Here is a 228,989-nt window from a genome sequence, read left to right as displayed (position 1 = left end):
AAGAAGGTCGACCAAACCGTTATGCAAATAACATCTAAGATTAGTCCGATTAACTCAAATAATACATGAAAGGAAGTGATACAAAATCGAAAGGGGAAAAGTATTCAAACGAAATCCAAATTAAAATAAACAAAATATAAATAAATAAAAAGGAAAAAAACTGATTTTAGAAACGTCTTGAATCATCTCTCTCTGAGAGAAATTATTATTGTACAGAGTTATGTCTCTTGGTAAAAAGAGTTTACACTTTCTTGATGATAAAGCGTATCTCCAAATCTCGTTGCCAACATGAGATCTGCTAAAAGATCTTATTCAACCACATGGTCGAGGATAAATATTATAATTTGTTCTCAGTTACTAGCCGACCGTCCCAGAGAATAGGCCTACCTTTAGGCACGTTACATAAATTTTACCTTTCAGAATAAGATTGTGAATTCTACAGGGATAATAAATTTTACCTTTCAGAAGAAGATTGTGAATTCTACAGGGATAATAAAATATCTTTCAGAATAAGATTGTGAATTCTACAGGGATTAGTAACAATCTGGATGTATGCCTAATTCAATTCAATAAATTTGGCAAAATATAAAATAAGCATGCTCCAGTTGCCATGTAGAAAAATGGGAGTGGGTAGCAGAAATTTACACAGAAAAGGGTACAGTTGACTGTCCAATTTTGCCTTGGATAATTACGTTATTTGGTAAATGTACTACATTACTGGGAAATCCATTTCAAAATCTAGAGTTCCTGATCAAGAAAACAGCCCACTTCCGGTTCAATCGAAATCGGCAATGGAACAGTTTTTTATGATTTCCAAGTATAGCTTCTGTTGCAAGAATGAAAAGTAGGTCATGAAGTAGATCATAATCGTCAGTGAGGAGATCGTATGCCAAAATGAAATCACTGCACAAATGTTGATGTTAAGCTTTATGGCAACTTAATCCCAAAATGATTCCTATGAACGCTAATATGCAAATGGCTATAATTGCTATACTCTTTCTTTCTTCACTTTGTTGGAATTCGCTTTTCTTCTCACTCTCAAAAGCAAGAAAGCTTTCACAGAAACGTGTGAACTCAAAATATTTGCAACGAATGAAACCCTAATGAGTAACACGTCAATGTGAATGTAATAAGCCCGTGTGAACTTAAAAATTTCTATAAGACTTGTTTTCTCCAGAATTCTGGAGCCAGTCGCAGTGCCAAATGACTTCAGAACGTCTGCTCAACACCCTCTCCATGCCTTTAAGGCTCTAGAAAGTGGAAAGGACTCAATAGCTCACATACCAACGTGCTTCAACTAGCGCACACATTCTTACGCACTAACAAAGGTTAGGTAAACAGAAACGAACTACTACTCACGACTACACATGCACTAACAAAAACAAGGTAAACCAATGCACATGCATACACAATACCACACTGCCAAATACTCACATATGTAAACTGCTTACATATGCATATATCCACACTATGAACACTTTGACTTGTGACTACTTCTTGAATTGTAAGCCAGGTTTAATTTCAGAAGAGTTTCTAATGGGGAACTATTCTGTACAAGTCCTGAAGATGAAGAGTTTTCAGTGGGTAGCTGTTCTGTACAGGTCCTGGACAAAAACATTGTGTTGAAATGTTAAATATTTTTATAGAACAACTCTGGCTTCTGATTGGTTGCTAGCAGAACGTGGCTTCATTTGATTTGTCAGTTCCTATTGCCAGTGCCTATAAATAGAACATTCCAATTTTCGGTGATCATACTCTTCTCACCAAATCAAAAATATTGCAACACTACGAACACAATTTTCTTCATTAAACTCGTTTTTGTATAAATGACTGAAAGTAACTTTTATATTCTTATCTCTTGTATCAAAATTTTATAAAATTTCGCATTCCTCCATTTTTCATTCACTAAACTCTGTTTATATTTTAGGTGACACTTGCTTCTATTCTCTTAATGTTTCATTTATTTCCATTTTATATGCATGCATGTTCCATTTATTTCCTTCATTTTCTTCTGTCACTAAAATGTAACATTTATAAGCGATTGCTCTAAAATATTTGTGTAATTCTTGGCAATACACAAAGAACCTATCATTGTCCAAAATGGTCTCTAGCAAAGCCAGGAACTACACCATAACTTCTCCAGTTGGCTTTTGTAGGACAGATTCTGTAGTCCCTGTACCATTCAAGTAGTCAGTTTAATTTAACTCTTTTCAGGTATCGTATATCATATGGTCAGTTTCAAATCTAATGTAAATAAGTTCTTGCTGAGCAGTCCTTTTAAATAATTAAACCATACCGCAGTTGATCCATTACTGATCTTGTTGTCTCACCATCTGCCTAACATTTATTGATCCTTGTCCTAGAGTGGCCTCCTGGCCTTGACCCCCCGCCCCTCTAGTTCTCCAAGTAAAGAGAAAAAGATAAGAAGCAGAAACTTAGACTCTAACAGCAGTTTAGAGATGGAAACAAAGTGGGAGAAATATTTCAGGGGTAATTTTGGAGAAAGAGCGACGAATGGGAAATAATCTATGTGTACATGCCTCATTACTGAATTTGTGTAAGAAAAAAGCTATTAATAAATGTTATGTTCTTGTTCGTCATCGGCGTTTTAAGGTCCATTATTTTATATGCAATCTATACAAATAAAACAGCAGATGTGTGTGTGTGTGTGTGTGTGTGTGTGTGTGTGTGTGTGTGTGTGTGTGTGTGTTTAACCAATAAACTCTTAAACCACTAGTCACATAACACTGAAATTAACAGGAAATAGTAATCATACACCAAAGATAGGTTATAACGAGTAAAATCTTTGTTTGGATGGATGACTAACGCATATAGAAATATGTCAGAAATATATCAAATGTAAAATATTCATTTCAACTTGCCAACATATTTTTATTAGTTTTATGCATGCGCAAATTCATTCATAGCTTGAAATGGTTTAATTTTTAAATTTGGCTTAAATCTTCCTTACCTATCTGTCAGGTTAACTCAAATTGTAAGGAACACGGCCGGAGAACTAAATGTTTTGGTTTTGATTCTAGCTGATGGCACCCAAGTCATTTTTTTTAACTTTTGAAATCAGTACCATATATATATATATATATATATATATATATATATATATATATATATATATATATAATATAACTACTTAATTTACTCACATAAAATTAATATATGAAAGTATAGATTTATGCGTAAACTTTAAGTATTTACTTCAAAAGTGCTCAATACGTAGGTAGAGCTAGTTAGTAATTTATAAAATATGTATGGCGATTAAGCTACACTGAATATTCCGCGTTTCATCCACTCTAGGACTCCTCAGGCTTATGCGCATAAGTAGCTTAATCGCCATATATATTTTATAAATTACTATATATATATATATATATATATATATATATATATATATATATATATATATTGAATAGGAGATTAGCTCTGTGAAATTAAACATGAAATCTGCACAAATTAAAATATATTTAAGCATAAATAAATTAAAATATATTTAAGCATATTTTATGATCGGGCTAATTATTACCATAAAAGTAATTCACGTCTTTTCTTGGTACATTATAGTGTGTGCAGAGAATTATTTTTAATTCTCTACCCACACGTTTCCAAACTTGATTAAATAAAGTATCAAACATTCTTATAGATATTTCAATGCGTGGTTGCACTCACGAACGTAAAAATAGAATATAAAATATTTCTATTGTTTAGTGAACAATTCATTGGGTAACGTTAGGTGATTACAAGTTGCACTCATAGTATTGAAAACCCAATATTATTTGCTATCAAAATGGTTCTAGAAGACAAGAATTTTCGAATCTGTTCATATTACAGGGTGAAAAATAAAATTGTTGCCATAGAAAAGATGGCATGATTCCATTTCCGTTTAATGAAAACCGGTTTTCTTTTTTTTTGTTGCAGACCGTCCACTAGTTGGCCAATTGTGTACAAATCCCAAGAGTGATTGGAGCCTTCTATCCTGTCTGAAAGTGACACAATGTTCAATGAGCAAGATCGGAGGTGTACTGCTGTACAACTCATGCTCTCTACCGATCCAAGTTATGACTACAGGACCATTTCCAGCACCCTCAAAATACACTGTTGTATTACCATGAATAACAGAGACGTAGCCAAAGTCATGAAAACAAAGTTTCCAGCCACGGTTATGGTTTTTAATGTAGTTTCAAGTGAGGGCCACATCATGCCATCTCACATTTTAGAAGTAGGCTTGAAAGTCAACACCAAAGTGTACCTGGATGTGATGATCCCCTGAGGCCATGGGTGTGACAGCAGGACTCAGCACAGGCCCACAGGTTCAAAGAGTCCCAGGCTTTCCTTCTGGAGTGCTACTACTTTGTACCCTTCTCTCACTGCTCCCCCCTACTCCTCCCTCGACCTGAACCTGCTGGATTACTTTGTTTGGTCATACATCAAGAACATCACCAACATGACCTCCCACAACACCAAACTTAGCCTGATTACCGGAATCTACTAAGTATTCGCTGAGCTCGTGTCGGCGCTTGTGGAAAAAGCATGCTCCCCATTACAGACACATATTGTACATTTTGTTGCAATTTAAAAACATTATATTTCATCTAGCAATTAATGATATAGATATAAAATTTTCAATGATTTTTTTTTAAGTGCAACAGAATATACATGACATAAAATAAATCCAAGGTAATTTTTTGATTCAATTTAAATTAAATTTTTATACCTTACTTTGTAAAATTTATAAATGTGCACTTTGAAGATGAATAAATTTCAAATTGAATCTTGTACCTTTATTTTTAAAGCCTATAGTAAAAACATTTTGTTTAACAATTTTCATACCTTGGATGAAATGCTTTTCTAACTTGTGTATATATATATATATATATATATATATTTGTAGTCACCCACATACAATACTGTTTTATTGTATCACAACTCATCAGTGGGGTTAGACTAGCATCTCTCCCAAGCTGAGGATTGAACCTAGAACCATCGCATTTCTATCCATCGACCCACAGGAGTGGCACCCGCAAATGATCTCAACAAATGTCCATTTAAAACAAACATTCGTCCACTACTTTTATAGTACTCAAACCGCTTATTTACAAACAAACAGCAAGCCTTGCATTTTTCAGCCAATTAAGTAACGAGTGAAATTATTTACGACAGTGCTCTACCCAAAAAGAGGGGCTTAAAATATATTTGTAGTCATCCACATACAGTACTTTTAATTTTTAATCACTTTTTCTTCACAGAGAACAAAAACTCATTATGTTCATCAAAAAATTCCTTTATTGATTATAGAAACAAACAATTATTACTTACTATTACATACTAAAATATATATATAAGTTTGCTAAGTGTTTTAATTTTTACTTCAGTGCAAACACTTGTCAGTGCTAAATACACACAAAAAAAACAGCCACCTCCAACTAGCGATAGTTTTGTTGCAATCCGTTCATTCAGTTATTATTAAAAGGCTTGTTTTTTCTTTGTTTTTATTAGTCATTATGCTTTATCAATGGCATGCACAAGTTATATAATCCAGTTTACATCAAGTACTTTTTATTTGTTAATATAAGCATTAATATGTCACTGCACATTCATGAACATGTGACCTCCTGATTAATTTTGTGTTTAAACTCCTGTAAAATTTTCATTACAAAGTTAACTTTTGTATTAACGATATTGCCTAAAGCGGTCTCTAGTTACTTGTAACTGGCTGACCAAAACATGCTCATGAATGTGTAGCGACATATTAATGCTTATATAAAACAAATAAAAAGTATATCTTGCCCTATTGAGCACTCTTGCATTAACCTTGTTAAACCTTCATTGGTTGCTTCACCTCCGGAAAATATTAACCTGGAATGAAAACATTCAGATTAGAAATGAAAAAATTTTTGAGGTTAAAATTGCAAAAACAAAATTTTTATTAGGGTTGGAGGGAAGGGCGATATCATGGGGGAAAGAAAAAAGGGATGAAAAAGCAATTAAAAAAAAGGTCTCAAAGATTTAATAATAATAATAATTTTTATTAAGTCTTTGAGACCTTCTCTTTGCAAGCAGAAAGAAAATCTTTTAGGACTTAATTTAGTTTCTATGTAATTTTTCCCCCGCTTACTTTTCGTTTTTTTTTCGACCCCGCCATATTCATATTTTTTTTTTTTATCATATTTTCCTCAATTTAGCTTTGTTTAACAAGGAATGAAACCTGGTTAGCTAACCTTTATTTTCATTTTTTATTTTTTTTAATCATCTTGTTGATTGGTCTGCATTTAGTCATGTGTGTGTGTGCGTGCGTGCGTGCGTGCGTGCGTGCGTGTGTGTGTGTGTGTGTGTGTGTGTGTGTGTGTGTGTGTGTGTGTGTGTGATCTGTGGATTGTTTCCATAGATATTATCATTTGGGGTTGGGGTTGTGAGGTTCATTTAGGATCACACCTTGTACTGATGTGACGATCATCAAAATGCCCCTCCATATTATTGAATGGTAATAAAACTGTTGGACAATAATGACTGAAGCTTTGTGGACAAGTCAGATGAAGCCTGAAGTTTATTTGCACAAAATATTGTTAGCTTGTAAAAAAGATAGTGAAATTTTTTAATGTTTTTATGGGGAGGATTGGTGGGGGGATCATCCTGTAATTAAACACAGTGGATAGTGTCTATATAAGTTGCTGGACTTTGGAGAAAGAAGAGATTCTAGCTGGCCACTGGAAGAGAAGGCACCACATCTAAGTTGGACAGGCAGTAATGCTCTGAGCATGGTTGGCGATGGTCATTAGATTCAGATTTTTTGTACCATTAACCATTGAGAGAAGGGTGTTTAGTTCTCTCTCACTGCACCAGGGTCAAAAAGTGGGATTGAGAAGTCAATGCCCTCATTGAGGGCACTCTGACCTGCAAAAAGTGTCTGAGCATTCCTGTCCGCATTCTTCAGTAAGGACGCTTCACACGATTGACAATAAACTAATCCCCTTCTCAAAGAGAGAAGTCAAAGCTTGGGATATTGAACCTCTTAGAACTGCACAGAACTAGCATTGCACCACAATCAACAGGGACCAGATCATTACAGGAATGGTTTAATTTCTGTTGATTTTTGGGGCTGAGTTAATCTAACCCTAAGACTAAAATTGTATGATGCATTGACTGTTTAAAAGAAAGTAATCCAACCCTAACATTAGAAGTACATGATGCCGTTGGAAGGGAGATAACTAAACCATTAAGACTGATTCATTGACGATTGAATGGGAGGTAATATTTATGAGTCTTTGGAGAAAAGAGAGATTCAAGCTAGCCATCGGAAGAAAAGGTCTCACATTTAGGCTGGAAAAGCAGTAGAGCATTGAGCAGGGATGGAGATGGTCATTTTTAAAACTACATTTTTGGTACTACTTACCAAATAAGATACATTTTTCACTTGTACCTTTCACTGTTCACTGTATAGTGCAACGAGTGTCTAAACATCTAAGAAAATTTTTTTATTATGTATCGACTATCATTAGACAAGGAGGTAACCCAGTCCCTAAGACTAAAACTATATGGTTCAGTGACTGTATAAAGGAATATAATCCAACCCCACAGACTAAAATCATATTATATATTAACTCTCTAAAGGGAAGTAACCCAACTTGACTGACTAAAGAGAGGTAACTCAAATCCTAGGATTAGATCTATATAATACATTAACTGTTGTATCTATTTACTATGCCTCCCCACGGGACATAGTTAGACACCAGGGTCGTTTTTTAACGTGGAGAAAAGGTACAAAAATAAAAATTGTCTCAATCGTGAAGGATTTCTCCTCCACCGAAAGAGAACAAGAAATAGAAGTGCAGCATCTGAAGAACAGATACTACACTTTGAGGTATTTATTTGCTCCCCCACTGAGCAAATTAGGCACAAGGCCGATTTTTAAAGTAAGGAGTGAAGGGGAAATGGGGACCAACTCCCTGGGGAGTAGGGGAGTTGGATAGTGACAATTGGTATGAAGGGTTGTCCCTACATTGACCAAGGTCTTATATGTGGGGTTTCCCCGACATATGGTCTTTGCTTGCAGTATCTGCCGGAACAGATGGGGTTTATTTGCTTCCCCACTGAGCAAATTAGGCACAAGGCCGTTTTTTAATGTGGAGATAGGGGGAGGGAAAGGGGGTACCAGCTCCCGAGAGGTGGGAAATGGGAGCTGGATTATTAACTGTTGGTATGAAGGGTTGCCCCCTCAGTGACCGGAACAGATGGTATTTATTTGCTCCCCCACCGAGCAAATTAGGCACAAGGCCGATTTTTAATGTGAGGAGTGAAGGGAGGGGGAAGGGGAAAAGGGGAATCGGCTCCCGAGAGGTGGGAAATGGGAGCTGGTTAAAGGTCAAGCATGTGGGGTTACCCCCACATCTGGTCTTTGCTAGTCCTAGCTAGTCATAGCTTGCAGTATCTGCCGGAACAGATGGTATTTATTTGCTCCCCCACCGAGCAAATTAGGCACAAGGCCGATTTTTAATGTGAGGAGTGAAGGGAGGGAGAAGGGAAAAAGGGGACCAGCTCCCGAGAGGTGGGAAATGGGAGCTGGTTAAAGGTCAGGCATGTGGGGTTGCCCCCACATCTGGTCTTTGCTTGCAGTATCTGCCGGAACAGATGGTATTTATTTGCTCCCCCACCGAGCAAATTAGGCACAAGGCCGATTTTCAATGTGAGGAGTGAAGGGAGGGGGAAGGGGAAAAGGGGGACCAGCTCCCGAGAGGTGGGAAATGGGAGCTGGTTAAAGGTCAGACATGTGGGGTTGCCCCCACATCTGGTCTTTGCTAGTCATAGCTAGTCATAGCTTGCAGTATCTGCCGGAACAGATGGTATTTATTTGCTCCCCCACTGAGCAAATTAGGCACAAGGCCGATTTTTAATGTGAGGAGTGAAGGGAGGGGGAAGGGAAAAAGGGGACCAGCTCCCGAGAGGTGGGAAATGGGAGCTGGTTAATGGTCAGGCATGTGGGGTTGCCCCCACATCCGGTCTCTGCCAGTCATAGCCAGTCATAGCCTGCAGCATCTGCCGGAACAGATGGTATTTATTTGCTCCCCCACCGAGCAAATTAGGCACAAGGCCGATTTTTAATGTGAGGAGTGAAGGGGAAATGGGGACCAACTCCCCGGGGAGTAGGGGAGTTGGATAGTGACAATTGGTATGAAGGGTTGCCCCTACATTGACCAAGGTCTTATATGTGAGGTTGCCCACACATATGGTCTTTGCTTGCAGTATCTGCCGGAACAGGTACTACACTTTGATCTTGTCCCGAAGGCCCACATTAACTGTTATAACCTAATTCCTAAAACTAAAACTATATGATTCATTGACTGTTGAAAGAGAGGTAATATTTATGATTGCTACAGATACATTAAAGGTAACAGTAATTTTATAGAATCACTTCTGTCTCTAAATCAGGTGGTTTTCTTGTGTACTTTTAACTTCTCTCTTAATCTTATCACTAACTTTAGCGTGTTACTTGGATTTAGGATAGTGGTGAGATTAGGGAGAGGTTAAAATTACACACACACACATAAAAAAAAAAAAACGATTGGAGACGATCTGTTTTATCTTCTTCCCACAGCAGAAAGGTGTGACACAAAGTCGGAGAAAAGTCAGCACCTTGGAGGAAGAACACTTTGATCTGCAAAAAATGCCTGGGTTACCCCGTTGACATTTCTCCAAAGGAGCATCTCAGACAATTAGCAATAGATTAACCTCTTCTCAAGGGAGGAGAAGGCAAGGCCTGGGAGGATTGACGATGCACAAGATCATACAAACCATACCTCAGCTATCAGAAAAAAATGCCATCTCAACAATGGCCTCTAATGTATTTGTTTTCATAAAAAAAAAGAAAACTAATGCCCAAGTACATATTTTTGGTGACTTTAATGTCCACCATAAACATTGGGTTAGTTTCTCAAGTTGCATAAATCCAGCTAGTTTTACTTATAGTTTCTCTGTAGTTCATTTCCTTAAACAGAAAATCATGTTCTTGACCCGCCTCCCAGATTGTAAAGACCAGCAAACTTCACTTTTAGACCTATTCCTTACCACAGTACCTGAGGATTGTGTGACTAATGCCCATAGCCTACTCAGAAACGCAGACCACCAAGTGGTATCATTAGATATCACCCTTAAATGCCAATCCAAAGGTGAGGAGCCGTTGCTGAAAACAGCAAAGTAGTACAAAAGGGCTTACTGAGAAGCAACCAGAGAACACATCAGAGATGGCTCATGGATCAATATCTTTCTCTTCCTGCTGAACAGTGTGTCAATCAGACAACCAAATGGTGCAATTCTGGCATTGAAGTACATGTTCCAACATGGAAGTATTATAGCAAGCCCCACTCTCCTCAATTGTTCACTTCAAATTGTGCAGCTGCCATTGCACAAGGGCAGAATGCATTCTGCTAGTTCATATGTCATCAGTCAAGTACAAGCAGGCAAAAATTTACAGATGCCAGAAATCATTGTAAAAGTGAAATAGCCAAAGCCAAAAGTAGGTATACTGAAATAACCAGGAAATACATAGAATCACAGAAGACAGAAACTCGTGATTTTTTTAAAAACTCATATTCACTTCTAACAAGCCATATTATCACTTGGATGTAAGGGGCTACTATTTAGGGCCAAGAGTAGAAAAGATTAACAAGATGTTGGTTTACATTACACTTAAATTCCTGCATATCAGTAGTCGGGGAAGCAGGTAGCAGAAAGGGAATTCCAAAGTCGAGCTGTTCGAGGGAAGTAACTACTAGAGTAATAAGTTTTCTGGCATTTAGGGATCTCAACAGTGAAGGGTTGAGATTTTGTTGCTAAGCGAGTTTGTCAGGGATATGTACATTGAGAGGGCATGAGTGCAACAAGTTCATCAGAGCACATTCCATAAAAACATTTGTAAAACAGGCACAGAGATGCAAACTTGTAGCGATGGGACAGGGGTTGGAGCTTAGTGGACAAAGTGGGACCTATTAGATTGAAAACTCTTCTTTGGACCCTATCTAGGAAGTAGAAGCTAGTGGTAGATGCACCAGCCCAGATGTGGCAACAATATTCCATGCATGGGTGAATGGTGACCTTGGAGAGGTACAGGATACTCTCAGGTGTGAGTTGTCTTCTAACATGATAGAGGGAACCCACTTTCTTTGCAGTAGCCTTCGCAATGTCCTCAACATATTTGTTCTATATTGCCCATGAATGTTAGACTGAGGAGTTTGAAGGAAGAATTCTCAGATAGGGTGTTATTTGTCATGGATATCAGTGGTTGGAGAGGTGTCTTGTAATTATTAATTTCTGGAACATTTGTAATAGTGTATTGAATAAAGGACAATCAGTAATTCCTCCACTATCTAACAACCAGAAGGTTGCATAAACAGAAACTAAGAAGGCAGAACTGCTTGTCCTGTGATTCGCCTCCAACTCCAATAAAGACCCAACAAACAACTTCCTCCCAAATTTCCCTATCTAGACTGAAGCCACACTTGATGATTTGAAAATCACCTCTTTTCATGTCCACGATATTATAAAAACTTAGACACCTCCAAGGCGTGGGGGGCTGATCTTATCCCTGTTATACTAATTAAGAAATGCTTAGTTGAGCTAGACTCCATACATTGCAAACTCTACAATAAATGCCTTGCTGAATCTTGCTTCCCAAATAGCTGGAAGATAGTTTCTGTAGTACCAATGTACAAGAATTCTGCTGAAAGGACTGACCCACTCAATTATTGCCCTATCAGTCTCCTCCCATTTTTTGCTAAAATCTTTGAGACATTGATTAATCAAACACTATCCACCACTTCACAAAAGCTAATCTTCTCTCTGACTAACAGTATGGATTTAGGCAATGTTCTTCTACTGCAGATATTTAACGGTCATCTCTGAACGCATATACCATGAACACGCTAAGGCAAGCGAAACCAGGGCTGTAGCCCTTGATATATGTAAAGCCTTTGACAAAGTCTGGCATGAAGGGCTCTTAAAGAAAATTAAATCATATGATATAACTGGATGAATACTAAATATAATTAGATCCTTCTTAGACAAGAGGACCATCCAGGTTGTTCTTGTTGAACCTATATCCAAACAGCATAATATTCATGTGGGAGTGCCTCAGTGGTTGACCTTTTGGACCACTATTATTCCTGATATTCATTAATAACTTTTTTGATAGTATTGTATCCAAAATGGGTATATTTACTGATAATACAAAGCTCTATAAAAGGCACAAGGAAAAAAATGGATATACACAAATCTAAGAATGGAAGCATCTTTAGAATACGACTTCCAGACCATAGTGGAATGGGGCCATAAATGGATGACAACATTTAATCCTACTAAGACTAAGCTGCTTTCCTTTAACAATTGCAAGACGTCTTCCCAACCATCAATAGCCATGACTAATAACACCCTACTTGAGAGTTCTTCCTTCAAACTCCTCAGCTCAACATTCACAGGGAATATGAACTGGGGCAAATACATTGAGGACATTATGAAGGTTGCTGCAAAAAAGGTGGGTTCTCTCTATCGTGCTAGAAGATTACTCACACCTGAGAGTATCTTGTACCTCTACAAAGCCACTATTCGCATGGAGTATTGTTTCCATATCTGGGCTGGTACATCTACTGCTATTATAGGCTCTCCTTCTTGGACAAAGTCCAAAAAGATTCTCTGTTCTAATAGGTTCTACACTGTCAACCAAGCTCTAATTCCTGCCTCATTGTCACAATATTGCATCTCTGTGCCTGTTTTACAAGTACTTTAATGGAACGCGTCCCCTCAATGTACATACCTCCAACAAACCTGCTTAGCAACAAAATCACACCTCTTCATTGTAGAGGTCCCTAAATGCTGAAAGCTTTTCTACTCTAATAGTTTCTTCCCTTAGACAGCTACTTTGGAATTTCCTTCCTGTTACTTGCTTCCCTGGCTGTACTGTCATGCAAAAGTTTAAATGTAACATAAACCAGTAACTTTCTCCTGTCCCAAATAGTAGCCACTTACGTCGAATTGGCAATATTCCTTATTAGTGGTGAACGTGAGTAAAATAAATTCATGCGTTTTTTTTTTTTGTTTTTTTTTTTTCTTCTATTTTTTTTTTTTTTGTACTTACAAATATAACTTGAGTAAAAGTATTTCCTCTTTACACAAAATAATAAATTTTAGCTATTTCTTTATTTTTTTTTTAAATTTATTTTCATTAATGCGTTCATTATATTCTAAGGTCGCTAATTAACAAATACCGAAACTGTCATTAAAATTGGTTGATTTCCTGAATTTTAGTCAATTTTTAAGGAAGGGCTAAAATGTTTTTACATTTTTTGGGATCGGTCATTCATTTTGCCCATGCCTAGTAAATACCGGAAAAAGCGTCGGATTGCGTTTGTCATTCGCAATTCAATTTTAACGGCGTCGTCCTGCAACACATTTCAATCGGTGATCCGTATAGCATCAACTAGGGCCAACATCGCTTAACTTCATTGATCAAACCAGACTCATTGTGTCAAGACAATTTCATAGTTATAAAAATAAAATAAAATAAAATAAAATAAAATAAAATAAAGTATCAAGGGGGGTAACTTTCTATTTATTAAAATAGAATTATGTCCCTTAGAACTAAACAAACAGTTATAAACATCGAGGCGAGGCGGCGCTTACACACTATTTGACCCGCGCTATTTTTAAAATAGTATTTTCAAGTTAAATTCAAGTTTTCCGATATCTTTATTATTATTATTATTATTAAATTATTTGGTGACAGTACAGAATAGTTAGAAAACACTCTCCCGTCCCCTGTTAAGAATGGATTTCTAAATAATACTACTAATCTGTTGGTACTTATACAGTTTAATCAAGACATTAAAAATGAAAATATCGAAAAAAAAAAGTTTAAATCGTACGTATTCGTTATGGAATGAAGTTATCCGAGAAAAAAAAATTCACTTAATTTCATCAAGTAGTTTTTGTTTACATGGAAAAAACGATTTGTTATGATACCGAGCAAAAGGTTCGATTTTTAGGAATAAAAGCTAGTATTAAAGATGGGGAGGGAGTGTCGGCACTTTAACTGGAGTTATCTCCCCGTGGCGTTTCTAAAATCCAAACATTTTTTTTTTTTTTTAATCCAAGATGTCTGCCTTCAACGTGCTGTCATAAAAACGTGTTTTGTTTTTTTTCACCGTAAAAAAAAAAAAAAAAAAAAAAAACTACTCGATCAAATTAAGTGAAAATTTTTTCGGAGATCTTCAGTTCAAAACGGATTTTTTTTTCGATATTTTCATTTTTTTATGTCTTGATTAAACTGTACAAATACCAATCTGCTTTCTTAGCTTATTATTATGTTAGGTACGGGAAGAAATAGCGGGGGTGGAAACAGCGAGACATAGTTTTGAAAGCTGGTTTATCACAATTTTTTGTAGGTTTCCGACTACTTTTTGATTGTATTTGAAAGATTAAAGCCTAAAGTTAATTTCCAAAAGGAAAAAAAAAAAAAAGGAAAAATATTTGTACACAGGAAAAAAAAAAAAAAAAAAAAAAGTTATAATGAAAAATGTTTTCACGACGACGTTCGGAAACTGACAAATTCAGTTAAATTTTGAAGTTCAATAAATGGTAAATGTTACCTTACGCTACAACAGAACAGCGACCACTCTAATTTGTTTTTAGGGGTATTCGAGGTCACTGACAACGAATCTGATAATCAAACCCGTCTCAAATTTACAGTTTGCATGGAATTAACCCCTGGACCTGGGACTATTTCGCACCATTTCACCGGCTTTGTTTACGCTACGTGCGAGCTGCGTGGTAGTAGTTTCGTACTGAAATGTACATTCGCGCGCATGTGCGTAGTCATGTAATGTTTTACAAGGTGCATAAATACATGGCAGACATTTTAAATTACAAGTAATACTTTTCATAAAATAAAAAAATAGTTTTCACCTCTTATAATAGTAAAAATAATGCTGTCAGTAAGTTTTCTCAAGCAGTTTACAAAAACATATTTTATGTTATTCGTTCTTTTGGGGGAGGGTATTCAGTTATAGAATTAGCATAGTTTAATAGATGCTTCCACAGTTTAATTAACCATTTTTCCATACGTAACGTGCCAACATTTACTGAACAGAAGTACCGTTTAACATTTCACAAAAATTCTGTGTTTACATTTGGGTAAGTGGGAGGGTGACTATGGCCCTCCACCTCCCCCCAATGTAAACACAGAATTTTTCCGCTCGCTAAAGTTGGTGCTTTACCTACGGAAAAACGGTTAATTAAACTGCAGAAGCACCTGTTAAACTATACTAGTTCTATAATTGAATACCCACCCCAAATAAAGGAACAAAAAACATAAAAATGTTTTTGCAAACCGCTCGTGAAAACTTAATTTTTTAGATCAATTAAAAAGCAGTAAAACTACATAACAACACAAAAATATGATACACATTTAAAAAAAACAAAAAAAACAAACTTTCTTGTTATTTCAAATGTCCACTAAAGATTCCTCTGTGATGTGACAAGTCATTTTATTTTGTGCGTGCAAACGCATCATGTAAGAAAACACTACCGCGCGTTCGCTCGCACAAAGCATTAACAAAGGCGATGAAATGGCGCACAATAATACCAGGTTCCAGGGGTTAATACCATGCAAATGGTAAATTTGTGACGAGTTTGATTATCAGATTCGTTGTAAGCAACCTTGAATATCCCTAAGAAAACAAATTAGAGTGGCCGGTGTTCTGCTGTAGCAAAAGGTACCATTTACCAAATAAATTCATTGTAAAAATCCTTTGAAAAATAAATATTAGTTTTCTGGGCCTATTTCAAAGATAATTAGTAAAGTAAAGTCCTAAGATACTGAATTAAAAAAAACAACACCTTGTTTGTACAAAAAAATAACTCAATTAGCCCCCAAAAGCGAGAAATTCTGGCATCTCAGAATTACAACAAATGAACAATCGTCCAAGTATGGATTCTATGGAAACCCAAAATGTCAGAAAATCAAAAGGCTGTCTGAAAATGACATCAGGTAGTTAAAAAGGAGGGAGGGAGTGCCGGTCTTCTTTTTTTCTTCTTTTTTTTCCCCCAGCCATGCATTCCTATCATGAACGTTTGTATAATTTTTACCATTTTTTAATTTAATTATTTTTCTGCGTTCCTGCTTTAAAATAAAAAAGAAAAGTTAAAAGTAGTAAATGTCCCCTTACTCTTCCACCTTACCAACTATATGTATCCTTAAACCTTTTGCATCAAGTTAAACGCACTCATAGACATTGCCATCCTATCTTCCGACCGCCCCCTTATAATCATACTCCCCATATCATAACAGAAGAAACTTAAAAATATTGCCGAATATTACCTAATCAATATTACAACCTTGCATTAACCCCCCCCCCCAAAAAAAAAAAAAAAAAAATTTATAAGCGTTTTTGTATCCGCCATTTGCCATTTGGGTTGCACCTGTCAAAAATACCACTCCATATAATAGAATAATAAATTTTGAAGATAAAGCATAAAATTACATAGGAACTTTATTACATTGTTAAGTCAATAAGGTTTACAGAAAGAAGAATACCTCTTTCTGTAAACTTTATTGACTCTCTCTCTCTCTCTCTATATATATATATATATATATATATATATATATATATATATATATATATATATATAATGTTTTGACATCATTGGCGCTCAAGGATTGGTGTGGGCATATGTTAAAAACACACAAATGCTCTAGCGTCACATATAGCTTCTCCCAATCTAATCATTCCCACATGCACGTCATGAGTTCTGCCACACTAACGGGGCTCTGGTGAATGGCGAGTGTTCAGCACCAGAAAACTGAATCCCCACTGCTTTGTGGGATAAGATTTTTGAACCAAAGGTTAAGGCTGAGGTAACCCTGACAGAAACCTCCAGAGGTACTTAGACCCTGTTGACTGCGACATTCATGACCCACTGGCATGTGGACCATGCTCTAGTGCCTAGCTACCTAAGTCCCAGTCATGAGTAAATGACATTAGCGGGGTAGAAGGAGCTCCTGTAAGTTGTGGTGGAGGCACTCCTTCTAGGAGAGGACAACTCTTACAAGAAATCTGCAGTCAAAGCAATTACCAGTTATCTTGCAATGGCTTGTCACTGGGTTATTGTTGCAGAGACTCAGAGAGTGGCACTCGTTTGTACAAGCACTTGTCACTTTAATACAATGATGTACAGATGTTACTTGAGATCTATCTTTTACTTTTATCTTTTTCGATCTTATCTTGTCATCTGAGATGGCATGGACCACAAGATTGGAAGAACTCAATGTGACAGCGATCATCTGGAAAGATGCAGCAATCATCATCATATATATATATATATATATATATATATATATATATATATATATATATATATATATATATATATACTAGCAGGACCCGTGTGCCAACGTTGCCCAGTGGAAGTATGACACAAAGCCGGAACAGATTCGTGGTCAAAATAAAATCATTTGGCTTCCATTGTTGGGCATTGTCCAACAGTGGTAGGTAGTGGAAGTTACTGCCTGTCTGCTACTGTCATCATTGGGGTTTATTGGCGTTTAGTGTTAGTTTGAGGTGATTACTTGTGGGTGCTGGTGGTCATTGGTGGACATAATCATTGTCGGCTTCCATTGGACTGCTCTGAACTGAAAGCATCTGTCTTCAATTGTGAGACAATGTTGGGCAGTAGCATCCACTTGATACTTTGTGTGTTTGGAAATTAAATTGTCTGTCTTCATTGAGGAGCACTGATGATCATCAGAGTTTATACGCAGTTACTTGCACTTAGTCATAGTCGGTCATTGTCAATCACTATCAATCATGACCAGTGTCAAGTCCATTGGACTGCTATAAAAAGAAACAGCTTGTCTTCAATATTCATGCACTGGGTCACTGGCAATTATGACGATGGCTGACTTTGATTTTCAGGTGGTTACTGTCACTTCTGGACAGGAGCAGCCAATCATCTGTCTCCAATTGTCAGGCATTGTAATCAAGTGGTAGGCAACATCTCTTTTAAGTTGGGTACTGTCACTTCATAGCACTGGCTGGTGCTGTTAATCTCTGTCTGGCTTGCACTGGTGGGCACTCGCTGTCTTAACAACTGGCGCCATTGGCCATAATTGTTGTTCAATGATGGACATGGCCAGTGTGGTGTATTGTTGAAAGCCTGAGCAAAGCAAAGAGCATCTTGTTTATATGCATAATACAGATCGTCCTATTTGTTAGCTACGATGGTAAATTTAAATGTAACTGTATATGGTATGGGTATGTGTATGTATATATCTGTGTGTATGAAAATGTCATGTGAAAGTCCATAATAGTTAACAAAATCTGTTATTATTTTCATATGGTCGAAACATGGCAAAAGTATACTGGAAAACTAATTCAACAACTGCTACCGCCCCCCCCCCCAATAAAAAAAATAGATAAATAAAATATAAAAAAGGAGGAAGAAATTAGAAAAAGGTCTAATAATCATTTGGTCGAGTTCTACGAAACTAGCTAAATTGGAAGAGTAATCCTTATAGAACGAGGAAGAAAATGAAAATAAAAAGAAATCTGAGTGAAAACAGTGAATAAAAATGTTAAAAAAAAGTGCGAATAAGAATATTTGGTTTTTCTTCATTATAATAGTGAAATCCGACAGTCGAAAAATTGAGTTTTTTTTTTTTTATTATAAAGCAATGATAATGACTTATTTTATGTCAGTTTCAACTAAAAGCAATGTCATCTGCTTAATTGCCATGTCGCAAATAGTTATACATTACTGCATTATTAAAGAAAAATCCTGTATGCTGATAATTCATAGGGAAAAAAAGAAGACCGGCCCTATTCTTTTGGACAGTTAATGGTAACACAAGATAATTCTGGTTGCTAAAGTATAAAAAAAAAAATTTATCCAAATATGTCAGGAAAAAGGGGTCAAGGAAAGCCAAATGGATAAGGTTCTGTATTAATATAAAGTAAAATGGCTATATTAAAGATGTTAACTCTGGGCTATATTGAAGATGTTAACTCTGAGCTATATTGAAGTTGACTCCCAAACATTTTGTGGGGTTTCCTGTGTAATTGAAATCATAGGCTTTTTATGTTTTTGGAGGAAATATAAATTTGGTATATCTGCACTTATTGTTCTGTGAGGAAAAAGACATTCCTAGTATTGGAATGGGTGAGTGTTTGTAACAAATCTGTATTTTCACCTAACAATGCAAAAAAAAAAAAAAATTGTAAAACTGTACGTTAACCTGAAAATATTAATGGTAAAATAGTGTGGTCTAATGCGTACATAAGCATTTAATTTCTTTTAGATAAAGCTACTTGCGCTAAGGAATATACAAAATACATTCTATGGTTTCCATCTTGTTTAAAGCAAGTACCCTCATTCCCTCCCCCTAATATACAATTTGAAATTGAAATCATATGCTTATTCTGTTTTTTGAATGAAATTAAACTGTGATATATCTGCATTTATGGTACCGTGTTGAAATAATAACAGGATATATCTACAATTAACTATTCAGTCAGGTTTGATACTATGGAGGACATATTCTTTTTAAACATGAATCGAAGAGGTAGATCTGATATAAATGGATGAAAGCTATCCCAGACAGCCATAGAGTATCGATATACTGTATGATGGAGAGGTATGTCGGAGGACTTATTACATTGTGTTTTTATCTTAACGGAGACAACCGAGTAGTCTGAAAATCCCAGTGGAGATAGAACGGAAGACAAACATAGCTCAGGGCAAGTTGTGAGAAAAAGGTCTAGGAGATTTGCATATTGACCATCAGTATCAGGCACACGGGTGGGTTCGTGAACAATCTGAGTTAGGTCATAAACAATGGAAAAATCGCGACAGAACCTCCCCTCATCATCTGTCCTGTTTCCACATTGTGAACATTGAAGTCTCCACAGATGTGAATATTAGCCGAAGGATAAGCAGACAAAATGTGGTCAATTTTCTCAGATATACTCTTAAATATACTAACTCCACTGCTATGAGGGCGATAGAGGACAAATATAAACACAGTGGTGTGAGCAAGTGCAATTTGAAAGCACATATAGGGAAATTTAGGGTCTTCTCTGGAGATGTCCCTACCACATGGAAAGCCATCGCTAATGTAGGCACATATTTCATGCCTGTGGTGATCTTGGGGGTCAGATTTGGATGTTAAATTAGAATATCCTTTAATTACAAATTCATCTAGGGAAATAGTCGGTCCAATGCCAGTTTCGCTTAGGAAGAATAGGGCAGGTTTGGTCTCCCATAATTGAATTTCAACCTCAGGAAGGTTGGAACGTAGACCCTGATGTTAGAGAAGGAGACATGTTAGTGGGAGTCTACATTGAAAGTTGGAGTTCTGGGTTTAATCATATATTTTTTCTGGAGACTTTTCATGATGGAGTTTTAGGATTTGCATTCTGTAGATGTTCAGTGTAAATGGAGATGCTCTGATATTATTGTAGCTTTTGTTGTTAAAATTGTTTAAACTAGCACGAACGCCCGGTAAAGCCTGGTGGTAAAGTATGCTTAAATATGATATTTTAATTCTTGCAGATTTTATGTATATTATTGTTGTGGTGGCAACCACTTATTTGCATATGCGAATAACATAACACTATAAATGGCAAGCCTAGGTTGGCCTTGGTGTGTCTTACTCAAATGCCACCGGAAGTGATGCCGAAGAGCTTACATGTCCTCCCACCAAGACTCTCTGACTCGACACCGTCATTTGTACATATTGTAAATATACCTTTTCTTTAATACACTTATTATTGCGTTATCTTGTTGTTTGCATCTTCATTGTATTTCCTTACTAATTATTGTTCAACCTTGCAACCACAACAGTTGGCGACGAGATATGAAGCGTCAAATATAACAGTTTGACGAAGATCAGGTAGGAAAAGAAAAGTGAATGAACCACTAATGGTAAACCCAAAAAGAAAAAGATATTGAAATCTGTGTGACTTCAAATCTTGGGAGGGGGGGGGTGTTGTGGTGGCAACCACTTATTTGCATATGCGAATAACATAACACTATAAATGGCAAGCCTAGGTTGGCCTTGGTGTGTCTTACTCAAATGCCACCGAAAGTGACGCCGAAGAGCGTACATGTCCTCCCACCAAGACTCTCTGACTCGACACCATCATGTGTACATATTGTAAATATACCTTTTCTTTAATACACTTATTATTGCGTTATCTTGTTGTTTGCGTCTTCATTGTATTTCCTTACTAATTATTGTTCAACCTTGCAACCACAACAATTATTATAATAATATAATGTGCTATCGAATTTTAAATATTATAAAGTTGCGATTTCAAAAATAAAAAATATATCCATATGATTTGGGTGCATTAGCTTGAATCGAAACTGAAATAAAAACTTATTAAAGCCATATTGTTTGATGAGGGTACTATATAAGTTCATTAGCAACATATACTTGAAAGTTTAAAATATAGGGGGTATTTCTGCCACACCCTGTATATATATATATATATATATATATATATATATATATATAGTCATCCACATACAATACTGTTTCGCTGTTTCATGGCTCATCAGTGTGGCTAGACAAGCAACTATCTCAAGCCAGCATTGAAACCCAATCGCCCAAACGACAGTCGGAGCTTCTAACCATTGCACTATACGGCTGCTGCTATGCAGTTAGTGAATCAACAATGTTTTGACATTGTCCAAAGTACCTAAGCTCAATTTGTTTACACAAAGAGCATCGTTTCATGGTAATTTGTATATCGCTTCACAAACGCTCAACCTAAGATAGGGAGCATTAACTTGAGTTTCTTCAGCAATAATCGAAACTGAAACAAAAACTTATGAAGAATTCTTGGTAAAATTATTTATGACAAAAAAATGGAAGTACCTAACAATTAAACGACCCGGATGTAAGCATGACACAGAAAATAACACACACGCTATCGTATTAATATATAGATTAAGAATTGTGTACCCTATCATGTTTCTTAATTTGCGGATATTTAATGAATTTCAACCTGACGATTAATAAATACCCTTGGTATTAATTTAAGTTCAGTATTTCGATTTTAGGATTCTGCTATTACACGAGTCCAGAAGTGAATATGTTGTTATTTGGCAAGACACCTTTCAGTAATATTAGTAGTAATAGTTGTAGAGTGTTAAACATATAACAGGTAAACATAATGACGGACACACACAGATACATAGAATATGTCACACTGTCTCATTGTCTTTCTCTGTAATTCTATCTGTCTATCTCGCTGTCTGTACTTGGATATCTGTCAGTTTCTCTCCCTTCCTCCCTCCCTCTTTGTAATGTAAGCCTTATTGAGGCATGCAGAATTTGTTTCGCTCTCCCTCTCTTTCTCTCTCATTGTTTCTCTGTCTGTCTGTCTGTCTGTCTGTCTGTCTGTCTCTCTCTCTCTCTCTCTCTCTCTCTCTATCTCGTGGAAACATTATCAGAAAGGTTAATGTAAAAATTAGCATATTATAGTAAGAACCGATGCAAGTATTGTTGAATTCGTGTTAACATCACCTGCGTAATTAACTAGATGGTTGGTTGGTTATTTTTGTTTTACAGCATATCAACCCTTTTCAGGTTATTTAATGCCGAATCCAGTGATTCAGAAGAACATTTTTTTTAATGGAATATATTTGTGGTTTTCAAGTCGGTTTCTATTTAACCCATAGTTGGGACCCTAACAGGTACTATCATTCCAGGTCAGAGTGGACCTGGGAGCAATGGCAATTAAAGGGTGGCTCCACACTCCCCAAAGCCCGCAAGCTGGGGCCTTACCATCGGATATAGTTTAAGGTCATATCCAGGACCTGTAATTAAATAAAACGGATATCTAACTGCATAGATTTGCTGCTCTAATAGGAGCCAGTGGCCATACTGAAGATATCAAAGAAGTAATATGTACTGTTCACTAAATGCAGAACATGTAATGACAGATTATGTTTGGTTAGCCAATCAAATTGCTGGAATTTGAAGCCGGGAAGCAGCGAGCGTTTATTAGTTGGCGAGGAAATGAACCTGAAGTGAGTAGTGGAAGCACATAACAGTGAAACAAAATAATTATGGCAAAGCATGAAAAGTGATGACTGGGGTAGTGAAAGTAAAAAATTATTACAGGGTCAGTTGCCATGCTACTACCTCATAACTGGGAGAGTGAATTGGAGCGGACAAATTGTAGCTATTTATAAATTGTAGTTAAATCAAATGATTAGCACAAAACATATATGAGATGCATGCATGTAGCTTGGCCATTTTAGATTAATGTCTGACCCTAGTGTTTCATTTCTTATGCTGTTTTATTATAAATAGGAATAATTGCTTCCATTTTATTTATATAGAGTAGAATAGAGAAAAAGAGAAGCTATATATATATATATATATATATATATATATATATATGGCCAATAAAAAATGACCAAACAAGTTGTTGATTAATAACGAAAACTAGCCAAAATGGTTCCCTTTACTAAGACCCTTTCTAGATTCGTTTAAAGAGATGGTAACTATATTTTCCCAGTTTATTTTTCATTTCAGCATTTCATGTTTACGCTGAAACTTGCTATGACTTAGTTTTGTCTTTTGTTGTTGTTGTTATTTGGGTTAGTTAAAGATTGGGTGCTTGTACAGTATAATGAGATTTCAAATAAATGCATTAAAGGTAAAAACATTATAACGCACTTACACGTCATGTCGAAATTAGTGTAAATTTAAAAAATTCCGAAAAAATGATCGAGTAGAAAATGTCTTACAACTATTTGCTTTATATATATATATATATATATAAAAAAAATAATAAAATAAAAAATAAATAAAAATCGTAGATACTAGCGGTTCAAGAGTTTTTATTTATAAATGCCGGATTTCAAAATGATAACTTCTTACAGTTACCTCCCTGGGGGTTTGAGAACTCTTCCACATTAAAACATACGATCAAACTCTATAACTCTATAACTTTTATTTTTACTTGTAATTATTTTTATACTAATTTCGCCATGACCCGCAAGTACGTGATAGTGTTTTTACCCGAAATGCATTTAATTGAAATCCCATTATTGCGAAAGCACAACGAAGAGTTCAAATACGGATAAGTTGTTTGTGAGTAATGTCAACTTTAGTATATGTATTGCCGAAGTGAGTAATGCAAATTTTACTCTAAATAATTTGTGTAAAGCTGAGAAGAAAACTTGTTTTCGTTAGAAAAAAGCAAAATGTTGAAAACGAGGCAAAGTCGCGTCACGTGACAAACCCCCCTCATTTGGAAAACAAGGGCGATAACTGCAGTTGCATTTTTTTCCCCGTCCGTGCAAAGGTGGATGCAACATACCAGTGTGTTATTTCTTCATCTTATGTAGTTGATTAAACATTCTCAGAAGAAGGGAAATTATCTCCATTATTTTTTTCTTTTAGGATGACTCTAGAAACTAACAGGTAGGCGGATCCTTCCTCTGGTATCTTATTATTACTATCATTTAAGTCCAGATGCAGTTTTTATATTTTAATGATAATCGTTGATCGAAATTTGTGATTAGTTCTGTTTAAAGTTAAGTAGGAACGTACGTAATTTCATTTTCAGATCCCAAATGCTTGTAGATTCTTTAAAATATTTTTTAAATACCTACTTGTATTTAGATGGTTTAATGGTAGTGAGCATACAACAACAACAACAACAAGTGTATGATTTGTTTTAGATTTTAAAAAAAGTTATTTTGTTGGGTATTAAAATAACGTTATTTAGAAAGCCATTCTTAACATGGGGAGGGTGTTTTGTAATTATTCTGTACTTTCACTTAACAATAAAAAAAGACATCGTAAAACTTGAATTTAACTTGAAAATACTTTTTTTAAAAAAAATAGCACGGTAACAAAATTGCATAAGCACCGAAAAATCGTTAAATAAATGAATAAGGTGTGTTAAACATCACGCAATAAAAACAAACATGTTGATTCCTATTTTAATTACCAAAATTATTAGTAATTTACACATTACTCCCAAACAACTCCATAAAATGGTAAAATATATTTTCTGTATTTACTTTTTATTTTAATTTGAAAAAGAAAAAATGTTTTTCTGTTAAGCAAGAAAATTACTAACTTGGGTTATCGTTGTTCCTTAGTCTGCCTTTTTTAAAACTTGTTTATGAAGATGGCATATTTATTTTTTCGGTCTAGTTTTGATTTCAGCATTTCACGTGTACGATCAAAACTGCTATAGGCTAATTTAGTATTCTATTTTATTGTATATTTATTAAAATTTGGATATTTTATAGTATAGACAACAAAATTGACATTTATTGGTTGGATGTCCATTATTTTGTTTCATTTTTTTGTTTTAGTTTGGGACGATTATTGAAACTTCAAATGACCGTCTAATGTCCATTATTTTTTCTTGTATAAACGTAACATTTGACACTACTTAAATAAACGATTTAAAATAAATTAAAATAGAAAAAAGGACAATAAAGCAACTTATCTTGCCTTTGGTAGCATTTATTTATTATACATTTGTTTTTGTTTTTGTTGTTTTTTTTACCACTTTTTTGTTTTATACTACAAAAAGCCCTAAAAATTGTTTAACCGGTTGTTTTGATCTAATTTAACAATTTAAATAATTGCATTTTTTTTTTTAATAATTTCGCCACTTCTGCATTTTAACATCTCAAGCAAATTGCGTTCATTTTACGAGAGTTCCATCCGCGCAAGAGAAGGATTAACAGTACTGCTGCAGTTTACAGACCGTACTATTTTTGGTACTCAAACAGAGAGTGCCGTATCCGACCCGTGCTGAAATAACGTTATTATTTAAAAAGCCATTCTTAACATGGGGAGGGGAAGGTGTTTTGTACCTATTCTGTACTTTAATCTTACAATTGAATAATAAAAAAAACATATCATAAAACTTTAATTAAACGTGGAAATACGATTTAAAAAATAGCGCGGATCACTCTCTGCATTAGCACCCTATTTTTATATAGGATTTTCAAAATAAATTCAATTTTTACGGTATCTTTTGTTGATTAAATTGTTAGGTGAAAGTAAAATATAGTTTACGAAGACCCCGCCCCCATCTGCGTGTTAAGAATGGTTTTCTAAATAATAACGTTATTTCAGCACGATCAGTAGGAATGCTGAATAAAGAAACGCCTTCCTTTCCAAGTAAAGAATGGCTTTCTAAATTTGCTTGTGGATGTTATCGAAACCTTTAAGCATTCCGTTGTTTTATAAACATGGGCGTTTTATGACTCAGCACACTTAAAAACAAAAAAAAAAACGGATGTTTAATCATTGCACATCTTAGCCCTGACCATGCTGACTCTACCACTTAAAACAGGATGTTTATTGTTTTACTCTCTGTGTGACAGAAATCAGCATGCTTTCTTTCTGCATAATTCAACGCAACCAATCAGATCTCAGCAAAGTGTTGTACTAGCAGCAGTCACTATAAAAACCGGTGTCCATTTTTCACTCTGTGTCATACAGTCTTTAGCCATTTTTGAGTATGGAATGACCTTGCATCTCTCTGGCTGAGATGGTTCTGGGTAGTCTTAGGAATATACACCATCTCAGGTCACTGCCTCCCATCTTTAGAGTCTAGTTTATTGCTTACTGCCTGAGGCACCCCTACTGGTGAATATTGACGGGGCTGCCCAGGCAATTTTTAAACAGCCAGAGTACTCCCCTATTAGAGGTACTAGCTTTAATTTTTTTTTTTTCTCTGCCTTCTGATTTTGTCACATTTGCCTGCGTTGGGAAAGAAGTAAATAATCATTCGGGGATTTTGCCCCTGACGCCATCTGCACCTCGCCCCACAAAGTTTTCTCAGACATACAGCACCTTTTCTCCAGATCTTATTTCTATAAAATCTCTGCTTCAGCCTGTCTCTCCAACTCCTTCTTGTGAGTTCTGTTTCCAGTGTCTCTTCCTCTATCTCCTTCCTGCAGCTCCTTTTCCAGCACCTATCAAGTCCTGTTCTGTCCTGTCCAGTGTCTGTCAATGTCATAACTTATCTGTTCCTGTCTATCCAGCTCTTGGCCATGTCCACATGGACCGGTCCTACCTGAGACATCTCATTACACCTCTGAGATGTCCACTTCAATCTCTGTGTGACATTACTTTATGCTGTCCAATTTCCCTGTCCATGTTCATCCATTCTCTTCTGCTGTCCAGTTCCTTCATTCTTATTGATTCAGTCTCTACCGCTGTCCAGATGCACCATTCCCGTCCTTCCAGCCTTCAGGAACATTATAAATCCACTTCCTTCAAAGTTTCTTCATTATTTCCAATTGAACCTCTGCTGCAATAAGTACAACCTGTTTCTACATTATTCATTTGCATGTGTCCTTTCTTCTATTGTGCGGTAAAAAGACGGAGTCAATGCCTAATTTTCTATTTTTTTAATTTGTAAAGGAATGATTATCAAGGATGGAACCTGAAGGATAGCAACATTGATAATATGAGCTTCTGATTTCTGCCTATCAATGACTGCTCTTATAAGCTTATCAGAGAGAAAGGATTTAATGATTAAGAAGACATTTCCAGCTATTCTGTAGCTGGCAATCTTGTGAAGTAGACCTTTATGTCATATCCTATCAAAAGCTTTGATATGTCAAGAGCTATTACTCTAGAAACGAAGCCTTTGTTGAGAGATTCACTCATCCTATGTGATATTACAGTTACCACTTCAGTTGTAGATTTAACAGAATGGAAACGACATTACATGTCACTGAGTAGGTTGTTTTTGCTGAGGTGGTTGACCACTTCCCTATTTATTACAGATTCCAGCAACTTATTACTACACAAAAGACTGATTGGTCTCTACTGAGAAGCAGATGCCTAATCTCTGGAATTTTTAAATACAGGGCAAACTGATGAAGTTTTCCAGGGTATTGGGAAGCATTTCTTCTGGAGGCAAAAGTTTAAACAGCTTTGTAAATCTAGGAGCTAGTTCTGGTTAAAGTTTTTTGAGCACTATGCTTGGAATGCCATGGGGGCCAGTTGCTTTACTGGAACCAAGGTTTTTGATAAGCTTCGCAACATTACGTGTAGATATTTGTGTCACATAGTGTGTTTTCAGTCACTAGAGAAAATACAGGGAGTAGATGGCCATGGTCGCAAAAGGTAGAATTTGTTGCAAAGAGTTTGGCTTTGTTAGATGCTGATGAAATTATCTCAGGTCCATTGATGATGGTTGGGATAGAGGACCTGCCTCTGTTTCGGACTGTTTGTCATTTGTCAAAACTGGTGGGAACCAAGCCGCTACTCAGCTACTTTTAACTTGACATACTGAGCATATGAATCTCTCGCATCCTTTATTACTCTTTTACAGTGGGTGCTGGCAATCCTAAAGGTAACTTTCATAACACCTATTTTGTTGAAAGCAGTTGAAATAGTGGTTTCTGTGCGCAATAAATCTATATATATAAAAGGGAAAAGCGGCACGCACATTTTTGTATGGCCAGCAAAGGCTTTTTTTTTTGGGGGGGGGGGGGTACCATGTCTTAGAACTGTTTATATACCCCCTAGATCATAATACCTACGATTTGCAAAGGGACGTCATGTCTAGATTTATTTTGATCAACATTTATAAAATTTGCCCTATTCCGTTCTGTCACGTGTTTGTTCGGTTTTTTAGTATAAATAAAGTGAAACTGATGGAGCAAAGGCAGTTCCTCAGCTTCCCCGCTGAGGACGTCCAGAAAGCAATCAGCTTTGATCGATGCAGTGAAAATCATCATATCAGACAATTGCTATTCATTTGGACACACCCCTTTCTTATGGGGGAGCTGGTTTTTCCCCAACATCTTAGGGAAACAAAGCAAAACTAAAAAAAACTGGCTCGCAGCCAAAGTTAAGTGCGGGATTTCATTCCCCTATGGCGTGATGTTTGACCTCATTAAATTGACGCACCTGTCACGTAACTTTTTAATCGTTTAATTTCAACCATTCTCACATTTCTGCCTTCTTAGCGTCATGGTAAGTTGTCAGGCTTTTTTTCTTTTTTTTTTTTTTTCGCTTTCGCCTCAAGGATTCAGGTTCAAGCTTACCTTCCTACCAAAACTTTTTTTTTTTGTTCTTTTACACCTACAAACACCCAAGCAACACCAGGCACCCCCACTAGTATATAATAAAAGATGACAAAAATGTCAGTTTGAATTGGATTTTTGACAAATGATCACGTGTTCATTTGTAGAATAGAAATATTGTTCTTAAAAAAAAAAAATGTGCATTTTAAACATTCCAAAATTGCCAAACAGAAATAAGTGGTTTTCATTTCGACTATTTAGCAAACTATTTCCGAACTTACGATTACATTTTTATTAACACAAATGTAACGATTCAAATTAATTTTGTAAGATATGTATTTTGATATTTTTCTTAGAAGGTACTAGTATGTCTACTCAGAGTTGCCCAGTGGTGTAAAGCAACAACATAGATAAATTCGAAAGTATGTCTAAATTCTTTTAAACTTCTCTCTCACTTTATATCTACCTCCTCCTTTCTCTTTACCTTCCCTCCTCCTTTCTCTCATTTTTTAAAATATATTTCTACTTATAAATAAGAAGTATTTTGTCTGTGTGCGTGAGTTTATTCCTTATGGACTCTGAAACAGTTGAGCCGATTTTTTTTTTTTTTTTTTTTAATTTCATACAAATGTACTTTATGTGTCTGAGAGTAGTCTTAGATAGATTTTGTATCGGAATATCTCCAATAAGTATCGAAAATTTATAATCAAAAAAAAAATCTGATTAAAAATGAAACAGTCAGATTTTGACCAAAGTTAACATCCTTATATGGCCTCACATCACAAGTGTATTTGAGAAGTTTTATCACCACAGAAGCAGAAAAGCACAGCATATAAAATCAACAGTAGGTTCTTTGATAAGATAGGGGCACATTCAAAATGAATGTTTCTGTTTTAGAGCACAGTTGAACCATGATATTTGATTTTTGCATTTTAAACTTTAATTTAAGCCATTACATAAAGATAATTTTATAAAATCAACAGTACGTTCCCTACAGTACAATGTAGACTACAATCTATTGTGGACTATGTCACTGCGGGGAGACATGTGAAGCTTCCTCTCAGTGCGCTGCAGTAGGTCTCTGACTAGAGCAAGGCAATCGATTGATTTGATTGGAAAATGGACGATTTCACTGATAAAAATTGACAATAAAAGTATTGGAAGTGTGAAACAGTCAGTGATCCTCATTCAATCCTAGGCAACGTCGGGTCTCCCTGCTAGTTGTAAATAAATGTTATTTTTTAATTTCTCGTAAAAAAATATAGATGTATTCGTTCTTTGACCATGTTTAATGCTAAAGAATAGCAACAATTTTTTTTTTTTTTAGCTTAAGGGAACATGATCATTCCAGCCTACTGGGACTGACAAAATTGGCAGACATTTTCTAGCATTTTCTTGAGTTTTTTTTTTTATTTATTTATTTCCTTTGCAGTCTTTAAAATATAAACCAGATTCCTTTTTCACTTTTAGAAATTCTTTATCAGGAGAAAAGCACACCTCTCTTGATTTATATTTTAATATATCAGGCATTTCTTGTCTGTTAAACATAAGAGAACATTGGCATCTTTGTACAAGAAAAAGACAAGTGCTGCAGAATTTATGAATGAGATCTTTGTACTATATATATATATATATATATATATATATATATATATATATATACACTTTATCTAGGGGCATTTTTTTCTGGGTGTTTCTCTGTTTTTGTAAACGAAAGAAATACATTTTGATGTAGAAATATCTTAATTTCTTTTAGAAATTAGAAATCTATATATCTATAAAAGTGAAATTGTGTGTATATGTCTCTCTGTCTATATACATTTCCCTACCAAGTTACTCTATCAATTTTCAGTCTACAGACTCGAGATTTGACATATTGAGATTTTGGAAAATCTTTTTAATCGATTTTGTCCAGAAATTTGGCTGTCAAGGGATCAAAGTTCAACAATTTGACCTTTGAAAACTCTACCAAACTCCTCCACCAATTTTTGGGCCTAAACACTTGAGATTTTAGATGTAGATTCCTTGGATATGGATCAAACTTTTTAACTTGATTTGAGCCCAAAACAATAAATGTTAAGGGGTCAAAATTGGGGTCAGATTTTAAAAAAAATTTAACCTCTCAGTCAATTTTTTGTCTAAACATTTGAAATTTTACATAAAGTCTATTCAGACATAGGGCAAGCTTTTTAATTGGCTTTTGGCCGAAAATTTGGCTACCAAGGGGTCAAAATTTAAAAGATTTGACCTTTGCAGTCTGTAGTAAACTATTCAATCAATTTTGGGTCTAAACATTTGAAATTTTACATAAAGAATATTCAGACATGCAGCAAACTTTTTAATCAGTTTTGGGGTGAAAATATTGCTGGCAAGAGGTCAACGTTTACAGAGTTGACCTTTGCAGACTCTACCAAACTCCTTTGCCAATTTTGGGTCTAAACACTTGAAATTTTAGATGTAGGTTACCTGGACATGAGTCAAACTTTTGAATATGTATATATATATATATATATATATATATATATATATATATATATATGCACATAATGTTGTGAACAGTACATAGGGCCTGAACCTAGGCTGAACTGCTAGTACTGCGTTAAAATAAAATAAATTAACAACAAATCATACAGATGCTTGTCAAAGCACCAAAATCCAAAACCTTGAGATTTTTAGTTAGATTTTCTAAATACTCAGCCATTTAGATTTTTTTATAAATAGATTTTAAAATATTACCTTAAATAGCTTTCACATGATGTCATACATTTCTGATTTATGTCATGTTATATATATTTCACATCAGCACATAGCATTTAAATAAATAATTTATATAAATATTATTTAATTCTAAAAATGCTCATATTATGAGTGTATCTACCAGCCTAGCAAAAATATGCATCTAGTGGGAGCATTTAAAATTTTTTTTTAATAAGGGTGTCACCACTTATCAAGGACCAAAGGCCACTTGAGGATAATGGTTAATGAATGTACAGTGGTCACTTAGACAATAGCATAGTGATCATCAGTGGTAGAAATTAGGTAGAATTTAACTATTTGAGAGAATGGCTCAACAAGAAGTTGTTTACATGAGACTTGAAGATGATCATGTTCTAGTCAGCTGAAAACAGACCAGTAGAACAGATTTCTATAGGTGGGCAACTCCAGGAAAGAAGTTTAGTTCATGTAATTTGTATTTAAATTTAAGCAAAGATATAGAGTAGGGGAAATTGTTGATAGTGGTTGGAGCTAGAGAAGTGCGTTTTGTGAAAGTTTGTTAGAGGACCAATAGATTGATGTTCAGTTGAGCACTTGCTATAAAAATAATTATAGAACAGAGCCAGACTTGCAACGTCTCTTCTGTGGGAAAGAGGCTGCAGAGAAGAGAAAAGGGCATCACCTACTAGATTTCGAAGCCAATTTTGAACTCTGTTGTCACATTTGGGCAGCAGCCCAGATGTGACAACACTACTCTGTTTTAGGACATAGCTGGCTCTTATATGGGTAGCATATTGCGTCGGGAACAAGATACCTTCTGGAACGGTAGAATGATGCAACGATTTTGCCAGTGACCTTGGCAACTGATTTGATGCAAGTCTTCCATTTCAGATCAGGAGTCAAGGTCATTTTCAGAAGCTTGTCAAAGCAGGATGCTTCTTTGAGATGGAGAGATCCATATCAATTGGGGCCAAGTGGGGATCAGAGCATTTGTGGTGAAAAGGTAGAAGCTTGGTTTTGGATGCATTAAAAATAATCAGCCACCTTTTGCTTTATTGAACCACATGCTCAAAGTCGAAGGAGATAGAGAGAGAGCTGGTCATTACTTAACTTTGAAGTGTTGCTATAGATGGCACTGTCATCTGCATATATGTCAATGAATGAACTTGGGATGTGATTTGGGAGATTATTGATGAAGATAAGGAAGAGAGTTGGGCCAGGATGGATCCTTGAGGCATGCCAGCCTTAATACTTTGATCTTCGGACTTCTACCCATTGATGTCTACTTGTATAAACCTATCTGAGAGAAAGGATTCGACAGTTGAGAAGACATTTCTAGATATTCCATAGCTGGAGAACCTGTGAAGTAGACCTGCAATTCTTCTCCTTTTGCCATAAGCATTGCTTATGGAGTGATAAGGAATAAAGGACAAAATAAGGGAAGCAAGTGTTATGAGGCTGTTGAAAGTACACCCAATATCCACTTTGTATCTTTTTGTGTACATTCGCTACACATGCCCTCATTGTGCTTGTCCGAGTTTGATGCTCGATTCCGACACTGATTGCAGTGTCAATCACTACTGGTAATAAAAGGATTCTCCCTCCAAACAAAATCGCAACTCTGATTTAAAACAACTAACAATGTTTTATTCTGAAAGGTTACACTAGCACTTCTTCATTAGCTAAAATTTTTATTCTTACATTTCTAGTGGAAATTTCTGTTTATCTACTTAATCTAACTTTATGTGGAAAATTCTGTTTTTATGTTATTTTAACATATCAATGTCCTAATATTGTTACACTTGAAAGATCGGTCCTGGATATGACCTTAAACTATATCCGATGGTGAGGCCCCAGCTTGCTGGCTTTGGGGAGTGTGGAGCCATCCTTTAATTGCCATTGCTCCCATGTCCACTCTGACCCGAAGTGGTAGTACCTATTAGGGTCCCAACTATGGGTTAAATTGAAACCGACTTAAAAAACAAATATACTCTATTAAAAAATTGTTCTTCAAAATCACTGGATTCGGCATTAAATAACCCAAAAGGGTTGATATGCCGTAAAATAAAAACAACCAACCAACCAACTTGAAAGATCATAGCTTTATTGCATCTAATTCTCACCCCTGATACAATATTACATTTTTTAATTGTTATTTTGTAATTTCTGTAAATTTATTGTGTTTATCCCCTGAAGACATACATAGCATTTTCTGTGAATTAATGTATTTGTAATTTCAAGAGAGGTACTGGCCTAATAGTGTTGTGAAAGGCATTTAGAGATTCAGAACCACTTCCAGTCTTCTGAAAATTTTATATAGATAATTTAAATTTCATCAAAATATGTTTGAAGTTTTAATAGAGGTTTTGTCCCCATAACTCTTAAAAGTTTGGGATCACTTATTATCTTCTCTTTAAATTTTTGAATATGAATTCACTTAGGCTAAAAAAATCTGTCTAAAAACTTTCTTTTTATAAGGAACACACATGCATTGACATTATATTCTTTTCTGATGATAGGGCTCTACAAACAAATTTATCGTTAGTTGATCTTTGACAATTAAATATTTTCACTTACGAGACAAAATTAGAAAAGTTACTAATCAAACTCACATGTTTTTTGGAATATGACATTTCTGTTCCATGACTAATGCGTACATTATAAATGTTTTTCTGTTTTTTTTTATTATTATTTTTTAGAGTAAATGTAATTCTAAATATGCACCGAATTTTATGTTGAGACTTGAAAGTATAAATATCCTAATTTCTCCTATTTTTTTTTTTTTTTTAAACTTTCATTGAGTTGATGGGAGGAAAATTTCTATGAAAACGTAAAATCATAGAATTGTCATCCCATTAACGAAACGGCTGTAATGAAGCGATCTAACGTGAAATAAACAAAGGTTATATAAGAAAAAAAAAAGTAGGTTTGCAAGCTGAACGTGTAGGAAACTGAGTCATAGAAATCATCAACAGCCTGAATACTGTCTGGCATTCAGGCGTTTCGGGGTGGCTTTCTTTAAGTGCCAAACCTGTAGCGCTGAAATTTGCAACCCATATTTATATTGATTTTCTATCTGGAACAGCAAGATGCTATCCTAACTTGTAATGAACTCTGAAAAATCTCTGTGTTGCAGTTACAGATTCATCATTATCAAAAACATTTCTATGCACCTGTCCAAACCATATTGTTTGATGAGGGTACTATATAAGTTCATTAGCAACATATACTTGAAAGTTTAAAATATAGGGGGTATTTCTGCCATACCCTGTATATATATATATATATATATATATATATATATATATATGTCATCTGCATGCAATACTGTTTCGCTGTTTCACAGCTCATCAGTGTGGCTAGTCAAGCAACTACCTCAAGCCAGGATTGAAACCCGATTGCCCAAACGACAGTCAGAACTTCTAACCATTGCGCTATACGGCTGCTGCTATGCAGTCAGTGAATCAACAATGTTTGACATTGTCCAAAGTACCTAAGCCCAATTTGTTTACACAAAGAGCATCACTTCATGGTAATTTGTATATCACTTCACAAATGCTCAACCTAAGATAGGGGGGCATTATTTATAGATATATATATATATATATATATATATATATATATTGTGCATGTTATTGAATTTTTTTTAATTACTTGATTATTTGCTTCCAGGTACTAAGTATACCAATCATGCCAAGTCCACCCTTGGTAACGGGAGTCTCTCCAAAGGAAGGACCCCCTGGAACGAGGATCACAATCCGAGGAGAAAACCTAGGAAAAGATTCAAAAGATCTGATCGGTAAGCCCCCCTTTTTTTTTTTTTCATCAATACAAATCATGATTATTTTTGTAAATTACTAATCCTCCTATTTTCCTTGATTGAAATGTTAAAAACAAGAGTTTAAAATTTCTCACTTTGGTTACTTTGCATTGCATAATGTCTAAATGCAAAGGTGTGTAACTGTTGTGGCTGAATTGAAATTTAAACCTCATCTTGTGACTCGGATAAGGGCAGATTTTATTCTCTTTAAGCAGTACAAACGAAAGTAAATCGAGAAAGGACTCTATATACATCATGGCAACCTATTAAGGATAAACAGAAGAATCTATTGTTTTTTGTTTTTTTTTACACAGGAATCACCACTTATTAAGGCCCAAAGGCCACTCGAGGATAAGGGTTAATGGCTATACATTATTCATTATGATTATAGTGTAGTAAACATAAGTAGTGGGAATTTTCATCAAGAACTTGTTTACGTTGGACTTGAAGGCAATCGAATTGTAGTCAGCTGGAAAGCAGGCAAACGAAAGAAAATTCCACAGGCGTGCAGTTCTAAGAAAGAAGCTTTGTTCATGGAATCTACATTTAGGTTTAGGCACAGATAAAGAGTGTGGGAAATTATTGATAGTGGTTTTGGCTAGACGAGTGTTTTTCTGTGAAAGTTTGGTGAGAGGGGAACCACAGATTGGAATTCAGATGAGCGCTTGCCATGAAAATAACGATAAAGCAGACTCACAAGGTCTTTTCTGTGGGAAAGAGGTTGCAGGGAAGAGAAAAGGGTATCCGCCAGTGAACTGTTTTGGCCATGCCTTGATATGAAGAGGAAATTGGAAGGAGATAAAAAGATGAGAGAACAAGGAATGTTCACAAAAACACATGCACTCATATTATCAACAATTTAAAAAAAAATATAAGTTCATTTGAAATAAATAACATTTAAAAAATGAAGCGTCATCTCATTAACGTTCTACATTCTATTGAAGAATTTTTTTAAAAACATAATTTAAAGCTGACATTTGTTTTACAGAAGATATTAACAGTAAAACTTTTTTTTAAAATTAAGTTATAATGGATAAATATTGGACCAATACTTGTAATCTAATTGATAATCAGTGATAATTAATAAGTCTTAACTTTACCCAGCCATGGATGATGGAATGAAAACAATCTACTCCATTAAGTAAATGGTTTTGTTCTAAGTGCGTAATGTTAATAATACAAATAATATAAAAAATATGTCAAAGTATAAATTACAAAATTACTGCAATTTCAACAATTTTGAATTGCTAATTTGATTCAATAAGGAAATTATTTTTTTGCAAAATAAAGTAGTGCATTAATTGCAAATACTGCATAAGTTACTAGCGCACACACAATGCGTCACATTCTTTTTGTATTCAATAACCTAATTTTAGAATATATAAGGTATAAGGGCCCCAGGAAATTGGAAAAACAAAATCGATAGCTTTCAGTCGGACCAGTTAACTTTGACCTTCACACATGGCATCTGTAAACAAATATAACAAATATGAGTTGTTCATTTTTTTCACATTTTTTAAATGTAGTGTTTTTTTGTTTTTGATTTACAGAACTTTTTCATAAAACTATTTGAACAAAACTTGAACAATCTAGGTATAATTATTTTACATTTTCATAGTTATATATTTTGTAGGCATTTTTAAATGGTTAATATACTGAAAGTTTTATTTTAAGAAGATAGGAGTGGGGAATAAATATTTTTTAATGTGGGGTACAAAACTGGGAGGGAGGGGCAGGATTTTCTCTACATTTAAAACTGACATTAGAATCAGGAATTTTAGGATGCTATATTTTAGATTTGACAGTCCAGTCTGGAGTGAGTGTCACAAGTGAGATGCGTCGGAAGTTAGAGCGTGACATGTTTTCATAAATCAAAATGTGCATGGGTCTAGAATATCTATTGTCATGATGTTTGTGAGTGATAAGACACAAATATGAAGAAATAATTGGATGAAAACGATTCTGTGTAGATCAACAATAATAATATATTTATTATACAATTTACTAAGTTTGCTAAACTGATGTTGGTAACGTCTCCATTTGAATTTTCCATATTTATCGTCTGTTAAAATGCAGGAGCAGATAACTCTGAATGATCAATCATACTTCAAAACATTTGGCTACAAAGTTATTTTCCTTTAATATAAAAATATTCAAAAGTGTTATTAGGTGATATGATAGCAGTTACTATTCAGTAGACACTGTCAGTTAATCGCCGCCTGGATAATCTGTTAGAATAAAAAAATTGGTCGCTTGTACATATAGACATGTTTGCTTTATTTCTTATCTGAGCAAGATTTGCCTGGGTTTCTAATTACCATCAGATATTGATGGAACTAAGTAAAGTACACTCATTCACTGGCCTGTTTAGTAATGGTTGATGTTTGGTGATGAGCTGAGATTCTGGGGTTCAATCCTTGGTTGAGTCATACCAAAGACTCAAAGAATGGCACTTGATGCCTCCTTGCTAAATACTCAGTATTATAAGTTGAGTATCAAGGTAAGTGGAGCAATCCAGGAAAAGGCGTGGTACCCTCCCCTACATCTCAGTGTAGTAGCCAATGAAAAATTAGCCTTCGGGGCACTCTCAACTATGGTCAACCCATTTATTTTATTTTATGTCAGTCAAGACAGCTTGAAGAAAGTTCAGAGAACTTTTGCCAATCCTAACATCCCAAATATCACCAGGGGTCAAGTCTATGGTAAATGTAATAAAAAGTGTGATGTTATATGGCAGTGAGTTTTGGGCCCTCACTCGTCTAAAAGAAAACAGGGCAATCGTTAAGTGGATATGCAATGTAAAGCAAGACCAGACCCAGAACATTAGGTCAGGCACTACTTGAAAGATTGACGATCTCAATACAAAGATAAACTAGTTTCATTGCAAAATAAAAAGCAAGGTATCCTAAGACAGCAAAATAAAAAGCAAGGTACCCTAAGACATAGCAAAATAAAAAGCAAGGTACCCTAAGACATAGCAAAACAAAAAGCAAGGTACCTTAAGACATAGCAAAATAAAAAGCAAAGTACCCTAAGACATAGCAAAATAAAAAGCAAGGTACCCTAAGACATAGCAAAATAAAAAGCAAAGTACCCTAAGACATAGCAAAATAAAAAGCAAGGTACCCTAAGATATAGCAAAATAAAATGCAAGGTACCCTAAGACATAGCAAAATAAAAAGCAAGGTACCCTAAGACATAGCAAAATAAAAAGCAAGGTACCCTAAGACATAGCAAAATAAAAAGCAAGGTACCCTAAGACATAGCAAAATAAAAAGCAAGGTACCCTAAGACTTAGCAAAATAAAAAGCAAGGTACCCTAAGACTTAGCAAAATAAAAAGCAAGGTACCCTAAGACATAGCAAAATAAAAAGCAAGGTACCCTAAGACATAGCAAAATAAAAAGCAAGGTACCCTAAGACATAGCAAAATAAAAAGCAAGGTACCCTAAGACATAGCAAAATAAAAAGCAAGGTACCCTAAGACATAGCAAAATAAAAAGCAAGGTACCCTAAGACATAGCAAAATAAAAAGCAAGGTACCCTAAGACATAGCAAAATAAAAAGCAAGGTACCCTAAGACATAGCAAAATAAAAAGCAAGGTACCCTAAGACATAGCAAAATAAAAAGCAAGGTACCCTAAGACCTAGAAAGAAGCCATTAGGCAAGATCATAAACAGTGGCAAATGGAGTTTATCGAATCTCTGCAATCGTGATCACTGGAGACTTAGGATAAAGACATCCAAGCATCCTCAAACATCTTGTCGAAGAAAACATGGGCGATAAATGTGGATAGTGAGGAAGTAAATGATGTCTATGGGTTGTGTGCTTGATTCATCTAGTCTAATGAACAGATGGATTATTATAACCTCAAAGTTAATTCCCATCAAATGTACCATTTTTTTAGTTTACTTACTTTTCATGGCCGTGGAATAAAAAATATATTTTCTTGAATCCAAGACTGATTTTCGTAAAACTATTACAAAAAAAATATTTGTAAATTTTTAATTAGAATGGTACTTGACTTCTTGTTTAACAAATTAAAAATGAGATTAAAAAATGTATATATAATTTTTTTTTAAATTATTTTACTGTTATCTTTGTCATCCTATGCAAGATACCAGTTTATTGCAGCAAGTAATTTTAGAAAATATATTTATTTGGGGCTTTAATTGTGTACTTTTCTTTTTACTTTTGTCTCTTTAGGTCTTAAAATATGTGGTGTGAATTGTCTGCTGTCTGCAGAATGGAAGACCTCAAGCAAAATCATTGCACGCACAGGCCCTGGCAAGGGTAAAGGAGACATTATTGTCACTACACGTTCAGGAGGTGTGGGCACTTCTACAGTTGGATTCCGTGGATATTTCATCCAAATTGGTAATATAAAAATAGTTTGTTTGTTTTTTTTTTTTTTGTTTTTTTTGTTTTGTTTGTTTTTACATTTAATTTATTGTCACTCTGGTAATATTTTGTTTGAGTATAAATCGGATAACTTTTGTTTAAATTTTTGGGATGAGAAATTGTCACATTGTTTTTCTGTAGATTACTATCCTCATCAACAATGTTTACATTGCTGCTTAGTCTGTTGACTTGGTATATTCAGGAGTTATCTCTTCTGAATCATTACTTGCCAGTGAGAGAATGCACTCTTTTATTCAGAAATACAGAAAGACTTGCTACACACATGTACAAGATTAAAAATAAAGCTTTCCCTCTTTCTGGCTTTGAACATGTTTGACTGCTGTTTCAACTTGGTATTGATTTCTACAACTCTGACAGCGTTTCAGCGTTTCATCAAATCTCACTTCTGGTCACAGTTAGACGTACCTCCCAGATAATTAGCTATCTTAGCTTCACCCTTTCCTACTGGTCAAAGCTATCTTTACCAGATATTATCAAAGTTGTATTTAATTTAACATTGCTGATGCATCTATAAATGCAATAGTTCAAAATTTTGTGCACCTTATGTTCAAAAAAATGCATCTGAAGAGAATCAGAAATTATGATGGATTAATTGGATTGCAGTTCTCATCTTGGAGGTTATTCTCATAACATTTCATAATTGTTAATTCTGTTATTAGTAACACCCACACTGCAGATTGAACCTTCAACCACCAGAAGACTTTCACTTAAAAACTCCTTATGACTTAGCAATTATATCTGTTATATCACATGTTTTTGTGAATACTGAGATTACAATTACTTCTACCCAATCATAACTGATGGAACAAGAATAAGCTACCCCCCGTAGATTAAATAAAGTGTTCTATTTGAAATTCTGTATAGATTTATGAGTTTTATGAGATTCGGCTGAAGAAGGTCGAAGGTTACAACCAAGATGAAAATAGTACTCCTTTCGAGTTTGTATTACTGTACACATAGATTCAAAAAAGTTGTCAAAAAACAAATATAACAAATAAATGTTATCAAAACAAGATAAGTTACTTTTCTACCTAACTGGATGTTTTTAGTGTTTTTATGTAATGTAACATGTTTATTCAGCTCGAAAAACATAAATGTTTATCGATGTATTGGAAAATTAAGAATGGCGACCGACTCTCTCTTTAACATGGTAAGTTTGGGAAAAGGAGTTGAAAATAAAAAATATGCAAAATACTGTTTAAAACCCACTGAATACATGTCAACCTATGTCACTGAAACATATATTGAGCGAGTTTTTAACCGTATTTTGTCTAGTTTTTTATTGATAATTCCTTTTCCCAAACTTACCGTGTCAAATCGTATTTCCAAGTTTAATTAAAGTTTTATGGTGTGTTTTTTATTCAATTGTAAGGTTAAAGTATAGAATAGGTACAAAACACTCTCCCCTCCCCATGTTAAGACTGGCTTTTTAAATAATAGCGTTATTATTTACGTCCAGGTCACTTCTGCACTAGTACCAAAACTTCTTAAAAATGTAAACTTAAAAAAATATTTACCGTTTTGACCACTTTATATGTTATCCCCCCCTCCCAAAATAAAATAAAAAAAAACTAAAAAGTATTTGTGCGCAATAAATATCTAAATTAAATGTAATGTTTACAAATATTTTCATTACGAGGACGGAACTTCTAAAAAATGTAAACAAAAAAAAATGTAAACGCAAAATGTCCGCAGAGACATATGTCCGCAGAGACACATGTTGAAAACGAGGCAAGCTCCTCCCCACCAAAATATGCGCGAACTATAATTTGAAAACGAGGCTTCTCTCTGCGAAGAAGAAGGGGGGTAGTAATTTTGGCCATCTTGAATTCTTACGACTCGTAAAAAGTTAATATTTGGTATCAAATAAACAGCGTTTTAAACTACTTAAAAACACTAATAAATGATTCAGGTAGGTTGCAAAGTAACTTTTATAGCTACTGTTAATATTTCTTTGTTGTATATTTTAATTTTTGACCACTTTTTCGAATCTATGTGTACAGTAATACAAACCCAAAATTATCATCAACTGGTGAATATATAGTTGTTGCTTATCAGGATTCCTGGTATCCTGGTATTGCGAAAGTTACATTGAGGATTCATGTAGAGTACGATTTATGGTTGCATCTCAGAAAATAGGGGTATATTTTGGGCTAGATAGAGAGGATTTACAAAATTTAAAATCGGACTGGTCCCAAAATACATAAGTTCTGGTCGACTATGGGGATTTCCATCTTTTACAGAAATCCAAAATCTATATGTAAAATTTTCTTGGATTTATTTCTGAGATTAATTCATATCTACCAATTTTTTTTTCTTTGAGGGGAGTCGTAAATACCGGCCATGAATGCTCTTTAGGCATTCAATGGCTACACCCAGGATTAAGCTCTCCTTTGGTGAGGAGGCAAGAAAATGCCTATTCTCAATAAAACTATATTTAAATACTACTATAATACTTAGTTTTGTTCATAAATAGACACCCACTGTATGATACCATGCGCCAGTTTAAAAGAAATTGAAATTTGTACATCTGAATTTATAATTCATAGCTTATGGTAAAGAGATACATCAAATTTGACTGCGTAATCAGAAAGAGCACACACAATTTTACATAAGAGTGCCAAGTTTTATGAAAATAGCTTGAAAAATAAATAAATGGTGGTGAAATTACCAAATTTATTGAAATGTTGAGGTCCGTAATTTAGTCCACTTTTTCTAAAGAAAAATGTTCACGGAAAAGCCTAAATTTTGGCACTTAAAATTCTCATAACTTTTGAACTACTGATGGTATTTGCACAATCCAAACGGTTTTAAGCATCTTTTACATAGCTCTTTTCATGCAAGTTGATAAAATAACAATTATCTAAAAAGAAAAAATCAATTTGTAATGCTACTTACAGGAGGAGCCAAGTGAAGGTTGCCAACATCCTAAGTGAAAGTGTTTCCGTGGAGCAAATTGAATTCAAACTTGCTACACCCAGGTTGTCAGTCTGTGTCATTAACCACTGAGCTACCTTCACCTCCTATAATCCAAATAATAAAATGTATTAAATTTTTTTTCTTCACAATGCAGTATGATATAAGCTATTAAAATCTGAAGGTTATATTTCTATAAAATATTTTTTATGATGTTAAAGAAAGAAAGAAATCTATCAAATGTTTAACCATTGCTTGTTTTACGTCTATTATTACTAGGGCTAGGACAACAGCATATTCTTTTCACTGTTTTGATTCTCAAGTGTGTATCCGTTGATATCTTATATGCTTTTATATAGAGTGATGTAGTTCTCGATGGATTAACTGTGCCTAACATATACTCGAGAGTGAAAACAATGATAAGAATATGCTGTTATCATAGCCCTAATTATTACGGAGTATGTGTAATCTTGTCTTTTTCAAATAAGGTTTTTAAGCCGAGTAAAAGTTTTTGGTGCTTGTCCAGAATTCCCCCTATATTAAAAAAACAAAAAAATAAAGAAAAATCTGTATGACGTATATACTCGTGAGGGAAAGGAAATATTGTATAGAAATTTTTGTATAGTCGGTTAACATACTTCCTAACTTCCAGTGTAGTGCTACCAGGAGCAGTAACAAGGCAAATCAGTTCCTTTACTTTTTTTTTCTCTCACACCTATGTCTTCCCTGTGCATGTACTTTTTTTTACATTTTTCCAATCGTTTTTTTTTTTTTTTTTTTAATAATCATTAAAGTTTTTTCTTATTTTAATTAAGATTTATTGAAAGTAGTGTTATTTTTCTTTTGAGAATTATTGAAAACACTTTTTAAAATCTTATGTATTGGATATGTTTTCTTTATAATGTTTGATATTTTGTGCCTTTGATTTCAATAAATTTATCTTTATACTTTATAAACATTTATTATATGTATTCAAAAAAACTTGTTTTAAAAATAAATAAAAACTTATTTGTATAATTTCACAAACATAAAATTTCAAATAAAATAAAAACTTCTTTTTTAATTTTGTTATTAAAAGTGCAAATAAAGACTAATTGTGTGTTATTTTCATCTTTATAATTTTGTTGATTTTTATTGTTTATTTTTCAATAAATGTCCTTTTCTTATATTTTATTTTGATAAATCGCTTCACAATAGATATACTGAAGAACAATAAAAGTGAAGAAACTGATTTGCCTTGTCATCACTTCCAATAGTACTAGGCTGGAAGTTAGGAAATACGTTAGCTGACTATAATCAAATATTGTATAGCAAAAATCATGTAAATTGATCTAGTAGTTTTCTTTTTAAATAAGAAAACCAAATTTTAAGTAAACTGCAGAGCAAATGTTTCATGACACCATTTTGAAAACAGTCTTAAAAAACAAAGGAGGTAACTACACATAATTCAAATTTGCAAGATTTTTGTTGTAATGCCTATGAATTCCCATTAATCATTTACAAAACTTATTTTATAAAAATAAAACTATTTGGTCAATTTTCATGATCTTTAGAATGTGGTATCTTTATTTTCTCGTGGGTTTTTCTTTAATATCAGTGGAATTCTTGACAAACACTGATTTTTTTTTTTAAATGTTCACATGTATAATAAGGCCCTCCTTTGTTACCATTATTTTTTATTTAAAATTTCTCATATCATACACAAATATGATATGCATGCTTTATAGAAAATGCATGTGAAAAATAAACCATTATTCAAGATGCCTTTTTTTTTATCTTGGTGTTCTAATCCTGTGATTCTTTAATATTTACTAGGTCCTTTACAAGAATCAGCTATTTGGATCGATGAGTCGCAAACTGTCATGTCCAATTTGGGCCGAGGAAGAGCGTCGTCTCCAATGTTGATAAAAGATGATGAAGATCCTCTTGGACTTTCAGATGAGGGAACTCAGTAAGCAAAAATTAATTTAACAAAGCCAATACAAAATTATGCCAAGGTGATAACTAAAAACGGCCTGGTAGGCATGCAACTAGGGTTCATGACTGGGGATGAGCATGTTGGATCCTAAATTACTTCTGAATAATAATTTTGAGAATATAACTTTCTGTTCTTTGGCCTTTTTGGCTAGGAGAAAGGTGTAGTATCTTTTCTGACCTCGATCAGTTGGGGAGAAATCTTTCTAGATTGGGAGCAATTTTTATTTTCATTTTTGTTCCTATCCAGAGGGCCCCTTTTTGAGGAGCTAGATTTTGTACACATTAAAAACTGACCTTGTGTCTAACTCTTCTGTCATGGGGAGGCAAGTAAATAGGAACAATTATTGAGAATATTTAGTGAAAACTCTATTCCAAGTAAAAACTCTGATATACTTAAATATTATGCAAAAAAAAAAAAAATGTATCCTCACAAAAAATTAGGGGAAAACAAGTGTTTTTTTTTTTGTTGTTTTTTTAACAAACATAAGTGAAAAATGTGCTACTTAATGAAATATGCCAAAAACAAAAAAAATGATAAGTTGGAAAAAGATAATTTGGTGCTTATACAGTACAGGTCACAGGGGAAAATTACATTCCAAGTAAAATTTCTTTGATATATTTACATATAAGGTAAAGATAAGTATCCTCACCAAAAATTAGGAAAAATAATCAAGTAGAAATTTGATTAAAAATAAAAATCAATTTTCATATTTTGCCGATCTGCCATTAGTATTCGGTTAAATGATAGACTGCATTATCTCTCCCTTACGTGATTTTCCACTCTTCCTAATGGCAGATGGGTAAACTACAATAAACTGATTTTTAATTAAAATTCTACTCTATAATCTTCATAATTTTTGGTGTAAGCCCTTATTTTTGCCTAATACATTAGTATATGAAAGAGTTTTCCTGATAATTTTTTTTTTCACCCCAAACAAGGCACAGTGCCACTTTGATGTAGGGAGATCATTTGTAGGGGTACTATGTGGGGATTTGAGCAGCAATATGCCTGTTGACATGATACTTGAACTTCATGTCAGTACAGTCAGGGAGACAGGAACTTGGAATGGAAGGGAATTCCAAAGTCTAACAGTCCTAAGGAAGAAACTATTAGTAGGGCTTGTCAAGGGTATTTACGTCGTTATTTGGGGCTGCAATTTTCTACTACCCAATATTATATAAGAACTGAATTTATTTTTTTAAGAACGGACTGGTTAGTAACACCCAGTAATTAGTAATTATAACCTTACCTGTTATAAGAGAGCACCTGAGAACTAATTGTTGATATATTAACGTGTCATAGTAATGATAAAAATTGTTATCATTCATATGATTCAGGTGAAGTATCGGTGTATTTTGTAAAATGTGTGAAACTCCACCTATTATTAAGAAGCTCTTGACAGGAGGAGGCCTCCAGAGACAATGTAAGGGTGCCTGTGTTGAGAACATTGTGAAGCAAGGGTTGTATAATCCCTAAAAATATCTCTACTGAATCGGTATTGTTTGAGTCCAGCAGCAAGGAGAAGTCTGAGATAACTGATACAATGCCAGGATAAACAGGGAACTCCCCCTATGTACAACCTTTGGTATTCCTAACTAGTACTTACATTGAACTAGAACCGGTATGTCAACATAATTATAATTAGCAGGGAGACCAGACATTGCACAGGATTGAATAAGGATCAATGAATGTTTTATACTTCTATTATTCTTATTGTCATTGAAATCGGTGAAATCGACCATTTTTCAATCAAATCGATTGATTGCCTGCTCCAGACGAGGATCCACTGCAGTGCACTGAGAGGAAGTTTCACATATCTCCTCACAGTAACTTAATCCACAGCACATTGTAGTCTACATTTCAGTGTTGAGAACCTATTGTTGATTTTATAAAATTATTTTTATATAATGGCTTGAATTAAAGTTTAAAATGAAAAAGTAAAGTATCATACTTCAATTGTGCTCTAAAGAAAAACATTAATTTCGAACGTGCCCTTATCATATCTGCTGCAGATTTTATATGTCGAGTTTTTCGCCTTGTATGGTAATAAAACTTTTGAAATGCACTTGTGATGTTACGTTGTGTAAAGTGTTAACTTTGGTTAAAATCACCTGTTTTTCTTCTTTCATTGGATTATTTTGATTATCGATTATCATCGAAGACCTTCCAATACAAAACCTATTTAAGAACACTGCCAGGCACATAAAGTACCTTCGTGTGAGATTTCGTAAATTTCAGCCAAGCCATTTTCAAGTCGATAGGGAACAAAGTCACAGACACACAAAGCTCCTTTTATATAATAATATAAATAGAGATATCTCTTATATTATGATTACTGTGTGTTTGAATTGTGTTCCTTGACCATTAACCTTAATGTAAGCAGAAAAAGATGGACGAGACATTTCATTATTAAAACATGTTTTTTTTTTGTTTTTAAATACTTGATGAATTTGCAAAAATTTTGGTATAAATAGTACATAATAAACTTTTTGTCCCATTTTCTTTCTTTTTTATAAGCAGTTTGTAATATTGAAGTAAAAATGTAATATTGTCATGGGGTATATATTATGTATCCATGTGTCTTCTAGTTCTTAGATTGTATGAGAGTGTATATATGTTTGTATATATGTGTCACAGTCGTCTATAGGATATGTATATATATATATATATATATATATATATATATATATATATATATATATATATATATATATATGTGTTTTCGTCTATGACCGTCTAGCATTCTGAGCATTTAAGTTAGTTTGTTGTGTGTGTGTATATACATTTAATTACGATTTATGACGGGACAAGGATATACATAAATATCTTTACAACACAAAGGACGAATAACACTTATTTGGGGTTTCAACATCTGGCCAATCAAAAACATATCTAGTCCATCTTTGATCTTGTTTGACGGAAAGCTGCAATAGAAATTCTTCCCAAGAAGTGACAGATCCTCGGGTTTTATTTTCAACAACTTTTTATTTCTAAGTGTTATTTCCTCTTTTTGGAAACTTGCAATGCTGATTCTGACTATCACCATTTCTGACCCCCCCCCTTCTACTTGAAGTCATCACGATATGAAGACCATCTCTCTCCCTCTCTTGACTCAACTAATTTCCATGTATCTCAAAAAGACCATCTCCCTTCCTAAATGATTTGATAACTATATTGATACAATATTTACTTTTCATCTGATAAAAGTATATGTATTTTAAAAGATTATTTATTTTCTGAATTTCAGACAAAAATTTAAAGAGGATGAATTGTTGGAATTATTCCCAGAAGGTAAGTACACATATATATATATATATATATATATATAATTAGCCTAGGTGCCCGGTGTTGCCCGGATGTTTGGAGGTGTGTTGAGAAAAAAAAAAGTTGTAGTAGGCAGGCAGGCTTGAACCTGTGATGCAAAGGCAGAAAAAAAAAAGTGGAGATGTGTGTAAGGGTGTTGTTTGAGTAAAAATAAAAAGGAAAATTGTGAGCGCAAAAAAAAAAAAAGAGTAGCAAGCAGACTCAAGCCCATAACGCACCAGAGGAAAAAGAGGTAAAAAAAAAAACTGTCTTACCAATGTGCCTACCATGGTTGTGACATCACAGGCGGTCAAAATAACACCTTTTAAGCATCGTTGTGAATGCGAGCGTTGAATGATTTGCAAAAAATGTCTGTGAAAAAATCGACCCTTCCTGTACAAAAGTGCCCAGTTAAGGGTGAAGGAATTAATGTTTTTGGCCAATTTTTCAATATTTGCTGTCCGAAGAGTCGAGCTTCAAAATGATACCGGTCTCATGAAAATCTGTCACTTCTATTGAAAGTTTTAGGCAGACATACATACATGCATACATACATTTAAACAGACAGGTGAGATTTATATTGTAGATGTTTATGAAAATGTGTGCTTTTGCATATATTTTCTATTCGTTTATGTATACCAATCATTTTTAAATCAGAAGCTTGATGCTTGTTAAGATATAACAACAAAGCATATCTATTTTTTTTCTCTACGAAAGAAGAATCAAGTATTGACATTCAGATATCAACCATGAACGAAACACATTTGTAAAATGTACTGGAGTTTTGATTTTGGAAAAAGAAAATGACTGGTAAGATTAATACAATCTTGGAGTTTGGAGCCTAGGAAAATTGTTCTATGTATATGTATATATAATCTCATTTAAAAACCAGAAGATGCATTTAATTCACACTTATAATTTTTTATTTACTTTTTTTTTTTTTTTTTTCCAAGTATGCTTTACACATGTTTCATTGACTAATGGAAGCTCATTAAACAATTCCTCAGAGACAAATGTATGCTCCTCAAAAAACTGTTGGAAAGTTTTTTCATATGGAATGAAAAAGGATTTGGAGAAAAAAAAATGTAGATAAAAGGAGAGTGAGATATTTAAAGTCTGCAAAACAAACAAAAAGAAAACATTTATTATAGTGTTTTTAGGCACCCATTCCACAAATAAATAATTGAATTCAAAATAGATGTGGAGAAAGTGTCTTACGCCACCATATTTGATTTGCATAACCTGTTGGGTCACAATGACAGTTATTTTCATTTAAAAAAAAACTTGATATATCTGTTAAATTCTTTTTGGATTACTAAAAATAATGAATTTCTTTACTTTTATGTTATTCATAATATTCTAATCGATTGTTTTTGTTTTTTGTGAATGTGAACGCTTCCTGAGAGGATTTTTTTCTCCAGAAATTTTCAATTCAAATATGGTTTATTTTTATTTTGAGTAAATTATAAAAAGAATTAATGTCTAGATAAAAGTGTCTTCCCTGATGTAATTATCACAGCCATGACCTTTAACCATGTGGTATTCTCTTTCAATAACATTGACCTTTAACCATGCGGTATTCTCTTCTAATAATATTGACCTTTAACCATGTGGTATTCTCTTTCAATAACATTGACCTTTAACCATGTGGTATTCTCTTCTAATAACATTGACCTTTAACCATGTGGTATTCTCTTTCAATAACATTGACCTTTAACCATGTGGTATTCTCTTCCAATAACATTGACCTTTAACCATGTGGTATTCTCTTCCAATAACATTGATTCCTTGATATTCGTGGATCTACTCTTCTCATTTCAATACCTAAACATACAACGGAGATTGTAGAGAAGAATGGATTGAGGTATCTTGAACAGACAAATTTTGTATTTTTCATTTATGCTAAATAAATTGTATAAAGATGATTGTGACAAGTCGATCAATTCTCTAGCTGTTGATGATGAGGTCAAGAAGACCATTAAGCTTCAATTAGCATTCTTGGCTAAAAAAAAAAGTTTTTAACAAATAACTGTTGTAAAAGAAAGATTACTGTATTTCAGAAACTGTGATGAACCTCTGATTACACAATGTTATTGATTAATCAATACCGAGTTATTCTTCCAGTGTTGAAATTGAAACCAACCTCCAATCTTTAATGACAAATTAAAAGAGGTTTTCTTGTCAATTTTTTGTCGACATTCATTAATGGAATGCACAACAGTGATGCGCTTCCAGACTCTTGATATAATGTCAAGCAAAAGACACTTTCATACAAAGAACTGGAACAAGTACCTAGAGGATATTTCAAAGGCTGCTGCAAAGAAAGTGGGTTCCCTCTATCGAGCTAGAAGACTACTCACGCCTGAGAGTATCCTGTACCTTTACGGGGCCACCCTTCGCCAATGCATGGAGTATTGTTGCCACATCTGGGCTGGTGCATCTACCACTAGTCTCTCCTCTTAGATAAAATCCAAAGAAGAGTTGTCAATCTGATCGGTCCCACTTTATCAACTAAGCTTCAGCCCCTGTCCCATCGCCGCAATGTTGCATCATTGTGCCTGTTTTACAAATATTTTAATGGAATGTTTTCTGATGAACACGTTTCACTTGTACCCCCTCGATGTACATATCCCGACAAACCTGCTTAACAATAAGATCTCGCCCCCTCAATGTCGTTGTCCCTAAATGCCAGAAAGCTTTCTATTCTAATAGTTTCTTCCCTTGAACAGCTAGACTTTGGAATTCCCTTCCTGCTGCCTGCTTCCCTGGCTGTACTGATATGCAGAAGTTTAAATGTAACATAAACAAATATCTTGTTAATCTTTCCTAGACATGGCCCCAAATAGTAGCTCCTTACGTCCGAGTAACAATATGCTTTGTAAGGGGTGAACATGAGTAAAAAAAAAAATCTTTTTATGGCGTTAATTCAAATTAAATCTGTGATATACTGTCCATATTGGATTATATGGACTACTGGTTTCCTCTTGAGTGTTATTTGCCAATGTAACCTCTGATCTTCTTCAAAGTGTATTAACAAATATTAACAAATTTGTGAATCGGCACAGAATTTTGTAAACAAATCCTTTCTTTAATCCAGAGATATCATGTGCTCCTTCTGTCAGCCATGACTGGATAGAAGACTTCTTTGTATTGCCTACATTAAGGACTGAACTTTCAACCTCCAGAACAGTACAACAATACAAGTGAATTTTACCTAATACTCTATCTAGTGTTGGGACGACTAATCGGAATCAGAGAAGTCGGAGGTTTTTGGGGTATCAGAATCGGTAAAATTTAAGCCTATTTTCCGATGCCAAAACCGATTCCTTAAATTATCTTTTTTATTTGATTTTGGTTTAAGAAATAGCTTCCACTGCTTGTAGTAATAATAAAATAATAAATATTTATTGATTTAAACTTCCAGGGAGACTAAAATCTCTAGATCCACCCTCTCACAAGTGTTTTTGAGAAAATATACGCACATTTAAGATGTGTTTTTACAATAATCACTAACTTTATCCATTACGTCATTGTCCTCGCAGACTGTTCATATTATCAATTTTCTTTACTTCTATCAGCAATAACTTATAAGTTTATCTGTGCATTGCAGGTTAGTTTTTCTTGATTCTATCAGATTCTAGTGGTACCATACGACGTAAATATGATGACCAGAGATGCCCAGTTTATGTATCTTGCAGCCTCCCCCTCCACTTTTCATTTTAATTTTTCTCTTGTTTCACTCAGCTTTGTATTCCTCCTAAAGTTTCTTCCTGTTCTCATCCCGTTTTTCTTTTATTTATTTTAATATTCAGCATCTGGTAACATGTCCTTAGAAAACTTCTCTCCTGCCTGGTACCTCCTAGAAAACCATCATTCTACAAGGTGAGTAGCCACCATTTCGAATTGTTATCTGTTTCAATTCTCTCAATCTCTTTTTTCATTTTTAGCTACAAGGTGCCTTCAATAAGTTTCCAGACTTTTTTTTCGTACAGGCGTTTAAAATTGTAGACTCTTGAAAATTCAGTACATTATTGCTATACATCTTATGAGATGACTGACCAATTTTTATAATATTAGGTTCAAACCATACTAAAGTCTGATTGTCACAGCTGGTGAATTTCAAAAATGCAATCTGAACGTGAGGACACTTTAGAAGAACAATATGCAATAAAATTCTGTTTCTAAAATTGGAAAAAATGCCACAGAAATGTATGGAATGCTTCAGACCGCTTTTGGACCATCTTGCATGAATCGAGTATCAGTTTTTGAGTGGCATAAGAGATTCAAGGAAGGAAGGAAGGGAGTTTGTGATGAATAATGATAGGAGGAGTAAAGAAGTCAGAATACCAAAGTTGATTGGCGAAATAAAGAATTTCATAGATAAGGACCATCATCTATATATGTAAAAGCGAAAATGTATGTATGTGTGTTCGCTTTTTCTGTATGTCTACAAAAGGCTTTTTTCAGAGAAGCGGTTGGTCGGTTGGTTCACAACTTTTTAAAACTTTTTATATCACATATAAATCGTAATATCTCAGAGTTAAAAACGAAACTCGCCTGTCTATTTAATTTGCTCGATTTTGAGAAGATAAATATTCAACATTTGTCGCTCGCCACATGTAGGTTAGTCTTTTTCCTATAACATCTTGGGAAAATAAACATAAAAAAAAGCATTCCGCAGTAAATGAAATACTATCCCGCAGTCAAACTTGACCTCATTAACTCATTAAAACGGGCACCTGCCAAATCCAAGTAATTAAATAAATTCAAACGTGTTTCCATTAGCATCTCGCGGTGGGGCAATGGTTAACGTCGCACTTTTTTTTTTTTCACACTTTAATTTACAACTTTGCCTCAACGATTCGGGTTCGATCCTCATAATTACTTTTATTTATTTATTTATTTTTTTTTTTTTACGATAATAATCTTTCGTTTTTTGTTAGTTCCTTACATCAAATGGCTTCATGCCTTGTCCAGAGTGGTTTTGGTTAAAAATAAAATAATTAATAACTTTTAAAACTGTTGTTTTCAAAAAAGAGAAAGACTGCTTTAAAAAAAAAAAAGATATAAAAAAGACAAAAAAAACAAACAAATAAGGGAGACAACTCTGACATTACAGTTATGTCTACTATGATGAAAGGAGAAAGTTCCTCTGCATACTTTGTGAAAAGTTGTGTGCAATTCAACTTTTGTGGTACTTGTAAAACTCTGGTACACAGGAAGTGGCATGGAATTGCTGGTAAGTTGAAGAAATCAAGTGAAAACTCAGATTGAAAAAAGTATATCTGAATGGCAAAGTGCATGCCTTTTTTTCTGAGTGCCTTCTTTTTGCCTACTTTTAGGGGAGCTAGTTTTTTACCCCACCTTAAAAACGGCCTTGTGCCTAATTTGCTTTGGTGGGGAAGCAAATAAATACAATACAATAAATAACCACAATAAATCCAGGATTGGTTTGTTTGTTTTGCACCATAGATCGGCATAATCATGTTGACACACCGGTTCCCGCTGAGTCACCAAAGTTAAGCAATGCTGAACCTGGTCAGTACTAAATGGGTGACCATTTGGAATTTTCAGGTGCTGTATGTGCTCTCCGCTTATCTCGGCATTGTTTCCAGTCATCCTGGACTTCTCCTTGCGACTGGACTCAAAAAATGCCAATTCAGGAGAGGTGTGGTTGGCAATTGCGCAACCCTTGCCTCACAATTTCACCCGTGACTGCCCTTATGGGAATATCCTTTGTCTTTCAAAACTGAATGGAGGCATCATAGATTCCAAAAATGTCTGTATCCACCCTCTTCACTTCTAGAGGAATGATGGAAAGGTTAAAAAGTGTGAAAAATATAATAAAATAAAAATTATGGTGTTTCTTTCTAATTATAATAACAAAAAAATACTGAATTTTAAGTCAAATAAATGGTATCTACGTAATTTTCATGTCACAAATAGTAACATACCCAAAAATGACAAAACGATAAGGTAAAAAAAATAATTATTCATTAGAAGCAGTGTTGATAAGGGTAAAAACAGTTCGATATGGTTACATGCTGGGTCGGACCTATTGGGTCACGTGACTTAAGCAAAAGGGGGAAGTAACTCAATTGAAATAATATATAACAGACAGAATTTATTCTGAAAACAAAATGCTTTTAATTTGTGAAACATTTGAAAATAACTTTTTTTAGCTGCTTGAATTTTTTCATTTTTTTTTATAAAAAAATAACTGATTGTATTTGTGAAAAATTGAAAACTTAATTACCTCCCCTGTTAATTCTCCCATTCAAATTGGTAGATTTGGAAACCAAATCGCTAGTTTTTACAAATGTCTTTTTTATGAAATTTTCTACCTTATTTTCCATAATTTTTGGATATCTTACTATTTGCGACATAATTATGTAGGTACCATTTCTTTTACTTGAAATTAAATATTTTTTCGTTATTATAATATAGAAGGACCAAAATTATATACTAGAATGAGCTAAATACTTTTTTTTTTTTTTTTTTTAAATAAATTTGTCTTAGATGTGTTCTTATTAGCAAGAACCTGTTATGTACTATTGTTGATTTTTTTTTTTCTTTCTTTCTTTGTAGTTTTGATGACTTAAAAGCTGGTTTAGCTCATATGAAGAGGAAAGCCACGCAGAGATCTGAGGGGCCAATAGCATTTGTGAAATCCAATTTGTCCTCGACAATTGATTGCTTGTCAAGTTTAGCAGGTAAGTCCTATCAGTTGAAAAGCAACAAAGCTTATCGAAATGGAGAGTATAAAGTGGACCTTGAATTTATTTTTTACTCCCTTGCTTCCTGTATTTTGTCCTTTAGTCCTCACATTCCATGAATGATGTTTCTCACAAAGAGAAAAGAATTGCTGTTTTCTGGGTTGGCTCTTGTGAATAGGGTGCAAAAAATTTCTAATCCTTGTAGTGTTCATCATAATCCAACTGGTAAGGTACCTCATAAAACCAACAATACAAACGTCTGCTGAAATTTGCTGTTTGATCTGGTTAGGCTGTCTACCTCTTATTCTAATTTTATCCGCAAGTGTTTTTTTAGCCTTTATAATGTTGAGTTAATAACTTTGTGTTATACATGCACTCACACAGTTAATATAATCATTGCAGAACCATTAAATTTCATAAATTGTTATCCATATCTTGGCTGATGGACATTCTCCTTGTATACGCTTCTACATGATCCTTCCAGAATGTGCTTCTTATTTATAACTTCCAAAAGGACTAACTTTATTCAAAACTATGGAAAACAGTGATCATTCATTCAATGTGATCTTCATCCCAAATCACTATTCTTGTCAACAAATGTCATTTTTATGCCTAAATGCCTCGCATGCTTCTCAAGTCTTTTTTTTTTTTTTTTTTTTTTCTATCACCCTCTCCCTTTGGGTCATGTGATGTCGTATCTGTTTCTAGTACATTCCATCTGTCTAAATGATTTTCAACTCTGGATCAACAAATTGACCATGGCTAATCTTTCAACAATCCTTATATATTAGAGGACCTATGGAACCTACCTGCTTGATATATAATAATAACTGATAACTCATTAATAAAAAAAGTGAGGAGGACACACAAATTATAATCAGCACATAGCGTAACATCTGTATAATGCAATAAAATATTTAAAAAATAAATTTTTATGGAAATCGCTTCTGTCACAGATTGAAGTTATAAGTTTTTAGCTTCTAAGCTAAAATAAAATGATGAAAGAAAAATTTGCTGGTAATCTTTCTTTTGTGTCTCTCCCTGTTTCCCCCCCCCCTCCTCATTTTTCATGTAATCTCTACTATTATATAAAAGAAACTTTGTGTGAGTTCCCTATGGACTCTGAAACGGCTGAGCCTTTTTTTTATTTATTTAATTTCGCATGAAGGTATTTAATGTGTCTGGGAGTGTTCTTCCATAGATTTTGTACTGGAACGCATTTGAGAAATATTGATAATTAAAAAAAATCTGATTAAAGAAGGAAGTTTGAGTTTGTTTTTTTTTATATACCAAAATTAACACTTTTATATTACCTAACATCACAAATGCATTTGAGAAGTTTTATCACTGCACAAGCATAAAGGGCCAGTCTATAAAATCAATTGTAGATACTTTTATAAGACAGGGGCTCATTCGAAATGAATGTTTCTGTTTGGAGCATAATTTAACAATGACATGAGACTTTTGGATTTTAAACTTTAAGTGAAGCCATTATTTTAAGATAATTTTATAAAAACAACAGTAGATTCTGTACAATGCAATGTAAACTACAATGTATTGTGGACTAAGTCACTGCAGGAAGGCGTGTGAAGCTTTCTCCCGGTACACTGCTTCTTCACAGTAAACTAGAGCAATCAATCGATTTGATTAAAAAATGGTTGATTTCACCGATTTCGATGACAATAAAAGTATCGGAGGGTGGAATATTTGTTGATGTTCATTCAATCCCAGACAAGGTTGGGTCTCTCTGCTAGTATTAATTTATAAATCCTTTCCCAATGTTTTATGTTATAATTCTGGAAATAAAATCTTCATTGTTATGTTGGTATATTTCCTATCTGTAGTAAGCTGAATTAATATTTTTAAGTAGGGGTGATATTTTTAATGTAATATTAAAGTGATAACTCTTCTTGGGGATTATTTTCTATTTAATGCCAGAAGTGTTTTTTTTTTTGTCTTGTTTTTTTTTTTTTTTACTTTTGAATATTTTAATTAGGTCAATTATTGATGATTCTCACAGGTTAAACAAAAACTACACTTTCTTTTAAATTACAAAGAAAAGACAAAATCGTTTTCTTTCACATGTAAAAATATTTTTTTTTACTTTTAGGTTTCAAAAAAAACAAAAAAACTTGATGCACTGTATTTCTCTTTCTATTTCATAAGTTGTAATGAAATTTTGAATATTAAGGATAAAAGTACAATTTTTTTTTTTTTTTTTTTTAGAAACCAACACACAAGTGTGTATTAGTAGTAGTAGTAGTCCAAAGAATGAAAAAAAAAAAATATCTATAAAATCTTTTCTTTTCTTTACAGCTATGAACAGAATGTTTGTTGACGATGATATCCGAGGTGAATGCATGAATTCTTATGCTGTACTCTTGATGCGTAAGTTGTTCTATTTATTTTTACTTAAAAATCACTAAATTATCTTTTACCGACTCTTTATCAATTTTTTGTTTGGGGCAAATTTCATTATGTAGCACATTTTTCTGTTTACAAAAAAATTTGTATTTTGATTATGCAGACTACCGTGTTATTCGCACAGCATTTCGGTTGGTGTAACCTCCAACATTCTTCAGGTGTGTTTTGTTGCACTCTGGAATCTGCATGGTATTTCTAATGGAACGCCTTATTTAGTTCAGAGGTAGCATGCTTTCATTCCATTAGCCATGATTGGGCAAAAGTCTGAAGTAATTCACAATTACAGAAGAGTGTAACTTACAACTGGACTTTACCAAGTACTTTATTCACTACACCAAGGATGATTGGATGTTCACAACGACATCTAAAACCAAGCTTCTATCTTCATCTTTACATCATCAATGCTCTGATGCCCATCTGGCATCAATTGAAATGAATGGCTCTTGTCTTGGAGAGGCTTCATGTTTTGACAAGCTTTTGGGCTTGACCTTTATTCCCGATCTGAAATGGAACATGTATATCAAATCCATTGTCAAGGTCGCTCGAAAAATGGTGAGCTCCTTCTACTGCTCCAGTAGATATCTCACTCCTGATGCAATTCTCTACCTATATAAAAGCCAGGTACGGCCAACGATGGAGTATTGTTGCCACATCTGGGCAGGAGCTGCTAGAAGCAGCTTATCCTGCCTTGATAGAGTTCAAAATAGACTTCATAGCTTAGTGGGGGATGTCCTTTCTCTTCCCTGCAACCTCTTTCCCACAGAAGAGACGTTGTGAGCCTGTCTCTGCTTTATCATTATTTTCATGGCAAGTACTTGTCTGAGCTTCAATCTATGGTCCCTCCTCGCCAAACTTTCATGAAAAACACCCGTCTAGCCAAAACCACTATCCATAATTTCTCACACTCTTTATCTGTGCCTAAACCGAAATGTAGATTCCATGAACAAAGCTTCTTTCTTAGAACTGCACACCTTTGGAACTCTCTTCCGTCCATTTGCCTGCTTTCCAGCTGACTACAATCTGATTGTAAACAATCAACGTAAACAAGTTCTTGATGAACCGTCCCTCTAAGTAATCCAATTTACAAAATTCCTACTACTTATGTTTACTACAGTATAATCACATTGACTAATGTATACCAATTATCCCTTATCCTCGAGTGGCCTCTGGGCCTTGATAAGTGGTGATTCCTGTGTGTAAAAAAAAAAGAAAAAAGAAAAAAAAAGAGACTTGTGATGTAGTAGATAAACTTTTTCAAACTTTGTTAGACCTATGTACACAGTTTTATGTACTCAATCCAATTGGTAGAGAACCACTTTGATATTATTTCAAACATACTGCCTTTGTTTTGTGTCATTATTTCATGTATTTGTTTGCTCAATAGAATATTTATGGAGGGATTTTGTCCAAGCATTTACAAACCCCACAGAATGTTTTGTGCCATTTCATGTGGGAGGAGAAATGCATAAGTAGATATGGCTTGAGTCTGTGTCCAATGGCGTCCATATCCGGCCAAATTTATCAGTTACCTTGAATCTTGTAGTGGTTTTGAAATTTGTTTATACTATAGAACATTTTTTTTTTACCAAGGATCAGAGGCAACTCGAGTATAAGGGTTAATGAATGTGCAGTAGTCAATGGGAAAATGTCGTAGTAATCGTTAGTAGTGGAAATTTGGTAAATTGGATTACTTAAGGGGATGGCTTATTCATGTTGGACTTAAAGACGACCATATTGTAGTCAGTTGGAAAGCAGAACATTTCTGCAGGCATGCAATTCTAAGAAAGAAGAAGAGGGATTTTGTCCAAGCATTCACAAACTCCACAGAAGACATGTTTTATGCCATTTAATATGGGAGGGGAAACACATAAGTAGATATGACTTGAGTCTGTGTCCAATGGTACCCATGTCAGGACAAATTTATCAGTGTTACCTTGTAGGGGTTTTAAAATTTCTGAACAAGGTTCACTGGTAAGGATAAATTGGACAGTCCGATGTAAAAGAGAGGGGTTTGTTTTTTTTTTGTATTTGTTTTTTTTTTTTTTTTTTTCAAGTTTATGAGATATGTTTTTGCTACAGCTGAATCAGTGTTTTGTTACAATAAAATAAAAATTACTCATATTGTATTGAAATGCACAGAGATTCTAAGAGCGTAAGTCCAGTTAGTTGCATAGTTTATATATATATATATGTGTGTGTTCGTGTGAGTTTTTGTTTGTTTGTTTTGGCAAAACAAAAATTTTACGTTACCATTTCTATTGAAACTGTTGGCCATTAATTCATTAGAATTCAGGTATGTTTTTATGTTATTAAAATAATATACAAATTATTAAATTAAAAAAACAATTTAAAAAAAAAAAAATTTGTTTCGAGTTCGGTCGAGGCTACTTTTCGGAAATACTTCCGGTTTATATTGAATCTACTGTCATTATTCCATTTTCGAGAACCATTCAGTGACTTTTCTTATTACTGTTTTTTTATAGAAAAAATGTCATTAATTTTTTTTTTCTTTCCTGCTTTTTCTTTACAGATTATTTTTTACTATTACCGACGTATGCTTGACTTATTTTTTAATTATATTTATACACACGTTTGTCTGCGTCATTAAGTATGATTCTATTCTATTTTTTTTTTTCCGTCGATTAAATTTTTTTCTCTTCCATCTTTCTTTAAAGCAACAAAATTTAATTTTTTTTTTTTCCTTTTTCTTTTTGTCATTTTTGTCTTTGCTTTAATTTTCTATCTGCATTTGTCTCTTTCCTTATTTTTTGTTTTTTTTATTTTTTATTTCCTCTTTTGTGTTTTTGTTTTCTTTTTTTTGTTTTTTGTTTCCATTTTGTTTTTTTGTTTTTTTTGTTTCCTTTTGGTTTCTTGTTTCCTTTTGTTTTTGTTTCCTTTTTATTTTTTGTTTTCTAGGTTTTTCCATTTTTTTTTTGTTTGTTTTTCTATTCTTGACAGGTTTATTGGTATGGAAGCACCAAAATCCCTTTTTATTCTAACAATAAATTATCTTTTTATCATTATTTGCAGAGGCCAAGTCATGTGCTGATGGCTTGTTCCAAGAAGTTCTCGGTCGCAAGGACAAAGCAGATTCAACGCGAAATGCCCTCAGTGTACTGCAGCGATTCAAAGTCCTCTTCTACCTGCCACTCCATATTGAACGCAATATACAAAGAGTAGGTATCTGAAACAAAAATATTATTTTCGTTATATCTAAAAAGAAAAAAAAAAACTTTAATGTGAGCACATAGATCTTTGCAAAACAAACAATGATACCAAATTTATTCTGGTAACACAATTAGCCATTGAATTTTGATCATTCAAAATTTATTAGAAATTACAAAATTCTATTATGCTATTTGTTCAATAACCAATTTTCAGTGTATAGTTAAAAATCCTTACAAGTGTAACGTAATCTTATGGTTAAATGGAATAATAATAATAATAATAATAATAATAATAATCTATATATCTATAAAAATGAACGTGTCTGTGTACATTTCCCTATGTAATAACTCTGTCAATTTTAAATCTACAGACTCGAAATTTGATATATAGGATATTGAGATTTGGGAAATTCTTTGTAATCCATTTTCGGCCAGAAATTTGGCTGTTATGGGGTCAAAGTTCAACGATTTGACCTTTGAGAACTCTACCAAACGCCTTCGTCAATTTTGGGTATAAACAATTGAAATTTTAGATATAGGCTTCTTGGACATGGATCTAACTTAATAACTTTATTTGAGCCCAAAACAATAAATGTTAAGGGGTCATAATAAGGGTCAAAGTTTAAAAAAATTGACCACTTTTTTTTTTTTGCTCAGCATACACCTCCAAACACCTGGGCAATGCGGGGCTGAAATGCTAGTAGTAATAATAATAATGAAATCAAATAGCCTAAACATAAGGCAAAATCCCATTATTTGTCGGAAAAAAATGGGTTATAGTCAACATACTTTCTAACTTCTAGCGTAGTGCTACCAGAAGTAGTGACAAGGCAAACCAGTTCCTTCACTTTTATTGTTCTTCAGTATTTCTATTGTGAAGCGATTTATTGAAATAGAATATTAAAAAAAACATTGAAAAATATACATTTAAAAATTAACAAAATTATACAGATAAAAATAACACAATTAGTCTTTATTTGCACTTTTAATAATAAAATCCAAAAAATAAGTTTTTATTTTATTTGAAATCTTATAAGAAATATGTTTATGAAATTATAAAGATAAGTTTGTTTTTCTTTTAATTTTTAAGTTTTTTTTATTTGAATTTATATAATAAATATATGCTTATGAAAGTATAAAAATAAAATAATAGAAATCAAAATAACAAAATTTCAAATATCATAACAAAACGTATCTAATACATAATATTCTCAAAATAATTTTAAAAGATTTTTAAAAAAGTGTTTTCAATAATTCTTTAAAAAAAAAAAAATAATTTCAATAATTCTTAAAGTAAGGATGCAAAAACTGTTCAATGATTATTAAATAAAACAAAGAATGATTGGAAAAACATAATGAAAAAAGAGTACATGCACAGGGGTGATGATATAGGTGCGAAAGAGGAACTGATTTGCTTTGTCACCGTTCCTGGTAGCACTATGCCAGAAGTTAGGAAGTATGTTAACTGACTATAATCAAAAAATGTACTAAAATTACATAGAAGTGCAACATTATATGAAATTCATTTCAACAGCTAACATATTGAATCTTCTTAATATGATTCATAGTAAAGATGAAGGTAAAGTTTTTCTTTTGATAGTAAATCAATAAAAAGAAAATTTTCATGCTTGGACCATGTAAAAAAAAAAACAACCAAATACAATAATATGACAAAAATTTAATTCACTAAATGTAAAAACATATGTAAAAAAAAATTTTGGTCAAAACAACTTAAAACCCTATATTAAGGCTACCATATTAACGAGTGTCTCTTTTTTCTTTATATATGCATAGAGATACATAATATTGTGTGCGTTAAGTTGAAAAACATCAACATTAAAAAAATAGATCGCCTGAACTTGAAGTAATCTGGAAAACATACTATTAAGGACATAAGTGAAAGCGTTATACAATTATAAAAAGAAAAAATTAACTTTTGATTACACAAGGATCTATGGACAAATTTATCTTTTAATTGACCTTTGACCACTAATTTTTTTTTTTTTTTTTACAAAGGAGTCAATGTTTATCAAGGCCCAGCGTGCACTTGAGGATAAGGGTTAATACAGTAGTTAATGGGAATCTACACGTCTCCAGTTCTCTCAATCTCTCATGACAGTTTGTAGGTCCCAAACATTTTCCAATCCTGTGTCCTGTAGCAGGTTTTCAATGTAGGTTATTCTTCTTCTATCACGGTTTGGGTGTCCATCTGTTGGTATCTAGAAAACTAGTTTACTGGCTTCCTCTGTGCTGTATCTCATGCAGTCACCGGCTACTCTCATCCTTCTCTGCTGGACTTTGAGTGATACTGGTGGTAGGTCACCATAAAGCTGTTGGTTTGCTGCGTGGTTCCTCCATCATGTATTGAGGACCATTCTGAGTATCCGTCTGTAACAGCTACCCAGTCTCTTATATATATTATTCCTTAATTGGAATTCATTTTTGAGATGAGCATTATATATATTAATTTATTTTTATTTCGGACTACTAGTCTCATTTTAATTAGTTGTTTTTTCCATTTTTTTATTGGATTGTTTATTCACAACGTTTCGGCCAACTAATTCTTCTGGCCTTCGTCAGGTGATAACCGCGACGGATAGGAACTTTGAATCTCCTAACTGCATTCTCAGCCATCACTGCCATCCGTAGTTGTTGTCGTCTCACCACATTTTTGGCCAATTAACCTCTGGCACACTTTGGGTGGGATTGAAACCGCTATCTTCAGACAATGTTCATCTGGAACTGCAGAGATTCAATGTCTCTATCAACTTAGAAAATGAATGACCATGTCTTTCTCAACTTGTAACATGCACTCGATGTTAGTACTTTTCTTACTTCAAAATCTTTTTCAGTGCTTTCTGATCATGCTCTAAGGTACTTGAAGTTTTCGACAACCTTGAGCAGACTCTCATCAAGTGCTTTCACTGCAATTGGGTCAACGTGATTGAAGGCCTATATCTCTGTTTTCTTGGCATTGCAGTAGAAGTGGAAATTTGGTAAATTGGATTACTTAAGGGGATGGCTCATCAAGCACGTGTTCACGTTGGACTTGAAGACAACCATATTGTAGTCAGTCGAAAAGCAGGTAAATGGAAAAGAGTTCCAAAGGTGTTTAGTTCTAAGAAAGAAGCTTTGTTCGAGCGTAAATTATGTTTGAATATGATATTTTAATTTATCCAGATTTCATATATATTATTATTGAGTTCTGATTTCAAAATTAAAAAAAAAAATGTTTAGGAGCCATCAGCTAGAATCGAAACTGAAACTGTAGCATTCAAAGCATGTGATGTTACCACTGTACCAATGTAATGTGGCACATATATGAATTAATTAAAAATAAACTAAGATGAATGTACAAAACGTTTAATGATTTTTTTTCAATTTTGACCCCTTAAAAACTAGTTTAACCGATTAAAGACCCATAAAAGAACAGCCCATAAAAATCCAATCATTTGAGGCCCCTGCCACCGCTCTGCGACTTTTAGTTTCGGAGGAGCTAGAGTTTGAAAATATGGAGGCACAAACAGACAGACATATAGACGTTTATATATAAGATTTGGGAGATCATTGATGTGGATTGTTTACTAGACAAATAGAAAAGTTACTAGCCAAACCTAGGTGATCTTTGTTCTGTGACAAATATATAAATCAAAGATTTTTCTGTAATTTTTTTTTTTTTTTAATAAATGTCATTCTAAATATGCACCGAATTTTGTTAAGATTTGAAAATATAAACATGCAAATTTCTTCAGATGTTTTTTAAATAAACTTCATTAAAAAAAGAATATATTGTTTAAATAATTTGACTTTGATCATTTTATTAAAAAAGATAGACTGAAGAGACATTTTTCACTCAGTAATGAGCTTCAGAAGATTGCCGCTAAAAAAAACATAATTGCTAAAAAATAAGCGTTTTATTATTACTAGTCATCACTTAAAACAAATCACAAATGCGACCATTTCACTCGCAATGTAAACCTCTATTAAATCCAGATTTTACTAAAATAGCACTAAAAATAAATGAGTTATCACAAGTTGAAACTGAAGGGGATATTACTATATTTATCTGTTTTCACACACTAAACTAGACTGGTTCGTGTCACCTACAAAGGGTAAATTTTTTTTTTTATTGTTTTAAGCCTTTTCAGTTATGTTGTTTTTCAAGTTTCACCCGTTTTCACCTCTTTCTTTTAGAAATCTTTGAATAATTGGACCAAATATTGTATTTTCAGCACTCCAATTAGATTAGAAACTGAAGAGAATGGGTTTAGCATGGCAGTGTATCTAATGTAATGTAAACTCCACACTTTTCAAAATTTAATTTGATTGTGGAAGTTTTTTTGGTAGTTTAAGAAAGAGTTTGGTTTGGTTTAGTTTGGTTGTTTTGTTTTATGGCATATCAACCTTTTTCAGGTTATTTAATGCCAAATCCAATTATTTTAGAGAAAGTTTGTTTCAAGTTTCTTATATCTTCAAATATTTATTCATGGAGTTTGTTTTGGTTTGGTGTTTTGTTTGTAATTTTGCAGAACATGATTGAGGGGAAAATATAACATCAATGTTTGGTGCAGTAAACAAGTATCTTAAGACAACCTGATTTGATAATGAAGAGAGTAAGGAGTACTGTCCTGCTGGGTAATTTGCGAAATGCATGAAACTTGGAGGGAGTGGTGTATTGGTGTACCCCCCCCCCAAGAAATTGGGTTGGGGAGGGAAAGGTCGTGACTTCTATGTTGGGAAATTCATCTTGATTTCAGGTTTTTTGGCCATTGGTAACTCTAATCCCGGTAAGGTAGGGGGTGGATTTTATTTTTTTAATACTTGTCCATAACCCAAGGGAAAGCAAAAATAAGTCAAAATCTTTATGATATATGTACACGACTGAAAGAAAATAGCATATACAAAAAAATCATGTAAATTGATAAAATATTTTAATTTTTATGATGAAAATCATTTTTAAGTGATTAATGGGAATCTGTAGGCATTATGATGTAGAAAGCTGATGTTAAAATCCATTTCTGAAGAGCTGTCTAAGGGGGGGGGGGGTTAACCAGTGATGAATTTCAAAATGTTGCTAGATCATCAATTGTTGTTAAACCATAAAATTTTATTTTCTTTTCTTTCTTTTTTTTTTTTTTAAATAAAACTACTTGATCAATTTACATGATTCATTTTCTTTCATGGATGCATATACCATAAAGAGTTTCCTTTTTTTCTGAGGGTATGGACAAGCAACTTTTTCTTTCTTTCTTTTTTTTTTTTAAAAGAATGTAAAGGATTTATGAATGTATGTAGTTGAATATCAACGTTAATATAATTAGTTGTCTAATACGTTTAGCTATGGACATGAGATTTGGAAGAATCCAGATCTCTGATTTAATGTTGCGATGATGTTTGCAATTAGTTTTGTGATCTTGGCACTAAAATCTTTGATAAATCCAAATAATAATCAGTCTTTAAAAATTTCATTCCTAATTACACATTATTTTTTTCTCCAATGTAAAAGTTGTATAAATTTGAATTAGAATTTGTAAGCCAGTGTATGCAGAATTTTTTTTTTTTTTTTTCTTAGTAAACATTTATTTATTTAAAAGTTTAACTTGGGTTTTGAAACTATACATCTTCATCAGTCATGAAAACAATTTGTATTTTTACTTTTCCTTCCTTGTGGTATGGTGTGACTATAAAAGCAAAATTCGTATTGTCTTAAACAATGATATTTTTTTTTATAAATATTTCAATCAGAAGGATCATATGTGGCTCATGTAAAATGAATTAGATATTTTTCTACCGTTACCTTAGCAATGTTTTGTTATTTTTTCCTATATTTTTTCTTTCTTTTCCTTTTCCAGGGAGATTATAACCTCGTGATCACTGATTATGGGAGAGCTCGGTCTCTTTTTGCTGATACACAGGTGCCTATATTTAAGAAAGGTACTCTATCAATTTTTTTTTTTTTTTTTTTTTTTTCTGAAATTTGGAGATGAGGATTGATAATTTGTAGCAGTTCAAACTACAGTTCTGATCTTGGATGATATAAAAATTTCAGCCTCTGCCGTTTAGGTATATATTGTTGTGCATTGGAATCTATACGGAATTTCGAAAGAAATCCTTTATTTAATTTACAGGAGCATATTGTATTGATATTATTGTAGTTTTTTTGTTAAAACTGCAAAAGTATTTATCTAAGCTAGCACGAACGCTCGGCAAAGCCCGATTGTAAAGTATGCTTAAATATGATATTTTAATTCTTGCAGTTTTCGTATATATTATTATACAGTTAATGTTCTATCTATTTTTATATATTATAAAGTTGCAATTTCAAAAATAAAAAAAATATATCCATATGACTTGGGTGCATTAGGTTGAATCAAAACCGAAATAAAAACTTATGAAATATATATATATATATATATATATATATATATATATATAGCTTGAGTTCCTTCAGCCATAACCAAAACTTATGAAGAATTCTTGATAAAATTATTTATAAAAAAATAGATGACTTAAGTGCCATCAGCTATAATCAAAACCGAAACCAAAACTTATGAAGAATTCTTGGTAAAATTATTTATGACAAGAAATGAAAGTACATAACAATCAAATGACCTGGATGTAAGTGTGACACAGAAAATAACATATGCCATTGTATTAATATATAGATGATTGTGACTAGCAACATCACATCTTTGGGAGGTTGCAGTGAAGAAGAAAGGGTGAGGCCAATTAAATTACATTTACATTTCTACATCTTATCACGAACCCTCAAGTGTGACAGATTCACCAGCCCAAATATGACAACATTACTCCAGTATAGTATAAATTCTATGAGTCTCAAATCTTAATAATTAAAATAAATATTTTTAGATGTGCTGTCTGACTGCATATTACTGTGTGACACTTACGTCACCCGCGTGTCGTCTAGTGGTGGATGTTCCCCGATTGTTGGTCCTCGTGTCTTCTGATGAAAATGTCAGCGGCCAGTACCTGAAAGAGACTCGTCGAGCGTTCCTGCAATGATGCCAAACAAATGTTAAAAAAAAAGACAAGTCGATATTTGTTTTTTTTTTTTGTGATTCAAAATCCCTTGTTATTCATAAAAGGTTACAATCGTCATTTCGTACTTCGCTAGTAAGTTAGGGACTGGCCGTTTGTTAACTGCAAAGTTATTTCTTTTTCAGTGAAAACTAAAAAATTAAGTGACAGGGTCAATCAATGAGGTCTGCTTTTTCTCTCGTTCGAGCCCAGGGGAGCAGAATGTCTCTCGGTGTCTGTCGGTCTCTGTGTCTTGCGCTCAAAACTCGCTGCTTATATTGTGGGGGCGGGGGCTATATCTTCTTCTTTTTCTCTCATTCGGCCCTTTAGCCAATCAGGATGCCGGAACCGCTGTCACTCAAATCTTCACCAGGCTGCCTATGCCCCAAAAAGGGGCTGTTTCTTCTTCTTCTATTTGCAATCGAGTAGAATATCTCAGCCGGCGTGTGCCTAATAGAATTTGACGGGCCATTAAAACCAGAATGGTCTCGTTCAATTAACTTTGAGGGATCATAAAAATGAACCAAATTCAATTCCACAAAGGCCACGCATCTTTTCAATAGAGGCCACTTACCCACCAGGGGGCAGTCAACAATGGTCGCTTTGTAAATTGGAATTTCATTGGTATCCTTCCTTTCACTCACGTATCGGGCTGTCATGGTCAATTAGCGTTTACAGCTTTCTTGGCCAAAAGAAGTATCCTTCGCACATACCAATCTGGCCCTTATCTCCTTTTTTCTCCTTTTTATTTTTTTCTCTTCTGTTTACAACTGGTTTTTTCTATGCCTGTCGTCCGTCCCCCCCCCTCTTTTCTCGGTCGTCTGCTACTTCTCTCAATGTCTATCCCGTTGGGTGCATTTAGTTTGCAGTTTACTGCACTTTTGAGCTTGTCTCACTGTATATAAATGTTTTGTTTAAGGTTCAGCAACTACAATAAGGAAAACAAACAGAAGCATGTAAATAATGCAAAAAAAATTAATATATTTATTTATAATAATTGAAAACTGTTATTAATGATGATGTGTAGAAATTTTATTTTCCATCTTTTTTTTTTACATAGGCATCACCACATTATCAAGGCCAAGAGGCCACTCAAGGATAAGGGTTAAAGAGTGTACATTAGAAATTGGACAATATAGTAATCATTAGTAATGAAAATTTGGTAAATTTGATAACTTATATGGAACGGCTCAACAAGAACTTATTTACGTTAGACTTAAAGACAACCATATTGTAGTCAGCCGGAAAGCAGGAAAACGGAAGACAATTCCACAGGCGTGCAGTTCTAAGAAAGAAGCTCTGTTCATGGAATCTACGTTTAGGTTTAGGCACAGATAAAGAGTGGGGGGAATTATTGATAGTGTTTACAGCTAGACGAGTGTTTCTTGTGAAAGTTTGGCGAGGGGGGACCATAGATTGAAGCTCAGTCGAACACTTTCCATGAAAATAACGATACATCAGAGACAAACTCGCAACATCTCTTTTGTGAGATAGAGGTTGCAAGGAAGAGAAAAGGACATCTCCTACGAGGCTACGAAGTCTATTTTGAACTCTATCAAGGCAGGCCAAGTCCTTTCTAGCAGCTCCTGCCCAGATGTGGCAACAGTATTCCATCCTTGGACGTACCTGGATCTTATATAGATAGAGAATTGCATCAGCAGTGAGATATCTACAGGATCGATAGAAAGATCCCACCATTTTTCCAGTGGCCTTGGCAACAGATTTGATGTACGTGTTCCATTTAAGATCAGGAGTAATGGTCAAACCAAGAAGCTTGTCAAAACTTGAGGCCTCCTGAAGACGAGAGCCATTCATTTCAATTGATACCAGATGTGGGTCAGAATGTTGATGATGTAAAGAGAGAAGCTTGGTTTTAGATGCATTAAAAGTAACCAGCCCCTCCTTACCCCATTGTACTACGTGCTCAAGATCAGAGGAGAGAGAATTGGAGAGAACTTGGTCGTTTATTGTCTTAGATGTGCTACCATAAATGGTAGTGTCGTCAGCATAGATGTCTACAAATGATGTAAGGATGTGATTTGGAAGATCATTAATATAGATCAGGAAAAGAGTTGGGCCAGGGATGGATCCCTGAGGGACGCCGGCATTAATACTGTGAGCTTCTGATTTTTGCCCCTCAACTACTACTCTTATGAACCTATCAGAAAGAAATGATTTAATAATTGAGAAGACATTTCCAGCAATACCATAGCTAGAGATCTTATGAAGTAAACCTTTATGCCATACCCTATCAAAGGCCTTAGATATGTCAAGAGCAATTGCCCTAGAAAGGTTGCCTCCATCGAGAGATTTGCTAATCCTATGAGATATAACTGTAGCTTCTGTCTTTCCTTCTTTCTCCCTCCCCTTCTTTACCCCCCCCTTTCTTGGTATATCTTGTGCTGCTACTGCTTGTTATATCACGTGTTGAATGCGTGCCTTTCGATTTGATAAAAGGATATGTGTGCGCCATTTTGTTGGAAGTTTTGAACACGAGAAAGAAGTCGGCTCGCTATCCTACGTCAAGTGAAAAGATGTTAAAAATCGCAAGTTTGAAAAAAAAATCGGCTCGCTATGTTGCGTCAAGAGAAAAGACGTTAAAAATCGCAAGTTTAAACAAGAGAAATCAGTGGTTTGGTTTCTTTTTCTTCAATCAGGATTCGTCAAGGAAGACGGCACAGAATTAGTCAGAAAAGACTGTTTAAAAAATCAGTTGTAAACGAAATTACAACAACCTCTTCACCAAGGTAGAAAGAACTATTTTAAGGCCTAGAATTGGTCTTGTAAAAAAAGAATACTGACTCCAGTGAGGCATTAGAATTCATGTAAAAAAGAACCAAGAAATCTTCTATAGAAATACATTGCGCCACAGAAGATTTGGATTATTTTCTTGGATTACAAAACCAAGAGGATTGAAATTTTCTCGAATGAGAACATTAATTTAAATTAAAGTTAATGGCGCAAGGGAGGTAATTTACATACACCTTCTTTTAAAAAGATTAAGTATTGACGTGTTTTATCTAATTTCTTTGACACGCAGTAAGCCCTGACTACACCTATAATCTTACCCCTACTATCCCTTACAATATTGTTAATGGAGTTCTTTGAGAACCGCCAGAGGGACTAATTTGGCAGACACTGTTATTGGTGAGCATAAAACTGACTATATCTTTCTCTATCTATCTTTCCATTTATTTAAAAAAAAAAAAAAAATTGTTTATCGTAGTATTCTTTCGTTTTTCGTTTTTTTTTTTCCTTGTTGTGCAATTGGATAACCCTCATTGGATGTCATGATAAAATTCCCGTTAGATGATCATCCATCACTTGCGAAGATGTATGTGATCATAAAATTATTTTGTTGGTCCAGAGATGGCTCATCAGTCCAGTCTGAGCTCTGAAGTACCTCTCACATCCAGGCCACCTGTGGGATGATTTTGTAGCAAAGATGCTGACTGCTTTGTCTTTTCTAATATCATGTTTCTTCTTATATGCTTCAATACATGCAGGTTTCAGCCATTGTGGACCTTTTGTTTTAGAATAGGTTTTCCCATGAATTAGAATACAAACTAAATTGTTTGAGGGACATCCTTAAGCTGTCCTTGAACTTTTTCTACGGTTCTTTTGTCTTTTACCAGCTCACTGTAAAAGAGTTGTTTTGGGACTTCCAAATCTGACATGTATCATATATGATCCACCCAACAAACTGTTGCAACATGGTGTATGTTGATGGGAAGTTTCACCAGGCTAAAACCTCTGTGTCTGATATCTTGTTTTTTCCACTTGGTTTTCATCAATCTATGAAGGTGGATTATGTAGAAATGATCAGTTTCTTGGCATTTCTGACATATACGGTCCAAGTCTTGCAGCATACACAAGAATGGTAAGAATTATAATTCTGTATCTCTGAAGAATAATCTACAGTTGAATTCCTCTGCATTCCGACACAATGGATCAGAGATGTCCAAAAGCAATGCTAGCCTTGGATATCCTGATATTATTTTATTCTATATAAATCAAACAGATGTATGTATGTGTGTATGAAAATATTTAACCGATAAATTCTTATACTGGTCACATAACACTGAAATTAACAAGAAATAGTAATCATACACCAAGGATGGTTTATAGCAAGTAAAATCAAAAATATGAACTACAAGCCCTTGTACCCCCTTGACCTAAATACCCCTGACAGACTCGGCAAGCAGCAAAGTCCCACCTCTATACAGTAGAGATCCCCAGATGTAAGAAAGACTTCTACTCTAATAGTTTCTTTCCCAGAACTGCTAGACTTTGGAATTCCTTTCTGGGTTCCTGCTTTCTCAACTGTACTAACATGCAGAATAGACATCTTGCTGCTCAACTCCCTACATAGTATTCCTGCAACTTATGTCCCTGGTAGTACATCAAACATGCCTTGTTTGGGGTGAAAATGTAATTTAAAAAAAAAAATCTGTGTTTGGATGGATGAATAATGTGTACAGAAATACGTCAGCAAGTTGAAATTCAAAATGTTCATTTCAACTTACGGACAAATTTCTATTACTTTTGCGCACACGCAAATTCATTCATAGCTTGAAATGGTTTAATTTTAAATCTTTCTTGTCTATCTGCCAATAGCTCAGATGGTAGGGAACACGGCTGGAGCGCTAAATGTTTTGGCTGGCACCGAAGTCATTTTTTTTTTTTTTTTTTTTTTTTTTTAACTTTTGAAATAAGTACTATATGTATTCAATAGAGAATTGGCTCTGTAATAATAAATACAAAATCTGCTTGAATTTAAGCATATTTTACTATCAGGCCCCCCCCCCTCCACTAGTTATAGAATAATTCTGTCAATAATTTTTTTTTTTTTATTCATGTTCACCTCTTACAAAGCATATTGCTACTTGGACGTAAGGGGCTACTATTTGGGGCCATGTCTAGGAAAGATTAACAAAATATTTGTTTATGTTACATTTAAACTTCTGCATATCAGTAAGCCAGGGAAGCAGGCAGCAGGAAGGGAATTCCAAAGTCTAGCTGTTCGAGGGAAGAAACTATTAGAATAGAAAGCTTTCTGGCATTTAGGGACATCAACAGTGAAAAGATGAGATCTTATTGCTAAGCGGGTTTGTCGGGGATATGGATGTCGAGAGGGTACAAGTGAAACAAGTTTATTAGAACACATTCCATTAAAATATTTGTGAAACAGGCACAGTGATGCAACATTGCGGAGATGGGACAGGGGCTGGAGTACTGAATGTTTTGGTTTCGGTTCCTACTGATGGCACCCAAGTAATTTTTTTTTTTTTTTTTAAAGTGAGACCGATTAGATTGACAACACTTTTTTGAGGGAGATACTAGTGGTAGATGCACCAGCCCAGATGTGGCAACAATACTCGATGCATGGGTAAATGGTGGCCTAATAAAGGTCCAGGATACTCTTAGGCGGGAGTAGTCTTCTAACTCGATAGAGGGTACCCACTTTCTTTGCAGCAGCCTTTGCAATGTCCTCTATGTATTTGTTCCAGTTCATATTGCCCGCAAATACTGAGGAGTTTGGTATCAATTTAAAATTTTATGGATGTTAGTCATGAATTTAACAATTTTTTAACAATTTTTAACAATTTTTTAACAATTTTATGGATGTTAGTCATGAATTTAACAATTTTTAACAATTTTTTAACAATTTTATGGATGTTAGTCATGAATTTAACAATGTAGCAACATAAGTCGTGAATTACTTGCATTATTCTTTGCAAGTGTATGATTGCAAATATTAACTGGTGCTAACAATCATACTATTAACATGCATGTGAATTCACTGCACATACCATGATCATCCTGTTCACTGTGTCAGTCCAATGCTGCAGCTCAACTCAGTACTGCAACAAAAGAATCTTCCTTCAAATAAAACTCCTGAAAGTAAGAATCATAGTTCTGTATATCTGAAGAATGATCTGCCGCTACTTCCACACAATGGATCAGAGATGTCCAAAAGCAGCACTAGACTGATATTATTTTTATTTTACTTTTAAAATAATTCTGTCAATAGTGATATTAATTTAAAATTTTATTGATATTAGTTACAAATTTAAAATTTTATTGATGTTAGTTACGAATTAAAAATTTTATTGATGTTAGTTATGAATTTAAAATTGTATTGATGTTAGTTATGAATTTAAAATTTTATTGATGTTAGTTATGAATTTAAAATTGTATTGATGTTAGTTATGAATTTAAAATTGTATTGATGTTAGTTATGAATTTAAAATTTTATTGATGTTAGTTACAAATTTAAAATTTTATTGATGTTAGTTATGAATTTAAAATTGTATTGATGTTAGTTATGAATTTAAAATTTTATTGATGTTAGTTACAAATTTTATTGATCTAAGTTACAAATTTAAAATTGTATTGATGTTAGTTATGAATTTAAAATTTTAAGGAGATCTCCAAAAGCAGCACTAGCCTGATATTATTATTATTTTACTTTTAAAATAATTCTGTCAATAGTGGTATTAATTTATAATTTTATTGATATTAGTTATGAATTTAAAATTTTATTGATGTTAGTTATGAATTTAAAATTTTATTGATATTAGTTACGAATTTAAAATTTTATTAAAAAAGTTGCAAATTTAAAATTTTATTGATATTAGTTATGAAGTTAAAATTTTATTGATATTAGTTATGAATTTAAAATTTTATTGATATTAGTTACAAATTTAAAATTTTATTGATATTATGAATTTAAAATTTTATTGATATTATGAATTTAAAATTTTATTGATATTAGTTATGAATTTAAAATTTTATTGATATTAGTTAAAAATTAGTTATGAATTAAAAATTTTATTGATATTAGTTACAAATTAGTTATGAATTTAAAATTTTATTGATGTTAGTTAAAAATTTAACATTTTATTGATATTAGTTATGAATTTAAAATTTTATTGATATTAGTTATGAATTTAAAATTTTATTGATGTTAGTTATGGATTTAAAATTTTATTGATGTTAGTTACAAATTAAAAACTTTATTGATGTTAGTTACGAATTAAAAATTTTATTGATGTTAGTTACGAATTAAAAATTTTATTGATGTTAGTTATGAATTAAAAATTTTATTGATATTAGTTATGAATTTAAAATTTTATTGATATTAGTTACGAATTAAAAATTTTATTGATGTTAGTTATGAATTTAAAATTTTATTGATATTAGTTATGAATTTAAAATTTTATTGATGTTAGTTATGAATTTAAAATTTTATTGATGTTAGTTATGAATTTAAAATTTTATTGATATTAGTTATGAATTTAAAATTTTATTGATGTTAGTTATGAATTTAAAATTTTATTGATGTTAGTTATGAATTTAAAATTTTATTGATGTTAGTTATGAATTTAAAATTTTATTGATGTTAGTTATGAATTTAAAATTTTATTGATGTGAGTTATGAATTAAAAATTTTATTGATGTTAGTTATGAATTTAAAATTTTATTGATGTTAGTTATGAATTTAAAATTTTATTGATGTTAGTTACGAATTAAAAATTTTATTGATGTTAGTTATGAATTTAAAATTTTATTGATGTTAGTTATGAATTTAAAATTTTATTGATGTTAGTTATGAATTTAAAATTTTATTGATATTAGTTATGAATTTAAAATTTTATTGATGTTAGTTATGAATTTAAAATTTTATTGATGTTAGTTATGAATTTAAAATTTTATTGATGTTAGTTATGAATTTAAAATTTTATTGATGTTAGTTATGAATTTAAAATTTTATTGATGTTAGTTATGAATTTAAAATTTTATTGATGTTAGTTATGAATTTAAAATTTTATTGATGTTAGTTATGAATTTAAAATTTTATTGATGTTAGTTATGAATTTAAAATTTTATTGATGTTAGTTATGAATTTAAAATTTTATTGATATTAGTTATGAATTTAAAATTTTATTGATGTTAGTTATGAATTTAAAATTTTATTGATGTTAGTTATGAATTTAAAATTTTATTGATGTTAGTTATGAATTTAAAATTTTATTGATGTTAGTTATGAATTTAAAATTTTATTGATGTTAGTTATGAATTTAAAATTTTATTGATGTTAGTTATGAATTTAAAATTTTATTGATGTTAGTTATGAATTTAAAATTTTATTGATGTTAGTTATGAATTTAAAATTTTATTGATGTTAGTTATGAATTTAAAATTTTATTGATGTTAGTTATGAATTTAAAATTTTATTGATGTTAGTTATGAATTTAAAATTTTATTGATGTGAGTTATGAATTAAAAATTTTATTGATGTTAGTTATGAATTTAAAATTTTATTGATGTTAGTTATGAATTTAAAATTTTATTGATGTTAGTTACGAATTAAAAATTTTATTGATGTTAGTTATGAATTTAAAATTTTATTGATGTTAGTTATGAATTTAAAATTTTATTGATGTTAGTTATGAATTTAAAATTTTATTGATATTAGTTATGAATTTAAAATTTTATTGATGTTAGTTATGAATTTAAAATTTTATTGATGTTAGTTATGAATTTAAAATTTTATTGATGTTAGTTATGAATTAAAAATTTTATTGATGTTAGTTATGAATTTAAAATTTTATTGATGTTAGTTATGAATTTAAAATTTTATTGATGTTAGTTATGAATTTAAAATTTTATTGATGTTAGTTATGAATTTAAAATTTTATTGATGTTAGTTATGAATTTAAAATTTTATTGATGTTAGTTATGAATTTAAAATTTTATTGATGTTAGTTATGAATTTAAAATTTTATTGATGTTAGTTATGAATTTAAAATTTTATTGATGTTAGTTATGAATTTAAAATTTTATTGATGTTAGTTATGAATTTAAAATTTTATTGATGTTAGTTATGAATTTAAAATTTTATTGATGTTAGTTATGAATTTAAAATTTTATTGATGTTAGTTATGAATTTAAAATTTTATTGATGTTAGTTATGAATTTAAAATTTTATTGATGTTAGTTATGAATTAAAAATTTTATTGATGTTAGTTATGAATTTAAAATTTTATTGATGTTAGTTATGAATTTAAAATTTTATTGATGTTAGTTATGAATTAAAAATTTTATTGATGTTAGTTATGAATTAAAAATTTTATTGATGTTAGTTATGAATTAAAAATTTTATTGATGTTAGTTATGAATTAAAAATTTTATTGATGTTAGTTATGAATTAAAAATTTTATTGATGTTAGTTATGAATTTAAAATTTTATTGATGTTAGTTATGAATTAAAAATTTTATTGATGTTAGTTACGAATTAAAAATTTTAGCAACATAAGTCATGAGTTACTGAAATCAATCATTGTAAGTGCATGATTGCGAATGGTGACAATTATACTATAAACATGCATGTGTACATCCACTGCACAGGCCATGATCATCTCACTCACTGTTTCATACCGTGTCGGTGCAAAGTTACAACTCAACTTAGTCAGTGTCGTAACAAAAGAACTCTTCCTTCAAACAAAACTCAACTCCAGTTTAAAAACAATCAACAGAGGCCTACATTTTTGGAGGTTACAAATGGTACTCATTATGTGAATAACAGACTTGCAGCTGAAAGACATTTGCCACACCAAATAAAAACATAAGTCCAATAACATCATCCTTTAGCAAAGAACAATTCCAATCTTGTCTGGAGAGGAACACAGTTCCAACTGACTCTCGGATGTCCAACATTGACTGACTGCCTCACACCCTGGAGGGCTGGCTTTATCTTTCCTCATTTCCCCATAGATTTAATTATATACACCCTTTGACTAGAAGTGCAAGACATCTGGTCTTGATCTCAGTCAATCCCATTTGACCACTCAGAAGGACCACCTAATGTCCACTAATGATAACACTTTTCTCAAAAGGGCTTACTTGCAAACAATCTATGAACATTACTTTTCTCAAGTAGGTTGCTCTCAGTATGAACCCTGTTTAATGAGGCACTTATTTCAAACAAAACATTTCTTGGGTGGCTTAATCACAATCAAAAATGTTTTCAATTCTTTCAGTGGCCGCTTTTCTCCTTAGTGCTATTTGCATCCGTGCCATAGTAAACATGCAACCACCTAGTGCATGTTTGCAAGACTTATTATATAGATTTTTCTGCTGTTCATTGCTAATTATAGTTGGCATAATGATATCATCATTTTCATTTCAGTGTATAAAGAAGTTGAAGAACGTGTTCATTCATTCCGTAAGATGTTACACCAGAAACTTTTGGAATTACCAAATTCTCTTGAAGAACAAAAAAAATTAATCAGGTGACTTATTCCCCTTTTTTTTTCCATTTTTTTTTCTTGTATTTTTTGTAAATAGATTTTACAAGACTTTTAAAGCAACAGAAAATGAAATTATGAAAAAATGTTTTAAATGAATGAAAAATGTTTTTCTTTTCTTATTGCATGCTTGTTGTTCTTTAAAATTAATTTGTCCCATATTACTGGACAAATATTGGAAGAATATCTGTCTCCTGATGAGTAAAATGAATTTTTCAAGCAGAACAGTTTTGTGCCATTTCCATATTCCCATTAAACATATAATGATTCTAAGCCGCTATTTCTGATGATACTCATTATTATCATTATTAACATTATTATTATTATTATTATTATTATTATTATTATTGGTATTAACCAACATGACAATTCAATAGATACCATTAGTTTTACTTGAAATTCACTATTTCAATTTTTGAATTTTGCTAAACGTAGAAGAACCAGCTTAAAGAGTCTTAAGAAGAACTTAAAATTAAGAGAACATTGCTTAATTAGTGTCTAATGACTATGGGTCAAATACAATGCAAACTTTTTTGAATTTTAAAATGGGAGGTTGTGCCAATATCATGCCACCTAAAAACCTTTTTAAATATTCCAAAAAAAATTGAAAGTTTGAATATTTATTAATTGATGTTTAATACCTACTAAAATTTTCCCCAAATTGGAGGTGTCTGAATTTTCATTAAAGGTTTTTCCCTGAGCTGGCCTCTGTCCTCCTTAAACTCTACAATAAATGCCTTGCCGAATCTTGCTTACCTGAAAGATGGAAAATTACCTCTGTGGTACCAGTGTTTAAAACTTCTAGTGAAAGAACTGATGTTCAAAATTATTGCCACATCAGCCTACTCTTGCTCTCCATTAAAATCTTTGAATCTTAATCAGTCTATCAATAAACTGCTATCTCGTTAATGCTAAGCTTCTTTTTCATTATTAGTATGGGTTTAGGCAAGCACATTCTCTAAATGCATATATCATACTTTGGGCAAGGCAGATGAAACTAGGGCAGTAGCGTTTGATATATCTAAAGCCTTAAGGCTGGGTTTGGCATGAAAGTCTTTTCAAGAAAATTAATTTGTACCATATTACTGGACAAATATTTAATATAATTAGATTCTTCCTAGCCAAAAGAAAGATTGAGGTTGATCTCGATGGTTGTACATCCAAGCAACGTGACAATAATATGGGTTATTGTTCTTGATTTTCATAAATGACCTTCCTCGTGAAATTGTCCTGCCTGTTTTCAGAGAAACTGTGTCTTCAGGCTGGATATTTATTGAAACCAAACTCGAGAATATTAAATTCTTTGTATACTCGACCCAAAGATGCAGTATTTCTGAAAAGAGACACTGCAGAAATATGTATGCACCTATGTAGCCAATAATGTTTGTATAAATAAACATATTGTAATCGAGCACTTTCTGATAAACAGGAGTTTCAGTGAATTTACATCTAGGAAACTAAAATTATAGAACCATATTATATATGTAGATACTTCTTGAAGATCATGTTTTCTGATGATGGTCATTATTTGACCGAAACACTAGTTTTGTTATTGTCGTAACCATGTAATTTGTTTACCTAAAATGAAATAAAGACATAACTTGCTCTTTTTATTGAGCACGATATCAATAATCCTGTTAAATTCATTGTTTTTTTTTTGTTTTTGGATATGTTTTAACCTGGAATTATATACATGTATTTTTGGTGTAATTTTGCAAGGTAGACAAAAAAAAATGTAGATATCAGAAAGAGGTTTACTATCAGCAGATCCAGCAACAACATCATTCTATAAAAGGAAATAATGTGGTTTGAACATAAGTTTCCATTTATTATTTTATTTATTAATTAAAAAAAAACATAAAAAGTTCTTTTTAAGGAAAAATCAAGAGAATGGCTATCAAAAGTATTGGCTGATCAGGTAAGAGTTGATGTTGGTATGTCACTCCTAACAACTGAAGAAATAGCCAAAAACAGTGATCACTAGAGGGTAATCTCCAAAAATACCGTTAGGGCTTACAACATGGCCGCCAGAAGAGTCAACAAAAATCTGCGAATAAAATATATAAAACTCGTAATTTCTGTTTTAAAGTGGGTTGTCAATTTTCTTTATGAAATATACTTCCAAAATAAACTATTACAGTCGTTTAAAACATAATAGAAGTATTATTTTTTATTTTTTAAAAACAATGTTTACAAAATGTCTACGAACGTGCGTAGACATTTTGTAAACATTGTTTTTAAAAAATAAAAAATAATACTTCTATTATGTTTTAAACGACTGTAATAGTTTATTTTGGAAGTATATTTCATAAAGAAAATTGACAACCCACTTTAAAACAGAAATTACGAGTTTTATATATTTTATTCGCAGATTTTTGTTGACTCTTCTGGCGGCCATGTTGTAAGCCCTAATGGTATTTTTGGAGATTACCCACTAGAGATATGACAACAGAATATTCTTTTCATTGTTTTGACTCTTGAATATATATCCGACACAGACAACCGAGAACAACATCACTCTATATAAAAGCATATAAGATATCAACGGATACACACTCGAGTCAAAACAATGAAAAGAATATGCTGTTGTCATAACCCTAATCTTGCCAACAGAATTAGATGAATTCAGAAACTATTAAAAGAGAATTGTTGGGAACTATCGAATAAAATATTCCACACAATTTAATCTCTATACTGATTTTGTATTAATAGTGTAAATGCTCTGTGAGATGTTTCTTTCTCATATATATGAAACAGTAGATGTGTGTGTCTGCCTGTAAATATTTAACCAATGAACTTTTAAACTACTGGTCACATAACACTGAAATCAACAGGAAGTAGTAATCATTAGGGCTGTGACAACAGAATATTCTTTTCATTCTCAAGTATATATTCGACACAATCAATCAACCAAGAACCACATCACTCTATATAAAAAGCATAACATATTAACGGATACACACCCGAGAGTGAAAACAATGAAAAGAATATGCTGTTATCATAGACCTAGTGATAAATGATGGAATTGCATTCTCAAGCAAAGTTAATCATGTTCTTACTAGATTGCACGTTCCATTAAAAATAACAGCGCAAAATGTATATTTTCTGAACTGAAAATTTTTTTTTTTAAATAAAATGTTTATATCACAATAAAATTTATTTCCATTCAAATAATAAACTATTTACATCACCAATTTTATTCACAGATATTTTTTTTTGTTTGTTTATAAATATTTTTTAATTTTTTAATGGAAATGATGTCATCCTTTCTTTATAACCATGTGCTTTCATTTTGTCGAAGATGTTAGCATAATAATGATAGTTCAAATTTTATTTTCAATGGTCAGGGACTTTTTGATATGAACCGAAATTCAAAAACCGACGTTTTTATCTGTACTTGAGAGACTAGGGGAGAGGTATTTCCAAGTGTCCTTTATAAATGCTTATATTATTGGACAGTATACTGGAAAAGAGGATAACCATTATCAGCCAACTCGTAGCGTGATATCACTCACAAGATCTCTTCTCACATTCTCTCCTAGCAGGTTTCTCTTTTCTTTATTATTAATCTAGTGAGAGATGTTCTCTTCTCTATGGCTACTTTCTCATAGAAGAGACATTGCTAGTCTTTCTCTGCTCCTTTCATAGCAGTTGCTGAACTGAGCATGGTAGGAACTTATTTTGCTTTTTGATTTGGGTTGTGATGGGGGAGGGGGGGTAGAAGTCCTAAATTTTATATTTTTTCCAAAGCGAAATAAGTCTAATGGATAATGGATTTTTTTTTTTTTAAACATTTTTCTTATACAAAGTGAAGTTTATAACAGACAAATATAAAGTTATCTCCCTTTGTAGAAAAAATGGTGACTATACACAAATAAATTTAATCAAATGAATTATTCTATTGGTGGAATTAACTTGAATGTTACATTTTATTGTTAAGATGGACTGATGTTCAACAGAATAAAATGACTATTCACAATTAAATATTGATTTTGTAGAATCGAACATTTCAAGGAGAAAAAAAAATTGACTGACTTTACTGTATAGAAGAAGAGAAAGATATAAGAATAAAATATATTATTTGCATTAAAGCATTTTAAGAGGTTTTTTTTTTTTGTTTTTTTTTTTACTCTTTCTTACAGGTATTTGGTGAACTTGGAATCTGGAGGTGACCCTGCATGGGAATGCTTGACTAATCAACAAAAATGGCTTATGACAATGTTGTCTCGTTGTAGAGATGAACACATTATTGAAGGTTTGTCTTTTTTTTATTATTAATCTACTAGCAGGACCTGTTAACCAGCGTTGCCCAGTGGAAGCATATCCACCCTCCACGTAAAAAAGTAAAGGGCAGTTGTTGTTGTTGGTGGCCACCCCAAACCTCCCCATGTTAAGAACGGTTTTCAGAATAGGCCCACCTCCCCCAATCTTCCCATTGTTAAAAAGGCTGCCGGGATAGACACCCCCCCCCCAATTCCGCAAGTGAATTACAGTGCAGAATGCAGGTATTCATATCTTGAAAAGTATCTGTCTATGCCAAATATAAATGACCTTATAACTTATTAAACTTGTTATTCTCAAGGAAATTGAGGAGTTTGATATGATTTTAAAAAATTATCCCACTCTGCCAAAATAAAAATTTACAAACAAAAAACATAGAAGCAGTAAAATGTAAAAAATTGTACAAGTCAAAACATTAAAAAAAAAAAAAAAAAAAAAAAAAAAACAGTCCCCCTCCCTCCCAGAAAATAGGTTCCCGTAAGCTGGTCTATGCATTATTTCCCCCGTCTCCTCTCCATAAATGAAGATTTGGCGGATGGTGTGAAAATTTACCCCCTCCCCTAAAGTGAATAACTTGTAAATGGTGTTTTTATTTAACGTTTGTTGTTGGTAGTGGTCAATGTTTGTTACTTTCAAAGTATATAAGGAAAAACACACACAATCGTGGTATCGAGAGATAGAGAAAGAACGTCTTGTTTGTTTGTTTGTTTGTTTATTTATTTATTTTAATTTTGTTTACTTGTCTCCCCATGAGGGCAGAATTAGACATGAGGAGGCCGTTTTTTAATGTGTGTGTGATAAACTAGCTCCCCAAGAACGGACATGATTTCACTTAATTTGATTGCGATATCCATTAAAAAAAAAAAAAATGGGGAAAAAGCTACTTGATTAGATTAAGTGTAATTTTTATTTCGGAGACCGGCATTCCATAACGGATAAGTACAATATAACTTTTAATCGACAATTTAGAGAATGAGAATTACAGCTTGCAGCCAATAAGAAAGTGGTGAATAATGTCCTCTTCTCTTCCCTACGGCATTTCTTTTTCTCAAAAGAGATGTTGCTAGTCTTTTTCTGCTCTATGGTTATTTTCATGGTAGGTGCTTAACAGAACATCAGTAAAACATTCACAGCAAAAACTCTTCTAGCTGCAACCAATATAAATAATTTTGCTTCCTTCCTTTGTGTACCTAAAACAAAATGTAACTTCCATGAACAAAGTTTTTTTCCTTAGAAATACCCATCTATGAACACAATACCACAGGGCTGTTCCCCAGCCAACTAAAACATAGTCGTTTTCAAGTTCAATGTAAACAAATTCTTGTTGAACCGTCCTCTTAAAAGATCGAATTCTGATCAGTTTCAACCTTTTTTATCAGTCTTGCGTCACCATCTACTTGAAAAACTCATTAACCTTTATGCTCAACTGGCATTTGTGCCTTAATAAGTGATGACTTGTTGATAAAAACATCCTGATTATGATAAAAAGTTTAAATCATTAGATTTGAGGAGACTAGAGTGTTTACTTTTGGCAGCCTCGTAACTCTTGATCCCCTATTTTTTTATTTTGTCTTTATTTCAAGACTTTCTGAAGATGATTGATTTTAAGAAATAACATACAAGTACAATATTTGAAAATATCTGGTGCATATATATATATATATATATATATATATATATATATATATATATATATATAACTGTCATCTTGTCTGGGTCATTTTGACATTGGCTTTTCTATTCTAAAATAACCTCAATCATTTTTTTGTTTTTTTTCTTTTTCTTCGCTCATTCTCCCAAAATCAGCCCAGCCTTGACAGTCATTTTAAATTCTTTTTTCTACGCACATCTTCCTCTTAATAATATCATTTAAACTCATTCCCTTTTCCTTGCCCCCATTTGTGAATTATTCCACGGATTTCTGCCTTTTGGATTACTTTGGACCATCTTCCAATTACGCGATTCCCTTGGATTTTACTTGTGGAAATGGAAACTTAACCAACTTTTTTGGATTTTATTTGATATTTTACCCTTCACCAGACTATCCATTCACATGTAATCACTTTTTTCTTCACCATATTCCTGTGCTTCACTATTTGCTACCAATGACTTACTTGTAGTTTCATCAAATACTTTTGCAAAATCCGATCCCGCATTTTGCTAAATCCTACTCTCTGATGAGAAGGAAAGTATTTCTTTGAAACTCCGCGGATTAAGGATTATCCACTTATTTTGTGCTTTCTTTTTTAAAATTAAATATGTTTTTAGCTCTTTTTCAAACTGTTTTTTAACATGTTTTATTAACTACTTGTTCTTATGCATATATATATATATATATATATATATATATATTATTATTATTCATTTTATTACAGTAGATGTATCAGTATGAGAAATTTGAATCTAATAACAATGTTTTAACGACTTTACAACTTAATTCCCCACTTCTACTATATTGTAATTATTTTCATGAAATATACTGCATTTTTTTTTTTTCTTCAATTACTTAATTTTTATACTCTATTTTTTTTGTTCCCTCTTCTTTTTGATTTGTGTTTCAGGCAAGAAAATCAAAAAACAAGAAGTTGACTCTCCAATTCAAAGGAAGACTTGCCCAATGTCTCCACGCCAAACAGGATATACTCCAAGTAAGTAACTTTTTAAATATTCATTCGTTTGACTTGCGAGACCCAGTGAAAATTTCATGGTAGGTTTCATCTTTTGAATAAAATTTTTTTGAAAGGTCCAAATACTATGAAATGTAAGAATTTTACATCTATAAGTTCATGTTATAAAGAATATCGGTTTCAGGATAGATAAAATTATTTCCATGAATAGGACAGTTTTGCACCACTTTTATCTTCCCTTCACAAGGATTAAAATATAATGCTACTTAAACTTATGTCTAGAATCCTTATTCCAATTTTGATTTATATATTTTATTTTGACAAGAAAAATGTTGACAAAACACAATTAGGCACAAGGCTAATCAAAAAATGGGGAGGGGGAGTCTATGGTCATCCTTGTCACTGTACCTTTGTGGACTAAGCTAATCCTAGCTAGAGTTCTCAGTCGCTATAACACCACATTCACACCAGGGGTCATCCTACTTAAGATTTCCAAATCTATTTGGTGTGTGTGTGGGGGGGGGGGGCAATTTTGATTGAAATTTATTACATGATTTTTATTTTAGAAAATGGCTAAAATTTAACGTTCAGCTTAAAGGGACCTTAAAGAGAAATTGAAATTATAGGAATCTTTTTAAATTGGTGTTTAAACTCTATGGATAAGATTTAATGCAAATCTGAAATGTTTCACTTTACAAATGAAAGTTTGTACCCCTATTATGGCCCCTAAAATTCTTTAAAATACTTTAAAAAAAAAAAAAAAATTGAAAAGTGGGGGAATATTTATTTATATTTGCTACCTATTGTTAAAATTTCACAAAAAGCAAATGTTTATAAATTTTCCTGTATTTCCGCCCCCTTTTTGCTTCCTTTACATAAAACTAAATATTTGGACCCTTTTTATGCCTAGCAGCCGTGTTCCATTTTGACCCCTTTTTGCCTAACAGCTGTGTTCCAAAATTAACGGTCGGTTAATTAGTTTAAGAATGAATCCCATATGTACATTTATAAACAAATATACATACCTGACTTTATATAAATAGCACAATGTAACACGTGTAAGGCATTTTTAGAAAAAAGATAGGCATTCACCCATAAGTAAAATAATTAAAAATGCAAAAAATAATAAAAAATAAAGAATAACCATGATTGTGGAATGATTCTGGAATGTTGCTCACTGGTGTGTGTGTATATATATATATATATATATATATAAAAATGTAAAGTTGGTTCGTTCTAAACGAATAAAACCATATTTCTACGTTACCAATTTATTTGAAATTTTCAGACAACCCATTTTTAGAGTCGAGGTATGTTTTTATGTTATTAAAATACATTTACCTCGCAAATTATTAAAATTAAAATATTAAATAAAATAAATATATTTTTTTAACCGTTTCTGCGAATCTGTTCTGTTGATAAAACTGAACTTCCGGTTCGATTCATTTCACAGCCCCGAATTGACGAAAGATTTCATTTTCTGTTAACTCGATAAGTAAAAAAAAACAAAAAAACTTACTGATGCAGAGAGTGATCCGTGCTGAAATAATAATGTTATTATTTAAAAAACCATTCTTAACATGGGGAATGGAGGGTGTTTTGTACATATTCTGTACTTAAACCTTACAATGTAATAAAAACATCATAAAACTTTAATTAAACGTGGAAAACGATTTTTTAAAAATAGCGCGGATCACTCTCTGCATTAGCACATAAAAAAAATAAAAATAAAAAAATAATCCCATATTTTAAAAATTTAAATTCATTTATGTACTTACCAATTTTTTAATTTTATTTATGTTAAGGCTTTTCACTCATGAAACATTACATTTTAATTGTTTAGTTTATTTTCACGGCATTGTTTACATAAAAAAGTTTGTTTTATTTTTTCTAAACTGTTTCATTTTTACGACATGCCTCAACGTATTATAAACACCCTAACCCCCCCCCCATGTTAAAAAAAAACGCCCTTCCATAAACCTCGAAAGCCGTTCTTAATATGGGGAGGTTGAGGGTGTTCATTCCGAAAGTTTTAACATGGGCAAGTTAGAGTGTTTATAATATGCTGGGGCGAGTCGTAAAATTAACGAAGTTGCTATCTATTATTTATTGCAAAAATTGCTTGAAATTTATATATTTTACAAAAAAAATTACATTTTGGTACTCCTTGAGCGTTGAGTTCCATGGCGACCAGTAGAAAAAAATAATAGTGTCTCTCTTAGTCTCCCACCCCACCCCGCACGTAACATTTTATTTACTGACGTTGCCGTAACTAAACGATTATTTGTCACATTTACAAACATTTATTTATTTTGAAAAAAGTTTTACTTTTTATGAATATTAAAAGAAAAATGGGTACTCATGCAGAGAGTGATCCATGCTGAAATAATAACGTTATTATTTAAAAAGCCATTCTTAACATGGGGAGGGGAGGGTGTTTTGTACCTATTCTGTACTTTATTTAACCTTGCAATGGAATAAAAAAAAAACACGATTTAAAAAATAGCGCGGATCACTCTCTTACTAAACATTTATTAATAATTTCTCACTTTTACAAACATTTGATTTTAAATTTCTTTTTAAATGACGACTTTTATCGACTTTTTTTTTTTAAATATCCCCCCCACCCCCCAAATGGTGTTTATTCCTAAATCCGTTGTTAACATGGAGAGGTTGAGGGTGTTTATTCGGAAAGCCGTTCTTAACATTTGTGAAGGTGGACCTAATGTAAAAAAATAAATAAATAAATTAAAAAAAAAAAAAACTAAATCATTTACTGATAACTTCTCACTTTTACAAATATTTTTTAATTTACATGCGCGGATGAACAAATTGTTGAATAGTGCGAAAACAAAACGTTTTTGTAATAAACTTCGGGATAATTTTTTGGGTAAATATTTACATTTAGGTACACCTCCACAATTTTCTTTTTTAAATGACGACTTTTATTGATAAATAAATTTACTTCTCCGCAACTTTTATTGATAAATAAATCTACTTCTCTGCCATGGGCACTGAACCCCTCCTTTTTTTTTTTAAAATAGTATTTTCGGGTGGGTATGCTGACAACAAATATCAGTTAAATTTTGCAAATAGCCCCCCCCCCCCTCCAAAAGTGGTGTTTATTCCGGAAGCTGTTCTTAAGATGAGGAGGTTGGGGGGGGGGGATTATAGGGTGGACCTAATCTAAAAAAAAACAAAAAAAAAAGTTTTTTATGCGCACATAAGCAACTATTTTTTTATTGACTTTTTTTTTTTACTTTTTTATTTAAAAATTAGTAAATTTCAATGAATAGAATAATAAATCATTTATCATTAATATGTGTTTTTGGTTTTGTGTTGAATGAAACTGTTTTTTTCATTACAACAATAATGAACCGATTTAAATCTTCCGGCATGCGTTTAAGGGTTACGAAATTATCAATAAATCGTTTAGTTACTAAGCCAACGTCAGTAAATAAAAAAAATGTTACGTGCGCATGCATTAGCCTTGACTAGGGGGTCTAAGGGAGCGACCATTAAATAATTATGCTGGTCGCCATGGAACTCAATGCCCAAGGAGTACCTAAAGTGGCACTTATACACTTAGGTTATCGTGCTATTTTTTAAAATAGTATTTTCCTGTTAAATTCAAATTTTACAATATGTTTTTCTTTTATTAATTTGTTAAGTGAAAGTTCAGATAACCCGGTCGGTTTCTAATGCGAGGAAAATCTAACCCCCCCCCCCAAAAAAAAAGAGGTACTCTGGATAATAACAAAACATTAAAATTGCCTCAGTCTCGAAAGATTTCTTCTCTACTGAACGAGGAAAAAAACGGTGAAGTGTAGTTCACCTTCTGTTTCTCTCCCCCTCTGTCTTCCTCTCTTAATATCTCTCTCTATCCATCTCTCCCTTTCCCTCTCTCAATCTATCTTTCTCTCTATATCACCCTCTCCATCTCTCTTTGAGCCCCTTTCTCTCTCTAACTCCCTCTATCTTTCTCCTTTCCTCTGTTTCATCCCTCTCTGTTTCTAACTCTCTCCCTCTCTCTGTTTATCTATCAATCCCTTTATCTCACTATCTCCTTCTCGTTCTCTATTTTCCTCTCACTGTCTCTTTTCTATCTATATATCTTCCTCTCTATCTGTCCATCTCTAATCCCTCATCCTATTTTAGTCTCCTAAATTAATTACAGTGAATAAGGCATTGTCAAAACATGGATAAATCCTATTTTAGTCACCTAATTTACTGACTGTGAGAATAGAAGTTATTTGGAAACTACTGCTACCTTGAACAGCACCAGAACTGGTAAAACCTTTCTAATTAAATTGATTTTGGCAGCCATTTGGTAACAAAATGACATAGCCTTAGCCCTTGCTGCATGAGGAATACCTGCGACCTTGCTGCCAAGTAGAATTATTTATTCTACTTTAAAACATTCAATTTTTCAAAAATCTCATGTTCGACATCTCCAAAACATCCAATATGGGGAAAAATATTGCAAAAATGCAAACTTATTGTTTAGGATGAATGCACAATGGTACACAAAAAATCACTTGAGGCTCTTGGTCGATCCTTGCAAGATTTGCATGGCAATGTCAGACCATTTGGGAATGCAGTAATATTGCTTGCAGGAGATTTCAGACAAATGTTACCTGTTATTCTTCAATCAACACCAGCAGATGAAATAAATGCTTGCCTCAAATACTCTACCTTTTTGTTCCATGTGAAGACATTAAACTTAACTCAAAATATGCATGTCCAGTTGCAGACTGTTCGATCCGCACAAAAACTTTTGCATCACTTGTGGGAAATTGGGTACGAAAAAGTGCCAGCTGATCAGAGTTAAGGGCAAAATTCTTTGACTTTTAACTTCTGTAATTTCTGTAATTTTATTCCATCAAAAGAATAGTTTAAAAGGTTTTTGCAGATATTCAAATTATAAGAATTCCATTTGACTGAATGAATGAGCTATTCTTGCAGGTCAATACAAAGATGCCCATGAACTTAACGCTATAATTAAATGTAAAATTCCAAGTGAGGTAGTCAAATACAAATCCATCGACACTGTTGTGAAAGCAGATAAAGTGGTTAATTATCCAACAGTTATATTTGCCAGGGATGCCACCGCATGTACTGCAACTGAAATTTGGTGTACTAATTATCATGTTGTGAAATATAAACCAATCCAAGCTTTGCAATGGCACATAGCTTGCAGTAAAAAAAAATTAACAAACAATATCATAGAAACAACAATCTTAACAGGACCTTTCACAGATGAATATATCTTCATTCCATGCATTCCTATGATTCCACTGGATACATCATTACACTTTAGCAAATTACACTTTCCAATTTTATTGTCATTTGCAATAACCATCAACAAAGCACAGGGAACAATCTTTACAATTGTGGGCCTTACAGTTATACACTGACTGTTTTTTCACATGGACAATTTATGTTACATATTCAAGAGTCACCAAACCGGAAAATCTCTATATTAGCTAAGAAAATGGAACAACAAAATGGAAATTTAAACCTATAAGAAACATGCTTTTTCTCATTTTAGAACTTTTTCCATTGCGCCAATTTGAGCCACAGCAACGCGTGGCAGGGTACAGCTAGTATATATATATATATATATATATATATATATATATATATATATATATATATATATGCTAGGTGCAATAAGTATTCGATACAAAGCAAAAAGTTGATTTATTTTTATTACACAAAAAAATAACAAAGTGCCATTCTAATGTATTTTTGTATGATAAATACAAATCTCGTATTAAAAATCATATGTAATTACGCATTCACTAAATAATTACATAAATGCCATATTTAAGGTTCCAAAAGTATCCAACACAAAGAAAAAATAGTATTAATTTTTAGTAATACAACCTTTACTCGCCATAACAGCTTCCAAACGTCTGGGATATATCCTTACAAGATTGTAACAAATATTAACTGGAATTTTATCCCGCTCTTCTTGGCAGATTCGTTTAAGTTCTGTCAGATTCCTCGGATCTCTTTTGTACCATAAACTTCAACTCTCACCACAGATTTTCAATTATGTTGAGGTCAGGTGATTAACTTGGCCCTTCTAATACATTTATTTCCTTCTGAAACTATGCATTAGTTGCCTTAGCCAGGTGCTTGGATCGTTGTCCTGCTGGAATATCCAACCATTAGGCAAGTTCAAATCCTCTGCAGACTTCGAGAGATTATCAAGTATAGCCCAGTACATTTGAGAATTCATTTTCCCTTCTATGATGTGAAGTTTTCCAGGGCTGGCTGAAGAGAAACAACCCCAAACCATTATACTCCCACCTCCAAACTTCACTGTAGGGATAGCATTTTTGGGGTCAAACGCTGAGTTCTTCTCTCTTCAGGCATGACTTACACTATTTTGACCAAATAATTCAATTTTCGTTTTGTCTGACCATAATAGTTTATCCCAAAACTTGAAGGTTTCTCCAAATGTTCCTTGGCAATTTTAAGATGATTCTTGACATGAATCGGTTTTAACAAAGGAGTTTTTCTTGGTTTCCACAATTGGACTCCTTTCTTTCGACGCACTCTCCTAATTGTATTCTTGCATACACGTGACCCAAATGCTTCTAATGTTTTCTGGAGTTCAGAACGAATTATAAATAGAAATAAAAAATGTAATTGACTGTTAAAAAGCAGTTGTTTTAAAAATTTAATAAAATTTAATAAAAAATTCTTTTAAATATATTTTTTTTTAAACTTATTTTAATAATCGTTTTATTTTGTTTCATTTTGTTTTTGTCATTACTTTGAAGAAAAGACATTTCATTAATTATTTGTTTTTATTATTTTCTAATTCAATGAGTGTATTCATTTTACTATTACATATGCTTTTATATATATATATATATATATATATATTACATATGCTTTTATTTATTTATATATATATATATATATATATATATATATATATATATATATATATATATATAGTATTTTGGGTAAAAAGAGTATTTTCAGTCAATTTGTATCTGGGGGTTACAATTCTTAACTTCAATTTTCATAGGCAACACTGAGACATGAGTCCTGTTAGTTTATTAAAAAGAGATAGAAATGTAATTGTGTGAAAAATTTAAATTTAAAAAAAAAATGTTCAAAACTTATTTGGTTATGGTCAAGATTAGGTACTGGAATTCAATTCCAGTTGTTGCTTTACAGATAGGAAGACGGTATTGGGACAGAAAGTGTTTTTCATGATAATTCACATAAGAAAATCAAATGCTTTTAATTGAATTTTTCTGGTATCTTTTGTTTGTATTATTATTATTATTATTATTATTCATCGGACTACTGTTCTCATCTTGAGTGTGATTTTCACAACGTTTCGGTTGATGTAACCACCGACTTTCTTCAGGTGTATCTTGTTGAACTCCGGGATTTGGACGGAATTTCGAGCAGAACCCTTTATTTACTTCCCAGGGGTAGCATGCTCTTGTTCTGTCAGCCATAATACGAATAACCAATCCTCATTTCAAAAATTCAGAAACGTCATATCTTTTGTTTGTTAAATTACAAGGTGAAAGTACAGACTTGTTAACAAAGCTCACCCCTCATGTTAAGCATAGCTTTCTAAATAATATTATTTCAGCACAGTATGTTTTTAACAAAAACAGTTTATAATGAACTATATTTAAAAATGGTTCATGAGTTTTACCATAACCTCACGTTATCTGAGAGGAACATAATCAGAAGGGACATTTTCTACATTGTCACTGTCTTCCTATCTTCAAAGCTGCAACCGGAACTGAATTTCAACACCTTATCTTGAACATAATCGGTTTAATGATCACTTTATTTTATTTGCATATTTTTTTTTTTTCTTTTTTCATCTTTTACAGCCAAATCGTCCGGACAAAGTTCCAACCAAGACCAATCAGCAGGTAAACATTTTTTTGTTCCATCCAAGCAGGACACAGTGGAGGTTTATCGCCCAGTTAGGACTGATACCATATTTGTTTAATTGCAATGGTCTTTATTAAAGTGGTGGAAAGATTCAATAGCAACAAAAAAAATCTTATCGACCAATCTTTTGTCTTATCTATCATCATCTATGTCTGGAAGACATGTTCAATGAGGCTAGTTCATTGTTGGATGTTTGGCCAATGCATCAACAGTGTCCGAACTGCTGTTTTTCACCAAAACTTCAATCTGTGTTGTTGCAGAAACATCTTTGATGATTTGGACATGCAACCGGTCACTCAGAGGAAGAATTTATGTAATCCTCTCTACATTTCTTCTGGAATGGCACAAGCATATCTGTGAACAGCTGAGGACCTGGGCATCAAGGATCATGATAGAATTGTGATTGGTTAACCATCTTGTGCAAGCTAATTCAAGATCTCTGTGGTTTAGTTTTGTTGTTTCGTTTTATGGCATATCAACCTTTTTTCAGATTATTTAATGCTGAATCTAGTCATTTTGGTAAAAGTTTTATGCTTCAAGCAAAAAAAATAACATCAATGTTTGCATTTTTAGTCAGGAATTTGGTATCTTTAGACAACCTTATCTTGTAGCACCAAACTGTGGTTTCAGATTTAATGCAGGACAGAAAAGTCAACTCAACCCAACTGGAGTGAACACCATTTCAACAACAACTTATAAATCTGTAGAATTCATTTCCCACAGGCTTTATTTATCTAATTTTTGTTTTAATTTTTTTTCCTTATAGAAAAAATTGAATTCACAAGCATTTTGATTTTTTTGATGTCTGTTATCGCCATAGTTTCTTTATGTTTTTGCTGTTTTATTTGGCCTTCTGCTAGATGTTTTTTTTTTTTATCCAGTAATCTTGAATCCAATGTTATTGGTGTGCAGCAACATTGTATGCGGATGTGTAAAAATAATGTAAAAAAAAAAATTTTTTTTTTAAATTCCACATAAGGCTATAGTAAGGAGAAATTGGAAAATTCCATTAAAAGTTAAGATAAGAATCTGTCTGTTGCTTGTACAGATAGGAAGTCACCAGTGACACATAGATGAGTCGAGATATTTTATAAAAAAATATGTTAACTGTAGTAATTATATGACTTAAATAGGATTAAAACTGTTCTTGGTTAAATCTTTTCTTATCTTGTCCATTTCTTTTTCCACAATTTTTGTACTTTTCTTTTTAAACCTTTTTCTTTTGTTCTTTTGTCTGTCATCTTCATCTATTTCATCTGTTATCTTTTATTTATTTTTGCTTTCATCTTATTATTTTCGTTTCATCTTATTATTTTCGTTTCATCTTTTTATTTTCATTTCATCTTTTTATTTTCGTTTCATCTTATTATTTTCCTTTCATCTTTTTATTTTCCTTTCATCTTTTTATTTTCGTTTCATCTTATTTTTCTTTCATCTTTTATTTATTTTTTGTTTCATCTTTTATTTATTTTCGTTTCATCTTATTTTCTTTTTCATCTTTTATTTATTTTCCTTTTCATCTTTTATTTATTTTCCTTTCATCTTATTTATTTTCCTTTTCATCTTTTATTTATTTTCCTTTTCATCTTTTATTTATTTTCCTTTTCATCTTTTATTTATTTTCCTTTTCATCTTTTATTTATTTTCCTTTCATCTTTTATTTATTTTCCTTTTCATCTTTTATTTATTTTCCTTTTCATCTTTTATTTATTTTCCTTTTCATCTTTTATTTATTTTCCTTTTCATCTTTTATTTATTTTCCTTTTCATCTTTTATTTATTTTCCTTTCATCTTATTTATTTTCCTTTTCATCTTTTATTTATTTTCCTTTTCATCTTTTATTTATTTTCCTTTTCATCTTTTATTTATTTTCCTTTTCATCTTTTATTTATTTTTCTTTTCATCTTTTATTTATTTTTCTTTTCATCTTTTATTTATTTTTCTTTTCATCTTTTATTTATTTTCCTTTTCATCTTTTATTTATTTTCCTTTCATCTTTATCTTTTATTTTCTTTTACTTTTGATTTTATCTAAACATCTATCAGGTATTTAATGCATCCAAACTTAATAAGATTCTCTGTCCACTAACGAACCTGCCACACTTCATCAATCAGTCTCTTGCTCTATGATGCATAAGTTTTAAATAGCATTTTCATCATTAGACACACAGATTGAATGAGGGTATTTTAGAAATATCTGTTCTTGTCTTTGTCTTTTTTTATCTTCTTGATTTCTTGCATATCAAAATATTTATATTTTTTCCTATTTCTAAATTTCAGCGATGCGATTTAAGACACCACAGAAAGTTTTATTTGTTGAAGAATTGAACGATATTGTAACAGAAAACTTCCCCGATTTTTGGAAGTTGGGTCATGCCTATTTTGCAGGCAGCCTACTTCACAAAGAAGTAAGTACAACCAAAATATTTCCATCTTCATTTTTTGGAATGAAGAGTTATTTTTATCATTTTTCAACTATGTTTCGGACGATGTATAAATATGAAAGAACTGATTTACCTTGTTACCGCTTTGGGTAGCACTATGCCGGAAATAAGGAAGTACTTTAGCTGACTATAATCAAATGAATTATTACAAAATGAAACCATCCTATATTATTTTTTAATCGGAATTCATTATTGATGATGGCAGGCTTTGGGTAGTATTGAAACCAGAGGCTTACTTGGGCAAAATGTGGTGAGACAACAACAACTATGGAAGGCAGTAATTGCTAAGGATGCAGTTAGGAGATTCGGAGTTCCTATCCCGTCACGGTTACAACCTGATGAAGGCCAGAGGAATAGTTGACCGAAACGTGAAACAATAACTAAGAGATCAGGATAATAGTCCGCAAATAAATAAATTAATAAATAATACTCATCTCAATAATAAATTCCAATTAAAACAATATATATACCATTTGATACGGACCCGACCATGGAAGATCAGATAATAAACAAACATGGATGTATGAGACCAAAAAATTCAACCTTGATCACCTTTTGGGGCCCGTGGCGCAATGAATAGACATGTCGAATCTCTATGGTTCCAGGTGAGAATTGTCTGAAGATAGCAGTATCAATCCTACCCAAAGCCAGTTAGAGGAACATGGTGAGACGACAAAATGTGGTGAGACGACAACAACTATAGAAGATAGTAATTAAGGGTGCAGTTAAGAGATTCGGAGTTCCTATCCCGTTACAATTACCACCTGATGAAGACTAGAGGAATAGTTGGTTGAAACGTTGTGAAACAACAACTAAGAAAGATGAAGATAATAGTCCGCAATCAATTAATGAAACCATCTTGTCAGCAAAAACCGTACAATTTTAAATAAATACATTTTTAAAAAAATGACATTCATTTTATTGATTTTGAAGAATATTTAACTGACAAATGTTTTAGCAGTAAGAAAAAAGAATTAAATTATCACCATTTTCAATAAATAAGAGACATATTCATTTTATTTAATGAATATTTAGCTGACATTGACAATTATTTTTACAGGAGTCATTTATTTTTTTTTTAGTAGTATTGACTCTAAAAGATATTTATTATTTCAAAAGGAACATTATTATTAACTAGCTGTACCCGGCCATGTGTTGCTGTGGCTCTGTCTGTTTAAATAGAAATACAATAAAACAAATAAAAATGTACTGTAAATTTACTGAAAATATATATATATTTCTTTATTTATCTCAGGAAAAGTTGCATTCTGTAATGTTTATATATATATTTATTGTTTTTCGCAATTTTTTTAACAACAAAAGTTGTTTTTTCTTTTTGGAACATACGCACACAAACACATGCATGCGTGGACTATAATAAGAACCATCAGCAACGCAGTTTTTGTGTTTATGTTCTCAATATTTGTGGATACACAATATTTTGAGACTTGTTGATGTTTATAGCAAACACCAAGCGAATTGTAAAGGGCAACACACACACACACACACACACACACACACAAAACAGTAATGACCTAAGCATGAAACGAACTTGACGCTGTGCAAATTAATGTCTCTTAGTGATGCCATATTATAATTTTAGTAATCATTCGTTTATGAAATGTAGAATTGGATTCCGGACTATGAGAATTATCAGAGCTCAGGCAATCAGAATGGACAAAGTTTGGTGAGAGAGCCATTATTATTTATGAACTGGAAACTTTGAAGATTATGTTAAGTCTATATTGTTAATAGCCAGTGTGATACATTTGTAAAAATGTATAATAAATTATTTTTATTAATTTTCAAACTGAGAGAGGATATATTTGCCCTATCTTTTATTTATTATTTTTGCGCTCAAAAAAAGGAGGCGCTGAGAAGTGAAAGTCTGGAGTGGCGAAGGCAGCGAAAGGTGAAGACTACGATGTTGTGGAACTGATTATAGACAGAGACAGAGATGAACATCAACAAAACATAGCTGTCAGACGGCAAAAGTCAGTTTTAACTAGCAGCCTAAATGAAAAGACTGACTGAACAAGAATAAACCCAACGACGACAGAGCTGGGCGGAAAATTGAAAGAATAGCGAAATATTGATGACAGGCCAGTGATTTCATATGAGCTTCAGAAACGAGAATTCCAAGCAAACCATGCGCGCATGACAAATGTAAACAACAAGGAAAGGTGATTGAAAACAGTGGAGAACCAGCATGCAACCAAACAAACTATAAGAAAGTTCAAAGGAAAGAAATCTAGAAACAAAAGAAAGGATACATTTTAAAAAGAAATCAGCGAGTCATCCATCAAAAACTTTTCATCTCTCTCGCATATAACTTATGATCCATCTCAAACAGAGCAGACAAACTTTTTCTTTGTTATGAATATAAACTGTTACATGTTTGTTATTTTTTTTTTTCTTTTCTTGATTTGAATTTTATTTATTTTTATATAAATAAAAGTTTGTTAATTTTCATTGGTATTTGTCCTCGCTATTTCCGATGTGATTTCGTTGTCCAGTACATTTCATTTTATTGTTGTCTTCAAGATGGATTTCCCTTCCCATACCAACCCATTACCAAGGAACCTGGGAAATTTCTTCTTTTTTTTTAATATATATATCTCATTATGTCACCCATCTCTACCGTCCCCAGTAGGACTGGGTTACAGCGTAACACCAGTTACAGGTGGTGAAAGAATAGATTCTGTGGAAAGTGTAGAATTCGTTCCGGTGACAACTGGAAGTATTGGTAGGACTAAATAATTAGAGAGAAATGTAGAGACTTCTTCCTCTAAAAATGTTGCGATTGTGATAGTGTTGCTCTTGGGATGCAATGTAGCATTTTAATATCACAGATGAATCTGTATAAAATGGTTTCTGAAAGCTACATAAGATGGTGGCTATTGGCCTAGATGTATTGAATTTGTATGTGGCATCTGTTATCGTAAACCTACAATACTTTTGTCCAGAGGGGAATTTCTGCAATCTTATTATTATATAAGAGATAGTACACTATTCCAGTAGCTTCTTTCCCGGAACTGAAAGTCTGTGGAACTCTCTTCCTGCTGACCTCCTACCTACAGCTTTGGTCTTTTCAAGGTTAATAGGCATTTGCCACCTTTGCGATAATCATCTTTCATTCTTGTTAGCTACTTGAAGTAGTTTCATGCCTTGTCTGAAGTGATTTCTATTTAAAAAAAAAAAAATATATAATCCAGATTATATTTCCATGATGTCTCACTAATAATGATAATAACTAGTAACGGATCATGATGAGAGTTGTCCTTGTTACCAAAGTAGATTATACAAATATAAGTTAGAAATTGGAATGCAGATCAGCGTCTAATTTGGAATTTAAGGCTGAGTTTGTTTTGGCAGTTGATGATTTATGAAATTTATGAAATTCTGCATATAAATTTATAAAATAAGCATTAGGCTCCTTTAGTTAGAAAGAAATGTGAAAAACTAAACAGATTTTGATAAATACAGTTGACTGATCAGATAAAAATCAGAGTAGAGATTGTTACCGAATAATAACAAGGATGTCCTGTGCTTGGTTCCCCCCAGTAAAGCTTTGACAGTGTGAGAGTAGGGTAATGCCAACATCCTATATCAGAACTAAGAGTTAACAATGTAGAATCCATTTTGTTTTGGGCCCTGTCGGTGGGGCATTAGAATATGCCGACTGCCCCCCTGCAGAGGGTAAAAGTCCCTCAATGGGGGTCCTGGATATGACCTTAAACTATATCCAGTGGTGAGGCCCCAGCTTGTGGGCTTTGGGGAGTGTGGAGCCACCCTTTAATTACCATTGCTCCCAGGTCCACTCTGACCCGGAGTGGTAGTACCTGTTAGGGTCCCAACTATGGGTTAAATAGAAACCGACTTGAAAACAACAAATATGTTCTATTAAAAAAATTTTCTTCAAAATCTTTGGATTCGGCATTAAATAACCCGAAAAGGGTTGATATGCCGTAAAACAAAAACAACCAACCAACCAACCATTTTGTTTTGAGATTTCATTTGTGATTAAAACCAGGAAAAAAATAAATGATGCAAAAATGTTTTTAAATTTGTATTTTTCTTTCTTAAGGTTCTAGATTTAGAAATATTTGTATACTAGTTGTTATAGATAGCTCTCTTCCTCAACAGAGAATAGAAGTAATTTTTTTGGTCCCCCGACAAAAGGAGGGTAGACCTATAAATTCACCCTTGTCCATTCGTCTGTTGGTCTGTCCGCACTTTTCTCAATAACTGCGCTTTGGAATTTTTTTGAAATTTTGCACAAACATTAAACATGACATGAGTAAAAAAGTAGAAGAACGGATATTCTGGGAAAACTCTGGTTGCCCCCTAGAGGTGCTTTTCGGATTAAAATGGCTAAAATTGATGTTTTTGTTGCGTTGGATTTTTATAAAACTTTCTGAAAAGTTGTAACTAACTGATTTCTATATAATTTTGTTTGTCTATGTTTCACAATAACTTTTGGGTGTATGCCAGGGGCTCTTTTAGGGCTAATAAAAACACTCCATTTTTGGGACTATTTTACCATATTTGTCTCAAATTTTCTGTGTATGTCTATTTAGCAGTTTTGCATGGTGCTGAACTCAAATATGTTAACGCCTTGGGGACTTTTGGGGCTAAATGGGTGGAGGGGCAAATGATGGACTTAGTCATTTCTTTTTTTTTCATGGTGCGGATTTACATATGTTAAGGCCTAAAACTACACCGTTTGTTCATTTTCACCAGGATTTGACATTCCCTGGGAACTTTTGGAGCTAAATGGGAGAGGAGGGGGCAATGCTGAACTTGGTCATTTTTATTTTTTTATGTCTCGTTCACTGTGCACTCACGGGGGACCATGCATGCTTCACTTGTTTTCCTCTCGTTCCACTTTCTACTCTCCTATGTCTTTAATTATCAGCTGTCATGTATATATATATATATATATATATATATATATATATATATAGTCATCCACATACAGTACTGTTTCGCTGTTTCACAGCTCATCAGTGCAGCTAGACAGGCAACTACCTCAAGCCAGGATTGAAACCCGACCGTTTGTACGGCAGTCAAGGCTCCTAACCATTACGCTATTGGCGGTTGCTTGAACGAGTAGTGAGTTTAACGATGTTTTGATATCGTCTGAAATACGTCCGCTCGATTTGTTTACACAAAGAGCGTCGCTTATATGCTAATGGTAATTCGTGTTTCACTTCTCAATATGCTCAACTCAAGGTGAGGAGCACTATAGTCATCCACATACAGTACTGTTTCGCTGTTTCACAGCTCATCAGTGCGGCTAGACAGGCAACTACCTCAAGCCAGGATTGAAACCCGACCGTTTGTACGGCAGTCAAGGCTCCTAACCATTACGCTATTGGCGGTTGCTTGAACGAGTAGTGAGTTTAACGATGTTTTGATATCGTCTGAAATACGTCCGCTCGATTTGTTTACACAAAGAGCGTCGCTTATATGCTAATGGTACTGTATCAAAAATGTAATTGTCTAGTTTAGATGCTTGAAAATACCATAAGGTTGAAATAAATTATTGCATCGACAATTATGTAATTTCCGTGTTATATTTTTATGTTATTGCTCTGTTTACCACATTGAGCTCTCATACCCGGATTTCCTCCTGGAATTATTCCATTATAACACTATATATATATATATATATATATATATATATATATATATATCATCCACATACAGTACTGTTTCGCTGTTTCACAGCTCATCAGTGCGGCTAGACAGGCAACTACCTCAAGCCATGATTGAAACCCGACCGTTTGTACGGCAGTCAAGGCTCCTAACCATTACGCTATTGGCGGTTGCTTGAACGAGTAGTGAGTTTAACGATGTTTTGATATCGTCTGAAATACGTCCGCTCGATTTGTTTACACAAAGAGCGTCGCTTATATGCTAATGGTACTGTATCAAAAATGTAATTGTCTAGTTTAAATGCTTGAAAATACCATAAGGTTGAAATAAATTATTGCATCGACAATTATGTAATTTCCGTGTTATATTTTTATGTTATTGCTCTGTTTACCACATTGAGCTCTCATACCCGGATTTCCTCCTGGAATTATTCCATTATAACACTATATATATATATATATATATATATATATATATATATATATATCATCCACATACAGTACTGTTTCGCTGTTTCACAGCTCATCAGTGCGGCTAGACAGGCAACTACCTCAAGCCATGATTGAAACCCGACCGTTTGTACGGCAGTCAAGGCTCCTAACCATTACGCTATTGGCGGCTGCTTGAACGAGTAGTGAGTTTAACGATGTTTTGATATCGTTCGATATATATATATATTTTTTTTTTGTTTTGTTTTTGCAATCTGATATACATGTATTTTTAATTTTCAATAAATATAATGTAAAATTGTTTTATTACAGACTGGAGAGAAACCATTTAAAATAGATTCTAATAAACATTCCCAGTTTAAGGTGAGATATTTTATTTATACAAATTTTTTTTTTTTTTTTTTTAATAAATTTAGAAATTTCTTTGGGGTTTTTTTTTTGGGGGATGGGTCAAATTCTTTTCCTATTGTAGCATGACTGGTTGTCACTGCTGCATAGATACTAGGAATACACATCAAAAAATTGAAATGGCTTAGAATATTTCAGTATTGGTATATATAGAAAGAGCTTGATGAGCTAAGAAAGAATCTTTTTAAATTTTTAAATGCAATTAAAATTAAGGAAGTTATGACTATTTTTGTGCCTTGCATGTTTGGATATTTTTCCCTCTAATATCATATGCGTTTTGTCACATTTTTTACACTACTTTTTCAGTAAAAATGTTATATCTTTGTTAAAACACAAGATTAAGCAATGAAATTTACCATATAAGTGTATTTTTGTACTAGGAATTAGAATATGCTACTGAAAATCTCCAGAAATGAATGGTTTCCAAATAATCTGCAGTAAATGCACATAAATATGCTGCAATTCCTTATAAGTACCATGTATCCATTAAAAGAAGAATGGTTAGAGAACTTCAAGCTGAATTGTAATGCATTTTATGTACAAATAACTGAAATCGAAATCTAGGACTGTTTAAAAATGAATATATATTGCAATATTTCTTTGGTATTATTGTAGATTAATACCTTCCATTAAGTCCCCACTTCAACCAATCTGACCACCTCTCCAAAATTGTGATTTTTACCTTTGTAGGCAATTACGTGTGAACACCTTGAAAAACTTTAATGAAAGATAAACAAGTATTACTTTAGGATTTAGTGTAAAATGATCCCCCATTTTGAGCCATTCTAGCGTTTTAGGGCAGTTAACCATTTTTTTTTTCTATAGAGATAAATCCTGTGTGCCTTTTTTTTTTATTTAAAGACAATTATGTGTGGTTTTAAGAGGGTTTTTCTGCAATTATTAGAGGGTGGGAGGTTGCTGCTGACTTTTGGATTAATGATAGAGATAAAGAAAATTATATGTGGACATCCTGAAGATTTGATAGAAACAAAACAAAAATAATTTTAGAATTTAGAGTGGGGGTTGGTTTCACATAAATTTAATGTAAAATAATTAACCATTTCAAGAACATTCTAGCATTTTAGGACAGTTGACCAATTTATTTTTTTTATGGGAGATAGATTGTACACTTTTCTTTAAGGAAAGATCTGTTTTTTATTTTTTGTTTTTTATTTGTTTGTTTGTTTTTTTTTGTTTGTTTTTTTTTGTTTTTTTTTTCAGACACTTATATGTAGCTTACCGAGGAATTTTGTTTGGTGAGGAGCTTATCACTTGGACTTAGCGTTATTGTTAGGATTAAAGAAGGTTTAAGGAGGAGAAGGCTTGCCACTCATATCTAGGGTTAGAGATAGGATTAAGGGAATTTTTTTTAAGAGGGTGTTTGGCACCAATATTCAATATTTACGATTAGTGGTTCATAATTATTGGCTTTTGAAAATGTTATGCTTTAGATTTTGAACATCCAATTACTTTTAAATATGTAAACTTACGTAAATGAGGGATGTGAAACTTTACAAAAATTACGACAAACAGACAAATATAAATTTCATTTAAAACAAGTGATGTCACTAACAGAAAACATGACGTTTGGAAAACTTATTAAGTATTTTTTGACTACCTATTTAAATATCAAAAAACACTTTTTGCTAAAGCTGACAAATCGTTCACAAGTTTTGGATAAATTTGGTTTTATTTTCAATTACATTTATTGTCCAAGTGACACATTATTTCATTAAACTTTCCAGTTTAAGATGTTTTTTATTTCTCTACCTGGACTTCGGGCCAAGATCACAGTATGGTATTCTGATGCTCCACTTCACCTTTTCTGTCCTCTGTCAGTGAAGGAGATTAGTGTCTATTCGATCATAATCCGCTGAAAAAAAAAATGTAAAAAAAAAAAAAAAAACGGAAAAAAAAATATTGGGGGTGAGGGAGATACTTTTTTTTTTTTTTTTTTTTTTTTTTTACAAAGGCATCACCACATTATCAAGGCCCAGAGGCCACTCAAGGATAAGGGTTAAAGAGTGTACAGTAGAAATTGGTCAATATAGTAATCATTAGTAATGAAAATTTGGTAAATTTAATAACTTATATGGAACGGCTCATCAAGAACTTATTTACTTTAGACTTGAACACAACCATATTGTAGTCAGCCGGAAAGCAGGAAAACGGAAGACAATTCCACAGGCGTGCAGTTCTAAGAAAGAAGCTTTGTTCATGGAATCTACGTTTAGGTTTAGGCACAGATAAAGAGTGGGGGAAATTATTGATAGTGTTTACAGCTAGACGAGTGTTTCTTGTGAAAGTTTGGCGAGGGGGGACCAAAGATTGAAGCTCAGTTGAACACTTTCCATGAAAATAACGATACATCAGAGACAAACTCGCAACATCTCTTCTGTGAGATAGAGGTTGCAAGGAGGAGAAAAGGACATCTCCTACGAGGCTACGAAGTCTATTTTGAACTCTATCAAGGCAGGACAAGTCCTTTCTAGCAGCTCCTGCCCAGATGTGGCAACAGTATTCCATCCTTGGACGTACCTGGCTCTTATATAGGTAGAGAATAGCATCAGCAGTGAGATATCTACTGGATCGATAGAAAGATCCCACCATTTTTCCAGCGGCCTTGGCAACAGATTTGATATACGTGTTCCATTTAAGATCAGGAGTAATGGTCAAGCCCAGAAGCTTGTCAAAACTTGAGGCCTCCTGAAGACGAGAGCCATTCATTTCAATTGATGACAAATGTGGATTAGAATGTTGATGATGTAAAGAGAGAAGCTTGGTTTTAGATGCATTAAAAGTAACCAGCCACTCCTTTCCCCATTGTACTACGTGCTCAAGATCAGAGGAGAGAGAATTGGAGAGAACTTGGTCGTTTACTGTCTTAGATGTGGTACCATAAATGGTAGTGTCGTCAGCATAAATGTCTACAAATGATGTAAGGATATGATTTGGAAGATCATTAATGTAGATCAGGAAAAGAGTTGGGCCCAGGATGGATCCCTGAGGGACACCGGCATTAATACTGTGAGCTTCTGATTTTTGCCCCTCAACTACTACTCTTATGAACCTATCAGAAAGAAATGATTTAATAATTGAGAAGACTTTTCCAGCTATACCATAGCTAGCGATCTTATGAAGTAAACCTTTATGCCATACCCTATCAAAGGCTTTAGATATGTCAAGAGCAATTGCTCTAGAAAGATTGCCACCGTCGAGAGATTTGCTAATCCTATGCGATATAACTGTAAGGACATCTGCTGTAGATCTAGCAGAACGGAAACCATATTGAGTGTCACTAAGAAGGTTATTTTTGTTGAGATGTTTGATTACTTCTGTATTTAACACAGATTCTAGCAACTTACTCATGACGCACAGGAGACTTATTGGCCTGTACTGAGAGGGGGATGAGCGATCACCTGAATTCTTAAATACAGGGCATACTGATGAGGTTTTCCAGGGAGATGGGAAACTATTCTCCTTAAGACAACGTTTAAACAGTTTTGTAAGTATGGGCGCTAATTCAGGTTGAAGTTTTTTGAGTACTATAATTGGAATACCATCAGGGCCAGTTGCTTTACTCGAATCAAGGTTTTTGATTAGCTTGGCAACATCACATACAGATATACGTATATCACATAGCGTGTTTTCTGATACAGGAGGAAATATTGGGGGTTGGCGGTCTTGATCGCAAAGGGTAGAATTTGCTGCAAAGTTCTTGACAAAGAGTTTGGCTTTGCCTGATGCTGACGAGATTACCTCAGGTCCATTGATAATAGTTGGGATGGAGCACACGCTTCTGTTCAGGATTCTGTTTGCTATTTGCCAAAACTGGTGGGAACCAAGCCGCTGCTCAGCTACTTTGGACTTAACAGATTGAGCATACAACTCTCTTGCGTTCCTTATTACTTTCTTACAATGGTTGCTGGCAGTCCTGAAAACGGCTTTAGTTTCCATACATCTATTACGTTTGAAGCAGTGGAAAAAGTGATTTCTGTGCGCAATGGCAGCAGCACATTCTGGAGAGAACCATGGCTGGCTGTTAGGTTTTTTCTGAAACTTTTTAGAGGGTATGAAATGGTCAATACCTACAATTAACCATTCAGTTAGGTCTAATACTATAGAGGACACATCCTTTTTAAACATGGAATGCAGAGGTAGATCAGATATAAATGTACGGAAGCTATCCCAGTCAGCCTTAGTGTATCGATATACTGTACGATGAAGAGGTACATCTGGGGACTTATTACATTTCATTTTTATCTTAATTGATACAACAGAGTGGTCGGAAGATCCAAGAGGCGACAGAACAGAAACTGAACATAGTTCAGGGCAAGTTGTGAGAAAAAGGTCTAGTAGGCTCGCATACTGGCCATCATTATCGGGCACACGGGTAGGTTCCTGAACAATCTGAGTGAGGTCATAGGCAATGGAGAAATCATGACAGAACCTCCCCTCATCATCGGTCTTGTTTGAGTGGGTCAACCATTCAACGTTGTGAACATTGAAGTCTCCACATATGTGAATGTTAGCTGAAGGATAAGTAGAAAGGACTTGGTCAATTTTCTCAGATATGCTTTGAAAGATAGTAACTCCACTGTTGTGGGGGCGATAGAGAGTAAATATAAATGCAGTAGTGTGAGCTAAAGCAACCCGGAAGCACATATAGGGTAAGTTAGGATCTTCCCTGGAGATGTCCCTCCCACATGGAAAGCTATCTTTAATATAGGCACATATTCCATGCCCATGGCGATCTTGGGGGTCAGATTTAGAAGTTAAGTTAGAGTATCCTGAAATTGCAAACTCATCTAGGGAAATAGCCTGTCCAATGCCAGTTTCACTTAAAAATAAAAGGTCTGGTTTAGTCTCCTGTAATTGGGTTTCAACCTCTGGAAGGTTAGAACGAAGACCCCTGATGTTGGAGAAGGAGACATGGTAGTAGGGGTCTACGTTGGAAGTTGGGGAACCGGGTTTAATCGTGTATTTTTTCTTGAAACTTGTCATGATGAAATTTTGGAATTTGTGGACTAGGTCGACAGATTTACTTAGAGCAGGACAGAGAAGGGAAATTAAGAGAGAAAAAGAAACGAAGAATTTTTTATTTTTTTTTATTTGTAGTTAATGATAAGGTAAAGCCGTAACAATTACCCACTAGTATGGCATCGAGAGGCCCCACCAGAAGCTACTGCATGGTCCAGAATCCATTCACCAAATGGCAATACAGCAGCCCCAGTACTTTGCACCTGCTGATAGGACAGCCTCCTTAGTGGTTAATCCAAGGTTCGGGTCCCTGACTATCAGGCGGATAACGTCAGCCCAGACAAAACGTTTACCTCCAGCACCCTTACTAGTGACATGGCTACAAGGATAGACATAGAAACAGAAAATTTCCGCCATCTCAGCCAACTGTTCGCAAAAATACTGCCAACCTAGATACTGATGCACACATGAAACAAAAAAAATCATGTTTCACATTTTCGTTTTTTTAATTCACCGTTAAAAACTAATGCAATGGATAAAGGTGCACACAAGTTACATATTTACAAAGCTTATTTTCTTGTCTGTTCAACTGTATAAATATTTTTTTTAATTTGACTACAAATAACGCTGAACTGGTTGGGATTGTTTTAATTATATATTCTGATAATTGAATAGCTCTAATTAAGCTAATTATGTTCTGATAACAAAATAACTCAATATGTAAGAACGTTTTTTTATATTCATATTTTCATTTTTTAAATTTTTAATTCATTCTGGAATAAAAAATAACAACAAAAAACCCAAAAAAACGTTGTTTACACAATACTATCGCTGATAGTAATGCTGTTGCTGCTACTACGGATAGTTTTTAGATAGTTTTTTTTTTTTAAATAGAACAATTTTTTTCCCCAGGTATCATGATTTTAAATTGTTCGGTACCACAAGAGAAAGCAGGTTACAATTTTACTTTTTACAAATGAAGACAGGAAAAAGATTGATTTATTTAATAGTGAGTGTCTAAAGAAAATTTTGCTCAAAATCTTCAATACTCGTCATGTTGAAGTCTTTTTTTTAACACAACAAAAAAAATGAACTGTCAAACGAATTTCGGACACCCGAATCTATTAAAAGTGACATCTCTTTTAGTTAATTTCCAAATTTCATAAAAAAATATTAACACAAATGCGATATGACCATTACAAAATTTTACCAAAAATGCTTTTATAACTTTTTGATCATTTTATTTGCTTAAAACTCTTAAAATATATAATGTATGTTATTTTTTTTTTATTAATTCATTTGAAAGTATATTCATTTCCAAACAAAACGGTGGTATTTTGAGGACATAAGGTGCTTTCGTTTTTAAAATATGACAATTTTAGCAGAACTCCTTTAATCTGTGATTATCCAAAGCGGTTTATTGTCCGTGTGTATTGTTACATATAACGAGTTTAAGATAAGCGTGATACTTTTTCGAAAGGAAAAGAAAAGATAATGTCAATAATTAATGTATTTTTCAAATTCAAAGTGCATCTTCGAAGATCTTCTGCTGAATACAGATCACTTGAAGAAGCTGGTGTGTACCTTCATCACAGCATCTAGGTAGAACCATAACCTGGAGCAGAAGCTTGAACACCAGTTTGGTCCTGGCAACCAGCTCATCCTTGGTGTTGCAGGTGGTATGGCTGATGCCCTTCTCAACTACACTGCACATATAATAGTCTATGTGATTGCAATCGAGTCAGATGTTGAAACTAGTGAATTTCTGGAAGTCCTCAGACAGTCACTTCTGTGTTGGGAGTGTGACATGGATCTTAGTCCTACTGCCACACATATGGTCTTCCTGCAGTCACCCTCTCTACTCAGCGCTCGACAACAGTGGACAACAATATAGCCATATGCACAGAAATGCAAAGTTACTTGTAGCGTCCCAGCGGTGATGCTATGTCATTCGGAAAAAAATACAAAACAAAGTTTGTTTTGTTTGTTGACTCTAGTATAAGAGTAGGGAAACTCTAGCAGTAAGATCACCTAACAGACCTTGCTTGTTTTGAAAAGTGTGCTGAGAAAGTCTTGTGTCTGAAATGTTCTCTATGTTGGGGAATAGAGTACAAAATCTTGCGACAGTAGCGCCCTCTATAATCCACCTATTTATTAGGTTAGATGAATCTAGCATACAATGCACGGGCAAGATCTGGCTTTATACATGATTATTTAACAAGTGTACCTTACTAACGATGTCATCCGAGGTGTGACGTGTTATCTTTTATCTTTACAGCAAATGATATCCGAAGTGGTCAACTTCTTTACGAATTTGGTGCGGGCAACTTTCCTACCTGATTCTCTTGAGAAACTTCCTCAGCAAGAACGTGAAAAGTATGGAATCTGGCCAGAGAATAAACAAGATCTACCATTTGCTTGGCTGCCCCACTGCGTCCGTTGTGTAAGGTGAGTAGTACAGTCTTCTAACATATAAATTATCTTACCGTTTTTCTTTTTAATTCACACCCAAATAGCATTTAAGTTGCTTTTTTGCTTTTGACTAGCCAATTTCCATTTGTTGTACAGAATTATTACCCTAGGTGATTCAACCAGCTTCCCTCGAAGGAGGAAGTGTCCAGGGAATATCAAATTCTCAAGCGATCCCCAGTTGCATGAATATCCTGGTTAAGAAAGATGGCAGTATTGTTTTCTGCAGTTCTTGCAGGGAGACGTCGATGTCTTCTTACATACGGCACCTGATATTCCCAAATAGTCACCCAAAATGAAAAAAAAAATTGTGTTAATTTTCCAATGCTACAAACGATTCTTTTTAATCATTGTTTTTTCTTTTAAACTTAATTTTCCATTGCTGGTATTAATGATAAATTGAAAAATATTTATTTTAAACTACCAACTAAACTAAAATAAATATTTTTCATTTTATCATTAGCACCAGCAACAGAAAATTAAAAAAAAAAAAAATAACAATTAAAAGAATCATTTGTGGCATCGGAAAATTAGCACAAATTTTTTCTGATTATGATGCTCCAAAATGCGGCCAATTTTCCGATTCTTGATTCCGATTAATCGTCCTAACATTAGTTTTAATAGAAGCTGCCATGTTTAATTCTAACCGTTTCTGATCATATTCTGGTCTCTTTTTCATATGGTGTTCTCTAGACTAAATATTACATGGGAACGTGCTAAAACAATTTCTTGCAGTTTTCAAGGATGTAAGTTACTCGCTTTTTAGCAACATTTTTTTTTTCTTTTCTTTTTTAGTTTAACCTCAAGAAAACAGATCAGCACTTAAATCACTAGAATCTCTTATTAATGGAAGTTCTCTGCTTTTTGGTCGAAATTTTTTTTTAAGAAAAAAATTTGTTTTTAAAAAAAACAAAAAAAACAATTCTGTTAAAATTAGCATTTTGTGTAAAAAGAATGTTAAACTTGCTTTTGCATATAATGAAATTCAAAAATATTAAAAATGTTTGATCTAAGTAATAAACAAACAAAAAAAAACATGCTGTTAGCAACAGAAATACTCCAAGTACATATGAGAGGGAAGGATACAAGAAGTCTTCATTAAACAAATCTTTGGTTCGTGTCCAGAATTAATATTAAAATTTTTTTTTAAATTTGTATGATGTACATATCCATGACGAAACAAAAATGTCATATTCCAAAATATCAAATTTTATGAGTAAGCCAGAAGGAACTTTCTCATGCCGCCATCTTTTAGAAATAAAAGCAGATAACTCAACAATAATTCAAATTTGTGAGATCAGCTTTTAGCAAAATGCCTATAATTTCCTATTAATTGCTTAAAATTGTTTAAAAATGATTTTGTTTATAAAAATAAAACTACTTGATTAATTTATGTAATTTTTGGAATATGATGTTTTCTTTCCATCACAAGTATGCTCATTATAAAGATTTTTCTTTATTTTTGTCTTTTAATATGGGGAGGGGGGAATTCTAGAAACCACCAATAATTGATTAGAACCTTACCTCCTCAGTTTTTTCATTGCTATTTGGCTAAATTTTATTTGTTTCTCATTTCTGGGGGGTTTTTTCTGTCTTCTGTCTGGCTTATCTTTTCCTTATTTTTTTATTTATTTATTTTATTTTTATTTTTTTCTAATTTTGTTCTAACTGGAGATGGGGCATCCTACTAGATACCAAACCATCACCCATTATCTCATACATTTCAACCAAGAAAACTTTTTAATAGTCTAACCATCACTTTAAGTGCAATTGTTTGTATCTCTCTTGCACTTGAATTACCGGGTATATTTACAGGTAGTTTTTAAAATTCTTTTTCACGAGTCTGGTTGCTTCTGCTTCTATAATTACTTGAATGATGAAGATCTTCCCTAAATTCCAGTTTCTATTCCTGTCCTACATAAAACCTTGGTATTTCATTAGCTCTGTTTAAATCATTAGGGACACTATCTTCTAAGGTTATGTCTTTCTCCTTCTTTGCTATGTAAGGTTTAATGACTCCATTTTCTAGGTACCTAGTGGGTAGAAATTGCATAGTCATCTATATATATATATATATAAAAGGCAAATGCGGTGCGCGCATTTTTGTATGCCCAAGAAAGGCTTTTTTCACCGGCCTTCTTGAGGGGGGGGGGGGGTAATATGTCTTAAAACTGTTTATATACTCCCCAGACAATAATATCTACGATTTGCGAACGCACGTCGTGTCTAGATTTATTTTGATCGACTTTTATAAAATTTGTGTTATTTCGCTCTGTCGCATGTTTAGCTTTTTAGTATAAATAAAGTGAAACTAACATTGCAACGAACACAGCTCCTCGGCTTTTCCACCGGGGACGTCCAGAAAGCAAATCAGCTTTGATCAATGCGGTGAAAATCGTCATATCAGGTCAGACAATTGCTTTTCATTCGGTCACCTCCATTTTTTATGGGGAGTTGGTTTTCCCCCAATCCAACGTCTTTGGGAAACAAAACCAAAAAAACTGCCTTGCAGCCAAACTTAACTGCAGAATTTATGTTTGACCTGATTAAATCTATGCACCTGTCAATTCACTTTTTAATCATGAAATTTCAATCATTCACGTCCCCCTACCTTCGTAGCTTCGAGGTAAGTCATCACACTTTTTTCGCCTCAAGGATTCGGGTTCGAGCCTACCTCCTTCCCCAAAACTTTTTTTTTCAAACGCCGGGCATCCCTGCTAAGTTTTAACATCATTCGTTTTGCATCACGTTCATTTTTTTTGTTTTGTTTTTTTTCCATCACATTCGCTGTTTTTAATTGTTTTTTTTTTATAATATTTAAATAGGGTTATTACTTCGCCTTGTTTTGATTTACCCTCCCCCCCCACACACACACCTCTAAATACCCGGACAACGCCAGGAACCCCCGCAATCTATATATAAAAGACAAAATGTGTGTTCGTATGTGTTTGTATGTCTCGCAAAAACTTTCCACACAGGCGATGGATTTTCACAAGATTGGTATCATTTTGAAGTTCGAACCTTCGAAATATCGAAAAATTGGCTAAAAATATTCATTCCTTCACCCTCAACGAGACACTTTTCTACAGAGAAGGGTAGCAAAAAATTGTTCCTTCATGACAATCTAGCCAAAGATGCATGCGCAAAAGACATTGTTCCTTGAATTAGTTTAAATATTATAAAAACCGACCTAAATTCACTCACACAGTCATGACCTAATGGTCAAAGTGATGGCGTTGTTATCTTAAGATTGCAGGTTCAATCCGAGGTATCAGATAAGTTTTTTTTTTTTTTTTTTTTTTTTTTTAAATTATTTATGCCATTTTTTCGTTCTTTTTTCGTTTGCTATTTTTTTTTTCTTCTTTCCGATTTTTTTTTTTTATTACTTATTCTTTATTTTCCATTTTCTTTTGATTTACCCCTCCCTCACCCACACACACACACACCTCTAAACGCCTGCGCAATGCCAGGTACCCCTGCTAGTCTATAATATAAATCTCACCTGTGTTTAAATGTATGTATGTTTGTATGTCTGCCTACTTTTGACAGATGCAACAGATTTTCATGAGATTGGTATTATTTTGAAGCTTGGCCCTTCGGACAACAAATGTCGAAAAATTAGCTAAAAACATTAATTCCTTCTCTCTCAACTAGGTACTTTTCTACAGGGAGGGGTCACTTTTTTTCGCCGATATTTTCGAAAGTCATCCCCTCTTTTTGATTGACTAGCCTTAATTTAAACCTTCGCCACTTCCGGTTTGGTGATGGATGCAACAGCAAAGATGTCACTTTTCTTCTTTCATGGTACGGGTTTGAGCCTGCCTACTACTACTTTTAAAAAAAATTTATTTTAATTTATCTTTTTTTGCTCAACACCCACCTCCAAACACCCAGGCAACGCCGGGCACCTTGGCTAGTAGTGAATAATTCTGTTTTCAGTGAAGGCTAATAGTTCAAACAATTCATGAGCGGGGTAGAGGAGTTGGATGACTTTTGTTTCATCAAAGACTGACTCCCTCTTCCCTCTACATTTATTTATTTTTTTCAATAAAGAGGTCACCACTTATCAAAGTCCGGAGGCCACTCGAGGATAAGGGTTAATGTATGTACGATAGCCATTGGGACAATAGCGTAGTAATCGTTAGTAGTGGAGATTTGGTATAATACGATTATTTAAGAGGACAGTTTAGCAAGAACTTCTTTATATTGGACTTGAAGATGTAGTCAGCTAAGAAACAGGCCAGCGGAACAAAATTCCACGGGCGGGCAGTTCTAGGAAAGAAGCTTTGGTCATAGAGTTTTAGGCACCAATAAAGAATGGGGGAAATTATTGATAGTTGTTTTAGCTAGCCAAGTGTTCTTTGTGAAAGTTTGACAAGAGGCACCATAGATGGGAACTCGGGTGAGCACTTGCCATGAAAATAATAGACTCTGTATCTTTAATTTTAACTTTCTTAGTTGAAACTAATTGGAATTGCACTACACACACAAAGGGAAGCATATATCTGTGCATCTACTTCCTCTCCCCCCAAGTTGAAAATTCATCTTGCTTTCACCTGTTTTGCCATTGGCTATTCACATCACCTGGTAAGTGAAAAGCCAAGTTTAAATCATGTTCTGTTCTTGGCCTTCGGGCCGGGATCAAATTATTGTACCATTTTTATTGTTATCTTGTTTTGTTTTTACACGTCAATAAAAAATGTTTTAAAAAAATTGGGAGTTAAGTAGGATGTCCCCCAGTATGAAAGGGTGAATATGGTATTATGGTGAAAGATACTAGCTGGGAGAAACTTTGGATTTTGTTTAGTTCTGGAGTGACAAGGATGACTAACGACACCCACAATCCCCCTTTTGAGTTGGCCATGTGCCTAAGTTTTTTGTTCATTTTCAATGTATTTTTAACATGAATAAAGGATTTAATATCTCAAAGTGTAGTATCTGTCCTGCAGATGCTGCACTTAAGATAATTTGTACCAGTCAATGGAGGGGAAACCCTCTATACTGGGACAATTATTATTTTTGGTAACCAGAGTGACCCCTTTTTGCCTGCTTTTAGGGGAGCTGGTTTTTACCCCACATTAAAAACGGCCTTGTGCCTAATTTGCTTTGGTGGGGAAGCAAATAAATACATTAAATGACATGATCATGCTAACCAGTCAGCTATTTCCACCTGAAGCAATTGCTGATCTCAATGGTTATACCCCTATCAAACATACTTAGTAACCCACTGCACCTTTTTTTTTTATACATGGTAGTCACCACTTATCAAGGCCCGGAAGCCACTCAGGGATAGCGGTTATTGTGTATACAGTAATCAATGGGATAGTATCATAGCAATCATTAGTATTGGAGATTTGATAAAGTGTCTTACTTAAGGGGGCGGTTCATCAGGAATTTGTTTATGTTGGACTTGAAGACATCTAAGTTGTAGTCAGGTGGGAAACAGGCAAATGGAAGAGTTCTACAGGTGTGCACTTCTAAGAAAGAAGCTTTGTTCATGGAATCTACGTTTTGGTTTTGGCACAGATAAAGAGTGGGGAAAATGTTTGACAGTGGTTTCAGCTAAACGGGTGTTTATCGTGAAAGATTGGCGAGATGGGGGGGGCAGAGATTGGAGCTCAGACGAGCACTTGCCATGGAAATGACGATAAAACAAAGACAGGCTCGCAATCCTGCACCTGGCAAATCATATCTAAACTTTAAAAGTATATTACTCTTTAGTAATATTTAAAAATTTCTTTCCTTTCTTTTCAGGTCTTGTGTCAGTTCTGTATCCAGTCTTGATCTTCCGAGTGACTCGATCGAGTTGATGCAAGAATTGTCATTTGATATGCGTACACACTGCATGTTCACTCTGCTAAAACAAGCTATTACAGGTAAGTCTGTGCTTTATTATCAGAAAATGTTTGAACAATAAATAAACAAGTAACATTTTGATAATTATTCATTTCTTTTTTCTTTAGTATTTCACTACCCCTACCCCTCTAAAAACATACAGAAGGTAATCTTTGGGAGAATTAGAGCTGTTCTCCAAATCCCACAGAGTCTAGAAGTAGTCCTCCAATGATTGGATTAAATTAATTTGCCCTGGATGCTGATTGGTTATCATATTGCCAAATCATTCTGTAGAGCTGTAATGATATCCATTAGACTAACCATACACACTCAATTGCTGGTGCTACCAGATCATGCTATCTGAAGATATCAGTTTCCTGACCTAAAATGCATCAAACATTGATGTTTTTTCCTTTCCTTTTGCAAAACTTGGTTGTGTTCTGTAAAGCCAACAATAAAAGCAACAATTTTCCTCTATAAAACAAAAATCTTGTACCAAAATGGCCACACTCTGCATTAAATAATCAAAAAAAAAAGAGTTGATAAAACAAAACAACCTCCCAACTTTGGAAAAAAAAGGGAGAAGGTAATCTCTTGAAAAATTATACCACAGAATAGATATTACTCTGCCCTCACCTCCCCTAAAAATGAGGTAATATCTTAGAATATGGTATGGCAATAAAACAGTAGATAATATGAGCAGCTCTTAACATTTTAGTGTACACCCTACTAGTCTGTAGGTAATAAAATGTGTTTGTTTTTTTGTTTTTTTCTTTTTATAAAACAAGAGGGAAGCGGGAGGGGGGGGTCACAGCGTTATCTCCCTTTGTATTTGTTGCAATTTGTCTATATCAGCCATATTAAAAATCTAGCAAGCTCTATTTTCTTTTTTTTTTTTTTTTTACAGATGTGAAATCTTTGCATTCTAAAGAGACTTGGGCTGTAGAATCGGACGATGAATATGGAGGAACAACTCAACTGGTCAGTTCTTGTTATCCTTTATGTAATCTCTTTTCATATAATCTAGGTATCACATGACATTCCACCTGATTGATGATGATGCTCTAATTCATGAGCTTTACTAGTTGACATTAGTGTTAAAGGAGTTTAAAAAAAAAGTGTTGCTCTCCACTATTTCAAAGCAACTTATTTTTTCAAACAAATAAATGCTTTATTAAAAAAAAATCCTGCATTGTATTTGCTTTTTAAAAATTTCAGATTTTTACTACATTTTTTTTCATTTTTATTTAGTGTAAAGTCTCAAAAATCAAGGGACTCTTTTTTTTTTTCTTTCTTTTTTTTTTTTGGGGGGGGGTTAATTATTAATGAGATACATAGATATCCAGTTGTTTAACTTCTCTTTTACCTCTCAAACATTTAGTTGATAAAGGAGTGAAGAACATTATTTTCTTCTCCCTTATTAACCAAATTAACTATATTATAGTAAATCTTTCTTGTAGTCTCCTGACCGGCTTCCAGAAGAATTCATCTAAACTGGTGAAATATTCAGTTAAGTGCTGTTACTTGAGCTAACATCACTAGAAAAAGCTGCACCATTCCTTGTACAAGCCAGTTTATAGCAGTGTTGAGGGGATTGGGGGGGGGGGGCTTTTAAATTCTATGTTACTCTGAATATTTGGTCAGGGTTTACTTGTAAGAAGTATGCTTATGTCAGATTGTCCTGAAAAACCCTTATACAGAGAGATTAAAGCCACTCGAGGATGGTGTCTAGTAGGTCATTAAAACTCTCACTAGATATTTTTCTTTTATTTTACTTCAGTTGAAGCTCTCAGAAATGAGATACATACTTGAATATTCCAGTAAAGTTGTTCTTTACGTCTTGAACATCGAGTTAGTAAAGAAGTTGAGAACATAACCCCCCCCCCATCTGATCATTTAAATATGTTATAGTATACATTTTTTGTGGTCTTACTGTATTCCATAATAAGAATTTATCTAGTCTGGTGGAGTACCCAGCTATGTGCTGTTACTTGAGATAATATCACTTTGCGAAGTATGCACAATTCCTCGTAAAAGCCACTGTGTGTTAGTCATACTGAGATGATATTTGGGCCGCAAATATTATGATTTTTGAATATTTAGTCAGGGTTTACTTGTAGAGAAAAATATCCTCATGCCAAGTTCTCTCCAGTAAGCATTCAAGTTCTCTCCAGTAAGCATTCAAGTTCTCTCCAGTAAGCATTCAAGTTCTCTCCAGTAAGCATTCAAGTTCTCTCCATATACATATATATGTGTGTGTGTTATAAGTTGAATTGTATATGTTAAACATTGAAAAAAAAAAAAAAAGCTTCTGTTGTGTTGGGTTTTTAATATTACTGATATTGACAAAACACAAATAGAAATAACTTTGTTCATATTATCACAAGAAAAATAACCGTTACCCTCTAACATTTTTTTTCAAATTAGATAAGATAGAAAAGATGTTTAAAAAAAAAGAAAACATTAAATATAATGGTTTTATGAAATAATAAGGTGTTTTGAAACAGTGCCAAGCAACCTTTTTTTGTTTTGTTTTGTTTTTTTAGAATTTCTCTAAAATTAATGGTTAACATTTTGATTATTTACATTACAGACTGTATATTTGTTAAATGTATTTAATTGTTTTTACATTTTCATTGCCAATTTGAACAGTAAAATAAATTTATAAATCTTAATAGGAAAATCAAGTATTTCTAAAATAATGAAAAGAAACTTTATTTCTTGTGTAGATTTTAAAAAGTTAATTTTGACTAGTTCTAAAGTGAAGGCAATTTTTTTTGTGTGTGTGTGTGTGTGTGTGTTTTTTTGTTTTGTTTTTTTTTGTTATAGATAATCCTCAGGGTAATTATTTATAACTTGAAATACAAATCGAAAAATGCAGACAATTTTCATTTATACACATATACATATAATTGAGTGTTATTGACACAACGTTTCGGCCATTATATAACCTCCGACCTTCTCCAGGTGTATTGTGTTAAACTCTGGAATCTTTCTGGGAATCTGCACAGAATTTCGAATGGAAGCCTTTATTCAATTCATAGAGTAGCATGTTCTTGTTCTGTCAGCCATGATTGTGTAGAAGACCTAAGTAATTCACAATTGTCTTATCACCTTTGTTGAATATTGAATGTACAACTTTCCTGTTTCACTATGTGAGGATTAAAGATGGAGATGCTACTTAAAGGTTTTTTTCCATTATTTTCTTCATCTCACAAATGTATTTTAGCCTAATATTTTACCATATATATATATATATATATATATATATATATATATATATATAGTGAATGAATGACAAAAGTCTATATTCCAAAGTTCATGATGTTGACCATCTTATAATTTATTCTTTAATTCAGTTGACATTTACAATTCTTAACAGTATCTTTTTTGTAGAACAAAGTCAATCCCTTAATTATTATATCAATTAGTGAATCTATTTTGCCCTTAACTCATCTGAAGAAGTAGCAACAATCAATCCATTAAAAGCAAATAAAGTGCATTTTGACATGAATAAGGAAATAAAGTATATTTCCACAGATATATATACAGGGTGTCCACAAAGTCTGGCTACATTATGTAGCCAGACTTTGTGGAAGCATCATCTAGATTATGTAGCCAGACTTTGTGGGCACCCTATATATATATATATATATATATATATATATATATATATATATATACAGGATGCTTCCACAAACTCTGGCTGCATAATGTAGCCAGACTTTGTGGACACCCTGTGTGTGTATATATATATATATATATATATATATATATATATATATATATATGTAACCAAGTTATGGGGTTGATATGCCGTTGTAGAGAAAGAGCCAAAAGAACGAAAAAATAGGACGATCAAATGACTCTGTGGTTAGAATAGACAAAGGAAAAAGTATGTCAAGAGATACTTATTGTTGTAACGGTCAGAGTTTGAAGTGAGCTGGCTGTTTATTTTGAAACACAGAATTCGAGATGAAATGACAGGCGGTTGTTTATTTTAGAAAACAAGGTTTGAAAGCTGATGACAGGCAAGTTTTCTTGTTGTAAACAAATACAAACTCGTGATGTTTAAAGGGCATTGATGGATATGTATATATTCCTCGAACACAGAGAAAAGAACAGAAGGTGAAGGAAGGAGAAGAGAGAAGGAGAAGAGAGGAGGGGAGAAGGAAGAAAAAGAGAGAATTCGATTTTGGCGAATTCAGATGGTGTTAAAGTCGGGCAGAGATGGCTTTTGACTTAAAACACGTATCTCCAATGGCCGAAAAACTTATCTGAACTCGAGTCACAAGCTACCGTTTTAAAATAGCTACAGCCAACTTCCTTCAAACTCTGAAATATTATTAGACCATTATTATTGTGAATAAACCCAGATTAATTGTTTATTCGTGTGTGGAATCGTTTTTATTTCCTTTTTCACCACACTAAAATCCACGGCTCTCTTATCGGCGATGTTCGTCGGTAAGTGAGTACACAACGTCAGGTCCGGAGTATAAATTTAGACGATCAATTGATAATTCTGTCACTACCCCATATCAGCAACATTAAAACGGCTAAGAATTATCACCGGCAGTGGTCACTGGAAGGACGAAAATAGTGAGCTGCAAACCGCCAGAGTCGGGTCGTTTTCAGGCTGCCGTAATTGGAGTGGAAGAATTCTGAGGTCGACGATCATCTCAACCGACCGGCTGAAGGGGGTGACATATATATATATATATATATATATATATATATATATATATATATATATATATATACACACACGTTTTATTTTTTTATTACCGTATCTTTCTGTTAAATTACATTATTGTTTCAGCTACCTGGCCGTTTTTTTGGCCGTCTGTAGCATCCTCAAACTTTTACAGAAACATAAAACGCATATTTGCTCTACAACAGTATTGAGCACTCTCTTCAGGTTTTTATTAATTACCATTTCTACTAAATATATATATATATATATATACATATCTTTTGTTACATCCCATTAAGAATTTGTAGAGGACTTGAACAGAATCTTTGAAGTGATTTTAAAGTTTCATTCCTTTAAGTTGTGTTTGGTTCTTTTCTTTACAGCCTGCTCTGTTTGAAAATATAGTTAATGAAACCATCCAGCATCTTCATGAAGTGGTCATTCAAAACCGCAGCGGAGAATGCGAGGTAAACTCTTGAAACAGACAAATATTATTTACACCATATTCTCTCCTACATAAGACATTGTGACTACAACTCATGCCCTAGTATTACCATCATCTGATATTCGTTGTTGTTTTTTTGTTTGTTTGTTTTTTTTTTGTTAAGTATACACTGTTAGATAAAAACGGATTCATTTAAATAAATAAATAGAAACACTAGACTTTTTAACTGTTTAAAAACAGGCAAAAGTTTTAGCCCATTACTTTAGAATGAGTGCTTCATGCCAAATTGATGACTGAATATGGTTAGATTTGTACTCATTTTTACATTAAATGCCAATCCCTATTAGTTTCTAACTGTGCATCAAACAAATACCATAATACTTAATTCGCTGCATGTAAGCATCACAAAGGTCTATGCATAGAAATTAATAGGGATTAATATTTAAGTTCCACTTTTTCTTCAAAAACTATTTGGCTGTTTTATCAGTCAGATTTGCCCAGTAGTTTCCGAGAAAAGATGAAACTTCAATCCAAATCTCTATTAATCCTTAACTGTGCATTGAGCGATATCACAATACTTAGTTTGCTGCACATTCTCATAACAAAGGTTCATTCAAAAGGAAGAGAAATATAATATAGACTTTTGAATTTAAAAGAACTCTTTGCTCTCGTCTCGATTGCCTCAAAAATGTTTTGAGAAGAGTTACGTCCCTTTCATTGCTTTGAGCGTATCCATTATTCCTATTTACTTGACTCTCCAAAAAGGCAGAGTTACATGCAAGGTCAGTATTTAATGTGGGGAAAAAATCCAGTAACTCAAAAAGAATGCTCTAAATGGGGTTGGGGTTGGGGGTAAAATTGCCTCGGTCTAGAAGGATTTCTTCACTGATCGAGGAAAGAAAAAATGAAATATAGCATCAGAACAAACAAAAAAGAGGCCTTGCTATTCAGACAATAGTTTTTATAATTTTCATATCTTAATGGGCTTGCTATTGCAGATTCTTGAAATATTTGTTTTTCAGATCTTCAGCCAACGAAGTACTCAGAAGGAAACAACCATCCTTTGCATTCAGCTACTCCAAGCCTTTTCCATATGTCTACAGAAACTGTCTTCTATGCAACACCATACTGGAATCGACTCCAACAAGTAAGTTTTGCATCGTTCTTAGTTATTGTTTTTTATTATATAAATAATGAGAGTAGAAAGTCGACCTTGGGTTTACTTTTAACAACCTCATAACTCTAGCTTCTCTTATTTTATCTTTTAATCATCACATTCCATCAGCAATGTTTTTGACAAAGGGGGAAGAATTGCTGGGTTTTTTTTGTTGTTGTTTTTTTTTTATCTATCCATCTGTTAGATGGATAGATCCAAAAAACTAGCCAATGATAAGTGTTAGATTCTAACATTTATTATTGGCTAATTTTTTTTACCTTGAAATATATTTATATATAGCTTTTTATATCAATTAGCTTCATGCCTTGTCTGGAGCAATTTTCATAAAAAATAAGTAACTCTGAGTCAAATCGTTGATCAGTTTCAACAGCAAGCAAATTTCCTCCTCAGGTCGGTTTTAAAAGTATTTGAACTAATCCAGTAGAGTCAAATCCAATTTTTAAAATATGACTATTTTAGTAGAACTACCTTGAAATCTTTGATTATTAGGGCTATGACAACAGCATATTCTTTTCATTGTTTTGACTCTTGAATATATATCCGACACAGTTAATCAACCGAGAACCACATCACTCTATATAAATACGATATCAACAGATACATAAGATATCAACGGATACACTCGAGTCAAAACAATGAAAAGAATATGCTGTTGTCCTAGCCCTAGTGATTATCCTAAGTGTTTTATGATCAATCGGCATACACACACCATGCAGATTTTTCTTTATTTTTGTTTTTTAATACAGTTCTGGGCAAGAACCTTCTTTTTTTTTTTTTTTTTTTTATGAAAATGTGACAATTTTTGTCTAAATAGGTGTATTTTTCATTTTTTTTTTTTTTTTTTTTTTGTACTTTGTTTCTATTTAACAATATTTTTCTGTTTCTTTTTTTAGATCAGACCCACAATCTGATGCAGATGAAGGTATCCCTCCATTGGTAAGTGTTTAAAGATAAAATATTTTTTTCCCTCCATTTTAATGGGAACACTTAAAGGTGTGCAAACATCTTAAATGATTTTGACAATAAATTGCTATTTTAAACATTTTTAACTTTAAACTTCTTATAATTGTTTGGCAAATGTCAGATTTATGTAAAAATTGAATAGTTTCAGTCATTTTTTTAGCTAAATTAAACAAGGCAACATTGTACCATTTGTGTATAATCAACAACTTTTTGCAACCATTTTTTCACTTGTTTTTCATCTTGTTTTTGCAACAAAAACATATGTAATATAACAATCAACCTTTTTTTTTTTGTTTGTTTTAAGGAACGATTAATCTTAAGAGTATTTATTAGAAAAGTACCTAAATTTCTAGTTTTTTTTACCTAAAATGGTGAACATCTCCTATTTTAAAGCATATTTTGGATTCATTTTTCACAATAAAATTTTTTAAAAAAATATTTTCTAATAGTAAGTTTTTTGTTTTTTAGGAGAGAGGCTTTTTCGTTATAATTGCAAAAATCGAAATATTTAATTTAAAGTAAAATCAATGGTGTCCACCACACAATTGTCATGTCTAATTTATTAACATATCCAAAAATTACAAAAGACAATAATATAGAAAATTATTAATGAAAATAGTTTTTGAAATAAATTTCAAGTTTATACATAAGTAAACAGCATCAAGTCACGGAAGGTAACTATCCTTTTTATTACAATTAATGGTGGATACCATACAATCATCTATTTGCCAAAGTGTATATTTTATGTAATAATGCAATAAAATTAAACTGATTGTGGCATGATGATTAGGTAGATAGCATTGCTTATACTTGAAATTGACATAAAAAGTAAGTAGTTTTTTTAATGAAAACTCAATTTTTCGACTGTCAGATTTCGTTATTATAACGAAGAAGAACCTATTTTTGATAAAATATAAATATAACAAAACAAAATATAAATATAACAAAATAAAATCCTTTAAAATAACAGACAATCAATTAATGTTGCAATCATCCATCATTTTAGGTGAAAAACTACAAATTTACCCAAAAAATATATATGGTAGTAAATTTTTTTTTTTTTTAACTCAAACAAGACATATTGCCACTGAATCATAATAGCTACTGTAATAGGAGTAATCCAAGTAAGGAGTTGGCAGCAAGATGTTTGTTTACATTATATTTCTAAATTTCTGTATGTCATTACAGTCGAAAGTGCAGGGAGGAAAATTTCAAAAACAAGCTGTCCGTGGATAGAAGCTATTAGAGCAGAATGTTTTCTAGCATATATGGACTTCTACAGTGAAGGTGTAGAATTTATTAAGGGTTATCAATAAACAGAAGTTGTAAATCTTTAACAATGACAATAATCTCAGCAATAGCAAGTAGAAAGTTGACCATGGATTTACTTTCAGCGATTTCATAACTTCCTTTATTTTGCCCTTTTGTACTCACATTCCATGAACGATGTTTCTCATAAATGTGGAAGAATTGCTGTTTTCTTGTCAGTCTATCCATCTAAGATTTATCATTAGATAGTTTGGGATCTTGAAGTGGAATTCGTTTGGGTTTTTTATAACCGCTTATATCAAGTGGCATGAAGAAGCTAAAAAAAAATACAACTGCATTGTCAAAAACTTGTTGACGATAAATGTTAGATGGAATAGATTCTGACCCCAAAAAAAACAGCAATTCTTCCCCTTTTGTCAGAAACATCGCTCCTGGAATATAAAGATTAAAGAACAAAATAAAGGGAGCAAGAATTACGGGGCTACGGAAAGTAAATCCAAGGTCCACTTTCTATTCTCTTTGAATTATAACGTGGGGTTGAGTTAATAAGAAACCCTTCAGACTCAAACCAAAAATAAATGACTGAGATAATCATATTGTTCTTTTCCTTTATAGAAATTTTTCAAAAAAGTGTCAATTTATTATTTTGTATTGTTTCTTTTATAGGACAAACGTTTGATCATAATGCTGAGTAATTGTAGCCACACGTATCAAAGGGTGATACCAAGGCTGATAGAAAACCTTGATAAACATGGCTATTTGGAAATGGATAAATGTGTTGAGGTAAGCATCCATTCTCATACAAAATATCCTCATCTATATATATATATATATATATATATATGTATATATATAAATGTTGTTTTGGTTTTAGCGATATGTTTTGAATGAATTCAATTATTTATGAAAGCGCATTTTTACCTAAATGCGAGCTGGGAATAATTTTCCCTTTAACCAATTTGGTACCCCCACATGGGGAGCAGTATATATATTATTTTTAAAATGTAATGTATATATATAAAAAAGGCAAAAGTGGTGCGCATGTTTTTGTATGTCCATGAAAGGCTTGGGGGGGGGGGGGGGCTCTCGATCACGTTACTATTTTTTAGGACTTTGCTTATACTCCCTAGATTATAATATCTATGATTTATACGAACGGACGTCGTCTCTACATTTATTTTGATTGTCTTTTATAAAATTTCTTCTATTCCGTCTTTTCGCGTGTTTGTTTCGCATTTTTTTTTTTTTTTTTTTTTTTTTTTCATATAAAAGCGAAACTAATCGGAGTGAAGTAGGCCGCCTGGCTTTCCGGCCGGGACCTCCAGAAACGCAATTAGCTTTGATCAGTGTTGGGGAAACCCTTCATATCAAACAATTGCTATTCATTTGGAGAGCTTCCCCTTTTTTCGGGGGAGTTGGATTTCTCCAACATCGTGGGGAAGCAAAATATGGCAGAAACTGCTTTTGTGTAGTTCTTAACTTATTCACGTCAAGTCTTTTGATTGACATTGATAAATTTGAAAGTTTTTCACTTTCTCTTCATTTACTGTCTTTCATTATTTTGTTTAACTGACCAACTAATTTGAAAATCTACAAAGGGGAAAATGGAGAAAGTTAGGATTGAACTTTAAACTTTTAATTTACATAGAAATTACATATATGACTTTTAGATAAGGTAACTGGCCAGACCTCACACTTGGAGAAAGGAGTACACATTTGGCAATCAGCAAGATAAAAATAAGTTGAAAACTACCATATATTTCGGTGTATAAGGCGACCGTCAGATAAGACGATGTACAAAATTGGAGCAAATTTTAATAAATTTATCATATATTGGTTGTATCTTATCTTTCTTTACACTTGAGTGTTAGTAGCCATTATTGATTCCTAGAATCTTGTCATTAAAATTATAACTTAAATAAAAAATATCGACCTCATTTCGAATATTTTTTCTCATACTTTTTCTTATATTCTTATATAGGTGTGCCAGGCCAAATATCTGGAATTGGACCACAAATTGTTTGAAGCCTATATAGAAGAGAAATCTAATCCTATTGTTGGTGTCATGGAACAGAATATGTATCGTGGCTGTTTTGATTGGAATTCTTGTGGTCGGCCTCTTGGTAAGGAAACATATACATTCTATTTTTGTTGCCCTTACCTTTCTAGCTTAACGGAAGGGAGGGTATGTTCGATCCTCATAAATTGCTTATTGATGATGTCAGACTTTTTTTATCTTATATTATTTTATACACTATATTAACTATTTCCTCGTCCAGTTCAACAACAAAAATTTATATAAAATACACATATAATATACATCAATTAAATGGCCCAGAGAAGGTTGATATGTTGGTTAAAACAAAAACACCAACCAACCCTCATCCATTTCCTGGAGGAGTGAATAAAGACAGCTTTATGAAAAAGTATCCAAACGCAGTCAGGTCACAAGCCAAAGAATAAAATTTATTCTTCATCGCCACATCCTTCCTGTTCGTGACATCATATCTTGCACGATAGTTCTTTCTAATGAAAAATTCTATTCCTCCGTTTAATTTAACTCTATGTGAAAAATACTGTTTGTTTTAATTTTTACATATTTTGAAATATGAATAAACTAGCTAATATATCCGTCTATGCCAGGTTTCTCAACTTAAATTTCATAACCAACATTAGAAAACAAAAATATCTATTAAATATTTTCCATCCAATTTTTTGGGATTTGTGGGCTGGCGCCATGTCCTGCTGCCACACCCAGGATCTGCCAGCAGCTACCTGATTATACCAGGGGATCACCACACTCTTCAGCACATCTAGGTACACTTTGGTGCTAGCTTTCAAGCCAACTTTGAAGATGTGAAGTAGCATGATGTGGCCCTCACTTGAAACCACACCAAAGACCATAATCATGGCCAGAAACTGTGGAGCTGTGCCCTCAAGTGTTGAACTGTCTGGATTTGCATTTTGAGGGCGCTGGCAATGGTCCTGTTGTCATAATAATAATAATAGAGAATATGAGTTGTCAATTGGCGCATCTCCGATCTTGCTCGTTGAACATTGTGTCACTTTCAGACATGATAGAAGGCTCCTATCGCTCTTGGGATTTGTACACAATTGGCCAACTGGTAGATGGTCTGCAACAAAAAAAAAAATGTTTTGCAAACCGGAACTGGGGTTGCATCTGTTGAATCCCGACTTACGAGACCATAGTTGCAACCCAGCGGGGCTAGGGCGTACACATGGGCAAGAAAATACATACTAACCCTAAGTCCTGGTGGTTACACTCTTAGCTGTCTAGTGGTGGACCCCTCAAAATGTAACCAGACGCTTATTGATTATTGGAAACTATTGCTCAGCTGCTCAGGGCACGCAAAACGTGCATGACCCTAAGTCCGTGTGGCAACACTTTTATTTTCAGGTGGGCGTTCGTCATCAGATGCTGTGGTTTAGAGTTCCTCCTGCAGGTGCCCTGGTGAATGGCTGGTCTATCCCCGTCTTCAGTACAGTCCAGGCTGGTTGTGGCATTGGTGCTGTAATAAACCATGTTTCAAATCAACAATCCAGAAATAATGCTGAGATCATTTCTGATGAACAAAAATAATTATTGCCTAAAATCATTTTGGTTACAGCTTGTACACAAGGAAGCATTGGTTAAATTCCGGGCTTCTCTTGGATTTAAGAAAAGCAAAATGTTTCTGGAATCAGAATCTTTCAAGTGAATACAAACCCTTCAATTAATTTTCTTGGTCGGAGGAGGAAAATCATTCTTTTCGCTTTTTTTGAGGGCTATTGGCCTTTTGGGCTGGCAACCCAAAAGCTGATGAGTCCTGTTCCGAGGCCAGCAAATGACATCTTCTATTTCTAAAAACACAATGGTTTTTATTAAATTCTAATTCCAATCGCCCATCTCTTTGAGATCATTGTTTTCCTCTCTATCATTTGAAGCTTAATCTTTCTCTTTGCCTCTGAATTATCTTTTCCTTCTCTATCTTAACCATATCCCTCTTCAATTCTCTTTTCCCGTTTTCTCCCTTTGTAACTCATTTTCTAAAGACACTGGCTTATCAGTTATGCCCCCCCCATCTTTCTCTCTTTATGCTCCTCTGCATCACTCCTCCCCCCTCCTCTCTCTCCTTGTCTTTCCTTTCCAACCAAGTATATGCTTAAGTCAATAATTTATTTATTTATTTATCTATTTACTTCCTCATATATTTTAAAGGTTGTTTGTAACAACCACCCCTTATTTTTCTCCGACTGATAGTTTATCACTGTCTTATGGCTGCCTGGGTGGTCAATTATTTGGACATCTAAAATATAGGAGACCGAATAGATAATTCTCCTCTGATTCCTAGTATTATAGACTTCTTGGAAACACAGTCTAGTTTTTAAATCTAAATTCTGTGTAACTGTCTGACTTCATTACTTATTTAAAGCCCATTTTTACGAAACCCAACTAGAAAAACAATCTCCTTCCCTAGTTCTCTTGTTCTAAAGAAATCCCATTATCAGGTTTATATTTTCCTTTCATTGAAACAGATATTATTTTTCTGATGGACAGAATTTTATGGACATCTGTTTTTCTTGACCAAGTGTCAGCATAGCTCCCCTTGACCATATCTCATCCTCTCTCATCCTCGTCTTTTTTAGCAGGGTCCCTGGCGTCACCTGGGACCTTGCTCCAGTTTTTCTCAAATGGAAATGAAATCATGTTGTTTTTTCTAGGGCAACAATTTTATCATTCCATCCTCTGTGTGTGTGTGTGTGTCTATATATATATATATATATATATATATATAACTACTTCATTTATTCACATAAATTTAATATACGAAAGTATAGATTTATGCGTAAACTTAAAGTATTTACTTCAAAAGTGCTCAATACGTAGGTAGAGCTAGTTAGTAATAATTAAAATATATATGGCGATTAAGCTACACTGAATATTCTGCCTTTCATCCAACTATAGGATTCGTCAGGCTTATGCGCGAATTGTGTGGTTGCCTCTTGCTTTTATATATGTTGAGGATTTCTAGTTGGCCAATCAGCTTTCTAGTATCCACCGCACCCCTTCCTATCAGCCAATGGGCATGCATTTTATCAAACAAAGGATCTGTTTTAGAACTAGGTTAGTGGTTTTAGGTAGACGTTCTTTTTTTTTTTTTTTTTTTTTTTTTTTTAAAAAGGAGAACGTCTACCTAAAACCACTAACCTAGTTCTAAAACAGATCCTTTGTTTGATAAAATGCATGTCCATTGGCTGATAAGAAGAGGCGCGGTGGATACTAGAAAGCTGATTGGCCAACTAGAAATTCTCAACATATATAAAAGCAAGAGGCAACCACACAATTCGCGCATAAGCCTGACGAATCCTATAGTTGGATGAAACGCAGAATATTCAGTGTAGCTTAATCGCCATATATATTTTATAAATTACTATATATATATATATATATATATATATATATATAAGTCCATAATTTAAAAAATCTCAATCCAGTCTCCAAAGCAGGTCTAAAGTTGAATATGCATATAGTGTCAACATTATTTTTCTCTTATATTTTAAAATAGGCAAAAGAATTTTTTATATTCATTGTTTCTTTAGAAGTGATCTATTAGTTAAAAGCAAATATTACAGGAAAATTGACTGATGACTTTTTTTTTTTTTTCCAGGTGTAAGAAATTATTTGAAAGAAGTATTAATGGGAATGATTGAAGTCCATGCTGAGGTGTGTATTTTGTCTTGTTGAAACATACTTTTCACACCTTTTAATTATACATCGGATCATTTCCTTCAAATTTTTTTAAAAGTTATGTATGAGAAAATAATGTGAATAAACAAATAAACATGGTAAGCTTACAAAATATAAAAGAAAATGAATGGTTATCTAGAACTTCCCCTATATTAAAAAACAAAAAATACAGAAAAATATTTATGATATACTTATCCATGATGGAAGGAAAAGATATTCCAAAAATCACCTAAATTGATCAAGTGGTTTTATTTTTATAAAGAAAATCATTTTTAAACGATTTTAAGCGATTAATGGAAAATCGTAGACGTTATAAGGCTGATCTTGCAAGTTTGAATTATTGTGGAGTTATCTGCCCTTGTTTTTTGCTTTTTTTTCAGGATGGCCATGCATGACAGTCCCTTTTTGCTTATAAAATTTGATTTTCTTTGTTAAAAATAAAACTGCCTGATCAATTTACATGATTTTTTGAATATGACAAGTTCCATTAGTGAATACGTATATCATAAGAGATTTTTTTATTTATTTTTTTTTTTTTATATAGGGGTAATTCCAGACAATAGCTGAAAATGTTGCATGTTTTATTATATTGAATAACTCTGGAAGACACTTTTAAATTCCAAAAATATATTCATGTAGAAATTATTGAAATAAAATTTTGTATTGTGATGTATATATATATATATATTATTATGTGATAATTACATTGATATGCGTCATTTATGTATAAATAACATGGTCTAACAGGAGGGATTAACACTGGTGAATTATAAATAAATATTACACTTTTATAAAACCATCATGCACTCTATTGGACAAATAAACAATTAAACATGGAAAACTCACTGTGTCTCATTTGACGGTTCTTGATAAATTGAAGAAACATATCTGTAATTTGATTGGGCCCCCACACTTCTTCTTCACTGCAATCACTCTCTCACAGACGTGATGTTGCTAGTCTCAGTCTTTTCTACAAATACTATTATAACATGTGTTCTTCAGAATTGTCTGATCTCCCACTCTTTATCTGTGCCTAAATCAAAACGTAGATTCCATGAACAAAGCTTCTTTCTTAGAACTGCACGCCTGTGGAACTCTGTTCCGTCTGCCTGCTTCCCACCTAACTACAACTTGGATGTCTTCAAGTCCAATGTTAACAAATTCCTAATGAACCCCCCTCTTAAGTAAACACTTCATTAAATCTCCACACTAACGTACTGTACTTGCAATAACCCTTATCCCTGAGTGGCTTCCGGGCCTTGATAAGTGGTGACCACCGTGGAAAAAAAAATAATCTATTCCCTGCTTCCTTTGTTCAAACTCATTTGACTCTTTGGTGTAGAGGTCTCCAATTCACCGTTTTGATACCTCATTGTAATGCAGCTTCCTATTTCAATAGCTTCTTTCCAAGAACTGCAAGGTTGTGGAACTCTCTTCCTGCTTACTGTTTTCCTCCTACCTACAAATTTTTGGTCTTGTCAATGGGCATCTCCTGCCTTGCAATAATCAGCTTTCATTCTTAGTGGTTTGTCTCAAGCGATTCCCATTAAAAAAAAAAAAAAAAGTGTCCTTCCAAATTTGTGACAGTCTTTTAAACCCGTGTTTGCTTTGCTATGTTGCATGTAAGTGAGAAATGAGCCCAAATACTTCTGGTTTGTAACAATTTCGGCACAACAATCACACCATGAACATATTGTCTAGAGCTCCCCCTATATTAAAAAATAAAAAGCTCAGTGCACTTTCTATAACTGATTATTATTGATATGCATTTGTGTTTTTTTTATAAACAAAATAAAAATATTAACTCTAATGCCTGGAGATATATATCCCATGAAATATGGAGTGGCTTTAGAAAAGAGGAAATATATTTTGGGACATCTTCATCTATTTCCTTTTTTTTCCCCTCCCTTTTCTAATAATAATTTTGAAACTTTTCTTCTTATAGGTTTATGCCATTTCACCTTCGTTTGTCCTGCGGGTCATGTGCAAAGTTGTGGAAGCCGTTGGTGAGGAATTATCTCGGTTAATATTATGCAGCACAGGCTTCAATACAAATGGCGCCTTACAGGTAACAATTGCTCTCAATTTCAAACCATTCTTTTATCCATCATTGTTTTTATCTTCAAAGACTCCATCTATTCCCATATCCCATCCTAACTTTTTACATTTTGCCACTCTTAACTCCCGCTACTATTTAAAGACTGACTTGTTTTCAGTTGAGCCGAAAAACAGTAACCTGTCTGACACTTAGCAAAAGGTTTGAAAGGCCTTACGAACCTGCCCTATTAGCATTTTGTTTGTTTTTGGTCCCCCCCCCCCCGATTTATCGGAGAAGGGCCTACATTTTTAGTGGCATCCATGTATCCATTAGTCTGGACAATTACCAGATAACCGTCCATTAGTTTTTCCTGAAATTTTACCACAAATTGTATTTCATTAAATAAATGTGCACAGTAAAAAAGATTTTTTTTTGCGAAAATTCCTGTTGCGTCCCCAGGAGCTCAAAAGAGGTAAAAAATGTCCAAAAATGACACATTTTGCCCCATAACTTTTGATCCATCCATTAGATTTTTCTGGAACTAGGCCAAAATGTGAAGCCCATTGTTCTTAATATAAATCCAGTATGGGTGACTCTGGAAAAATTCTGGTTTGCATCCCCGGGGATTTTTAGTGCTAAAAACGCCCTTTTTGTGGCCCTTTTTTCATATTTCTCCGCAAAAACTTGATATGTCTGACTATATAGTGGTTTTACATAGTGGTCAACTCAAATATACATGTGTTAAGGCCTGAAACTGCACCAGTTATCCATTTATACTAGGATTCAGCGTCCCCAGGGACTCAAGAGGTCAAAAATGTCTCAAAATGGCTGAAAAATGACACTTTTTGCCCCATAGTGTTTGATCCATCCATTAGATTTTCCTGAAACGTGGCCAAAATGTGGAGGCCATTATTCTTAATATAAATTCAGTAGTGGTAACCTTGGCAAAATTCTTGTTCGCATCCCTGTGGGACTTTTAGGGCTAAAAAAAACATGCTTTTTTGGAGTTCTTTTTTCATATTACTCAAAAACTTTATATGTATGTCTATATAGTGGTTTTCCATGGTGCTGAATTCAAATATACATGTCTTAAGGTGTGAAACTGCACCGTTTGTCCATTTTCACTGGGATTCGGCCTTCCCAGGAACTCAAAAAGTGTCACAATAAAAATTTTGCGTCGCAGAATTGAAGAAACAGGTATTCCCAATGTTTACAAGTCCGACATGGAGAAGCGTGTTGCTTAGGACAATTGAATTGTAATCGTGAGAAGTGGTTGGCGGAGTACCCTGATAGCACTATAATTTCTTAGGATGCTCAGGCACCATGATTAGGCCAAAGCGAGCGAAAAAAATGTGATAAGTTCAAATCGAATCACTCTATTTTTAACTATGACGGAAGTAATATTTGTTTTTAGGACTAATTCAACTTTCACACTTCTCACATTCATCATTTCTTCACTGTTTTTTGTGGCGTCATCTTACATGCAGCACCAGAGAAGGACCATGCACGTGTAGCTATTTTTTTTTTTTTTTTTTACTTTGATACAAAAATTTTTTTATTTCTTTTTGGGCATTTGTAGATTTTCCCACTGCTCATCATTACTCTTGTGTATTTATTTTTATAAATAAAATTTCATTGAAACCATTGAAGATCTTTTAAGTAGGTCTAAAGCCAATAGAGTCACTGTGGTATTTTGGTTTAATTTAGAGTAGGCAAAACTGTTTGTAGTAAAAAATAATGGTATTCAACTTCTCCATCCTCTAAAAACAAATACTGTCATGCCTAAGACAAATAAGAAAATTGTGATAGCATTTATTTTTATTGTAATTTTGTTTGTCTAGCTAAATTGGCATTTTAGCTAAGATCAAATTGTAGTATCTGTTCTCTGTATCTCAGCAGAATCTGATGCTTTACTGTCAAGAAACTTGCATATATATATATATATATATATATATATATATATATATATATATATATGTATATATCAAAGAAAATAATGCAAATTACAAATATATTTACAGAATATTAATTTATTAGAAACTGTTTAAAAAATAATTATGCAAATTAAGAATGCCTATAACTGTTTGTAGATTACTGTATATATGATATTTCAAACTATTATGTTGTATCAGAGAATTAAATAAACAGAAACTGTTTTGATGTAAATGCAGTTAGGATAGGTGGAAAAAATTTACATTTATTCATTAAATAAATAGGTATACAGAGTCACAGCAATACAAATATCTAAAAATTATAAAAAACAATAAGGTAGAAATTTAAATATTAATAAAAAGTTTTAAAAAACAATTAGTGAAATTAAGTTTTGCTAAATTGGCCAAAGATTTTCAGTTTTCAGAAAATATTTACCTCCCTTTTTTTTACAGTTAGAACTCTCCAGTTGTTTTCTTTTTTTTTTTTTCTTTTGCAAAACTCAATTTTTGCGAATTGTCTTTGAAAACTATTTTCATTAATAATCAATTTTCTATTTTAATCAATTTTTATCGTTTTTACTGCGGATATCATTGGTTTCGCTTAAAATCCAATATTTCAATTTTCAAATTTTGCTACTATAACAAAGAAAAACAAAAAAAAAATCATTTTACATTACTTCAACTTCTGCCTCTATACTTTCACTACAGGCTCGCTTGGAATTGACAGCCCTACAGGATGCTGTTATTCGTTATCGCACTGATAATTCTACGTAAGTATTGAGTTCCTTATTTTACCTTAGGTATGTTTAATCAACTATTTGGCGGCATAAGATCTATTAGGCTTTCAGCTTGTGTTAATATTCGTGGATCTACATGTTTTTCTATCATATTTTTTTTTTCACTCTTTCACTTTATTTAGTCATGAACAAAAGTTTAAGACGTCTAATATTATTGTAGCCAGCGTAAAATGAAAAAAAATGAACCCTTATAATTCTTGGCTGAAGAAAATGCAAACAAACAAGAAGTGAGTTTCATAAATGAATTTATTGCAAAACAAAATAAAAATCTTTACAATTTAAATGCAACTTTGTGCTTCTACATAATACAGGTCCTGGATATGACCTTAAACTATATCCGATGGTGAGGCCCCATCTTGCGGGCTTTGGGGAGTTTGGAGCCACCCTTTAATTGCAATTGCTCCCAGGTCCACTCTGACCCGGAGTGGTAGTACCTGTTAGGGTCCCAACTATGGGTTAAATAGAAACCGACTTTAAAAAAATATATATTCTATTAAAAAAATTGTTCTTCAAAATCACTGGATTCGGCATTAAATAACTTGAAAAGGGATGATATGCAAAAACAACCTACCAATCTACATAATGCAAACAAAAAAAAATAGTTGGATTTGTATTGGATAGAAGTGTTAATAACTTTATTTACTTGATAAAATTGTAAAATGTGTAATAACATTATTAAATCATTCTCTGTTTGACCATACTGTTGTTGCCACAGGATTTCATCCAAATTTTTTTTTTTTTTTATCATTGAATTTTATTTTATTTTACTGGACTTAGATCAATATAATTAAAAATTCATAAAAAGTAAAAGGAACCAATTAAAATAGAAACTATCAAGTAGTGATGGGACGATTCCAATATTTTTTCCGATTCCGATACAATTACTGATTCTGATTCCAATTCTTTATGAATTTCTAATTAGTTAACCATAAGATTGTTATTTCCCCAATTTTCGTAAAAACACATTAAATATACAGATATTTTCTTAAACGTCAAAATACACTTGTGGAGGATGATCTATCGATTTTAGATTTACTGGTAATTAAAAATCAATAAATATTTATCATTATATCATTATTACCAGCAATGGAAGATTTTACTTTAAACAAAATTAAATAAAAAAGACTAAAGAATCGGTTTTGGCATCGGAAAATAGGCATCAATTTTTTCGATTCCGATTAATCATCCCAACACTACTATCAAGTATTGTTTTATCTGTCAAGTTTTAAAAAATCAGATCAGTCTGTCTATGGAGGAGAATTTCATAAGATATGTTTCTTTTCCGCTAGGAATAACTTAACAAAAAAAGGACACGCTAAATTTCAGAGAAGTATGTTATTTTCATTTTACATCGGCTACCATATTATCACATGACCTAACGTTTTCCATGGCAGGAATTTGGTACCAATCAAATGTACTAGCACCAAAATAATATTTAGCTGAAGTTAAACTAAATAAAATTGTTTTCCGTTTTCGTTGATTGTAAATAAATACAAATTATAAAGTAAAATTGTCATCATAAAAATATAAAATTATTATTAATAATTAATATACATGAAAAAAGAAAAAATAGACCATAGATTTGAGACCATTTTTTGGGTACTTGTATAGTTTAATCAAGACATTAAAAAATGAAAATATCGAGGAGGGGAAAAAAAAAAAAATGTTGTATTGTACGTATCTGTTTTGGACTGAAGTTTTCAAAAAAAAAAATTTCACTTAATTTTATCAAGTATTTTTTTTTTTTTTAATTTTTTTTTTTTTTTTTTACAGTAGAAAAACATGTTTTTATGACAGCGCACTAAAGGTAGCCATGTTTGGATTTTTAGAACACGCCACGGGGGAGATAACTCAGTCTAAAGTGCCGACACCCCCTTCCCTATCTTAAATAATAGCTTTTCATCTTAAAAATCGAAACATGGCTACCTTTTGATTATTATCATAACAAATTGTTTTTTCGCTGTAAAAAATGAAGTAAAAAATTTTTCGAAGAACTTTATTCCATTTCGGATACGAACAATATAACTTTTTTTTTCGATGTTTTCATTTTTTTAATGTCTTGATTAAGCTGTACAAGTACCATTTTTTGATTACGTGGGTCTTAGTATTGGTACCATGTTGCTACCAGAGCTCCAAACTTGATATTTACGATCTCCTTGGCTTTTTTAAAAAAATTTTTTTATTGATCTCCAAATTTCAACTTTTAAAGTTTCCCTCATTCTGGTTTCTAAATTCTTATATGTTTTGTTGATTTTAAATAACCGACTGACGATGCAATTGTGGACAGGTTTCTATAACTTTCATTGATCAGCCTTTTAGTGACTGCTTGGGCGTCTCTTACTTAAAACAGCCATAGTTTGTTTGAAGCAAAAAATTTACGACTGGATGCTCTTTGTAATACCAACTTCTCAAAAGGGACGAGTATTTTGTGAAGACATTATCTCGCCATAGTTCACTAATTAAAGTGTGTGTGCACTAGCACTAACGCTATTCAGGTTTAACCGACTTCCTCCATAAGAGTATAAAATAAAATTCACAAATGGTCCCTAGTCGCATGTATATCCCTGTCAGGGGAGATGACAACCTTAGGTTTTTGCAACTCTTGCAGGGAAGTGTCAACGTGCTCCTACATACAGCGCCTCAAATTCCTAAATTGGTCACTCATTTTAGTAATGACCAGGCTCAATGTTGCTTAACTTTGGTGATCTGACGGAAACCAGTGTGTCAACGTGATTATGCTATATACTAATTAAAGCATTGATACTCGCCTATTGTCAAGAATATGATCATCCACACAATGACGCTATTTTCTGAACTACTACTGCACGTCCATTGGACACTACTTGAACTACTGTTACCCATGTGAATAACAGGACTGTTTATAGAAGTAAACTTCTGTAAATGAAATTTCAAAAGAAAAATTGCCTTTATAAAAATAAGTTTTAATTAATAATATATTAATACATGAAAAAAGAAAAGGTAGACCATAGATTTGAGACCATTTTTCGATTGTGTCTCAAATTCACCTTTAAATTTGATACTGTACTTCTACCAGATCTCCAAACTGATTATTAACAATTGTATTTGCTTTTTCTTTTTAATTTAATAATCTCCAAATTTAAACTTTTAAATTGCCTTCATCCTGGTTTCTAAATTCTCCTATGTTTTTTTTTTGTTGTTGTTTTTTCTTTTTTGTTTTTGTTTTTTTATAAAGTACAAAAACATCACATAAAAAATGTCTTTGATTTGTTTTTTGTTTTTCAGGAAACATTTTCAAGAAGCTCTTGCAATATTACCACCAGTTGGTCACAATAAAAAGTAAGTAACTTTTTTTTAATTTTAGTATGAAAACTTTAATATAGCTTTTCTTTCTTCTTTAATATTTTGATTCTGTTCTCTTTGGTGCCTGCAGCAGATTGCTTGTGCTTAGGAATGGTTTGGGCCATAAAATGAAAATGCTTTCTTATAACTCTACTCGTTTCCAATCTAAATGTTTCTACTAGCATTTATTTATTCTGGTTATGGGACACTAATGAACCCAAAAGTGTTAATATTTCAATAAGTAAATCAGTTATAATTATGGAAGGCCCTACCCTAATAACAAACAATCTTGAAGGTTTCTCCAGTTCTTCTGAACACAATCCCAATCTAATAATACATCAACAATGATAATGGCATATACAGGATCGTACCCCTCCTCAAAAATGTCACTCATAGAATAATTAATATCAGGTTAACAAGAAAATTCTTGCAGTTTTTAACTTTTTCAATTCACATTAACCTATCTTGGCTCAAACAAAAATTTATTGATCGAAATAAGCACCATCAGAATAAACATACTTTTGTCAACGCAAAACAAGTGTATTTTTGCCAGTAACGTAAAAATCTTGCGTTCTGAGAGTGATGAAGTCGCTGAAGGCGTTTTTTATATCGCTTAGGTTTTTGAAGCATTTCTCATGCAGAAAGTTGTCGAGATGCTTGGGAAAATGGTAGTCGGTAGGTGAGAGGTCTGCAGAGTATCTCACCCTTTTCTGCAATGAAAACCAAAAAGTTGTGACAGTAATTGTTTTGATAGACATTATCTGTGAGATAATCTCACGGATTAAAATTCGGGGAGTTATGGTCCAATGAGCATGAGGCTTATTCAGGATCACACCTCCTACTGATTAGAAGATCACCAAAGTGTCCTCTCATATCAGCAAACAAAGATTATATACATTGATAACTGAAACAATCCACAAGTTGTGTAAATAAGGTTCAATTGCTGAAAGAATATGATTTTATAAACACTGCCATGGATGGCATTGGAGGGCGGGGGGCTGCCTTTTATTTTCTGGATTTTACCAATCTAAAGTTGAAAGTCATAAAATGTCAGTGAAATACATGTACAGTAATTTTAGCCGATGTCTCCATGATGCGACCGGAAGTCAAAAGCGTTGAAATTAACTGAAGTCAATCCAATGGTGACGATTGTCAGCAAAAAAAATCAACCCCTCCTTGTACAAAACGGCCAAGTTTAGGATGAAGGAATTAATGTTTTTGGCCAATTTTTTGATATTTGTTGTCCGAGACATTGAGTTTCAAAATCATAGCGATCTTATAAGGATCCATCATCTATGTCGAAAGTTTCAGTGAGACATACAAACATACATACATTCATACATACATTGGAACAGACAGTTGAGATTTTTATTATAGATAATAACTAACACGGTTTGTTCCTTTTTATTTCTCTCTCTCTCTCTCTCTCTCTCTCTCTCTCTCATATATTACAAAACTCTGAAGATTCTGTCTTACTTGAATACTTCACCTATACATCAATATTTTAGATGAATTCATCTAGTTTGTAGATCTACTTTTAGATGGATTGTTTAAAAAATATATTGCTTTATTAAAAAATATGATAAATAATTGTGGATAGCTTTGGACTTTTTTTTTTTTTTTTTTTTTTTTACTTATGTATGACAAATTAAGGTACAACAAATGTATGACAAAGTATGAAAAATGCCACTGCTGATTCTCTCTTTGTGTGATATTTAGGCACGCCATTCAAGCAACCAGGGATTCTTATGGCAAGAACAGCAATATACAACCGATTTTAATTTGGATGAACTGACATGCGTTTTTTGTTTGTTTGGGGTTTTTTCTTTTGTGTTTTTTTGCTAAAAATCTTTGTAAAAAAAAATGGAACAATTTTTTTTATTTTTATTTTCATATAGATGGATCAAAATTCGGGAGGAATTAAAAAAATTATTGATATATTTACTTTTAATTGTCATTTTCTTTTTTGGTATTTAAAAAAAAAAATTTTTTTAATTTACAATTTTAAAAAGTAAACAAATATTTTTTTCTTTTAACTTAAGGCAGAGATTCTCAGCCAGGGATAAATTTACACCTAGAGAGTAAAAAAATTATATAGACAAGGGTAAATAATTGAAATACCTAATAATTTAAAAATAATTATTTTCAGATTGTGTCATGTCTAAGAAATGTAATACAAATTAACTTTATAATTTTCTATTAAGAAAAGATTTTATTTTCTAAATGTCTAACACTATTTTTATACAAAACTAAAGTCCTAAACAATAAAAAGATTCTTTTTGACCGTCTTGTTTTTCTATCATTTTATGATGGCTATGAGTTGTTTTTTTTTTTTTGTATGGGAGCGGGGGGGGGGGGGTAAATGGAGAAATACATAAAGCCGAGGGGTCCATGATGGAGGAAAGGTTGAGAATGACTGACTTAAGGGAATTTTTTATTTTTTGTTTTGTTTGACTTGCTTTTTCTTTTTATTCCTATTAATTAAAAAAAAAAAAATTTGTTTATGTTTTACAAAGATTTTTAGGAAAAAAACAAAAAACAACAGGAGCAGTTGTCATACATTTGTTGTGCCTTAATTTGTTGTATATAAATAGTAAAATCATGATGAATTTAATTCCCTTTTTTATCTTTCTTGCGAATAAATTACCAGTGTGATGAGATATAATGAAAAAAAGTGTTTCATGTTTAGAAATTGCAGTAACTATTTTGAAGTCACTCATCTTCCTCCCACAACAGGATGATGTGACACAAAGGCCTGAAAATGGGATTTGATGAGTCAGTGCCTTAGTCAGCACCTTAGAGCCTGCAAAAAAAAACGCCTGTACAGTCTTGTTAGCATTTCCCAGTAGTAGCACCTCAGGTGATTCACAATAAACCAACTACTTGTCAGGGGGGAGGCATAGCCTGGAAAGGTGAATCTCCTAGAACTGCACAGAACCAAAGACATACCTCAGGCAATAGAGAACAAGCCATCTCAACAATGACCTAGACTTTTTGGTGCTAAGGAAAAAAAATCTTAGCTGATGGCAAATATTCTGAAGGTCTCAATTAAGTTATTCCTCATTCTTATCACTAGTAAGGTAGTTAAACCTAAGAATTCCAATCTAATAAATAAGTTTAATTTTCATTCTCAAAATCGACTTCTTCATTTACGGCTGATTCCGTTAATTGTTGAATATTTAATCAAATTTTGGATCTGATTAATCATCATATTTGGTTGGATGGCCTTTAGAAATTAACTTCCAAACTAACCTATCTCTGACCAGGTCTTTATTTATCCCTCTTTCTTTTAAATCTATCCTTATCACTTTCTCCCATGTTTTTCTTGACTTGCCCCTCAACAATCCTTCATCCATTAACCTAATAACTCGCAGCCATTCTTTTTATATAACCCTAACAAAATCTCACATTCTGCACACTCACTCTATGCTGTCCAAATTTTATCTTCGTCTAAGGTCATCAGATCTAAACCAGTTTTTAAGCCTTGCATTACCCATTATATTGTTATCATATCATTTCTTTCCATCCAACGCATATCCTTAACCCTAGCTAGGTTTCATTTCCATGCATCATCACACTGCATACACATACCTAATAAACTCTTCTCTTGAAGAAATACATTTTTAGTGTGATGTTTGTACATGTTTATGCAGACCAAACATTTTTCATGGATCATCAGTAATTTGTGAGCCAGTGATTGGCAACCACTGATATAGAGGATAACCTGATGTGTGGGGGTGGTCGTATTTGTGAGATATAGGACAAATATAAAAAAAGATTGAATAAAACTATTAACAAGTAAAGAACAGGATTACTTCTTAGTCAATAAAATGTTTTACTAGGAGAGAGGGCTATAATATGTGTTGATCCAAGATTGTCTCTTTCTAAAATGTGCAAGGGGACATAACTCTACTCTCCAAATATCTTTGAGATAAGCAAGATCACCAAGGCAAAGAGTTACTTTCCTTTTAATATGTTTTCTAAGATGAAAATGTATTTCATCAAACATAACTTCTATTTTATGGCTGTCAGTTACAATCCAATTTGAGCAACATTAGTTTTTGCAGGGAAATATCGTCATCCTCCAATATGTATCACCTGGTATTCTCAAATAATCCCCCATTTGGTACCAACCAGTCTCAATGTTGCTTAATCAGTCAATATTCAGACAATAACTGGTGTGTCAACAGGATTATGTCATATATAATATTATGACATAACAAAGGCATACATATTATAGTGTATTTATTCACTTGTTTTTTGTTTGTTTTTGTTTTTATTTTGTTTTTATCACACAAAAAAAAAAAATTGCAATATATGAAATATTGCAATTTTTTTTTTTTTTAGTGTGATATAACTAAGCATTGTCCCTATTTACTTATCGCTCTACGAGGTCAGAGTTAGACACAAAGGCGGCTTTTAATGCGGAGAAAATATAGCTCCCCCCCCCAAAAAAAAAGCACTCTGAATTAGGGTAAAAATAAAAATTGACTCGGTCTAAAAGGATTTCTCCTTCACTAACCGAGAATAGAAAAGATAAAGCGGAGTACCAGATCAGATACTATATTTTGCTCCTATCCCCACCCACCCCCAAAAATTAATTTCAACTAAGAAAATCAAAATAAAGAGGAAGACACCAGTGTGTATGTGGAGGGAAGGAGACAGGAAGTCATTCTTTAATGAAACAATTCATTTAATTCTGCTACCATCCACTATTTGAAGTCTTAAATTTCTATTGCAAAATAAAAATTTCAGTTTTCACAAATTGTCATAAGAATTTGTTTTTGTTTTTTTTTTTTAAACAAGGAAAAATAGAAATAAAAATAGAAAGAAAAATAGAGTGAGAGAGTGAAGAAAAGAGAAAGAAAATGCTGCTAAATAGAACAATAAGGAAGTAGGGTCCTAGCAATTTGATAGAAATGCAGATGATGTTTAAAGGTTGTGGCCAGAGAAGAGCATGGGGAAAAAATTCTGTATAAACATTAAAAATAGTTTTATGTTGTTTTTGTTAAATATTACTAAATTAAGAATAGTTTCCATTTAAAATCATTTTAGTATTCTGATTATGTATGTAAGATTGAGAAAAGCATGCTTAGAAATGTGTCGACATTATATGAATAAACTAAATCAAAACAAAATGGTCACTGAATTTTACCTGATGTCATGTTTGTCTAAAAACAAAACTTAAATTTTCACTTGAAATGGTTTTCATCATTTTATAATATTTATTATTAATAATATAAATTAATGATAATTTTTAAAAAAATATTTTTTTATACCTATACATAAATTTTCTCTCACCATAACTTTTTAAACATTACCGAAATTTGCTCCTAGGTAAATTTTTTATATTAAAAATTTACAACCCATTTTTTTTTTTTTTTTTCTGTAAAAATCTGCATGTTTAGTTGTGTGACTTTATTTTCATTGATTGCATCCTGTTAGATGTATATGTTTAGTCAAATAATGAAGTGTTTGTATTTTGTACAGTGTTGTAGCAATTTTTTTGTTTGTGTGTTTTTTTTTTTTTTATATGTATGGAGTTTTACTATTTATGTATGACAAAGCACAACAACTGCTCCTTATTCATGTGATATTTAGCCATGACAAATTGCTCCTGCTATGTTTTGATTTGGGGGAATATTTCTTTTTTAATACAAGTCAAACATTAAAAAAATGTTCCCTTAACTTTAAAAAAAAAAAAAAAAAATATTGTTTACTTTTTTAAATGATGTTTTTGTTTGGGGGGGGGGGGGGTATAGCAAATGTTTACCAAAAATATTAGTTGAAACATCTCCAGGGCCAAGGAGCTACTCTTTTACCACCACCACCACCACCATTTTTTTTTTTTTTTGACAATATGGGTGTAGTGCAGCAATCGGTTTCTCAAAAGATGAGCCACAGTAAGGCTTGCTACAGGTCCGCATTAAAGCATGCCTCATTTAGAGGGCAATCCTTACAGACAGTCTCCCCAAGCGAGGCATGCTCCTATGTGGACTATGCCCCGAATACTGCATGAAGATGAATCTGTAGATGGAGTGAAACGCTATGATGATGACCAAAAAAAAATTAAAAATATATCAACAAATTATTTAAATCCCTCAAAAAAATTATTTCTTAGAAAGATTTTTAGCGAAAAAAATAAAAACAGGATGCTGGTCCGTCTAAATTAAACTTTGTTACTTTTTGTTCTTGACATAAGAATCCTAGGTTGCTTAAATGACGTGCTTAAATATCACATGAATAGAAAATCAGCAAGAGCAGTTGTCGTGCGTTTTCATATATAATTAGGAAAACCCATATGGTATGCCACTCCATTTCCCATTAGATCACCGAAATTAAGCAACGTTGAAGCTGTTCAGTACTAAAATGGGTGACCATTTAAGGATTTCAGGTGCTATATGTGCTTTCTGCTTATCTCAAAATTATTTCCAATCGCCGGGGACTTCTCCTTGCCACTGAACTCCAGCAGTGCCAATTCAGATGTGTGGTGGAGATTGCGCAACTTTTGCCTCACAGTTACATGCACAGTTACCCTTACATGAGGTATCCATTGTCTCTTGAGACTGAAAGGAGACATCGATGGTATGCCTTAAATCTGTTGATATTACAGGAATGTTTTTAAACAAATTTGTATATTTGTAGATTAAAAATGGTTTAGATACATAAAAAAAGAGATAATTCATTCTACCGAAATATTTAACATTTTTTTTATTCATTAGAAAAATAAAATGTAAAACTTTAATATGTCGTCCGACCCAATCGTGTAATTTCGAACGAAAACATTTCAGGGAAAAGCATTAACACATACTTACATGTTATGTTGAAATTAGTATAAATTCAAAATATTATGAAAAACTACCTGTCGTTGCCCTGGCCATATTAAAAAAAGAAAGATGAAGTTGCATTTGAATACACAGGCTATATCACTTTTTATGCCGGGCAGTTCTGAACAAAACATATTAATGTTACTTTTCCCAGGCAACACGGCCTTTTAACATACTTGCTCCATCAAAGATACAACCTCCCGTAATGCTACATAGATTTTCTTGTATAAAATTCTATAAAAAAACAGAATGACATTTTATTGTAAATACCTTTCTTACAAAAAACGGAAAAAATGGTTTGAAGTGGTTACGATTTTTAAAAATCCCAGGCAATTCCAAGTAGATTATCTTGGATAACAAAGCATATTAATGTTATTCTCCCCGGGCAACACAGCCTTTTAACATAATGCTCTATCAAAGATACGATCTCCAATAACGCCACATAGGTGTTCTTGTATTAGCTGAAAGGGAAATAACTCTCATAGTTTAATATGAGATTTCTGGTTTTAAACACAACTGTTGTCAGATATTAATAATTGAAAATAAATCAAATATAAATTGAATTAAAAATAAACTAAATAAACTTTAAATAATATTTCTAAATAGTACAATTAAAACAATTTTATTACAGCAAATCATAATATCAAGCTAATTATTAAAATAGATTTTCTTTAATGTAATATGCAAATGAGGTTATTCATTCAGTGCAGATTTCATTTAAAAAATACTATATATAGAAGTCATGCAAAAAATTGAATGTGTAATCTTCTTTGATAGAAATAGCCTATAACAGATTTATATATTTCTTGACCAGGAAAGGTGTACATAGAGATCTATTTTTCAAGAAATAGCCTAAAATGGATTTATATATTTCTTTGAACAAGAGAGTTGTACACATATGTACACATACGCTACTACTTTATATATATAGAGATGATCCAGCAGAAGATAAGCTAATTTTTAGAAAAAAAAAGTGTGCAGTATTATTGAAAAGAAATAAGATGGCCAACCTGAAAGATAGTGTCATCAGTAAAATGCAGTTATCTCCCCTTGATTTTGATCTTCTAAAGGGTTAATTTACAGTGAAATAGCAGCTTTGAAAAATTTTGTTTTTACTTATAATTATTTTTCTACTGGGCCATTTTTTATAATTTTTGGAATTTATACTAATTTCTGCATGGCATGTAAGTACGTAATGCTTTTCTCTGAAATGCATTTTTTTTTTTAAACACTATAGTAAAGTTGGGCCAAATAAAATATCTAAAGATTATTTCTATATTGGTTAATGCTAAAAATACTGTAAGTGACTCAAAATGTAAACGGTTAGAAAATAGTTTCTCCTTTCTTAAATCATGAGTGTCCAGCCAGTCATGACATGGGAAAGGTTATTAATCGATGAGGTCAGTAAAATAAAAAAAAACAAAAAAAAAAACAATACATGTTATCAGTAGGTTCAATCGCAAGATTGTTTGAGAGCAAAGCAGTCATAAACAATCTAGCAAGCTAATGAATTAAGGAGGATAAAAACCTATCTGCAGCGATCAGATATCTTTTAATCATCTCCTATATTCATGAAAGGGTTTTTAACTAATTTGTAGGTTCAATCACTAGTCTGTTAAAAAAAGTTTAAGGGCAAAGCGATCATAAACAATCTAGCAAGCAAAATCACAATTGATTGCGAATATATCAAAAAGAAAGAACAAAAAGTCCAACCTCCCATCTGCAACAAAAGAAAGAACGTAGCAGAGGACCGTCATCAAGTTGAGATTGTTGGATCTGTCATTGGGTATCTCCAGCAGGTTTTGCGTGAGCATTAGATGATTTTTATTTATTTTTTGAAATCGCTCCAGACAAGGTGTAAAGTCATTTGATGTAAGGAGTTAACAAGAACGAAAGATACTTATCACCAAAAAAGGATGTGCCTATTGACCTTAGTCTTGAAAACGAAACAAGGCTATATAGAGGAGGAAAACAATCAGCAAAAAGACTGTTCTACAAGTTTGTTGTTCTTGGAAAGAAGTTACTGGAATGGAAAGCTGCATTACAATGACGTATTAAAAAAGCGAATTGATGAAGACCATGAGACCAATGAGTCAAACGAACTTAAACAAATGAAGCAGGGAATAGATCAGATAATTTTCAAGAACACATGCCATAATAGTATTTATGGAAAAGATTGAGACTAGCAACATCACATCTGTAAAAAAAAAAAAAAGAGGTTGCAGAGAAGAAGAAAGAGTTGTTGTCTTCACATATTCAGAGATTACTCACCATGTCCTTAATAGTAATTTTCTAAACCTTTCTATCTCCAGTTGCATGTTCAAGTCTTGCAATTCTTTGAACTGGAGTTTTACCATAGATGTTGATGTGTACTGTCTTTGAGAGATCCTTCACGATAAGTTTAAGCTGTGTTTTTGGAGGCTTTCCTGCCTTCTTTTTGACTGATCGAAATGCTTAATCGTCGTGATACCAAGCTTGTATTTGTTGATGTCCTTTTTCCAAATTCTTCTTTTCTTTTTGTCACTCAATATCCCTCTTGCATTTAAGTCTACAAAGTTTAAACTCATTGACATTTTTGCTCATATCAAGTAAAGGCGTTCATGGTAATTAATCTGCATAGTTGTCACACAAACAATTCGAAAGGGTGGGGTCGGTTTAATTACAGATACGATTCTGTACCTTATAGATAATCTTCCAGTGAGACAGAGATTCTGTAGTTCAAATATGACAACAGTACTCCATATATGGTCTGATAGTAGACGTGTCGAGATAAAGAATAGCCAAAGAAAATGTTTAAGGACATGTCTACCAATCTATCATCTGGTCGATCCTTCTTTATGGTTGTGAAACATAAATTGAAGAGTTCATTCTTCTGCCTATCTGATTTTCCATTGTTTTGTTGTTGTCATCCATCTGTCTCAGAAGATAGTGAGGTTCTGAAATTCAGAATCTGTGAAGGCCTATCCTGGATCAACATAGTTCTGAGCCCTCTGATACAGCCCTCTGCCATCCGTGCTCTTTCCTCCTCTTAACTGCTTGTTGCTTCTCTCATCTTGGAGCACGTCTTGACAGTACTTCTCCAGCTGCTGCAGTCTTCTGCCATAAGCCTTCAGCCAGCTAGGCCGATGCCACCTGCCCTCATATGTCTCATATCTTGCTTGCAGAGAATGTTGGACAGGTTGATGAGTATAAGTTGGAAGTCTTTAACAAGTGTCTCTGCCACATCCGACATTCTCTGCGAGCCGATCATATCCCAACTGCTATCTTCTCTAACACCTCAACTTAAAGCTTCTGCTTTTTGTCTTGTTGCGGCAACATCTTTAATATTTTTTTTACTTTCATTCCAAGCAGCCACATTGCCACTGAGACATAAGGAACTACTGTGAATTAGAGGCCATACCTACAAGGGCATCCTAATTAGGGAGTTGTGCAGCAAGATGTTTGTTTACATTACATTTAAGTTTCTGCATGTTGGTATAATCAAGGAAATGGTTAGCACTATGAAAAAAAGAAGCTATTAGAATAGAAAGCCTCCCGGTATCTGGGAATCTTTACAGTGAAGGAGTGAAGTTTTTACTGCTAGTCAGGTTGATCGGGGATATTTATGTTGAGATGGCATCAGTGCAGCAAATTCATCGGAGAAAAATTTCATTGAAGTACTTGTAAAACAAGCACAGGGATTCAATATTGTGGCGATGAGACAGAAGTTAGAGCTTGGTTGATAGAATGGTGGCCCTATTAGATTAAAGGTTCTTTTATAAATCGTGTTTAGAGACTAGTGGTTGATGCACCAGCCCAGATGTGACAATACTCTGTGCATGGGTGAATGGTGGTTTTGTAGAGATATAGGCTACTGTCAGGTGTGAGAAGTTTTCTAGCTCAGTAGAGGGAGCCTACCTTCCTTGCAGCAGTCTTAGCAATGTCTTCTATGTATTTGTTCATGTGATCTCTGAATATTAAGTTGAAGAGTTTAAATGATGGATTTTCAGATAATTTTATTAACCATGGCAATCTGTGATTTTAAAAAGGTTTAGGTATGCAGCTCTTCACTCACAGACAGAATCTTCTTTCTCTCTCTCTCCCTCTCTCTCTCCCTCTCTCTCTCCCTCTCTCTCTCTCTCTCTCTCTCTCTCTCTCGTTGCCATTCAACGTTTTTAAATTTGTCTCTTCCTGGTAGAACAACATATATTCTGTTTTTGCTCCTACTTGGTTGGATTTGGACCTTAGAATTCACCCTCGTCCGTTCGTCTCAAAAATTCTCAATAACTACTTGTTACATTTTTCTGAAATTTTGCATGAACTTACAACTACACAAGGGAGGGAAAGTAACATCCTCGGATTTTTTATCAAAATTCTGGTTGCGTCACAAGGGGGTCAAAATGTCCCAAAATAGCACTTTTCAGGACATAGAAGCTTTTCCGATCATTAGATTTTGCTGAAAATTACACAAAAGCAAGATCACATGGATATGTATTTGGAAACATAATATTTGACTCTGAGAAAATTCTAGGGCTTGATCCTTAGGGTGTTTTGGGGTGAAAAACACACCTTTTGGGACTAATTTTTATTTTTCTCTTAAAATTCAAGACATAAGTCGGGGAACCATATAGTTTTTGGCTTTTTTTCTTTTGTGGTTGGTATGCAGCTCAATAGTTTTTTTTAGCTTAAAACCTTACCGAATCATATATCCGCACTTAATTGTACAAGCCTATTACTACCAGATGGTCTTCTTTTTCATCAAACAAGATTTTTAACAATTTTTTTTTTAAGCTACTTGAGGACAAGGATCAATAGGTTTACGTAAGATGGATGGTGAGAAAAGCATCCTGAGGATTCCAGATGATAATTGAATCTGGGCAGAATGTGATTATTCAAGAGAATGCCTCAACAAGAATTTGTTAATATTAGACTAAAACTACCATGTTGTGGTAGCTGGGAAGTAGCTTCGTGATATTGCATCCCACACACAGGTTCTTCTTAGAAACTCTGCTCATGAAGGTTCCATTAAAGCTCCAAGTACACAAAGGAAGAAAGGAAATCTTTTTTTATAGTAGTTATAGTTAAATGAGTTTTTGCTGTGATGAATGTTGTACCGGTGAAAAGTATATATTGGAGCTCAGTTGAGAACCTACCATGAAAATAATGATACTAGCAACTTTTTTTTTCTGTGAGAAAGAGATTGTATGGAAGAGAAAAGGATATCACCCACTAGATTTTAAAGTCGGTTTTGTACTCTGTCAAGACAGGAGAGGTCCTCTAAGCAGTACCTCCCCAGGTGTGGTTACAGTACTCTATCTTAGAATATATTTGACCTTTATACAGTAAAGAATTGTGTCAAGAATGAAGTATTTTTTAGAGTGCTGGAATGATCCAATCATTTTATTAATGACCTGAGCAACAGATTTGATGCTAAGTCTTCCATTTCATGTCTGGAGTGAATTTCAGTCATAGAAGTTTATCAAAACAGGTTTCCTCAAAGAGTTGGTTGGTTGGTTGTTTTTGTTTTACGGCATATCAACCCTTTTCAGGTTATTTAATGCCAAATCCAGCGATTTTGAAGAAAAAGTTTTTAATAGAATATATTTGTTTTTATCTTGTATTTTTCAAGTCAGTTTCTATTTAACCCATAGTTGGGATCCTAACAGGTACTACCACTCTGGGTTAGAGTGGACCTGGGAGCAATGACAATTAACGGGTGGCTCCACACTCCCCAAAGCCCGCAAGCTAGGGCCCTCACCATCGGATATAGTTTAAGTCATATTCAGGACCTCCTCAAAGAGAGAGCCATCCATTTCACTTGGGGCAAACAGAGGATCTGAGTATTGGTGATGAAAGAAGAGAAACTTGGTTTTAGATGTATTAAAAGTAACTTCTTAGAATTCTGCCTTTCTTGTTTATTAATCCAGAAGATTGGTTTTCCGTTTAAATCATTGTTTGATCGAAATACATTATTTTCTTTAAAACTTTTTTTCTTCTTATTTCTATCAAATTGCTATATATCGGGCAATTTAAGAGCTTCTTTGGAAATGTTCCTCCCACATGGAAAAACTTTCCTAATCTAGGCACCAATTTCATGTTCATGATATTTTTGAGGGTCGAGTTTTGATGTCGTGTAACCTTTAATCATGAAATCATCAGTAGGAGTGAACAGGCTAATGCCAGTTTCATGCAGAATATGTACAGTTTGGTCTTATGTAAGTGGATTTTCAATCTCTGGAAGGTTAGAACGCAGCCCCCTCATGTTGAAAAAGGAGAAATTGCAGAACTGTGTTAAAGAAGGTTTCTATTTCTTGAAGTAAAGGCGACTCCCTCCTTCACAAATAAACAAAGGGGAAGGTATGGCCCCTTAAGATGGGAAATTGGGAAGGGGGGCACTGTGCCTCCCTCCTTCAGGTTGGGAAATTTCATCTCAACTTCTGTTTATCATTGGCCACTCTTATTCCTACATATAATACTCGGTTCTTTCTTTTCTGAAGTTAATCCATGAACAAAATACCTTGCACATTGAGTTGTGACACAGTGCATTGTATTGGTGATAGAGAACTTTTCTTTTTCTTCATTTGTGATCATTATTTTTTTTTTTGCCAATTTCTTCTTTTAAACGCACCAATAATGCGATGTAATATTCACTGTTGTTGCTGATCTTTCTTTTCTGAATCAATGAACAGAATACATTGCGTATCCCAAATAGGGAAGTCAAAACCTTACCTGCTGATTTTCGCATCTTTGGTAGCTTTAGACAACTTTCACCCGCTACTGTCCACTCAGTTGACTGCCACTTTGATTCTGATCATTGTCACAGTGACTGTTTAATGATATTGTAAGGAATTATTTTCAGCGTATCTTTGTAATGATATCATAAGGAATTATCACAATGCTTGCATACTGATATTTAAAGGCTTTATTATCACAATTTCTGCTGATATCGTTAAGCTTTATCACAATGTAGTAATATGGTAAGGGATCATCACAATAGCAAATAATGATTTTTTTTTTTTTTTTTCATGTAATTTATTTAAAATTATAATTATGATTTTTCTTCGTTGAGTATTGGTTGTTTTGTTTACTTTGGGTTTTTCCATTTTTGAATTCTCATCTTCTAATCAAATCCCATCCACTCTATCTTCTTTTTCTTCTGCATTGCTCTTGCTCAATGGAATTTCTTTTTTTCCTTAAACATATTTATATTTGCACTTGGCTTTGCTTGAATCAATCTGCTTTTGAAAAAAATAATATATATATATATATATATATATATATATATATATATATATATATATATATAAGGTGATTGGAAAGTAACTCCCTGTGCATGAAATGTATTACTGAAATACAATTCTTGCAAGAAATGAATAAGAAGGGAGGGGGACGAGTTGTGAAGCTGTCACTTTATTTTTTCCTTTAGTCTTCACCTTCTATGAGTAATATATTTTTGACGATGGGGGAAAGAGGTTGTTTTTTTAGTCAACTGTTACATTGAGTTGGTGATATGTGGAGTATTTTAAATCTCCTCATAGTATTCATCACTATTCATGTCAATCTATCTAAACCTAATCATTAAATGGATTTTTAGTCTTGATGAGTGTTGACTTATTAGTAAAAAAAACTGAAAAATACATCCTTGTGAAAGCAGTTGATGCAGTTCCCAGAAGTTTGGAAAAAACTAGTGTTGAATGCTGGCACCTATATGAATTCTGAATAAGACTTCATGCTATACACTTGCTTATTATGGTCATTTCTTGTAAGAATTATATTTCAGTAATTTCAGTTACAAATACTTAATAATAGGGAATAACTTTCCAATCACTATATATATATATATATATATATATATATATAAAGAAATCTTATTTTTTCAAAAGGAAATTTCTTTTTGCTTCGCTACTTACTGTGTGTGTGTATTTGGTGGTCACTCCACACTGCTTGGCATATGTTGTCTACTGCTAGCCTTGACCAACTGACTTCAACTACCGTAACTGGTCAAATGACGTAACCGAGTGTGTTGGTCATCTTTGCAGGATGATGGATGAGCTGCTCAACAAGCACAAATCGCAGATGCAGGTCCAGCTGATGTGTTTCCAGACTGACTAAAACCAAAAAAAAACACAAACCAAAAGCTCATTGTCCGATCTGAAATGGGAACTAACCCATCACCATCACCTTCCTGCTGTTTTGGATGCTTCTTGACCCCCGACCCCTGGCCCCCCAACCTGACACATATCCATCCCTCCACCATATGCTTAAATCCCTCCACTGACTATGAGTCGCTCACTTTGCTCTTCTGGAGTTCATAGTTGGACATCTTATTTCTTCTCTTCTTTAAAAATATCTTTTTTTCATTTCATTTTTACTGTTTGTCCGCACGTAATAAAAAATGAAATTTAAATGATTGTATGTTTATAAAAATATGCAATGGTTTGGATTTTGTTGGAATTATTTTGGTGGCAAACAAATTTAAATTAAAATAGACATCATCAAGAAGAACATAAAAGTTTGTTCTTGTTTATAAATTATATAAAGCTTGAAAACTGCTTAACGAAACCAATAAAAGTTGCATGTGATAATTATTTTATTTGTTGTTGTTCATTAACATTATTTAACGTTATTTAACATTATTAACATTATTTAACATTATTTACATTATTTAACATTATTTACATTATTAAACATTATTAACATTATTTATATTATTGAACATTATTTAGCATTAACATTATTGAACATTATTTACATTATTTAGCAGTAACATTATTTACATTATTTAATATTATTTTACATTATTTAACATTATTTACATTATTTAACATTAACATTATTTACATTATTTAACATAATTGAACATTATTTAACATTATTTAGCATTAACATTATTTACATTATTTAGCATTAACATTATTTACATTATTTTGCATTAACATTATTTAACATTATTTACATTATTTAACATTAACATTATTTACATTATTTAACATAATTGAACATTATTTAGCATTAACATTATTTACATTATTTAACATTATTTAGCATTAACATTATTTAACATTATTTAGCATTAACATTATTTACATTATTTAGCATTAACATTATTTACATTATTTAGCATTAACATTATTTACATTATTTTGCATTATTTAACATTAACATTATTTACATTATTTAGCATTAACAACATTTACATTATTTAACATTATTTACATTATTTTACATTATTTAACATTATTTACATTATTTTGTTAAAAATAAAAGGGAAGTGGGGACAAATGTGTGAAACAACGAATGTTTTTTTTAAACTAAAACAATCTAAACAACCCAAAAAGAAACTCTAAAATGTGTGTGAGAATGTGTATTTGTGTTGGGATGATGAATGTAAATCCGGAATCAAAACATTTTGAACTTTTGAGAGGTAACAAAATCAGAAACATTTGTGACTATTTTCCAATGCCCAAAACGATTCTTTTAATCGCTTTTATTTCTTTGTTTTTATTTATGGCTCGTATTAATGATGAAATAATATGTTTATTGATTTTAAAACTAAAATCTAGAGATTACACCAATAAGTTTTTGTAGTAATCCAACCACTCACACAAAAAACAACTCTCGATTTAGAAATTTAAAAAGAATTGGAATTAAAACTTAAAATAGAATCGGTAATTGTATCAGAATGGCGGGGGGGGGGGGGGGTATTGGAATCGTCCCATCACTAATGTGTGTGTGTGTGTGTGTAGGTGCTTCTACATTATTGGGACGAGATTTTGTAGTTGGTAAATGGAGTTTTCAGGTAAAAAAAACAATGGTTTCAACTGATTTTTTTGACAATTCTAATAAGTTACAATCGTAGCTTCCAAATTATGCAGTCAGAATTACCTGAATATTACTGAATTATTAAACAAAACAACTTTAATCATGTTAATAGGTGAAAAATTGCTGCTATTTTCGTTTAATTTGAATGGAAAATTACCTCCCTGTTGAACTGTGTTTTACGATCATTTTCATCAAATTCTATTTTTTATTTTCTTTAATAAAAAATTTTCTCCCTTATCAATTTTCGTAATTTTTGGATTAAAAATCAGTAATACATAGATACTATTGTTTTCATGTGAAATTCAGTTTTACAATTTCCAAAAATCTTGTCCCAATTCTGTAGAAGCGCCTATATATATATATATATATATAGAGAGAGAGAGAGAGAGAGAGGGGGAGAAAGAGAGAGTAAATGGAAATAAATTTATGCCATTATTTATATCAGTTTCAGCAATTCAACGTCAATTTTTTTTATGTACAATCATTTCTAAGACAAAAGAATTTGGTTCTTGTCTAGAATTCCCCTTATATTAAAATAAAAATAAAGGAAAATCCGTATGTTGTACGTAACTATGAAAATATTTTGTAAACCAATCAAATTTTATGAGTAACCAAGAAACGGATCTCTTGTCTGGCATTTTGAAAACAATGTATAAAAAAAAAAAATGTAAGAAGATAACTCAATAAAATTCAAACATGAGATTTATGTTGTAATGCCTACGACTTCTCATTCATCACTTAAAAATAATTTACATGATTTTTGGAATATAATATTTTTGTTTTGTCACAAGTATGCACATTACACATATTTTTCTTTATTTTTGTTTTTAATATAAGAGGAAATTTGTGCAAGAACCAAAAACTTTTATTGGTTCCAACAGTCCTCTTCTTCAGTAACAATTTCATAACATCATAACCATTCAAACACCACCGTGTTTGAATATATGGTTAAGTGGCAGTTTTAGTCATTTAGAACTGCTTTAAAGCTTCACCGCTCACTCATTTTTCAACCAAATTTCAAACAATTATTGCAGTTTATAGATCACCTTTTCGGCTATATTGTGAAAAAAAATTTTCAATTTTCGTTCAGTAAAACAAAAGTTATGATGAATTTAAAATCATAAAAAAACATAAGGAACTAAGCAATGTTTTTTATGACTTGTTTTTATAGCAATCACGTCGCTTCAGTGACTACTGTTGCTACCAATTCACCACTCTCGTTAAAAGAGAAGTAACAAGTGAAACAGAGGGAATGAAAGATTGAAAGGGAAATAATTGGGGTGATTTTATTGAACGCAGATGAGTGTTGTACATTGTTATTACATATGTGTATGTTATGTTTATGGGTACAAAAAATAAAACTGAAATTAAACAAAGAACAAATGAATTTACTAGAAACCTGGAAAAATCATGGATTACAATAGAAAAATGCAAGCATGGAAAGTAAAGGACTAGTTGTTAAAACTGGAAGAGAAAAGGACAAGGTATTCTGGTAAAAAATATAATAAATTTATAACTTAAAATATTGCAGCATTAAGAATTTTTTTAAATTCAATTTATGACATGATATAATCAATACTTAATACTGCAATATTTTAAGTTATAAAGTTGGGAAAATCTTTTTGATAAGTTTTCAGCCAAAATTTGTCAAGGGGTTAGAGTTCAACGATTTGACCTTTGAAAACTCTACCAAACTCCTCTGCCAGTTTGGGGTCTAAACAATTGAAATTTTAGATGTAGGTTACTTGGACATGGATCAAACTTTTTAATTTGATTTGAGCCAAAACAATGAATTTTAAGAGGTCAAAATTTGCGTCAAAGTTTTAATAAATTTGACCTCTCAGCCAATTTTTGGTCTACCCAACCAAAAATTGGCTAAGAGGTCAAATTTTTTAAAAATTGACCCCAATTTTGACCTCTTAAAATTTATTGTTTTGGACTGGCAATTGAGCATTTTGAACATTTTAAATTTTACATAAAGTGTATTCAGACATAGGGCAAGCTTTTTAATCGGTTTTTGGCTGAAAATTTGGCTACCAAGGGGTCAAAGTTCAAAAGATTTGAGCTTTGCGAATTTAGGGTCTAAACATTTGAAATTTTGCATAAAGGGTATTCAGACATGCAGCAAGCTTTTTAATCCGTTTTGGGGCGAAAATTCGGCTGACAAGAGGTCAAAGTTGAAAGAGTTTACCTTTGCAGACTCTACCAAAATCCTTCGCCAATTTTGGGTCAAAACACTTGAAATTTTAGATGTAGGTTACCTGGACATGAGTCAAACTTTTTAAAATATATATACATATGCACATAAAGTTATGAACAATACATTTAATGGTGAATGCTCTAATGAACTACAAGCACTTGTACTCCCTCAACGTGAATACCCCCGACAACCCGACAAGCAGCTAAATCCCACCCTTTCACAGTAGGGATCCCTCGGTGTAAGAAAGCATTCTACTACAATAGTTTCTTCCCCGGAACTGCTAGACTTTGGAACTCCGTTCCAGGATTCTGCTTTCCCAACTGTACTGACATGCAGAAGTTAAAGTGTAATGTGAACAGACATCTTACTACTCAGCTCCCTTCATAATACCCCTGCAACTTATGTCCCCGATAGTAGCCCTCTACTTCAAAGTGGCACTGTGCCTTGTTTGGGGTGATAATTGAATAAAAAAAAAATAAATAAATAAAACATAGAGCTCAAGCAAACTGAACTGTTCGTAAATAAACAAAATGAAGGAAGGCAATAATTCTGAGGTTAATGTTTTCTGATTTTTATTTGATTTGTGTAAAAATTCACTAAAGAAACCTTTTGAAAACATCTTGGATTTATTATTTATAAAAAAAATGTTTTCTTTTTTTAAAATGGGCCGAAACAATTGTATGAATAAAGATTTTTTTTTTAAGTAACTTCTGAACATTATCATAGAGAAATGTAATCAGTTTTTTTGTTTTTTTTTTTAAAGAAAAATTGACCAAAGTGCTCAATTGCCAGTTCAACGCCCACTGACCTAACTCCAAAATATTATCAAGATTTATTTCTATAGAGAACTAGCAGGGGCGCCCGGCATTGCCTGCTTGTAAAATATGCTTAAATATGATATTTTAAATAAAGCAGATTTCGTATTTATTATATAGTCAATTCTCTATCGATTATAGTCATGATTTCAAAAGTAAAAAAAAATGAATTGAGTGCCATCAACTAGAATCGAACCGAAACCAAAATTGATAATGGGGATCATTAAAAAATTATGGCGATCATTAAAAAAGAAAGAAAAGAAGAGAAAAAGGGGATGATAGAAAAAAAGGTTAAAAATAGGAAGAGGGACAGAGGAAAGAGCAGATAAGAAATATAGAGATACATATAAAAATATATAAAAGGGTAATGTATGTATGTATATACATACATACATGGTAATATATTACCATGTATGTATGTATGTATGTATATACATACATACATGGTAATATATTACCATGTATGTATATGTGTATATATATATATATATATATATATATATACATACATACATACATACATGGTAATATATTACCATGTATGTATGTATATACATACATACATACATGGTAATATATTACCATGTATGTGTATATATATATATATATATATATATACATACATACATACATACATGGTAATATATTACCATGTATGTATGTATATACATACATACATGGTAATATATTACCATGTATGTATATATATATATATATATACATACATACATACATGGTAATATATTACCATGTATGTATGTATATACATACATACATGGTAATATATTACCATGTATGTATGTATATATATATATATATATATATATATATAGTGAATAAATGACAAAAAAATATATTTCAAAATTCATGATGTTTACCATCTTATAATTTATTCCTTTAATTCAGTTGACATTTACAGTTCTTGACAGTATCTGTTTCGTAGCGCAAAATCAATCGCTTAATTATTATATCAATCAGTGAATCTATTATGCCCTTAACTCATCAGAAGAAATCACAACAATTAATCCAGTAAAAGGAAATAAAGTGCGTTTTGACATGATTAAAATCCGAAAATTAGAAGAGAAGCTGCAAATACCTTTTAATATGTTTCCATTATGCCATTTTAAATATACATATTACCATGTTTTTGGTGGACAAGATTCAAGAAAGAGCAGGTGGATGGTCCAAAGAGTTTTATAATTATATAGATTCGAAGATGTGACACCAAATTTTTTCCACAGATAAAGAATGTATTTGTAATCTCATAGCTATTGGAAGGACACTAACAACTATCTAACAAGAAACTATTAGTATTTCCATTTATATCCAATATGTAATTATTAGGGCTAGGATCACAGCATATTCTTTTGACTCTCGAATGTGTATGCGTTGATATCTTATATGCTTTTATATAGAGTGATGTGGTTCTCGGTTGATTAACTGTGTCGGATATATACTCATGAGTCAAATTATATTAGTAAATAATGATTCAGCACATTCATTCTAAGTAGATTGAACCAGCTTCCCCTACAGGAGGAATACCAAATTCAGAAGCGATCCCCAGATGCATGTATATCCTGGTTAAAAGAGTTGATGACATCATGTTTTTGCAGTTCTTGGAGGGAGGTGTCGATGTCATTCAACATACAATGCATGGTATTCTTAAATGGCCACCCATCTGGCATTGACCAGACTCAACGTTGCTTTACTTCGGTGATCTGACAAAAACTGGTGTGTCGATGTGATTATGCCATTAGACTTCCTTTTTTGTTTGTTTGTTTTTTGTTTTGTTTTTTTGTTTTTTCATAGTAAATTCAAAATTTTTTTCAAATTTTGACTTCCCATTAGTTTACCTCCCCCCCTCCCGAAAAAATAACAACCATCAAAACTATTCTCTTCATTTTACTTATATTTCCCCCACCCCCACCCACCCAATGAAAAAATTTCTCAGTTGCGTCCTTATGGAGTTAAATAACCGAAGATACTTAAAAAAAAAAAAAAAAAATGTTATCTTCTCTCAATAGTTTATGCAAATAAATAGGGTAGTGCTTCTGGGGATGTCATATAGACCAAAGTCTGTTGATATTAGCCCCCCACCTCTCAAAAGATATATATGTATACTAGCCTGGGTGCCCGGCATTGCCCGGGTGTTTGGAGGTGTGTGTTGAGCAAAAAAAAAAAAAAAAAATGGTAGTATGCAGGCTCGAACTCATACCGCAAATGAGGAAAAGAATGTGAAACATCAAATGTGACGTCTTTGTGGTTGCACCCATCGCCAAACTAGAAGTGACGTATGTTTAAATTAAGGCTAGTCAATCGAAAAGAAAATAATGACTTTGGAAAATATCGCCGAAAAAATCAACCCTTCCCTGTAGAAAAGTGCCCAGTTGAGGGTGAAGGAATTAATGTTTTTGGCCCATTTTTTTAATATTTGTCATTCAAAGGGTCAAGCTTCAAAATGCTACCAATCTCGTGAAAATCTGTCACTTCTGTCGAAAGTTTTAGACAGATATACAAACATACATACATTTAAACAGACAGGTGAGATTTATGTGTATATATATATAATTTTAACAACATAGGGTCAACTATACATGGTGACTAGTAGTTTCTTACTTTTTGTTCTTAAAACTATATGAATATATGGTTTGAAGAAAGCACCATACACCGTTGATCTCATGTCTCAAACATTGGATCTTCATAAGCTCCATCAGCTTATCACTCTTCCATATAAATATACCAACTAATACAACTGTATTTCTTAACAGTGCTTACATTGACATTACCAATATTTCAATCCAATTAAGAGACTATTGGGTCGAAACATCAGTTTAAGCCATATACAATGTTATCATTTACTCACTAGAAGTTTTCACACGAGTCATTATTAGTAATTGTTCGCAGGCAAAATAACAAGTGGTGTCCCCTGGAGTCTGAGTGGCAACAAGTCTTCACAGATTTCCAGTAGTCTTCGTCCCTTTCAAAATAGTGTGTCATTGCAATAGCTGTTTGCTATTGATATTTTGCTGGTAACAACCATTGGCTTTCTTTGAAATTTGAATCACAATAAGCTTGCTTGACTTTACAGTGGAGGTTTGGACGGTGCTCTCACTCTCACTCTCACTCTCTCTCTCTCTCTCTCTCTCTCTCTCTCTCTCTCTCTCTCTCTCTCTCTTTCCTCTGTCTAAGTTCATTTACCCATTACAAGTATTTTATGTGGCACTAACAGAAGCTAATGCCACCGTTTCTTTTTCTTCTTTTTCTCCCCCTCATCCTTCTTATTATTATTATTAATTATTTTTTTTTAATTCAGTGCACGCTATTTACCAAATGCACACCTGCATATATAGCAACACTTTTCTTGACTCAATAGTTTGTATCCATGCCGAGATTTGAAACCTGAATGGCTGTTAATATCAAATGTGATCAACAGCCACTAACAAACTAGCTACAAGTATAGAAAGAATTGTAACGATATATAAATACTTTCTTTGTTTACATTTTTTTTTCTATGCTACCAATAAGATGAGAAATTTGTTCCTTGGAAGCATGTTACTTATATATATAGAGTAATGATTTAACTTAAATTCTGTAGATTAAAATATATATAAAAATATATTCAAGTTAAGAATTCATTGTTTGAAACAAGGACTATATAGAGAAAAATTATATTTATTTCCTTAATCCATGGATTTTCAATAATGGCTTATATCATCAAAGGAAATGAAATGCAATTAGCAAAATGTTCAGCTATGAATAAAACATATATTTTGCTTTTCAGCACATATATTGAAAATGTTATTTGAAAGTTATTTAAATGGTGTTTAAAAGTCATATATACATATATATATATATATATATATATATATATATAAATACTTCATTTACTCACATAAAATTAATATACGAAAGTATAAATTTATGCGTAAACTTTAAGTATTTACTTCAACTGTGCTCAATACGTAGGTAGAGCTAGTTAGTAAGTTATAAAATATATATGGTGATTAAGCTACACTGAATATTCCGCATTTCATCCACTCTAGGATTCTTCAGGCTTATGATAGATATTTGATAAGTAATATCTTGTAAAGTTGTTTTAGCTGTATATGGAAGAAAAGAATATATTAAAAAAAAATATATATATATATATATATATACAGGGTGCCCGTAAAGTTACTATAAAGTCGAATTACATCCTGTGCGTTTTCTGTTTTCCAATATCGCTTCAAAATAAATTTGCGCTCTTCCAAAGTTAGCTTGCATGGCATGCTTGATTAAATAAACCTGTAAAAAAAATAAATATTAACTATTAATACAAATATAATACAATAAAACAATAAGACTGTATAGTAACTTTACAGACACCCTGTATATCAAATATCTAGCAAAATGGCAAACATAAACAAAAAATAACATGCATCCAATACTTATGCATGTCACTGTATATATATATATATATATATATATATATATATATAATTTATAATGGTCACGATCATGAAAGAATGTTAGAAAAAATATGTTAAGATATTAAAAGTAGTTTTATGCTGTTTTTGTTAAATATTATAAATTTATATCATTAATAAATGTTATTAAATTAGGAATCATTTAGAGTTAAAATTTGAGTTTCATTGTTAGATATACACAACATAAGGCCAAGTTCGGTGGCCATTTTTTATTTTTTATTTTTTTTGCTTGCCAGACAACAATCTTCAAATTATTATCTATAATATAAACCTCACCTGTCTGTTTAAATGTATGTATTTATGTTTGTATGCCCCCTAAAACTTTCGACAGAGGTGATGGATTTTCATGCGATCGGTATCATTTTTAAACAAATTTCGAAAAATTGGCCAAAAGCATTAATTCCTTCACCCTCAATTGGGCACTTTTCTACAAGCAGGGGTTGCTTTTTTCACCAATATTTTCGAAAGTCATCCCCTCTTTTTTGATTGACTAGGCTTAATTTAAACCTTCGCCACTTCCGGTTTGGCGATGGATTTTTTTTTTCAAATTCTTTTCCTTCTTCGCGGTATGGGTTCAAGCCTGCCTTCCTGCCTATTACCACTTTTTTTTTTTCTCAACATGTAAACTATTTTTGACTCCTAGTAGGGGGTATGAGACCAATGAATTTGCCAATAATTTTTATAACCTCCGGCTGTGCTAAACAACCAATGAAAACCTTCCAAAGTTACTATAAAAATTGTCGAATTTTGGATTCAATCAGTCCACCGTTAACTACGTCACGGATCGCATTTGATTCTTAGTCGCCATCTTGGTTACTGCCAATTACACTCAGGATCTGATCTGAACTACGACGCCATCTTTGTTCAACATAATGTCTCAACACTTAACAGGTTATGGGCCCAGCCATCGTCTTTTCTTTGACGGATCAGAATCTAAATTCAAATTGTGGCAGGTAAAATTTCTGGGATATCTAAGGATTCGAAAACTACATAAAGTGATACAATCTCCAACAGAGAATCTTAACGACCTCGAATTTCTCGAAAAGAATGCGACTGTTTTTGCAGAACTGATTCAATGCTTAGACGATAGAAGTCTGTCTCTGATTATAAGAGACGCCTTGGATGGCGGACGGAAAGCATTGAACATATTAAGAGAACATTATTTATCAAAAGGAAACCGAAAATTATATAACTATATACAGAACTAACGTCTCTGAAACGTAACGAGGATGAAACTATTACCGACTACGTTATATGGGCAGAAACAACTGCCAATGCCTTAAAACTGTCAGGTGAAATAATAAGCGATAGCTTGTTGATATCAATAACTCTCAAGGGACTTCCAGCCGATTTTAAACCATTTACAACTGTTATAACGCAAAAAGACAAACCCATAAATTTCAGTGAATTTAAAGTGGCATTGCACAGTTACGAAGAGACTAATCAGATGCTCGTGGCCAATAATAACTCCAGCAATATTATGAAGTTCAAAAATGCTTCTCGAAAACAGACACCACCAAATTACGCACCTCACCGTAACGTGTTCTCCAAAAGTAATTTTCCCAAGAAAAAGAATAAAATTATCTGCTATAATTGTGGACGACCCAACCACAAAAGTTTCCAATGTCGATATAAACGCTCTAAAATGGACTCTGTAAAAAACGTTGAGAACTTTAAGAACATACATTTCTATTCACCTGTAACTTTGATAATACCACAAACGGTAAAAATCTCCTTGTAGACTGTGATGCTACAGTGCACGTTATCACAAAGGAATCTGATTTTATTAATTTTGATTCAAACTTTAATCCACAAAGTCATTTTGTCGAACTTGCCAACGGTAGTCAAATAAATTATATAGTTTTGAAAAGAGGCGATGCTAAAATATCCTTAAAAAATAATAAAGGCGAAATCTGTAACTGTATTCTAAAAATGCTCTGTTCATACCTACATTTAAAGCAAGACATATTTTCCGTGCAGGCTGCAATTAAACAAGGCACAAATATAAAGTTTGGCCAAAACAAGTCAAAAGTGATATACCCCAATGGAACTGTACTTGACATTAAAGAAAATGGCCGACTATACTATTTAAAAAGTATGGTTCCCTCAAAAACTGCTTGTCATGACTTGGAAACCTGACATAAAATTCTAGGACACTGCAATACAGCTGATATTAAAAAATTACCAAATGTAGTCGAAGGCATGAAAATAATACCTTCCAGCGATCTCCCAAATTGTGATGTGTGTGCACAGGGGAAAATGACAAAAGATATAAGCCGAACGCCAGACAAAAAAAGCTACGAAAATTCTCTCATTTGTGCATTGTGACTTAGCAGGTCCGATCAGCTCGATGGGGAGAAATAATCTAAGGTACGTTTTGAACTTTATTGATGATTTTTCCGGTTTAATTATAGTTTATTTTCTAAAAAACAAATCTGACACTATCCTCGCCACTAACTAATATTTAGCTGATGTTGCCCCGTACGGCTCAGTAAAATGTATTCGCTCAGACGTCACATGAGTAAGAGTAATAGAGTTTTTACTTATTTCATCCCTTATAAAATGATATCTGATATCAGTATGCTTAGACTTTTAGAATTATTTGCTAATAAGATACTGCTCTGATTATCACAATGAATTACTATAGGTTTTTTACTTAAATCAGGTTTTAAAATAAATTTTAGAAGGGTGTTCAGAAAAATTGCCTCCTGCACAGAATGGGTAAGGGCCACATATTCTGCTTCACAAGTAGAAAGGGCAACAATTTCTTGCTTTTTAGTTTTCAAAACACTCAGGCATCACCGGGCACCCAGGCTAGTTATTGAATAAAACATGAAAAATAAGAACATGTTTATTATTATTATTATTATTATGCAGCCGTAAACCTCCCTACCAAAACAAATTGTGATAAGCACAACCTTTGCATAAATAAGTCAACCATGTTTTTGATGTCTTCATCTATTATCAGCCAGTACACGTAACTATGCACGAAGCTTTTCATTCTGTTCATTCCTTGGTGAAATATATGAAAATCTTTTGCCATCCTTTTTTGTGATGCTTCTGGTATGACGACCCTCTTGCTGTATAGTAGGACATCGTCACACATAGAAAAACTGTTCTGTATTTTCTGGTCTTTATTTGCAACTAGCCTTGGTGCCTGACGTTGCCTGGGTGTTTGTAGGTGTGTGTTGAGCAGCAAAAAAAAAAAAGTTGTAGTAGGTAGGCAGGCTTGAACCCATGACGCAAAGGCGGAAAAGAAAGTGGAGGTGTGTGTAAGGCTGTTGGTTGAGCAAAAAAAAATAAAGGGGAAATTGCGAGCGCAAAAAAAATATATATATATAGTAGTAAGCAGACTCGAACCCGTAACGCACAAGAGGAAAAAAAGGTGGAAAAAAAAACAGACGGTCTTACCAATGTACCTACCGTGGTTGTGACGTCACAGGCGGTCGAAATAACGTCTTTTATGCAATATTGAGGGTTGAATGATTTGCAAAAAATGTCAGCAAAAAAAACGACCCTCCCTGTAGAAAAGTGCCCAGTTGAGGGTGAAGGAATTAATCTTTTTGGCTAATTTTTCGATATGTATCTAAGATTAGATACATATCGAAAAATTAGCCAAAAAGATTAATTCCACAAGATTGTGGAGTGTAAAGCTAAGTGCTGTTACTTGCGTTAACACCACTGAGAGAAGGTGCACCATTCCTCATAGCCTGTGTGAAGAGATCTTATTTGGGCTCTGAATACTACGTTATTTTGAATATTTGGTCAGAGTTTACTTGTAGGGTGAAGTATGAGGATAGTCATGAAAAATCCTTGAACAGAAAGACCGAGACACTCAAAGATGGTGTTTAGCAGGTAATTCAAACTCTTTGTACATACACACAAATACAGATAAACCTGATTTGTAAGATGCAAAAAAAAATAAAAATCAATTACGTAATAATTTATTAAAAAAATTTTTTAATGTAATAAGTTTAAGTTTTAACATTTAAAATGATACTGATCTCATGAAAATCCGTCATCTCTGTCAAAAGTTTTAGGCAGACATACAAACATACATACCTTCATACATTTAAACAGACAGGTGAGATTTATATTATAGATTTTCTGTTTTGAGTATAGGTACTTGAAATTGTAATTCAGCAGAATAGTGACCCACATCAGTAATCTGTTTGCTGCTGTATAGACAGGTAACCTTTTTTCCAACCCAAAGATGGTCAATAGAGATTTCTGGTTGTTAAGAATCGTCTATGTAAATATTTGTGAAACTTTGTAACTGCAAAGATAATAGCCAATGCTTCTTTCTCGATCTGTGAACAGTGCTTTACTGCCAGGACCAGAGATCTTGGCATGTGTGCAATGGCTTTTTTTTTTATTTCCGTGTGGCATTTTATGTAAGCTACAGACTCCTATTTTGTATGATTTCACATCATTAGTGATTATTATATATAGTTTTGGGTCATAGTGCATGAGGAATAGATCTGATGTCAGTTTTTTGTTTATTTCATCAAATGTCATCTAGCATTCAGGTGTATTATGAGGGTTAATACAAAGCAACTTTGAGCTATTTTCCTCAAGTGAATTTTGAAGATATGTGCCGCTAAGATTGATTTTAGAGAATATCTTTCCTCTGTTTAACAGTGAAAACTTCTCCAGGGTTAGGAAGTGGATATTGATAGTCTTTTAGTGCTGAGTTCAAACCCATGCTGAAGTCAGCACAAACGCAGATTTCTTATAACTTCATTTTGACATAGATGGTAGGGGCTGCCCACTGACTGAATTCAACTTTTAATAGGATGCCGATTTTTTACAAGTCTTTCAAGCTCATTTTCTCCAATGAGGTGGTATATTTCTTTTTTTTTTTTTTTTTCCTTGAATATTGGTTGCATATTATCTTTGAGTTTGAATCTGGTTGACATTTTGTGCATTTTCACAAACCGACTGAGAAAACTTTAGAGAAACTTTCTTTTAAGTCTGATTTTCGATTTTCCTTTTCAGTTGTTAGAGTTTCCATGTTTTGACAAAATGTATTTATAAGCAAATCCTACAAGTTGAATTGTTGTATCCAATCTGTCCCAAAAAGATTTCCTGTATTTCTCAATAGAAATACTTTTAATTTCTTTGTCATACCTTTAAATTAGTGATTAATTCACTTTCAAAATTTAATTTCAACCAATCACCGTTCTGGATGTTTTACAAGACTTTAATCTGGTAGGTTTATTTAATCTTCTCCATATATAGAAATTTATGATCGATAAGTCTTATCTCAACTCTAACTGAAATTTCACATTTTTATTTCATATTTTCACCAGCATATATTTACGTATATTTTTATTGTCTTTTCCATTTGTTTTAGTGTATTGTATCTGACTTGAATTTTGTTCTTTGCTCTACCATGTCCAATTCTGTTACAAATAAAGCCAGTTTTTGTGCAGTCTGTAACCCAATGAAAGGCTGCACACTGATAACATGGATTTGGCAGTGACTGTTTTTTCAGTGAATTGTCTTTTCTGTATGTGGAGACAATAATGTTCTTTTTTTATATATTTTCTTTGAAGAAAAGGGTTTTTACTTTTTATGCATCTTTCTTACATATGCAATGCTAGTTTCTTCTATGCCCTTTTAAATCCTTTTTACTGCTAATCACTTACTGCTAAAATTGTTAAAGTGCTAAAACTCTGCATCAAATTTCAGTCTTTTATCGATACCAATCCTTGTACAAATATCAAGCTTTTGAAATCATCAGAACTCAGTTCAGCTAATTTAAAATTGTCACAATGTTTGTTTTCTGTTGATGTAAATGTTAAATAGTCCTCATCATCATTCTTTGTTAAATTCAAGCATTTCCACCATTTATCAAATAACATTGTTTTTGGGACGAACAGTTCTGTTAAGAGTTTTACGGTTTCAGAAAAAGTTGGTGGTTCCTAGAAAAAAAAATCCTTCAGAATCTTGTAGAGTTCAATGCAATTCTAAGAGTTGTTTACCAGTCCGGATAACATTTAGTCATCCTGTTCAATTCTCTAAATGATTTGTTGCTAGTGTTTTGGAAACTATCTTGCTCATTTGAATACTTTGTCACAAAGTCAATATTGTTGAAGTGGGTCCTTTGAATACCATGTTAGTTTAAATACTTTGTTGTCAGTTGTTGTCGAGCACTGAAGTATTTTAAATTTGATTTTTCAACATGTTCTCGAATCCAGGTTGTTGTGGGTACGCTGGCATATTTAAAATTCAATTTTCCCTCATGAATTCTCCAAACCTTGTTACCAGTTGTTGTGGCCCTAGGAAAGGGTCATGGAAGAAAACGCAAGCAACAGGGTTACATAGAAAGAATATATTTTACAAGAAAGTGGAATACAAAGAACGGGTGTCTGTATTTCCGACTGTTAGACAGTCTGTAGTCTTGCATTAGTTCACAGTATTTTCACCACAAGAGTATTAGCCTCGTGGTTTATATAATGATTAGCAGAGTCCATTATGAGTGAATGGGTAAGTCACTATAGAATAAAGTAAAGTCGGTCTATATATTATTGAATTAATTTGGAATTCTTTTGGAGATGAGTAATTTGTATGATTTTATTCGGTACAGACCTGACAGTGGAATAACAAAAATATAAAAATGTGGATTTATAAGAGCAAAAAATCCAACCTTGATTGCCCTTCGGGACCCATAGCACAGTGGATAGAGATGTAAAATGTCTACAATTCCAGGTGAGCATTATTTGAAGGTAGCAATTTCAATCCCACCCAAAGCCGATCAAAGGATCAGTTGGCCAAACTGTGGTGAGACGGCAACAACAATGGAAGGTAGTAATTGCTGTGGATGCAGTTGGGAGATTCATCATTTCTATTCCGTCACAGTTAACCACCTGATGAAGGCCAGAAGAATAATTGGCCGAAACATTGTGAAAACAACAACTAGAACATGAGGAGAAAAGTCCACAAATATTTTAATCATTTGTGGACTTTTATTCTCAAATAAATGATACAAAGTTAGTCTATTTCTAGACTTTTGCAATTGTTAACTTCCAGCCTACAAAATCAATACTTTATTCTGAATAGATAGTTCTTATTATAAAAACTAACATGACAAATGTATCCAATGCCTCTAGCGATTATGGAGCTAATATAGCATTCTATTAAGATAGAATTGGAAAACCCTGATAGAAAATATAGTACATTCATGATTTTGGTATATTTCTATTAATAATAAAAAAGAAATATCTGGTTACAAGTGCACTTACTGATCCGCACTATTTTTTAAATCGTATTTCCAAGGATAATTAAAGTTTTATGATATGTTTTTTTTATTCAGTTGTAAGGTTAAAGTATAGAATAGGTACAAAACACCCTCCCCATGTTAAGAATGGCTTTTTAAATAATAAGATTATTATTTCAGCATGGATCAATAAGTGCACTAGTACCAATATCTGATCAAGTATTGTTTTTTCTTCTTTTTTTTTTTTGTTTCATTTTACTTCATTTGAATTTCCTAGAAATTAAGAGGCCCTATATATGAGATACATTGATACTCGAATATTCTATTCTCTTTATTTATCAAATGTTGAATTAATAAAGTGGTTAAGAAGATTAATTTTCCTCTTCCCAGTTTATCAGTAAACTTTATCAGTAATCAGTATATCTTTTGTGTGATCTCTTGGTCTTACCAGATTCCAGGACAAGAATTTATCTAATCTTGTGGAGTATCAAGCTAAATGCTGTTACTTGCTGAGAGAAGGTGCACCATTCCTCATAGCCTGTGTGAAGAGATCTTATTTGGGCTCTGAATACTACGTTATTTTGAATATTTGGTCAGGGTTTACTTGTAGGGTAAAGTATGAGGATAGTCATGAAAAATCCTTGAACAGAAAGACCGAGACACTCAAAGATGGTGTTTAGCAGGTAATTCAAACTCTCTGTGTGTACATACACACAAATACAGATAAACCTGATTTGTAAGATGTAAAAAAAATAAAAATCAATTATGTAATAATTTATTAAAAAATTTTTTTAATGTAATAAGTTTAAGTTTTAACATTCTACAAGACCACCCCTGACCCCTCCAAAAAAAGTCACCCATACAATCATTTATAAAGTGTTAAATGCGTTCTGCGATCCAACCATATTTCATACACATAAACTTCACTTTAAGTTTGACTTGTCCACCAAGTTTTTGATATAAATATCCAGCAGTCCTTATTATTATTGCTATTGAATAATGAACACATTTGAATATAACATGCAAAAATGTTGATAACTTTAAAATTAAATACGATGTAGCTAAGATAGTCCGTTTATTAAAGGTAAAATGAAAAAAAAAATTAATTGCTGGCTATCTGAAGGCACTTGTTGCTAAAAAATAATTTCAAAAAGAATTGTTCCAAAATCGAATAGGATGTCACAAATAGAATTCTGTCATTTGTTAACTTAAAAGCAACATTTATTGACAGGATATTTATCTAAGAGTTGTTTTTTGGTCATGATTACAACATTAACACCACGTCAGGTTGGTTCTTTCCAACAAGTTCACCACGTCCTGAACACTGGCTTACCAGGCGATCCAAGACTGCTTCTGTAATGAGGGCAAGCCATTTGCACTTCCAGTGATGAATCTCGTAAAGAAGGAGGCTCAGTGTTCAGCATCTTACTTCACTGTCCTTAGCAAAGTTACGTGCCAGCCAATCAAGCTCCTTGGTTTAGTGATAATCTTTATCAAATTATTTATAGTCAAAATGAATCTTATTCTGTCAGTAAACAAAGAAATATCTCCACTTCTCCACTCCTTTGTCATTTGATTTTCTTTCCAAGAATTTCCAATCTGTAGAAAACATTCTCACAAGATTAGTCATCTTCAAATCTAATATCAATAAATACTTATCATAAAAATACTCATAAGTCACCAACTTTTATTAATTCCATTCTTTATTTTCAATCCTCTCATAATATTCATCATTATTCAATTGACAATATATTCATCTCCTTGATCCTTCGTGTCAGATAACAAATTATTTTATTTTTTTAAAAAAGAAATCAATAAATATTTTATGAAGTATATTTTTGGTAATATTAAAAAAACAAATTCAAAACAATAAAACAATCACATTTTATTTATTATTTTATGCAAAAAATAATTAAGCATGTTGCGATTTTGGTGCTTGTTAAAATAGCCGACTGATTGAGTGTTTTAATATGTCGTTTTAAGCAAAAAAACAATATTACACACTTAATTGCCATGTCGAAAATAGTAATATATCCCAAAATTAAGGGATCCTGTTAGATGTTCTGTGTTTGACAGAAAGATTCCCAAGTTAAAACAGAAGATGCACCTCAATAAGGTCAAAGGTTACAGCGACCAAAAGATTCCCAAGTTCGACAAGATACACCTGAAGAAGGTCAGAGGTTACATCAACCAAAACATTGAAAATGGCACTCAAGATGAGAACAGTAGTCTGAAGAATCCAAGTAATTATATTTATTGCTGGAATTGTCAACTCTAAATAATCTTCAGTCTTAGGAACCTGATTTTAGTCATTTAATAAAATATTTTCTAGCATTATTTGGTTTTCTAATATTTTCAAGTTAAACATAGAAACAATGTTTGCAAAGATATGATGAAACTCTTCTTATTTAAAATCTATATCTATCTATTTATCTATATATCTATAAGAGTGAAAGTGTGTGTGTGTGTTTGTGTGTGTACATTTTCCTACGCAATAACTCTGTCAATTTTAAGTCCACAGACTCGAAATTTGATATAAAGGGTACTGAGATTTGGGAAAATCTATGTGATCGGGTTTTGGCCAGAAATTTGGCTTTTAAGGGGTCAAAGTTCAACGATTTGACCTTTGAGAACTCTACCAATCTCCTCCGCCAATTTCGGGTCTAAACACTTGAAATTTTAGATATAGCTCCTTGGACATGGATGTAACTGAATAACTTGATTTGAGTCCAAAACAATAAATGTTAAGAGGTTAAAATTGGGGTCAAAGTTTTTTAAAATTTGACCTCTGCGGTCTCTACCAAATTACTTAGACAATTTCCGGTCTAAACATTTGAAATTTTACATAAAGAGTATTCAGAGATAGGGCAAGCTTTTTAATCGGTTTGGGTCGAAAATTTGAGCTAAGAATATATAAATGTATGTATGTTTGCATGTCTGCCTAAAACTTTTGACAGAGGCGACGAATTTTCACAAGATCAATATCGTTTTGAAGCTCGACTCTTCAGACAACAAATACAGAAAAATTGGCTAAAAACATTAATTTCTTTACCCTCAACTGGGCACTTTTCTACAGCGAGGGGTCGCTTTTTTCACCAATATTTTTTAAAGATCCCCTCTTTTCGATTGTGTAGCCTTAATTTAAACCTACGTTACTTCCAGTTTGGCAGTGGTCATAACAGCAAAGACGTCATGTTTTCCCCCATTCTTTTCCTCCTTCGCAGTACGGGTTCGAGCCTGCCTTCCTACTACCACTTTTTTTTTTTTTTTTTCTTTTTTTTGCTGAACATACACCTCCAAACACCCGGGCACGGGCAACACCAGGCAGCCATGCTAGTACCTATAAAAGTAATATTGTCTGTGTGTGTACATTTCCCTACCAAACTATCTATCAATTTTCAGTCTACAGACTCGAGATTTGACATAAAGGGTATTGAGATTTGAGAAAATCTTTTTAATCGATTTTCGGTCAGAAATTTGGCTGTCAAGGGGTCAAAGTTCAACAATTTGACCTTTGAAAACTTTACCAAATCCCTCCGCCAATTTTGGGTCTAAACACTTGAAATTTTAAATGTAAGTTACTTGGACATGGTTCAAACTTTTTAATTTGATTTGAGACCAAAACAATGAATGTCAAAGTTTAAAAAAAAAAAAAAAAAATGGACCTCTGCGGTCTCTACCAAATTATTCAGACAATTTTTGGTCTAAATATTTGAAATTTTACATAAAGTGTATTCAGAGATAGGCCAAGCTTTTTAATCAGTTTGGGTCGAAAATTTCAGCTATCAAGGGATTCAAAAGATTTTACCTTAGCAAATTAAAAGGTCAAAATTGGGGTCAAAGTTAAAAAAAATTTCCTCTGCAATCTCTACCAAATTACTCAGACAATTTCTGGTCTAAACATTTTAAATTTTACATAAAGGGTATTCACACATAACACAAGTTACGAACAGTACATAAGGCCCGAGCAAAGCCAGGCTGAACTACTAGTATATCTATAAAAGTGAAATTGTCTGTCTGTGTGTGTACATTTCCCTACCAAACTACTCTGTCAATTTTTAGTCCACAGATTAAAGATTTGACATAAGGAAAATCTTTTTAATTGGCTTTTGGCCAGAAATCTGGCTGTTAAGGGGTCGAAGTTCAACGATTTAACATTTGAAAACTCTACCAAACTCCTCTACCAATTTTGGGTCTAAACACCTGAAATTTTACATGTAGGTTACTTGAACACGGATCAAACTTTTTAATTTGATTTGAACCCAAAACAATGAATGTTAAGGGGTCAAAATTGGGGACAAAGTTTTTTTAAAAATTTTACCTTTGCGATCTCCACCAAATTACATCAAGTATATTCAGACATAGGGCAAGCTTTTCAATCGGTTTTTGGCCGAAAATTTGGCTGCCAAGGGTTCAAAGTTCAAAAGATTTGAGCTTTGCAGTCTCTAGCAAACTATTCAGCAAATTTTTGGTCTAAACATTTTAAATTTTACATAAAGGGTATTCAGACATGTAGCAAGCATTTTAATCAGTTTTGGGCGAAAATTTGGCTGCCAAGTTGAAAGAGTTGACCTTTACAGACTCTACCAAACTCCTCTGCCAATTTTGGGTCTAAACACTTTAAATTTTAGATGTAGGTTACCTGAACATGAGTCAAATTTTTGCATATATATATACATATATATATATATATATATATATATATATATATATATATATATGCGCACATAAAGTTATGAACACTACATAGGGCCCGAGCAAAGCCAGGCTGAACTGCGAGTGTAATTATATTTTTCTTTTACTTGCATTCGCCCATAATAAGGCATATCGCAACTTGGACATAAGGGGCTACTATTTGAGACCATGCCTAGGAAAGATTACCAAGATGTTGATTTATGTTGCATTTAAACTTCTGTAAAGTCAGGAAAGCAAGTAGCAGGGAGGGAATTCCAAAGCTTAGCTGTTTGAGGGAAGAAACTATTAATTGCTGAAATTGTCAACTCCAAATAACCTTCAGTCTCAGTAACCCTGAGTTTTAGCCCATGTATATAAATCTTGTGTTGGTCATGGATCTGAGCTATTTGACAGGAGAGGGCAGACAATGAACTGAATTGGGAGTGCCTAGGGATAACGGCACAAAAAGAAAATACTGAAGATAAGACTTTAGCCCGAGAACTCACACATGGTTGAACTTTCTAACAGACTGTGTTCAGACCTGAAACATGTTTAGAACCGAAAAATGTTTAAAAGTTAAAAATATTATAAAAACTCACAACTGAATGTGATATTCAGTCTAATAATCTGTAAACAAATATTTGAATACCTGAAAAAAAAAATGGGATCTACTGTAAAATCTAACACATTCCAAAAACAAATGAACAAAAGAATTATATTCTGGGTTAATATTTTTCAGAGGTGAAACAACCAATGAATTTAACAAGATTCATACAAAAGTGCTCAATATCAAAGTAGAGCTAGATATACATTTTATTTATTTTACATATGCATTAAAATGTCACTACACATTCATGAGCATGTTTCAATCAGCCAGTTAAAAGTAACTAGAGACCTCCTCAGGCGATGCTGCTTATACAAAAGTAGAGTTAGTAATGAAAATTAGAAAAAGTTCACAGCAGATCTCAATTGGGGAGGGTAGTCACGTGATAGTCAAAGATAAAATAAGAATTATATGTATTTATGTGTATCTGTATATATGAGTATACTAGGGGCGTTCCAAAAGTAATGCCTCCTATTTTTTATTCCATTCAAATGGAGAAGGGATTGCAAATTACATTGTTATGATGACTGAGTGTGTGCGTTCATGACCTGAAAGTTTCATCTCTCTATTACAGATATTGACGATGTGAGACTCTAAGAAAGCAATCCCTGTCAGGGACATGCATCAGAAGCAGAAATGCGTCATTGAATTCTTGGCAAAAGTGCATTTAGAATGGTGGTGTTTATGTAGAAAAATACATTATGGGACACAAAAGGTTGCTTATTTTAATGGTACCACTTCTGTCTTTGTATCTTTTTAATCTTTTGAGTTCAAAAGAAAAAAAAATATGTGGTTTTATTTTTGGAACAACCCTTATATATATATATATATATATATATATATATATATATATATATATATATATATATATATATATATAGTTTTTTGGTGAGAAGATATCCAAAAATTGAAAATAATTGAATTTTAACAAGAGTCATTGATAGTGCTCAATCATAAGAGAGCAAGTTATATATTTTTTAATTTTTTATGTAAATACAGTCATATCTTGCTACGATGTGCAGACTGTTTCAATCATATTAGATATCATCAGGCAATAAAAATTAAGGAACAAAAACTGAAAAGGTTCAACACCTTTTCAAATTTTGAGGAGAGAAAATTTTGCCATGATTAGCGATGGGCGAAATTAAAGTCCAGTTTTTTGTACCTTAATTTTTCTTGCCTGATGATATCTAATATTATTGAAACGGTCTGCACATCATAGCAAAATATGACTATTTACATAAAAAAAATTGTAAATATATATTAACTTTATAGAAGGAATTCGACCTGGAGTCTAAAGAGCAAAGTTAATGTGTCAATACTTTAAAATAATCTTGCTCATAATACTATGGATATATAATAAGCTCAATAGGTATATTCCTCCTAGAGCTGTTATATTGATTTTGTTTTTTTCTGTTGAAACTGATTCATAATTTATAATTATTAATCTTTATAATCAAAATATATATGTATATAATCAGTACTTATCACCTTGGATACCTTTTGGCATGAAATGATCATCCAGGTTGAATAGATGTTGAAATTAAATAATCACGTGTGGTTGAAATCGATGAAGTCACATTGTTTCACTACATTCCATTGTGCAACATTGGATTTTTTTTTTTTTTTTTTTTTTTTTACACAGTGATCACCACTTATCAAAGCCCGGAAGCCACTCAGGGATAAGTTGAACATGATTCTCAACTACTTATACATTTCTTATTAACAAAATGTAAATGTTTTATGCTTTGATATTTTTAAGATGGACGTTATTTTCCTAACAATTTGGTCAATGATATCTCTGACCATTTTCAGGTGAACCTTGTCAAAGTAGGAGAATCTGTATGAATCAACCTCCAGAAAAAAATGTCACTTAGAACTGATTATTACTTAGCAGTTAATCTACTATGCTATGGGTCCAAAGGTTCAATCCTCAGCACAGGCAATACTAAGAATGAAATTTTTATAATTTCAATACTTTTACCAAGTCATGGCTGACAGAACGAGAACAAACTATCTCTGCAGCTTAAGTTTAAAATTCTATACAGATTTCTTGAGTTTAATAAGATGTATCTGAAAAAAGTTGGAGGTCACATTGCTGAAACGTGGTAAGAATAACATTCAAGATGAGAACAATAGTCCAAGTAATGTTAGAGTTAAATGTTTTATATTCGGTGAGAAAATTAAAATTATATAAAAACTAAATAACTTAAAACGTTTTATTGTAAAAATAAGATGCACTTTGTTTATTTATTTTGTGGCTTGTCTGCAATTCGACTGTAAGGGTGCTAAGAGTTGTCTCCCTTGGTGTGGGACGATTTTGTTTGGCTGACTATGATGATTTTTTTTTTTCAATATTATAGTTTTTGCTTTTTTAAGCAATCTTGTACCCTGAAGACTTTTGTTATTCAAATTTAAAAAAAAATTAAAAATATGATTATCGATATAAGCAAATTTTCAAACTATGAAAAAAAAAATTGGTTCTTGTTAAGTATTCCCTCTATATTAAAAAAAAAAAAAAATATGTATAATGTCTGTACTCATGATGAAACAAAACTATCATATTCCAAAAATTACATAAATTAATCAAGTTGGTGGTTTTTTTTTTTAAGAAGAAAATCAAATTCTATGAGTATCCAAGAAGTGACTGTTTTGTTCACCATTTTGAAATTTATTTCATTTGATTTATGTTGTAATGCCTACAAATTTCTATTAATTGTTTAAAAAAAATTTTTTTTCTTTATAAAAATAAAATTACTTGCTCGATTTACATTATTTTTGGAATATGATTTCATTTTATTACAGATTATGTACACCGTACAGATTAATTTTGTTTTTTAAGAATTCTGGACAAAAACAAAGCAAAAGATTTTATTAAAATTATTTGTTCACTTTTTTGCAGACTAGGTTCATTTTTCTATATAAATTTATATAAAATTATCTGATCAGATATTTAAATGTGTGTAAAATAAGAAGTCAGATAAGCATAGATAAAATGCTATTTGATGCCTGGGAAATGTACCACTAATGCTGTATTTATTCCAAGACAAATGCAAGAGATGTACCTTAACAATAAGAAGAACCTGTATTTTGCTTTTGTGGGTCTGGAGAAAGCTTTTGACTGTGCCAAAAAAAAGGTTGTTTGATAACCTTTTTCTAAAATAGACACATATGAGTTGTTGGTGAAAGTTGTTCAAGAATGTTTGGCATGGTCCCTGGCTTTGGTAGAGGCCATCATGGACGATGATAGTCTTTAGGAATAGCTAAGAACCACATTTAATAGAAATTGGGTTTAAATGTTATGTTTTTAGCAAAGGAATAAAATGAAGGATATATATAGGACATGAGTGCACATTAAAATGGAAATAAATGAAACATAAAGAGAATAGAAAGGACACCAGGCAGCAGGTGCTATCTAAAATATGAACAGAGTTTTATAAAAGAGAAATTGAAAACAAACTCAAAATCTTTTAACAAAACATTTTTATACAGGAGATAAGAATATATAAGTTATTTTCATGTTAGTAAATGTTCACAGTGCAAACGTGTTTGGTAAAAAAAAAGTTCATCAAATAGTCATAAGACTTAGAAATGTGTATGTCAATGTATTTCATAGTGTGAATATATGTGTATGAGTAATATATGAGCTGCCTTCAATAAGTTTCCAGACTTTTTTTTGTAGGGGCACTTTTATTGATAGTACACACATGAAACTCTAGTCCCCTTTATAGTAATCTCCTCTGGCTGCAATGCACTTGTTGTATCGTTCCAACTACTTCTGGAGGGTCCCATGGAAGTCCTCTTGTGTGAGCATGTCAATGACCTTCATCACAGCCTCTTTCATCGCCTCAGTTGTCTCGTAACGGCCACTTTGGCCTCATACTAGGCTAGACGGGCAGTCGGAGAGGTTCAATCCGATCAATCGGCTGGTCAGGTCAAGCCCTAACGTCTATCATTAAAAGCCCAGTCAAAATAAGAGAAAACCTAAAATACTAAATAATAATCTCCTCTTATCAAATACAAAACAGAGAAACAATCAAACATCATTTCTATAATAGACGTTAGAAGTTTCTATAATAGACGTTAGAAGGCGCTGGCTAAGGGTCAATTGGTAAGTGAGGAACTCAAATCCAGACATGGCTGATAACCACAACATTTATGCACTAATGATTTGGGTAGTGTAATAAATCTGACAACAGGTGCTCAGGATTTCCCACTTGACCAAGTACACTGTCTTGTGTAGCCCTGACATTGTCAAGGCGAATGAGTTTCCCCCTTGACAGGTTCCAATATCGGGCTCTGAGGTGAATGGAGAACACAGACAAAGAAAATTTCCACTTAAGTCAATGTCCAAACAAACAAAAAAACTCAACCGCGCCTTATCTGATTTAGAAGAAGAAGAAAGCCCGGAGTTCCCCAGATTCTACGTTATAGAATCACTAGAGGAAACACCGATGGCTAAACTCTCCCTCTTTCTAATAGAAAGAGTATTATCAAATAAAATTAAACCTAAATCATTTAAAAAAACTGAAAGATGGGAACCTGTTGATTGAAATAGAAACCAAAAATCAAAGTCTTAACTTGGAGAAAATGAAAACATTCCAAAACATCAACGTAAAAACATCCCCGCATAAAAATCTTAACCAATCTAAAGGAATAGTTCGCAGCAGAGAATTAGCACTTGCCTCCCCTGAAGAAATACAAAAGAAGCTAAATAACCAAGGAGTTATCAGTTACAAAAGAATAACTATTAAAAAAGACAATGAAAAGATAGCAACTAACACATGCATATTTACATTCAATGCCCCTAAAATACCCCAAAAACTCAAAATTGGTTATACCATCGAACCAGTGGAAATCTACATACCCGACCCTCTGAGATGCTACAAATGTCAGAAGTTTGGGCATCATAGAGATTTATGTAGAGGACATCCCACATGTGCTAAATGTGGCACCAAAGAAATAAATCATAACGAACAGGAATGCCAGGAGACAAAATGCATTAACTACCAAGGTGAACACCCCATTTTTTCAAAAAAATGCGAAAGATGGAGAAAAAAAGAAATTCTAGCCACTAAATACAAACGTAACATCTCCTATCCAGAGGCAAAACAAATAATAGAAGCACTCACCAAAAACCAAACCTATGCAAAAATTACTGCAAAATCAAACACCACCAATCAACCCGACAAATACTTCGAACTTATTGAAAAACTTATAAACCTGGAACCAAACGAATTGCCTAATTTCCAAAAGAAACTAAAAATAATTCACTCCCAAAAAATAGAAAAAAATAAACCAGAAACAAAAAAAGAAAACAATAAAATACTTATTTTCACCCAAACCCAAACTACCCCTCTTCAAAACCAAAACTTGAAAGAACAAACCTTCCCAAAACCAAAAAACAAACCACCAAATCAAAAAACCGAAATATCCCCAAAAAGTCAAACTGAACAGGAAGACGAAATGGAAACAGAACAAACAGAAATCGCAAAACAAGAAACCCCTCATCAATCACTACCCAAACAAAAGCAAAAACAAAACAATAACAAAATAGACAACAGGTCCCGTTCAAATTCCAGATTCAGAACCCCGAATAATAAAGACAAAATGAAAGACCAAACAGAAGATAAATCAAAAACGGAAAAAACACAAAAAACTAGAGCCAAACGGAAACCCTCAACAACGTGCACATAGTTCTCAACTTTCACCAACCCAAAAGGCTAAAACCCAAAACCAAGTCGAAGCAACAGAAAAAAAATGATAAAAGATAATCAAAACCTCAACATAAATGACCCATAAACCAATCTTCATCCAATGGAATATAAGAGGTAAAAGACGAACCTTGATGAACTACACCTTCTCATTGCATTTTATCACCCAGCAGTTATATCTCTCCAAGAAACCTACAAAAAATCCCAGAAAACACTCTGCATAAAACAATATACCTTATATGACTACATACATAAACAAGGAAATAGGGCATCCGGTGGAGTATCCATCTTAATAAACTCAAAGTGACTCAAAGTTGACTGCATCTCCATGCATTGCAGTTACCATCAGCCTAAAAATAAACACTAACAATCTGCTCCCTATATCTACCGCCAAATGAATACCTAAATAAAACAGACTTAAATAAACTAACTCAACAGCTACCCAAGCCATTCATTCTCATGGGCGATTTCAACAGCCACAGTGAACTATGGGAAAATGAAAAAACAAACAGAAGAGGCCAAATTATTGAATATTTTTTAGATGAAAACCGTCTATGCCTCCTCAATAATGGAGCAAACACTTATCTACACCCAGCTACTGAAACATCCTCTGCCATCGACCTCACTATATGCGACCCGTCCATCTTCCTAGATTTTAACTGGAGAGTCTGAGGATACTTGTTGAAGTGATCATTTCCCTATTATCCTCAAAACCTCAAATCCTCATTCTGAAAAAAAAAAAAAAAAAAACACGCTGGAATATCCATAAAGCTAACTGGGAAAAATTTCAAAAATTATGCTCATCAAAACTAAACCCCGAATCTAATCCCAGTAATGAAGACCATCTTCTCTATTTCACTAAAACCTTAACATCTATAGCAGAGGAATACATACCCAAATCTTCTCCCTCAACAAAATTTAACAACCCCTGGTTTAATGACCAATGTAAAGAAGCTATAAGAGTACAGTGTGCAGCTCTAAGAAAATTCAACTCTCACCCAACGAAAGAAAATTTAGATTTCTTCAAAAACTGTAGAGCCAAAACCAGACAAATTATCAAAGAATCCAAAAAAACTACTTGGAAAAATTATATTTCAAAATTAAATTCAAACACTAAAACTAAAACAATATGGGACATGATCAGAAAGATATCAGGAAAATATGACAGTAATCCAATAAAACGCCTCACCATAAACAATGTAAAACTCTCAAATAAAAAGGACATTGCAAACCACATAGCAGATACCTTCTCACAAATTTCATCCCCTCCAAAATTTAGAAAGAACTTTCCAAAATATTAAACAAGAAGAAGAAAAGAAAAATATCAACTTTCAATCAGAAAATACGGAAAACTATGACCTGCCTTTTTTGATTACAGAACTCCAAGACTCACTAGCCAAAACCCATAACACAGCTGCTGAAATTCCTTACAAATTTATAAAACAATTGCCAAAAATTTCTCTTACATACCTACTTAATATATACAATAATCTATGGATAACTAGCAACATTCCTACACTCTGGAAACAGGCCACTATTATCCCTATTACAAAACTCCAAAACACAACAGATCACCCAAACCAACCAAATACCATGACAAACCAAACAAACTTCCGACCAATTGCTTTAACCAGCTGTATTAGCAAAATACTAGAGCGTATGATCAATAAAAGATTAACATGGTACCTTGAAACCAACAATCTAATAACCAACCTACAAACAGGATTCAGAAAAGAAAGAGGGACAATTGACCACTTTGTCCGACTCGAAACACTCATATGTGAAGCTTTCCTCCAAAAAGAACATCTTACTGCAGTTTTCTTTGACCTTGAAAAGGCTTATGATACCACATGGAGATATGGTATAATAAGGAACTTAAAAACACTCGGCTTAAAAGGAAGATTAGCCCTGTTTATTGACAACTTCCTAAAAAACAGAACTTTTAGAGTCCTTTTAAATGACACGTTCTCAGACTCAAAAGAGCAAAGAATGGGAGTTCCGCAAGGATGCATCCTTTCTACCACATTATTTAACATTAAAATTAATAACATCGCAAAATGTCTTACCCCTGGTATAAAGGCTCACTATATGTGGATGATTTCCTGATCTGCTATAGATCAAAACACATCCATACTATAGAATATCAACTTCAACAATGCCTAAACAAAATAAGCAAATGGACCACAAAAAACGACTTTAAACTATCAAAAGAAAAAACCAAATATCTACATTTCTGCCATATACACAAAATACATAATGATCCAACTCTCAAACTCTTTGATACAGAAATCGCAATAGTCAAACAACATAAATTCCTTGGCATTATATTTGATCATAAACTCTCCTTTATCCCACATATAAATCACCTGAGAACCAAATGCAACAAAGCCATCCATCTCATAAAGACTATAGCCCACACCGAATGGGGAGCCGACAAAAAAATTCTCATTAAACTTTACCAAACATTAATACACTCCAAACTAGATTATGCATGTTTCATTTACGGATCAACTAGAAAATCTTACCTACTAAAATTAGATACAATACACCATCAAGGTCTAAGACTCGCAACAGGCGCTTTCACTACCTCCCCAGTAGAACGCTTATATACAGAAACAAAAATGAGCTCCCACTAAACCTAAGAAGGCAAAAATTGGGAACACAGTACTATATAAAACTTGCTTCAAACTATCTTTGAATCCCAATTTAACCTATCCCTCAACATAAAAGAACTCCTCTCCGAGACACAAATAAACATTACCCACATACACAAAACTGTCACTTCAAAAACACCCAAAGTCACTAAACATCCCAAAACTAAAACAAACCCGATCGCCCTCCAAGAAAAAACCGAATCCATCAGAAATGTTTTTTGTGACTACTTACACATATATACTGATGGATCCAAAAATAAAGACAAAGTAGTGTGTGCTGCTGTATTTAATAACACACAACTGCAACGACGAATTCCAAGCAATGCTTCAACATATAGTGCTGAAATCCTGGCCATCAACTTAGCCCTAGACATCATCACAGCAAACCAATCCAAGTTCATCATCTTCTCAGACTCCAAATCAACACTCTTATCCTTATTAAACCAAGAATCGACAAACCCATTAATCATCAAACTCTTACATAGAATAAACCAATTATCCACAAGCAAAACCATCATATTCTGCTGGATACTTAGTCATATTGGCATCCCCGACAACAAAAAAGCTGACAAAGCAGCAAAAAAATCATTACACCTAAATATTTCTGATTTCGAAATCCCCCATTCTGACCTCAAACCAAGAATCAACAAGTCTGTTAGAAATAAATGGCAAGAAACATGGAACAATCAACCAAATAACAAGCTTCAAAATATCCAACCTAATATCGAGGATGGTATCCAGGATACCGGAAAATAAGGAAAGAAGAAGTATTACTAACCAGACTCAGAATAGGACAAACCCATATTACTCATTCTCATCTTCTAAAAAATGAAGTACCCCCAACATGCATTACCTATCATGAACCATTTACAGTAAAACACATATTAATCTACTGCCATGTTTTTAACTCAATTTGATCAAAATACTACCAATCCAAAGACCTAAAAGACTTATTCAACAATACAGACCTAAACAAAATCTTGAAATTCTTAAAAGAAATAAAATTATACAACAAAATTTAAACCTTCCCATTCTATAGAAACATTAATTACCATTGACACATTGACCAATGTTTAATCTAAAACCGAATATATCACCAATAGCCAAACAGAACCCGGCATTAAATAACCTCTGACGCTTGATATGCCGTTAAACAAACCAATCAAATCTCATAATGGCAGACTAAAGTTTTCTTTGAGCTTATGGAATAACCAAAAGTCACAGGGAGCAAGGTCTAGACTATAGGGAGGGTGAGGAACTTCGTGAAATAGTCTGCGACAAGAATGGGGCCCCTTGGGACAAACTTGGAGCAAATCTTCCGCATCTTCAGTTCCTCGTGAATATTTGTGTTTACAGTTCCCACACTGACATCAAACTGTGCACTTTTTGTTTCTATAGACACACAACAGTCCTAATCCATGAAATTCTTTATTTGGCCAATCAACTTTGGTGTTCTGACTTCCTTACTCCTGCCAAACCTCTCATCATCCCTCACAGACTCCTTGCCTTCCTTGAATCTCTTATGCCATTCAAAACTGATGCTCGATTCATGTAAGATGGCCCAAAGGCAGTCTGAAGCATTCCATATGTTTCTGTGGCATTTTTTCCAAGTTTAAAACAGAATTTTATTGCATATCATTCTTCTAAAGTGTTCTCACGTCCAGATTGCAGTTTTGAAATTCACCAGCTGTGACAATCAGGCTTTAGTATGGTGTATTCCAATTCCTGCTGTAGCTTTTCATTTGAAACTGAAATCATAAAAATTGGTTACTCATCTCATAAGATGTATAGCAATAGCATACTGAATTTTCAAGAGTCTACGACAATTTTAAATGATTGTACAAAAAAGTTTGGAAACTTATTGAAGGCACCTTGTACTTATATGAGTGTTTGGCAGTTTGGTATTGTGTGTGTGTGTGTGTGTGTGTGGATTTACCTTGCTCTTGTTAGTGTATGTATAGATATGCATGATGTATCTGATATGTGAGTCATTGAGTCCTTTACTTTTGCCTCTTGCTTTCTTCCCCTTCCGACAGTAGGTGGGATTGAAAAGCATACATTCTGGTGTTTTTCTGGAGCAGCCGACTTGAGAATCTGTTTAGTTTTTACTGTTTGTCTCCTCACTTTATAGGAGTTTCTAACTTTGCACTGGCTTACTATTTTCACATGTGTGTGTTACTTTTGAGGGTTTGGAACGCTTGTCATTGGTTAGAAATATTTTGAATTAGCACGTTTCTGTGACAATTTCATTGCTTTGGAGATTGAGAAGGAAAGAAAATTCCAACCAAGTGAAGACAGAAAGAGTGTAGAAAGAGTGAGTCCGTTGATTCTCATTTGTATTTTTGAAGCGTTTTCCAGAGAGTTTCATATGGATTGTGCAGAAAAGATGCTGTACTCATGATAAAACAAAAAGGGTTTTTTTTAATAAGAAAATCAAATTTCATGAGTCTCCATGAGTGTCTTGTCCACCATTTTGGAAAAAGTGTCAATAGAAGACGTGCTGGTTAAGTTGAAGACTTCAAGAAATGCTATGGAATGCTATGGTCAGAGAGGGAATGCTATGGAATGAAATGGTCAAAGAGGGAATGCTATGGTCAAAGAGGGAATGCTACCAAGTGCGATGATTAGTGATTATAATGTTTGAAAGCTCGAAAAAGAAAAAAAGACTCCTGCTCAGTTTGTAGAAAGGGACTCTGTTGCAATTCAATCTCTTTTGTGGTAATTTGTGGATAATTAGGTACACAAATGTAGTAGAATTACTAGTAGATTGAGATAGGATAACCAGTTTATGAGTAAGACGATAGAGATGTATAAGAACTCTGATGTGAAGTAAGTTTTTGTGAATGGCAAAGCTATTGAGGTTGTTCAGAAGTTTTGTTATCTTAATTCAAATTAAGATAACAAAACTTCTGAACAACCTCAATAGCTGAACGTGCATCTTCTTCTCTCCACTGGTCGACCTCTTAGGTTAATACTAATCAAATGAATAGAAAAAAAAGAAAATACTAAGCCTTCTTTTATGAATATGTTGTTTTAACAATGAAAGTCTCAGAATAAAGAGAAAATGATTTTAACCATTTAATTTAAAAAAAAAAAAAATGATATAACATTATTCGGTTTTCTAAATTTTCACATTAAACTTGTAAAATAATGTTTTCATAGATGTGATTATAACATAGCGTGGGTGCGCATATGCAAATGCATGTGAAATGACGTCACTGGTAAAAAAAAAAGACTATAAAAAGGAGTTCATGTTATGGACGTGGATAATGTTCGTGATCACGTGCAAAGCGTGAATAATGGTCGAGAAGACAAACACGTGAGGAACATCACAGCATTAGGAAGAGAATGAGGAAATAAATGTTGTTGCACAAAAGGGAAGTTGAAGTTCTTTCTTATTCTTGGTCTCCTTTGTGAAAAAAATGTACAACATGCTGGTTCCCAATCAACATTACATCTATATATATGAAAGCGAAAATGTGTGTGTGTGTGTGTGTGTATGTCTGTAAAAGGCTTTTTTAGCTGGACTTTTCGCTCAGCTCATTCCTTCTTAAAACTTTTTATATCACGTCTAAATGATAATATCTATGAGTTACAAATGGGGGTCGCCTGTCTATTTAATTTGCCCGACTTTCACGCGCTATTTTTTCCAGATTTTTAGAGCTTCCCGTGTATCTTTCGCTTTTCAGTATAAAACAAGCAAAAACTGGCTTGCAGCCGCGTCATGTTTCAAAGTCAAACATGATGCGACTTAAGGTTTTCACACGTGTTAATTTCATTTTATAGACGTTAAATTAAGAGGTTTTTCATTCTTCTTCTCTCGTGGCCGAGATGCTAGGTCCCAGGGTTTTTTTCCATTTCGTTTCCATCTCCACGTCAAAGGTTCGGGGTTCAAGCCGACTTTCCTACTAAAACTTTTTTTTTTCTTTTACACCTCCAAACACCCGGCCAACGTTTTTTTTTAAACAGGGTTGTTTTGATCCCTCCCCAACACACTCACACACACACACACTTCTACAAACACCCGGACCACGCCGGGTACACACCGCTAATCTATATATATAAAAGCGAAAATGTATGTATGTATGTTTGTGTGTCTGCTAAAAACTTTTGACCGACGGAACAAAAATTCACAAACTTGGTATCATATTAAAGCCCCACCCTCCAGACGACAAATATCGAAAAATTAACGCAAAAGGACCATCAGAAGTGCGTCAACTGATCGATTTTCTGCAGGGGGGGGGGAGTGACATTTTAATGTTAAACATTACATATTTTTAAATCTTTATAACTGCCCAAAAAAAATACGGGCGCCAACTCTTCTACATAAAGTATACACGGGGCCGTTTATTTTGGGTCAACTTGTATTTAAAACCCGCTGAGTCATGTCAGGTGATCTTGACGTCAGCAAGCTCTAATGGCAGTCTGAATTTAAAAAACATGTTGTTATCAGTAAAAAAAAATTTAACCCTTACACAAGCTAAACTATGAACTTCTACGCTATGACAACGTTACCAAAGTTATTAGCACATTAAAAATAGTTAGATACGATAGTTAAACGAAAAATAACAAGCCAAAAATGTGAAGTAAAAAAAAAATACGCTAACAAAAAATATTAGCGATCGAAGTTTTTACAAAAAAAAAACAGCCAGACACCATTTTCTTTTTTAGTAAGTCTTTAGAGTAAGGAAGACGAAGTGAGAGAGAGAGAGAGAGACACACAGACAGATAGAGAGAGAGATGTCTAGACAGGAAACGAAATACGTAATTTAAAAACGCTAATGTGAAGTAAAACAAAAAAAATAAAATACTGCTACATCATCTCATAACGCTCCCGCGATGACCTCATTTAGTGGCTATCTGTCAATCAAACCTCTTTCACTCGCTTTATAAGCCTTATTTTAACACTATAATCAATTCCTCTTACTCTTGGCCTACACGGTTAAGTGGTTGGAGTTTGTTTCACCTCCGCGTCAAGGCTCCCGGGTTCAATCCAGCCTCATGACCAAAACTATTTTTTTTTTCTTTTACATCTTTAGACACGCGGGCAACGTTTCTTTATTTTTTTACTTCGCTTATTCTTTAGTTTACTTCTTCCCCCCCCCCCCTATACACACAGCGGTTTTTTTTTTCTCTGTTTTTTTGTTTTGTTTTTTTTTGTTTTGGTTTTTCCGATTTTTTTAACATCATTTCAGGGTTATTACTTATCTCCCCCCCCCATACACACACCTACAAACACCCGGGCAACGCCGGGTACCCCCCCTGCTAATATATATATATAAAAGGCAAAATGTGTGTGACCATTTCGTGTATGTCTTCAAAAGGCTTTTCTCGCACATGCTCCCGGGGTCGTTACTATCGCTTAAAACTGTGTATATCGGTTCTAGATAATAATATGTACGATTTGGGAACGCATGTAGCTTATAGATTTATTTACGTCGACTTTTACAAAATTATTGCTATTTTGGCTTCTCACGTGTTGATTGGGCTTTTTAGTATAAATAAACTGAAACTAAGCTCAAACGAACGTTCTCAGCATTGCGCCAGGGAAAACGTCGAGCGTGACTTCTATTTGACCTTCTTAATTAGGTCAAATGGAAGCAGCAGAGTTAACTTTTATCGCGCACGCCTGTTTTTATAGTTAAATAAATAAATTCAAACCTGCTTAAGGTTGTCTGTCGCCATGGCTCAATGGTTAACGTAGCACGGTTTGTTTTTTTTTTCACACATTGATTTCCAACTCAAGGGTACGGGTTCGATTCTCATACTCACCTACCAAAACATTTTTTTTATTATTATTTAACACCCTCCCCCCCGGTGTTTTGATTTACCTGTCCTCAAGACACCCGGGCATCGCCGGGTACCCCCCGCTAGTCTATAATATAAATCTCACCTGTTTGTTTAAATGTATGTTTGTATGTCTGCCTAAAACTTTCGACAGAGGTGACGGATTTTAACACACATTCAAACACCTGGGCAATGCCGGGCACCTAGGCTAGTATATATATATATATATATATATATATATATATATATATATATAATGGATAATATTAAAGCAAAAATAAACGTGGGGGGGTATTTTTTTGTTATAGTTTTCTAAATTGTTAAATTAAACTGAAAAAATATCAAATATTCTAATTCTTTACTGCCATTTTCTTTTTTCTGTACAATTTGCGGGAGGGGTGCTTCCTGCGTTTCTCTTCATATGTTCTTTTTTTCTCCATTTTCTTTTTTAATTTTCAGAATCGTTGACAATCTCTTGGATGATTTCAAGTCTAAAATGCAGTTTCACCTCATGTGTTTCCACTGTGAAGACCTTCATGAAAGTGTGGCCTGAGGGGAGGAGGAAGACAAAGAGGAAGAAAGCAATGATGTTGAAAGAGAAGAAAACTAGAGGAACACGAAAAAAAAAGAAATGGAAGAGAAAGGAAAAAAGAAAGGGAGAGATGATGATGATGATGAAAAAGATTACTCTTCCTCTCTCACCGAGAGAAGGGTTGGGGACAAATATGGAAGAGAAACTAATTATAAAATAAGAATGTCAATTTCTTTTTTTTTTCTTTTTTTTTTTTTTTAAGTTATTATAACAACATTTTTAAAAGAATTGTGAGCGAGTCCTCAGGAAATATATATTTGGGGAGAATGGGGTATGCTAAAATTAAATAGCAAACTGAACTCCACCTTAAAAAATTGAATAAGCCATTTAAAAAAAAAAAATTATATTCTGAAAAATTAGTGCTTAATCATTATTAATCCAAAGATTTATTTATTCTTTTAATAAATATAATAATAATAAAACGCCTTTATTTGATAATTTTCAAATACAAAACTATAAAAACAAGGCAACCATAACATAGCAACAAATCATAATCGATATACGCATAAATACGCAGTAAACGGTTACATGCATATGCAAATACGCATCATTCATATCTAATTTGAAAAAGCAAAAATGTTATTAAATAACAAAACTTTTACAATTAGCATTTGCCATTTAAATTTATTAGAATGTCACTAACATCATGGTCAGGTCACGTGTTCAATTTTACTGCTAACTTTCCAATTGAAAAATGCTAATAGGAATGAAAGGACTATGAAGGACCTCTGGTAGCAGTGTCAAATTTGAAATGAGTAAAAAAAAAAAAAAAAAAAACTCTGAGGTAACACTGGGTAGATATATCTAGCCTATTATATAAAGAGCAGTTGTCTGTGTGTTTGTATGGCCAGCTAAAAGTCAAAAAGTACCAAACAAAGACCCACAAAGTTGGTATATTCTTGATCGGTGTTACCCTGGATGAATAATATCTAAAAAAAAAAAAAAAAGAATTTTTAAATTAGTCATTCTCTGGGGAGAGTCAACTGGGCCAAGTTTCATCAGGAGGGTCGTTTTTTTTTTTGTTGTTGTTTTTTTTTTTTTTTCAGTGTTATTATGTACTAATTTGGAAGGAAAATGTTGAATGTGCTGGTTGGACGAGACAGAGAGATAGAAGTTTTAATAGAAATAGGTTACTTTTGCTCCGAGCAACTCATCTAGTTATAATGTAAAATGTATTGTTAAAATACAAGTAATTAAATTTTATGTTGATGAGGACAAATTTCCATTGGACTCACAATTGTTATGATGATGCTGATAATGATCATCAACAACTACAGTAATAAGCGAACATTCTTTGAAAATATATTTATTATTAGTTGTACTGAACTGGCGTTGCCCAAGAAGTCATTCTATATTTTGTTTTTCTTTTTTTTTAATTTATATTAACAAATTATTGAAAAACACTGGTAGAAACGAAAGGACTTTTATCAAATTGTAATGAGTACAAAAATAGAAATAAACTACTATTACCAAGCAAAACTGGTCAGATAAAGCTAGTTATGATATAAAATGTATTGTCCAAATATGAGTAAATAAATCCTATATTGGTGAAAATTAATAGTGAGTGTTGCACTTTGACAGCATCTCAGGACAAATTTCCATAGGACTTGAGATTGTCATGATGATTATCATCACCATCATCAACACTAATATGGATATTCTTTGAAAATATATTTATTATGAGCTGTATTAAGCCGGCATTGACCAGAAGTCTTGTTACTTTCATTTTTTTTTTGTTACCAATTTTTTTTAATAGTATTTTTAAAGTTAAATTTAATTAAGTATTATTTTGTTAATAAATTAATTGAACCGAATTGTTATAATACTGTAACTAACTAATGTTGCTTTTGTCTATAGTGCGTCAGATTGCTGAAACAATCTCTCATTTGGTGATACATGCACCAAAATTGAAATTTGTCAGGTTTGCTTCTGCAGCCATCTTGAAAACTGGCAGCCATCTTGAATTTTCTGAAGGCTAATGTTCTTTTCTTAAAATGTATGTCCTGAACGTCATTTGTCCAATTTTGGTGCTTGTATCACTAAGTGAAAGATTCTTATGGAATATTGAGATAACCTGCCCCACTACTATGCATAAAATTATTACATGTAAATAGCTTTTAACATTTTCAATACATGAGGATTTACTTAGAATTTTAGGTTAAGAGTCAGCTAATGTACTTTATAACTTCCAGCATAGCACTACTGGAAGCAGTGACAGGGCAAATCACTTCCTTCGCATTTTTTCTCTCACGCCTATATCTCCTCTGTGCATGTACTCGTTTTTATGTTTTTCCGATCGTTCTTTCTTTTTAATTAAAAATAATTGAAAAGGTCTTTTTTGATCTTATTTTAATTAAGAATTATTAAATTAGTTTTATTTTTTTTAAAGAATTATTGAAAACATTTTTTACACTTTTTTAAAAGAATTATTGAAAACACTTAAAATATTTGAAAACTATTTTGGGAATATTATATATTGGATACGTTTTTTTATGATGTTTGAAATTTTGTTATTTTGATTTCAATAATTTTATTTTTATACTTTTCATAAACATATATATTTATTATATAAATTCAAATAAAAAAAACTTATTTCTAAAATTTGAAAAAAATTTTATAATTTCATAAGTATATTTCTTATAAAATTTCCAATAAAATAAAATCTTTTATTTTTTAATTTTGTCATTAAAAGTGCAAATAAAGACTAATTATGTTATTTTTATCTTTTTATAATTTTTGTTAATTTTATTGCGTACTTTTCAATAATGTTCTTTTCTCATATTCTATTTCAATAAATCGTTTCACAAAAGAAATATTGAAGAACAATAAAAGTGAAGGAACTGATTTTCCTTGTCACCACATTTAAATAGCACCACGCTAGAAGTTAGCAAGTATGTTAGTTGACTATAACCGAATTTTAAAGCCCAAAACGACTCTCTGTTCAACATTGTAAATGCTTCCAAAATTCTTTTGAAACTTCAAACAGTCTCAAAGTAATTCTTTTTTGTAATTATTAACAAAAGATTAAAATCATTTGATTTCTTTATAAATGAACCAGAAAGCATTCTGGTAGATTTAATGTCATAATTGAATTATTTTTTTAACTTGGATTTTTTAAAAATTATTTTTGGTACTTGATGCTACTGCATATTTTATTTCAGTAAATAATTGACTAATAATAAAAATATAAAATAATAATAGTTATGTATAAAATAATAATAGTTATGTAGAAAATAATAATAGTTATGTAGAGGCGAGAAACGCACAAATGCATTACTGTCTTTGTTGTTTTAAACAAGGAATTCTTATTCCTGTTATTTTTCGGTGAACTTGTGGTTTCATTTTGGTTTTTCTGGGTATTTCTGTCCTAAGTCCTTCTTCACATATTCTATAAAACTCCGTTAGATTGAATGAAATAGAGGATATAATTCAAAGTTCCCAAAGTCGAACTCAAAAATGCTCAAGAGTACACCAGCTAAGAGGTTGCTGTAGTAATAATAACATTATCTATCTTGAGCACCAAAGAGTAATGAATTCTCTTAATCCTTTTTGGATTTGTAAATTCTTGAAAAAGGAACTAGAACTTTCATTTCTTAACTAAAGGAATCCAATTCCTTAACTCTGAGTTGCATGTGATTTCGGAAGGAAAATGAAAGTTTGGATTAAGTTCTGGCAGCAAATGAATTTAATTTCAGTCTTAAATTTTCTCTTTGATGTCACATGGCTAAACTAACCAATCAGATATCTTCTTCAAGTCAGTCGGTTGACTATTTCTTTGACATAAATAGCTTTTTTAATACAAGGTGCATACTTTAAGTTATTTTGCCAACCACTTGTGTTAAATATTGGTCTGTGTTTTTTGGGGTTTTTTGGGTTTTTTTTAAAGAAAAAAAAGTTGTTTCAATTTAATTCCTTTGGAAAAATACTTTTACATACAGGGTTCTTGTTGATCCTAAGATCAGTTTCCATTAATCATCAAAAAAAAAAAACATTGTACCTGGAGAACTTATCTTAGAAGCAGATGTGAATAAAAAGAACCAGAACTAAGAACACAAGTTTATCTATAAAGAACGGACATTTAAAAAAAAGCAACAACACATTGAAAATTTAATCATGAACAGAATCATCACTAAGTAATCCTGCCATTTTTTTTTTTTTTTTTTTTCACGTGATTGTGTTGGGGGTAAATGTATTCTAAAGTGTACATGTTGTAATGCTGACTATCCATATGGTAGAATGATAGAATAACTCCAATTTGGCCTTAGGAAACTAAACTATAGCATTTTATTGCCTTCTTAAATTTATCTTCATAGGTTGTGTGCCTGAACTAAAGCAGAACAATGAGAGAGCGTGAAATTTCAGGAACTGATTTGACTGGTGCCTGAAAGAAAAAGAGGTTGATTCTAATTTTTTTCCACGCATATGCCCGAATGTAACCACTTGATCTTTTAATTCCATTCACTACTCTGCTTGTGTAATCTGTGATTTATATGTCCGTATGATGCTTTAAAGATCAATATTCCTTTTACTTTTTTACTAAGTATGGCACAAGGCTGCCAACCCTGGGCACTCTTGATGCATATATTGCATAAAACAGGTCATATTCAATCCGCAGACTTTTATCAGTTTTAAAATAATAATGCGGTTGTCAATACAACTCAGTGATTGAATCGTAGCATTGACCATTTTCCAAAACCTGCAGCAATAAACATCATCAGAACATGTCTGGATACACTTGGATTCCAATCCCAAACCGAATCCAGACTTTTATCAGGGTGATTTTTTTTTTTTTTTTTTTTTTTAGTTGTGATGAAGAAAAAAAAAAGTTTCCAGTAGGTAACCAATCCAAAGAAGTCCTGGGCAGTTTCTTCTCATGTGAAGAAGAACGAAAAACTGTGAGAATTCTTTAAAGATTCAGTATATTTATGGCATGATCCCAATTTCTGATTGGTTGCTAGCAGAGCACAGCTCCATTTGATTGATCAATTCCTTTCATCCCTCTCTATAAATAGAACTTTGCAATATTCTGTAACCATACCCCATTTATTATACCAAAAATATTACAACTGTGATGGAAAAAAACTGGACTTGGTTAACATATGCCCTTCATTTTTATTTCATTTTATTTCATCAATCACCATTTATCAAAAGGATTAATGCGATGAATAGATTAGTTCAATGATGATGAATATTATGAGAAAATTAACAATAAGGAAATAAATAAATGAATGAAATATGATTACTGTTAGAACGGCTTATGAGAAGTATTGGCATTGGATTTGAAGATGACCATGTTGTAGCTCACAGGAAAGCAATCCTGTGGCAATGTGTTTGCTATAAATTCTTGGAAATTTCATTTGATGTTAGGCGAATGGAGAAAAAAAGGCCTTTGCAGTTGTGGTAGACTATCAGTTCTTGCTGTGAATGTCTGACTTGGAGAAACTAGGGATTGAAGCTTGGTCAAGCATTTTCTATGAAAGTAATAATTGAAAGATTAGCAACGTTTCATTTTTTTCTGAAAACGGTCTGTGGAGAACAGAAAAGATCGTTGCAAAGATATTGAATTAATCCATAAATTTTTGTAAGACGTAAAAAAAAAAAAAATACAAATAACTAGATGCAGGTGCAGCTAGGTTTGTTCTTTTGTTTTTCTTTTTTTTTAACATCAGCGCATGGGAGACAACTCGTATATTGTCTTTATTACTTAACTAAAGAAAAAAAAAAGAAATAGATCTGATATAATTTAATTAAAAAATAAAACAATGAATATATAAATAAACTTAAATAAAAAATTATAAATAATAATAATGATGATGATACTAAAAACAAACAAAAGCAATTAAAAAAAAAACAGAAGTCTATCAATATTAAATTTAAGATTTATTCAGAACAGAATTGATTCCAATGACGATTTTTTTCCCATGTTTTAAAAATAAAGTTGAGAATCTTCATTTGTGATTATTTGAAGAGCAGATCTTCCTAATATTATAAGAACCTCAACATCAAGTGACAGAGGGCAAATAAGATTTGAAATTGAAAACCTTCTTTCATTTTTGTATCCGTTTCTGCTAATATCTGATAGATCTCTTCATTGGAATCGTCTAATATATATATATATATATATTTCTGTGGAAATATATTTTCTTATAATATATACTAATCCTTATTTAAGAAGCTCAATGTAATTACAGAGCAATATAGTGAATAAATGACAAAATTCTATATTCCCAAGTTAATGATGTTGACCATCTTATAATTTATTCCTTTAATTCAGTTCACATTTACAATTCTTGACAGTATCTGTTTCATAGCACAAAAACAATCACTTAATTATTATATCAATCAGTGAATCTATTATGCCCTTAACTCATCAGAAGAAATAGCAACAATCAATCCGTCAAAATGGCGTGATTGAAACATATAAGGTATTTGCAGCTTCTCTTCCAATTTTTGGATTTTAGTCATGTCAAAACACACTTTATTTCCTTTTGCTGGATTGAATGTTGCTATTTCTTCTGATGAGTTAAGGGCAAATAGATTCAGTAATTGATATTATAATTAAGTGATTGATTTTGTGCTATGAAACAGATACTGTCAAGAATTGTAAATGTGAACTGAATTAAAGGAGTAAATTATAAGATGGTCAACATCATGAATTTTGGAATATAGTTTTTTTGTCATTTACTCACTATATATATATATATATATTATGATTTTAGCTGGGCACATATAACCTTTATTATAACTAGTTGTAAATACCTAGCATTGCCTGGAATGTATTGATATATTTTTAATTTTTATGTATTCAAATATTTTTAAAACTTTTACGTGAAACAAAACAAAAGTCTAATTCTAAGGAAAACAATTGATTTTATATGCTTTAATTCAAAATATGAGTTATTCTTCTTGTCAATTTTGATTTTAAAATAATTTTTGTTTTCTCTTTTGTGATTAATTTAAAATGTTTTATAATATTAATCGTTAGGATTTTATTAAGTATTTTTTTTTTTAATTGTAGCGAAGAACATTATTTTATTGCCAATAATGCAGTATAACAATTGAAAATTACTGTTTAAGAAACAAAGTCTGATGTGTCAGCTTAAATGCTTTTTTGGGTATGACTTTAAAAATCTCTCAACTAACTTTATGGTTAAAAGGTAAGAACCTGAGACTTGCTTACTAATTCATGTATTTTTCTTTGCTTTCAACTGTTCCCCATCCAGTTAAATGGAAACTCCTCTCTCTTATCTCCTTCCCACAAACCAATCATCTGAATGTAATAAGTTTCCTTAAAATCATGCTGCCATGGAAATAAAAAAAGCATCTTATTTTTAAATCGCTTAATTATTTACCTGGGTATTCTGATAGTCATAAACATTTACATTATTCGTTCATTTCAATTATACGGCATAATCACATTAGATCACCGAATTTAAGCAACATTGAGCCTGGTCAATACTAAAATGGGTGACCATTTGAGAATTTCAGGTGTTGTATGTGTTCTCCATTTATCTAGGAATTGTTTCCAATCGTCCTGGACTTCTTGTCATTGGACTCAAACAGTGCTGATTTAGGAGAGGTGTGGTTGAGGATTGCGCAACCCTTGCCTCACAACTATATGTGCAACTACTCTTACAGGAGTATCCATTATCTTTTGAGACTGAACGGAGGCAATGATCGTTTTGATACAAACAAGTAGCTTTTGTTTTAATTTTAAATTTTACCATTGATCAAAAATAGTTGGCATATACAACTTTTCCAATAAGTCAGAAGATCAATCTGAGTTAGTGTTGTTCATACGTGTCAAGGATACATCTTCGACAATCAGTACAACAGTATGGGCCATTTTTGAGTAGGTGATGACCTGGCATCTGTCAGGCTGAGTTATGGTTCTGTACAGTTGAAGAACTAAGAGGTAACTTTCCCAGGCTTTACCTTCTCTCTTTGGGAGTGGTGTTAATTTATTGCTAATCGCCTGAAGTGCCCCTACTGAGGAATTTCAATAGGGTTGTTCAGACATTTTTTTGTTGGGCAGTGTGCACACGTCTTGTGCACTGTTTTTTCGAGACTCACTGTTACACCCTTGTGTCACATCTTGTGGTGAGATAAAAGTAGATATCAACTTTTGCCATTGGTCAGAAACAGTGCATACAAGTTTTGCTGTTAATTGTTGAGCATTATTCATTCATTTATGTTGGCATTCATTTCCCCCATGTCTTTCTAGTTAGAATTTTTTTCTAGAAAGTCTTCAGGTTCTTATGAAGGGACCACATGAAGGTTGCCAACATCCCTAAGTGGAAGGAACTGGATTTGAACTTGACACTCCCTGATTGTCAGTTTGTGCCAATAACCACTTCATCTCCGTCACCTCCTTTTTTTTTTCGCTGCTAACTAAGTTAGATGTAGATGAGATAAAATAGAACTTTAACTCAAACGTATACTTTTAATAGAATATAATATATTGCATAATCTACAAAAAAAATTGAAAATGTAGAGATACAAGAAATAGACAACACAAAAAAATACCAAAATAATCTATCAAATACAAATTAGCTTACTACTTTGTAATCCTTTTAATATCAAGAAAAATTAAGATTTTATCATTTCTTTCAATCGTTTTTTTTTTTTTTTTTTTTTTTTTTTTTTGTTTTTACTTATGCTGAAATTTGGTTACTTATGTATTTTTGGCACCGTACTGAAATAATAACGTTATTATTTCGAAAGCCATTCTTAACATGGGGAGGGTGTTATGTAAGTTTCCTGTGCTTTCACCTAACAATTATTAAATTGTTAGGTGAAAGCACAGAATAAAAAAGATATCATAAAACTTTAATTTAATCTGAAAAAAACTATTTAAAAATAGCCCGGTACCAAAAATACATTACCACCGAAATTGTAGTCATCACAACCGTCAATCAAAAGAATCTGTTGCAAAAAAAAAAAGAGGTGGGAGGGCACCACTTATCAAGTCCCAGAGGCCACTCAAGAATATGGGTTAGGGGCTAGGTAGATGATGAGACAAGATCAGTCACAGTGAAAATTGGGGAGGGCTAGATTATCTAAATGGATAACTATAGGAATTTATTCACATTAGACTTGAAGGTATAGTCAGCCAGGGAGCAGGCAAATGGTATTGCATTCCACAAATGGACAGTTCTAGGAAAGAAACTCTGCTCATGGAATTTTTGCTTAGTTTTGGGCACAGATAGGGAGTGAGGAAATTTGGTGATGGTTGTTTTAACCAGACAAGTATTTGTTGTGAACGTTTTATGGGGAAGGACCATAGATTGGAGCTCAGTCGAACACCTACCATTAGCTATATCGATAGAACAAAGACTCACAACCTCTCTTTTGTGAGAAAAAATGGAGTAGGAAGGTGAAAAGGGCAACACCCACTAAATTTCGAAGACAGTTTTGTACCATGTCATGACAGACAAGAGTGCTTTTAGGCGCTTCATCTCATATGTGGCAACAGTACTCCATTTTAGGCCATATTTGATTCTTGTACAGGTAGAGGATTGCGTCATGGGTAAGATGCTTTCTGAAGTGGTAGAACGATCCCACCATGTTCAATGTCGATCTTTGTAGTTTCAGTTTCTACTGCTAGAATTATCTCATTTAGACTGCTTGCAGCCTTTTGGTACTGAATGGGCTAAATTGCATTGAGGTATCCTAGCTGAAGCATATTCACGTCCAGATTGTTTAGAGGGTGACAAACTGATTCAGTGTTTAATCTCAAGGTCTGTATATTGTTATAGTCACATTAACACACCAGTTCCCATTAGATCATCAAAGTTAAGCAACAGTATTAAGTGGCTAATATCAAATGAGTGACCATTTGGGGAAAACTAGATACTGTACGTGACAAAATCTCTCCAAATTAATCTACAAATCATTCAAATGCATGATCTATACGAGTTAACGGTACATCTTCGACAATCAGTCCAACAAAGTCTGGGACATTCTTAAAGTTGTAACATTGCATCTGTCAGGCTGAGGTATGTTTCTGTACACTTCTAAGAGGTGCGCTCTCCCAGGTTTTACCTCCTCTGTTTGGAAAAGGGGTTAGTTTATTGCTAATCATCTGAAGTGCACATATTAAGGAATTCCAACAGGGTTGCTCTGGCATTTTTTTGTTGTTGTGTATTGACTTTTCAATCCCCACCCTTGTGTCACATTTTTGGGGGGAGGGAAGTAATATCAACTGTTCTCATTGGTCAGAAACAGTTGGTGCATACAACTTTTGCTGTTGTATAAGAGAGAAAATAAAACTTCAACTGAAACACATACTTTTAACATGAAGTGACATTTTGGAAGACTAAATACTGTACGCAACAAAAATTTCAAAAACCAAAAATACGCAACAAAAATTTCTTCAAATTAATCTACAAACTGGTCTAATGTACAATTTCAGCATAAAATTATCCCACAATGGTTGACTTGTAATAAAATCCAATGACAACCAATATCTCTGTAGCTTCTTTAATGAGTCAATCCATTTGATTTGAGGCGTGTTCCAAAAGTTGTGCCTCCTCTTTTTTATTCCACCTGAATAGATCAGAGAGGACTGCAAATCGCATTGTTATGATAACTGAACTTATGCATTTTTGACCTGAAAACTTCATCTCTCTGTTGCAGATATTGACAATGTGAGACTCAAAGAAAGCAACTCCTGTCATGGACGTGCATAAGAAGCAGAGATGTGTCATTGAATTCCTGGCAAAAATACACTGAGAATGGTGGTAACTATGTGCTAAAATAAATTCTGGAGCACAAAAGGTAGCTCGTTTTAATAGTACCACTCCCATCTTCGTAGCTCTTAAACTTCTTGAGTTAAAGGAAAATAAGAGGCTTTACTTTTGGAACGACCCTCGCATATGAACAGTTGAGTATCGTTTTGCTGAAGTTTGGTAGGTAGTTCAATGAATCCAGTTGACCATTTCTTTCAAATATAATCGAGGACTTTTCAATTAGAATTTAACACATCTGAAATTTTGTTACCGAATCCATGACTTTGTTGGCCATGGTTTCGGCAGACCCGTTCTGATCCCTATGTTAAACTACGATGAAAATTGATTTGTAGTTTAATAAATTACAGATCTGGGAATAATAACTTTTTTTACAAAATCTGTCAAAAAAAAAAAATGTTCATGAAAAAGAGTCAAACGTAGTCAATGATATACCTAAATCAGATGACAGAAACGTATTATACATTCATGTCTTAAGGAACCATTAAAAAATAAAGCAAAACCTACTTGTTTGTCATAGAAATGCACTGAGATTCTAAGTGCTTACGAGACTTGCAGTACTGATGCCAAAAATTGGGCTATTTAGCAAATAATGAGACGCTATTTTCATGGCAGTGTGATTGTTTAGAAACGCACAGTGTAATTATTTAATCAGATGCTTTCGCAATGAATCAAGAATCAAGACAGGTAAATAAAACAATTTTTAAAAATGGTCCGTTTGAATATGTCACAGTTGCGGATCACTGCTTGTGATAAATACAGGGTTGTGAAATATTTGTCTGTACTTGTTGATGCTTTATGGTCAGTACTAATCTATTTCAAACAATGTCGCCTTTTTTTGATTAACAAAGAAGTATAATTATTAAAAAAAAAAAAAAAAAAGGGCCAGTAATTTCTGAAAACAGCAAATTTCAGAATCCTTTTATTATTATTTTTTTTTTTTTTTCACAAAGCTTTAGTTGTATATTTTATTCAATGGACTTTTTTGGAAGTAGATATGCTCTATTTAACAGGAAGACTGACTTGTATACAAATTTACATGGTCACGACAATGCTAATGCTTTCAGACAAATGGTGGGTTAAAACCAGAAGTCCTCATCAGATGACCTAATAAATGGTTTCTTTTTACAGAAGAAATTAATCCTCAAAACTTCTGTAGAAAGCAACCATTTATTATGTCACCTGATGAAGACTTCTGGTTTTAACCGACCATTTGTCTGAAACATTAGCATGACTAGTGTCACAACCATGTAAATTCGTTTATATTAATAAAAATATATTTTGCTCTTCTTTTATTGAGCACTCTTAATAACCTCATTAAATTCATTAGTTATCACTCTTGAATACATTCAACCTGGAATATATATATATATATGTCTTATTTGTAGTATTTCGAATTTTACTGGGTTTATATAATTCAGTAATTGTTCATATACCAATAAATTTTAAGCTAAAAAGAGATGACTTAAACTGTAAGCTACAAAATTATCATATTTCATAATTGAGCATTCATATATTGTTTTAAGAAAGGCTGTTTTTGTGAAAATTTTCAAACGACATAATGTTTGAATTTGTTCAAATAGTCTTAAAACAATTGTAACTAACTATGAAATACACTATTTGTTGCTATCAACCCATTCTTTGAAGTCTTGGTTTTTGTTAAAGCAATAAATATATATATATATATATATATATATATATATATATATATATATATATATATAATAAAAATAAAATGGAATATTTATTAATCCCTCAAATTCAAATAAAGAAATTATATCTGTGAGAAATCCTTAATTCATTGATTTTCAAAGATATGCACTTTTCTTCAGATTATAAACATTCAGAAAAAAATTATCAATTTATTGCTCTACCTAGTATATTCAGCTTTTTATTATCTTGATAGATTCCAATTTTAAAGAGAACACTTACATTCATCTTTACAATTCTATTTATATAAAAGAAAAGTGAAAATTGCTTATATTCATCAATGTTTCGTCTTTATTTCAAGATTTTCACAAGATGATCAATTTGAAGGAAAGCATAAAAATCAATATTTGAAAATATGTGGTGCGTTTGTGACGTGAAAAGAATTTTTTTTTTCTTTTTTCCAAGCAAAACATAAACATTAAAATTCATGTGTGATGTGTTTATGAAGTTTTTATTTTTTTTTTTTTTTTTCATATATATGCATAGGTATGGGGAATAGTTTTTTTTTGTTTTTTTTTATGTACCGGGTTCACTCCTAAACTGATTATTATAAATTTAGAAAAATGATTGCTAGAAAGGGTAGAAATGTGAGCTGTGTTTAGTTTTATGCAAAGAGGCTAAACAAAGTGGAAGCCCTTCACCAAGTTTTGTAAAATATTAACATTACATATTAGGCATCAATTAATACACATTTCCCAAATTTGAGTTCCTTTGGAGTAATTAAAAAAAGATTTAGGAGTACAACCTAATATATCTTGTATTAATTACATGGATTTTGATTTATTATATCTTGACTTTTAATCTTTATAAGAGGATATAAAAATGATGCAAAAAGTGTATTCTCCTAGTGTGTATATATATTACACAGGGGTCACCACTTATCAAGGCCCGGAGGCCACTTGAGGATAAGAGTTATTGAGTGTACAGTAGTCAATGGGATAATTTCTTAATGGCTAGTAGTAGAAAGTAGTAGGTAAATTGGATCATTTAGTGGGACAGTTCATCAAGAATTTGTTTATGTTGAACTTGAAGACAACCAAATTGTAGTCAGCTGAAAAAGGGGTAACGGAAGAGAGTTCAACAGTAAAGTAAAAGATGAATAATAAAAGTTACATCATCAAAACAATAAGAGAAAGAAGAAAAAAAAAAAGAAACCTTTTTAGGCCATGGTATTTCGAAGCTAAATGCTTCTCATCAGAAGTGGAAAAAGGCCAGAATTAACCAAAATATATATATATTTATTTACATTTAATAAAATTTTCTGCCTTCTCCTCTTCTGATGAGGAGCATGTAGCTTGGAAATGGCATGGCCTAAAAAGGTTTCTTTTTCTTTTTGCTTTTTTCTCTTTCATGTTTACTTATTGTTAGTATGTGATTAAAAAGTTACATGTAACTTTTATTATCTTTTACTTAATATCTATAGTTAATTGCTCCTTTTAACAATAGTGAGCTTTTCCTGTCTTGATAAGTTTTTGTTAAAGATATACTCTTTGATACCATAATTGCATATATATATATATATATAGAGAGAGAGAGAGAGATAAAATATAAGGTCAATATTTTCCAGAGGTTAAGCAACCAATAAAGTTTAACGAGGTTAATACAAGAGTGCTCAATACCGAAGTAGGCCAAGATATACTTTCTATTTATTTTTACATAAGCAGTAATATCTCGCTACACATTCATGAGCATGTTTCGGACAGCTAGTTATTAGCGACTAGCGACCTCTTCAGGCGATACAGCTTATATAAAAGCAAAGTTGGCAAGCTTGCTTTCCTATAAGCTGAATTGCTAGAGGTTGCTAGTAACTAGCTGACTGAAATGTGCTCATGACTGTGTAGCAACATATTACCGCTTATGTAAAAACAAATAGAAAGTATATATGCATACATATTAGTGTTGGGACGATTAGTCGGAATTGGGAATCATAAAAATCGGAACATTTGGGAGAATCGGAAATATTGGTGCCTATTTTCCAACGCCGAATCGATTCTTTTAATTGTCTTTTTTTTATTTGACTTTGTTTTAAGTAAAATCTTCCATTGCGGGTAATAATGATAAATTAGTAAATATTTAAAAAAAAAAAAACATTGAAATCGTCCCATCACTAATATATATATGTGTGTGTGTGTGTGTTAGGTATCTGTATATGTTCATTTTGTGTGAATCAGGTGATTATTGTTGGCATTGGTTTCTCTGATATCTTTCTAGTCAGAATTCTTATGTGAAAGGGTTTCTGTGGAACAAACTGTGTTCGATCTTGACAGACTCAAATCACAAGTCCGTGTCATTAACCACTCAGTCACTGTCACTTCTCATCTATATATTTTGATCTGTTTCTATGTACATGATTCTCCCCTAAAATAATGAATTATAGAATATATATATTTTAAGCAATATGATGAGTAATGTGAGTACATTATTTTATTTGTAAACTTTTCCAAACCCTACGCCCATTTTCTTTTTTTTTTTTTTTTTTTTTTAATAAACTAGATACAAAAAAAAAAAAACATAACAGTAAAAAGAATTGCCCTACATTAAATTTTGAATTATGTTATAAAAATTTAACCAGATTGGTGTGTGATCACAAGCATTAATATGTATGTGTGAGATAAACTCCTAAACTAATGAACTTATTATAAATCATGGGATACATACTGTAGACAACATGGTGAATAACGTGGACACATCATTATTTTTTTTTTTTTAACTTTACTATTTAAGTAGTGTGCCTCTAATACCGTGCCCTTCCTCCAAAAATATTAAAAATTAAAAACTAATGCTATATGTATTCCTTAAACCTGTTCTGAGATAGATATTCTTCTAGTGTGTGTGTGTGTGTGTATGTGTGTGTGTGTGTGTGTATATATATGATTAAAAAAGCTCAAATGACCTTGTACCTTGTAACGGATGTTGTAACCCACCTCCAGTTTACGACGTCCGGTTGCGCATACTTACATAAATATAAACCCATAACATTGTAACCAAATAAACACAAATCGCTACTTTTTCAGAATTTGACCCGTGCACTGAAATATTAACGTTATTATTTAGAAATTATTATTTTCTTCTACACTACCAACATAAATAAATAACCCCGAAAATATGTTTTTTTTTAATTGTGTTACAAATGAATAATCAACGCAACAATAAAACGTATTGTTTTACTGTGTACGTTTTCAGCGTCCCAATTGTTTTTTTGGGGGGGGGGGCGTTTAAATTAAAAGATATATCAAAATTTGAATTTAACTTTAAGTATTATGGTATCTGTTCAGTTTACATTTACCTATAAGTATGGAAAACCACTTATAATTCAATGGCTCTAAGTTTCTTTTTAAAAAATAAACAATTATAAACAGAACGACTCATAGAAATCTATATTCTTTTTACATTTTAATATACTTTCATAGAAATATTTCTGTTATGTCACAAAAACTATTTTCTTTATGTCACAAGTGTCACGCTCATACATTATTTCTATAGCTAATATAACAGAATGATCCAACGAGTCACGGGTAATTTAGTATATATATATATATATATATATATATATATATAAAAGATGTACATCTGACCCATTGAGTCATAACCATTACTCTGATTTATTTTAAAAATCCATTAACTATGACATATCTTTTAAGACATTTTTCTTGCATAATTAAGAATAATAAGCTTCTTTATTTTCAAATTATTACTATTATTCACTCACTAAAATTCACCAGTCTTTCTGTTGAAGGCAGCGTCTCTACTTTCGAAATGTTTCATCAAATCAAAATATGCTGAATATTTATTTATCAATAATATTGAGAATTATATATTGTATACTATCAAAGTTTTAATCAGATGAACGCGTTTTTTTTTTGTTTTGTTTTGTTTTTTTGTTTTTTGTTTTTTACCAAATGCACACTTTTGAAACTAATGTATAAATTTCATTCTTAACTGAGGAAGGAGACAGGTTCTCTGAAAATTATCAATCCCCAGTGAAAAGAAAAAGAAACAAAAAATAATATATTGACACATGCTTTTAAATATCCAACCAAATGCTGAACAAAGACTAATAAATAAAACTGTGAATTCTGTATTTTTTTGTTTTTATTTTTATTTTCTTATACACTGATTCTGTACAGATGTAAACATGCACTGGCTTACATGTTTTAGTAGTGCATACAAATGGCAGACATTGCCGGTGATAAATGCTTTGCTAAAGGAAATATATAATATAAAGAAAAACAGTATAGTTACATTCTAAGATCCAAATATTTATTTTTCATGCAAAACAGCTTATCCAGCATAATTTCAGTACAGGATGGAACGATTAAATTGTCGCCATAGAAGAGACGACATGATTCCATCTCCGTGTGATGAAAACCGATTTTCATTTTTGGTTGCCGACCAGTTGGCCAGTTGTGTACAAATCTCAAGAGCGATAGGAGCCTCCTATCATGTCTGAAAGTGATACCATATTCAACTCTTTATCTGTGCCTAAACCTAAACATAGATTCCATGAACAAAGCTCCTTTCTTAGAACTACACGCCTGTGGAACTCTCTTTCGATTGCCTGCTTTTCAGCTGACTACAATCTGATTGTCTTAAACGTGTTAGGGTTCAAGACTCCTAACAAACGGTTCCCCAGTTCGATACAAAACACCTGATGAAGGCCAGAGGGCAAAACGGCCGAAACGTTGTGACTATAACAACCAAGATGAGGAAGTCAGTCCGACAATCTCAATAAATGAAAATACCTCATCTCAAAAATACAGACAATTACTATCCAATCGGTACGGACCCGACATTAGGATTGAATGGTGACGCCTGGAAAAGCGTCATGTGAAACTAGCAAGACTTGCTAACCATCTAACCTTCCTGTACAGATGTAGAGACTTAAAACTCATACCAGCAGGGTTGACATTACAAACAGCAGTGGATTCCAGGAAGGCACGTAGAGTTGTGGAAAGGGCAGGGCATGCCCTCGTTCAAGAAAGGATCCAACACACCCACTGGAATAAATAAAAACTAAGGAACGAAATCTCCGACACCTTAACATCGTTCCTTGTCAAGGTGACTCAAGAGGAAGACAGGGTGAGAATCCAACCAGATCTGGATAAATCGTACAGACAAGAATATGAGAAGGTCAAAGAACGCCAAATCAAAAAGCTCAGAAAGCTAAAAGACCAGAGGAATGTAACATCAAAACATTGCTCACCTGTGAAAGCGGTCATCAACCTGAGTCACTCAGAGGAAGCAGTACTAAATAAAGGTCTCAACTTTGCAACAACAACCAAACACGTTCCATTCTTAGATATCATAACACATATGGAAGATATAGCCTTGAGAATCCCATCAACCCAAGGTGATGAAATAAAATGGAAAGTGAGACAAGTACTCGAGAAAGCCAAGCCTCCTGAATCAAACATCTCTCATGAAGATAGGCTGGCTATAAGAACCCTACAGAGTGACAGCAGTATAATAATTCTACCAGCAGACAAAGGCAATGCTACTGTGGTGATGGACATGTCGGAGTACTCTGAAAAAATGGCAGGCCTAATCGCAGATGGTAGCTGCAGTAAAATAAAGAAGGACCCAACTTTGAAAACCAAAAGAAAGCTGTTACAAATCCTTACCAAAAACAAGGAACACATCGCTCCGATGAGATATAGACAGCTGGTCCAGCATTACAGTAAGCTACCACATATGTACGGTCTCCCTAAGATACACAAAGACGGTATTCCACTCAGACACATAGTGAGCTGCCGAGGCTCAGCATGCCACCCACTGAGCAGGTACCTTGTGGATATAATAAACCCATTAGCAGGCAAGTCAGCAACACATGTAAAGAATTCTGCCCACTTCACGGAACTGATCAAGGGAGCACCCATCAGTACAAACCAAATCGTAAGCCTAGATGTGGTTAGCCTGTTCACTAAAGTCCCAACTAGTGAGACACTAGCAGTAATTCAAGACAAACTAGCTGCGGACCTCTCCATAGAAGAGCGCACGTGTGTACCATTGCCAAACTTAATGGAAATGCTGACATTCTGCATAGAAACAACCTACTTCAGAATGGGTACTGACCTATATCGACAAGAGGAGGGACTAGCTATGGGCTCGCCATTATCACCAGTGATGGCGAACATATACATGGAATACTTCGAAGACATGGCCTTAGGTTCAGCTCCTTTAAAGCCAACCATGTGGCTAAGATACGTTGATAACACCTTCATACTCTAGCCCCATCAAGAAGACATCCAGGCTCTCCTAGATCATGTGAACTCAATAAGACCATCGATACAGTTCACAATGGAGAAAGAAAAAGATGACCAACTGGCCTTCCTTGATATACTCATATCACGCACAGAGCATGGGTTTAAGACATCCGTATATCGCAAGCCTACCTTCACCGGACAATACCTTAACTTCAACTCCCATCACCCATACAGTATCAAACATGGAATCGCACGCTGCCCACAACATCGAGCAGAGACAATAAGTAGCAACACCATTACATACCACCAAGAAATGGTCAGGTTGAAGAACACCCTCCATCATAACAACTACCCCGATAGCATACTATCCATCAGACGTGTTAATAGTATAAGAGAGGAGAATGAAACCCAAAAACCACCAACGGTCTGCTTACCATACATACGAGGCATCTCCAAAAAGATTCAGAGAATATGTGCCCCCTACAACATCAGGACGGTATTCAAGAGCGAGTCAACACTCAGACGACACCTGGTACAAGTGAAGCCCCGCATGGAGGAGAACATGACCAAGAACTGCATATACTCCATCCCATGCAGTTGCAGAAAGGTTTACAAGGGTGAAACATGCCACCCCCTCAAAGTAAGGGTGGAAGAACACCAAAAAGCGGTAACTAAAGGGGAGACGGAAAAATCGGGTATAGCCATAGTCTGGATGGAGAGGGGGGGACCATCGCCCCCTATGGGATGAAGTAAAAATAATAAATAGAGAGACCCACTGGAAAGAGAGAAAACTTAAAGAAACAGCTCACATGCTCGGACATAACAACCTACTGAGCAAACCAAGCGTAGAGCTAAATGCAATTTGGACACCTCTAATAGAGAGAGAAAACCTTGAATAACAACATAGGTTTAACATTAACAAAAACCAACTAAGAATTGTCCTAGTGACATATGGCCGAGTGGTCCTAGACGTTTTATCAAAAGTTTACAGTTACCCAAAGGTGCTGAATTCAATCCTGAACGAAGGCAGTGAAAAGTAACATTTAAAACAGAGAATCAGCAACTATGTCCAGAGCCTAGCTGGAGTCCGAACACGGTACCCCCGTAATAATAATAAAGGGTTGGGTTCGAGACTCCTAACAAACAGTTCCCCAGTTCAATACAAAACACCTGATGAAGACCAGAGGGCCAAAACGTCCGAAACGTTGTGACTATAACAACCAAGATGAGGAAGTCAGTCCGACAATCTCAATAAACGTAATCCAACTTACAAAATTCCCACTACTTATGTTTACTACGCTATAATCACATTGAATAATGTATACCCATTAACCCTTATCCTCGAGTGGCCTCTGGGCCTTGATAATTCCTGTGTAAAATAAATAAATAAATAAAACAGATTCAAAATCTTAGATTCTGTGCAATGACGAATACACAACTAATCAAGTAAATATCGTTCGGTTGTTGAATTGGACATTTGCAGTGGCTATTAAATAAATAAATTAAAAAATGCAGTGTCGACAGACATTTTTGCAAAGAAAAATTTGCTCCTGTTTTTGTAAATTTTTTTTTTTTTTAATTCTGTACCCATCAACCTTCAATCTGCTTTTCTATTTTTTTTTTTTCTTTGTTTGTTTGTAATTAACCGTGCCTCACAATGCAAGTCAGTTTTATTAGAAGTTTGGTCGTGTGACTCATTAGCTCAAGGTCACAAAGACAGTCTCTTCCTTTCCAGGTACATAAAAACACAATTGTCTCATTATCTCACTGTAGGTTACAACAATGTATTCTTCTACTCATGTTAAAGCCATGTCACAAATCAGGTATTTTGGCAAAAGTGTTTGCTTATCTTAATTCAACAAACGTCTAAGAGTGGTTTCTCTTGTTTATAATGTTTGCGAGGCTTGCAGTTTGTTGCTTATAATTGTCTATATATATATATATATATGTCATTCATGTACAGTATTGTTTTGCTGTATCACAGCTCATCAGTGCGGCTAAACTAACACCCATCTCTAGCCAGGGATTGAACCTACAACCATCTAGTTGATAGTCGGCAGTTCTAACCTTCAGTCCATGGGATCGGTTCTTGCAAACGACCGCATCAAATGCCTATTTATATAGACATCCGCCCACTACTTTTGCAGTGCTCGGAATATTCAGTGTAGCTTAATCGCCATATACATTTTATAACTTACTAACTAGCTCTACCTACGTATTGAGCACTTTTGAAGTAAATACTTAAAGTTTACGCATAAATCTATACTTTTGTATATTAATTTTATGTGAGTAAATTAAATAGTTATATATATATATATATATAGTCATCCATTTACAGTACTGTTTCGCTGTATCACAGTTCATCAGTGCAGCTTGACTAGCACCTATCCCTAGCAAGGGATTAAACCTATAAACCATCTAGTTGATAGTCGACAGTTCTAACCTCCAGTCCATGGGATCTGTGCTTGTAAATGACCTCATCAAATGCCCATTTATATAGATACTTGTTCACTGCTTTTACAGTGCTGGACATTATTGTCTATTTACAAGCAAACAAACAAACAAACAGAGAGCTTTGTATTAACGCTAATTAAACAGCAGGTGAAATCATTTTATGCAAATGCTCTACTCAAGGAGAGGTGGGAGGGGCTTATTGTTAGCATGAACTAAAAAAACTATTTCTTCAAAAGTGTTCACTACAACGAATGTAGAGCTTTTATATAAACACAATTATTTAAACATTGTAAGGAGTCTGCACTGATCGATCAACATTTCAACATTTTCATGTTTCGTTAAGATTGTAAGTGAATTTCATAGTTAGAAAAAAAAAGTCGTTTCTACTACCTTTTCGATGGCCTTCTTTGAAAATTTTTTTTATTTTCTATTTACAAAATTCACTTGGAGTCCTGATGAAACATGAAAATGTTGAAACATTGATTAATCCACATAGGCTCCTCAGAATGTTTATATCATTTAACTTATATATATTTCTACTTTTTTTTTTATACAAAGAAGACACCACTTATCAAAGCCTGGGGGCCACTCAAGGGTGAGGATTAATGAGTGTACAGTAGTCAATGGGAAAATGGAGTAATCATTAGTACTGAAAACTTGGTAAATTGGATTACTTAAGCGGATGGTTCATCAAGAACTTGTTCATGTTGGATTTGAAGACAACATATTGTAGCCAGTTGGAAAGCTGGAAAACAGAATAAAGTTCCACAGGTGTGCAGTTCTAAAAAAGAAGCTTTGTTCATAGAATCTATGTTTAGGTTTAGGCACAGATAAAGAGTGGGGAAAATTTTTGATAGTGGTTTCAGCTAGATGAGTGATTTTCATGAAAATCAGGCTAATGAAGATCATAGATTGGAGCTCAGACGAGCACTTGCTATGAAAATAATGATAAAGCAGAGACAGGTTTGCAACGTCTCTTCAGTGGGAAAGAGGTTGCAGGGAAAAGGAAAGGGCATTCCCCACTAAGCTACAAAGTCTATTCTAAACTCTGTCAAGGCAGGATAAGCTGCTTCTAGCAACTCCTGCCCAGATGTGGCAACAGTACTTCATCCTTGGACATACTTGGCTCTTATACAGGTAGAGAATTGCATCAGCAGTGAGATATCTACTAGAGCGGTAGAACAATCCTACCATTTTTCCAGCAGCCTTGGCAACAGATTTGATGTGCATGTTCCATCTCATATCAGGAGTAAAGGTCAGACCTAGAAGTTTGTCAAAACATGGAGCCTCCCCAAGATGAGAGCCATTCATTTCAATTGATGCCAGCCGGGGATCAGTGTTGATGATGGAAAGATAGAAGCTTGGTCTTAGATGTATTAAAATTAACCAGCCACCTCTTTTCCCATTGCATCACGTGATCAAGATCAGAGGTGAGAGAATCAGAAAGAACTTGATCGTTTATACCCTTTGAAGTGTTGCCATAGATGGTAGTGTCGTCAGCATAAATATCTACAAATGATCTTAGGGTGTGATTTGGGAGATCATTGATGTAGGTCAGGAAGAGAGTTGGGCCCAGGATATATCCCTGATGGACTCCAGCATTAATACTGTGAGCTTCTGATTTCTGCCCATCAACCACTGCTCTTATGAACCTATCAGAGAGAAATGATCTAATAATTGAAATGACATTTCCAGCTATACCATAGCTGGAGATTTTGTGGAGTAGACCTTTATGCCATACTCTATCAAAGGATGGTGTCAAGGGCAATTGCCCAAGAAAAGAAGCCTCTGTCGAGAGATTCACTAATCGTATGAGATATAACCGTTAGTACATCTGCTGTAGATCTAGCAGAATGGAAACCATATTGCATGTCACTAAGAAGGTTATTTTTACTGAGGTGGTGGACTACTTCTCTATTTAACACAGATTCCAGCAACTTACTTATAACACACAGGAGACTGATTAGTTTGTAGTGAGAAGATGACCGATCACCTGAATTTTTAAATACAGGACATACTGATGGGGTTTTCCAGGGTGTTGGGAAGCAATTCTCCTTAAGACAATGCTTAAACAGCTTTCTTAGTATGGAAGCTAGTTCTGGTTAAAGCTTTTTTTAGCATTAAGAATGCTGTCAGGGCCAGTTGCTTTACTTGCATTGAGGTTTTTGATTAGTTTGGCAACATCATGCATATATATTTGTATGTTGCATAGCGTGTTTTCAGATACAGGAAGATATAGGGGGGGGGCTGATCACATGGGGTAGAATTAGTTGCAAAGTTTTTGGCAAAGAGTTTGATTTTTTCCGATGCCGACGAGATTACCTGAGGTCCATTGATGATGGTTTGGATAGAACACACACTTCTATTCAGGACCCTGTTTGTTATTTGTCAAAATTGGTGGTAACCAAACCACTGCTCAGCTACTTTAGACTTGATGGACTGAGCATACAACTCTCTCACGTTCCTTTTTACTCTTCTACAATGATTGCTGGCAGTCCTGAAGGCGGCTTTAATCTTAGTACATCTATTACGTTGGAAGCAATGGAAATAGTGATTTCTATGTGCAATGGCAGTAGCACATTATGAAAAGAACATGGTTGGCTGTTAGGTTTTTATATATAAAAGGCACTTTGTGTGTGTTTATTCCCAATAGACTTACAAACGAGTAGGCCGATTTTTTTTAAATTTCACACAGATGTACTTTATGTGGTTGGCAGTGTTCTTAGATAGGTTTAATATTGAAATACCCCCCCAATAAGTACCAAAAATCGATAACCGAAAAAATCTGAGTAGAGGATGATTTTAACTAAAGTTAATACTCTGATACAGCCTGACATCACAAATGCATTTGAGAAGTTTTATCACCGCACAAGTTGAAGAGCCCAACATATAAAATCAACAGTAGGTTCTTTGATAAGACAGGGGCACATTCAGAATGAATGTTTTTTTTTTTGTTTTTGGAGCACACTTGAACCATGATACTTAACTTTTGCATTTTAAATTTTACTTAAAGCCATTATATAATTTTTAAAAATATAATCAACAGTAGGTTCTCTACAGTGCAATGTAGACTACAATGTATTACGAAAAGGCATGTGTATTAAATTGCGTTTGTTCACTTACATTATCATAGATGTATTAGTTTGGATTTATTGCTTATAACACTATATTACTTTCTTTGTTTTTCCTGTCCTCTCTTACAGTTTCATCTCTTAATATAATCAGAAAAGTTGGAAGATTTTCTCAATCAGTCTCTTATACATACGATTTAAATTCATTAAAATCGGATATATGTATTTGAAGTTTTAAGGGGGTTATGTCCCTATAGGTCATTTAGAGGTGGGAGCATGTAACTATTAAGCACGTGGACAATAGCGTAGAGATTTGGGACCATTTCAATTGTCTTTGTCCAAGAATTTTATATACATATGATATCATTTTCATCAAAATAGGATATATATGAAGTTTTAAAGGAGGTTCGGCGCTGATATTTCCTTTAGGAAGTTAGAAGGTCACTATGACATTCAGAAACACTTCCATTGTCTTCCCCAGAAAATTTCGGAATCAAACTCACTCTTTTTTCCTTGTACCCATTTGTGAATTATTTCACGGAATTCTGTCTTTTGGATGACATCGAAATATCTTTTTGGGGATTTTACCATCTTTGGATCTTCTATTCTTCGTCTGATGATCCATTCACGTGAAATCATTTTTCTTTCTTCCCCCATTCCCTCTGCCTCACTATTTTTTTACTTTTAGCAAGTAAGCTCTATGCCTTACTTGCAGTTTCATTAAATACTTTGCAAGCAAAATCTGATTCCGCATTTTGCTAATTCCTACCCTCTGATGAGAAGGAAAATATTTATTCCGAAACTCCGCGAAGGACAATCCACTTAATTTGTATCTCCTTTTTGAAAATTAAATATGTTTTTAACTCTTCTTAAAGTGTTTTTAACACGTTTTATTAATTATTGGTTCTTATTATAAGCTCTATTTCCTATTTGGTTTTATTGAGCTTTTACATCTGGTTAGGATTACTTTATAAATATTAAGTCTTAAATATTTATAATATTTTTTTTTCTTTAATTACATTTTCACTCCAAACAAGGCACATTGCCACTTTGATGTAGGAGGCTACTATCGGGGATATAAGCTACAGAGGTACTCTGTGGGGAGTTGGGCAGCGAGATGTCGGTTCACGTTATACTTGAACTTCTGCATGTCAGTACAGTTGGGGAAGCAGGAACCCGGAAGGGAATTCTAAAGTCTAGTGGTTCTGGGAAGAGACTACTGGAGTAGAAGGCTCTCTTACATCTAGGGATCTCTAGTGTGAAGGGGTGGAATTTTGCTGCTTGTCGGGTTTGTCGGAGGTATTTACGTTGAGGGGATAGAAGTGCTTGCAGTTCGTCAGAGCATTCACCGTTAAAGTACTTGTAGAACAGGCAGAGGGATGCTACATTTCGTTGATGGGACAGAGCTGAAGCTTAGATGACAGTTCAGGACCTATCAGGTTGGCGACTTTCTTTTGAACCCTGTCCAGGAGTGAAAGACTAGTAGCAGATGCACCAGCCCAAATATGACAACAATACTCCATACATGGGCTAATGGTGGCCTTATAGAGGTACAGAATACTTTCGGACGTTAGTAGCTTTCTAGCACGGTAGAGAGAACCTACCTTCTTCACAGCGGTCCTAGCAATATTCTCAATGTAATTTTTCCAACTCATGTTTCCTGTGAACGTTAGGCAGCGGAGTTTAAAAGATGTACTTTCAGATAAAGAGTCATTAGCCATTGCTATTGTTGGTAGAGAAGGTTTCTTGTAGTTATTGAAGGAATCAAATTTAGTCTTGGCAGCATTGAATATGACCATCCATTTTTGTCCCCATTCCACTACAGGTTGGAGGTCGTACTCTAGTGTTTCTGCCATTTCTTTTGATATGTGTTCATTTGTTTTCCTGTTGTGTCTGTTATAGAGCATGGTGTCATCAGCATATATACACATCTCACAGACAATTTTGTCAGGGAGGTAATTTATGAATATTAGGAATAATAGAGGTCCAATGATAGACCGCTGAGGCATTCCTGCATTTATATCATATTGTTTAGATGTACTACCATCAAGGACAACTTGGATTTTTCTCTTATCTAAGACTAGTTGGGGATACCAGACGCTGCCCGGGTGTTTGTAGGTGTGTGTGTTTTTGGGTAAATGAAAAGAAAAATTGTTGGCCGGGTGTCCCAGGTGTTTGTTTTAAAAATAAAATGAAGCCTTGACGCGCAGTTGGAAAATAATAAAGTGTGAAAAAAAATGAATGACGTTTAATGGCTGTTTTTGACGAGTTAATGACGTAAACTTTGAGTGCAGGACAGTGTTTTATTTACCGCGAGTCTGTTTGCTTTTATTATTATACGAAAAAGCTTAATGCACATGCAGCGATCGAAAATTGTTGAATATTTACAGACATATACAAAAAGCGAACATACATACATACATACATACATTTTCGCTTTTACATTTATAGAAGAATTTAATTATGTTAAATATTCTTCCAGTGATACCGTATGATCTGATTTTCCTGAGAAGACCTTCATGCCATACCCTGTCAAAAGCCTTAGATATATCTAGAGCTCCTGCTCTACCCTCCCCTGCTTTGTCAAGTGAATGGTATATACGCTCAGAGATTACAGTTAGGATGTCTGCCGTGGAACAGGCTTGCCTAAATCCATATTGGTGGTCTCTCAGAAGTTTAGCATCTGTAAGGTGATGGACTAGAGCTTGGTTAATTATGGACTCAAATATTTTGGCGAAAAGTGGGAGGAGGCTAATGGGGTAATAATTTACTGGGTCAGATCTTTCGCCAGAATTCGTGAAAACTGGTACCACAGAAGCAGTTTTCCAGCAGGCAAGAAAGCAAGATTTTAAGTTTACTATTTTGGATTATCCTTGTAAACTTAATTGTGATTCTGATTTTGTGTAATTCTTATTTTATATATATATATATATATATATATATATATAATGTGTACTCTTCTATTGATGGAGAACTCTTTTTTTTTCTTTTTTTTTTATGGAATTCGCTCCAGACAATATGAAACCATTTGATGCTAGTAGCTAAAAAAAAAAAATACTACTTCAAGGTCAAAAACTAGCTAAGTATTAAATGAAAAATGGATGGTTACATTCAATGCTGCCAAGACTAAACTGAAAATAAAAATTCTTCCTTCTTTTGTCAGAAACAACACTCATGGAATATGGGGACGAAATGGCAAAATAAGGCAAGTGATAGTTACAAGGTTGCCGGAAGTAAACTACTTTTTTTTTTCACTTAAGCATAAAGCAAGATTCTTTTGTAAAAGAAATTGAATCCTCTAGGGCAGGGGTCACCAAACCGGCCCACGGGCTAAATCCGGCCCATGACATCAATTCATTTAGTCCGCCAAAGGTACTTGATTTGCTTGATAAAACGTATGAAACACAAAACTTGGTGATAAAATTTCAATTTTAATATTGTGTTTAGAATACTAGATTTTCACACTTAATAGCTTTGTTCTTCAAATTAGGCATTTCATTTCTCCCAGCTCTCCCTACCTTTGGTGAACCATAGTGTCACCAGTGACCCTTTGTTACATATAGGGGTTTCATTAAAAGAGAGTCTTAGAGATAAAGAGATATTGTTGTAAGAGGCTTAGAGAGATTGTTCATGTTATTACGATTCCTATATTTTAAATGTTCATTCCTTAGACGTGTAGAAGAAGAAAGCTCTTAGAGTGAGGAGATAGTGTTCAGACAGTCTTAGTGTAGATATGAAATGTAGATTCACATTGTGGATATGAGATGTCGAGACGTGTATGTAATGACATTTTATAACACAGATATATAATACAATTTTCACTTTACCTTTTTGTAAGAATCACAAACACAAAGATGAGCTTTATCACAAAACACATGATGAATTTATTTCTTCACACGCGACCGGCCGTGGTTTTCATCATCAAGAATTCAAAGCTTCACATTTTAGTTTCAAAGTGATCGTCTCGCTTCCTAGACGTTCGAATTCCCAGACCCTCTCTGAGTTTCTCACTGACTGTCTAACTAACTCTCACTTCCTATATTGAGAAATCCATGCATGTCCTGCCAACGTGACGAAACTCGCATGCCATCACATGCGCGAGTCGCACGTTTCCCGAACATAATGATTTCCCAATAACCTATTTTTTCTTTGATGTTTTTACAAAGGAATTCAACCTACATATCTAATTTATTTAACCAATATTTTATTATCCACATTCTTTTAACAATTGAATAGTTTATTTATTATTTATTTCATCCGAATTAACAATTTACTGGACATTCCATTTAAACCTATTGTTCTTTAAAACTTATGTCCAGGGTTCGATTTCTGCTTTCTCTCACTTTATTTTCATTTTAACTAATCTCTCTATTTTTATACTTACATGAAAAGGGCACAGCCCTTATCATGTAACACCTTAAAGCTTATGCTTTTCTTGTTTCGACGGGTTTTTAATTAAATGTCTTTTTCATTTTCAGATTCCGTTTTCTTCACCCTTCATTTTGGCTACTAAATTTGATCTTATTATAAGCTCTATTTCCTATTTGGTTTTATTGAGCTTTTACATCTGGTTAGGGTTAGGAATCACAAATCTCACTAACCTTTTTTGCTGCTTAGTTTGTAAGATTCAGATATGTGCACATTATGTTTAATCCAGGCTGTGGAGCCCTTATGGAAAACGTCCAAACATTCGGGAACAATTTAAAAATGGAAATGTGTGAAAATAATGTAGTGATTTTTTTTTTTTTTAGGGGGGGGGGTATTTTTGTTCTTTTTTTTTTTCAGAAACTGATTAAAATAATGAGATTTTGGAGAACAAGTTTCATTAAAAAGTAAAGCTAATGAGCAAAACGGTATGAAACCCGTCCAGGTCATTTTTTATTTTTAATTTTTGCCCGTATAGCTCTAAATATCCCACCCCGTTCAAAAGCTTTAGAGACCCCCTGTTGGCTTTAGGAAAACCCACTGGTCAGTATCGCCGTTTCTGATTTGAAACCATGACCGTCGTTTCAATGCAAGAAAAAAAAAAACAAAAAAAAAAAAACATGATAAAACATTGGACCAATCTTATTGATGAGAACATAAAAAATAATTTTACTTTTTTTAGTTCTCAGTCTAAAATAAAACGTCGCACATGAAAACAAAGAAAAGACGAAGCACAATGAGGTTAAATAGTGGTTTTAGTGAGATTATAGTCTTGCAAGGATAAATAAGGAAATCGCGGACAGTGTGTAGGTGGAAAGATTTGATTGTGAGGAGGTGGGGGTGAAGGGACGAAGGAGATGGACTTAATTTTAATGGTTAATCGTTTTAGTTTTATGTATTTATTTTTAGCTAAAACAAGCAATTCTCACCACGACAGTTGATAGGACGACATTGAGCATACAAATTCAATTTTTTTGTGGTACTTGTAAGCATTGGGTACATAAGAAGTTTAATGAAATTACATGTAGGTAGGTTGAGAGAGGATAACTAGTTTGTAATGTTTGAAATGTAAGTTTGGTAGACTAGCAGGATATGCTTGCGTTTATTTAGTTTCTCTCTCATTTCATTTTATTTAACTCGAAATTCTCAAAAAGTCACGGGAGCCCCTTTCCGGGGGAGGGAGTTGAACTAACACTTGATCTCTATAGACGGTACATATTTGAATATTCCAATAATAATGTTCTCCACGCAAACACTAAATTAGTAAAGAAGTTGGAATATATAACTTTCTACTCCATTATTGATCATCTAAATATGTTATAATATATCTTTCTCGTGGTCTCTTGGTCTTACTGGATTATAGGACAAGAATCCGTCTTGTCTGGTGGAGTACCTAGCTTTGTGCTGTTAATTGAGGTAACATCACTTGGAGAAGATGCACCATTAGGCTTTCAAGTTCTCTCCAGTAAGCATTCAAGTTCTCTCTAGTAGTCAGTGTAAAAGTGTATGTGTTAACTTGTATGTAAGTGAGTAGTTTGTGAATGTGTCTTGTGGTGTGACCAGGAGCCAAGAAAGCGTTTTATGCATTATCTTTGAGAAAAAAATGAGGGAGAGAAAGAGAGGTAAAGATAGATAGATAGATAGAGAGAGATAGAGAGAGAGAGAAAATCTGGTATAATTAATATGCTGAGGTTAATATTTCAGCATCTGTGATTGGCTGAAAGAAGCTGTTGATTAAGATTCTATCCAATCGAGAGTCAATATGTTTAAACAACATTCACTGTTGCTGCTGTTCCTACAAGGCTCTGTTCCTATTTACTTGCCTTACAACGAGGGCAAAATTAGACATGATATCAGATTTTAGTACCAGGGATGGGATTGTAGCAGTAATAGTCACTATAATAAACAACAACAACAACAGTAGCAACAACTATGAACGATGTTTGAAATATTTGCTTGCTTATTAATCAATGCTGTAACAAAGTAACTCTGCAAAAAAAAAAAAAAAAAAAACACAACTTCAGTTTGAAAAAAATTAACAAAGATTCATTTTTCTTTAGAGGTTAGAAATGCGTTTTCTTGGGTTGAATAGCAGACTTGCAAAATGAGATTTTTGCCTGATCAAACCAGAACAAAAGTCCAGTCAGCACAATGCACTAGTTAAGAGCTCGTTTCACCTCGAGAGCACATTGATCCAACTGCTCGCCAGCTATCAGAAAACCAACTTCATGTATTCTGCCCAGAAGACCAGCTCTAACTGCCTTCTTTTCCCATCTCCTCGAATCTTTTTACCCCTGACCAAAAATTTTTAATTCTGGCCTTTGTTAGTGGTCACCATTCAACCACCCAGAAAAAAAGTTGATCAAAGTTTTGTGTAAATCATAGTTTAATGTATAATGTAATGTATTTTTGGAAAATGTTTTTATGATATCGTAAAATGTCTTAAATGTATGTAACTGTTATTGTATTTTTACGGCAGGAATTCAAAGTCATAATTAGGGAGATACATTAAAATGAAAAGATTTAGGGAAAATAAGATGATACTGACAGATGGTTGGCCTAGAAATAAGTACAGACTTTTAGAATAAGACAAAATAGAAAATTACGTAAACGGGTATTTTTCAGAGTGTTTTCAGATGTGATAAGCTGAAAGAGAGATTTTCTTTTTTTAATATTTGCTTCTTGTATTTTATCCATAAACATTTTTTCGCAAGATGTGTAGCTTGCCGGGTAAGCATTAGAAATGCCCCGTTTGAAAAAAAATAATGGATCTTGCGAATTGGGGGCTTATAAGCTGGTTGCACGTAACGACTCCAAGCAGAGTAGTAAGTCATAGCTCAATAAATTAAAGGCAGGCGGTGAAGGATATGAGAATCCTTAGAGTACCAAAAGGACTATGAGAGTCAGTACCACAGGCAAATCACATATAGCATAATGAGGTGAGAGAAAAGTAAAATATACCATAGGTACGTAAAAAGATATAACTTTTTTTTTTTACAGATGCATGAATGCGAGATATCTCTGCTGGATCTTGGAAGCTCTGTTGAGAAAAAAGAAAAATCACAGAAATCGGGCCATAGTTAGAATTTAGTGTGCAAGTAGGAATTGTGGTGCAAGGGATGGGGGTTAATTAGTTAAGGGTGATATTTTCTAAATCTTCATCAAGTTCCAAGAGTCCAAGCAAGAAATCCAAGTGAATCAATGTGTTATGATAAGGTATATCTTAATAATTGGAAGCCAACTACAAAGATTAAGTATGAGCTTTGAGTATGTCCCGAAAAAGATAAAATAGTTACAAAATGAAACAAAGCCATACTTAATAGAACAACCAAGCAAAAGAAACGGTCAGGACACTTTTGGACAAAAGAAGTCGTTGATTTCGAAAGAGGTAAAGTGAGACCTCGAGTTTACGGCATATGGGTGGCTGGATGAAACAGCTGACATGGATCAGGGGAGGAATAGCCTACACCCAAAAAGTAAATACCAAGAAGATTGGAGAGAGTCTGATCTAAAAAAATAAATAAAAAAATAAATAAAATTGTGAAGTCAGTTGGAATGGACTGACTAAAGGAGTTTTTTTTTTGGGGGGGGGGGCCTGATCTTTCTTAGCCGTGTGGTTGTGTAGATATAGAGAAAAATGTACTAGAATTTAAAGATGTGTACATTTTTTAAAATAAGGAGAAGAGGGATGTTACAAGAACAGGTCCCCTTTTCTGGTAAGTAAGTAAAAATGAGATAGGATAGAACGAGAATTGAACCTGGAAAGAAAATTCAGGAAGGAATTCCCATTGTTAGTTTTAAAATAAAATAACAGATATGTTTGTTTGAAAAAGAATTCTATTGTTTAGAGATGTTATTGTAAAAGGGAATTTTGATTGTTGAATTCTTTTTTATGAAAACTGAATTAAAATAAGGTCATCTAGAACCAACAATAGAAAATGAAAAATATTGAAAAATAGGTTAGGCCGAAAATAGGTTAGAGAATTCTTGTTTGCAGACAAGTGTGAATAGTGCACGTGAGTTCAGGGCCACGTGAGTTGAGCACATTCTCAGACATGTGCATGACGTCATGGGGAAATGAAGTCTCAATATAGGGCTAGTTTTAGACAGAGTCCAAAGAGAACAGGAGAGAGAATTGAGTCGGACGAATCCCCCTTTGGAAGCGAAGGGTTAGAAGTTGTAATTATGTAGTGACTTTGAATTTCTAGATGTCTTCATTAACCAATTTTGTAACTGCCGTCTTCGTTGTCGTCTTTCTACCAAATTGAAGGTAAAGTGAAATTGTATTTATATGAACTTTGTTCCCACACTCATCTTGATAATGAACATTGTGTATAAACCCCATCCTCAAGTAATGTATAAATCCATCCTTAAGTAATGCGTCTCTCCATCATGCAAGAAGTAATGACTGTTCCCTCCTGTGATAAAAGAACTGATAACTCATCCCTCTCCGAATATATGTTACAAGTACCGATCCCTCCTCTCTAAAATATATGTTATAGAAACATTCACAGAACTGTATAAATGTCTCTCTTCTATACCTCCTCTCATCCAATTGTATTACATGTCCCCGTCTCTCTGTATTAGAATGTACCCGATATATGTCTCTCCAATATGAACACTCAACTATATAATATTCATCTCTAAATATGAACACTGGCTATACAATGTATCAACTACAAATAATAGCTAGACAGTGTCCATTTAAAGGGGCTTATCTGCAGATAATCTCAGACATTATTTCTCTTTAATAAGTTGCTCTAAATCTGAACCCGATTTAATGAGGTACTTATTTTATTTAAAACGAAAAAAACATCACTTGGGTCGCTTGGTCTTAATGAGAGATATTTTCAATTTTCTGTGCCCGCCCTTTCCCCTTGGCCAGACATCTATTACCTGCAGCATCTGCCATTTGCATGCAGGACTAAGACATATTTACTACTGGTGATTGGAGCAAACATTTAACTTTGATTCTGATTTAACAAATCAGAAACAATCTCTTATACGAGTACTGGCTCTAGAAGGTTATTTAAAGGAGTGTCTCACCACTGTTTTTATAAAGCTGTGAGGAGGACCCCTACTGTATAACCAATCCACATCAGTCAGTTCAATCATTATAATCCTCTTTGGGGATATAAACGATTATATAAGAGCCAGGTACGTCCAAGGATGGAATACTGTTGCCACATCTGGGCAGGAGCTGCTAGAAAGGACTTGTCCTGCCTTGAAAGAGTTCAAAATAGACTTCGTAGCCTCGTAGGAGATGTCCTTTTCTCCTCCTTGCAACCTCTATCTCACAGAAGAGATGTTGCGAGTTTGTCTCTGATGTATCGTTATTTTCATGGAAAGTGTTCGACTGAGCTTCAATCTATGGTCCCCCCTTGCCAAACTTTCACAAAAAACACTCGTCTAGCTGTAAACACTATCAATAATTCCCCCCACTCTTTATCTGTGCCTAAACCTAATCGTAGATTCCATAAACAAAGCTTCTTTCTTAGAACTGCACGCCTGTGGAATTGTCTTCCGTTTTCCTGCTTTTCGGCTGACTACAATATGGTTGTTTTCAAGTCTAAAGTAAATAAGTTCTTGATGAGCCGTTCCATATAAGTTATCAAATTTACCAAATTTTCATTACTAATGATTACTATATTGTCCAATTTCTACTGTACACTCTTTAACCCTTATCCTTGAGTGGCCTCTGGGCCTTGATAATGTGGTGATGCCTATGTAAAAAAAAAAAAAAAAAATTGCCATTAATAATAGACGATTGCATAAAGTTTTCGTTGGGGGGGGGGGGATATTGCTAATTCTTTTAGAACCATGAAGGCAAAAGTATAAATACAAATAACCTGAACGTGTTTTATACTTTTTAGCTCATTAGCTTTGCTTTTTAGTGAAACTGGTTCATAAAAATTTCATTCTTTTAATCATTAGCTGAACAAAAAAGAAAAACCAGCAAACTATTTTTACACATTTCCATATTTTTTTTTTAATTTTCATGAATATTTTTACGTTTTCCATAAGAGTTCTGCGGGACAGATTAAAGACTTTGGTGGATCGGATCTAGCCACGGGTCATAGTTTGGACACACCTGGAGTATTGGCATCAACAAGAAGGCTTCAATATCCAAGATGGCAACCTTTCTCATTGTCAGATTCATGGATTTCTATTATTAACACCTTGTTTATTATTACATGTTTAATGAAGATGGCCAATAAAGTGGATATAAGAGTTAAAATTGGACTCATTTATTGGTTCCATAAACTGCAAAAGTACCTTAACTTTTATTCTGTATTGCAAGAGTCTTGGCACATTGGAAGGGTACACTCTTATACATTTGGACGATTCTATCCATAACCATGTATGACAAGAACCAACCAATCAAATGCCAGAACAGCTTTATAAATTCACTGAATTTTGTTGAATTTTCCAGTGATATCTTTCCATGTCAAAATGAGAAGACCACGATGTTTCTGTTGATCGTAACAATCAGAAACAATCTCTTATGCGAGTAGAGAACTGGCAGATAACGGAATTCATTGGCACTATTCGCTCTCTTTTTCTGTGAGAAATCACAGCTGCATAACCAAACCACCATCACTCAGTTCAACCACCAAACTTCTCTTTTGGTGAGCTATTGACATCAACAAAAAGGCTTCACTATCCAAGATGATGGATTGTCAGCACATGAATCTACTATGAATATCCTTTCGCCACAGAGGGTTTTTCTTTTAATAAAAAATGCTTGAGACAAGGCATGAAGCCACTTAATGTAAGGAGCTAACAGGAACAAAAGTTGATTATTGCTAAAACAGGAGATGCCTATGGGCCTTAGTCTTGAAAAGACCATGGCAGAAGGTAGAAGGAAAACAGTGAGCAGGAAGAGATTTCCACAAGCTTGCAATCCTTGGAAAGAAGCTACTGGAATAAGAAGCTGTAGTACAATGAGTTATTAGAAAAATGAATTGATGAAGACTACTAGACCAACGAATCAAACGAGCTGGAACAAAGGAAGCAGGGAATAGATCAGACAATTCTGAGAAACACATACCTTAATAGTATTTGTAGAAAAGACTGAGACCAGCAACATCACATCTGTGAGAGAGAGGTTGCAGTGTTTGGGGCCAATCAAATTACAGAAACATTTCTGCAATTTCTCAAGAATCTTCAAGTGGGGCACAGATTCACCAATCCAAATATGACAACAATACTCCATACATGGCTTAATAGTAGATTTGTAGGGATAGAGAATAACCTTGGGTGTGAGAAAGTGTTTAGAGCGACAGAGAGAACCGATTTTGCAAGAAGCAGAAAGAGCAATATATTTACTTTTTGGTTTATTTTCGAACAATAACAATATAAACTTTGTCAGCCTTTCAAACTACTTTTCTAGTGCTTACTTACATAGTACAGACTTTTAAGAACATTCTACTGTAATGGACTCTGAAATCTTTTCCATTGTTCAGAGTCATGGACTTCTATTATTAGCATCTTTTTATTATTACATATTTAACGAAGATGGCCAATAAAGTTGATAGATATGTTAGAATCAGACTTTGTCTTTAATTCCATAAGATAGCCAGTTCTCCAAAAAGAAGCAAAAATTTTGTAAAAAATCAGTTCTGAATTTTCGAGATGAGGTATGAATGTTTGTATTGTTTAGATTAATCGGATAATTGTTCTCATCTTTATAATTTGTATAAACTTACTTCTAACTAGATCCAAAAGTTTGCAACCTTAGTGCAGAGCTACCTCCCCTTTTTGTCTCTGCTAAAACATGGCGACTTTTACGCCTGACAAAGGTCAGAGGTTACATCAACCGAAACGTTGTGCAGATAACACTCAAGATGAGAATAATTGTCCGATTGATCTAAACAATCCAAAAAAATAACGCAAAAAAAACAAAAAAAAACACTCCAGTTGAGAGAGAGTTCTCTTTCTCTAACCGAGAATAGAACAGATGCTAAACCTAAATCCCAACCCAAAGGTCTGGAAAAAGAGGCTCTGTCTGCTGCTCATCCTTGAGTTTGCATTGTAATTTCATCTGAAGTTATTTTATAACTTGAACAGTCAACATACAAATATAAAAAGGTTCATTATTGTACTAGCAAAAATACTCACGATTTGCGCAGGACTTTGCTGTACATACAGCAAAGTTCCAACCTTAACCTTTGATCATGACCTTGTAAAATGGTGTGCTCCATCCCTAGGTCGGAGGCCATCATCATATCAGGTTTGGTCATGATCGGTTCAGTGGTGTGCCTGCAGAAGAGTATATATACATACGCTATGACCTTGACCTTTGAGCTTCACCTTGAAAAATGGTGTGCACCATCCATAGGTGGGGGACCATCATCATGCCAGGTTTGATCATGATCAGACCAGTGGTGTGGGCTGTAGAAGAGTTGTACACACAGACACACACACAACAACTACTACTTATCTATATATATATATATATATATATATATATATATATATATATATATATATACTATCTAAAGTACCCGTCGTTGACTGGGTTCAAAAACAGCCTACATAAAATGGACTCTGATTTATGAAAGCATGATAGGTTATGAAAAGGAAGGGTTGTAAAGAGATAGCTTCGAATTTGGGGCTATCAAAACCAAAGCAAAATATGATGAAAGTAAAAATAAAATAGATAAACCCCATAATTTATTATACAATACCTGTTCACACTGAAACACTTATCACAATATTCTGTGGATCTATATTAAAAAACCTTGTTAAACTTTGTGACATATTTCCATTCTATGGAGGTCAGGCGCGAACGAACACCCCATAATTTTATTATATCATATTTCTTCAAACTGAAACATAATTATCAAAGTATACTTACACAGATAGATATGAAAAGTCTTTATTAAAGTTTGTGCCTATTTCCATTCTATGGAGGCCAGGTGCGAATTCAGACCCCACAATTTTATTATAGCATCCCTATTTAAGTTAAAACATACTTATCAAAGTATTCTTATGTACATCTATATCAAAAACACTTGTAAACATTTTTTTTTAATTTTTAAATTTCTTATTTCAATACTTTGTGGACCAGGCACGTACGCAGACCCCACAATTTTAATGAATCGTCATTATGCCAGATCAAACATACCCATTCCTGTGTCTTGATTCGATACATCTTCTATCATAAAATGTGATCAGTTTTCTATAACAGTCAACCATATAGGAGCCTATTCGTGACCAGACACACAGACAGACGTTCAGCTTTATATATATATATATATATATATATATATATATATATATAGTGAACAATGTAATAGGTAGTAATGTTGCTAATCCTATCCATTCCTTTCTGATAGGTTCATAAGAGTAGTGGTTGAGGGGCAAAAATCAGAAGCTCCCAGTATTAATGCTGGAGTCCCTCAGGGGTCCATCCTGGGCCCAACTCTTTTCCTGATCTATATTATTGATCTTCCAAATCACATCCTTACATCATTTGTAGACATTTATGCTGATGACGCTACCATTTACGGTAGCACATCTAAGACAGTAAACGACCAAGTTCTCTCCGATTCTCTTTCCTCTGATCTTGAGCATGTGGTGCAATGGGGAAAGGAGTGGCTGGTTACTTTTAATGCATCTAAAACCAAGCTTCTCTCTTTACATCATCAACATTCTGATCCACATCTGGCATCAATTGAAATGAATGGCTCTCGTCTTCAGGAGGCCTCAAGTTTTGACAAGCTTCTGGGCTTGACCGTTATTCCTGATCTTAAATGGAACACGTACATCAGATCTGTTGCCAAGGCCGCTGGAAAAATGGTGGGATCTTTCTATCGATCCAGTAGATATCTCACTGCTGATGCAATTCTCTATCTATATAAGAGCCAGGTACGTCCAAGGATGGAGTACTGTTGCCACATCTGGGCAGGAGCTGCTAGAAAGGACTTATCCTGCCTTGATAGAATTCAAAATAGACATCGTAGCCTCGTAGGAGATGTCCTTTTCTCTTTCCTGCAACCTCTATCTTACAGTAGAGATGTTGCGAATTTGTCTCTGATGTATCGTTATTTTCATGGAAAGTGTTCGCCAAACTTTCACAAGAAACACTCGTCTAGCTGTAAACACTATCAATAATTCCCCCCACTCTTTATCTGTGCCTAAACCTAAACATAGATTCCATGAACAAAGCTTCTTTCTTAGAACTGCGCGCCTGTGGAATTGTCTTCCGTTTTCCTGCTTTTCGGCTGACTACAATATGGTTGTTTTCAAGTCTAACGTAAACAAGTTCTTGATGAGCCGTTCCACATAAGTTAACAAATTTACCGAACTTCCATTGCTAATGATTACTATATTGTCCAATTTCTACTGTACACTCTTTAATCCTTATCCTCGAGTGGCCTCTAGGCCTTGATAATGTGGTGATGCCTGTGTAAAAAAAAAAAAAAAAACTAAAAATTAACAGAGTTATTGTGAAGGGAAATGTACACAGACACACAGACACGTTCACTTTTATAGATATATAGATATATATATAAAAGTGTGTGTGTGTGTTTACATTTCCCTACGCAATAACTCTGTCAATTTTTAGTCTATAGACTCGAAATTTGATATACAGGGTACTGAGATTTGGAAAAATCTTTGTGATCGGTTTTCGACCAGAAATTTGGCTGTTAAGAGGTCAAAATTCAACGATTTGACCTTTGAGAATTCTACCAAACTCCTCTGACAATTTTATGTCTAAACACTTGAAATTTTAGATATAGGTTCCTTGGACATGGATCTAACTTAATAATTTGATTAGAGCCCAAAACTATAAATGTAAAGGGGTCATAATAGAGGACAAATTTTAAAAAATTGACTTTTTTTTTCTTTTTGCTCAGCATACACCTCCAAACACCTGAGCAACGTCGGGCACCCATGCAAGTATATCTATAAAAGTGAATGTGTCTTTGTGTCTGTGTCTGCGTATCTGTTTGTCTGTGTACATTTCCCTACGCAATAACTCTGTCAATTTTTAGTCTACAGACTCGAAATTTGATATACAGGGTACTGAGATTTAAGAAAATCTATGTGATCGGTTTTCGACCAGAAATTTGACTGTTAAGGGTACAAAGTTCAACGATTTGACCTTTGAGAACTCTACCAAACTCCTCCGACAATTTCGGGTCTAAACACTTGAAATTTTAAATATAGGTTTTTTGGACATGGATCTAACTTAATAATTTGATTAAAGCCCTAAACAATAAGTGTTAAGGGGTATTAATAGGGGTCAAAATTAAAAAAAATTGACCTTTTTTTTTTTTTTTTTTTTTACTCAGCATACACCTCACACCCGGGCAACGCCGGGCACCCATGCTAGTATATATATATATATATATATATATTGAAATGCATTTTATTGATTTCTCTTTTATGTCTAATACATGTTTTTGTTCTCCCTATTGTAATACAGACAATCTTCTGCTTCTGCTGTGCAGGGAAATCACTGTAATGGCCAACAACAATTTGATGACAGTAGACGAATAACAGGTCAATAACCCCCATTAGTGCATGGCTATATTTTCAGAGAGGGTGGTGCTGCTGCTGCTGCTTCAGGCGGTAATGGAATAAGATTGATTGAATAAGGAACGGATCAATGAAAAAAGATCTGATCAAAA

General features: G+C 33.2%; 1 protein-coding gene across 2 annotated transcripts; it reads left to right on the top strand.

The window, feature by feature from the left end:
• Positions 1-24,303: 24,303 nt before the first annotated feature.
• On the top strand, positions 24,304-188,776 carry LOC145277943 (exocyst complex component 2-like). Of its 2 annotated transcripts, none has more exons than XM_080130028.1 (29): positions 24,304-24,496; positions 35,476-35,602; positions 39,830-40,000; positions 44,777-44,912; positions 48,187-48,230; positions 52,055-52,124; positions 54,831-54,955; positions 57,275-57,346; positions 60,413-60,558; positions 66,402-66,483; positions 77,783-77,885; positions 82,043-82,155; positions 84,743-84,829; positions 92,689-92,730; positions 95,032-95,159; positions 101,618-101,668; positions 108,972-109,141; positions 114,917-115,038; positions 115,905-115,978; positions 120,074-120,157; positions 121,158-121,282; positions 122,206-122,248; positions 124,211-124,327; positions 125,526-125,667; positions 129,214-129,269; positions 131,239-131,361; positions 133,971-134,032; positions 137,324-137,377; positions 152,226-152,774. In XM_080130028.1, exons 2-29 carry the CDS (start codon positions 35,494-35,496, stop codon positions 152,296-152,298), a joined length of 2,724 nt encoding a protein of 907 aa, XP_079986154.1. In that variant the 5' UTR covers positions 24,304-24,496; positions 35,476-35,493; the 3' UTR covers positions 152,299-152,774. The 2 variants fall into 2 exon arrangements, with proteins under 2 accessions (XP_079986154.1, XP_079986153.1); XM_080130027.1 differs by lacking the exon at positions 152,226-152,774 and adding an exon at positions 188,604-188,776 and having other exon boundaries at positions 24,322-24,496.
• The last annotated feature ends 40,213 nt before the right edge of the window (positions 188,777-228,989 follow it).

Source organism: Euprymna scolopes, chromosome 6 (genome assembly GCF_053919585.1).
Source record: "Euprymna scolopes isolate OS-2025 chromosome 6, ASM5391958v1, whole genome shotgun sequence".
Lineage (NCBI taxonomy): Eukaryota > Metazoa > Mollusca > Cephalopoda > Sepiida > Sepiolidae > Euprymna > Euprymna scolopes.
Note: the sequence above shows the minus strand (reverse complement) of the source record. Positions and strands in the feature narration are given on the sequence as shown.

What these genes read in the sequence shown, in the direction of transcription:
- LOC145277943 (XM_080130027.1), top strand. Translation starts at nt 35,494, where the DNA reads ATGCCAAGTCCACCCTTGGTAACGGGAGTCTCTCCAAAGGAAGGACCC. An exon ending in GTTGGAATTATTCCCAGAAG is followed by an intron (nt 48,231 to 52,054) that starts GTAAGTACACAT and finishes TTTAATATTCAG; the next exon opens with CATCTGGTAACATGTCCTTA. An exon ending in TTGAACGCAATATACAAAGA is followed by an intron (nt 60,559 to 66,401) that starts GTAGGTATCTGA and finishes TTCCTTTTCCAG; the next exon opens with GGAGATTATAACCTCGTGAT.